A 226,991-nucleotide genomic window follows, 5' to 3' on the forward strand; every position below is an offset into this window, starting at 1 on the left:
AACGGCTTCTGGTTGCTCTTCACTCCAAATGCGGCAATTTTGCTTATTTACGTAGCCATTCAACCAGAAATGAGCCTCATCGCTGAACAAAATTTGTCGATAAAAAAGCGGATTTTCTGCCAACTTTTCTAGGGCCCATTCACTGAAAATTCGACGTTGTGGCTCGTTAGTAAGTCTATTCATGATGAAATGTCAAAGCATACTGAGCATCTTTCTCTTTGACACCATGTCTGAAATCCCACGTGATCTGTCAAATACTAATGCATGAAAATCCTAACCTCAAAAGAATCACCCTTTATGTCTCTTACGCATCTAATGAGAGAAGAATGCCGAATTAACAAAAATTAATAATGCTAAAACATATTATACTTAACAATGCTTCACAAATTTAGTTTTTTGGTCGTCACGATTTCCAAGAAATATTGTAGTTTACTCGCCTACTTACTTTATGTGAAGAAAATAAATTACCAAGGCGACCAATTAGTTGTTAGCAACGGCGACATATCAAATGTTATGGGGTTGTGATGTTAATACCATAATAATACCGGATATAAATGAGTTTATATAATGTGGTATCAAAATTGATAGGTAACGTGAACCAATCTATTAATACCAAACGGTAATTTCCTTTTTCTACCAATGTAGAAAATCAACAAATGTATATTTCTTATTGTCAATGGAATACTTGCACCCACAAAAAAGTGACCACTTCTTTAAGTTAAAACAAGTATATACAGCAGTAAGTTCGGCCGGGTCGAATCTTAAATACCCACCACCATGAATCAAATATTGTAGTTTCCTTTGAAATTTCAGGAGGGTTTGATGACAGATATTCTCCCAAGCAGAGCAGATCAACTAGTACACTTCCCGAAGATAAATTTAAAGATTTTTTTGTTTTTTGGTGTTTTATTCGATCTTTTTCTTTCAATAAATGTCAATAGTTTTATTAAGCTTGAGATCTTAGTATTTTCCTTTATTTTTCATCCATCATTCCTAATATTTCGCAATTTTCACTGAATTGATTCTTCAGAGGGGATTTGATATATGAGACAGTGATAACAAAACAATACTTATTATAATGGAGCATCACTGCTCTCGTCTACTTTATCTATTGCATTAGACAACCAGTGCATTTTTGGCACACCTCTTTATGGTCCTAAAACACATCTAGATTTCAAATTTGAAGCAAATTGGATAAAAGCTACAGATTCTAGAAGCCCACGAAGTAACATCGGGAGATCGGTCTATATGGGGCTATACCAAAACATGGACCGATATTCACCATTTTTGGCACACCTTTTTTATGGTCCTAAAACACCTTTAGGTTTCAAATTTCAGGCAAATGGGATAAAACTACGGATTCTAGAAGCCCAAGAAGTAAAATCAGGAGGTCGATCTATATGGGGACTATACCAAAACATGCACCGATACTCACCATTTTCGGCACACCTTTTTATGGTCCTCAAATTACTCTAGATCTCCAATTTCATGCAAATTTGATAAAAACTACGGATTCTAGACGCACAAGAAGTAAAATCGAGAGATCGGTCTATATACCAAAACATGGACCGTACTCACCATTTTCGGTACACCTCTTCATGGTCCTAAAATACCTCTAGATTTTAAATTTCAGGCAAATTGGCTGAAAACTGCGGTTTCTATAAGCCCAATACCCCAAATCGGGAGGTCGGTTTATATGGGGACTATATCAAAACCTGGACCAATATAGCCCATATTCGAACTTGACCTGCCTGCAGACAAAAGATGAGTTTGTGCAAAATTTCAGCACGATTGCTTCATTATTGAAGACAGTAGCGTGATTACAACAGACATCCAGACATCCAGACAGACAGACGGACATGGTTATATCGTCTTAGAATTTCTCCCTGATCAAGAATATATATACTTTATATAGTCGGAAATCGATATTTCGATGTGTTACAAACAGAATGACAAACTTATAATAACCCCGTCATCATTCTATGGTGGTGGGTATAATGAACTCATTGTGAAGAAAATTGAACTTCGTATAGCGCCAAAGACATTTTTATTTGTTTGAACGATGTGATTTTCGTAGAAATTAGGTAGAATGCATACCATATATTAGTTAACATTTTCCTATATTTATGTACCATTATACTACAGAATGAAAAAATTTAACTGAATTGAATTCATATATGCAATGATTTTATTGAACTTTTTTCATTAATTTGGACAAATCTTACATATTTGTGGTAAACCTTTTACTTAAAAATTAGAACTGCTTACCTTCGTTTTTAAATACAGTTTTATTTATTTATATATCATTTTTTCTTCAATAAAATACATGTTTTATTAATATATTAAATATATTTATGAAGAATTAACAGCATCGACTGGCCTTGATATATTAGTTTATTATTCCACTATTTCCAATTTCTATGTAAAGTTACCAACTGTACAACGTAATGCTTTTCTTCTTCTTATTCCTTTCACTTTTAATAAGATGCTGCGTAACGATTTTGTCCTCCTTATAAAATTTCAATACCTACAAATATAAAAAATCATAAACCAATTTTTTCACAAAAGGTTAGCGTCACTGTATGAATGTTGAAGATTCCAAAATGAAGACGAATGAAGGGGTTGTTATTCTGTTGCTGTTTTCTTTCTTTATACACCATCTCGAACATTGATAGACTTATTGTTTGCAGAGATGGTCTGTATCAAACTTTTTTAGGTTTGCGACTGTCGCAAAGTTGTAAACGTCGTAAACGTCACATACGCGTCGTAAATGTAGAAAAAGTAACAAAAGTCGCAAACTCAAAATACTTTAGTCGCGTCAGCTAGGCAGCGAATTCGATGATAGCCAAGACGATGGTATGTGCGAAGAAGTTGCAATTCTTAGGAATGTTCAAAATTTTCGGTTTTAGTCCCCACATTTTCCCTATTGCCTTTTGCACGAGTACAGGGTAACCGTGGATTTTCTCGTCCTTTCTTAGCTTTAAGTTAGTCTCCTGTCTAATATAACCCCAAGGTATTTTGCACATTCACCAACGGGAATTTCAATACCACCTAAGAAAATAGGCTTGACCATGGGAAAACTTTCACAAATTTCTGTAGAAACTCACAGCGAATGCTGTCAAACTAAATTAAAAAATGTTCAGGATTTCTTCTATTCAAAATTTGGTTTTCTACAGTAGGTTTACGACTTTTGCGACATACGTATTATACCGTCGCAAAGTCACAGTTTGTGACAGGCCAACCCTGACTGTTTGTTATTTATGTTCAATAATTTTGAAAATAACGACAAATTTTCTCACTAATTTAAAATAACAAATATTTTATTTGTTATTTATTATATCATTTTACTATATTATTTTTTAACAATCTCTCCGTATACCATAACAACGCGATTCCAACTAAAAAACAACCCACGCTCAAACATATCGATTACATCCATGAAAGGTATCGATTACAGGTATATAAAAGAAATATAGGAAAATTGCCTATATTCTAACACGAATGTATCCTTAGGCCAAGTGTTATTCGTATGTATGATAAGCTTTCTATAATAAAGGAATTCAGTGTTATCGTTTTATAAGAAATTTTACTAAATTTGAGGAAACTTGGTTTTAGTTCGGTTTTTGTTTATTTTTACGAATGCTTTGTTAAAGGGTGATACGGTCAAAATTTGGTCAAGGGAAAATGACGGTGAAATCGTTTATTTAAAAAATCAAATTTAATTTATTTTTCAAGTTCAATTAGTATAAAATTCAGGAAAAATATTCAGTTAGGCTTTCGCTTTTCCAAATCCGAATTGCCGGGCCTCACAGCCACCTTATCCACCTTCTTCGCCGCAGAAAGCCAATTTGCCTTGAACTGCTGCTCGTCCTTAGCAGTTTTTTTGGTCTTCTTTAGGTTCCGCTTGACAATAGCCCAGTATTTCTCAATTGGGCGGAGCTCTGGCGTGTTGGGAGGGTTCTTGTCCTTGGGAACCACCTGCACGTTGTTGGCGGCGTACCACTCCATGGCATTTTTACCGTAATGGCAAGATGCCAAATCCGGCCAAAACAGTACGGAACAACCGTGTTTCTTCAGGAAAGGCAGCAGACGTTTATTCAAACACTCTTTCACGTAAATTTCTTGGTTGACAGTCCCGGAAGATATGAAAATGCTGCTTTTCAAGCCACAGGTACGGATGACTTGCCAAACCAGATATTTCTTTGCGAACTTTGACAGTTTTATGTGCTTGAAAATATCTGTTACCTTTCCCCTTCCTTTTGCCGTATAAAACTCCTGTCCCGGAAGCTGCTTGTAGTCGGCTTTGACGTAGGTTTCGTCGTCCATTACCACGTAGTCAAACTTCGTCAGCATCGTCGTGTACAGCCTCCGGGATCGCGCTTTGGCCGTCGTATTTTGTTTATCATCGCGATTTGGAGTGACTAACTTCTTGTAAGTCGATAGTCCGGCTCGTTTTTTGGCTCGATGCACGGTTGTAGACGATACACCCAGCTTATTTGCGGCATCTTGGCGAGAGAGGTTAGGGTTTCGCTTGAAACTACCGGCAACTCTCTTTGTCGTCTCAGCGGCTTCCGGTTTTCGATTTCTCCCCGATCCAGACTTCCTGGCTGTCGACAAACGTTCCCCAAACACTTTAATTACATTTGTAACGGTTGATTTGGCAACTTTCAGCGATTTTGCCAGCTTTGCATGCGAGTAGCTCGGATGCGCGAGCAAAATTTTGATACGCTGCTCTTCTTGCTTGGACGGCATTTTGACAACTGAAGAGTGAATTCCAAAATCAAAATAGGAGCAACATTCTACACACACACACACACACACCTTCAAAATGAGGGGTGTTCAGGTTTTTTAAATGCAAAATTGAAAGAAATACGTCAAGTTTATATTGACCAAATTTTGACCGTATCACCCTTTATCAGTGAATAAAATTTTCTTGTTCAGTAGTAAATTCTTATACCCAGCGAAGAAAACAGTATTAGTAAAATTCCATGCCTTATTCTAGTTAATGAACTATTCCTAACTGCTTTCAGTTTAGGATTTTTTTTACTGAAACAAGTAAATTTTATTAGTTCACAGAAAAATTTAACTTAATGGAAATAAAATGGCTAAACTAAATTGATAAACATTTTTTCCTTTAGTTTCGAAGGTACTTTTTTCTGGGTGTGCGTCCGATTTTTTGTGGTCACCGTCAGTTTAGAAAGTGTTCTATAGATCCGATTTTTTGTGGTCACCGTCAGTTTAGAAAGTGTTCTTTACACATACATTCACCCAGAAAAAAGTGCCTTCGAAACTAAAGGAAAAAATGTTCATCAATTTAGTTTAGCCATTTTATTTCCATTAAGTTAAATTTGTGTGTGAAATAATAAAATTTACTTGTTTCAGTAAAAAAATCCTAAATTGAAAGCAGTTAGGAATAGTTCATTAACTAGAATAAGGCATGGAATTTTACTAATACTGTTTTCTTCGCTGGGTATAAGAATTTACTACTGAAGAAGAAAATTTTATTCACTGATAACAAAGCATTCGTAAAAATAAACAAAACCCGAACTAAAACCAACTATCCTCAAATTTAGTAAAATTTCTTATAAAACGATAACACTGACATCCTTTATTATAGAAAGCTTATCATACATACGAATAACACTTGACATAGAAAAATATTTTAGTTCATTCGTACTAAGAAGTATTCAATACTTTCAAAACTTAAGGAAACACACTTCTAAGAATGTAGGAAATTTTCCTATATTTCTTTTACCTACCTGTAATCGATACCTGTCATCGATGCAACCGATATGTTTGCGCGTGAGTTGTTTTTTAGTTGGAATCGCGTTGTTATGGTATACGGAGAGATTGTTATAAAATAATATAGTAAAATAATATAATAAATAACAAATAAAATATTTGTTATTTTAAATTAGTGAGAAAAATTATTGAACATAAATAACAAACAATAAGTCTATCAATATAGAACAACCCCTCCATTCGTCTTCGTTTTGGAATCTTCAATTATCAGGTAACATTCATACAGTGACGCTAACCTTTTGTGAAAAATACATGGTTTATGATTTGTTATATTTGTAGGTATTGAAATTTTAAAAGGAGGACAAACTCGTTACGCAGCATCTTATTAAAAGTGAAAGGAACAAGAAGAAGAAAATCATTACGTTTTACAGTTGGTAACTTTACATGGACATTGGAAATAGTGGAATAATAAACTAATATTTCAAGGCCAGTCGATGCTGTTAATTCTTAATAAATATATTTAACATATTTATAAAGCATGTCTTTTATTGAAGAAAAAATGTCCATATAAAAAAATAAAACTGTATTTAAAAACGAAGGTAAGCAGTTCTAATTTTGAAGTAAAAGGTTTACCACAAATATGTAAGATTTGTCCAAATGAGTGAAAAAAGTTCAATAAAATCATTCCATGTATGAATTCAATCCAGTTAATTTTTTTCATTCTGTAGTATAGTGGTACATAAATATAGGAAAATTTTAACTAATATATGGAATGCATTCTACCTAATTTTTACGAAAATCACAACGTTCAAACAAATAAAAATGTCTTTGGCGCTATACGAAGTTCAATTTTCTTCACCAGGAGTTCATTTTAACTTAAAGAAGGGGTCACTTTTTTCTGGGTGTTGCTAATGTCTTAATCGATTTGTATTTGTGAACAGCGTTGCCACAACGAAATTTGATTCTGGAACAACTTTTTACAAAATCGGACCAAAATACTCTCCAGCGGACCAATTTTCCATTTCTAAGCTTATCGGACCAGAATGCGATCGGACCAAAATGGCAACGCTGTTTATGAATAAATTCTAAAGCGACAACTCTCACATCAATGTATATTTCCTTACTTAAATCTTTTGTTTTCACTCAAGCTCTACGGTGCCCAAAAGGTCTAATATATAATTTTATTATAGAATTACCCTGTTTTTTTTTTGTTTATTTTACAAATGAAACGGATATGTGATGGTTGTTATCGAAAAATTCTAATTGTTTTCATTGTATATTCATACACATACAAACTTATTCAATTGCAAGGAGATGCTAAAGCTTGAAATTTATGCAAATAATATGGAAAAGTGATAATAATTGCAATATAATTACACTTAAACTTCACGAAGTCTCATGGAACAACTAGCGGAATACTAAAAATTTGATTACACCTTTTATAGTCGCAAGACGTTCCAATTACAACGGCATCATGGCGAGAATTGAACTTCTGTCGGATATGATGACGAATGTCTTCAATGGTTATTATGACTAACTGGCTGGCCATTGAAGACACTGACCTAGACTCAGTCTCTCAATGTGGCAAGGAAGGCATGACTATAACTTCAAATGTGGTTCTGAGGAAGACAACAACTACTATTGGTGCTAAAAATGTATTAGGGGAAAACTGAAACGAAAGGAAATGAACATATAGAAAAATTAATTGAAAAATTTCTTGATTATGTGTGGCATGAATAACAATAAAATTGGGTTGAACCGTTGATGGTATAGTAACTGAATAACTGATTATATTATTCTTTGTTGTTTACAAAACACTTTGCTTATAGCTGGTAATAAAGTGACCTCCAATGAAAAATCAACACTTTTCCAACCATCTTCACATCTTCTTGGTAAGGAAATTTCATCTGAATTAATCTGAATATGGGTTAAGTTTTAAGAACAGTTTTTTGTGATTTCTTTTTATTGATGCGTATTTTCAGTTCAGCGGAATAATGTGTAAATTTAAATTAAATCTAACTAAATTATATGCTTTTAAATATAAAGGGTGATTTGTTAAGAGCTTGATAACTTTTTTTAAAAAAAAAACGCATAAAATTTGCAAAATCTCATCGGTTCTTTATTTGAAACGTTAGATTGGTCCATGACATTTACTTTTTGAAGATAATTTCATTTAAATGTTGACCGCGGCTGCGTCTTAGGTGGTCCATTCGGAAAGTCCAATTTTGGGCAACTTTTTCGAGCATTTCGGCTGGAATAGCCCGAATTTCTTCGGAAATGTTGTCTTCCAAAGCTGGAATAGTTGCTGGCTTATTTCTGTAGACTTGACGTAGCCCCACAAAAAATAGTCTAAAGGCGTCAAATCGCATGATCTTGGTGGCCAACTTACCGGTCCATTTCTTGAGATGAATTGTTCTCCGAAGTTTTCCCTCAAAATGGCCATAGAATCGCGAGCTGTGTGGCATGTAGCGCCATCTTGTTGAAACCACATGTCAACCAAGTTCAGTTCTTCCATTTTTGGCAACAAAAAGTTTGTTAGCATCGAACGATAGCGATCGCCATTCACCGTAACGTTGCGTCCAACAGCATCTTTGAAAAAATACGGTCCAATGATTCCACCAGCGTACAAACCACACCAAACAGTGCATTTTTCGGGATGCATGGGCAGTTCTTGAACGGCTTCTGGTTGCTCTTCACTCCAAATGCGGCAATTTTGCTTATTTACGTAGCCATTCAACCAGAAATGAGCCTCATCGCTGAACAAAATTTGTCGATAAAAAAGCGGATTTTCTGCCACTGATTTTGGTAATAAAATTCAATGATTTGCAAGCGTTGCTCGTTAGTAAGTCTATTCATGATGAAATGTCAAAGCATACTGAGCATCTTTCTCTTTGACACCATGTCTGAAATCCCACGTGATCTGTCAAATACTAATGCATGAAAATCCTAACCTCAAAAGAATCACCCTTTATAATGAAATTTATGAATCAGAATTTCGTCTTCAAATTTGATATTTAGAAACTAAAGTATTTCTGCTGGTTGCAAAAAAATGATATAAGAGATTTTAATGTATGAGGTAACATTTTGGTATTTGACATTTCATAGTAAAGTGGAAGGTATTCGAGAGATAACATGGCCCAGAAACTTGTCCAGCAATGAATTCACGAAGAGCCACCTCCTTGAATGTAAGCATTGCCCCGAGCAATACCATCCTATTCCAACCATAAACAATTATGAACTCTTTTTCAATAGCGCAATCTATTTGCCGCAATTGTTGATCCAATCTCATTTTCAAAAATGTAAGGTCCAATGACCTTGAAAATGTAATGGAGTATTTTCTATTTGGACCGGATTTTTTGGATTTTCAAATGGACCGGAAATACCAAATGATTAAAATATTTAAGAGGATAACATGGCGACAAATTGACTAACGTCGGTTTATAAATTGATCGATGAGCGGACTGAAGGACATTCTAAATAACAAAACAATCTATGCCAAATTGTAGAAGAAAATCTACATTACAGATTGCTGTAATCTGAATCCAACTTATAGCCGTGACTTTATGGTTGAATGTAGTTGCAAGTAAGAAAAAACAAAAATTATAGCTATAACCAACCGAATACCTAAATTGATGGTATTCTATAATATCACTTTTTTCGGAGATTTCTGTTTGGCGTAAAATAATTTTCTATAAAAGCAAATAAAAAATGTTGGTGAAATTTGTTGCTTCGTTGCCACAAATTGGTGTTTTTCAGGGCGACGTTGAAAAATCGAAAAACCTATTTTCTATAAAATAGTTTATTTTTTAATTTGTAAACCCTTTTGCTAAACAAGTTCAAAGACAATACCCACCCAGCAAAAAAATTGGGAAGTTCTTCCAAAGGCACAACTTTAAAAGTACTTCCAGAAGATGCACTTCCATTGATGTTCTTTTTTTTAACTACACAGGAAGTTCTTTTAATTCAATTTTTTATAACTTGATTTGTTCATACTTTTAGTGGGTAATTTTAAATTTTTTTTCAAATAGGTTAAAAACAGAGTAAGAATTCATAAAGTGGTACAAATCATTTAAATTTTGCCGAAAAAAATGCTAAGTTCATTCTGAAAAAAATGTGAATTTTTGAAAATATTTGAGGTCAAACGTTTCCAACAAGCGTTAGAATCCATTAAAAATTATAAAAAATTACAAAAATTATTTATTTGACAAAATATAACAGAATTTTTTAATCTACATCAAAAACACTGAATTCGGATTACACCTAAAGAAGTGATGCAAATTCAGTGCAACGGCTGTTGAAATGGAGGACTTTCGTCCTATGACAAGCCCATGTTAAATTCATCGCTTCTGCGTCAATTATGCACCACTTCCGGATCCAAAAAGAACATTTTCATTACTTTTCTGTGATATTTTGTCAAATAAATAATTTTTATAATTTTTTTATAAATTTTAATGTTTTCTAACGCTTGTCGGAAACGTTTGACCTCAAATATTTTCAAAAATTCACAATTTTTTCAGATTGGACTTAGCATTTTTTGACAAAATTTAGATGATTTGTATCATTTTATGAATTCTTACTCTGTTTTTAATCTATTTGAAACAAAAAAAAGTTAAAATTACCCAAAAAGTATGAAAAAACCAAGTTAAAAAATATTGAATTAAAAGAACTTCCTGGGTAGTTAAAATAAAGAACATCATTGGGAGTGCATCTTCTCGAAGTGCTTTTAAAGTTGTGCCTTTGGAAGAACTTCCAAATTTTTTTGCTGGGATACTTAATGCCTGCACGTATTTATCTGCGATCGTTAAGGCGGATTTGAAATCAATACATCTTATGTTAGTTCAAATGTCAAGATATTCTTGACGGCATCTGATGTGAACAGAAAAAAATCTCCCTAAGTAAACAAAGTAGGAAAACATATCAAGACCTTATGTCGACGGTATCATAAAAATCTATAAAGGTTCTTTAGCATTGTACGATTATATTTGTGTTGTCTTTTCAACAAATCTCGCGGATGATTTACCACCAAACCGGAATTGACTTAACATTAAAGAAGCAAAAAACAAAACGAACTCTAGTCGTAGGAACTATTGTAACAAAGAATGAAGAAAGCTGGGTGTGCTTTTGTAGGAATCAAGGAATATCACAAAAAGTCCATGGAATTTCTTTACATCGGTAGCCCTGATGTTTTTACAGACTAGTGAACATTGACGTGAGACATTGACAAGTGTGGTAACTACTGAAGATAGAAACCAGTAAGGAAAGTCTAAAGTCGGGCGGGGTCGTCTATATTATACCCTGCACCACTTTGGAGATTCACATTTTCGATACCATATCAAATCCGTCCGTGTTGGGTGCTATATATAAAAGTTTTTGTTCTCTTATACATTTATTTAAAAGATTTTGTAGAAGTCTAACAAAATCTATAGACATAAAATGTAAGATGGCTAATACCCTGGAGTTGTACACAATTTTAGTAAAAACAAGTAAGGAAAGTCTAAAGTCGGGCGGGGCCGACTATATTATACCCTGCACCACTTTGTAGATCTAAATTTTCGATACCATATCACATCCGTCAAATGTGTTGGGTGCTAAAGGGTGATTCTTTTGAGGTTAGGATTTTCATGCATTAGTATTTGACAGATCACGTGGGATTTCAGACATGGTGTCAAAGAGAAAGATGCTCAGTATGCTTTGACATTTCATCATGAATAGACTTACGATCTGCCACAACGTCGAATTTTCAGTGAATGGGCCCTAGAAAAGTTGGCAGAAAATCCGCTTTTTTATCGACAAATTTTGTTCAGCGATGAGGCTCATTTCTGGTTGAATGGCTACGTAAATAAGCAAAATTGCCGCATTTGGAGTGAAGAGCAACCAGAAGCCGTTCAAGAACTGCCCATGCATCCCGAAAAATGCACTGTTTGGTGTGGTTTGTACGCTGGTGGAATCATTGGACCGTATTTTTTCAAAGATGCTGTTGGACGCAACGTTACGGTGAATGGCGATCGCTATCGTTCGATGCTAACAAACTTTTTGTTGCCAAAAATGGAAGAACTGAACTTGGTTGACATGTGGTTTCAACAAGATGGCGCTACATGCCACACAGCTCGCGATTCTATGGCCATTTTGAGGGAAAACTTCGGAGAACAATTCATCTCAAGAAATGGACCGGTAAGTTGGCCACCAAGATCATGCGATTTGACGCCTTTAGACTATTTTTTGTGGGGCTACGTCAAGTCTAAAGTCTACAGAAATAAGCCAGCAACTATTCCAGCTTTGGAAGACAACATTTCCGAAGAAATTCGGGCTATTCCGGCCGAAATGCTCGAAAAAGTTGCCCAAAATTGGACTTTCCGAATGGACCACCTAAGACGCAGCCGCGGTCAACATTTAAATGAAATTATCTTCAAAAAGTAAATGTCATGGACCAATCTAACGTTTCAAATAAAGAACCGATGAGATTTTGCAAATTTTATGCGTTTTTTTTTTTTTTAAAAAAGTTATCAAGCTCTTAACAAATCACCCTTTTTATATAAAGGTTTATCCCAAATAAATACATTTAAATATCACTCGATGTGGACAGAATTTGATAGACTTTTACAAAATCTATAGACTCAAAATTTAAGTCGGCTAATGCACTAGGGTGGAACACAATTTTAGTAAAAAATATGGGAAACATTTAAATCTGAAGCAATTTTAAGGAAACTTCGCAAAAGTTTATTTATGAATTATCGCTCGATATATATGTATTAGAAGTTTAGGAAAATTAGAGTAATTTTTACAACTTTTCGACTAAGCAGTGGCGATTTAACAAGGAAAATGTTGGTATTTTGACAATTTTGGTCGAAATCAGAAAAACATATATATGGGAGCTATATCTAAATCTGAACCGATTTCAATGAAATTTGGCACACATGACTATATTACTAATTGTACTCCTAGTGCAAAATTTCAACCAAATTGGGTCAAAACTCTGGCTTCTGGAGCCATATAAGTCCATATCGGGCGAAAAATATATATGGAAGCTATATCTAAATCTGAATCGATTTCAACCAAATTTGGCACGCATAGCTACAATGCTAAATCTACTCCCTGTGCAAAATTTCAACCAAATTGGGCCAAAACTTTGGCTTGTAGGACCATATTAGTCCATATCGGGCGAAAGATATTTATGGGAGCTATATCTAAATCTGAGTCGATTTCTTCCAAAATCAATAGGGTTCTATTCTGACCCAAATCAGGAACATGTGCCAAATTTGAAAGCGATTGGACTTAAATTGCGACCTAGACTTTGATCACAAAAATGTGTTCGCAGACAGACGGACGGACAGACGGACATGGTTATATCGACTCAGGGACCCACCCTGAGCATTATTGCCAAAGACACCATGTGTCTATCTCGTCTCCTTCTGGGTGTTACAAACATATGCACTAACTTATAATACCCTGTTCCACAGTGTGGCGCAGGGTATAAAAAATATGGGAAACATTTATAATTTTGAAGTAAATTGGCAAAAGGGTATTTATGATTTATTGGTCGACAGATATGTATTAGAAGTATAGGAAAATTTGAGTCATTTTTACAAGTCTTCGACTTGGCAGTGGCGATTTACAAGGAAAATATGGGTATTTTGGTAATTTTTTCCCAAATCGGAAAAACATATACATGGAAGCTATATCTAACTCTGAGCCGATTTCAACCAAAATTGGCATACATAGTTGCTATGTTAATTCTACTCCCTGTGCAACATTTCACGTAAATCGGATTACAACTTTGACCTTAGTGGTCATATGAGGGAAAATCGGGCGAAAGATATATATGGGAGCTATATCTAAATCTGAACCGATTTCAACAAAATTAGACAAGTCTAGTTAGAATGTTAATTCTACTCCCCGTGCAAAATTTCACGTAAATCAGAGTACAACTTTGGCGTCTGTGGTCATATTAGCGTAAATCGAGTAAAATATATACGAGGGCAGTTCGGAAACTTCTTAGCCTAGCACAATAAGCGCGGTATAAACAGAAAAAAGTTAAGTGTTAAGTTAAGTTAAGGAAACTTCCATCTCTGTTATGAACACATGTTAAATTTTGTTTCGATTTGGCAACTCCTTCATATAGAAACAGGTGTTCAAAAAAAGACGCATCCGTAATTCTCTTACAATGGAAAAATTAGAAATGCGTGCTGTCATTAAATATTTACATAAAAAAGGTTTATCGGGACAAGAAATTCATAATGATATGGTGAATGTGTTAGGTGAAAGTGCTCCTTCATATGCAACAGTAAAAAATTGGGTTGCTGAATTTAAACGTGGTCGTACAAGCATTGAAGATGAACCACGTAGTGGACGTCCAAAAACAGCAACAACAACAGAAATTGTAGCCAAAGTGCATGATATGGTATTAAATGATCGAAAGTGCGTGAAATTGCTAATATCATGGGTGCCGCATTTGTTGACAGTCGATCAAAAACGCATAAGAATGAACATTTCTCAAGCTTGTTTGGATCGTTTTAAGCAAAATAAAATGGATTTTAAGGGCCGTTTCATAACTGTTGATATGACATGGATCCACCACTATACTCCAGAGACAAAAGAACAATCCAAACAATGGACTGAAGCTGGAGGAAGTGCCCCAAAGAAGGCAAAAACAGTTCAATCGGCTGGTAAGGTTATGGCAACGGTTTTCTTGGACTTCAAAGGTATTTTATTGATTGACTATCTGCAAAGGGGTAAAACAATAAATTCAAAGTACTATTGCAACCTTTTGGATCAATTAAATGTACAAATTCGAGAAAAACGTCCTGGCTTACAACACAAAAAAATAATTTTTCATCAAGACAACGCACAAGAGTGTTTTAACAATGGCTAAAATCAACGAATTAAAGTACGAGTTGCTTGACCACCTTATTCTCCTGATTTAGCTGAAGTTTTAGGAGATTATATTGAAAAATAAAAATATTTTTGAAAAACTAACTATTCTCTTTCATTGATAGGCTAAGAAGTTTCCGAACCGCCCTCGTGTATGGGAGCTATATCTAAATCTGAACCGATTTCAACAAAATTTAGCACACTTGACTATACTTTTAATTGTACTCCTTGTGCAAATTTCAAGCTAATCAGGGTAAAACTCTGGCTTCTGGAGCCATATAAGTACATATCGGACGAAAGATATATATGGCAGCAATATCTAAATCTCAACCGATTTCTTCCAAAAACAATAGGGGTTTATTCTGACCCAAATCAGAAACTTGTGTTAAATTTGAAGTCGATTGGACTAAAATTGCGACCTAGTCTTTAATTGAGCAATATTGCCAAAGAAACCATAGACTATCTCGTCTCCTTCTCGGCGTTGCAAACATATGCACTAACTTATAATACCCTGTTCCACAGTGTGGCGCAGGGTATAAAAAAGTTGACTTGATACAACATATAGGAAGAAGATGATCCTCATGTATGGCGCATTGCAATAAAAAGTCAACACTATCCTAATTGACTAAGAAATACATTAGCCACATATCCCAGATTGAATAAAGATTAAGAACAAGACTGTGGTTAGAGGTTAACAAACAAAAGACTTAAGCAACATAACTACATAGATTATATAAAAGAATTAATCTAGAAATTATACACTCAAAACTCATGCGCGATTCCGAAAATGTTGTCTTTATAGTCCTTCAGTTCTGTTGAACTAAACAAGTAAGTAAAGTCTAAAGTCCGGCGGAGCCGACTCTATTATACCCTTCACCACTATGTAGACAAACATTTGTGTTACCATCTCAACTACTTCAAATTTGCTGTGAGCTATATAAAGGAGACAATTTTTTTTTACTTCTACAAAATCTCTAGAATTAAAATTTAAATCGGCTAACGCTATCCAGTTAATTGGATGAAACTTCCATTGAAAATGGGTCTAAAATGTGTAACAGTCTACCATATTTCCCCAACTCTGGTGTACGTATATACGGGAGCTATATATAATCTGAACCGATTTTGACTAAATTTGACATATTATGCGAAATTTCATGTAAATGGGAGTATAACTTTGGCCCCCCTGGTCATATGAGTGCAAATCGGACGGAAGGTATATATGGGAGCCATATCTAAATCTGAACCGATTTCAACCAAATTTGGCACAATTACCGATACTACTAAACGTACTCCTTGTGCGAAATTTGAAGCAAATCACGGCAAAACCCTGGATTTTGAGGCCATATAAGTTCAAATCGGACGAAAGATATATATGGGAGCTATATCTAAATCTGAATCGATTTTGACCATATTTGGCACATACAATAGTATCGTTAAAAGTACCGCTTGTGCAAAATTTGAAGTAAGTCAGGGCAAAACTCGGGCTTTTGAGACCAAAATCGGGCGAAAGATATATATGAGAGCTATATCTAAATCTGAACCGATTTTAACAAAATTTGACACACTTAACGATACTATTAAATGTACCCCTTGTGCGAAATTTGAAGCAAATCACGGCAAAACCCTGGATTTTGAGGCCATATAAGTTCAAATCGGACGAAAGATATATATGGGAGCTATATCTAAATTTGAACCGATTTCAATCAAATTTACCAAGCATTGGTAGAATGTCAATTCTACCCTCTGTGCAAAATTTCACGAAGATCGGTAGTAAACTTTGGCTTCTGTGGTCATATGAGTCTAAATCGGACGAAAGATATATATGGGAGCTATATCTAAATCTGATTTGGCTGATATTTTGCAGGATTTTCGAGATTCATAAAATATTTGGATGTACGGTATTTCAAGAAAATCGGTTGATAAACACGCTAACTATGACCAAATCGGGGATAAATATATATGGCAGCTATATCTAAATCTGAACCGATTTTTTCCAAAACCAATAGCGATTGTCTCTGTCCCAAGAAAAAACCCTATGCCAAATTTGAGGACCATCGGACTTAAATTGCGAGCTGTACTTTGTGCACAAAATTACATATACAGACAGACGGACAGACAGACAGACAGACGGACATCGCTAAATTGACTCTGAATTTAATTCTAAGCCGATCGGTATACTAAAAGATGGGTCTATGACCACTATTTCGTGGCGTTATATACAAATGCACAAACTTATTATACCCTGTACCACAGTAATGGTGAAGGGTATAAATATGGGAAACATTTAAATCTGAAGCAATTTTAACCCTTTCGACCCTAAAGTTGCCTGTGGGCAACTTTTTGTGTTTTGAGACTCACTGTCAGCGTTGTTTTTGTTTTTGTTCATAAAACTGTAACGGTATCGAAAGCTACAAGTATTTTCTACAAGTTGAATGAAAAATCAGCTAATTTGGTTGTCAATTAGTAAAAAATTTTTCATTGATACGCACGTACCTCAAGAAAAAAATATTTGCGAATTTAAAAAGAGGTTTTTATACATGTGACTTTTTTCAAAAATTACAACTAAAATGTTGAAAGTTTTTATTAAATCTATTGTAGTACATGTCAAATAAAATATTTCTGGAAGTCAAATCTTAGAATTGCAAAAAAACAACTGATGGGAAATTTTTAAAATTGAAAAGTTGCCTGTGGGCAACTTTGGGCAATTGTGGTAATAAAATTACATATTTTTGAACATAAGACCTGGAGAAAAAAGGTTTGAAAAACAATGATTTTGAAAAAATTTTGAACTTCAATTGGGATGTCCCAGTGACGAGAAATGCGGCGATGATGTAGAAAACATATCTGCAGTGCAGTGGGGAATTTGGAAGGAATCGTAAAAAGGGAGGAAGCCACTTCTTGGCAACATACTAGTGGATTAGCACGAATATTGATGCTTTGTAATACTTTGGTTTTTTACACCGCCAGTTAAATTGACATGGGTTAAAAACAAAAAAAACAAAACATTTTCGTGAGTCACGCGTGATTCACGCGAAGCCGTGAATGAAATTTAAACGAAATCTCGTTAATGAAATTTAAACGAAACCTTGTGAATGTGCGTGAACAGGATTAAAGAAAAATGTGTGACGCGTGAGCGTAAAAATCAAATTGTGTTCGTGATTGTGAGTGAGTAAACTTTCTTCGAAATCACGCTTCCGATAAAAATTTACTTTCACGATCCAGCCCACGCTCACGATCCAACTCACGCTCAAGATAAAATTCACGTTAACAATAAAATTCATATTCACGATAAAATTCGCACTCACGGTAAAACAGACACAAAAAGTCACAATCACGAACAAATTCACGTTCACGATTAAATTCAAGCTCACCGATTTTAATCACATTTACATATTTGATCACGCTTAAGATTTCAATAGCGTGAGTCACGAGAAATTTCGTTAATTACCAGAATTTTATTTGTCGTGTTCCGAAAATATTCGTGACTTACGACAATCTCACGACAAATCTGAATTACGAAAATTGTCGTGAATCGTGCGAAAGCGTGAGACATAAACATCGTTCATGTGTGAGCGTGTGCGAGTATGACTTTTCATTTCGTGACCGTGAATTCCTACCCACATGGCATGCTTGAGTACAAATATTTCTTCGTGAATGTGTTTGAGCGTGATTGAAATTCCGCTCACGCGCGCATCTAAGTATATATTTACTGTAAAATAACAAAAAACTTAACAAAAATCCAATAAAACGTAATACGTCTATCATTACAAAACAAAATAGTTTGTAGTCACAATTGCCCAAAGTTGCCCACAGGCAACATTCTCTACCGCCTAAACGAATGGGCGTGGCGACCCGAAATTTTGGCTAGACGCTTCTTAAATGACTTCAACATGATTAAAAGTAAAATAAAAATTTTAGCGATACCTATAAAAATTCGGGGTCGAAAGGGTTAAGGAAACTTCGCAAAAGTTTATTTATGATTTATCGCTCAATATATATGTATTAGAAGTTTAGGAAAATTAGAGTCATTTTTACAACTTTTCGACTAAGCAGTGGCGATTTTACAAGGAAAATGTTGGTCGAAATCAGAAAAACATATATATGGGGGCTAAATCTAAATCTGAACCGATGTCAACCAAATTTGGCACGCATAGCTACAATGCTAATTCTACTCCCTGTGCAAAATTTCAATTAAATCGGAGTTAAAAATTGGCCTCTGTGGTCATATGAGTGTAAATCGGGCGAAAGCTATATATGGGAGGTATATCTAAATCTGAACCGATTTCAACCAAATTTGGCACGCATAGCTACAATGCTAATTCTACTCCCTGTGCAAAATTTCAACTAAATCGTGTGTGCAAAGTACAGCTTGCAGTTTTAGTCCGATTGTCCTAAAATTTGGTATAGGGTCCTGTTTCGGCTCAAAGACGATCCCTATTGATTTTGGAAAAAAAGGTTCAGATTTAGATATAGCTGCGATATATATTTTTCACCGATCTGGTCATAATTGGCGTGTATATAAACCGATCTTCCTCAAATTCCGTACATCCGAATATTTTATGAGCCTCGAAAAACTTGCAAAATATCAGCCAAATATCAGCCAAATCTCCCAAGCTATATATGGGAGATATATCTAAATCTGAACCGATTTCAACCAAATTTGGCACGTATAGCTACAATGCTAATTCTACTCCCTGTGCAAAATGTCAACTAAATCGGAGTTAAAAATTGGCCTCTGTGGTCATATGAGTGTAAATCGGGCGAAAGCTATATATGGGAGATATATCTAAATCTGAACCGATTTCAACTAAATTTGGCACGCATAGCTACAATGCTAATTCTACTCCCTGTGCAAAATTTCAACTAAATCGGAGTTAAAAATTGGCCTCTGTGGTCATATGAGTGTAAATCGGGCGAAAGCTATATATGGGAGCTATATCTAAATCTGAACCGATTTCAACCAAATTTGGCACGTATAGCTACAATGCTAATTCTACTCCCTGTGCAAAATGTCAACTAAATCGGAGTTAAAAATTGGCCTCTGTGGTCATATGAGTGTAAATCGGGCGAAAGCTATATATGGGAGATATATCTAAATCTGAACCGATTTCAACTAAATTTGGCACGCATAGCTACAATGCTAATTCTACTCCCTGTGCAAAATTTCAACTAAATCGGAGTTAAAAATTGGCCTCTGTGGTCATATGAGTGTAAATCGGGCGAAAGCTATATATGGGAGCTATATCTAAATCTGAACCGATTTCAACCAAATTTGGCACGCATAGCTACAATGCTAATTATACTCCCTGTGCAAAATTTCAACTAAATCGAAAAAATTGGCCTCTGTGGTCATTTGAGTGTAAATCGGGCGAAAGCTATATATGGGAGCTATATCTAAATCTGAACCGATTTCAACCAAATTTGACACGCATAGCTACAATGCTAATTCTACTCCCTGTGCAAAATTTCAACTAAATCGGAGCAAAAAATTGGCCTCTGTGGGCAAATGAGTGTAAATCGGACGAAAGCTATATATGGGAGCTATATCTAAATCTGAACCGATTTGGCTGATATTTTGCAAGTTTTTCGAGGCTCATAAAATATTCGGATGTACGGAATTTGAGGAAGATCGGTTTATATACACGCCAATTATGACCAGATCGGTGAAAAATATATATCGCAGCTATATCTAAATCTGAACCTTTTTTTCCAAAATCAATAGGGATCGTCTTTGAGCCGAAACAGGACCCTATACCAAATTTTAGGACAATCGGACTAAAACTGCGAGCTGTACTTTGCACACAAAAATACATCAACAGACAGACAGACGGACATCGCTAAATCGACTCAGAATTTAATTCTAAGACGATCGGTATACTAAACGATGGGTCTCAGACTTTTCCTTCTTGGCGTTACATACAAATGCACCCTGTACCACAGTAGTGGTGAAGGGTATAAAAAGCATAATAATACAATTTTAATTTTAATTGAAACCAATACATACGCGTTGCCCGATCAAACTAATTTGTTTAAATTTGATATATCGGGATCAGGAGCACGTCCCAAGTCTTACGATCAGTATATGTCCATTTAACTAAGCGCAGTTTTACCAATGTCTTAAAATTTAGCTGAAAGAGGTCCTGTTGCTTGGTTGCTTCCGATTTAGATATAACTTCCATATATCCACTCCAAACATATGTACACAAATTGTATCTTGCTTATAAAATTGGGCGCCCATGACCAGAATTTACTTGAAAAATATTAATGTTATACTCCGAATTACCTACCAAAGAAAGTAACATATAAAGTCCTTCTGATACGATTTATCACACGATTTTTCCGAAACTCTCGTCTGACACAAAAAATGTTACTCTATGCAATTTTTTAATGGAATTCATAATATATATTTCTATTATGCAAAATGATTAGTAAATTATTTTATGTACATTCAGGTAACGAACATTTTTACTGGGTGTTTAGTTTTTAAGCACAGTTAGGGCTCGAACGCAAGATCATTTCTATTCAAGATGCCAGTGGTAACCAATAGAACCAAGGTGTCTGCTACACTCGCTTAATATGTAAAATGCATTCGATCATATATCCACAAACTACATGGAATTAGTTAGAGAGTCACACTTAACGATTCTGTTGGTTTGGGCCAAAAGGAAAACCACGAATCTTCCTGCCATAAAACCACACCACCATATAGCCAAACACTTATACATACACGTACACAAGTACGTACATCTGGCCCCTTTGCAAAATTTAAGAACAAAACAAAAGGAATCAATGGAGCACAGATATTTTCCCTATCGAAGGAGGAAACCCACAGCAATCCACATTAGAGTTCTATGTTAACCACATTAAGAACACAGTCTCTCACCACAAAATGCTCAATGTTATGGCTAAAATGGATGGATGGTAGCTATCTGAGCAAATAAAAACCAAAAAACGGTGCAACGCTTCGTTGCACCTTGTTAACATGGTAAGCCATCTTAAGCATAGCTCACAAAAAAACTCCAACTCCAGCTATTTGAAATACTACAGATATTAGCCGAGAACCGAATAGACTCAAATCCATGGAATTTTAAACAAAGAAGGCAACAACTTTGACTTTAAATGATCGCAGTTTTCAATGTTCACTTAAGTTGTGAATTTTTCTATTTGCCATCCATTTTTTGCTGGTGTTTGAAATTTTCCACACTCACTGGGCCTAGTAGTGGTGGGTGGTCAGGTGAAACAATACAGCACTCAACTTAAGTCCACAGCGACTTTTGTATCTCCCTTTACCCATGCAAAACCTCACAATGTTTCATGAGATGATGATACAGCATTGCCGCCAACAAGTGGCACGGCACCCAAGAAGAGCTTCATTTTCACGAAACGAATTTTCCCCTCAAATCGTTTGGGAAAATCTTATTTAAATACATGTAGCTTTTGTTAGAAAGCAGTCAGTCTATTCGTTGTTCTTAATCATTACGGTTCATCTTCTCCTCCTTACATTTCTAACATTGGAAAAGCCAATAAAAAAGGAAATACAATGAAAATTGTGATATATGAATTGAACAACAATGATATAAAAATCTAAGAATTAAAAAAAAAAAGAAATAAACAAAATACCTACAAACAAATTATATATCAAAATATAACGAAAATCGTTTTCGAAAATGTCCAAGAAGTTTTATTTTATATTAACGGGTGTTGTCATATTAAGTGATCTGTGTAATGTGGTTTTTTGTGACATTGAATATAATACCATAAATGAGGATGGCTCATTTCGATTTCGGTAATAATTTATTTTACAATTAAATTAATGTGTAGAATGTTTTAAAGATTAACAACACACGTATATAGAAAGCTTTATGAGTTTCATTGGTAAATTGGAAAGTAATAAAAGGCTTTAGTCCTTAAAATCTCAAATGGTTCAAATCGATTGGGAGCTATATGGAAATTGAGAATTGTAAACAATCTTACCCTAAAGATTATTTGATGTTTGATTCCAAGCCAAAGAAGCGATGAATAACGCCAATGAAACATTTAAAACGCAATTAACTTTTAACTATAGGATTTGCGTATTTGATACTGCATAGACTATATAACATTTTCTCTGCGAAACCCTGAAGTCGGTTTATTGAACAAAAAAAAAACATGAAACAAAAATTAAAAATTTTATTTATTCAAATTCTTTTTTTTTAATGAATTTTGTTCTTAATTTTGCATATTCGTTCATATTAGTTTGATATTTTTATATCCTCCACCATAGGATGGGGGTATATTAACTTTGTCATTCCGTTTGTAACACATTGAAATATTGCTCTAAGACCCCATAAAGTATATATTCTGGGTCGTGGTGAAATTCTGAGTCGATCTGAGCATGTCCGTCCGTCTGTTGAAATCACGCTAACCTCCAAACGAAATAAGCTATTGATTTGAAACTTGGCACAAATAGTTGTTATTGATGTAGGTCGGATGGTATTGCAAATGGGCCATATCGGTCCACTTTTACGTATAGCCCCCATATAAACGGACCCCCATATTTGGCGTGGGGATCCTCTCAGAGAAGCAAATTTCATCCGATCCGGCTGAAATTTGGTACATGGTGTTAGTATATGGTCTCTAAAAATTGGTCCACATCGGTCAATAAATATATATAGCCCCCATATAAACCGATCCCCAGATTTGGTTTGCAGAGCCTCTAAGAGAAGCAAATTTCATCCGATCCGACTGAAATTTGGTACATGGTGTCAGCATATGATCTCTAACAACCATGCAAAAAGTGGTCTACATAGGTCCATAATTATATATAGCCCCCATATAAACCGATCCCCAGATTTGGCTTGCGGAGCCTCTAAGAGAAGCAAATTTTATCCAATCGGGTTGAAATTTGGTACATGGTGTAAGTATATGGTCTCTAACAACTGTGCAAAAATTGGTCCACATTGGTCAATAATTATATATAGCTCCCATATAAACCGATCCCCCGATTTGGCTTGCGGAGTCTCTAAGAGAAGCAAGTTTCATTGGGCTGAAATTTGGTACATGGTGTTAGTATATGGTCTCTAATGACCATACAAAAATTGGTCCACATGGGGGCTATATAATTATATATAGCCCCCATATAAACCGATCACCAGATGTGACCTCCGGAGCCTCATGGAAGACCAAAATTCGTCTGATTCAGTTGAAATTTGGTACATGGTGTTAATATATGGCCTCAAACATCAATGCAAAAATTGGTTGAAATCGGTCCATAATTATATATAGTCCCCATATAAAGCGATCACCAGATATGACCTCCGGAGCCCCATGGAAGACCAAAATTCATCTGATTGAGTTGAAATTTGGTACGTGGTGTTAATATATGGCCTCAAACATCAATGCAAAAATTGGTCTACAACGGTCCATAATTATATATAGCCCCATATAAACCGATCCCCAGATTTGGCCTCCGGAGCCCCTTGGAAGAGCAAAATTCAACCGATACTGTTGAAATTTCGTACGTGATGTTAGTATATGGTATCCAACAACCATGCAGTAATTGGTTCATATCAGTCCATAATTATATATAGCCTCCATATAAACCGATACCCAGATTTGACCTCCGGTGCCTTTTGGAGAAGGAAAAATTCATCCGATCTGGTTTAAATTTGGTACGTGGTGGTAGTATATGATATTTAACAACCATGCCAAAAGTGGTCCATATCAGTCCATAATCATATATAGCCCCCATATAAACCGATCCCGAGATTTGGTTTTGGAGCCACTTGGACGAGCAAATTTCATCCGAGTCAGTTGAAATTTGGTACATTGTGCTAGTATATGGCCGTTAACAACAATGCCTAACTAGGTCCATATCGGTTATAGTTATATATAGCCCTCAGATAAATCGATCCGCAATCACACAAAAATTGGTCCATATCAAGTTCATAATTTTATATAGCCCCCATATAAGTGGCCCCCATATTTCAATTGTGGCTCTCTACGTACCGTGCAAAAGTCCATATCGATTCGTAATTATTTATAGACTTACCAACACATACCTTTTTTGTCTAATATATACCACGTATGGACTAACTCACAATTTAGAAAACGATATTAAGAAGTTTTAAGGTAACACAACCCATGTAATTCGATGGTGGATGACAGTCTTTCGTAGAAGTTACTACGCAATCCATGGTGGAGGGTACATAAGACTCCGCCTGGCCGAACTTACGGCCGTATATACTTGTTTTCACTGATAATAGCGAAATTCTATTCTCGGTGTACCGACTCCAGTTGATGCAAAACTAGAAGTATTCAGTGATATTGTAAGTACATATCGGTGCTATAGATTAGTGGTGTGTACTTGAGTAATAGTTTACTCACGCACACTCACGACGGAAAAATCTTACTCACGCCCGATATTGTTACGCACACTCACGAAAAGAAAATTTGTACTCACGCACGAAAATGTCGTGACTCTCGAAAAATACCGTGACTCACGTACAATTGTTTGAGTAATTTACCTTAGCGACGTGTCTGAAAACATCAATTCAGTGTTTTGGATGTGAATTAAAAAATTTTGTGATATTTTGACAAAATATAATTAATTTGTACCATTTTATCTCACTCTGTTATTAGCCTATTTGAAACAATAAAAGTTAAAATTACCCATTAAAAATATGAAAAAAGTGAGATATAAAAATTTTATTTAAAAGAATTTCCTGTGCACCCGTAGTTAAAATAAAGAACATCTTTGGGAGGAAATTTTTGGAAGTGCTTTTAAAGTTGTGCCTAGGATTTGAATCTGTGCCGTTTGACTTTTCCACTTCCATGGAAGTTATTTTTAGAAGGTTTTGCAAATTACGAGATCTTTTAGTTTTTTTGTTGATTTTTAATGGAAAAACATATTTCTACAAAAATATATGCTGAAAATAATAAAATAAAAACTATTTATAACATAAAATATATTTTTTTTTAGAATAAGGTTTGATAAAAAATTGCAGCTGATGAGATTTGAACCAGAGTTCTTTAGTTTTCCATTAATAATAATAAATAACATCTCAGGAAGTAGTTAGAATGTCATGTCGTGGTGCTATATTAGGTTAATATCACAAATATTTGAATAGACGTTTTGATGCATCCTTTTCAATGGTGTTTGTGGCTGAGTGTGCTAAAGCGTTCTATTGTGGTGCCAATAGACCCATGTTCAAACCCCAGTGGAAGCGAAGAAGTTTTTATACCCTCCACCATAGGATGGGGGTATATTAACTTTGTCATTCCGTTTGTAACACATCGAAATATTGCTCTAAGACCCCATAAAGTATATATATTCTGGGTCGTGGTGAAATTCTGAGTCGATATAAGCATGTCCGTCCGTCCGTCCGTCTGTCCGTCTGTCCGTCTGTCCGGCTGTCCGTCCGTCTGTGGAAATCACGCTAACTTCCGAACGAAGCAAGCTATCGACTTGAAACTTGGCACAAGTAGTTGTTATTGATGTAGGTCGGATGGTATTGAAAATGGGCCATATCGGACCACGTTTACGTATAGCCCCCATATAAACCGATCCCCAAATTTGGCTTGGGGAGCCTCCCGGAGCAGCAAATTTAATCCGATCCGGTTGAAATTTGGTACGTGGTCTAAGTATACGGTCTCTAACAACCATGCAAAAATTGGTCCATATCGGTCCATAATTATATATAGCGCCCATATAAACCGATCCCCAGATTTGACCTCCGGAGCCTCTTGGAGGGGCAAAATTCATCCGATCCGATTGAAATTTGGTACCTAATGTTAGTATAGGGTCTCTAACAACCATGCAAAAATTGGTACATATCGGTCCATAATTATATATAGCATCCATATAAACCGATCCCCAGATTTGACCTCCGGAGACTTTTGGAGGGGCAAAATTCATCCAATCCGGTTGAAATTTGGTACCTGATGTTAGTATACGGCCTCTAACAACCATGCAAAAATTGGTCCATATCGGTCCATAATTATATATAGCTCCCATATAAACCGATCCCCAGATTTGACCACCGGAGCCTCTTGGAGGAGCAAAATTCATCCGATCCGGTTGAAATTTAGTACGTGGTCTTAGTATACGGTTTTTAACAACCATGCAAAAATTGGTCCATATCGGTCCATAATTATATATAGCCCCCATATAAACCGATCCCCAGATTTGACCTCCGGAGCCTCTTGGAGGGGCAAAATTCATCCGATCTGGTTGAAATTTAGTACCTGATGTTAGTTTACGGCCTCTAACAACCATGCAAAAATTGGTCCATATCGGTCCATAATTATATATAGTTCCCATATAAACCGTCCCCAGATTTGACGTCCGGAACCTCTTGGAGGAGCAAAAGTCATCCGATACGGTTGAAATTTGGTACGTGTTGTCAATATATGGCCTCTAACAGCCATGTAAAAATTGGTCCATATCGGTCTTTAGTTATATATATCCGATGACTTATTACACAAAAATTGGTCCATATCGCCAAAAATAATCTACCAAAACTTTATTTCCATAGAAAATTTTGTCAAATTTTATTACTGTAGAAAGTTTTGTCAAAATTTCATTTCTATAGAAAGTTTTGTCAAAAGTTTATTTCTATACAAATGTTTGTCAAAATTTTATTTCCATAGAAAATTTTGTCAAAATTTTATTTCTATAGAAAATTTTGTAATCTACCAAAACTTTATTTCCATAGAAAATTTTGTCAAATTTTATTACTATAGAAAGTTTTGTTAAAATTTCATTTCTATAGAAAGTTTTGTCAAAAGTTTATTCTATAGAAATGTTTGTCAAAATTTTATTTCTATAGAAAATTTTGTAAAAAATTTATTTCTGTAGAAAATTTTGTCAACATTTTATTTCTATACTAAGTTTTGTCAAAATTTCATTTCTATACAAAATTTTGTCAACATTTTATTTCTATAGAAATTTTTGTCAAAATTGTATTGCTATAGAAAACTTTGTCAACATTTTACTTCCATAGAAAATTTTGTCAACATTTTATTTCTATAGAAAATTTTGTCAAGTTTTTATTTCTATAGAAAATTTTGTCAAATCTTTATTTCTATAGAAAATTTTGTCAAAATTTTATTTCTATAGAAAATTTTGTCAAGGTTTCATTTCTATAGAAAATTTTGTCAAACTAGATTATATACGTATTTAATCGGCCTTTTTTTTGTTTAATATATACCCCGTATGGGCTAACTTACAATTTAGAAGACAGTGTTAAAAAGTTTTACGATACCTTGCCATCGGCAAGTGTTATCGCAACCCAAGTAATTCGATTGTGGATGACAGCCTTTAGTAGAAGTTCCTACGCAATCCATGGTGGAGGGTACATAAGATTCGGCCTGGCCGAACTTACGGCCGTATATACTTGTTCAATTTGTAAAAATTAGAGAATAAGAAAATACAAGTGTAACAAAAAATATTGATAAAAATAAAAAGTGAAATTGGAGAAAAATTTTTTGTTTTTTAGTTTTTTAAATTTCAAAAATAAAATTCTTCCAAATGAACTTCCAAAGCACAGCTTCTAAACCAATGAGAAGTATCCAAAAATGGAGTACTTCCGCTCCAAGCTCATATAAAATTAATTGGAGATGATCCAAGTTTGCACTACTACCGGATCACAAATTGGGGATTCCAATGTACTGGGTTAGTTTAAATAAGTTTTTTACTTCAAACCTACAATAATTTCTACTTGAAGTCGAGTCTGAATTTGGAAATTTAAGTTGCCGTTAACACGTTTTTAAAGAAATTTGATAGCACATGTAGGAAATAGCTGAAAAATCGAATAAATTAAAATTTATTTCCTTCTTCAATTCTGCGCGTCTTTGACTCGGAATCAATACCAACATCATTAGTGTAAAAACAAAATTTTTGGAACCGGGCATGCATATTTTCAGTGTTTATAGTTGAATTATGTACATAATGCTCGACCGAGTTCTGCACTTGCCCTTTTTGGTTTACAATTATTTTCTAATACATTTCATAAATTTTATACTTATTTTATTTTGATTTACTTTTTATCGCAGGCATTCAAACGATGACGTTGGAAGCTATTATCACAGTGCCAGTGGTACTCCAGACAACTTGGTTCAAGGTCGTTATGGTTCGCGTAATCCAGCAACTGGACAGGTGGAAGAAACTGTATACACAGCGGGACCCCGTGGGTGAGTGCTAAAATGTTCATATGTTGGAATAACACCTATGACTATGGACTGTTCAGAGTACGCATTAAGATTTCTTAGGAAATTGTAACGATTTTTGGGCCTTATGCATGGAGCGAGAAAACAAAAGCACAAATAACAAGAATTATCAAAAAACACACAAAAGGCAACAAGTCATGTTGCTAGATTGAAAATCACTGATTGCAAGTCAAAAAAGAAAAAAGAAAAAAAAACACACACACACACAAAAGATAAAATATGCAAGCGATGTGCCTTGCAATTTTTTCTAAAGAGGCACTTTGGGCTATATGAGTTAAAGACATGACGTTCAAACATTATTTGACTTCAGTATCCATTTGTAGGCGTTTACTGAAGCGTAAATGCAACAATTCTAACACTTTATCATGATGCTACTGTTTTTAATTGCCATTTGTTTTACATTTGTTTTTTCAAATTTTTAATGTATGTTTCGATACTACATTTAAAATTTCTTATCTTAATTCTGCTCCTTCGCTGAAAAATAGCCGTGTTTAAGATGATGTTATTTTTCTTATTTTTATTGGAAAAATCGATTTTGTTTAATTTTCTAATTTTTTAGAAATTTTACGAACCCAAATGCAATTTTCCTTATGTCTCCAATATTTATTGACTATGTTTAATGTAAACTAAAGAGGAACAAAATTTCTATACGGTTAAAATTGTAAGAATTTGGAACTATTTGCTTCATAAAACAGTTTACTAATTTTCGGAATGTAATACAAAAATTTAGCTTGGCCTTGTTTAAACAATATTAAGCTATTGATATATTAATCGACTTAGTATTACTTTTTATACCCTCCACCATAAGTATTGTACATTAACTTTGTCATTCGGTTTTTTAACACATCGAAATGTTGCTCTAAGACGCCATAAAGTATATTTATTGTGGGTCGTGGTAAAATTCTGAGGCGATCTAGGCATATCCGTTCGTCCTTCCTGTTGAAATCACGCTAACTTCCGAACGAAACAAGCTATGGACTTGAAACTTGGCACAAGTAGTTGTTTTTGATGTGGGTTGGATGGTATTGCAAATGGGCCATATCGGTCCACTTTTACGTATAGCCCCCATATAAACGGACCTCCAGAATTGCCTTGCGGAGCCTCTAAGATAAGCATATTTCATCCGATCTGGCTGAAATTTGGTACGTGGTGTAAGTTTACTAATTTTCGGAATGTAATACAAAAATTTAGCTTGGCCTTGTTTAAACAATATTAAGCTATTGATATATTAATCGACTTAGTATTACTTTTTATACCCTCCACCATAAGTATTGTACATTAACTTTGTCATTCGGTTTTTTAACACATCGAAATGTTGCTCTAAGACGCCATAAAGTATATTTATTGTGGGTCGTGGTAAAATTCTGAGGCGATCTAGGCATATCCGTTCGTCCTTCCTGTTGAAATCACGCTAACTTCCGAACGAAACAAGCTATGGACTTGAAACTTGGCACAAGTAGTTGTTTTTGATGTGGGTTGGATGGTATTGCAAATGGGCCATATCGGTCCACTTTTACGTATAGCCCCCATATAAACGGACCTCCAGAATTGCCTTGCGGAGCCTCTAAGATAAGCATATTTCATCCGATCTGGCTGAAATTTGGTACGTGGTGTAAGTATACACCCATAGAAAAAATCATGAACGGCGTGGTCATTTCAAAACGATCCGTTCATGAAAGTGAATCAACACACATGTGTTGTCAAACTGAGAACTGGCGGGGTCAATCCGACAACGTAAAAATGACACCATGCGTTGTCAGAACAACAACCAGCGTTCATGATCTGAAATCGTAATGGTTACGAATTTATAAACAAAATAAAAACGATTTCCGCTACCGTGACTCGAACCTGTGTTGTCTGCACCATACCATTTAACAGTCGCCTTAGCACATTGCACCACCGGCGGAGTTGTCATTACAACGTCTAGCGATTATTTTAAGTCTTTTCATGGTCAAAGAAAAAAGAATGCCGTTAATGTCGTGAACGCCCGTGGACGAAATCGTGAACATTCCGTTTTGATTTTTTGTGAACGTTTCCGTTTCATTTTGTCACCCTCCGTTCACGATTGTAGAACGCAATTTTTTCTATTAGTGTATAGTCTTTAACAATCATGTAAAAATTGGTCCATATCGGTCCATAATTATATATAGCCCCTATATAACCCGATCCCCAGATTTGACCTCCGGAGTCTCTTAGAGGAGCAAAATTCATCCCATCCGGCTGAAATTTGATACATGGTGTTAGAATATGGTCTCTAACACCATGCAAAAATTGGTAAATATCGATCCATAATTATATATAGCCCCCATATAAAACGATCCCCAGATTTGGCTTGCGGAGCCTCTAAGAAAAGCAAATTTCATCCGATCCGGCTGAAATTTGATACATGGTGTTAGAATATGGTCTCTAACAACCATGCAAAAATTGGTCCACATCGGTCCTTAATTATATATAGCCCCCAAATAAACCGATCCCCAGATTTAACCTCCGGAGCCTATTGGAGGAGCAAAACTCATCCGATCCGGTTAAAATTTGGAATGTGATTTTAGTATATGGTCTCTAACAACCGAGCAAAAATTGGTCCACATCGATCCATAATTATATATAGCCCCCATATAACCCGATCCCCAGATTTGACCTCCGGAGTCTCTTAGAGGAGCAAAATTCATCCCATCCGGCTGAAATTTGATACATGGTGTTAGAATATGGTCTCTAACACCATGCAAAAATTGGTAAATATCGATCCATAATTATATATAGCCCTCATATAAAACGATCCCCAGATTTGGCTTGCGGAGCCTCTAAGAAAAGGAAATTTCATCTAATCCGGCTGAAATTTGATACATGGTGGTAGAATATGGTCTCTAACAACCATGCAAAAATTGGTCCACATCGGTCCTTAATTATATATAGCCCCAAATAAACCGATCCCCAGATTTAACCTCCGGAGCCTATTGCAGGAGCAAAACGCATCCGATCCGGTTAAAATTTGGAATGTGATTTTAGTATATGGTCTCTAACAACCAAGCAAAAATTGGTCCACATCGATCCATAATTATATATAGTCCGGAGCCTCTTGGAGTAGTAAATTTCATCCGAGCCGGTTGAAATTTGGTACGTGGTCTAAGTATTCAGTCTTTAAAAAACATGCAATAATTCGTCCATATCGGTCCAATTATATATAGCCTCCGGTTGAATTTTTTACATTGTACTAGTATATGGTCGCTAACAACCATGCCAAAATTGGTCCATATCGGTCTATAGTTATATATAGCCCCCAGATAAACCTATCCCCAATCAAACAAAAATTGGTCCATATTGGTTCGTAATTGTATATAGCCCCCTTATAAAGCGACCCCAATATTTCAATTCGGCTCTCTAATTACCGCTCAAAACTTCATATTCGTTGGTAATTATTTATACACTTCCCTATATACCATACACCGGGTCAAGAACTGAATTACATACGTATTTAATTTGTTTTTTTTTGGTCTAATATATACCACGTATGGACTAACTTACAATGTAGAGGACGATGTTAAGAAGTTTTAAGATGGCAAGGTCATCGGCAAGTATTACCACAACCCAAGTAATTCAATTGTGGATGACAGTCTTTAGTAGAACTTTCTACGCAATCCAAGTACATAAGATTCGGCCTGGCCGAACTTAAGGCCATATATACACGGACGAAAAAGACTGTTTTTCATATGTTTGGGTTAAAAACTATATATTTGTAACTCAAATTTTTTAACACAATATTTTTAAGTGCAAGCATATAATGTTCATAAACTAGCATAACATGTTTGGGACATATATATTAATATGTTAGAACATATTATGTTTGGGACATAAACTGTTTGTAAATATAATATGCATAGATGCAAACGTATATTAATTTGGAAATATCCTATAAACATATATGTGTTTAGAAAGAGAGACCTAGAGAGTATGCTGCAAGTAAAATAATGGAAGTAACCAATTGGCGCCTTACAAATATATCCACACAAAGAAAATTTCATTAAATTTTTTTCTACCAGTGTATGCCCTAAGGTGAAACATAATATGTTTGAACAATACAAACAATATTTTGTTTGGAGCAATCCTGAAAATATATATGCTTGAAGCAAAATGTGTTTGGGGTATATATTATAGAAGCGATTTTTTTAGGGTGTACTTGTTTGAGTTGATCTACCGGTCTGTCTGCCCATATATTTATAGTTATTTAGGTACACTGAATAAAATTAAACTGTTTTATAGGAAAAATGAACTGCTTCGTGTGAAAATTGAACTAAATTGTATTCCACTTTCACAATGAAAATTTAACTTTCTTGTATGCTATTTAACTACCATTTACAAAATTCCTTCTCATAAGGGAAACATATTAACTAAAAGCAAAGAAAAAATCATTGGCACTCTATCAACTAGTTCAAAAAAATTGTTTTTTGAATAAAGCTGTAGAAAATCCCATCCAGTATCTACACTGAAAAAAATGTTGATATAATATGAAAGATTATGTAAAATACAATTAGGCCAACAATTCACACTAGTTAACGACTAGTTAACTTTCGTGTCTTAATTAAATTTAAGACAGGAATGTTTGAAATTTGCTTTCCTCCGTTAAAGGCATGTGTCTTTGAAATAAGGCAATTTTTATTTTAAGTAAAAAAATTTGAAATGTACTGCGATTGAATATTTTGAGTAAAGATAAAAAACGTTAATTGTAGGCTAAAACGTATTTTTGTGATTCTGCATCTTTGATTTAATTTAGTTTTAAATTTAGAAAACATTTTTACCTTGAAGTATCAGATACAACTATAATTTTATAGAGCCTAAATTTGAAGCTAGATAGCTCCCTGGAAAATGTGTTGATTTGTAAGAAGCCTCATCTTTGAGATTTGATTCGGTTTAATTAAACATTGCGAACGAAAAATTCGTATTCTCAAATTTATGGAAACTCAAGATAATGTAGGACCTTCGACCAAAAAGTTTAGGAGTTGCCACTGATTAATATGTCGTGCCGAATTTAAAGCGGATCAAAGGATGTGTCTCCAGAGACTATAAAAGCCAATCTGGGCAGCGTTAGATTCAATCAGGATTATGGACATCAAGAATATATAAATCTAATGGGGCTTCTCTCCACTGTTTCGATGCGTTATAAACAAATTCTGTACACTTCTATTGGAGGGTATCAAATACTATTCTCTGAGAGATCGTATTTTTTAATGTTGCCTTTCAATAGCATGACGTTAGCTGGTTATTTAACTAATTATTAAACACTCTTAACTGTTTGTTCCAATATCAACTGTATTAACTTGTTCAAAAGCGGTTGATTATCGGGACTGGTGTATAAATAAGACAACTTTTATCTGTGGTATTCATCCGCATGCCTAATTAGCATTGGACGTAATTTGAACAGGAGTGAGAAAGATATATACTTGGAGATGTGGAATTTCCGGAAGTGTTTTTATGAAACTAGTAATCTGTAGTATAAAAAGGTTTCTATGAATATTCTCCGAGAAAGGGTTTGTGATTCAGCGACGAAATATACCGAGCAAGTCAATAGACTGCTTCAATCAAGAAGATAATTGATACAATTAATATGTTATTAAGACGATTTAAATTGCAAAGTTAAGTCCATCTACTTGGGTATCATTGAAATTCACTTTCTTGTTTGTACTAATGATTAATGTTGAACAACTGGCTAGACTTTTGGAAGCCAAACAGGATTCACAAAAATGTTATATAAGCAACATTTTTCCAATTAAAATTTTAATTGAATTTTGAATTTTGGAGAATATTCAGTGAAGAATTTACCTGACTCAACTAAGTTTTTAATTAAAACAAAAATCAATCACAAAAAACTAACATTTTAAAATAATGTTGTAATTGGATCCACTTTGAAGATTAATCATTTCTTTGATTGAAGAAATTTCAATTAAAAAACAAGTATATACGGCCGTAAGTTCGGCCAGGCCGAATCTTATGTACCCTCCACCATGGATTGCGTAGGAACTTCTACTAAAGGCTGTCATCCACAATCGAATTACTTGGGTTGCGATAACACTTGCCGCTGGCAAGGTATCGTAAAACTTTTTAACACTGTCTTCTAAATTGTAAGTTAGCCCATACGGGGTATATATTAAACAAAAAAAGGCCGATTAAATACGTATATAATCTAGTTTGACAAAATTTTCTATAGAAATAAAATTTTGACAAAATTTTCTATAGAAATGAAACCTTGACAAAATTTTCTATAGAAATAAAATTTTGACAAAATTTTCTATAGAAATAAAAATTTGACAAAATTTTCTATAGCAATAAAAACTTGACAAAATTTTCTATAGAAATAAAATGTTGACAAAATTTTCTATGGAAGTAAAATGTTGACAAAATTTTCTATAGCAATACAATTTTGACAAAAATTTCTATAGAAATAAACTTTTGACAAAACTTTCTATAGAAATGAAATTTTGACAAAACTTTCTATAGTAATAAAATTTGACAAAATTTTCTATGGAAATAAAGTTTTGGTAGATTATTTTTGGCGATATGGACCAATTTTTGTGTAATAAATCATCGGCTATATATAACTAAAGACCGATATGGACCAATTTTTACATGGCTATTAGAGGCCATATATTGACAAAATGTACCAAATTTCAACCGTATCGGATGACTTTTGCTCCTCCAAGAGGTTCCGGACGTCAAATCTGGGGACGGTTTATATGGGAACTATATATAATTATGGACCGATATGGACCAGTTTTTGCATGGTTGTTAAAGACCATATACTAACACCATGTACCAAATTTCAACTGGATCGGATGAATTTTGCTCTTCCAAGAGGCTCCGGAGGTCAAATCTGGGGATCGGTTTATATGGGGGCTATATATAATTATGGACCGATATGGACCAATTTTTGCATGGTTATTAGAGGCCGTAAACTATCATCAGGTACCAAATTTCAACCGGATCGGATGAATTTTGCCCCTCCAAGAGGCTCCGGAGGTCAAATCTGGGGATCGGTTTATATGGGGGCTATATATAATTATGGACCGATATGGACCAATTTGTGCATGGTTGTTAAAAACCGTATATTAAGACCACGTACTAAATTTCAACCGGATCGGATGAATTTTGCTCCTCCAAGAGGCTCCGGTGGTCAAATCTGGGGATCGGTTTATATGGGAGCTATATATAAATATGGACCGATATGGACCGATATGGACCAATTTTTGCATGGTTGTTAGAGGCCGTATACTAACATCAGGTACCAAATTTCAACCGGATCGGATGAATTTTGCCCCTCCACAAGTCTCCGGAGGTCAAATCTGGGGATCGGTTTATATGGGGGCTATATATAATTGTGGACCGCTATGGACCAATTTTTGCATGATTGTTAGAGACCATATACTAACATCAGGTACCAAATTTCAATCGGATCGGATGAATTTTGCCCCTCCAAGAGGCTCCGGAGGTCAAATCTGGGGATCGGTTTATATGTGGGCTTTATATAATTATGGACCGATATGGACCAATTTTTGCGTGGTTGTTAGAGACCGTATACTAGATCGACTCAGAATTTCACCACGACCCAGAATATATATACTTTATGGGGTCTTAGAGCAATATTTCGATGTGTTACAAACGGAATGACAAAGTTAATATACCCCCATCCTATGGTGGAGGGTAAAAAAAAAAGAAATAAAAAATAAAATTTTATTTTTTTAGAAATAAAATGTTAACAAAATTTTCTATATATTCAATATAAAACAATTCGAAAGAAATTGAAAAAAAAAATCCCCAGATTTGACCACCGGAGCCTCTTGGAGGATCCGGTCCGGTTGAAATTTAGTACGTGGTCTTAATATACGGTTTTTAACAACCATGCACAAATTGGTCCATATCGGTCCATAATTATATATAGCCCCCATATAAACCGATCCCCAGATTTGACCTCCGGAGCCTCTTGGAGGGGCAAAATTCATCCGATCCGGTTGAAATTTGGTACCTGATGATAGTTTACGGCCTCTAATAACCATGCAAAAATTGGTCCATATCGGTCCATAATTATATATAGCCCCCATATAAACCGATCCCCAGATTTGACCTCCGGAGCCTCTTGGAAGAGCAAAATTCATCCGATCCAGTTGAAATTTGGTACATGGTGTTAGTATATGGTCTTTAACAACCATGCAAAAACTGGTCCATATCGGTCCATAATTATATATAGTTCCCATATAAACCGTCCCCAGATTTGACGTCCGGAACCTCTTGGAGGAGCAAAAGTCATCCGATACGGTTGAAATTTGGTACATTTTGTCAATATATGGCCTCTAATAGCCATGTAAAAATTGGTCCATATCGGTCTTTAGTTATATATAGCCGATGACTTATTACACAAAAATTGGTCCATATCGCCAAAAATAATCTACCAAAACTTTATTTCCATAGAAAATTTTGTCAAATTTTATTACTATAGAAAGTTTTGTCAAAATTTCATTTCTATAGAAAGTTTTGTCAAAAGTTTATTTCTATAGAAATGTTTGTCAAAATTTTATTTCTATAGAAAATTTTGTAAAAAATTTATTTCTGTAGAAAATTTTGTCAACATTTTATTTCTATACAAAATTTTGTCAAAATTTTATTTCTATACAAAATTTTGTCAACATTTTATTCCTATAGAAATTTTTGTCAAAATTGTATTGCTATAGAAAATTTTGTCAACATTTTACTTCCATAGAAAATTTTGTCAACATTTTATTTCTATAGAAAATTTTGTCAAGTTTTTATTGCTATAGAAAATTTTGTCAAATTTTTATTTCTATAGAAAATTTTGTCAAAATTTTATTTCTATAGAAAATTTTGTCAAGGTTTCATTTCTATAGAAAATTTTGTCAAAATTTTATTTCTATAGAAAATTTTGTCAAACTAGATTATATACGTATTTAATCGGCCTTTTTTTGTTTAATATATACCCCGTATGGGCTAACTTACAATTTAGAAGACAGTGTTAAAAAGTTTTACGATACCTTGCCAGCGGCAAGTGTTATCGCAACCCAAGTAATTCGATTGTGGATGACAGCCTTTAGTAGAAGTTCCTACGCAATCCATGGTGGAGGGTACATAAGATTCGGCCTGGCCGAACTTACGGCCGTATATACTTGTTTAAATTTTATTTCTATAGAAAATTTTGACAAAATTTTATTTCTATAGAAAATTTGGTCAAAATGTTATTTCTATAGAAAATTTCGTCAAAATTTTATTTCTATAGAAAATTTCGTTAAAATTTTATTTCTATAGAAAATTTCGTCAAAATTTTATTTCTATAGAAAATTTCGTCAAAATTTTATTTCTATAGGAAATTTTGACAAAAATTTTATTTCTATAGAAAATTTTGTCAAAATTTTATTTCTATAGAAAATGTTGTCAAAATTTTATTTCTGTAGAAAATGTTGTCAAAATTGTATTTCTATAGAAAATTGTACCTCCTTATTTGAGAGTCAATCAATAAGAGTTTTATGATCAAATTTTGGAAAATCGTTGCCCGATTATATACGTAAATACTAAAGATCTTTATTGTTATATTTAAATAAAAATTATAAAAATGTTTGTTTTTTTTTTTATTTTTTTACAAAACTGAATTTATTATGCTTTTGTTGTTGAAATGCATAGTTATGTATGTTATGTTAATTTTCTGTTCTTTATATGAAATAAATACTTTTGTTTTTAACCAAAAATTTAGTTTGGTTTTAATATTATTTACATTGCAGATTTTTTGACGATTTTTAAAATAGAAATAACGATTATGACGATTTCTTCGGAAAAAAGTGACGATTTTTCTTGAAATTTTATTGGCAGCCCTGGTTTGTATTACTCATGTAAAAATTGTATGTGATTGTTGTAGTCTGTTGAATCATCTATGAACTGATCAATCAATGGGCGATTTCGGAAAAGGTTAGCGAATGGCGTCCTCATGTATTTCAGGAAAATTTAGCAAATCAGGTGTATGTGCCCTTCATGTCATATTGCATATACTCCATGTCCCGGCTTGCATACAAAGGATTATGGGTTCAATGCCAGATTGGGTCAAAGTAGCAAAACATCGTTTGTAGAGAGAACTTCAGCACCTATGGTATCAAAATGGACTGAATTGTCTAAGTGAGCCTGAAATAATGGCCTGCCATTGTGCTTAGATTTTTTTCCTATCGTTAAAACAAAAACTGCTCAGGACACGAAGAATGTGTAATTGCTCGACGCAGAAGGTTGTCATCCTTATTCTCAACCCTGTGAAACCCCTACCACTATAAAATGGTTAAAATTAATGGGCAAGTCTATTTTGGTGTCTATGTACGCACTTAATGGGCCAAGGTGCTAAAGTCTTTCGAAATTTTGCGAAAATTTTGGAAAAATATGTAAACTTACCTTTTTGTTTCTGAACCTACCAAAAGTTGTATTTAGTGCATTCTTTGTAAGAATAAGAGCATCAGAAATCTGTAACTATTTTTATACCCTAAACCACATAGTGGTCAGGGTATAATAAGTTTGATCGGCCAAAAAATGTGCCTACCAGAAATATTGATTTTAGACCCCATAAAATATTTACCGATCGACTCAGAATCACCTCCTGAGTCGATCTAGCGCTTGGTGTCCGTCCGTCCGTCTGTCCATGTATTTGTTGTTCACAGGATTCCGGTCGCAATTATTAACCGATTTTGATGAAATTTGGTACAGGGAGTTTTTTGGGCACAAGGACGAACGCTATTGAATTTGGAAGAAATCGGATCAAATTTAGATATAGCTCCCATATATATGTATCGCCCCATTTCGACAAATGGGGTCACGTTGCGCGTTTTTTTCACACGGATCGTCACCAAATTTGGCAAAAGGTAATCTTTTCCATCGCCCTTCAAGTCTGCAAAATTTCATCCAAATCGGTTCAGATTTAGATATAGCTCTCATATATATGTATCGCCCGATTTTCCCAAATTTGGCCACAAAACCTTTATTTATCAACTGATCTTACTCAAAGTTGGCTAAATATAATCTTCTATAGCACTAACTATATGTGCAAAAAATCATCGAAATCGGTTCAGATTTAGCTATAGCTCCCGCCCGATTTTTGTAAATTTGGCCATAAAACCCTTATTTATTAACCGATCTTACCCAAATTTGGCTAAATGTAGTCTTCTATAGCACTAACTATATGTGCAAAAAATCATCGAAATCGGTTCAGATTTAGATATAGCTCCCATATATATGTATAGCCCGATTTTCCCAAATTTGGCCATAGAACCCTTATTTATTAACCGATCTTACTAAAAATGGGCTAGATCTAGTCCTCTATAGTACTAACTATATATGCAAAATTTCATCGAAATCGGTTCAGATGTAGATATAGCGCCCATATATGTATCACCCGATTTTGAAAAATTCGCCCCTAATAACCTTATGTTTGACCATACAGGCTTCATTTCTTAACTGATCTTACTCAAATCTTGCACAAGATAACATTTTGTGGTATTAATCAAACCTGCAAAATATTATGCAAATTGGTTCAGATTTAGATATAGCTTCCATATATATGCATCGCTCGATTTTCCCAAATTTGGCCATAGTACTCTTATTTATTAAACAATGTTACACAAATTTCAAATTTTGATGTACTAGCCGATCGTACTTATACGTACTTGTAGCTCTTACATAAGAATATTACTCGATTTTTACAAATTTGTATTTATTATCCACACTAATTTAACGATTTTCTCTTTTTTAATAATGGGCTCAATATTAGTGGCATACTAACTCCGTAGGTGCAATATCAACACAGCCAGTGTTGCTAGAAGTAGGGGAAATTCCCTATATGTAGGGGTTTTCTAATATTTAGCGTCTTGTAGGGACGTAGGGCCACAATGTAGGACATTTTCACTCAACACAATTTGTAATAATTTTTACATTTTGGTGGCTCTAGAGGAGGAAATTAGAAGCCGGCAAGGCTTGATCTTTAACAATGTGTGGTAAACTTTACTCCTGTAGAGAATTTTGTCAACATTTTATTTCTATAGAACATTTTGTCAAAATTGTATTTCTACAGAAATTTTTTTCAAAATATTATTTCTATAAAAAATGTTCTCAAAATTTTATTTCTGTTGAATTTTTTCTCAAAATTTTATTTCTATAGAACTTATTGTCAAAATTTTATTTCTATAGAAAAATTTCTCACAAAAATTTGTTTATAGAAACTTTTTCCAAAATTTTATTTTTGTAGAGATTTAACAAAAAAGATTACTATTTTGGGTAGAATTCTACCAACTGTGGCAACCGTGGTGGTAATACAAATTTATATTCTAAGTTATGAGCTATAGTCAGATTGACACAAAGCACCCATAGATATGTACCCCTTAATTTTCTTAAATATGCAACTGCGGTTTATCTCCCAGACCTATATGTTACCCCACAAATGCTTATGATTACTAATTCTGTAATGGTGGTTTAGGGTATGATATAGTCGGCCCCGCCCGACTTTCTATTTTACTTACTTGTTTTTTAATGAAGATAGATAGTCTATATAAAATTATTTATATAGACTCATAATCTAACCCAGCAAAAACTCCTATTACCAGGTATGAGTACAAGTATGCCTGCGCCAAATTGGTAAGAACTTCCTCGTACATGTATCAGTAGTAATACTTTTACACGGGCATGACATTGGAGGAAAGTACTTCCTCGCAAGCATACCAGCTCTCCAAAAATAATATCTTTACCATAAAGATACCCAAAAAGTGAGAACTCACCCCTGTTGTTTTGTAATCCAACACACTATACCACGCTCCACGACATGGATCTATTCAACGATGTTATTTTGTAATATAAATTATGTACTATACAATTTTAGAAAACAAAGGTATATTTTATTGGCAATTTTTTTTTCTGAAATGTAATTTGGCATTGCTTATCGCTACTATTAACGGTGCCCTCTGTAGAGCTGAACCCGGACCTCAAGATATGATTTTGATTACCGGTATTAATAGCAAGAATCACTTTTTGCAGACACAGGTAAGTTATTACTTCTAAATCCCAGGTAATACTGCAAGTAGTAACTTTTTGATTACCGGTATTACTGAAAGAATCACTTGTGCTTACCCAGTTTTTGCTGGGAAGGTATTTTATATATATTTCCTAACCACAATTTAGAATTTGGGTCGATCAAACGTATGTATTTCTTATTGTAGGTAGTCCGTATGTATTTATTTCTGGAGCTTGAGAATGGTATCTAATCCCCATTTGTTCTACAGAGACCAATTTATCGGCTTAAATTTTTACACCTATTGTTGGTTTTCTGGAAAATCCATTTTGAGAACGGACTCGTAGAACGTTGTTTTCAAAGCCGCAAAAACGTTATTCATTAAAGCCGCAAACGAAACCGAATTTTTCGTCACTCTGAAGATAACCCCATATTTCAAAAAAGTTAGGACTTATCACCTCCATTTACTCTTAACTATATCCCACTGTGCAATGTGGTACATTTCAGTGGAATTTTGGGAAAAAACCTACAAATATTTAAGTATTATTTTGGGTTATCCCCTGGAGAAATATTTAAAAATATTCTGATGCTTAAATGGATGGGATTGCGTTTCAGTCTGTCATTGCTTTATAATAACCGCAAAAGTGAAATGATTTAGATAGTATGAATCATAATAATATTATAGACGGCCTTTTATTGACAACAGTTGCATATTAAACAGCATACGTTCACGTTTATAAATTAAATTAAATGATCAATTAAGAATGATTACACAAGTAAAAAGCTAACAAAGGATTTGATGCTTTTTGACCCAGCCTTCAATGACGAAAATGTATATTATTCCTTTGATGCTATATTATTATACTCCAGCAAAATTGTGGTTCAGAAGGCACAACTTCAAAAGTACTACCAAAAATATTCTCCCAAAGATGTTAAAGCTTAATTTTGACAACCCAAGAAGTTTTTTTTTAAATAAATTTTTCAAATTTTGTAAGGAATAAGTTTAACTTTTTTGTTTCAAATACATTACCCGGAAGAAAAAGACTGTTTTTCATATGATTGGGTGTAAAAGTTATATGTTTGAACCATAAAGTATATATATATTCTGGGTCGTGGTGAAATTCTGAGTCGATCTGAGCATGTCCGTTCGTCCGTCTGTTGAAAGCACGCTAACTTCCGAACAAAACAAGCTATCGACTTGAAACTTGGCCCAAGTAGTTGTTATCGATGTAGGTCGGATGGATGTAGGTCGGATATTGCAAATGGGCCATATCGGTCCACTTTTACGTATAGCCCCCATATAAACGGACCCCCAAATTTGGCTTGCCATTCCTCTAAGAGAAGCAAATTTCATCCGATCCGGCTGAAATTTGGTACATGGTGTTGGTATATGGTCTCTAACAACCATGCAAAAATTGGTCCACATCGGTCTATAATTATATATAGCCCCCATATAAACCGATCCCCCGATTTGGCTTGCCGAGCCTCTAAGAGAAGCAAATTCCATCCGATCCGGCTGAAATTTGGTACATGGTGTTAGTATATGGTCTCTAACAACCATGCAAAAATTGGTCCTCATAGGTCCATAATTATATATAGCCCCCATATAAATCGATCCCCAGATTTGGCTTGCGGAGCCTCTAAGAGAAGCAAATTTCATCCGATCCGGCTGAAATTTGATACATGATGTTAGTATATGGTCTCTAACAACCATGCAAAAATTGGTCCTCATAGGTCCATAATTATATATAGCCCCCATATAAACCGATCCCCAGATTTGACCTCCGGAGCCTCGTGGAAGAGCAAACTTCAACCGATTCGGTTGAAATTTGGTATGTGGTGTTAATATATGGCTTCAAATACCCATGCGAAAATTGGTCGAAATCGGTCCATAATTATATATAGCCCCCATATAAACCGATCGCCAGATTTGACCTCCGGAGCCTCGTGGAAGAGCAAAATTCATCCGATTTGGTTGAAATTTGGTACGTGATGTTAGTACATGATATTTAACAACCATGCCAAAAGTGGTCCATATCAGTCCATAATCATATATAGCCCCCATATAAACCGATCCCGATATTTGGTTTTGGAGCCACTTGGAGGAGCAAATTTCATCCGAGTCAGTTGAAATTTGGTAAATTGTGCTAGTATATGGCCGTTAACAACCATGCCTAACTAGGTCCATATCGGTCTATAGTTATATATATTATAGCCCTCATATAAATCGATCCCCAATCACACAAAAATTGGTCTATATCAAGTTCATAATTGTATATAGCCCACATATAAGCGACCCCCATATTTCAATTCTGGCTCTCTACGTACCGTGCAAAAGTCCATATCGATTCGTAATTATTTGTAGACTTACCTATAAATACCTTTTTTTGTCTAATATATACCACGATTTAGAAAACGATTTAAGATACCACAACCCAAGTAATTCGATTGTGGATGACAGTCTTTCGTAGAAGTTTCTACACGCTCACAAAAAATCGCTTCTGTAACATATACTCCCAAACATATTTTGCTTCAAGCATATACATTTTTGGCTATTGCCCAAACATTTATATGTTTGATCTCTTCCAATATATAATATGTTTGAAAGCATATTGGTCTAAACAATATATGTTTGGGTAGTCAATTTCCAAACATTTTGTATTTTTGCATCCAAATTCAATAATGTTGTCTTCCAAAAAACAATATGTTATTTTGTGAACATATAATATGTTTGGAAGCATTTTGCACCCAAAAATATTATATGCTTAAAAAAATTCTCCCAAACAATATTGTGCTCAATATTTTATTTATTTATTTATATATTTACAATCATAATGAATTATGAAAATAAACAGGTAATATAGGTGCTAACAACATAGGTTTTCGACCTGAATGCTCAAAATTTTGTTTCTGCCTAATTGTATATTCCCCCACATCTTTCTCACTTCCTCGACATTTTTTAGTTCTTAGCACCTTTTTCTGTAATACAAACATTGTAGAAGAAATTATTCAATTTTTTTTATTTTAATTTTACCTTTTGCCGGACGGGGATTCGAACAGCGGACCACACAGTTTGTACACGCTCACAAAAAATCGCTTCTGTAACATATACTCCCAAACATATTTTGCTTCAAGCATATACATTTTTGGGTATTGCCCAAACATTTATTTGTTTGATCTCTTCCAATATATAATATGTTTGAAAGCATATTGGTCTAAACAATATATGTTTGGGTAGTCTAAGTTCCAAACATTTTGTATTTTTGCATCCAAATTCAATAATGTTGTCTTCCAAAAAACAATATGTTATTATGTGAACATATAATATGTTTGGTAGCATTTTGCACCCAAAAATATTATATGCTTAAAAAATTTCTCCCAAACAATATTGTGCTCAAAATTTTATTTATTTATTTATTTATATATAAATATATTTACAATCATAATGAATTATGAAAATAAACATGTAATATAGGTGCTAACAACATAGGTTTTCGATCTGAATGCTCAAAATGTTGTTTCTGCCTAATTGTATATTCCTCCACATCTTTCTCACTTCCACGAGATTTTTTAGTTCTTAGCACCTTTTTCTGTAATGCAAACATTGTAGAAGAAATTGTTATATTTTATAATTTTTTTTAATTTTACTTTTTGCCGGACGGGGATTCGAACAGCGGACCACACAGTTTGTAAGGATCAAAGAAATAGCTGATCAACTGCCCAAAGAAAAATAAAATGTTAATTTTGTAATAACAAGCCACAACCACCAACTTAATTCAATATCGCTCCCTGTTAAATAGCGCTCCAAGCTACTAAACACATATATGTTTAGAGGTTATTTCTAAATTAATATATGTTTGCATCCAAGCATATTATATTTACAAACATTTTATGTCCCAAACATAATATGTTCTAACATATTAACATATATGTCCCAAACATGTTATGCTAGTTTATGAACATTATATGCTTGCACTCAAAAATATTGTGTTTAAAAATTTGTGTTCCAAACATATAATGTTTATAGCCAAACATATGAAAAACAGTCTTTTTCAACCGTGTACGCAATCCATGGTGGAGGGTACATATGATTCGGCCTGGCCGAACTTACGGCCGTATATACTTGTTTTTGCTTTTAAACAACATTTGTAGCGTTAAAAGAAAAATTTGTTCTTATGAAAAGAAAATTCTACTTTCACTGTATTCATATATTACACATTCACATATGTCTCTATTTTAAAATACACATACTCTGAGTTACGATATAATTATTTACATTATATGCCCCTTTTCATCAAATGTCGACTTCTCGATTTTTCGTTAAAAGTGGATTAGTCGGGCGCTATGAACTACGGCCCCAGGAAAATAGGCCCCAAATTGGAAATGAAGTATGACCCCAAATTTGGGGCCCTTTTTCGTTATGAATACAAACCCCATGAACATGGGCCCCAAAAAAGAAGAAAATATGGAGTGTGTTATTTTTACTAGGCTAAAAATGAATAATAAAGTATTGTATGTGAATGATCAAAAAATGCTAACGTTTATAAAGGGTGATACGGTCAAAATTTGGTCAAGGGAAAACGCGTGTAAATCGGTGAAATCGTTTATTTAAAAAAAATCAAATTAAATTTCTTTTTCAAGTTCAATTAGTATAAAATTCAGGAAAAATATTCAGTTAGGCTTTTGCTTTTCCAAATCCGAATTGCCGGGCCTCACGCTTGACACCTGCCATCAGATTTTGTACAGCCACCTTGTCCACCTTCTTCGCCGCAGAAAGCCAGTTTGCCTTGAACTGCTGCTCGTCCTTAGCAGTTTTTTGGTCTTCTTTAGGTTCCGCTTGACAATAGCCCAGTATTTCTCAATTGGGCGGAGCTCTGGCGTGTTGTTGGCGGCGTACCACTCCATGGCCTTTTTACCGTAATGGCAAGATGCCAAATCCGGCCAAAACAGTACGGAACAACCGTGTTTCTTCAGGAAAGGCAGCAGACGTTTATTCAAACACTCTTTCACGTAAATTTCTTGGTTGACAGTTCCGGAAGCTATGAAAATGCTGCTTTTCAAGTCACAGGTACAGATGGCTTGCCAAACCATATATTTCTTTGCGAACTTTGACAGTTTTATGTGCTTGAAAATATCTGCTACCTTTCCCCTTCCTTTTGCCGTATAAAACTCCTGTCCCGGAAGCTGCTTGTAGTCGTCTTTGACGTAGGTTTCGTCGTCCATTACCACGCAGTCAAACTTCGTCAGCATCGTCGTGTACAGCCTCCGGGATCGCGCTTTGACCGTCGTATTTTGTTTATCATCGCGATTTGGAGTCACTACCTTCTTGTAAGTCGATAGTCCGGCTCGTTTTTTGGCTCGATGCACGGTTGTAGACGATACACCCAGCTTATTTGCGGCATCTCGGAGAGAGAGGTTAGGGTTTCGCTTGAAACTACCGGCAACTCTCTTTGTCGTCTCAGCGATCCAGACTTCCTGGCTGTCGACAAACGTTCCCCCAACAACACTTTAATTACATTTGTAACGGTTGATTTGGCAACTTTTAGCGATTTTGCTAGCTTGGCGTGCGAGTAGCTCGAATTTTCGCGATGCGCGAGCAAAATTTTGATACGCTGCTCTTCTTGCTTGGACGGCATTTTGACAACTGAAGAGTGAATTCCAAAATCAAAATAGGAGCAACATTCTACACACACACCTCCAAAATGAGGGGTGTTCAGGTTTTTTAAATGCAAAATTGAAAGAAATACGTCAAGTTTATATTGACCAAATTTTGACCGTATCGCCCTTTATACGTTATCAGTCTCTTTTATCCCAATGAAAAAAGAAGAATAAAATAAGTAATGTAATCGGTAACTAACTATGAATATGCAATGAAAAGTGCAGTGATAAACCAATTTCCCAGTGTACGCCTGAGTAATTGAGAAAAGCAGACACCACTTCCTAGACAGAATTTTCATTTTTTTTTTTTGTAGAACTATGTGGTCGACATTTAAAAGAGAGATCTTTTAAATGTGAGAGATCTTTAAAATTTTTCAATTAAAATTAGAATCCTTGCGAGGCCTTATTTTCTCAACTTGTATACTGGACTTTTATTAGTGGGAAGAAATGAAAGCAAAATATATTTTTTCAAAAAACCGCGCAATTTTTTGGAAACATATCTTTTGCTTTCATTTCTTCCCACTAACAAAATTCAAGTATACAAGTGAAATATTGTGCTAGAGCGGATTAATGGTGAGGAAGAAAAATACGTTGTAGCCAAGAAGCAATTATTATGGATGATACATATCTCCTGGATAATGCGAAAATTACTGTAAGTGACACCATACCCGAAACAACTCTTTCCGAAAATGCGAACTTGGCAAAGACAGATGCGGAAACAGAACCGACTGCGAAGAAAAGTGTTGATGAAGATAATGTCCAACGAAAGTAACAAAAGCATGGAATAATTTTTATCGATTATCTTGAAAAGGGAAAAACCATCACCAGTGACTATTATATGGCGTTATTGGAGCTTTTGAAGGTCGAAATCGCGGCAAAACAGCCCCATATGATGAAGAGGAAAAATGTTGTTCCACCAAGACAACGCACCGTGCCACAAGTCATTGAGAACGGTGGCAAAAATTCATGAATTGGGCTTCGAATTGCTTCCACACCTACCGAATTGTGCAGATCTGGCCCCCAGCGACATTTTATTGTTCTCAGGCTTCAAAAGGATGCTCGAAGGGAAAAAATTTGGCTGCAATGAAGAGGTGATCGCCGAAACTGAGGCCTATTTTGAGGCAAAACCGAATGAGTACTACCAAAATGGTATCAAAAAATTGGAAGGTCGTTATAATCGTTGTATCGCTCTTGAAGGGAACTATGTTGAATAATAAAAACGAATTTTGACAAAAAATGTGTTTTTCTTTGTTAGACCAGGGACTTATCAGCCAACCTGTTAAATAAGTTTTGAAGCTTTAAAATTCAAACAAGTTTTAAAATGAAGTAACTATGCGATATGCATTTGTTAAGCTCACGGTTTGAAAATTGGCCCCATATCAATTGAAAACAGTTCCCAAAGAAATTTTAGAGCCCTTTTTTCATTGGGAAATTTTAGGGTTCATTTTCATTATGCAGCAGAACCCCAAAAAATAAATGAAACACGACCCCAAAAATGAACAAAATTTCGTGTTGTTGTATGGCATATAATTATTGGGGTTCATTTTCATTAGACAAAGTGGGGCTCATTTTCATGGGGCCCATATTCATAGTGCAGATTTGTCGAAAATGGCCAATATCAAAATTCGATTTGAATCGATTTTCAAAAATATGGAAAGTCACGTAATCGGATATGAATTTGAGAGCAATAGAAGTCTATGAGTCCCTTCAGAGTTTTAAACAGGAAGGAGCTTAATCCCTTCACTGCAATAAGACAATTCCAATTTCAAGAGCAAAATGTTATTTCTTCACGGGGAAAATGTAACATGTTTGTTTGTTTGTATGAAATGTTGTGACAGATTTTGAAAATTGCCCAAATAAATTCTGCCAATAACTGTTTGCAATATTTGTAGATTCCAAAGCAATCAAAAATATACGACTTCCGTCTTATAACACACCAATTTCTTTGGGATCTATATTTTTCTTAGGGTTCTATCTAAACTAAAAATTTATAAATCTCACTTGTCATCAGCACCAAATATAGTTGAATGCAATTTCAAATATGTTTGACAAATGATTGTGATTTTCTACGTTTGCACTTGTGAGTAATTACAAATTAATCGCTGTGAAAAAAGCGCGTAATATTTTTCACTTTTTTAAAGAACAGAATACAATTATGAAACAATGGATGAATCGAAACAATGGAAAGTAGAGTCTCGTTATTGAAAAAAAAAAAATCAAAATTAAAAAATTGCATGCATAAAATGCCATGATGTAAAAAAACGCCAACACTTAGTAACTAACAATAGATTGTAAAGGTTAGATATCTGTATGAATGAAGACAATTAAAACGGATACACACAACATTGAATATTAAAAAGAGACGATTCAAATGTGGCGCTTATGTAGTGCTCTAGCCAATAGTCATCCATCTAGCCAGATATACAGACGGATGGACGGACGTATAATGATATAAAGCTAATGCCAGTGACCAGAAACCCTTATCAGAAATCATAACACTTTTTTAAACGTACTAAGTTCTTTTCCAAAGTCTGATCTTAGCTTAAATTGTGTAATACCAGCTATCCAATCATCATTTATCATTCTTATGTTGGCTTTACAAAAACCCAGAGATCTGTAATGGTCGAATGGGAAGACCATAGAAAAAACGATTAATAAACGTTTTTTCAAATTCATATTTACAAGAATATTTGAAACACTTTTGAAACAAAAATCAAATCACACAAGCCAAAAAATCCAGATACCTTCGAAGGGGCATAAAACCAAACACCGGAGATTGCGCCAAAAAAAATCATTAGCCAAAACAAAGCATTTAGCAGTCAATTAGTGTTTTGAATATTTTTTTGTGTATCACATAACTTTTTTCGTAGAGTAGCAGAATCCACAAATTGTTTGTTTCGCTTCAATTGTAGACTTTATTTGAGGAAGAGATGAGAAAAAATTAAAATCAGTGCAACCTTAAAACAATCAGAAATGAACGATACTGATAAACGGCCAAGTTCGTTGAAAATGTTTACATCAGAGTAGTGATGGTCAGGTGATGGAAATGTGCGTGACGGAAGAAAAACATCTTAATTCACATGTGCGTCATAATGGAATTTAATTTTTTTAGATATTGTAAACAGAATCAAAAAAGTACGAAAAAGCTAAAGATGGAGGGAGCCAACTACTGATCTCATGGGAGCCACTGTGGTATAGACAAAGGGTCATGGTTTCAATCCCATTTTCGAAGAAACTGTATTTTTTTTATCGGTGGATTGTGAGAAACTAATGCTCCTGACATTTCTGAGCATTTCAAAGATTCTCTTCTTACGGTCTCGTCTTTAAAAAGGCAGTCTCTAATCATCAGGCAGTACTCATTGATAAGAGAAGTGCTCAGAAGTATGTGAGCGTCTCGCCAATTGATGCAAGAGTATGATAAAAGAAATTTCGTATCGTGTAGTATATTTTCGTAAATAACATCTGTTGAAATTTCTGCCAAAGTGGACTTGTATTTTTTTGATTCTAGAAAAATATACAGATAGCAATATTTGTCGGTGTTTCGATGAATATTTTTGGTGTTAAAAACAGTGGGCTGCACCCGATCAATCTTGCGAAAACTATTCCATCGGCCGAAAAGTGATAGCAAACTTCTAGAATTTAAAAGATGTGATCCAGATGGACAACCTGAGTTGGGGAATAAAAAGTGGGGTTTCACCATGACAACGCACCGATTGCTAATAAGAACCGCATTGACGCGGTAAAATTGTTCAACGAACTTCTGCGCCATGTGTATTGAGGTAAAATGAGACTATAGATCAGAGAGTCCACTTTTTGGATTGACTTATATTGACTTATGGAAACTTTAAGTAGCGGGATAATCGATTTGTAACGAAAGAATTTAAATTGAAAGTGTAACCTGATTTAGATATTTTTTATGCGGGCGAAAAGTCGAAAGTCTGGTAATCAAAAGTTGATTTTTCAATAACCGCAAACGGCGAAAAGTCGACATTTCCCACTTTGCAAAGTGTCGATATTGAATTTTCTAAATTTTCAAAAAGTTATAATTACAATCAAAAAATAAATTGTAGTGAATACTTATCGATCACGTCTCATATTTATGTCTCTACACTCAACAAAAAGTGAACTCTCTATTTCACTAAAGCCAATTTAACTTTATTTTAGTTCATGGAATTATTATGTTTGGAGAAAGTTTCCTTTACTCTAATAATTTTTTGTGTACGCTAGTTAAATTAACTAAAACCGAGGAAAAAATATACTCAAATGAAGCATAAAAATTAACTAAATTAGTGTCTTCCACAAATTTCGTTAAATTTGTAAATTTTACCAAAAATGCGTCCATCATGAACTTCGTATGTCACTAAAGACATTCTTGCAATTTTGAACTCAAAGTTTTTCTTTCAAACTACAAAATTTTCTTTAACAACTTTATTATTTTTATGACATCGGCGTGACGCCAACGTTTGTAATACTGTTTAGTTAAAATTTTCTACAAATATTGAAAATTTTCTAAAATTAACCAAAGTTTTCTTCCTGGAGGGTTCACTGTTTTTTCAGTGCATCGTTGTATTAATACACATATCTATATATCCAACAATATATTAAACAATTCTTGAATCTTCTGTATCTTGCTATTCGTTGGACCAACCAATATGTCAATCAATCTATTTATTTATCTTTCTCTCTATTTTTATACCCACCACCATAGAATGGTGATGGGGGTATTTCTAAGAGAAATTCTAAGACTATATAACGATGTCCGTCTGTCTGTTGTAATCACGCTACAGCCTTCACTAAACAAGCTATCTTGCTTAATTTTTTCACAAACTCGTTTTTTGTCTCCAAGCAGGTCAAGTTCGAAGATGGGCTATATCGGTCCATGTTTTGGTATAGCCCCCATATAAACCGAACCCCCGATATGAGGTCTTGGGCTTTCAGAAACCTTATTTTCTATCCGATTTACCTGAAATTGGAAATCTAAAGGTGTGTTAGGACCACAAACAGGTGTCCCGAATATCGTGTGTGTCGATGTATGGTTTGCTGTAGCCCCCATATAGTCCGATCTCCCGATTTTACTTCTTGAGCCTCCAGAAACCGTAATTTTTATTCAATTTGAAGGTTTTTAGGACCATAAATAGGTCCCCATTTAACTCCTTGGGCTTATATAAACCGTAGTTTTTATCCGATTTGCCTGAAATTGTAACGGATTTAGTTTTTATCGCTCAATTTGGTAATGCCTCCATATACACGCAAAGAAAAACAAGTATATACGGCCGTAAGTTCGGCCAGGCCGAATCTTATGTACCCTCCACCATGGATTGCGTAGGAACTTCTACTAAAGGCTGTCATCCACAATCGAATTACTTGGGTTGCGATAACACTTGCCGCTGGCAAGGTATCGTAAAACTTTTTAACACTGTCTTCTAAATTGTAAGTTAGCCCATACGGGGTATATATTAAACAAAAAAAGGCCGATTAAATACGTATATAATCTAGTTTGACAAAATTTTCTATAGAAATAAAATTTTGACAAAATTTTCTATAGAAATGAAACCTTGACAAAATTTTCTATAGAAATAAAATTTTGACAAAATTTTCTATAGAAATAAAAATTTGACAAAATTTTCTATAGCAATAAAAACTTGACAAAATTTTCTATAGAAATAAAATGTTGACAAAATTTTCTATGGAAGTAAAATGTTGACAAAATTTTCTATAGCAATACAATTTAGACAAAAATTTCTATAGAAATAAAATGTTGACAAAATTTTGTATAGAAATAAAATTTTGACAAAATTTTGTATAGAAATAAAATGTTGACAAAATTTTCTACAGAAATAAATTTTTTACAAAATTTTCTATAGAAATAAAATTTTGACAAACATTTCTATAGAAATAAACTTTTGACAAAACTTTCTATAGAAATGAAATTTTGACAAAACTTTCTATAGTAATAAAATTTGACAAAATTTTCTATGGAAATAAATTTTTGATTTATTTTTGGCGATATGGACCAATTTTTGTGTAATAAGTCATCGGCTATATATAACTAAAGACCGATATGGACCAATTTTTACATGGCTATTAGAGGCCATATATTGACAAAATGTACCAAATTTCAACCGTATCGGATGACTTTTGCTCCTCCAAGAGGTTCCGGACGTCAAATCTGGGGACGGTTTATATGGGAACTATATATAATTATGGACCGATATGGACCAGTTTTTGCATGGTTGTTAAAGACCATATACTAACACCATGTACCAAATTTCAACTGGATCGGATGAATTTTGCTCTTCCAAGAGGCTCCGGAGGTCAAATCTGGGGATCGGTTTATATGGGGGCTATATATAATTATGGACCGATATGGACCAATTTTTGCATGGTTATTAGAGGCCGTAAACTATCATCAGGTACCAAATTTCAACCGGATCGGATGAATTTTGCCCCTCCAAGAGGCTCCGGAGGTCAAATCTGGGGATCGGTTTATATGGGGGCTATATATAATTATGGACCGATATGGACCAATTTGTGCATGGTTGTTAAAAACCGTATATTAAGACCACGTACTAAATTTCAACCGGATCGGATGAATTTTGCTCCTCCAAGAGGCTCCGGTGATCAAATCTGGGGATCGGTTTATATGGGAGCTATATATAATTATGGACCGATATGGACCAATTTTTGCATGGTTATTAGAGGCCGTATACTAACATCAGGTACCAAATTTCAACCGGATCGGATGAATTTTGCCCCTCCACAAGTCTCCGGAGGTCAAATCTGGGGATCGGTTTATATGGGGGCTATATATAATTATGGACCGATATGGACCAATTTTTGCATGATTGTTAGAGACCATATACTAACATCAGGTACCAAATTTCAATCGGATCGGATGAATTTTGCCCCTCCAAGAGGCTCCGGAGGTCAAATCTGGGGATCGGTTTATATGGGGGCTTTATATAATTATGGACCGATATGGACCAATTTTTGCGTGGTTGTTAGAGACCGTATACTAAGACCACGTACCAAATTTCAACCGGATCGGATGAATTTTGCTGCTCCGGGAGGCTCCCCAAGCCAAATTTGGGGATCGGTTTATATGGGGGCTATACGTAAACGTGGTCCGATATGGCCCATTTTCAATACCATCCGACCTACATCAATAACAACTACTTGTGCCAAGTTTCAAGTCGATAGCTAGTTTCGTTCGGAAGTTAGCGTGATTTCCACAGACGGACGGACAGCCGGACAGACGGACAGACGGACAGACGGACGGACGGACAGACGGACAGACGGACGGACGGACGGACATGCTTAGATCGACTCAGAATTTCACCACGACCCAGAATATATATACTTTATGGGGTCTTAGAGCAATATTTCGATGTGTTACAAACGGAATGACAAAGTTAATATACCCCCATCCTATGGTGGAGGGTATAAAAACGTTTGGAAAACGTGTACCGAAAACGTTTTTCTTTTGTTAGAGTTTTTTGAATTGCTTCGAAAATTTAAAACTTTTATCACCAAAAAAATTCGTTTGTTACAAAATTTTTATTTTTTCAATAAAAAAAGTTATTTTTGAAATAACAACACAGTCCATTTCGTTTATATCAAACACTGTTCTTTTCTGACTTTAGGTCTTTAATAAGACACATTTTACAGTTCAAAATTTAATATAGTACAATGTAATGTTGAACATTTTTTCGGAATCTTCCGAATATATCTGGAATATATGTAAAAAAAAACAAAAGCAAAAAAAAAACTTTGGCCGAAGCAGGGATCGAACCCACGACCCTTGGCATGAGAGTCGGACGTAGCTACCACTGCTCCACGGTGCCAAACTAAATGTTTGTTTCTGTTAAATAAACTTTGTTTATTCGGTTCGTGGGCGCCGCAAGCTATGCTATATAAATATAACTTATATGGATATTTATCTATTGATGACCATAACAGGTACATAGCTCAGTGGTTAGTGTGTTGGCTTACAATGTGCATGGTCCGCGGTTCGATTCTCCGTCCAGGCGAAAGGTAAAAAAAAATTTTAAAAATTTATAAAATCGTATAATTTCTTCTATATTGTTGGTATTACAGGAAAAGGTGTTAAGAACTAAAAACCCTCGTGGATGTGAGAAAGATGTGAGGGACAATGCAATTAGCAAGAAAATAATGTTTTTTTTTTTGTTGAGCTAGTCTTTATGAAATTGTTTTTACATCCTGGAAAAGAATAAACGTTTATCACAAAAAGTATATACTTTTCTTTCAAATACACTTCCTTACAGCGAAAAGCAAATGAGAAACGAACTTTGTTTGTCTAAAATTTCGTTTGGGAGGAAAGAATTATTTTTTTGAGTGTAGACCGATTTAACTTCTTAAGGGTACCAAGGCGCACTGATCATGAAAATAGCTTGAAACTGAAAGTAAAATTTCCAAATCTATAGATTTTAGATTTCAAATCATACATTATCAAGTAACCCGCTATATATTATCATGTAACACGCTACGACGAAGAGTTTTCAAACGTAACTGTTATATTTGATTCATGGTGGTGGGTATTTAAGGTTCGGTCTGGCCGAAATTACTGCTGTATATACTTGTTAATCTATTTAAATATTATCTATATATTTACCTAGCTATCTAACATATGTACTTATCTGTCAACTATCTACTTATAAGTTTGTCAGATCTTTTCCAGCGGTGATGCTTTTGTGTCACTTAATGCCATACATTTTAAATTTTTAGTACCACCTTTTTGTCATCTTGTGGCCCGTTTTGATTCCTCTTATTGTGAAATATTTTTTGTAAATTAAGTTAACGGATATGATCGGTGTCTTGTCGTATAGCCAAGTTTAGACTCTCAATACTATATTTGTAAATACTTTCCCTTCTCATATCATAATGTTTTCTAGTGGACTCGTGTACCACTTGAAAATATGCTGAGAAAATGTTCTATAATAGATAGATATGCTATATTATGCTATACTATATATTACAAGCAGGGGGCTTCGATTAAATACAGGCTTGAAAAGCAGCATTTTCATAGCTTCCGGGACTGTCAACCAAGAAATTTACTTGAAAGAGTGTTTGAATAAACGTCTGCTGCCTTTCCTGAAGAAACACGGTTGTTCCGTACTGTTTTGGCCGGATTCAATCACGAAATTAATTGATCCAATTATTTTTTTAAATTGAAATGTCTTCAATCACAGAAACGATATTATTAATAAAAAATTAATTAAAAGTCAATTAAAAAATTAATTGATCCAATTAAAAAGTTAATTGATACTATTAATTTGTGTGATTGATTTTTGTTTCAATTAAAACATTTGTTGAATCAATTAACTTTTTATTTGAATATTTTTTAAAACTTAATTGGAAAAATCTTCGTGAAATTTTTTTTTGTGTGTATCTATATATTTATCTTTACTGAAGAGATCGATAAACACCTTACAAAATTTGCTATATTGTTCACATATTTTTAATTTTATTAATTCCTATAAACTAATTTTGGTATAAGACATAAGGAAGCGATAGCTTACATTAATAGTGGTAGCCATCAGCATCCAAATAACCATTTCCTTGCTCAACTTCACTTGAGTGTATATCATTGCTCACAAGTTCCTTAGCTGGTGGAATATATTTATTACTGAAGTCATATCCTTCGTAATGATAGTCCTCAGGATTACTAATATTTATGGTGGTTTTGGGTGGTAAATATTTCTCGGTGGTATTGCGTTCAGGAGGAAGATATTGTTGGGTTTGAAGTTTAGCAAACACTTCCTGATGATATTCATTTTTTCTACTTGGTGTGGATGGAGTAGGTGATGCAGGTAAGGGTTCGCCAGGAGAATAGTATTGTGGAGGAAGATATGATCTACCGATTTGGGGTTTTATTCTTGGACTTCGACTGTTAATCAAAAACATAGGGGTAGGTTTGATGTTTGTCAGACGTTCGGAAGTTGAGTTGCTAAGTTTCATAGATGATTGCGGCGGTGGAATGTAGGATGCAAGTGGTGGCGGTATGTGTATGGTGGTATGCTTATTATCTGGCTTATCAAGCGTAGCTAATAGATGAGAGTTGGGAAAATAAGGTAAATCCACTATAACATCTGACGAAGTATTATCATCTTTATCCTCTGCCTTGGCAGCTACTACAACCAAGGTCAAAGATAGCAAAATGTATTTCTGGAATTAAAGAATAAGGTTTTAAATGTCGTTTATTATTTTCTTTAGAGAACTCACCATTTTAATTATATCCTATTATTTGTTTTTAGCCAGAACAGAGTCTTTAAGATTGTAGCAATTAAAAATATGTAAATTTGTTTTTAAAATAAATTTAAATGGCATATATACTATAGATGCGCCACATCAACACCATTCACAATAACAATCACCTTCGCATTCCGTCTTTCAGGTTTGAGGAATCAACTAAGACTGAAGTGGAATTCGTTAGACACATTAAAGTTCAGTTGAAGTTAAATGAATTTGTTTGTATTTATCTGTGTCTGCATATACCCTAAAAGATGCTGAATTCTTAACACTTGGGAGTGGTAAATTTAAATGGGGCTTTGTTTGCCATTGTATGGTTATTTTTATAAAAATATAAACTTCATTAGAAAGTTTCTTAAACAACAACAACTCACAGGCTGCAAACTAGATTTGACAGGATTAAAGCACGTGGCCTTTTGAAAATTTTAATACTGGTTTCAAAATCCTATCCGAAAGGTCTAAATATTTAAAGCGAAATGAGGGATCTTGACCAGCTCAACAATAACTCGTAAAAATGTTTAAATCACTTTTTTTATTTATTAATGGCATTAGTTTCTAGAAAAAAAAAATATTTTTTAAAATAATTTGTGAACGACAGAGGATTGGCGCTCTAATTTTAATAGTGGTAACCATCGTTATTCAAATGACCACTGTGGTCATCAGAGTGTGGGGGAATGTAGGTATTAGTTGGCTTGGGTGCTGGGGCATGATGGTGTACAACAGCTGGAGCTTCATGATGTACAGCAGATGGGAAGTTATGGTGGACAGGAGCTGGGGCATGATGAACGGGAGCTGGTGCGGGATGATGGACAGGAGCTGGGACATGATGGTGGACGGGAGCTGGTGGGATATAAGTGTTTTCGGGTTTTTTGGGAGCTGGTGCAGGATGATAGACAGGAGCAGGTTGAGGATGATAAGCTGGAACTGAAACTGGATGGTGAACTGGAGCTGGGGCAGGATGATGGACAGGAGCTGGGGCAGGATGATGGACAGGGGCTGGGGCAGGATGGTGGACAGGAGCTGGGGCAGGATGGTGAACTGGAGCTGGGGCTGGATGATGGACTGGAGCTGGGGCTGGATGATGGACTGGAGCTGGGGCAGGATGATGTACAGCGGCAGGGGCAGCATGATGGACAGCTCCATGATTTGAATGATGTATAGGAGCTGGATGATGCACTGGAGCTGGAGGAATATAAGAATTCTCGGGTTTCTTTGGTGGTGAGGGAGGGATATATGTATTAGTTGGATGTTCATGTGTTATATGCAATTGGTTATGAGGTGGTGAATAATCGTAGCCATCTTCGGCGGCTCCAGCGAAAGCTACCAAAAGTGACAAACTCAAAATTAGAAATTTCTGGAAGAAATAAAAAAATATAAAAAATATTTTTTTTAACTCTCTTCCTATTGAGAATTGATAAATCACTTTCTTTGCCCCACTTACCATTTTTTCTATGAATGCAATTTGGACCGTGCGCTTATGCGAACACAATAAACTCTAGACCAGTTCTGATCTTCCCATTATGCTGTTTTGCGTATTTATATGAAAGTGTATAAAAAACAATTCCAGATATATTATCTTTTGAGATATTAAAATTTTAGTTGATTCTACTATTATTTCCAATTAATGTTGCATAAAATGTCTACTCTTAACTAAATATGTATATGTGTTTTCTTGTTCTGCCATATAAACCCCCAAGAGATGCTATTAAAACAAATGAAACAAAAATTAACGAAATATGCTGTACGCATGACAATCGAGAAGCAATATATTACTCAGCTATGTTTGTTTTTTTTGCGTCTTCTTTACATAATCAAAATCATAATTTTAATAATAAACGGGTCTTCGGGCAAGCATTTAAATGCAGATAGGACAATCAATACTAAATGTGGTTTATCTAGTTAGCTGACTTAAATTTTTTAATTATGTATAATAATTAATAGGAGGTATCTTAAATTAGAATTTAGTTAAGTTTATATTTTCCAAAAATATTAAAGTGAAAAGTGTATATCATTCTTAAAATTAATTTATTTATATAGAGCGAAACGATTTATTCTATCTTCACTCTTCTCTACCCAAACTCAAATCCTATTTACATTTCCATTAAAATATCATATATAAATCCATATATAAAAATCATTAGCTCTCTATATTGAGCATATTACAAAACAAGTAAGTAAAGTAGAAAGTCGGGCGGGGCCGACTATATCATACCCTAAACCACCCTTTCTGAATTAGTAAACATAAGCATTTGTGGGGTATCATTGATATAGGTATGGGAGATAAACCGCAGTTGCATATTTAAGAAAATTAAGGGGTAGATGTTTATGGGTGCTTTGTATCAATCTGACTATAGCTCATACACGCTCACAAAAAATCGCTTCTGTAACATATACTCCCAAACATATTTTGCTTCAAGCATATACATTTTTGGGTATTGCCCAAACATTTATATGTTTGATCTCTTCCAATATATAATATGTTTGAAAGCATATTAGTCTAAACAATATATGTTTGGGTAGTCTAAGTTTCAAACATTTTGTATTTTTGCATCCAAATTCAATAATGTTGTCTTCCAAAAAACAATATGTTATTATGTGAACATATAATATGTTTGGAAGCATTTTGCACCCAAAAATATTATATGCTTAAAAAAATTCTCCCAAACAATATTGTGCTCAAAATTTTATTTATTTATTTATATATTTACAATCATAACGAATTATGAAAATAAACAGGTAATATAGGTGCTAACAACATAGGTTTTCGACCTGAATGCTCAAAATTTTGTTTCTGCCCAATTGTATATTCCCCCACATCTTTCTCACTTCCACGAGATTTTTTAGTTCTTAGCACCTTTTTCTGTAATACAAACATTGTAGAAGAAATTATTCAATTGTATTTGTAAATATAATATGCTTGTTTGCATCCAAGCATATTATATTTACAAACATTTTATGTCCCAAACATAATATGTTCTAACATATTAACATATATGTCCCAAACATGTTATGCTAGTTTATGAACATTATATGCTTGCACTCAAAAATATTGTGTTTAAAAATTTGTGTTCCAAACATATAATGTTTATAGCCAAACATATGAAAAACAGCATTTTTCATCCGTGTAGTCAGTGTTGCCAGGGAAAATGTTCGGTTTACCCTACAAGGACAAAAAAATTCCCTACTTTCCCATACATTCCCAAACAATTTTCCCTACAATATTTTTCGTTAAATTTAAACAAATTTTACAAAGCAAAAATGGTTCTAAGTACTTTATTATCTTAAAACATGAATATGCAACGTGTATAACTTAGTATATTAATTTGTATTACCATCACGGGTGCCACAGTTGGTAGAATTCTACCCAAAATAGTATTATTTTTTTTTGTTAAATCTCTATAAAAATAAAATTTTGGAAAAAGTTTCTATAAACAAATTTTTGTGAGAAATTTTTCTATAGAAATAAAATTTTGACAATAAATTCTATAGAAATACCTTTTTGAGAAAAAATTCCATAGAAATAAAATTTTGAGGAAATTTTTTATAGAAATAATATTTTGAAAAAAATTTCTATAGAAATACAATTTTGACAAAGTTTTCTATAGAAATAAAATGTTGACAAAATTTTCTACAGTAATAAAGTCTTGACAAAAATTTCTATCGAAATATTTGTTTGGTAAATTTGTGGTAAGCTTCCAATTTTATTGGATTTTTTTTGACACGAGTGGTAACTGTTGGCTTCTAATTTCCTCCTCTAGAGCCACCAAAATGTAATAAATCCAAATTTGTAAAAATCGAGCAATATTCTTATGTAAGAGCTACAAGTACGTATAAATACTATCAGCTAGTACATCAAAATTTGAAATTTGAGTAACATTGGTTAATAAATAAAAGTATTATGGCCAAATTTGGGAAAATCGAGCGATGCATATATATGGAAGCTATATCTAATCCAATTTGCATAATATTTTGCGGGTTTGATTAATTCCACAAAAGTTTACCTTGTGCAAAATTTGAGTAAAATCAGCTAAGAAATGAGGCCTGTATGGTCAAACATATAGTTATTAGGGGCGAATTTTTCAAAATCGGGCGATACATATATGGGAGCTATATCTACATTTGAACCAATTTCGATGAAATGTTGCAAAGAGGACTGGATCTAGCCAACTTTGAGTAAGATCGGTTAATAAATAAGGGTTCTATGGCCAAATTTTGGAAAATCGGGCTATACATATATGTGGGAGCTATATCTAAATCTGAACCGATTTCGATGATTTTTTGCACATATAGTTAGTGCTACAGAAGATTACATTTAGTCAACTTTGAGTAAGATCGGTTGATAAATAAGGGTTTTATGGCCAAATTTAGAAAAATCGGGCGGTACATATATATGGGAGCTATAGCTAAATCTGAACCGATCTCGATGATTTTTTGCACATATATTTAGTGCTGTAGAGGATTACATTTGGCCAACTTTGAGTAAGATCGGTTGAAAAATAAGAGTTTTGTGGCCAAATTTGGGAAAATCGGGCGATACATATATATTTGGGAGCTATAGCTAAATCTGAACCGATTTGGATGAAATTTTGCACACATGAAGGGCGATGAAAAAGATTACTTTGTGCCAAATTTGGTGACGATCCGTTTGAAAAAAAGCGCAACGTGACCCCATTTGTCGAAATCGGGCGATACATATATATGGGAGCTATATCTAAATTTGATCCGATTTCTTCCAAATTCCAATTCAATTCGTCCTTGTGCACAGAACCAAATTGTACCAAATTTCATCAAAATCGGTTAATAAATGCGACCGGAATCCTGTGAACAACAAATACATGGACAGACGGACACCAAGCGCTAGATCGACTCAGGAGGTGATTCTGAGTCGATCGGTATATATTTTATGGGGACTAAAATTAATATTTCTGGTAGGCACATTTTTTGGCAGATCAAACTTATTATATACCGAAAAAAAGTAAACTGTTTTATAGGAAGAATAAACTAACTCGTACGAAAATTGAACTAAATTTTACTCCACATTTTGAGATTTCCACAAAGCGTTGTTAAAACCAGGAAAATTTAATGCCCCGTTGGACTTTTTAACTGCAGTTCTCGAAATTACACCCTTTCATAGAAGAAGAAATTAACTAAAATTAAAGAAGAAAATCATTGGCGCCAAACCATGACCATTTTAATCGTACAGTAGTTCATTCTTACTATTTTTGGGAATCGTACGAAAATTTTCATTTACTTTAGTTCATATTGAACTTATGTGTACGGTCATTGAACTTTATACTCACGTTTAGTTCTTAAAATGTTTGAGACATACTTAAAAAAACTGAAATTTTCATTGGGCTGTGGAAAATTTCGCAAAAAAATAATAAAATTTAACTACAAACAAATAATATGTTTGCAATAAAAATAAGTTTAATTTAGCGTTAGTTTAACTACGGAATTTTTTTTCTGTGTACCCTGACCACTATGTGGTTTAGGGTATAAATATTATAAAAATATTATAGTAAAGGAAACTTTCTCCAAATATAATAATTCCATGAACTAAAGTAAAATTTAGTGAAATGGAGGGTTCACTTTTTTGAGTGTATGTGTGAAAATGTCAACGCAGTACTTCATGCTACTGAGTTCACATCGAAAGTGACTGATTCTGTGATCATGGTGTATTCCTCGTATTAATTCAAAAACACCAATATTAAAATCGTCAAATCTTAAGGATTTATAGATTTATTTATATATTGGTCAAATTACTTTTCAATCATTCATAATTTTATTTCTTAGTTTGCATATAAAGCGAGATATGACAATAATAATACAATACCGTAAATCGTCGTACAATACGATATGAAAATAATAACGTAGATGTTTGTATAATATTTAATTTATGAGTAACCAAGCAAATGCAAATATCAAAGAAACTAATCGATTTGTTTATTGTGAATCTTTAAAATATTGAAAAACTTCCCCTTAGCATTCCAGTTTTTTATATGATATTCTGTTTTCGATAATTAGTACAATAGTTTTAATTTTTTCACATAAAATTCATAAATGTTAATGTTTTGCTACTACTTTAGATGTGATCAACATCTGGAGTATGTTTGTTGCTTAAGTCTTTTGTTTATTTTCGTTATCAACTTCTCGCTGTTAGAGAATATATGGCATGTGAACGAATTAATAATATATAAGGAATTTCGACTTTTATAAACAAAGGGTGAATAAGCTAAAGTACTTTAAACCCTGTGCAAAATTTTTAAGGACATTTAGCGTGCAGCAGAGGCGAGCACTTGTGGATACATACTAACAATCTTCAGTTTAAAACGGCATTTAAAGGCATAAAACAAAACTTCATGTATTTAAAGGTATAAAATAAAACTACAGGTTTTTGTTTTTGTTCAGCACGTTTTATGAAAATAAAAAGAAGTTCAGAGATATTTAAGATAAATTAAAAATTATGATAAAAACCGAAGAATCCTCTTTTGCACATTTATGATTTTTTTTTAATTTCAATCAAAATCCTTTCGCCCCCACCACCGATTTCGATTAGGACTTTGTGCTGGATATTGCATAGTTTAAAATTTTTTTATTTGATATCCAATTATTCACTACGCTCAGAGAAAAGCAAAGAAAATTTCTATAGCCGATTTAAGAGTATTTCAGTTTATGAAAATTAATTGATTTTTGTGTAATTTAGCCAAATATGGGAAAATTTTCATCAATATAATTAGTTTTTGCTTATTTCAATGATATGAACTAACAAGTAAGGAAAGTCTAAAATCGGGCAGGGCCGACTTTATTATACCCTTCACCACTTTATAGAACGAAATTATTTCAAATTCTTCAAATTCGTTGGGAGCTATAAAAAGGTTTATATAAATGTTTATATTCCGATATACATATATTTAAATCTGAACCGATTTGGACAAAATTGTTTATACTTCCAAAAAAAAAAAAAAACTCTAGGCATAAAATTCAAATTTGGTTAACGTCCTGGGACGAAGTAAAATGTTAGAAGTAATATTTGGAAATATGGATTTGAGACATTAGTTGGGTAAATCGGGCGACATTTACACAAGTCGAAGCCTTCGAAACCGTTCTGTGCAAATTCTGTAATTACAGTGTGTAGGACATGACCAGCGATGGTCCGAGTCGCAATTTTTTTTTGGTTTTCTACTGTCAAAACTATTTTTTTATATCCTAAGGCATGAAAATGCAATTATGAAAAACGTTTGATAATAATAATTTGAAATTTTTATTCAAAAGGTATTTGAAAAACGGGTATTTGAAAAACACCTGAATACAAAGCGTTTTCAAATTGTTAAACTGAGAAAATTGCCATGGCAAAAGTCGGGTTTAGCTCCAATGTATGAGCATACTAAATTCTAACCACTCCCATTTAAATTTATATGTATACATTTTATTTATAATTTATAACTCCGAGTTTCATATGGTTATGAGAAATCAAACTCGCAGAAATTTGCCACAATGTTAGTCCAAGTGTCAAAAACTATATTTTTTATGGAGGTTTACGACGTTTTTGACGTGTGGTAAAATACGTCGTAAATTTATGTCATTTTTACAGTTTACGGCAGACCATCTCTGGACATGACTAGAATATCACAGAATTAAGTAAAATTATGGGTATATAGAGGTTTTATGTAAATTTGAACCGACTTGTATCGATTCTCTGTGTAAAACACCAAGTCAATTGGAGTGAATTCCCGTCGAAAATGGGTGCAAAATAAGAAATTTTCTACCATATTTCCCGAAATATGACGTACATATATATGAGAGCTATATTTAATTCTGAACCGATTTTGACCAAATTTGGCATGCATAGCAAAACTTTGGTCTCTGTAGTCATAAGACAATAAATCGGGCGAAAGATATAAATCTGAACCGATTTCAACCAAATTTTGCATACTTGGCCATGCTATTGGGCGAAGCATTTATATCTATGCTTCGCCCGATGTTAGCGTTGAAAATTTTGAAAAGGTCGTAAAAAAGTCGCATATTCCAAAAATGTCACACAAAAAAGTCGCATAATAATAAAAAAGTCGCTTACATTTGTAAGGTCTTTTTAAAAATGGATTTTTTTCTCTTTGCTACAATTATCAGAAATGTACGCGAAGGCCATCCAGTACCAATTTACCATCAGCCAATTTAAAGCTTTTAAATCAATTAAAATAATAAAAATATTTATTTTTTATATATGCTTCGCCCGATGTTAGCGTTGACAATTTTGAAAAGGTCGCAAAAAGTCGCATATTCAAACAAAGGTCGCACAAAAAATTGTATAGTAATAAAAAAGTCGCTTACATTTGTGAGGTATTTTTAAAAATTGATTTTTCTCTTTGCTACAATTAGCAGAAATGTACGCGAACGCCATCCAGTACCAATTTACCATCAGTCAATTTAAATTTAAATTAAAATAATAAAAATATTTATTTTTTATACTATACTTCTAATCTAAATCTGAAATGATTTGGATTATAGTTTGCAAGTTTTACGGGACTCACAAAAAATTTGGATGTACGAAATGTGAAGAAGTTAATTTCATATACACGCCAATTATGACCAAATCGGAGAAAAATACTTATGCCAGCTATATCTTAATCTGTACCGATTTTTTCCAAAAATCAATAGAGATCGTCTCTCAGCCGAAGTAAGCCAGTGTGCCAAATTTTAGGACGATCGGACATAAGTTGTGAGCTGTACTTTGCACACAAAGGTGAAGGGTATAAATATGGTAATTTTAATTAGCAATTCTTGTATCTTTTGATGAGTTGGGTGAGTCATATGTCAATAAATCGAGTTAATATTTGAAGATAATATGGCAATATCTGAGTTTAATAGCAGACAAGCAAACAACCATGACTGCGTTGTGATGCAGATTTTAATAATTATATTTTGGCCACATTGCTGTGTTAGGGTGGGTACTATGTTATGTTCGGCTTTCGAGTTGAAAACCACATTATTTTCCCGATTACTTTTTCTTAAATAATCAAAATTATGAACGATAACAAACATATTCCTATAAAATCTTGTCAAAATATAGAGGATCACGAAACTGTGCTAATTGATGCACAGTTTAGTGATCCTCTATATTTAATTTATGTTCTAATAAAGTAACCGCGAAAATTTCAATGCGAAAAGCGAACATAGTACTTACCTTTATACGTTATAAAAACCCAAATTTGTATTTGAAATAGTAGAGTTGTTCAATGAAATACAATTATCATCAATTAATGATCAAAATTCAATTAAATAAACCTAACATGTTCTTCAAGATCTGGTTGGTAGTGTAGCAACAAGTCTAATGCCACTAATATGATAAAAAAATATATTAGTAATAAATTAGCAACGAAAGAATTTATTTTAAATATCGACTCAACGGATTGGTGCAAATCCAGTTGTTCAGGTGGTCTAATATTGCCAAAAACCCATTTAAATTGAGATAAAAAGAATACGCGTGTTAAATATTTTGAACCCTAAAGTTGGGTTTGTTTTTAAGTATCAATTAAACATTAGACCAATATCTTGATCTCAGACACGACGGCGTACAGTTCTATAATGATAACCATTAGTATTTGCTCCGCTATCGATAGCATTGCTGATATCCGTGTGAAGAAAACCTTTTTCCAATGATCCGCTAAAATAATTCGAGATTCCAGAGGTTTCAACAGATGATACAGTTCCTGGTTGTTGGTAGATAGGATGTGGTTGGAAGATAGTTCCTTCTTGGTAAGAAGAAGATGGGTGATACTTTGAAATTTGTTGATTTCTAGAAGATGGTTGGTATGTATAAGTTTGCTGGAAATCAGGATGTGTTTGGTAACCAGAACTTTCCAACTGATACCCTGGAGAAGGTTGATTGGGGTAATTTGTTTCATAAGCAGAACCGTGATAAATGGATGATGTTGGATAAGAAACAGATTCTGTTTGATATACGGGAGATCTTGATTGGTATACTGTGTTAGGTTGAGTCGCATGAGCTGATGCTATATCGTAAATTGGTTGATATTCTTGTTGATTGTATGAATTTACACCGTTGATATTTCCATAGCCCAGACTTGAAACACCAGATCCTTAGGTATTTACAACACTCAAAACACTATTCAAAGACGAAGCATCACCGAAACTTTGAGAATAATATGTACTTGGTCCATTATAATTATAACCCAACTCCGAAACGTCTGCCACAACACTGACTATGAAAGTCAAGGATAAAATGAAAGTTTTCTAAAAAAAATTAAAAAATAGACTGTTCCCATTGTAAATTAAATGTATATGAATATTGTTATAAAACTTACCATTATAAAAATATATATGCAGATCTTAACGAATTCTTGAAACCAATGCTGTCAAATTAATGCTTCATTCTCTTTTTTATACATAAATCAATGTGGTTTTAATTAACACCAAAATTAACAACAAAATTATGTTATCATTGAAATGTGTTACTTAACTGAAACAAGCTTTATTATTAGTAATGGAAATATCTTCATTTTTATTTTAGGTGAGTGTTGGATTTTGAACAGTTTGTGAAATTATATTGGGTTAGAAGGGTAAGTGACACAATTTAAAAAAATGTCATTATTATCTTAAAAATTGTAAACACTCAAAAAAAGTGAAAAGAAAAGTGGATTATGCATTTAAATTTAAGAACACGCAAGTTACACATTAATGAAATAAAATAAAAAATTTCATTAAAAGAAAATTTATTATCTTTTCTTTACGATTTTTTTTTTTAAATTTTGGATACGAATTTTCGAAATTTGTTTCTCTGGGTTTAAAACTTATGTCTCCGAAGTAATTCAAATTTTTCTTAAAGTAAAGAAATTTTTTTTTTTAAGATATAATCTTTAAATTAAATGATTTATGGAATAGTTGGATTATAGATAAAGAAGCTTCAAATATAGCCTAGTATTTTGCGACTTTTGGCGTAATTTTTTAGCATTTATCAAAAAAAAAAATGAAATTTTAATTAATGAGATCTGTATCGGAAAGCTAACTTAGGTTAGGTGGCAGCCCGATATATCAGGCTCGCTTAGACTATTCAGTCCATTGTGATACCACATTGTTGAACTTCTCTCTTATCACTGAGTGCTGCCCGATTCCATGTTAAGCTCAATGACAAGGGACCTCCATTTTATAGCCAAGTCCGAACGGCGTTCCACATTGCAGTGAAGCTTTTGAAACCCTCAGAAATGTCACCAGTATTACTGAGGTGGGATAATCCACCGCTGAAAAACTGTTTGGTGTTCGGTCGAAGCCGGATTCTAACCCATGACCTTGTGTATGCAAGGCAGGCATGCTAACCATTGCACCACGGTGGCTCGGAAAGCTAGATAACTCCGTAAACACTGTTTTATAGAAGATATGTCTTTGGCTCGGAATGAATACCAAAATACTCAAGGGAAAGTCAAAATCTTTGGATCCAATTAATTTTTTGACTGTATAGATAGCTAATGCTTGATAACTACTCACAAGACGGTTTGACTCGCTTAGTTATAGATTTGATGGTTTCTATGTATTACAAACAGAACAACAAACGTAATATCCGCTTCCGTTTTCCCATCATATAGAGGAATATATAAAAAGATGATTTGTTGGTTTAAAAATCGATTTTAATCATTTAACAAATAACTGAAATAACAAGAGATAATGCTTAGAAACGTTGACGGAAGACACGATGACGTTGAGTTTTATAACGATAACCATCATCACCGTATTCAACAGATCCAACAGGGGAAGAAGCAGCTGGAGGAATATATGTATTAACTGGGGCAGTAGCTTCTGGGGCAATGTAGGTACTGGCTGGAGCAGAGGCAGCAGGTGGAATATAGGTATTGACGGGAGCTGGAGCAGATTCAGCTGGGGCAATGTAATTGTTTGATGGAGCTGGAACTGGGGCATAGGTTTGAGCTGGAGCAGAAGCTGCTGGAGGGATATAGGTATTTGCTGGGGCAGATGCTGCTGGAACTGAGCTACTATAGCCATTGGCACTGCTGTAGTCACCATGATCGTGGGAGGCAGCTGGAGCATGATAGTCATAACCGCTCAACTCAGAGACATCAGCCATAACGGCACCAATCAAAGCCAAAGACAAAATAATGAATTTCTAGAAAATATTAAATATTAAAAATTATCAGGCAATTATTTATATTATTCTATAAGTTATATCATTTGTTTTTTTTTTTAATTTACCATTTTAGTGGTTAGTTTCTTTTTTGCTGTTTATTTCAGAACAACTAAACAATGTATGATAATATTTCGTAATAATCGTAGGGGTATTTATATTTCAAATTTTCTGAAAACTAAAAAAAGTCATCATGAAAATAAGCCAAAAAAACAGTAGATAATTAATTTCCGCGATTCTTCCTCCTAAAGAAACTGACATTTCAATGTTACTCTCGTAGTTACTATTGTTGCTTTATGTCTGACTAGTTTCTTCATTCACAAACTCCATTCACTTTATTTAAATAAAATCGATTATGTTTCAAAATATTCTTCAGGCGGCTTAAGTACTTCCATAGTATACTAAAATAATTAATTGTGTTTTTACAAACTCTCTTTTTTATTTCTATTTTGAAATGAAATTTCAATTAATAGAGAAAAATTGAGGCATATTTCCTACATGCGTTTTTTGTCGAAAAGTTCTATTGAAATCTTTGTGTGTATTAATCAGCGAAGATTTTGAAAATCAAGGGGAATCATACACCCAAACAATAATTAATCCACTATGAAAGGAACTTTAGGTTTATTTTAGTAAATTTTGAACAAAAATGGCGTGAGATTTTTAAATTGATTTTTAAAATATTTAGCATTATACGAAGTTCAAAACAGAAATAATTCAAGTAAATTTACTCATATTATGTAAATATTTTCTCTCATTTTTAGTTCATCTCATTAAATAATTAAAATAATGAATATTTTCTAATATTTGGAAATATTTAACCAAAAAATTAATTTTCGTGAACTAAAATAAAGTTAAATCGGCAAAAAATGATCGTTGAATTTTTTCTGAGGGTATGGTTACAAAATGGTATTTGATTGTTTGGAAAACTCCTCCTAGTTCTATGGCTCACTTGATATTTTTGTTGGCCTTGCCTTATGCCGTCCTTGTAATATATATCTAATCTTTTCAGGGATAAGATGGTAAGATGCTCATCTGCAACACTGCACTCAAAAAAAGTAAACTCTCTATTTCACTAAAGCCAATTTAACTTTATTTACTTCGTATGGCACTAAAGGCATTCTTGCAATTTTGAACGACAATTTTTTCCTTCAAACTACAAAATTGTCTTTAACAAGTGAAAAATATTAATTATGCCTAATAAATTTTACTGTTAAACATTTCTTAAAATAATTTAATGTTTCTAAAATCTATAAACATTTTTCTTCTTGGTGGGTTCATCGTTTTTATACCCTCCACCATAGGATGGGGGTATATTAACTTTGTCATTCCGTTTGTAACACATCGAAATATTGCTCTAAGACCCCATAAAGTATATATATATTCTGGGTCGTGGTGAAGTCGATTTGAGCATCTCCGTCCGTCTGTTGAAATCACGCTAACTTCCGAACGAAACAAGCTATCGACTTGAAACTTGTTATTGATGTAGGTCGGATGGTATTGCAAATGGGCCATATCGGTCCACTTTTACGTATAGCCTCCATATAAACCGACCCTCAGATTTGGCTTGCAGAGCTTCTTGGAGGAGCAAAATTCATCCGATATATGTTAGTATATGGTCTATAACAACCATGCAAATTGGTCCAAATCGGTCCATAATTATATATAGCCCCCATATAAACCGATCCCCAGATTTGACCTCCGGACATCACATTTTGACCATCAACAAGTCCCTCCATTCGTTGTATGGGATCGAAGCGCTGTGCTTCGTGGACTCATTCCAAAGGACACGTCCTGGGACAACTTAGTATGATTACCCCATAGGCAGGGTTGGTCTGTCGCAAACTGTGACTTTAGCGACATACGTTTACGACGGTATAATACGTATGTCGCAAAAGTCGTAAACCTTGTGTAGAGTTAGGTTCCCCTATAATAGGTATGTAAAAATGATTTTGTATTGAATGTATTCAAAACTACTCGTATACTAGATTTACATCTCCCATTCGCCACTTTTTTCGTGGTTCATAATGTCCAAGCTTTAGTTGCATCATCGAATGAGTACAATTTTGAAAATTTTTAATTAGTATGGAAATAGGCTCTAATAAATCAAATAGTGATTTTATAAAATGCTCTCTAATCAGCAATTCACTTAGTAGATTTCCTTCCTTCCAGGTTCTGCAAAAATTTGTGAAGGGTTTACTATGAGCTAGCATCGACCGTCACGTTTACTGCACCATCGAGTAGTTCGTAACAATTTTGGCTTTTTAAACTCGTTAATAATTTTATGAACATTCCTGAGAATTGGAACTTCTTCTAGCTGAAGGGACTGAAGTATTTTGAGTTTCCGATGTTTGCTACATTTACGACGTGTATGTGACGTTTGCGACGTTTACAACTTTGCGACAGTCGCAAACCTTAAAAAAATTGATACAGACCTCTGCCCATAGACGTAAATTGTGATAGGTCCGTTAGTAAATTGCTATAAAAAAGTCTATGTGTGTGTTTTTAATCTTTTTTTATTAATTTAACAAAACATGTACTCGTAGAACAACAATTATCACAGTTTAGAAACGTTGACGGAAGACACGACGACGTTGGGTTTTATAACGATAACCATCATCACCGTATTCAACAGATCCAACAGGGGAAGAAGCAGCTGGAGGAATATAGGTATTAACTGGGGCAGTAGCTTCTGGGGCAATATAGGTACTGGCTGGAGCAGAGGCAGCAGGAGGAATATAGGTATTAACTGGAGCTGGTGCAGATTCAGCTGGAGCAATGTAATTGTTGGATGGAGCTGGAACTGGGGCATAAGTTTGGGCTGGAGCAGAAGCTGCTGGAGGGATATAGGTATTTGCTGGGGCAGATGCTGCTGGAACTGAGCTACTGTAGCCATTGGCACTGCTGAAATCACCATGATCGTGGGAGGCAGCTGGAGCATGATAGTCATAACCGCTCAACTCGGAGACATCAGCCATAACGGCACCAACCAAAGCCAAAGACAAAATAATGAATTTCTATATATGAAAAAGAGGAATTAAAGAAATAAATAAATAAAATTTTTAAAAAATTTTATTTGTTTAGTGAACTACCATTTTGGAAGTTAAAATTTTCTTCGTTTGTTATCCGACTGCAAACTAAACAAAATTTGATGATCTATGGTGGAAATGTCTTGTGTATTTATATCTAATGTGTTTTAACCAAAAACATTTAAGAATAGTTCTGAACTAGAATCGAAATGTTCCTCAGTTTATTTTCATCTACATATTGACATTTCAATGTTATGTTAAATTGATTTTTCAGCAGCAACTTGCTTCTTCATTCACAAATCCCATTCACTTTTTCGTGGTATGTAAATAAGACATAATGACTTTTCTAGTGGATTTAGCTTTTAGAGAGAATAGCTAATGACATGTGGTCACTTCAAATATAATTAAATTAAAATATATACATAACAAATTAAAAAAATAATATACTATATATTAAAGGTATATTTATTAGCTAATGGATTTTAATGGTATTTTTAGAGAAAATTGTAGTTATGTTAAAGCAATTAAAAAGACCTCACACTGAAAAAAAAGCATGTCCAGTTTCAAACATTTTGTCTTTAGACTATTGATGTTTGTTTTGGGTCCGAGTCAAAGTAGCATCAATTTGCAATTCTCTTTTAAATTAAAATTTTACGTACTGGTAATGGGAAACAATTATTTAATTTATTTAGTTTTTATACACTGCGCCAATAAGCATAGGAAGGTCTCTGGGGAGGGGACTTAGATCCCCCCAGAAAAATTTTAGCCCCCCAGAATTTTAAAACCTATTTACGATTTTACATTTTTATAAAAATTAAACAAGTATATACAACCGCACAAAGTTCCGCCAAAGACTTTCATTCACAATCGAATTACTTGGGTTGTGGTAGCAGTTGCCGATGGCAATGTTTGAAGTCTGATATTTATGAAATAAAGCTGTGGTTGAACTTATGATTTAGTTGAATAACTAAATCTCCTTTAATATTTTAATTTAAAAATTTAATTAAAAAGTAGTAATTGATATTAAAACTATTGTTTCATAAATGAATATCTTAATAATGCTGCAAAAAAGTGTCGCCAAAAAAGAAGTGAAAATGTTCTTTTTTGATCCGGAAGTGGTGCAAAATTGGCGGAGAAGCTATGAATGTAATATGAACTTGCCATAGAACGAATGTCCACCGTATCAACAGCCGTTGCAATGAATTTGCATCACTTCTTAAGGTGTGATCCGAATTCACTGTTTTGAATGTTAATTAAAAAATTTTGTGATATTTTCTCAAATAAATATTTTTTTATGAGTTTTAATGCATTCTAACGCTTGTTTGAAGTAAAAAAACATTCTGTGTAGTTAAAATAATTAATTTGTGAGGACATTATTGGAAGTGCTTTTAAAGTTGTGCCTTTAGAAAAGTGTGGAACTACTTTTAGTTGCTTTATTATAAATTAATTGTCGTGTTATTTTGATGTCCATTTTTTGTGCATTTTTATGAAATAAATAAATGTTTTATTTATTTCATAAAAATTTATTTCATATTTTAAAAATTATTTATTTCATATTTTAAAAATAATTGAACCTAACAGGTTGCCTGATAAGTCTCCGGTATACCAAAGAAAAACACTTTTTTTTGTCAAAATTCGTTTTTATTATTCAACATAGTTCCCTTCAAGAGCGATACAACGATTATAACGACCTTCCAATTTTTTGATACCATTTTGGTAGTACTCCTTCGGTTTTGCCTCAAAATAGGCCTCAGTTTCGACGATCACCTCTTCATTGCAGCCAATTTTTTTCCCTGCGAGCATCCTTTTGAGGTCTGAGAACAAGAAAAAGTCGCTGGGGGCCAGATGGGTGGGGAAGCAATTCGAAGCCCAATTCACGAATTTTTGCCATCGTTCTCAATGACTTGTGGCACGGTGTGTTGTCTTGGTGGAACAACACTTTTTTCTTCTTCCGTTTTGCCGCGATTTCGACCTTCAAACGCTCCAATAACGCCATATAATAGTCACTGTTGATGGTTTTTTCCTTCTCAAGATAATCGATAAAAATTATTCCATGCGCATCCCAAAAAACAGAGGCCATTACTTTGCCAGCGGACTTTTGAGTCTTTCCACGCTTCGGAGACGGTTCACCGGTCGCTGTCCAATCAGCCCACTGTCGATTGGACTCAGGAGTGTAGTGATCGAGCCATGTTTCATCCATTGTCACATATCGACGGAAAAACTCGGGTATATTACGAGTTAACAGCTGCAAACACCGCTCAGAATCATCAACACGTTGTTGTTTTTGGTCAAATGTGAGCTCGCGCGGCACCCATTTTGCACAGAGCTTCCGCATATCCAAATATTGATGAATGAGATGACCAACACGTTCCTTTGATATATTTAAGGCCTCTGCTATCTCGATCAACTTCATTTTACGGTCATTCAAAATCATTTTGTGGATTTTTTGATGTTTTCGTCGGTAACCACCTCTTTCGGGCGTCCACTGCGTTCACCGTCCTCCGTGCTCATTTCACCACGCTTGGATTTTGCATACCAATCAATTATTGTTGATTTCCCTGGGGCAGAGTCCGGAAACTCATTATCAAGCCAAGTTTTTGCTTCCACCGTATTTTTCCCCTTCAGAAAACAGTATTTTATCAAAACACGAAATTCCTTTCTTTCCATTTTTTCCACAATAACAAAAGTTGCTTCACAAACGACGCTCTATCTCACAAACTAATTGACTTACAGACGTCAAATTTTGACACGAATCATTTGAAGGTTGGTACTATATAAAAATAATATGCATTTAATACTAGCGACGCCATCTATGTGTCAGACCGGGGACTTATCAGCCAACCTGTTATAAGTTCAGTCTATAAATTTTTAGCTAGGAAAATTGTCTATCTACGCTAGTGCCTGTGCCACATTGTGGAACAGGGTATTATAAGTTAGTGCATATGCAATACCCACACGGACGATAAAGAGCGTTTTTCATATGTTTGGGTGTAAAAATTATATGTTTGGAACTAAAATTTTTAGCACATTATTTTTAAGTGCAAGCATATAATGTTCATAAACAAGTATAACATGTTAATATGTTAGAACATATAATAGTTAGGACATTACATTTCTTAAATATACTATCTCTGGATGCAAACATCTATTAAATTAAAAATTTCGTATAAATATATATATTTTTAGAAACGTCTGAGAGAGCGAGAGAGAATAAACAAGTATATACAGCAGTAAGTTCGGCCGGGCCGAATCTTAAATACCCACCAATATGAACCAAATATTAGGGTTTCCTTTGAAATTTCAGGAGGGCTTGAGGACTTGAGGACACTTCCCGAAGATAAATTTAAAGATGAGGACTATATCAGATTATAAGAACCATTTTTGTTTGAGGTTTAGAGGAATCATTAACATTTCTTCTAAGTGTGCAAGAAAATTATAAAATAACGTCTTGATTTGAAATCTTAAATCTGTAGATTTTCACCCGAGAAGTAAAATCTGGAAATTTTACACTGAGTTTCAAGCAATTTTCATGATCAGTGCGCCTTCGATACCCTCAAGAAATGAAATATGGTCTATATGGAGGCATTACCAAATGGACCGATAAAAACTTAATCCGACACACGTTTTTGTGAGCCTAAAATACCAGAATATTTACAATTTCAGGAAAATCGGATAAAAACTACGGTTTCTAGAAACCCAAGGAGTTAAATCGGGAGATCGTTCTTATGGGGGCTCTACTAAGATATGGACCGATACTCACCGTTTTCGGCACACCTCTTAATGGTCCTAAAATACCTCTAGATTTCCAATTTCAGACAAATTGGATAAAAACTACGATTTCTATAAGCCCAAGACCCCAAATCGGGAGGTCGTTTTATATGGGGACCATACCAAAACATGGACCGATACTCACAATTTTTGGCACACGTATTTGTGGTCCTACAATACCTCTAGATTTCCAATTTCAGGTAAATTGAATAAAAACTGCGGTTTCTATAAGCCCAAGAAGTAAAATCGGGAGATCGGTTTATATGGGGGCTATACCAAAACATGGACCGATACTCACCATTTTGGCACACCTCTTTATGGTCATAAAATACATCTAGATTTCAAATTTCAGGCAAATTGGATAAAAACTACGATTTCTATAAGCCCAAGACCCCAAATCGGGAGGTCGGTCTATATGGGGACTATATCAAAACCTGGACCGATATAGCCCATCTTCGAACTTGACCTGCCTCAGACAAAAGACGAGTTTGTGCAAAATTTCTGCACGATTGCTTCATTATTGAAGACTGTAGCGTGATTACAACAGACAGACAGACAGCCAGACAGACAGACGGTCAGACGGACATCGTTATATCGTCTTAGAATTTCTACCTGATCAAGAATATATATATACTTTATATGGTCGGAAATCGATATTTCGATGTGTTACAAACGGAATGACAAACTTATAATACCCCCGTCACCATTCTATGGTGGTGGGTATAAAAAGGGTGGAAAATATTGGTGAAAATTCTGCATTCGGAGTCTTAAAAAATATACCTTGGGCGAAACATAAAATATGTTTGCCCAGTACAAAGAATTTTTTGTTTGTACAAATTCTGAAAATATATGTTTAGATTTAAATATTTCCCCATTTTTTAACATTGTGTTCCACACCAGCCAACTTAAACTTAAAGTCTATAGATTTTGTAGAAGCCCAACAAATTTTGTCCAGACCGGGTCAGTTTTAAATATATGTATATTGTAACATCAACCTTTATGTATAGCACCCAACAAATTTGAAGGATTTGAGATGGTATGGAAAATGTTGAACTAAAAAGTTGAACAGGATATAATATAGTCGGACACTCCCGACTTTAGACTTTCCTTACTTGTTTCTTCTTATCAATTCAATTGCAATATCAGTTCAATATAATTGTCTTTTATGTCAAATTCGAATATCGAAAATTTTGCTCAGACGTAAAAATGGCATTCCAATGTTAAAAAAAGCTTACGACCTACGACAATATTTTTCAGTGTATGGAGTATAACAGTTTTTTCGTGTGCAAACGTGATCTTAGCACACTCAAAAAAAATTAAATTTTGCCCAATGTGAGCAAATATTGATTGATGTATACAAAAGATAAAAGATAAAATAGTTCATATTCCAGCAAAAACTTCTATTACCAGGTATGAGTACAAGTATGCCTGCGCCAACTGCGTAACAACTTCCTCGGGAGCCACCGTGGTGCAATGGTTAGCATGCCCGCCTTGCATACACAAGGTCGTGGGTTCGATTCCTGCTTCGACCGAACACCAAAAAGTTTTTCAGCGGTGGATTATCCCACCTCAGTAATGCTGGTGACATTTCTGAGGTTTTCAAAAACTTCTCTAAGTGGTTTCACTGCTATGTGGAACGCCGTTCGGACTCGGCTATAAAAAGGAGGTCCCTTGTCATTGAGCTTAACATGGAATCGGGCAGCACTCAGTGATAAGAGAGAAGTTCACCACTGTGGTATCACAATGGACTGAATAGTCTAAGTGAGTCTGATACATCGGGCTGCCACATAACCTAACCTAACCTCGTACATGTATCAGTAGTAATACTTTTATACGGGCATGCCATTGGAGGAAAGTACTTCCGTGCAAGCATACCAGCAGTTGAAAAATAAATACTTCTTCGCAAGCATACCAGCTCTCCAAAAATAATATTTTTACCATAAAGATACCCAAAAAGTGCGAACTCACCCCTGTTGTTTTGTAATCCAACACACTATACCACGCTCCATGACATGGATCCATTCAATGATGTTATTTTGTAACATAAATTATGTACTATACAACTTTAGAAAACAAAGGTATATTTTATTGGCAATTTTTTCTGAAATGTAATTTGGCATTACTTATCTCTACTATTAACGATGGCCACTGTAGAGCCGAACCCGGACCTCAAGATATGATTTTGATTACCGGCATTAATAGAAAGAATCACTTTTTGCACACACAGGTAAGTTATTATTTTTAAATCCCAGGTAATACTGCAAGTAGTAACTTTTTGATTACCGGTATTACTGAAAGAATCACTAGTGCTTACCCAGTTTTTGCTGGGATTTTCCTAAATAGGGAACAGTTTGCTTAAATTGAGTTCAAAAGTCACTGAAATGAGTAAATTTTACTAAAATTTTACCTGTCTTGAACTTCGTTCAGCGCTAAATCGCTTAACAATTTTTCTTCAACCTATGAAATTTTCTGAAACGACAAAAAGATTTATTATTTATTATTTATTTTGAATAAATTTTCTTCAATTTAACAAAAAGTTATAACTTTTTTATAACATGTTGCAACTAGAAAACTATTTTAGTTAAAATTTTCTAAAATAAACCTAATTTTCTTTCTGGTGGAGTCACTTTTTTTGGGTGTACTAGGCTTAAACGAAGAACACTGTTGACTTACATACCCAGCAAAAAAATTGGAAGTTCTTTCAAAGGCACAACTTTAAACGCACTTCCAAAAGATGTACTCCCAACGATGTTCTTTATTTCAACTACACAGGGAGTTCTTTTATATCAATTATTTATAACTCGTTTTTTTTTATTTTTAGTGGGTAAATTTAATTTTTTTTGTTTCAAAAAGGTTAAAAACAGTAAGCCTATATAAAATGGTACAAATTATTGAAATTTTGTCGAAAAAAATTCAAAATCCATTCAAGAAATATTGCGAATTTTTCAAAATATTTTAATTCAAACGTTTCGGACAAGCGTTAGAATGCATAAAAAAAATTATAAAAATTATTTATTTGTCAAAATATGACAACATTTTGTAATTCACATCCAAAACACTGAATTTGAATCACAGAGTAAGAAGTGATGCAAATTCAGTGCAACGACTGTTGAAATGGTGGACATCCGTCCTATGACAAGCCCATGTTAAATTGATCGCTTCTGCGCTAATTTTGCACTACTTCCGGATCCAAAAAGAACATTTTCATTACTTTTTTGGCGACGCTTTTTTACTGGGTTTCTATAAGAAATAGCGCTGAATGCAGAACAGAATATTAGTGCCTACAGTACAGGTTGGCTGATATATATTGATACCAACTTTGCTATAATATCTAAACCGCTGGCAGCTGGCAGATTTATTACAGTAACAGTTCATTTTATTGTTTATAAGCTTACAAAAGAAAGAGCCAAGGTTGTTGCTTCGCTTGCACGAAAGTGGACAGTTCTTGAATTTGGTTTTTTTAAGATGGAAAGTTATTCCAAATTGAGCAGTATGTGAACAAACAAAATGATGGGTTATACTTGCCAAAAAGGTCAGCTTAAAATTTAAATTTCTATTGGCCACCAAAACTCAAGCACTACCGATTGCAATGGTGTGGTCCGCGTAATCGCCGATAGTGGCTGACCGCTTGGATCCATCGCCCGAGGGTTCAACATATATACATATATTTCAATAGGATCCAACCAACACAGCACGCGTCAGCCAATAATGGCTTAAAAAGCAGGTTCCTTAGATATTTTCTACCACATAATCTTCGGATCTCAATCCGTTGGCATATGGCCTTGTCGATTTGTCAGATTCTAAAATATGATGTTATTTCCGATATTTTTAGCTTTTGAATAATAAAATAAATGTTTTCCTCTTTTACATTACATATCAGCCATATGGCCATTTTAATTGTATAGCTTCCAATTTTATAATTGTTTTTGCTGCACTGAAAAAAAAGCATGCCCGGTTGCAAAGATTTTGTCTTTACTTTAACAATTTTGGTATTGATTCCGAGCCAAAGAAGCGAAGAATTCAAGTGAGGATACTTTTAAGATACAATTCTCTTTTAAATTTGGGTTTTGTGTATTTGCTTCTAGGAAGCAAATTTTAATTTTTCGCTTTTTCAGCTTTTTTTCTTCATATGCTATCAAAGTCCTTTAAAAACGAGTTAACGACAACTTTATTTTCAAAATTAAGACTCAACTTCCAGTAGTAATTACGCTATGTTTCAAGTAAAAAGCGTCTTTAAAATAAAGTGTTGAAAAACATGTCTTATATTTGAACGATTTTTTGCTTTGTAGTCAAGATGCAAAAAGACAACAAATTTAAAGACAATTTCGTTAAATTTAAAGAATTTTTCTGAATTATTAAAGTCAAGTTGACCTTAGCCCTAACATTTTTTCTTTCATGTTATGATACCCATTTTTAAGTGAAATCACTTAATTATAAGGATAATACGACTTCATTGAAAAGTTTATCGACTTTTGGACAAGGAAAATTTTATATTAGAGAAATGCGTCTTCTATGCTAAGCAAAATTTACATTCGTATTTTAAAGACATGACATCTTTGACCCCACGACAATTTTTTTTCAGTGTGGGAAGTAAGGAATCAATTTTGTGGAAATCAAAATATTTATGTTATATATATAAAGAAATAATTTCTTCTTGTGTAGATTTTGTACTTTGACATACATATTTATAATAAAACTAAAAAGTGCGGAAAAGAATTGCTGAAAAAAACTGTTTTTATCTTAATTGACTGAACTAAACTTTGACTTTAAGTTCGCATTCAACTTCAGGTGAGGTGATAAGGTGCAGAGCGATTATTTGTTAACTGATCGAAATGTATGAATGAATGTAGACAGATTCATTCATCAATTCAAAAAAAGCTGATTCGTAGCAGAATATATGTATTTAGAAAATTTGTTACAATTGATTGAAGTTGCTTGCCTACTAATTGGAAATTTCTATAGCAAAAAAATCGCTTAAGACATGAACAACCAATAAATCACTAAACCATTCAACACCAGACTATTAGGCCACAAATTTAAATGAACAATAAATTGAAGTTAACCAGAATTAGAATAGAAGATTGGAGTAATTAGTTTAGATCAATATAAATAGTTAAGTTGAATTTCCAAATCCATATCACTAACTCAATAACTGTTTTACTGATAGCATTCAAAAAATTAAAAAAAAAAAAACTCAAAATGGTGAGGATATTTAAAATTGTCATCTTGAAATCGGTTTAATCATTGCTTAATTTTTAGAAATACTTTATTTTGTCCTTGGCTTTGGTTGCCGGTGTTTTGGCTGATGTTTCTGAGTTGGGCGGATACGATTACCATGCTCCAGCTGCTTCTCAAGTTCATGGTGATTTCGCTGGAGCAGGAGGTTATACCAGCTCAGTTCCTTCGTTTGCTCCAGCTGCTCCTCAGGTGCATGGCGATTTCGGTAGTGAAGGAGGCTATACTAGTTCATTCCCTTCATTTGCTCCTGCCGCTTCCGCTCCAGTGAATACCTACATTCCACCAGCTCCTGCTGCTTCTACTCCATCTAACTCTTACATCCCTCCTGCAGCTTCTTCTCCCATCAGTAGTTTTGCAGTCCCTGCTGCCCCATCCAATACTTATTTGGCTCCTGCTGCTTCTGCCCCATCCAACACATACATTCCTCCCGCTGCATCTGTACCCGTTCCAACTGTTGAATTTGGAAATGATGGCTATCGCTATAAGACCATTCGTCGCCGTGTCTACCGTCACCGTTTCTAAACGAGGTTTACTGTTTGTATAGAATAAATGTTATTGCAATCTTTCATTTTGTTTTAAAGTAAATATATCAAAAAAAAAAAAAATAAGAAACAAGTATTTTTTATAATAGTTGAAGTCCTTACCTCATGCACCCAGAGGAGGAATATGATCACCCCCAACATGTTTCAAAAATGGACGGTGAACATGGAACATGTTTGTCACAACCATATTATTTTCTCGAAAATTATGTATCTGTTATTGGTAACCATGCATATTTTTGTCCAGAAAACAATATTTTTGCTGCAAAAATGCTCCGTGAAATAACTTTTTCAGTTTTATCTCCTTTGAAAACCATTCATTGAGATTTAATATTTGGGTGACTTATCTAGTACAGAAAATTGTGTTCGAATGTGTCCACTGAAAGCATTATGGTAAAAAATGGAAAATTTCTCACAAATATAATATACGACTCATAAATTTGATGATTCGTTAACATATCAGTCATTTCCATAATCATAACAGGATTTGGAATCAAACTTTGAGCAAACTATTATAAAATATTGTAAAAATGTAAATAAAAAGTGTTACAGTATGACAAAGTGGAACAAAAAATGTATTTATCAGTTCTTGAATGACTTTGTCGATAAAGAAGGAAAACCTCAAGCATGAATTCTATCGCGAACTTGCTGCCCAGAATTTGATTTTTATTTTTGGAAAATCATGAACAGTGTACATAATTTACACTCATAAAAAGTTTACTTAGATCCAAAGATTTTGACCTTCTCTTAAGGATTTTCGTATTGATTCGGAGCCACAAAATCGGTTTCAAAAAATGGTTTTCTTTAATATACTATAAAATTGGTTTGACCAAGCAACCTACATTAAATATAAGTTCTATAAAATTAAAACAAGGATACAGATCTTATTTTATTATAATTATCCATATTCTTAATAAAAACGAACAGAAAATGATCAAAAATCCAAATTGTAATGCACACGTCAAAGTATTTTTTATACCCTCCACCATAGGATGGGGGTATATTAACTTTGTCATTCCGTTTGTAACACATCGAAATATTGCTCTAAGACGCCATAAAGTATATATATTCTGGGTCGCGGTGAAATTCTGAGTCGATCTGAGCATGTCCGTCCGTCTGTCTGTTGAAATCAAGCTAACTTCCGAAACAAGCTATCGACTTGAAACTTGGCACAAGTAGTTGTTATTGATGTAGGTCGGATGGTATTGCAAATGGGCCATATCGGTCCACTTTTACGTATAGCCCCCATGTAAATGGACCCCCTAAATTTAGCTTGCCGATCCTCTAAGAGAAACAAATTTCATCCGATCCGGCTGAAATTTGGTACATGGTGTTAGTATATGGTCTCTACCATTCGTGCAAAAATTGGTCCACATCGGTCCATAATTATATATAGCCCCCATATAAACCGATCCGCAGATTTGGCTTGCCGAGCCTCTAAGAGAAGCAAATTTCATCCGATCCGGCTGAAATTTGGTACATGGTGTTGGTATATGGTCTCTAACAACCATGCAAAAATTGGTCCACATCGGTACATAATTATATATAGCCCCCATATAAACCGATCCCCCGATTTGACTTGCCGAGCCTCTAAGAGAAGCAAATTTCATCCGATCCGGCTGAAATTTGGTGCACGGTGTTGGTATATGGTCTTTAACAACCATGCAAAAATTGGTCCACATCGGTCCATAATTATATATAGCCCCCATATAAACCGATCACCAGATGTGACCTCCGGACCCTCTTGGAAGACCAAAATTCATCTGATTCAGTTAAAATTTGGTACGTGGTTTTAATATATGGCCTCAAACACCGATGCAAAAATTGATCGAAACCGGTCCATAATTATAATAATTTGACCTCCGGTGCCTTTTGGAGAAGCAAAATTCATCCGATCTGGTTGAAATTTGGTAAGTGGTGGTAGTGTATGATATTTAACAACCATGCCAAAAGTGCTCCATATCAGTCCATAATCATATATAGCCCCCATATAAACCGATCCCGAGATTTGGTTTTGGAGCCTCTTGGAGGAGCAAATTTCATTCGAGTCAGTTGAACTTTGGTACATTGTGCTAGTATATGGCCGTTAACAACCATGCCTAACTAGGTCCATATCGGTCTATACTTATATATAGCCCTCAGATAAATCGATCCCCAATCACAAAAAAATTGGTCCATATCAAGTTCATAATTGTATATAGCCCCCATATAAGCGACCCCCATATATCAATTCTGGCTCCCTACGTACCGTGCAAAAGTCCATATCGATTCGTAATTATTTGTAGTCTTACCTACACATACCTTTTTTGTCTAATATATACCACGATTTAGAAAACGATTTAAGATACCACAACCCAAGTAATTCGATTGTGGATGACAGTCTTTCGTATAAGTTTCTACGCAATCCATGGTGGAGGGCACATAAGATTCGGCCTTGCCGAGCTTACGGCCGTATATACTTGTTTTTTATTAAAAAATAAAACTTTAAAACAAGAATGGAATATACTCTAAATTTATCTTCGCTTATATTTGAAACTTTTTTATCTTTAGTCTCAAGATTAACCATTTCAGTTAATTTGAATAGGGTTTCTTTAAATCTCTGTTTGTTTACAAAGGCACATGAAGAGAGGACATATAGTTCATATATGAGTTCCAAACTTTAATTAAAAAACATTTTCAAACAAAAATATTAAATTCTCTTTTTATTATTTTTGTTAATATTGTGTATATTTAGTTTTCTAAAAAATAATCCTTACGTTAAGGTCACCATTTTTGGATCCAAGCAAATGATTTTGCAGATCCGCATAGATCCAGCGGTTATGAGCTAGTGTCTTTAGGACAATATTTTATTTATATATGATTGCATTGTTTGGTAGAAGGTACTCTTGTGTCGGACGTAAACTTGTTCTGATTTATATGGAACATGTTGCAAAATTAATGGTGCTAGTGTCTTATGCACTTCAAGGTGATTTAGTAGTATATCTTAATTGGTATATTTATCTTCAATATTATGGAAATTGTATCAGAAAATATTTTCGGTTTTCGTCTACTAATTAACGAAGTGCACTCAATATAAATCGATTGAGACATGAACACCCATAAATCAGCAATTCATCAACAATAAGACTGTCTACACGCTCACAAAAAATCGCTTCTTTAACATATACTCCCAAACATATTTTGCTTCAAGCATATACATTTTTGGGTATTGCCCAAACATTTATATGTTTGATCTCTTCCAATATATAATATGTTTGAAAGCATATTAGTCTAAACAATATATGTTTGGGTAGTCTAAGTTCCAAACATTTTGTATTTTTGCATCCAAATTCAATAATGTTGTCTTCCAAAAAACAATATGTTATTATGTGAACATATATATATAATATGTTTGGAAGCATTTTGCACCCAAAAATATTATATGCTTAAAAAAAAATTCTCCCAAACAATATTGTGCTCAAAATTTTATTTATTTATTTATATATTTACAATCATAACGAATTATGAAAATGAAATAATTCGTTATAATAATTCGTTATGACATATTACCTGAAAAATAGGTAATATAGTTGCTAACAACATAGGTTTTCGACCTGAATGCTCAAAATGTTGTTTCTGCCCAATTGTATATTCCCCCACATCTTTCTCACTTCCACGAGATTTTTTAGTTCTTAGCACCTTTTTCTGTAATACAAACATTGTGGAAGAAATTATTCAATTGTATGATTTTTTTATTTTAATTTTACCTTTTGCCGGACGGGGATTCGAACAGCGGACCACACAGTTTGTAAGGATCAAAGAAGTAGCTGATCAATTGCCCAAGGAAAAATAAAATGTTAATTTTGTAATAACAAGCAACAACCACCAACTTAATTCAATATCGCTCCCTGTTAAATAGCGCTCCAAGCTACTAAACACATATATGTTTATAGGCTATTTCTAAATGAATATATGTTTGCATCCTAGCATATTATGTCCCAAACATAATATGTTCTAAAATATTAACATATAAGTCCCAAACATGTTATGCTAGTTTATGAACATTATATGTTTGCACTCAAAAATATTGTGTTTAAAAATGTGTGTTCCAAACATATAATGTTTATAGCCAAACATATGAAAAACAGCCTTTTTCATCCGTGTACAAAGCTTCAAAGAAACCAAATTGAAATTCAATCTAAAATCGATTTAAAAACAAGAAAAAAAGTGATCTATTATTTGAAAAAAACTGTATTGCGCTTAGACCAATATAAATAAGCCAAACTATGTTACCAAATCTATATCACAAATGCATCAATAGTTTTGCAGAAAGCTTTTAAGAAAACAAATAACAATTTTTAAAATGGTAAGCCAATAGGCATTAAAGTATAAGGCGATTAATTGTTGAATTATATATTTTTTAGAAATTCTTTATTTGGTCCTTGGGTTTGGTTGCCGTCGCTTTGGCTGATGTTTCTGAGTTGGGCGGATATGATTATCATGCCCCAGCTGCCTCTCAAGTTCATGGAGATTTCGGTGGAGCAGGAGGTTATACTAGCACAGTTCCATCATATGCTTCTGCTGCTCCTCAGATGCATGGCGATTTCGGTGTTGAAGGTGGCTATACCAGTTCATTCCCTTCATTTGCTCCTGCCGCCTCTGCTCCTGCTCCAGTGAATACCTATATTCCACCAGCACATGCTGCTTCCACCCCATCTAACACATACATTCCTCCAGCAGCTTCTTCTTTTGTCAGCAGTTTCGCTGCTCCAGCATCGTTTTCTGGCCCTTATAATACCTATTTGGCTCCCGCTGCTTCTGCTCCTTCCAACACCTACATCCCACCTGCTGCATCTGCTCCTTCTAATACTTATTTGGCTCCTGCTGCTTCTGCTCCCTCCAATACCTATATCCCACCTGCCGCATCTGCTCCAGCCAGCTCTTATGTTGCTCCACAAGCAACTTCTCCATCTAATACATATATTCCTCCAGCTGCTTCTGCCCCAGTTTCCATTGTTGAATTTGGTAATGATGGTTATCGTTATAAGACTATTCGTCGTCGTGTCTTCCGTCACCGTTTCTAAGCGAAGATTATTCGTGGTTTTATTAATCTTAGGTTTTGTTTAAACAATAAATAATGAAAATAATAAATATTTTGAAGTTTTAATATGAATCCATAAGAAACAAAGAGAAATATCGCTTATGGCGTTTTCGATTCGCAAAAAATATGTTGCCTTGGTGTTACCCTACTTTTTTCCTCACTGCATTTTCGACCAAATGATAGCGTCGTTCCAAAGTTATTGTTAATTCCTAATATTGTGAGACATACAGGATCCAAAATCTATCACAGTGTCCTTCATATTTTGCTATAAATTTCGAGAATGTTGCACCTTTTTTCCCAATCGAAATCGCTATTAGTTACACTTAATTAATAAAGCCTTCTTGTTGAACTATGTATATCGATAATGAAGTAATAAATTTTCACCACTTCCAACGACTTAACTGAACGTACAGAACAAAATGTTTGGACGTGTTTACCACAAACTTTTAATGCGTATTTAGAGCAAAAAGTCGTATATTATGTTTTCGCAAAAATGTTTTTCTGGTCGAGAAAAAAGGTATTGTGCCAATAATCATTTCAATGGTACACAAATTCAACGAACATGTTATTTTATTTAAATGATAGAATTTAAGAAAAGTATGTACCTGGTTATTGTGACCATTCCATTTGTGACTTTTTTGCAATTTAACAAGATTTTTCTTCGTTTATACACTGAAAAAAAATATTGTCGTGAGGTCAAAGATTTTACGTCTTTAAAACACGAATGCAAATTTTGCTTAGTATAGAAGACGCATTTCTCTAATATAAAGTTTTTTTCCTTGTCCAAAAGTCGATAAACTTTTCAATGAAGTCGTATTGTCCTTATAATTAAGTGATTTCACTTAATAATGGGTATCATAACATGAAAGAAAAAATGTTTGGGCTAAGGTCAACTTGACTTTAATAATTCAGAAAAATTCTTTAAATTTAATGAAATTGTCTTTAAATTTGTTGTCTTTTTGCGTCTTGACTACAAAGCAAAAAATCGTTCAAATATAGGACATGTTTTTCAACACTTTATTTAAAAGATGTTTTTTACTTGAAATATATCATAATTTCTACTGGAAGTCGAGTCTTAATTTAGAAAATAAAGTTGTTGTTAACTCGTTTTTAAAGGACTTTGATAGCATATGAAGAAAAAAAGCTGAAAAAACGAAAAATTAAAATTTGCTTCCTAGAAGCAAGTACAGAAAACCCTAACTTAAAAGAGAATTTTGTCTTAAAAGTATCCTTACTTGTATTCTCCGCTTCTTTGGCTCGGAATCAATACCAAAATTGTTAAAGTAAAGACAAAATCTTTGGAACCGGGCATGCTTTTTTTCAGTGTATAGACAATTTTTCTTATAAAGATAATAAAAAATGTCTTATAAAAATCATAACATTCTAGAATATACAAATGTTATTATAAATGGTAAAATTGTGACCATTTTTCTTTTGAGTGGGAGAAAAAGATGTTTGACGAAGATTTCATGAAGATTGTGACAAACAAGTTGCTTCTCTGCGCGAGGTTTTTACACCAAAAAAAAAGTTTACTTGGATTCAAAGATATTGAACTTTCCTTAAGGATTTTGGAACTTACACTGAGCCTTCCTCAAAATAAAAACAAGTAAGTAAAGTAGAAAGTCGGACGGGGCCGACTATATCATACCCTAAACCACCATTACAGAATTAGTAATCATAAGCATTTGTGGGGTAACATATAGGTCTGGGAGATAAACCGCAGTTGCATATTTAAGAAAATTAAGGGGTACATGTCTATGGATGCTTTGTGTCAATCTGACTATAGCTAATAGTCAATGTTGCCAGGGAAAATGTTCGGTTTACCCTACAAGGGCTACTTTCCCATACATTCCCATACATTCCCAAACAATTTTCCCTACTATATTTTTCGTTAAATTTAAACAATTTTACAAAACAAAAATGGTTCTAAGTACTTTATTACATTAAAACATGAATATGCAACGTATATAACTTAGAATATAAATTTGTATTACCACCACGGTTGCCACAGTTGGTAGAATTCTACCCAAATTAGTAATCTTTTTTGTTAAATCTCTATAAAAATAAAATTTTGGAAAAAGTTTCTATAAACAAATTTTTGTGAGAAATTTTTCTATAGAAATAAAATTTTGACAATAAATTCTATAGAATTAAAATTTTGAGAAAAAATTCCACAGAAATAAAATTTTGAGAAAAATTTTTATAGAAATAATATTTTGAAAAAAAATTTCTATAGAAATACAATTTTGACAAAATGTTCTATAAAAATAAAATGTTGACAAAATTTTCTACACACTGTTAGAAAAATATGTTTTTCATATGTTCCGATATAAACAAAATGGCACAATTTTGAAACACAATATATTTAAGTGCAAACATGTAATGTTCCCAGACTAGCACTAAATTTTTGGGACATCTATGTTAATATGTTAGAATATATTATGTTTGGAGCATAAATGTTTCATAAAAATCATATGTGTGAATGCAAACATATATAAATTTACAAATTTCGACTAAACATACATATGTTGTGATATTTTTTTCAGAGAGCAACAGAGATAGAGTATAGAGAAAGAAATAGAGATGGAAACCGGGAGAATTGACGAAAGATATCAACATAACACAGCAAAAGAATCAAAAGAGAACAATTTCTGTGAAACCGCTTGTATATTGTTTCAGAAAACTGTTTTATGATCAGGCCAAAAATTTGATATGCTTAAGTCTAAACATTATTTAATTTGAATAAAGAGAATGGACATTCGGAACCAAGAGAATAGACAATTGAAAAAAGCCTGTGTTTTCGCCTTGAGAGCAGCATTTTATGTATGTGTGGACATGTGTTTTGTTTATCATTTTGGCACTATGGGCACAATTTTTCGTTAAAAGAAAAAAGGGGTCTTCATAAAAATAACAAAAGGGCACTATACTCTTTCTAAAGTTGGGACAGTAAAATAAAATAAGGAGGAAATAGTGAAAAATTACAAAGTAAAATGTATAACAACAAAGTTTAGTTCCTCCTTATTAATAAGTAGTCCACGAGGAGTTGACGGACACCTTCAAATATAAAAGCGGGCATTAAGTTAGAGTTTTGCAGCTAAAACAATTTAAAAAGTTTATTTTCTTTAAAATGAATTATTAAAGAAAAATAAAAGGCATTTTAGAGCGATGTTGTTAAATGCTAGTAAAAAAGTGTTCACGCCTAAATAAATTTATGTTTATATTATAAAATTTTTTATGTATGTTTATACTCGACTCCACGTTCTTCTTTTGTTAGAGTTTTTGAATTCCTTCCAACAGTTTTTGTTACAAAATTATTATTTTTGCAATAAAAAAATAATATTTTATCCAAAAATCAGTCAATTTCGTTTATACCATGCACTGTTACTGACTATAAATCTTTAATAACCCACATTTCGAAGTTTCATTATAAAAATTTAATATAGTATAAATATAAATGTGTAAATTAAAAAAAAAAAAAACAAAAAAGTGTTCGGTCGGAGTAGGGATTGAACCCACGACCCTTTGCATGCAAGGCAGACATGCTAACCACTGCTCCACGTAGCAAACAAATGTATGTTTCTGTTAAATAATGTTATGTTTGCATGGGCTCGTGGGCGCTGCAAACTATGCTATATAAATGTAACTTATAACGATAATTATCTACTGGTGACTATAACAGCTACTTAGCCCAGTGGATAGTGTGTTGGCTTACAAACTGTATGGTCCTCGGTTCGATTCTCCGTGCAGGCGAAAGGTAAAATTTATAAAAGTGAATAATTTCTTCAACATTATTTGTATTACAGAAAAAGGTGCCAAGAACTAAAATATTTCGTGGAAGTGAAAATTACGAGTATGTTAGGGAATGAGCACAATCGTCTTTGGGAAAAATTCTTCCAAGCATATAATATTTTTGGGCTCAAAATGCTTCCAAACATATAATATGTTCACATAAAACAAACATATTAATGTTTCGGCAGTATCCAATAATATATGTGCTTCCTGAAAAATATGTTTGGAACATATGTTAAAGAAGCGATTTTTTTTGAGGGTGCAGGAATAAAGTTTACCACACATTGTTAAAGATCAAGCCCTGCCGGCTTCTAATTTCCTCCTCTAGAGCCACCAAAATGTAAAAATTATTACAAATTGTGTTGAGTGAAAATGTCCTACATTGTGGCCCTACGTCCCTACAAGACGCTAAATATTAGAAAAACCCTACATATAGGGAATTTCCCCTACTTCTAGCAACACTGGCTGTGTTGATATTGCGCCTACGGAGTTAGTACGTCACTAATATTGAGCCCATTATTAAAAAAGAGAACATCGTTAAATTAGTGTGGGTAATAAATACAAATTTGTAAAAATCGAGCAATATTCTTATGTAAGAGCTACAAGTACGTATAAGTGCGATCGGCTAGTACATCAAAATTTGAAATATGAGTAACATTGGTTAATAAATAAAAGTACTATGGCCAAATTTGGGAAAATCGAGCGATGTATATATATGGAAGCTATATCTAAATCTGAACCAATTTGCATAATATTTTGCGGGTTTGATTAATACCACAAAAGGTTACCTTGTGCAAGATTTGAGTAAGATCAGTTACGAAATGAGGCCTGTATGGTCAAACATAAGGTTATAAGTGCGAATTTTTCAAAATCGAGCGATATATATATGGGAGCTATATCTAAATTTGAACCGATTTCTTCCAAATTCAATAGCGTTCGTCCTTGTGCCCAAAAAACTCCCTGTACCAAATTTCATCAAAATCGGTTAATAATTGCGACCGGAATCCTGTGAACAACAAATACATGGACAGACGGACGGACGGACGGACACCAAGCGCTAGATCGACTCAGGAGGTGATTCTGAGTCGATCGGTATATATTTTATGGGGTCTAAAATCAATATTTCTGGTAGGCACATTTTTTGGCCGATCAAACTTATTATACCCTGACCACTATGTGGTTTAGGGTATAACAAGTATATATGGCCGTAAGTTCGGTCAGGCCGAATCTTATGTACCCTCCACCATGGATTGCGTAGAAACTTCTACGAAAGACTGTCATCCACAATCGAATTACTTGGGTTGTGGTATCTTAACTTGTTTTCTAAATTGTGAGTTAGTCCATACGTGGTATATATTAGACAAAAAAGGTATGTGTAGGTAAGACTACAAATAATTAGGAAACGATATGGACTTTTGCACGGTACGTAGGGAGGCGGAATTGATATATGGGGGTCGCTTATATGGGGGCTATATACAATTATGAACTTGATATGGACCAATTTTTGTGTGATTGGGGATCGATTTATCTGAGGGCTATATATAACTATAGACCGATATGGACCTAGTTAGGCATGGTTGTTAACGGCCATATACTAGCACAATGTACCAAATTTCTACTGACTCGGATGAAATTTGCTCCTCCAAGAGGCTCCAAAACCAAATCTCGGGATCGGTTTATATGGGGGCTATATATGATTATGGACTAGGTTAGGTTAGGTGGCAGCCCGATATGTCAGGCTCACTTAGACTATTCAGTCCATTGTGATACCACATTGGTGAACTTCTCTCTTATGATGATTATGGACTAATGTGGACCACTTTTGGCATGGTTGTTAAATATCATATACTTCCACCACGTACCAAATTTTAGCCAGATCGGATGAATTTTGCTTCTCCAAAAGGCACCGGGGGTCAAATCTGGGGATCGGTTTATATGGGAGCTATATATAATTATGGACTGATATTATCCAATTCCTGCATGGTTGTTGAATACAATATACTAACATCACGTACCAAATTTCAACCGAATCGAATGAATTTTGCTCTTCCAAGGGGCTCCGGAGGTCAAATCTGGGGATCGATTTATATGGGGGCTATATATAATTATGGCCCGATTTCGACCAATATTTGCATGGGTGTTTGAGGCCATATACTAACACCACGTACCAAATATCAACTGAATCAGATGAATTTTGGTCTTCCAAGAGGCTCCGGTGGTCAAATCAGGTGATCGGTTTATATGGGGGCTATATATAATTATGCACCGATGTGGACCAATTTTTGCGTAGTTGTTAGAGACCATATACTAACACCATGTACCAAATTTCAAGCGGATCGGATGAAATTTTCTTCTCATAGAGGCTCCGCAAGCCAAATCTGGGGATCGGTTTATATGGGGGCTATATATAATTATAGACTGATGTGGACCAATTTTTACATAGTTATTAGATACCATATATTAACACCATGTACCACATTTCAGCCGGATCGGATGAAATTTACTTCTCTTAGAGGCTCCAAAAGCCAAATCGGGGGATCGGTTTCTATGGGGGCTATATATAATTATGGACCGATGCGGACCAATTTTTGCATGGTTGTTGGAGACCATATACTAACACCATGTACCAAATTTCAGCCGGATCGGATGAAATTTTCTTCTCTTTGAGGCTTCAAAAGCCAAATCGGGGGATCGGTTTATATGGGGGCTATATATGATTATGGACCGATGCGGACCAATTTTTGCATGGTTATTAGAGACCATATACCAACACCATGTACCAAATTTCAGCCAGATGGAATGAAATATGCTTCTGTTAGAGGCTCCACAAGCCAAATCTGAGGGTCCCTTTATATGGGAGCTATACGTAAAAGTGGACCGATATGGCCCATTTTCAATACCATCCGACATACATTAATAACAACTACTTGTGCCAAGTTTCAAGTCGATAGCTTGTTTCGTTCGGAGTTAGCGTGATTTCAATAGACGGACGGACGGACGGACATGCTTAGATCGACTCAGAATTTCACCACGACCCAGAATATATATACTTTATGGGGTCTTAGAGAAATATTTCGATGTGCTACAAACGGAATCACAAAGGTCATATACCCCCATCCTCGGTTCGATTCTCCGTCCAGGCGAAAGGAAAAATTTAACAAATTTATAAAATAGAATAATTTCTTCAACATTGTTTGGAACATATGTTAGAGAAGCTATTTTTTGAGGGTGAATTTACATATATTTAAATCTGAACCGATTTGGACAACAATTTTACACTTTTACAAATTCTCTACAATTAAAATTTAAATTTGCTAACGCTTTGGGACGAAACACAATGTCAGTAATAAATATGGGTAATTAAAGCTAAACTCATTTTTATGCACAGCCTCAAAAAAAATCGCTTCTGGAACATATACTCCCAAACACATTCTGCTTCAAGCATATATATTTTCAGGATCCAAACAGTGGTCCAAACAAAATATTGTTTGTATTGTTTGAACATATTATGTTTCAGCTTAGGCATAGACTAGTAGAAAAAAACTTATAATACCACCGTCACCATCAGGGTTGGCCTGTCACAAACTGTGACTTTTGCGACATACATTTGCGACATACATTTGCGACGGTATAATACGTATGTCGCAAAAGTCGTAAACCTACTGTAGAAAACCTAATTTTGAATAGAAGAAATCCTGAACATTTTTTAATTTAGCTTGACAGCATTCGCTGTGAGTTTCTGCAGACATTTGTGAAAGTTTTTCCACTGTCAAGCCTATTTTCTTAGGTGGTATGTGTGCAAAATACCTTGGGGTTATATTGGACAGGGGACTGAACTTAACCCATATTCTCATAGCGTCGTCATATGACGACAGAAACATTGGCATGCTCAATGCACCAGTGTACCGTTATCGCTGCACAGAAAAAAAATAAAAAAAAGACAGAAAAAAATTTCACGAAAAATTTTCCAATTAAAATTTTAATTGAGTTTTAAAAAATATTCAATTAAAAATTTAATTAAATCAACAAATTTTTTAATTGAAACAAAAATCAATCACGAAAATTAATAGTATCAATTAATTTTTTAATTGGATCAATTAATTTTTTAATTGATACTATCATTTCTGTGATTGAAGACATTTCAATTAAAAATTAATTGGATCAATTAATTTCGTGATTGAATCAGAAAAAAAATTTTTGTGTGAACTTATTATCATATGACGACACCCATTTTCCGGAAACCTGAACCCGATATGACAATTTTTTTTTTCATATATATACTAAATGTAGCCTATACATGCTGTGAATCAAACATTATTATAATCGGATGATTATTTTATAACTCGGGAGAATACGGGTTAAAGCTAAGAAAGGACGAGAAAATCCACGGTTACCATGGACTCGTGCAAAAGCCAATAGGGAAAATGTGGGGACTAAAACCTTCTCTTCGCACATACCATCGTCTTGGATATCATCGAATTTGCTGCCTAGCTGACGCGACTAAAGTATTTTGAGTTTGCGACTTTTGTTACTTTTTCTACATTTACGACAAGTATGTGACGTTTACAACTTTGCGACAGTCGCAAACCTAAAAAAGTTTGATACAGACCATCTCTGGTCACCATTCTATGGTAGTGAGTATAAAAACTTGTAGTGAAATTTTCTTTATGTTTATATATTTGTAAGGCGCCAATTTTTTACTTGCAGCATACTCTCTCGGGTAATATACATATGTTTGCATCCACACATATTATATAAACGAATATTAACATATATGTCGCAAAAATGTTATGCTAGTTTATGTGCAAAAGTGCATATACATACATATCTATTAGAGGTATATGTAAATTTGAGGCACACTGAAACAAATATTTACATGATATTACAGATTACGCAACCTAAATTTGAGGATTCGCAATTTACAAAATATTAAGGACAAATTTCTTTAAAATAATGCAATTTTAATTAAAATGAAATTTATAATCTTTGCTTCAAAATTTTGTTCATTAAATTTAGAACACAAATTTTGTAAATGTGCTCCCCTATGTTAATGTCGCATGTCCTTAAATTAAGGAAAATTTTTCTTAAAATAAAGAAACACATTTTTGATTTAAAGAAATCGTCCTTAAATTAACTGACATACTGAATCTTTAGATTTAAGATAAAAGCGCTTCAAATATAGGCAAATACTTATTTTGAGGATTTAGCATCTTTGGTTTAAAGTATTCTAGAATAAAGAAAACCTTTTTTTACTTTGAAGTATCCGTCATAATTTGGATTTTTAAACTTTCATTTGTTTGTACGTGAATAGCTTTATTAATATACCGAAAAGAAAATGAAAATTCGATAAATGAGATTTGTATCCTAATTTTAATTTTATTATCCTAGATTTAAAACCAGATAGGTCATTAAAAATGTCTTTCTTTTAAAGAAGCCGCATCTTTGTCTCGAAATCAATACCAAAATTCTTATTGGAAGGTCAAAACCTTTGGATTCGAGTTTTTTTTTTGAGTGCAGGTATTTGCAGAATAGGAGGCTTAACTTTGTCTTAACCGATTCTGTGGAAAGTATGCAATTGCTGTGTATGATATAACTACACTATGGGTTAGGTGGCAGCCCGATGTATCAGGCTCACTCAGACTATTCAGTCCATTGTGATACCACATTGGTGAACTTCTCTTTTATCACTGAGTGCTGCCCGATTCCATGTTAAGCTCAATTTTTCAGCGGTGGTGTTCGGTCGAAGCAGGAATCGAACCCACGACCATGTGTATGCAAGGCGGGCATGCTAACCATTGCACCACGGTGGCTCCCAAACTATATGTAAATCTCAACCGATTTTTTCCAAAATCCATAAGGATCGTCTATGAACAAAAGTAAGGCCCTATGCCAATTTGAGGATGATCGGACATAAAGTGCGAACTGTACTTTGTACACAAAAATACATGAACAAACAGATTGCTTCTTCTTGGTGTTACATACAAATGCACAAACTATTATACCCTGTACCACTGAAGTGGGCCTTAAAAAGAATTTACTTTGTGTGAAATATGCTGGATCTCGCGCTCTAGAAGGTGAAGATCAAGCCTTACATTCCTGGGTGACTGCTTCGATAGCAACCCAAGAGGTACTGCTTTGACAACACGTAATTGAGTCGACGCACTGGGATGATCTTGGTCTCCGCATAAAGGTGATCCAGGAGACATCCTGTTGCAGTTCTAAGGGCAGCGTTCTGACAGGTCTGTAACAGGTTGGCTGATAAGTCCCCGGTCTAACAAAGAAAAACACATTTTTTTTTGTCAAAATTCGTTTTTATTATTCAACATAGTTCCCTTCAAGAGCGATACAACGATTATAACGACCTTCCAATTTTTTGATACCATTTGGGTAGTACTCCTTCGGTTTTGCCTCAAAATAGGCCTCAGATTCGGCGATCGCGTCTTCATTGCAGCCAAATTTTTTCCCTGCGAGTATCCTTTTGAGGTCTGAGAACAAGAAAAATTCGCTGGGGGGCAGATCTGGAGAATACGGTGGGTGGGGAAGCAATTCGAAGCTCAATTCATGAATTTTTGTCATCGTTCTCAATGACTTGTGGCACGGTGCGTTGTCTTGGTGGAACAACACTTTTTTTCTTCATATGGTGCCGTTTTGCCGCGATTTCGACCTTCAACCGCTCCAATAACGCCATATAATAGTCACCCAGCAAAAAAATTTGGAAGTTCTTCTTAAGGCACAACTTTAAAAGCACTTCCAAAAATGTTCTCCCAAAGATGTTCTTTATTTCAACCGCACAGGAAGTTAATTTGAGTCAATTTTTTATAACTCGATTTTTTTATATTTTTAATGGGAAATTTAAAATTTTATTGTTTCAAATGGGTTAAAAACAGATAAAAAATTAATAAAATAGTGCAAACTATTTTAATTTTGCCGAAAAAAAATGCTAAATCCTTTCTAGAAAAATGGCGAATTTTTGAAAATATTTGATGTCAAACGTTTCAGACAAGCGTTATAATACATTAAAAATCATAAAAAAAAAAACAAGTAAGTAAAGTAGAAAGTCGGGCGGGGCCGACGATATCATACCCTAAACCACCATTACAGAATTAGTAATCATAAGCATTTTTGGGTAACATATAGGTCTGGGAGATAAACCGCAGTTGCATATTCAAGAAAATTAAGGGGTGCATGTCTATGGGTGCTTTGTGTCAATCTGACTATAGCTCATAGTCAATGTTGCCACGGAAAATGTTCGGTTTACCCTACAAGGACAAAAAAAGTTCCCTACTTTCCCATACATTCCCAAACAATTTTCCCTACTATATTATTCGTTAAATTTAAAAAATTTTACAAAACAAAAATGGTTCTAAGTACTTTATTATCTTAAAACATAAATATGCAACGTATATAACTTAGAATATAAATTTGTATTATCACCACGGTTGCCACAGTTGGTAGAATTCTACCCAAATTAGTAATCTTTTTTGTTAAATCTCTATAAAAATAAAATTTTGGAAAAAGTTTCTATAAACAAATTTTTGTGAGAAATTTTTCTATAGAAATAAAATTTTGAGAAAAAATTCCACAGAGATAAAATTTTGAGAAAATTTTTTATAGAAATAATATTTTGAAAAAAAAAAGTCTATAGAAATACAATTTGACTATGTTCTATAGAAATAAAATGTTCACAAAATTCTCTACTGGAATAAAGTTTACCACACATTGTTAAAGATCAAGCCTTGCCGGCTTCTAATTTCCTCCTCTAGAGCCACCAAAATGTAAAAATTATTACAAATTGTGTTGAGTGAAAATGTCCTACATTGTGGCCCTTCGTCCCTACAAGTCGCTAAATATTAGAACAAGTATATACGGCCGTAAGTTCGGCCAGGCCGAAGCTTATGTACCCTCCATCATGGATTGCGTAGAAACTTCTTCTAAACACTGCATTCCACAATCGAATTACTTAAGTTGCGGTCACGCTTGCCGATGGCAAGGTATCTTAAAACCTCCTAACACCATCTTCTAAATTGTATGTAAGTCCATACGTGGTATATATTAAATCAAAAAAGATCGATCCAATACGTATATAATTCAGTTTGACGAAGTAGACATAAAATGTTGACAAAATTTTCTACAGAAATAAAATTTTAACAAAATTTTCTATAGAAATAGAATTTTCTATAGAAATAAAAATTTTGACAAAATTTTCTATAGAAAGAAAATTTTGACAAAAATTTCTACAGAAATAAAATGTTAACAAAATTTTCTATAGAAATAAACTTTTGACAAAATTTTCTATAGAAATAAAATCTTGGTAGATTATTTTTGGCTCGAGTGGCAACCTAGATTATGAACCGAATAAAATTTGAACAAAATTTTCTATAGAAATAAAATTTTGACAAAATTTTCTATAGAAATACAATTTTGGCAATGATGAAAATTTTATTATGAACGGAATAAAATTTTAACAAAATTTTTTCTAGAAATAAAATTTTGACCAAATTTTCTATAGAAATAAAATTTTGACCAAATTTTCTATAGAAATAAAATTTTGACAAAATTTTCTATAGAAATAAAATTTTGACAAAATTTTCTATAGAAATAAAATTTTGGTAGATTATTTTTGGCTCTAGTGGCAACCATGATTATGAACCGATATGGACCAATTTTTGTGTGATTGGACCAATTTTGGTATGGTCCTTAGCGACCATATACTAACACCACGTTCCTAATTTGAACCGGATCGGATGAATTTTGCTCCTCCAAGAGGATCCGGAGGTCAAATCTGGAGAACGTTTTATATGGGGCCTATATATAATTATGCACCGTTATGGACCAATTCTGGCACGGTTGTTAAAGATCATATACTAACACCATGTTCCAAATTACAACCGGATTGGATGAAATTTGCTTCTCTTGGAGACTTCGCAAGCCAAATCTGGGGATCGGTTTATATGGGGGCCATATATAATTATGAACCGATGTGGACCAATTTTTGCACGGTTGTTAGAGACCATATACCAATATCATGTACCAAATTTCAGGCGGATCGGATGAAATTTGCTTCTCTTTGAGGCTCCGCAACCCAAATCTGGGGATCGGTTTATATGGGCGCTATATATAATTATGGACCGATGTGGACCAATTTTTGCACGGTTGTTAGAGACCATATACCAACACCATGTACCAAATTTTAGCCGGATCGGATGCAATTTGCTTCTCTTTGAGGCTTCGCAAGCCAAATCTGGAGATCGGTTTATATGGGGTCTATATATAATTATGGACCGATGTGGACCAATTTTTGCATGATTGTTAGAGTCGATATACCAACACCATGTACCAAATTTCAGCCGGATCGGATGAAATATGCTTCTCTTAGAGGCTCCACAAGCCAAATCTGGGGATCGGTTCATATGGGGGCTATATATAATTAAGGACCGATGTGGACCAATTTTTGCACGGTTGTTAGAGACCATATACCAATATCATGTACCAAATTTCAGCCGGATCGGATGAAATTTTCTTCCCTTTGAGGCTCCGCAAGCCAAATCTGGGGATCGGTTTATATGGGGGCTATATATAATTATGGACCGATGTGGATCACTTTTTGCATGGTTGTTAGAGACCATATACCAACACCGTGTACCAAATTTCAGCCGGATCGGATGAAATTTGCTTCTCTTTTAGGCTCCGCAAGCCAAATCTGGGGATCGGTTTATATGGGGGCTATATATAATTATGCACCGATCTGGACCAATTTTTGCATGGTTTTTAGAGACCATATACCAACACCATGTATCAAATTTCAGCCGGATCGGATGAAATATGCTTCTCTTAGAGGCTCCACAAGCCAAATCTGAGGGTCCCTTTATATGGGGGCTATACGTAAAAGTGGACCGATATGGCCCATTTTCAATACCATCCGACCTACGTCGATAACAACTACTTGTGCCAAGTTTCAAGTCGATAGCTTGTTTCGTTCGGAAGTTAGCGTGATTTCAACAGACGGACGGACGGACGGACGGACGGACGGACATGCTTAGATCGACTCAGAATTTCACCACGACCCAGAATATATATACTTTATGGGGTCTTAGAGCAATATTTCGATGTGTTACAAACGGAATGACAAAGTTAATATACCCCCATCCTATGATGGAGGGTATAAAAACCCTACATATAGGGAATTCCCCCTACTCCAGTGTTGCTAACTGGCTGTGTTGATATCGCGCCTACGGAGTTAGTATGCCACTAATATTGAGCCCATTATTAAAAAAGAGAAAATCGTTAAATTAGTGTGGGTAATAAATACAAATTTGTAAAAATCGAGCAATATTCTTATGTAAGAGCTACAAGTACGTATTAGTACGATCGGCTAGTACATCAAAATTTGAAATTTGAGTAACATTGGTTAATAAATGAGAGTACTATGGCCAAATTTGGGAAAATGGAGCGATGCATATATATGGAAGTTATATCTAAATCTGGACCAATTTGCATAATATTTTGCGGGTTTGATTAATACCACAAAAGGTTACCTTGTGCAAAATTTGACTAAGATCGGTTAAGAAATGAGGCCTGTATGGTCAAACATAAGGTTATTAGGGGCGAATTTTTCAAAATCGGGTGATACATATATGGGAGCTATATCTACATCTGAACCGATTTCGATGAAATTTTGCACATATAGTTAGTACTATAGAGGACTGGATCTAGCCAACTTTTAGTAAGATCGGTTAATAAATAAGGGTTCTATGGCCAAATTTGGGAAAATCGGGCTATACATATATATAGGAGCTATATCTAAATCTGAACCGATTTCGATGATTTTTAGCCAAATTTGGGTAAGATCGGTTGATAAATAAGGGTTTTATGGCCAAATTTAGAAAAATCTGAACCGATTTCGATGATTTTTTGCACATATAGTTAGTGCTATAGAAGATTATATTTAGCCAAATTTGAGTACGATCGGTTGATAAATAAAAGTTTTGTGGACAAATTTGGAAAAATCGGGCGATACATATATATGAGAGCTATATCTAAATTTGAACCGATTTGGATGAAATTTTGCAGACTTGAAGGGCGATGGAAAAGATTACCTTTCGCCAAATTTGGTGACGATCCGTTTGAAAAAAAGCGCAACGTGACCACATTTGTCGAAATCGGGCGATACATATATATGGGAGCTATATCTAAATTTGGTCCGATTTCTTCCAAATTCAATAGCGTTCGTCCTTGTGCCCAAAAAACTCCCTGTACCAAATTTCATCAAAATTGGTTAATAATTGCGACCGGAATCCTGTGAACAACAAATACATGGACAGACGGACGGACGGACGGACACCAAGCGCTAGATCGACTCAGGAGGTGATTCTGAGTCGATCGGTATATATTGTATGGGGTCTAAAATCAATATTTCTGGTAGGCACATTTTTTGGCCGATCAAACTTATTATACCCTGACCACTATGTGGTTTAGGGTATAATAAAAATGGTTTATTCGTCAAAATATCACAAAATTTCTTTATTCACATCCAAATCATTGGATTCGCATCACACCTTAAGAAGTGATGCAAATTCAGTGCAACGGTTGTTGAAATGGTGGAAATTCGTCCTATGACAAGCTCATGTTAAAATCATCGCTTCTGCGCCAAATTTGCACCACTTCCGGATCCAAAAAGAATATTTTCACTACTTTTTTGGCGACGCTTTCTTTGCTGAGCACTGTTGATGGGTTTTCCCTACTCAAGATAATCGATAAAAATTATTCCATGCGCATCCCAAAAAACAGAGGCCATTACTTTGCCAGCGGACTTTTGAGTCTTTCCACGCTTCGAAAACGGTTCACCGGTCGCTGTTCACTCAGCCGACTGTCGATTGGACTCAGGAGTGTAGTGATGGAGCCATGTTTCATCCATTGTCACATATCGACGGAAAAATTCGGGTGTATTACGAGTTAACAGCTGCAAACACCGCTCAGAATCATCAACACGTTGTTGTTTTTGGTCAAATGTGAGCTCGCGCGGCACCCATTTTGCACAGAGCTTCCGCATATCCAAATATTGATGAATGATATGACCAACACGTTCCTTTGATATCTTTAAGGCCTCTGCTATCTCGATCAACTTCATTTTACGGTCATTCAAAATCATTTTGTGGATTTTTTTGATGTTTTCGTCGGTAACCACCTCTTTCGGGCTCATTTCACCACGCTTGAATTTTGCATACCCATCAATTATTGTTGATTTCCCTGGGGCAGAGTCCGGAAACTCATTATCCAGCCAAGTTTTTGCTTCCGCCGTATTTTTTCCCTTCAGAAAACAGTATTTTATCAAAACACGAAACACAATAACAAAAGTTGCTTCTATAGGTGAGTATTAAGTTCGAGTTTAGCCGCTAAAATCGCGAAAGTGAAAACTAAATAAGTAAGAAAAATGCATGAAATTATACATATATGTTGCAAATTTTATTATAACATGATGGGGAAAAGCCCAAAGCAAATTTTCACAAAGTTTGTATTCTTTAAAATGGATTATTAAAGAAAAGTAATCGTGAAAAAATTACGTTTTTAGCGGCTAAACTCGAACTTAATACCCACCTTATCTCACAAACTAATTGACTTACAGACGTCAAATTTTGACACGAATCATTTGAAGGTTGGTACTATATAAAAATAATATGCATTTAATACTAGCGACGCCATCTATGTCAGAACGGGGGCTTATCAGCCAACCTGTTATGTTATTCCACTATGTGTCGCTCATTTGAGGTGATCACACTGGCGATGTATAGTTTACCACTGACCGGCCAATTGCCTTATGTAGTTATGTAGTCAACAAGGTTTCTTTGTCCGCAGCCCAAGTGCTGCTGGGAAGCGACTTGAGGACCTTGTTTCTACCGCGGAGCTTATCACAAATTGCAGTGGCATGGGCGGACGACTTAAAGAGGCTGTCGAATGTGACCCCGAGAATCTTGGGGTAATTTGTGGTGGGAATTATTTCGCCGTCGTCGCTGACATTCAACTGCCTGCGTACTTCCGCCGTCCATGTAGTGAATAGTGTGGCTGAGGATTTGGTGGGAGATATCCTCAAATTTCTTGCAGTGAAATAACGCATACGTCATCAACAATGGGCCCGGATACAATCTCGACGCCGTCAGGAGGGGGTGGAAACGAGGACATGTAGGGATTAAACAGTGCCGGAGATATCACCCCACCCTTGGGAACTCCATGTTTAACTCTACGGGGGTTTGACTTCTTGTCCCTGAATTCCACGTACGACTGGCGTCCGCACAGATAATTCAGAACCCAACGCTTGGTTCCTGCCGGTAGGGACGTATTCTCGATGTCCTCGAATAGTGTGGCATGGTTGACCGTATCGAATGCCTTCGATAGGTCAAGCGCCGCGAGGACCGTCCTGTTACACGGCTTGGTTTCATTGAGTCCCATATTAATGTGTGCTGAAATGGCAAGCAAGGCTATCGTCGTGCTATGTACCTTACGGAATCCATGTTGATGGTGGGCAGATGGACAATTTTCCACAAGGCTGGGGAGGAGTAGTGCCTCAAGTGTCTTGGCTACTGGCGAGAGAAGGGATATCGGTCAGTACGATTCACCTTTACTCGAATCTTTGCCTGGCTTCAGTAGTGGAATCACCCTATCCATCTTCCAGACATCGAGTATAATGAGTGATTCTAAGGACAAATTGAGGAGGTCAGGTACTCAACTCCTAATATTACCAAATGATTCGGCATTAGCATTGAAATTCCGTCGGGACCCAGCGCCTTGGATGGTTTTGCGCTGTTGATGACATTAGTAACTTCGGCTGTGGTGTGTCATCGGCTCGGAGAGCACGTATGCGACGAAACTGTGTTGAAAATCTGGCGCATCTCTTCGGATCAGTCACCGTCACGTCGCCAAAGGTGACTGCAATCCCATCATCCCTTATGGTGGGGTTCGTGAGATCTCACCGTTGACTACAATTTACCAGTTCCTGTGCCTAAGTTACATTGGTGCTTCAGGTGCTCTAACCAAGTGTTCCGCTTGTGCTCGTCGACTATCATACTAATCTCTAGATTAAGTTCCCTGATTCGAGGATCAGCACGATGGCGTTCATCACGCTCGTCTGCGAGTCCCGCCGCTTCGGCTGGGAAGTCCTTCTTTTGGCGTAGTCTTAGTTTTTTTTTTATACCTCAGTGAACAGTTTTGGTGCATCCAATATTTATAACTCGAGATACAGTTGATTTGTTGACATTGTACCCATCCGAAATTAATTTTTGTGATACCCCAAATTTAAAATAATCCATATCTTGCTTTGTAATATGTTGATTATACTTATTGCCGGAATTTTTTATCGAATTTTTACAAAAAAGAGCATAACGGCCTATGACGATCAGTTTAGGACAAAACTAGGCAATGAACTAAACGATGTTCCTACACTGAAAAAAAAGCATGCCCGGTTCCAAAGATTTTGTCTTTACTTTAAAAAATTTGAAATCTTTGACCCCTCGACAATATTTTTTTCAGTGTACAATTAGGGTTGCCAGATGATGGCTGTCGAAATCCCTGACTTTGCGCCGTACATTCTGGGATTTGTCGGGACAAAAAACAGTCACATATGAGTTTCAATTTCATATAAAATTTATTTATTAAGTAAAACAAAAACATTTTTACATATAAAGTAAATATCATACATTGGGAACACAAAAAATCCACTTAAAATATAAAGTTATTATAGTCTATATCATTTTTGCCAACTAATTTAATTACTCCGTCTGTTTTTATAAATGAATGTAATACCCTTGCTGGGTATTAGCAAGGCAAAAAAGTGATGAAAATGTTCTTTTTGGATCCGGAAGTGGTGCATAATTGGCCGGTGCATTAAATTCGCATCACTTCTTAAGGTGTCATGCGAATTCAGTGTTTTGGGTGTGAAATAAGAAATTTTGTGATATTTTGACAAATAAATAATTTTTAAATTTTTTTATGATTTTTAATGCGGTCTAACGCTTGTCTGCAACGTTTGACTTCAAATATTTTCAAAAATTCGAAATTTTTCGAGAATGGATTTAGCATGTTTTTCGGCCAAATTTAAATAATTTGTACCACTTTATAAATTCTTAATCTTTTTGTTACCTATTTGAAATAAAAAAATGTTCGGTTTACCCTACAAGGGCTACTTTCCCATACATTCCCAAACAATTTTCCCTACTATATTTTTCGTTAAATTTAAACAATTTTACAAAACAAAAATGGTTCTAAGTACTTTATTACATTAAAACATGAATATGCAACGTATATAACTTAGAATATAAATTTGTATTACCACCACGGTTGCCACAGTTGGTAGAATTCTACCCAAATTAGTAATCTTTTTTGTTAAATCTCTATAAAAATAAAATTTTGGAAAAAGTTTCTATAAACAAATTTTTGTGAGAAATTTTTCTATAGAAATAAAATTTTGACAATAAATTCTATAGAATTAAAATTTTGAGAAAAAATTCCACAGAAATAAAATTTTGAGAAAAATTTTTATAGAAATAATATTTTGAAAAAAAAATTTCTATAGAAATACAATTTTGACAAAATGTTCTATAAAAATAAAATGTTGACAAAATTTTCTACAGGAATAAAGTTTACCACACATTGTTAAAGATCAAGCCCTGCCGGCTTCTAATTTCCTCCTCTAGAGCCACCAAAATGTAAAAATTATTACAAATTGTGTTGAGTGAAAATGTCCTACATTGTGGCCCTACGTCCCTACAAGACGCTAAATATTAGAAAAACCCTACATATAGGGAATTTCACCTACTTCTAGCAACACTGGCTGTGTTGATATTGCGCCTACGGAGTTAGTATGTCACTAATATTGAGCCCATTATTAAAAAAGAGAACATCGTTAAATTAGTGTGGGTAATAAATACAAATTTGTAAAAATCGAGCAATATTCTTATGTAAGAGCTACAAGTACGTATAAGTGCGATCGGCTAGTACATCAAAATTTGAAATATGAGTAACATTGGTTAATAAATAAAAGTACTATGGTCAAATTTGGGAAAATCGAGCGATGTATATATATGGAAGCTATATCTAAATCTGAACCAATTTGCATAATATTTTGCGGGTTTGATTAATACCACAAAAGGTTACCTTGTGCAAGATTTGAGTAAGATCAGTTACGAAATGAGGCCTGTATGGTCAAACATAAGGTTATAAGTGCGAATTTTTCAAAATCGAGCGATATATATATGGGAGCTATATCTAAATTTGAACCGATTTCTTCCAAATTCAATAGCGTTCGTCCTTGTGCCCAAAAAACTCCCTGTACCAAATTTCATCAAAATCGGTTAATAATTGCGACCGGAATCCTGTGAACAACAAATACATGGACAGACGGACGGACGGACGGACGGACACCAAGCGCTAGATCGACTCAGGAGGTGATTCTGAGTCGATCGGTATATATTTTATGGGGTCTAAAATCAATATTTCTGGTAGGCACATTTTTTGGCCGATCAAACTTATTATACCCTGACCACTATGTGGTTTAGGGTATAACAAGTATATATGGCCGTAAGTTCGGTCAGGCCGAATCTTATGTACCCTCCACCATGGATTGCGTAGAAACTTCTACGAAAGACTGTTATCCACAATCGAATTACTTGGGTTGTGGTATCTTAACTCGTTTTCTAAATTGTGAGTTAGTCCATACGTGGTATATATTAGACAAAAAAGGTATGTGTAGGTAAGACTACAAATAATTAGGAAACGATATGGACTTTTGCACGGTACGTAGGGAGGCGGAATTGATATATGGGGGTCGCTTATATGGGGGCTATATACAATTATGAACTTGATATGGACCAATTTTTGTGTGATTGGGGATCGATTTATCTGAGGGCTATATATAACTATAGACCGATATGGACCTAGTTAGGCATGGTTGTTAACGGCCATATACTAGCACAATGTACCAAATTTCTACTGACTCGGATGAAATTTGCTCCTCCAAGAGGCTCCAAAACCAAATCTCGGGATCGGTTTATATGGGGGCTATATATGATTATGGACTAGGTTAGGTTAGGTGGCAGCCCGATATTTCAGGCTCACTTAGACTATTCAGTCCATTGTGATACCACATTGGTGAACTTCTCTCTTATGATGATTATGGACTAATGTGGACCACTTTTGGCATGGTTGTTAAATATCATATACTTCCACCACGTACCAAATTTCAGCCAGATCGGATGAATTTTGCTTCTCCAAAAGGCACCGGGGGTCAAATCTGGGGATCGGTTTATATGGGAGCTATATATAATTATGGACTGATATTATCCAATTCCTGCATGGTTGTTGGATACAATATACTAACATCACGTACCAAATTTCAACCGAGTCGGATGAATTTTGCTCTTCCAAGGGGCTCCGGAGGTCAAATCTGGGGATCGATTTATATGGGGGCTATATATAATTATGGACCGATTTCGACCAATATTTGCATGGGTGTTTGAGGCCATATACTAACACCACGTACCAAATATCAACTGAATCAGATGAATTTTGGTCTTCCAAGAGGCTCCGGTGGTCAAATCAGGTGATCGGTTTATATGGGGGCTATATATAATTATGGACCGATTTCGACCAATTTTTGCATAGTTGTTAGAGACCATATACTAACACCATGTACCAAATTTCAAGCGGATCGGATGAAATTTTCTTCTCATAGAGGCTCCGCAAGCCAAATCTGGGGATCGGTTTATATGGGGGCTATATATAATTATAGACTGATGTGGACCAATTTTTACAAAGTTATTAGAGACCATATATTAACACCATGTACCACATTTCAGCCGGATCGGATGCAAATTGCTTCTCTTAGAGGCTCCAAAAGCCAAATCGGGGGATCGGTTTCTATGGGGGCTATATATAATTATAAACTGATGTGGACCAATTTTTGCATGGTTATTAGAGACCATATACCAACACCATGTACCAAATTTCAGCCAGATGGAATGAAATATGCTTCTGTTAGAGGCTCCACAAGCCAAATCTGAGGGTCCCTTTATATGGGGGCTATACGTAAAAGTGGACCGATATGGCCCATTTGCAATACCATCCGACATACATTAATAACAACTACTTGTGCCAAGTTTCAAGTCGATAGCTTGCTTCGTTCGGAAGTTAGCGTGATTTCAATAGACGGACGGACATGCTTAGATCGACTCAGAATTTCACCACGACCCAGAATATATATACTTTATGGGGTCTTAGAGAAATATTTCGATGTGCTACAAACGGAATCACAAAGTTAATATACCCCCATCCTTGGTTCGATTCTCCGTCCAGGCGAAAGGAAAAATTTAACAAATTTATAAAATAGAATAATTTCTTCAACATTGTTTGGAACATATGTTAGAGAAGCTATTTTTTGAGGGTGAATTTACATATATTTAAATCTGAACCGATTTGGACAACAATTTTACACTTTTACAAATTCTCTACAATTAAAATTTAAATTTGCTAACGCTTTGGGACGAAACACAATGTCAGTAAGAAATATGGGTAATTAAAGCTAAACTCATTTTTATGCACAGCCTCAAAACAAAATCGCTTCTAGAACATATACTCCCAAACACATTCTGCTTCAAGCATATATATTTTCAGGATCCAAACAGTGGTCCAAACAAAATATTGTTTGTATTGTTTGAACATATTATGTTTCACCTTAGGCATAGACTAGTAGAAAAAAACTTATAATACCACCGTCACCATCAGGGTTGGCCTGTTAGAAACTGTGACTTTTGCGACATACATTTGCGACGGTATAATACGTATGTCGCAAAAGTCGTAAACCTACTGTAGAAAACCTAATTTTGAATAGAAGAAATCCTGAACATTTTTTAATTTAGCTTGACAGCATTCGCTGTGAGTTTCTGCAGACATTTGTGAAAGTTTTTCCACTGTCAAGCCTATTTTCTTAGGTGGTATCGAAATTCCAGTTGGTGAGTGTGCAAAATACCTTGGGGTTATATTAGACAGGGGACTGAACTTAACCCATATTCTCATAGCGTCGTCATATGACGACAGAAACATTGGCATGCTCAATGCACCAGTGTACCGTTATCGCTGCACAGAAAAAAATAAAAAAAAGACAGAAAAAAATTTCACGAAAAATTTTCCAATTAAAATTTTAATTGAGTTTTAAAAAATATTCAATTAAAAATTTAATTAAATCAACAAATTTTTTAATTGAAACAAAAATCAATCACGAAAATTAATAGTATCAATTAATTTTTTATTTGGATCAATTAATTTTTTAATTGACCTTCAATTAATTTTTTAATTGATACTATCATTTCTGTGATTGAAGACATTTCAATTAAAAATTAATTGGATCAATTAATTTCGTGATTGAATCAGAAAAAAAATTTTTGTGTGAACTTATTATCATATGACGACACCCATTTTCCGGAAACCTGAACCCGATATGACAATTTTTTTTTTCATATATATACTAAATGTAGCCTATACATGCTGTGAATCAAACATTATTATAATCGGATGATTATTTTATAACTCGGGAGAGTACGGGTTAAAGCTAAGAAAGGACGAGAAAATCCACGGTTACCCTGGATTCGTGCAAAAGCCAATAGGGAAAATGTGGGGACTAAAACCTTCTCTTCGCACATACCATCGTCTTGGATATCATCGAATTTGCTGCCTAGCTGACGCGACTAAAGTATTTTGAGTTTGCGACTTTTGTTACTTTTTCTACATTTACGACAAGTATGTGACGTTTACAACTTTGCGACAGTCGCAAACCTAAAAAAGTTTGATACAGACCATCTCTGGTCACCATTCTATGGTAGTGAGTATAAAAACTTGTAGTGAAATTTTCTTTATGTTTATATATTTGTAAGGCGCCAATTTTTTACTTGCAGCATACTCTCTCGGGTAATATACATATGTTTGCATCCACACATATTATATAAACGAATATTAACATATATGTCGCAAAAATGTTATGCTAGTTTATGTGCAAAAGTGCATATACATACATATCTATTAGAGGTATATGTAAATTTGAGGCACACTGAAACAAAGATTTACATGATTACGCAACCTAAATTTGAGGATTCGCAATTTACAAAATATTAAGGACAAATTTCTTTAAAATAATGAAATTTTAATTAAAATGAAATTTATAATCTTTGCTTCAAAATTTTTTTCATTAAATTTAGAACACAAATTTTGTAAATTTGCTCCCCTATGTTAATGTCGCATGTCCTTAAATTAAGGAAAACTTTTCCTAAAATAAAGAAACACATTTTTGATTTAAAGAAATCGTCCTTAAATTAACTGACATACTGAATCTTTAGATTTAAGATGAAAGCGCTTCAAATATAGGCAAATACTTATTTTGAGGATTTAGCATCTTCGGTTTAAAGTATTCTAGAATAATGAAAACCTTTTTTTACTTTGAAGTATCCGTCATAATTTGGATTTTTAAACTGTCATTTGTTTGTACGTGAATAATTTTAATTTTATTATCCTAGATTTAAAACCAGATAGGTCATTAAAAATGTCTTTGTTTTAACGAAGCCGCATCTTTGACTCGAAATCAATACCAAAATCCTTATTGGAAGTTCAGAACCTTTGGATTCGAGTTTTTTTTGAGTGCAGGTATTTGCAGAAGTAGGAGGCTTAACTTTGTCTTAACCGATTCTGTGGAAAGTATGCAATTGCTGTGTATGATATAACTGCACTATGGGTAAAACATAATTGAAATTGTGTGTAACATGTGGGTATTCTGGCCATGTCGGATGAACTTATATATGGGAGATATATCTTAATCTTAACCGATTTGAACCAAATTTGGAAAACATTGCCAAAATATTTATAATACTCTCAGTCCAAAATTTTAAGAAAATCGGAATGAAACATTGGCTTCCGGTGGTCATACGAATCTAAATCGGGCGTAAGATATATGTTATATGGGAGCTATATCTAAATTTGAACCAATTTCAACCATATTTGGCATACTTGATGACAACTAATGGTTACACTGTTTGTGCGAAATTTTAAGCAAATCAAGGTGAAACTCTTGCCTCTATTCCATAAATGCTTATCGGGCGAAAGATATATATGGGAGCTTTATTTAAGCCTGAACCGATGTAAATAAAATTTTGCAAGTTTTACGGATGTACGAAATTTCATGAAGATCGGTTCATAAATACGTCAATTATGACAAAATCGGTGATAAATATATAGAAACTATATGTAGGTTAGGTTAGGTTAGGTTAGGTAGCAGCCCGATGTTAGGTTAGGTAGGTGGTGTATCAGGCTCACTTAGACTATACAGTCCATTGTGATACCACATTGGTAAACTTCTCTCTTATCACTGAGTGCTGCCCGATTCCATGTTAAGCTCAACGGCAAGGGACCTCCTTTTTATAGCCGAGTCCGAACGGCGTTCCACATTGCAGTGAAACCACTTAGAGAAGCTTTGAAGCCCTCAGAAATGTCACCAGCATTACTGAGGTGGATAATCCACCGCTGAAAAAAAGTTTTTCAGCGGTGGTGTTCGGTCGAAGCAGGAATCGAACCTTGTGTATGCAAGGCGGGCATGCTAACCATTGCACCACGGTGGCTCCCAAACTATATGTAAATCTCAACCGATTTTTTCCAAAATCCATAAAGATCGTCTATGAAGAGCGATAAAACGATTATAACGACCTTCCAATTTTTTGATACCATTTTGGTAGTACTCCTTCGGTTTTGCCTCAAAATAGGCCTCAGTTTCGGTGATCGCGTCTTCATTGCAGCCAAATTTTTCCCTGCGAGGATCCTTTTGAGGTCTGAGAACAAGAAAAATTCGCTGGGGGCAGATCTGGAGAATACGGTGGGTGGGGAAGCAATTCGAAGCCCAATTCATGAATTTTTGCCATCGTTCTCAATGACTTGTGGCACGGTGCGTTGTCTTGGTGGAACAACACTTTTTTTTCTTCATATGGTGCCGTTTTGCAGCGATTTCGACCTTCAACCGCTCCAATAACGCCATATAATAGTCACCCAGCAAAAAAATTTGGAAGTTCTTCTTAAGGCACAACTTTAAAAGCACTTCCAAAAATGTTCTCCCAAAGATGTTCTTTATTTCAACCGCACAGGAAGTTAATTTGAGTCAATTTTTTATAACTCGATTTTTTCATATTTTTAATGGGAAATTTAAAATTTTATTGTTTCAAATGGGTTAAAAGCAGATAAAACAAGTATATACGGCCGTAAGTTCGGCCAGGCCGAAGCTTATGTACCCTCCATCATGGATTGCGTAGAAACTTCTTCTAAACACTGTCATCCACAATCGAATTACTTAAGTTGCGGTAACGCTTGCCGATGGCAAGGTATCTTAAAAGCTCCTAACACCATCTTCTAAATTGTATGTAAGTCCATACGTGGTATATATTAAATCATAAAAGATCGATCCAATACGTATATAATTCAGTTTGACAAAGTAGACATAAAATTTTGACAAAATTTCTACAGAAATAAAATTTTATTTTTTTTATTTTTTCAAATAAACTTTTCACAAAATTTTCTATAGAAATAAAGTCTTGGTAGATTATTTTTGGCTCGAGTGGCAACCATGATTATGAACCGAATAAAATTTGAACAAAATGTTCTATAGAAATAAAATTTTGACAATGATGAAAATTTTATTATGAACCGAATAAAATTTTAACAAAATTTTCTCTAGAAAAAAAATTTTGACAAAATTGTCTATAGAAATAAAATTTTTACAAAATTTTCTATAGAAATAAAATTTTGGTAGATTATTTTTGGCTCTAGTGGCAACCATGATTATGAACCGATATGGACCAATTTTTGTGTGATTGGACCAATTTTGGTATGGCGACCATATACTAACACCATGTGCCTAATTTGAACCGGATCGGATGAATTTTGCTCCTCCAAGAGGCTCCGGAAGTCAAATCTGGAGAATGTTTTATATGGGGGCTATATATAATTATGGACCGATATGGACCAATTCTGGCACGGTTGTTAAAGATCATATACTAACACCATGTTGCAAATTACAACCGGATTGGATGAAATTTGCTTCTCTTGGAGACTTCGCAAGCCAAATCTGGGGATCGGTTTATATGGGGGCTATATATAATTATGAACTGACGTGGACCGACGTGGACCAATTTTGGCATGATTGTTAGAGACCATATACCAACACCATGTACAAAATTTCAGCCGGATCGGATGAAATATGCTTCTCTTGGAGGCTCCACAAGCCAAATCTGGGGATCGGTTTATATGGGGGCTATATATAATTATGGACCGACGTGGACCAATTTTGGCATGATTGTTAGAGACCATATACCAACACCATGTACCAAATTTCAGCCGGATCGGATGAAATTTGCTTCTCTTTTAGGCTCCGCAAGCCAAATCTGGTGATCGGTTTATATGGGGGCTATATATAATTATGGACCGATGTGGACCAATTTTTGCATGGTTGTTAGAGACCATATACCAACACCATATACCAAATTTCAGCTGGATCGGATGAAATCTGCTTCTGTTAGAGGCTTCACAAGCCAAATCTGAGGGTCCCTTTATATGGGGGCTATACGTAAAAGTGGACCGATATGGCCCATTTTCAATACCATCCGACCTACATCGATAACAACTACTTGTGCCAAGTTTCAAGTCGATAGCTTGTTTCGTTCGGAAGTTAGCGTGATTTCAACAGACGGACGGACGGACGGACATGCTTAGATCGACTCAGAATTTCACCACGACCCAGAATATATATACTTTATGGGGTCTTAGAGCAATATTTCGATGTGTTACAAACGGAATGACAAAGTTAATATACCCCCATCCTATGATGGAGGGTATAAAAATTAATAAAATATTGCAAACTATTTTAATTTGGCCGAAAAAAATGCTAAATCCTTTCTAGAAAAATGGCGAATTTTTGAAAATATTTGATGTCCAACGTTCCAGAAAAGCGTTATAATACATTAAAAATCATTAAAAAAATAAAAATGTTTTATTCGTCAAAATATCACAAAATTTCTTTATTCACATCCAAATCATTGGATTCGCATCACACCTTAAGAAGTGATGCAAATTCAGTGCAACGGTTGTTGAAATGGTGGAAATCCGTCCTATGACAAGCTCATGTTAAAATCATCGCTTCTGCGCCAATTTTGCACCACTTCCGGATTGGCGACGCTGTTTTTGCTGGGCACTGTTGATGGGTTTTCCCTACTCAAGATAATCGATAAAAATTATTCCATGCGCATCCCAAAAAACAGAGGCCATTACTTTGCAGCGGACTTTTGAGTCTTTCCACGCTTCGAAAACGGTTCACCGGTCGCTGTTCACTCAGCCGACTGTCGATTGGACTCAGGAGTGTAGTGATGGAGCCATGTTTCATCCATTGTCACATATCGACGGAAGAATTCGGGTGTATTACGAGTTAACAGCTGCAAACACCGCTCAGAATCATCAACACGTTGTTGTTTTTGGTCAATGTGAGCTCGCGCGGCACCCATTTTGCACAGAGCTTCCGCATATCCAAATATTGATGAATGATATGACCAACACGTTCCTTTGATATCTTTAAGGCCTCTGCTATCTCGATCAACTTCATTTTACGGTCATTCAAAATCATTTTCTGAATTTTTTTGATATTTTCGTCGGTAACCACCTCTTTCGGGCTCATTTCACCACGCTTGAATTTTGCATACCAATCAATTATTGTTGATTTCCCTGGGGCAGAGTCCGGAAACTCATTATCCAGCCAAGTTTTTGCTTCCACCGTATTTTTTCCCATCAGAAAACAATATTTTATTAAAACACGAAGTTCCTTTTTTTCCGTTTTTTCACATTAACAAAAGTTGCTTCACAAAAGACATTCTATCTCACAAACTAATTGACTTACAGCCGTCAAAATTTGACACGAATCATTTGAAGGTGCCGGATATATCTCCCATATATATCTTACACGGCTTGAGCTCATTGAGTCCCATTTTAATGTGTGCTGAAATGGCAAGCAAGGCTGTCGTCGTGCTATGTACCTTACGGAATCCATGTTGATGGTGGGCAGCTGGACAATTTTCCACAAGGCTGGAGAGGAGTAGTGCCTCAAATGTCTTGGCTACTGGCGAGAGAAGGGATATCGGTCTGTACGATTCCCTTTTACTCGAATCTTTGCCTGGCTTCAGTAGTGGAATCACCCTATCCATCTTCCAGACATCGAGTATAATGAGTGCTTCTAAGGACAAATTGAGGAGGCCAGGTACTCAACTCCTAGTATTCCCAGAAGATTCAGCATTAGCATTGAAATTCCGTCGGGGCCCAGCGCCTTGGATGGTTTTGCGCTGTTGATGACATTAGTAACTTCGGCTGTGGTAAATTGTGGTGTGTCATCGGCTCGGAGACCACGTATGCGACGAGTGGCTCTCCTTTTCGCTCTATTGCTCTCGGGATGCTCGACAAACTGTCGGTTGAAAATCTGGCGCATCTCTTCGGATCAGTCACCGTCACGTCGTCAAAGGTGACTGCAATCCCATCATCCCTTGTGGTGGGGTTCGAGAGGGCTCTCACTGTTGACTACAATTTACCAGTTCCTGTGCCTAAGTTACATTGGTGCTTCAGGTGCTCTAACCAAGTGTTCCGTTTGTGCTCGTCGACTATCATACTAATCTCTAGATTCAGTTCCCTGATTCGAGGATCAGTAGGGTCAGCACGATGGCGTTCATCACGCTCGTCTGCGAGTCCCGCCGCTTCGGCTGGGAAGTCCTTCTTTTGGCGTAGTCTTGGGTTTTTTTTATATCTCAGTGAACAGTTTTGGCGCATCCAATATTTATAACTCGAGATACAGTTGATTTGTTGACATTGTACTCATCCGAAATTAATTTTTGTGATACCCCAAATTTAAAAGAATCCATATCTTGCTTTGTAATATGTTGATTATACTTATTGCCGGAATTTTTTATCGAATTTTTACAAAAAAGAGCATAACGGCTTATGACGATCAGTTTAGGACAAAACTAGGCAATGAACTAAACGATGTTCCTACACTGAAAAAAAAGAAAAAATTAAAAATTTTGGTATTGATTCTGAGCCAAAGAAGCGGAGAATACAAGTAAGGATACTTTTAAGACACAATTCTCTTTTAAATTTGGGTTTTGTGTATTTGCTTCTAGGAAGCAAAATTTAATTTTTCAGCTTTTTTCTTCATATGCTTTCAAAGTCCTTTAAAAACGAGTTAACGACAACTTTATTTTCAAAATTAAGACCCGACTTCCAGTAGTAATTATGCTATGTTTCAAGTAAAAAGCGTCTTTAAAATGAAGTGTTGAAAAACATGTCCTATATTTGAATGATTTTTTGCTTTGTAGTCAAGATGCAAAAAGACAACAAATTTAAAGACAATTTCATTAAATTTAAAGAATTTTTCTGAATTATTAAAGTCAAGTTGACCTTAGCCCTAACATTTTTTCTTTCATGTTATGATACCCATTTTTAAGTGAAATCACTTAATTATAAGGACAATACGACTTCATTGAAAAGTTTATCGATTTTTGGACAAGGAAAAAAACTTTATATTAGAGAAATGCGTCTCTATGCTAAGCCAAATTTGCATTCGTAGTTTAAAGACATGAAATCTTTGACCCCACGACAATATTTTTTTCAGTGTACAATTAGGGTTGCCAGATGGTGGTTGTCGAAACCCCTGACTTTGCGCCGTACATTCTGGGATTTGTCGGGACAAAAAACAGTCACATATGAGTTTCAATTTCATATAAAATTTATTTATTAAGTAAAACAAAAACATTTTTACATATAAAGTAAATATCATACATTGGGAACACAAAAAATCCACTTAAAATATAAAGTTATTATAGTCTATATCATTTTTGCCAACTAATTTAATTACTCCGTCTGTTTTTATAAATGAATGTAATTTCCTTGCTGACTATTAGCAAGGCAAAAAAGTGGTGAAAATGTTCTTTTTGGATCCGGAAGTGGTGCATAATTGGCCGGTGCACTAAATTCCCATCACTTCTTAAGGTGTCATGCGAATTCAGTGTTTTAGGTGTGAAATAAGAAATTTTGTGATATTTTGACAAATAAATAATTTTTAAATTTTTTTATGACGTTTGACTTCAAATATTTTCAAAAATTCGCAATTTTTCGAGAATTTAGAATGTTTTTCGGCCAAATATAGCCAACAACCATTGTGTGTGTGCAAAAAAACATATAAAAATTCATATAAAATATAAGACCTTACTTAACGAAATCTGACAACAAATAGCGGACTGATAATTTTTTTTGGTAAAACCTAAACTAACAAAAGTAACCAAATCAACGCCCAAAAAAGAAATGAGTAGAAACAAAGGTATAACTGTACATTTTATGCAATGTGGAAAAACAGCTGACTTCTTCTTTCGATCTTTTACCAAAAAAATTATAAGTCCGCTATTTGTTGTCAGATTTTGTTAAGTAAGGGCTTAATTTCTTTGTAAACAAAAAACCAAAAAAAAAATGATCAGTCCGCTATTTGTTGTCAGATTTCGTTAAGTAAGGTCTTATATTTTATATGAATTTTTATATGTTTTTTTTTTGCCACATTTTTACTTAAAAACGCCGTTTTTTACCTTTTTAAGCCGCTAACATCCAAACTACTTACCCGATTTGAAAATTTTCTGAGAATGAGTTGTAGACGGCTCAATTTTCTTTAATTTGAGTAGTATTAGGATCAAAAAAGTCAAAGAAAACGAAAGATATGCTCAAAATTGTAGGTGTACCTCCAAAAATTAAAAAAATTATATCTCGAAAACCAATCGACAGAAAATTTTTTAAAAATCATTTTCGTGTTTAGTAGGTCATAGTCAATAAGAAAAAATATGCTAGAAACAATTCACAGAGAAAAGTTTGTTATTTGTTGCCTAGTGATATAAATAATTTGTACCACTTTATAAATTCTTAATCTTTTTGTAACCTATTTGAAATAAAAAAAAATTTAATTTCCCATTAATAATATGAAAAGAGCGAGTATAAAAAATTGACTCAAATGAACTTCTTATACAGCTAAAATAAAGAACACCTCTGGGAGGACATATAGAAGAACTTCCAAATTTTTTGCTGGGTATATAATAATAATATAATAAATTATTTAAAATACTAAAAACTTTTTTGCAATAAGCAATACTTATAGGAAGATACAAACTGTTACCAATTTGAATAAATTTGGACAATTTTCCATATCACGAAAAAGTTGTCCATATTTTATCACTTTATTTTTCTAAATTTCTGACAGTCGGAAATTCCTAAATTATTTTTCCCAAGATGGCAGCGAACATTTTTATATCAAACATTGTTTTTTTTTTTGCAAATGTTGCTGATTCCGGAAATTCGAAATATTTCTCCAAATATGCAATTGCCGTTTTTTAGAAAGTCTATACCTTATAAACGATTCTTTCTTTTAACGGAAAATTTTGCATTATAGACATAATTTTCCTGATTTCTCAAGGTACCAAAGGATATATTTCTACCTTGACATTTGTGCCATTTTCTATAGCCAATATGAGTTCCTTAATATTCTTCAATTTTTTTTAATGAAATAATATTTAAAAGTATTTCGATTATAAGTAATTCAAATTTCGGAATTTTTGTCAAATTTTGTGAAAGATTCGGAACACTTCCTGGAGACAAAATTCCGGGACAATCCAGGTGAATCCCGGCCTCTTTTGGGTTCTTATAACTATTTCAGGTAAAAAATACAAAAATAATGTCATTAAAGAAGAAAATATTACAGGGTCACAGGTAGTTGCAAATGTTTTGAACAGGTCGAATCATACGATTCTTTACCTTTCGAGAAATATCAATATTTTATAATAGCACATTTATTTACCCAATAAGAATTTGGAAATGCCACTTCATAAAGACAATTTTTTTAAGTGGGACGTAAACATAAAAATTTTATTATGGGAGATTTACCTAGATTATGTTCATGGTAGGGTTAGTTGCTTGATTGATTCGCTTCAAAAACCTATGTTTTATCAACACCATTTGTTCACAACAAAGGTTGCTTAATGAACACCTAATTTAAACATCCGACATGTATCATATTCAATATCTTTTAATATGTACACGCGTCTTTTGAAGGCCATCATGTAAATTTTATTTTAAGAGAGAGAGAGAGATGGTTGGCATTAACATTCCCATACTATAGTTATCATAGGTTTTCTCTTATTCAATTCAAATTTTCAAATTTTCATTTTTTACAGATTAGTAGTTCATTAAAGAACTTAGCGTTCATTAAAAGAACGCTAAGTTAAAACTCTTCTTATCGGTAATCGAAAAAGTTGAAACAAGAACTTTTCTATAATTAGAAAAGGAGTCAAGAGCCGAAGTCGCAGTATACAAAATGTCAAAGATCACATCACACGAGCGAAATATGGTAGCATCGGTTATAGAATATGTGTTAAATTATACCCGACCTCATAGTGAAGTATAAAATTTAATATATATTTTTTCAGAGTCCAGTACTCATCTAAAAATAAATTACATTTTATGCATATTTTGCCTACAAAATTTAAAGCTAACTGCTATAAGCGAATTGAGGTTATATTAAAATATTTTTGAAAGTACCAATACGCATAAATCTACTGATTTTTACATTGAACTATCAACCATTATTAAGTTAGTGTTAAGTTAATATAAAATATCGAACTGGAAACAAAAACAAAATCATTGCAGAGTATCAAAGATGTTTTCCATATCGAATAGATTCATATAAAAAGACAATCTAAGGCGTAGGGTCGATATCACAACTCGATTAACAGTTCTGTGGAGTGTTTCAAGAGGCGAGAAAACGATAGCAATCATTATGGTAAGCAAAAACATTTATCAACGCTTCCGATTTACATATATGTGGTTAATTTTTGTTCCATTTGTTGTCTTGTAGAAATTCCTTATTTTATCTTTGGCTTTGATTGGCTGCGTTGTGGCTGACGTGTCTGAATTGTCAGGCTATGATTATCATGCCCCCGCTGCCGCTCATGATCATGGTGATTTCGGTGGAGCAAGTGGTTATAGTAGCTCCCACAGTCATGCTGCTTCAGCTCCAGCTCCCACATACAATGCACCAGCACCCAGCTATGTAGCCCCAGCTGCTGCAGCTCCTTCCAATAGTTATATTCCACCAGCTGCCTCTGCGCCTGCTCCAAGCTACTATACTTCATCTTCCGTTGCTGAAAGCTATGCTGCCCCAGCTGCCACTCAAGCTTATAGCGCTCCCGCTGCGGCTCCATCAAACACCTATATTCCTCCTGCAGCTTCAGCCCCAGCTCAAACTTATTCCGCATCCGCTCCAGCCCCAAGTTACAGTGCTCCAGTTGTTTCACATAGCTATAGCGCTCCCGCTGCTCCATCAAACAGCTACATTCCTCCTGCAGCTTCAGCCCCAGTACAAACTTATTCAGCTCCCGCAAGTTATAGTGCTCCATCTGTTTCCCAAACTTATGCTGCTCCATCTAACAGTTACATTCCTCCTGCTGCATCTGCTCCTGTTCAAACATATTCAGCACCCGCTCCAGCCCCAAGTTACAGTGCCCCAGCTGCCACTCAAACCTACAGTGCTCCAGCTGCTGCTCCATCTAACAGCTACATTCCTCCTGCTGCTTCGGCACCAGCTCAAAGTTATGCTGCCCCTGAAACTTACTCTGTTTCAGCTGCCGCAGCTCCTTCCATCAATTATCTCCCTCCCACAGCCGCAGCTTCTGCTCCTGTTGCTGATTTCGGTGATGATGGTTACCGCTATAAGACTCTTCGTCGTCGTGTCTATCGTCAACGTTTCTAAATGGAATGGAAAGACCATAGATTCCGTAGACTGCTATGAAATTGTTGTTAAATTAGTACTTAAGAATTTTACGAAATAAACCAAATATAACTCGATTGAAATTCGCATTTCATTGTAGAGACTTGTAATAAATGCAAACATTGACCATTTCTTTACATACACTGAAAACAAGCATGCCCGGTTCCAAAGATTTTGTCTTTACTTTAAAAATTTTGGTATTGATTCTGAGCCAAAGAAGCGGAGTATACAAGTAAGGATACTTTTAAGACACAATTCTCTTTTAAATTTGGGTTTGGTGTACTTGCTTCTAGGAAGCAAATTTTAATTTTTCGCTTTTACAGATTTTTTTCTTCCAAATTAAGACTCGACTTACAGTAGAAATTATGCTATGTTTCAAGTAAAAAACGTCTTTAAAAAAATTGTTGAAAAACATGTCCTATATTTGAACGATTTTTTGCTTTGTAGTCAAGATGCAAAAGGACAACAAATTTAAATACAATTTCATTAAATTTAAAGATTTTTTTTAAATTATTAAAGTCAAGTTGACCTTAGCCCAAAATTTTTTTCCTTCATGTTATGATACCCATTTTTAAGCCAAATCACTTAATTATAAGGACAATACAACTTTGAAATTGAAAAGTTTATCGACTTTTAGGCAAGGAAAAAAAAACTTTATATTATAGAAATGCGTCTTCTATGTTAATATAAATTTGCATTCGTATTTTAAAGACATGAAATCTTTGACCTCAAGACAATATTTTTTTCAGTGTAACGCAATCTTTCTTTAAAGCGTCTTTTGAACTCTGTAATTCCTTCATTTATTGGGTAGATATGTGGTGTGGTTATGCGAAAATAATATTAACCATAATAACCAACATATTTTTTACTAACATTATGTTTCGTTCCAAAGCATTAGCCGATTTTATGTCAAGAGATTTCCAAAATGTGTAAAAAATATTTCCTACTAATTATTATTACTTTTGGAACATCCGATTAGTTGTGCTGAACTTGGCTTTAGATCTCATCACAATTTTGGTGCTCTTTGGTGTAATCTCAATCGTCTTTTAACCATAGACCATAAATTCTCAATGGAGAGAGCTTTGTGGTGCCCATTTCAACATTTCAAAACTTTGCTTCGACAACCGGTTTAAGGACATGAAATCTTTGGACTCACGACAATATTTTCTTTCAGTGTATGAAGCAAAAAGGATGTTTGATATTTTGAGCGGGAATAGCGGCCCGTGTACCCTGGACTTAAAATATTAGTCTAACGTAAAACGTGGTCTTGACACTTGGGCAAGTCTGCTTTTCAGTTTTACTACTGAATTTCTCCTGATATCAGAGTCAAACCAGCCCATGGCATACGTACATTGACAAACAAATGTATTTTGCAAACAAATTCGTTAAAATTAAGGAATAGTTCCCATTCGAGAGTAGTACTTAGTCTACTAGAACAACAAACAAGTACACTGAAAAACATATTGTCGTGAGGCCAAAGATTTCATGTCTTTAAAATACGAATGCAAATTTTGCTTAGCTTAAAAAACGCATTTCTCTGATATAAAGGGTTTTTCTTTGTTTTTTCCAAAAGTCGGTAAACTTTTCAATGAAGTCCAAAAATCGATAAACTTTTCAATAAAGTCGTTTTGTCCTTATAGTTAAGTGATTCGGTCTAAAATTGGATATTCTAAAATGAAAAAACAAAAAAAAATCGTTTAACTAAACCAGCAAAAAATAGGGAAGTTCTTCTAAAGGCACAACTTTAAAAGCACTACCAAATATGTCCACCCAAAGATGGCCTTCATTTTAACTTCACAGGAAGTTCTATTAATTAATTTTTTTTTTAAATTTTTTTAATGGGTAATTTTTACTTTTTTTCCTTTATAAAAGGTTAAAGACTGAGTAAGAATTTATAAAATGGTACAAATAGTTGAAATTTGTCAAAAAAAAACTTCTAAATCCATTCTAGAAAAATTGTGAGTTTTTGAAAATATTTGATGTCAAACGTTTCAGACAAGAGTTAGAATGCATTTAAAACCATAAGAAGTTATAATTTTTTTTATTTGGCAACATATCACAATATTTTTTATCTAAAACACTGAATTCGGATCAGACCTTGAGATGTGATGCAAATTCAGTGCAACGACTGTTGAAATGATGGACATCCGTGCTATGACAAGCCCATGTTAAATTCATCGCTTCTGCGCCAATTTTGCACCACTTCCGGATCCAAAATGTCCATTTTCACTACTTTTTTTGGCGACGCTTTTTTTTGCTGGGAAGGTCAACTTGGGTTTAATATTTCTTAAAAAATATTCAAAATGAAATCATCTTTAAGTTTTTTTGCATCTCGGTTACAAAGCAAAAAAGCGTTTAAAAATAGGAAATGTTTTCAAACACTTTATTTTTTAGACGTTTTTACTTGAAACATAGCATAATTTTTACATGTAGTCGAGTCTGAATTTGGAAATTTGAACTGTCGTTAACACGCTCTTAATGGACTTTGATAGCACATGAAGAAAAACGATGAAAAGAATAACGTATTAAGGTGGAATTACATACCATGCGTTCAATGCGTACAATGCGTCCGATGATTGAAGAGTTGAAATTTCTCTTTGAAATCAAAAGCTCGAATAGTCTGCCGCAAACAGAAAAAAATCAACCCTTCCATCAACGCACGGATTGACGCATGGTGTGTAATTCAACCTTCAGAATTTGTTTGCTAAAATCAAGTACGCAAAACTCAAATTTAAAAGAAAGTTGTTTCTTAAATATATCCTGACTTCAATTTTCCGCTTCTTTGGTTCGGAATCAATACCAAAATCATTAGTGTAAAGACAAAATCTTTGGAACCGGGCATCCTTTTCTTTCAGTGTAGATATGTGGATGGATTTGTTGGCACCTTACTCTTCCTCTAACGGTCACAGACTTTACACATTTTTACATTTTACATTTTTAAACTAATTAAAAAAACATCTCACGGGACGAAATCATAAGAATAGTTCTGGTAGCCTATCGAAAGTATATCACAAACTGCTCAATTTGGAATGGCTTCTTATCGGAGAAAACCAAATTCGATAAGTGGCCACTTTTGTGCAAGCGAAGCAACTCCCTGGCTTTTCACAGTCTAACAATTTATTTTGTGCATACACTGAAGAAATAGTGACCTAACATAAAAGATTATGCAAGATATATTTTAGGGTAATTTAATTTACACAATATTAAAGACAAATTTCTTTAAAGCAAAGAAATTTTAATTAAGAATTCTTTTTTTTGTAATTCAGAACACAAATGTTTGAAATGTTTGATTACAGATAAACAATTTTAAACAAGTATATACGGCCGTAAGTTCGGCCAGGCCGAAGCTTATGTACCCTCCATCATGGATTGCGTAGAAACTTCTTCTAAACACTGCCACCCACAATCGAATTACTTAAGTTGCGGTAACGCTTGCCGATGGCAAGGTATCTTAAAACCTCCTAACACCATCTTCTAAATTGTATGTAAGTCCATACGTGGTATATATTAAATCAAAAAAGATCGATCCAATACGTATATAATTCAGTTTGACAAAGTAGACATAAAATTCTGACAAAATTTTCTACAGAAATAAAATTTTAACAAAATTTTCTATAGAAATAAAATTTTCACAAAATTTTCTATAGAAATAAAAATTTTCACAAAATTTTCTATAGAAAGAAAATTTTGACAAAAATGTCTACAGAAATAAAATTTTTACAAAATTTTCTATAGAAATAAACTTTTGACAAAATTTTCTTTAGAAATAAAATCTTGGTAGATAATTTTTGGCTCGAGTGGCAACCAATTATTATGAACCGAATAAAATTTGAACAAAATTTTCTATAGAAAGAAAATTTTGACAAAAATGTCTACAGAAATAAAATTTTCACAAAATTTTCTATAGAAATAAAAATTTTCTATAGAAAGAAAATTTTGACAAAAATGTCTACAGAAATAAAATTTTTACAAAATTTTCTATAGAAATAAAATTTTGACAAAATTTTCTATAGAAATAAAATTTTGGCAGATTATTTTTGGCTCTAGTGACAACCATGATTATGAACCGATATGGACCAATTTTTGTGTGATTGGACCAATTTTGGTATGGTTGTTAGCGACCATATACTAACACCACGTTCCTAATTTGAACCGGATCGGATGAATTTTGCTTCTCCAAGAGGCTCCGGAGGTCAAATCTGGAGAACGTTTTATATGGGAGCATATATAATTATGGACCGATATGGACCAATGTTTGCACGGTTGCTAGAGACCATATACCAATACCATGTACCAAATTTAAGCCGGATCGGATGAAATTTGCTTCTCTTAGAGGCTCCGCAACCCAAATCTGGGGATCGGTTTATATGGGGGCTATATATAATTATGGACCGATGTGGACCAATTTTTGCATGATTGTTAGAGACCATATACCAACACCATGTACCAAATTTCAGCCGGATCGGATGAAATATGCTTCTCTTAGAGGCTCCACAAGCCAAATCTGGGGATCGGTTTATATGGGGGCTATATATAATTATGGACCGATGTGAACCAATTTTTGCACGGTTATTAGAGACCATATACCAACATCATGTACCAAATTTCAGCCGGATCGGATGAAATTTGCATCTCTTAGAGGTTCCGCAAGCCAAATCTGGGGATCGGTTTATATGGGGGCTATATATAATTATGGACCGATGTGGACCAATTTTTGCATGATTGTTGGAGACCATATACCAACACCATGTACCAAATTTCAGCCGGATCGGATGAAATATGCTTCTCTTAGGGGCTCCACAATCCAAATCTGGGGATCGGTTTATATGGGGGCTATATATAATTAAGGACCGATATGGACCAATTTTTGCATGGTTGTTAGAGACCATATACCAGCACCATGTACCAAATTTCAGCCGGATCGGATGGAAAATGCTTCTGTTTGAGGCTCCACAAGCCAAATCTGAGGGTCCCTTTATATGGGGGCTATACGTAAAAGTGGACCGATATGGCCCATTTTCAATACCATCCGACCTACATCGATAACAACTACTTGTGCCAAGTTTCAAGTCGATAGCTTGTTTATGAACCATGATTATGAACCGATATGTACCAATTTTGGTATGGTTGTTAGCGACCATATACTAACACCACGTTCCTAATTTGAACCGGATCGGATGAATTTTGCTTCTCCAAGAGGCTCCGGAGGTCAAACCTGGAGAACGTTTTATATGGGAGCATATATAATTATGGACCGATATGGACCAATTTTTGCACGGTTGCTAGAGACCATATACCAATACCATGTACCAAATTTAAGCCGGATCGGATGAAATTTGCTTCTCTTAGAGGCTCCGCAACACAAATCTGGGGATCGGTTTATATGGGGGCTATATATAATTATGGACCGATGTGGACCAATTTTTGCATGATTGTTAGAGACCATATACCAACACCATGTACCAAATTTCAGCCGGATCGGATGAAATATGCTTCTCTTAGAGGCTCCACAAGCCAAATCTGGGGATCGGTTTATATGGGGGCTATATATAATTATGGACCGATGTGAACCAATTTTTGCACGGTTATTAGAGACCATATACCAACATCATGTACCAAATTTCAGCCGGATCGGATGAAATTTGCATCTCTTAGAGGTTCCGCAACCCAAATCTGGGGATCGGTTTATATGGGGGCTATATATAATTATGGACCGATGTGGACCAATTTTTGCATGATTGTTAGAGACCATAGACCAACACCATGTACCAAATTTCAGCCGGATCGGATGAAATATGCTTCTCTTAGAGGCTCCACAAGCCAAATCTGGGGATCGGTTTATATGGGGGCTGTATATAATTATGGACCGATGTGAACCAAATTTTGCACGGTTATTAGAGACCATATACCAACATCATGTACCAAATTTCAGCCGGATCGGATGAAATTTGCTTCTCTTAGAGGTTTCGCAAGCCAAATCTGGGGATCGGTTTATATGGGGGCTATATATAATTATGGACCGATGTGGACCAATTTTTGCATGATTGGTGGAGACCATATACCAACACCATGTACCAAATTTCAGCCGGATCGGATGAAATATGCTTCTCTTAGAGGCTCCACAAGCTAAATCTGGGGATCGGTTTATATGGGGGCTATATATAATTAAGGACCGATATGGACCAATTTTTGCATGGTTGTTAGAGACCATATACCAGCACCATGTACCAAATTTCAGCCGGATCGGATGAAAACTGCTTCTGTTAGAGGCTCCACAAGCCAAATCTGAGGGTCCCTTTATATGGGGGCTATACGTAAAAGTGGACCGATATGCAAAATCCTCAAAATAAGTAAAAGCCTATTTTTATGCCCTCCACCATAGGATGGGGGGTATGTTAACTTTGTCATTCCGTTTGTAACACATCGAAATATTGCTCTAAGACCCCATAAAGTATATATACTCTGGGTCGTGGTGAAATTCTGAGTCGATCTGAGCATGTCCGTCCGTCCGTCCGTCTGTTGAAATCACGCTAACTTCCGAACGAAACAAGCTATCGACTTGAAACTTGGCACAAGTAGTTGTTATTGATGTAGGTCGGATGGTATTGCAAATGGGCCATATCGGTCCACTTTTACGTATAGCCCCCATATAAATGGACCCCCAAATTTGGCTTGCGAATCCTCTAAGAGAAGCAAATTTCATCAGATCCGGCTGAAATTTGGTACATGGTGTTAGTATATGGTCTCTAACAACCATGCAAAAATTGGTCCACATCGGTGCATAATTGTGTATAGCCCCCATATAAACCGATCCCCTGATTTGGCTTGCGGTGCCTCTAGGAAAAGCAAATTTCATCCGATCCGGATGAAATTTGGTACATGATGTAAGTATATGGTCTCTAATGACCATGCAAAAATTGGTCAACATCGGTCCATAATTATATATAGCCGCTATATAAACCGATCACCAGATGTGACCTCCGGAGCCTCTTGGAAGGCCAAAATTCAACTGATTTAGTTCAAATTTGGTACGTGGTGTTAATATATGGCCTCAAACACCCATGCAAAAATTGGTCGAAATCGGTCCATAATTATATATGGGCCCCATATAAACCGTTCCCCAAATTTGACCTCTGGAGCCCCTTGGAAGAGCAAAATTCATCCGATTCGGTTGAAATTTGGTACGTGATGTTAGTATATTGTATCCAACAACCATGCAGGAATTGGTTCATATCAGTCCATAATTATATATAGCTCCCATATAAACCGATCCCCAGATTTGACCTCCGGTGCCTTATGGAGAAGCAAAATTCATCCGATCTGGTTGAAATTTGGTACGTGGTGGTAGTATATGATATTTAACAACCATGCAAAAAGTGGTCCATATCAGTACATAATCACATATAGCCCCCATATAAACCGATCCCGAGATTTGGTTTTGGAGCCTCTTGGAGGAGCAAATTTCATCCGAGTCAGTTGAAATTTGGTACATTGTGCTAGTATATGGCCGTTAACAACCATGCCTAACCAGGTCCATATCGGTCTATAGTTATATATAGCCGTCAGATAAATCGATTCCCAATCACACAAAAATAGGTCCATATCAAGTTCATAATTGTATATAGCCCCCACATAAGCGACCCCCATATTTCAAACCACCATATCGTGCAAAAAGTCCATATCGATTCGTAATTATTTGTAGACTTACCTATACATAACTTTTTTGTCTAATATATACCACGTATGGACTAACTCACAATTTAGAAAACGATGTTAAGAATTTCTAAGATACCACAACCTAAATAATTCGATTGTGGATGACATTCTTTCGTAGAAGTTTCTACGCAATCCATGGTGGAGGGTACATAAGATTCGGCCTGGCCGAACTTACGGCCTTATATACTTGTTAATAATATATATTTACTTAATTTGGCGATATGTGTAATTCCTCCGTTGGAATGTTTTTGTGCAAATTAATTTAAATCGAATTATATTTGGTTTATTTTGCAAAATTCTTAAGTACTAATTTAACAACAAATTCATAACAGTCTAGGAATTTATGGTCTTCTTATTCCCGTTAGAAACGTTGACGATGGACACGATGACGAAGAGACTTATAGCGGTAACCATCATCACGGAAATCAGCAACAGGAGCAGTAGCTGCGGCTGTGGGAGGGAGATAACTGTTGGAAGGAGCTTTGGCAGCGGAAGTGGAATAGGTTTCGACGGAAGCAGAGACAGCATAACTTTGTGTAGCAACTGGGGCAGCATAACTTTGAGCTGGTACCGAAGAAGCAGGAGGAATGTAGCTGTTAGATGGAGCTGCAGCTGGGGCGCTGTAGGTATGAGAGGCAGCTGGAGCAGAATAGCTTTGGCTAACAGCTGGAGCTCTGTAAGATGGTGCAGGAGCAGGAGCTGAGTAAGTTTGAACATGAGCTGAAGCAGCGGGAGGGATGTAACTGTTAGATGGAGCAGCAGCTGGGGCAGCATAACTTTGAGTAGCGGCTGGAGCACTGTAACTTGGTGCAGGAACGTGAGCTGAATAAGTTTGTACCGGGGCAGAAGCTGCAGGAGGAATATAGGTGTTGGATGGAGTGGCAGCGGGAGCGTGGGTGGCGGCTGGGGCAGCATAGCTTTGAGCAACAGGGGCGTTGTAGCTTGGGGCATAAGCTGAGGCAGCTGGTGGAATAAAACCATTGGAAGAAGCTGCAGCAGCTGGGGTTACATAGCTGGGTGATGGTGCATTGTATGTGGGTGCTGGAGCCGAAGCTGCATGACTATATGAACTGCTATATCCACTTGCTATGCCGAAATCACCGTGATCATGAGCTGCAGGAGGAATATAGGTGTTGGATGGAGCAGCAGCGGGAGCGCTATAAGCTTGAGTGGCAGCTGGGGCAGCATAGCTTTCAGCAACGAAAGATGAAATATGGTAGCTTGGAGCAGGAGCTGAGGCAGCTGGTGGAATATAACTATTGGTAGGAGCTGCAGCAGCTGGGGCTACATAGCTGGGTGCTGGTGCATTGTATGTGGGAGCTGGAGCTGAAGCAGCATGACTGTGGGAGCTACTATAACCACTTGCTCCACCGAAATCACCATGATCATGAGCGGCAGCGGGGGCATGATAATCATAGCCTGACAATTCAGACACATCAGCCACAACGCAGCCAATCAAAGCCAAAGATAGAATGAGGAATTTCTACAAGGCAGTGAATGATACAAAAATTTACATGTTTATGTAAATCGGAAGCGTTGGTAAATGTTTTTGCTTACCATGATGATTGCTATTGTTTTCTCGCCTCTTGAAACACTCCACAAAACTGTTAATCGAGTTGTGATATCGACCTCTTATCTTGCACTGTTTTTTATATAAATCTTCTGTAGGTAAATCAAAACTGGAGTTTGGGTTTAGACGCAAAATTGTTTGTTATTGTGCTTGGTATCCATTGTTGACAGTTTAATGTAAAAATTGAAAGATGATTAGAGGAATAAAACCAAACAACCGAAATTTAAAAGATTTATTAGAATTTCATGTTGTTTTTTATAGAAATCAACAGTATACGTTTTGGATGAAATTGTAATAAAGCGTGGTGGAAATTTGTTTCTACCAAGTCACATTGTACTCAGTGAATAATCTTTAGTTTAATACTTTACATTATATACTCGTACTCAATCTCATCTGCCAGCCTATTTGTTATACCCTAGTTTGAAGATAGAAGTTTTGTTCTGATTGTCATCTAAGATTTGTTGGTACAGGCGCCATCTATATTGAATTTGGAAAATATAGAATTTAACATAGTTTCCATGTACACGGGCGAAAAAGACTGTTTTCATATATTTCGGTGTAAAAAATATATTTTTGGAACTCAAATTTTTAGCACATTATTTTTAAGTGCAATCATATAAATAATGTTCATAAACTAGCATAACATGTTAGCGACATATATGTTAATATGCTAAGTTATTATGTTTGGGCCATAACATTTTTTTAATATAATATGTGTGGATGCAAACATATATTAATTTAGAAATTATGCGGACGAAAAAGACTGTTTTTCATATATTTCGGTGTAAAAATTATATCTTTGGAACTCAATTTTTAGCACATTACTTTTACGTGCAAGCATATAACATTCATAAAGTAGCATAACATGTTTGCGTCATATATTTTACTATGTTATGTTATTATATTTAGGGCATAACATTTTTTTGAAATATAATATGTGTGGATGCTTACACATATTAATTTAGAAATTGCCTGGTTTGATGACAGGTATTTTCACAAGCAGATCAGTTCAACCAGTACGCTTCCCACAGATAAATGTAAAGATTTTACCTATGAAGACTAGATTCTGAATTCATAAAAACCATTTTTTGTTTGAGTTTTAGAGGAATCATAAACATCTCTTGTAAGGTGCAAGAAAATGATGAAATAACGCCTTGATTAGAAATACATAATCTGTGGATTTTCATCCCAATTATTTATATGATTACGAGAAGTAAAATCTGGAAATTTTGCATTCAGTTTCAAGCAATTTTCATGATCAGTGCGCCTTCTATACCCTCAATAAGTGAAATCGGTCTATATGGAGGCCTTACCAAATGGACCGATAAAACTAAATCATATACACTTTGTTATGGATCTAAAATGCCAGTATATATTGTAGTTCTAGAATCTAGACCCCAAATCGGAAGGCCGGTTTATAAGGGGGCTATATCAAAAATTGTACCGATACTCAGTATATTCGGCATACCCCTTTATGGTCCTAGAATACCTCTAGATTTCCAATTTCAGGCAAATTGGATAAAAACTACGGATTCTAGAAGCCCAAGAAGTAAATCTGGAGATCGGTCTATATGGGGGATATATCGGAACATGGTCCGATAATCACCATTTTCGGCACATCTCTTTATTTTCCTAGATTACCTCTAGATTTCCAATATCAGGCAAATTGGGAAAAAACTACGGATTCTAGAAGCCCAAGAAGTAAAATCGGGAGATCGGTTTATATGGGGGCTATGTCAAAACATGGTCCCATAATCACCATTTTCCGCACATCTCTTTATTTTTCTGAATACCTCTAGATTTGCAATTTCAGGCAAATTGGGTAAAAACTACGGATTCTAGAAGCCCAAAAAGTAAAATCGGGAGATCGGTCAATATGGGGGCTATATCAAAACATGGTCCGGTACTCACCATTTTCGACACACATCTTTATGGTTCTAGAATACCTCTAGATTTCAAATTTCAGGCAAATTTGATAAAAACTACGGATTCTAGAAGCCCAAGAAGTAAAATCGGGAGATCGGTCTATATGGGGGCTATATCAAAACATTTTCGGCACACGTCTTTAGAGTCCTACAAATTTCAGTTAAATTGGATTAAAACTACGGATTCTGGAAGCCCAAGAAGTAAAATCGGGAGATCGGTCTATATGGGTGCTATATCAAAACATCGATCGATACACCCCATTTTCGGCACACCTCTTAATGGTCCCAGAATAGCTCTAGATTTCCAATTTCAAGCAAATCGGATAGAAAATACACTTTCTAGACGCCCGCGAAGCATAATCGGGAAATCGGTCCATATGGGGGCTATACCAAAACAAGGACCGATAAGCACCATTTTCGGTACACTTTTTGATGGTGCTAAAATACCTCTAGATTTCCAATTTCAGGCAAATTGGATAAAAGCCCAAGACCCAAATCGGGAGGTCGGTTTATATGGGAACTATACCAAAACTTGGACCGATATAGCTCATCTTCGAACTTGACCTACCTGCAAACAAAAGACGAATCTGTGCCAAATTTCAGGACGATAGCGCCATTATTGAAGACTGCATCGTGATTACAACAGACAGACAGACGGACATGTTTATATCGTCTTAGAATTTCTCCCTGATCAAGAATATATATACTTTATATAGTCGGAAATCGATATTTCTATGAGTTGCAAACTGAATGACAAACTTTTTATACCCACGACACCATTCTATGGTGCATATAGGGTGAATGCAGCAAATGTGGTATACTTATTTGCTTTTCGATAGCCAAATTTTTTGTTTTTCTCCGACGAGGCTAAGATTTTACCACATTCATTTTACTAGTGTTAGCCATCCACGCAAAAATAAGGAACCCATAATTTCGGATATATTTGCGAATTTATTAAAAACGCATTAAGCACGAATTCATAAAATGTGCAGGTAATGTGGTATACCATAATATAGATTTTTTTTGTAAAAAAAATAAATGCAATATATGTATCGCAATTGCATACAATTTATGCTTATTTAGTACTCGTTAGTTATTTACATTAATAAATTGAAAATAAATTGAAAAAATTGAAAATATACCTTCACCCAAAACGAAATGATTAACAATCAAAAAAACATTCGAGCACGGGTAAATGTGAATTCTCTTAACTGACACAAAGAAAGAGTTGCAAACATCAAACTGATCTTTGATTGCTTCATTCACTGACAGCCACAATCTATTCAGCTTGGTTGAGTTTTTCGTATGTTGTTAGATTGTTTATGTTTAATAATTTTCAAAAATGAAAAATGTTTTCCCTAATTTAAAATAACAAATATTTTATATATTTTATTTGTTATTTATTATATTTTACTTTATTATCTTTTAACAATCTCTCCGTATACCATAACAACACGATTTCAACTAAACAAACAGCTCACGCGCAAACATATCGATTACATCGATGGCAGGTATCGATTACAGGTACATAAAAGAAAAATATGAACATTTCCTATATTCTAACAAGTATGTTCCCTTAAGTTTTGAAAGGGTTGAATACTTCTTATTTCGAATGAACTAAAATATTTTTCTATGCCAAGTGTTATTCGTATGTATGATAAGCTTTCTATAATAAAGCGAGTCAGAATTATCATTTTATAAGACATCTTACTAAATTTGAGGAAACTTGGTTTTAGTTCGGTTTTTGTTTATTTTTACGAATGCTTTGTTATCAGTGAATAAAATTTTCTTGTTCAGTAGTAAATTCTTATAGCCAGCGAAAAAAACAGTATTAGTAAAATTCCATGTCTTATTCTAGTTAACGAACTATTCCCAACTGCTTTGAGTTTAGGTTTTTATACCCTCCATCATAGGATGGGGGTATATTAACTTTGTCATTCCGTTTGTAACACATCGAAATATTGCTCTAAGACCCCATAAAGTATATATATTCTGGGTCGTGGTGAAATTCTGAGTCGATCTAAGCATGTCCGTCCGTCCGTCCGTCCGTCCGTCCGTCCGTCTGTTGAAATCACGCTAACTTCCGAACGAAACAAGCTATCGACTTGAAACTTGGCACAAGTAGTTGTTATCGATGTAGGTCGGATGGTATTGAAAATGGGCCATATCGGTCAACTTTTACGTATAGCCCCCATATAAAGGGACCCTCAGATTTGGCTTGTGGAGCTTCTAACAGAAGCATATTTCATCCGATCCGGCTGAAATTTGGTATATGGTGTTGGTATATGGTCTCTAACAACCATGCAAAAATTGGTTCACATCGGTCCATAATTATATATAGCCCCCATATAAACCGATCCCCAGATTTGGCTTGCGGAGCCTCAAAGAGAAGAAAATTTCATCCGATCCGGCTGAAATTTGGTACATGATGTTGATATATGTTCTCTAACAACCATGCAAAAATTGGTCCATATCGGTCCATAATTATATATAGCCCCCATATAAACCGATCCCCAGATTTGGCTTGTGGAGCCTCTAAGAGAAGCATATTTCATTCCATCCGGCTGAAATTTGGTACATGATGTTGATATATGGTCTCTAACAACCATGCAAAAATTGGTCCACATCGGTCCATAATTATATATAGACCCCATATAAACCGATCCCCAGATTTGGCTTGTGGAGCCTCCAAGAGAAGCAAATTTCATCCGATCCGCCTGAAATTTGGTACATGATATTGGTATATGGTATCTAACAACCATGCAAAAATTGGTCCACATCGGTTCATAATTATGTATAGCCCCCATATAAACCGATCCCCAGATTTGGCTTGCGTAGTCTCCAAGAGAAGCAAATTTCATCCAATCCGGTTGTAATTTGGAACATGGTGTTAGTATATGATCTTTAACAACCGTGCCAGAATTGGTCCATATCGGTCCATAATTATATATAGCCCCCATATAAAACGTTCTCCAGATTTGACCTCCGGAGCCTCTTGGAGGAGCAAAATTCATCCGATCCGGTTCAAATTAGGAACGTGGTGTTAGTATATGGTCTCTAACAACCATACCAAAATTGGTCCAATCACACAAAAATTGGTCCATATCGGTTCATAACCATGGTTGCCACTAGAGCCAAAAATAATCTACCAAAATTTTATTTTTATAGAAAATTTTGTCAAAATTTTATTTCTAGATAAAATTTTGTTAAAATTTTATTCGGTTCATAATAAAATTTTCATCATTGTCAGAATTTTATTTCTATAAAAAATTTTGTCAAAATTTTATTTCTATAGAAAATTTTGTTCAAATTTTATTCGGTTCATAATCATGGTTGCGACTCGAGCCAAAAATAATCTACCAAGATTTTATTTCTATAGAAAATTTTGTTAAAATTTTATTTCCGTAGAAATTTTTGTCAAAATTTTCTTTCTATAGCAAATTTTGTCAAAATTTTTATTTCTATAGAAGATTTTGTGAAAATTTTATTTCTATAGAAAATTTTGTTAAAATTTTATTTCTGTAGAAAATTTTGTCAAAATTTTATGTCTACTTTGTCAAACTGAATTATATATGTATTGGATCGATCTTTTTTGATTTAATATATACCACGTATGGACTTACACCCAGAAAAAAGTGCCTTCGAAACTAAAGGAAAAATTTTTCATCAATATAGTTTATCCATTTTATTTCCATTAAGGTAAATTTTTGTGAGAAATAATAAAATTTACTCGTTTCAGTAAAAAAATTCTATACTGTAAGCAGTTAGGAATAGTTCATTAACTAGAATAAGGCATGGACTTTTACTCATACTATTTTCTTCGCTGGGTATAAGAATTTACTACTGAACAAGAAAATTTTATTCACCGATAACAAAGCATTCGTAAAAATAAACAAAACCCGAACTAAAACCAAGTTTCCTCAAAATTAGTAAAATTTCTTATAAAATGATAATTGCGACTTCCTTTATAATAGAAAGTTTTTCATACATACGAACAACACTTGGCATAGAAGAATATTTTAGTTCATTCGTACTAAGAAGTATGCAATCCAATCAAAACTTAAGGAAACACACTTGTTAGAATATAGGAAATTTTCCTATATTTCTATTGTCTACCTGTAATCGATACCTGTCATCACAATCGATGTGTTTGCGCGTGGGTGTAATCGATATGTTTGCGCGTGGGTTGTTTTTTTAGTTGGAATCGCGTTGTTGTGGTATACGGAAAGATTGTTAAAAAATAATATTGTAAAATAATATAATAAATAACAAATAAAATATATAAAATATTTATTCTTTTAAATTAGTGAGAAAATTTTTCGTTTTTTGAAAATAAATCTATCAATGTTCGTGATGGTATATAAAGAAAGAAAACACCAGCAGAATAACAACCCTTTCATTTGTCTTCATTTTGGAATCTTCAATTAACAGGTAATATTCAGTGACGCTAACCTTTTGTAACAAAAATGGTTTATGATTTTTTATATTTGTAGGTATTGAAATTGTAAAAGGAGGACAAAATCGTTAGGCAGCAACTTATTAAAAGTGAAAAGTACAAGAAGAAAAAGTGCGTTTTACAGTTGATAATATCACATGGAAATTGGAAACAGCGGAATAATAAACTAATATTTCAAGGAGATTCGATGCTGTTGATTCTTAATAAATATATTCAATATATTAAGAAATCATGTCTTTTATTGAAGATAAAATTGCTCATATAAATAAATAAAATTGTATTTAAAAATGAAGGTAAGCAGTTCTAATTATGAAGTAAAAGTTTTACCACAAATGTGTAAGATTTGTCCAAATGAATGAAAAAATTTCAATAAAATCATTCCATATATGAATTCAAATCAGTTAAATTTTTTCATTCTGTAGTATAGTGGTACATAAATATAGGAAAATGTTAACTAATATATGGAATGCATTATACCTAATTTCTACGAAAATCACATCGTTCAAACAAATAAAAATGTCTTTGGCGCTATACGAAGTTCAACTTTCTTCACAATGAGTTCATTTTACCTTAAAGAAGGGGTCACTTTTTTCTGGGTGTACATACAATTTAGAAGATGGTGTTAGGAGGTTTTAAGATACCTTGCCATCGGCAAGCGTTACCGCAACTTAAGTAATTCGATTCTGGATGGCAGTGTTTAGAAGAAGTTTCTACGCAATCCATGATGGAGGGTACATAAGCTTCGGCCTGGCCGAACTTGCGGCCGTATATACTTGTTTTTTACTGAAACAAGTAAATTTTATTATTTCACACAAAAATTTACCTTAATGGAAATAAAATGGTTAAACTAAATTGATGAACATTTTTTCCTTTAGTTTCGAAGGCACTTTTTTCGGGGTGAAAGTTTTTTCTACCAGAGGATACCTAAGGTGAAACATAACAAGTTTGAACAATGCAAACAGTATTTTATTTGGACCTATCCTGAAAATAGATATGCTTTAAGCATTCTTTGTTTGGGAGGATATGTTGCAGAAGCGATTTTTTCAGGGTATATATGTATAGCCAGATCTTTTACTGTGCAAACATGTTTTATGTTTCACCGAAAGCATATCTTTTTTAACGCTCCAAACATACAATTTAACGAGCAAATTGAATAATGTTTCGATTTGAGCAATTCAAATCTTTGATATTGATGAATGCAAGCTCATTTATCAACATAAAATATATAACTCTCCAGCAAAGAACCATTCTCTTTTAATTTTCTAACTGTATTACGATGATGTCTTTCGTTATCTTTCTCCGTCGCCATCTTTACACTAAAAAAAAGTGAACTCTCTTTTCACTAAAGCCAATTTAACTTTATTTTAGTTTATGGAATTATTATGTTTGGATAAAGTTTCCTTTACTCTAATAATTTTTTGCGTACGTTAGTTAAATGAACTAAAACAAGTATATAAAGCAGTAAGTTCGGCCAGGCTGAATCTTAAATGCCCACCATCATGAATCAAATATTATAGTTTCCTGTGAAAATTTCATGGGGATTTGGTGACAAGCAGATCAGTTCAACCAGTACACTTCCCGAAGATAAATTCAAAGATTTTACCTATGAAGACTAGATCAGATTCTGCATTTATAAGAACCATATTTGTTTGAGTTTTAGAGGAATCATAAACATCGTGTGCAAAAAAATGAAATGAAAATGAAATAACGCCTTGATTCAAAATCTAACATCTGTAGATTTTTCTCTTTATGTTCCTAAAATACTTCTAGATTTAAAATTGCATGCAAAGTTGATAAAAACTATGGTTTCTAAAAGCCCAAGAAGTAAAATCGGGAGATCGATCTATTTGGGAGATAAACCAAAACATGGACCAATACACGCCATTTTCAGCTCTCATATTTAAGGTCCTAAAATACCTGTAGATTTATCATTTCAGGCAAATTGGATAAAAACTACGGATTCTAGAAGCCTAAAAAATAAAATCATTTCTTGCACGACTAGTTGTATTCCTAAAAATCTCAAGATTTTCGATTTCAGGCAAAGTGGACAACAATTACGGTTTCTAGAAGCCCAAAAAGTAATATCGGGAGATCGGTCTATCTGATGGCTATATCAAAACATGGACCTATACTCACCATTTTCGGCATACCTTTCCATGGTCCTAAAATACCTCTAGATTTCCAATTTGAGGCAAGTTGGATAAAAACTATGGTTTCTATAAGCCCAAGAATAAAATCTGGAGATCGGTCTATATGGGGGCTATATAAAAACATGGTCCCATACTCATCATTTTCGGCACATCTCTTTATTGTTCTAAAATACACCTAGATTTCCAATTTCAGGCAAATTGGATAAAAACTACGGATTCTATAAGCCCAAGACCCCAAATTGGGAGATCGGTCTATATGGGGGATATGCCAAAACCTGGACCTATACTCACCATTTTTTAGCACATCTCTTTATGGTCCTAAAATACTTCTAGATTTCAAATTTCAACCAAATTGGATAATAACTACGGATTCTATAAGTCCAAGAATGAAATCTGGAGATCGATCTATATGGGGGCTTTATAAAAACATGGTCTGATACTCATCATTTTCAGCACACCTCTTTAGGGTTTTAAAATACGTCTAGATTTATAATTTCAGGCAAATTAAAAAATAAAAACTACAGATTTTAGACGCCCAAGAAGTAAAAACTGGAGATCGGTCTATATGGAGCCTATACCAAAACATGGACCGATACTCACCCTTTTCGGCACATCTCTTTATTGTTCTAAAATACATCTAGATTTCCAATTTCAGGCAAAATGGATAATAACTGCGGATTCTAGAAGCCCTAGACCCCTAATCGGGAGATCGGTCTATATGGGGGATATACCAAAACCTGGACCGATACTCACCATTTTTAGCACATCTCTTTATGGTACTAAAATACTTCTAGATTTCAAATTTCAACCAAATTGGATAATAACTACGGATTCTAAAAGCCCAAGAAGTAAAATCGGGAAATCGGTATATATGGGGGCTATACCGAAACATCAACCGATAATCACCATTTTTGGCACACCCCTTTATAGTGCTAAAATACCTCTAGATTTCCAATCTCAGGCGAATTGGATAGAAACCATCGATTCTGGAAGCCCAAGAAGTAAAATCGGGAAATCGGTCTATATGGGGGCTATACCAAAATATGGACCGATACTCACCATTTCCGGCACACCTCTTTATGGTCCTAAAATATCTCTAGATTTCCAATTTCAGACAAATTGGATAAAAACTACGGTTTCTATAAGCCCAAGACCACAAATCGGGAGGTCGGTTTATATGGGGACTATATCAAAACTTGGACCGATATAGTCCATCTTCGAACTTGTCCTGCCTGCAGACAAAAGACGAGTTTGTGCGAAATTTCAGCACGATTGCTTTATTATTGAAGACTATAGCGTGATTACAACAGACAGCCAGACAGACAGACGGGCATGGCTATATCGTCTTAGAATTTCTCCCTGATCAAGAATATATTTATATACTTTATATAGTCGGCAATCGATGGAGGTGGTATAAAAACAGAAAAAAATTATACACAAATTAAGCATAAAGATTTACTAACAGGTTGGCTGATAAGTCCCCGGACTAACAAAGAAAAACACATTTTTTGTTAAAATTCGTTTTTATTATTCAACATAGTTCCCTTCAAGAGCGATACAACGATTATAACGACCTTCCAATTTTTTGATACCATTTTGGTAGTACTCCTTCGGTTTTGCCTGAAAATAGGCCTCAGTTTCGGCGATCACCTCTTCATTGCAGCCAAATTTTTTTCCTGAGAACAAGAAAAAGTCGCTGGGGCCAGATCTGGTGAATACGGTGGGTGGGGAAGCAATTCGAAGCCCAATTCATGAATTTTTGCCATCGTTCTCAATGACTTGTGGCACGGTGCGTTGTCTTGGTGGAACAACACTTTTTCTTCTTCATATGGGTCAGTTTTGCCCCGATTTCGACGCTCCAATAACGCCATATAATAGTCACTGTTGATGGGTTTTCCCTTCTCAAGATAATCGATAAAAATTATTCCATGCGCATCCCAAAAAACAGAGGCCATTACTTTGCCAGCGGACTTTTGAGTCCTTCCACGCTTCGGAGACGGTTCACCGGTCGCTGTCCAATCAGCCGACTGTCGATTGGACTCAGGAGTGTAGTGATGGAGCCATGTTTCATCCATTGTCACATATCGACGGAAAAACTCGGGTGTATTACGAGTTAACAGCTGCAAACACCGCTCAGAATCATCAACACGTTGTTGTTTTTGGTCAAATGTGAGCTCGCGCGGCACCCATTTTGCACAGAGCTTCCGCATATCCAAATATTGATGAATGATATGACCAACACGTTCCTTTGATATCTTTAAGGCCTCTGCTATCTCGATCAACTTCATTTTACGGTCATTCAAAAACATTTTGTGGATTTTTTTGATGTTTTCGTCGGTAAACACCTCTTTCGGGCGTCCACTGCGTTCACCGTCCTCCGTGCTCATTTCACCACGCTTGAATTTTGCATACCAATCAATTATTGTTGATTTTCCTGGGGCAGAGTCCGGAAACTCATTATCAAGCCAAGTTTTTGCTTCCACCGTATTTTTTCCCTTCAGAAAACAGTATTTTATCAAAACACGAAATTCCTTTTTATCCATTTTTTTCACATTAACAAAAGTTGCTTCACAAAAGACATTCTATCTCACAAACTAATTGACTTACAGACGTCAAATTTTGACACGAATCATTTGAAGGTTGGTACTATATAAAAATAATATGCATTTAGTACTAGCGACGCCATCTATGTGTCAGACAGGGGACTTATCAGCCAACCTGTTAAATTCGTGTTTCTCACAACATAGTTAATTATTTCTTTAAATTTGTAAATTTTATTACAAATGCGTCCATCATGAACTTCGGATGCCACTAAAGACATCCTTGCAATTTTGAACGCCAATTTTTTCCTTCAAACTACCAAAATTTCTTTAATAAGTGAAAAAAATTAATTATTCTAATAATTTTTCTTGAATTTGTCGAAAAATATTTACTTATTTTTGTGATATCGGCGTGATGCCTGCATTTGTAAAACTGTTTAGTTAAAACTTTTCTAAAAAAATTCAAAATTTTCTAAAATTAACCAAAAGTTTTCTTCATGGTGGGTTCACTGTTTTTTTAGTGAATCTTTTTCACTATTCTCTCTATTCTAATATATGTTAGCATTCAGATATAATATTATACTTAAGAAAATGTGATGTCCCAAACATAATATGATCTAACATATTAACATATATGTCCCAAACATGTTATACCAGTTTATGAACATTATATGCTTGCACTTAAAAAAATGTGCTAATAATTTGATTACCAAACACATAATTTTTACACCGGAACATATGAAAGGCAGTCTTTTTTGTCCGTGTATATAGGCCACCTGGTTTGAAAATACCTGGTTTGAAAATACAATTTACTATATGGGAGACGCTCGCTCAACGTGTGAAGAATCCTTTGCTACGTAGCATGGCATTGTATATATGCAATATTACTTCTTTGTCTATATTAGAGGTGTGCGCGTGACTGAAATTTCTCACACACTCACGCACATTCACGAAGCAAAATATTTATTCACGCACGATCTACTTTTAAAGGCTCACGTTCATGCACGATTCACGACAATTCACGTGATTCACGACAATTCACGTGATTCACGACAATTCACGAGACTCACGATATTTTCCAAACGGAAAGGTAACAAAATTCAAAAATAGAATACAGCTCGAGAGCTAAATTAATTTCAGTGTGAATTAAATCTTGATTATTTTCATGAGCGTGATTTTGCAGAAATTTTATTCACGCACATTCACGACCCGATTTTATTTCTCACGCACGACATATTTATTTTAGTCCCCTTCACGCGCATTCACGAGAGTTGCTTTAGATTTTGTTCACGACTCACCTGATTCACGCGTGTCACGATTCACCGTGTCACGCGCACACCTCTAGTCTATTTCCCATTCCCTTCGAAAAGCATTTTGTAAGATTTGAAAAAGAAATCAAATTGGCATAAATTCTCATAAATGTACGTCCAAAAATGCTCTTCTAAAGATGGACTTAATTAATCGGAAATGAACAATTTTATTGACTTTTTAGCTACAATCTCTTTGCTAGGTTCTCTACAGTAATACCAAGAGCTTCATCGTAAGAGTGAGATATGATTTGGTTAAGTTTGTTCCTAAATGGTCGGAAACTGTTGTATTTTTCGATGTGTCGATAGCTGATAAAACCTTCTGAATATCGATTTGACTAGTTTAAAATCTACAATTTTAAATATTTTTTAACTTGACTGACAGTACCCTCCTAAGCCCCATCGACATAATATCTTGTTTTTATGTTTTTATAAAATAACATTCATTTATTTATTTTTTTTAATAACAAGAAACTGATGTTATTACCGCAAAAGCAGTCTTTAAACTACGATTCTGAAATCGTTTAGAAACGTTTACGGTAGACACGACGACGGTTGGTCTTGTAGTGATAACCATCATCAGCGAAAACAGCAGATGGAGCAGAAGCGGCGGGAGCTGGTGCGGAGTAGCTTGGGGCAGGGGCGCTATAGCTTGGAGCGGGAGCAGAGTAGCTTGGGGCTGGGGCAGAGTAGCTTGGGGCTGGGGCAGAGTAGCTTGGGGCAGGGGCACTGTAGCTTGGAGCTGGAGCAGAGGCAGCTGGGGGAATATAACTGGTGACTGGTGCGGAAGCAGCTGGGGCAGGGGCGCTATAGCTTGGAGCGGGGGCACTGTAGCTTGGGGCAGGGGCGCTGTAGCTTGGAGCGGGGGCAGAATAGCTTGGGGCAGGGGCGCTGTAGCTTGGAGCGGGGGCAGAGTAGCTTGGGGCAGGAGCTGAAGCAGCAGGGGGAATGTAGCTGGTGACTGGAGCAGAAGCAGCTGGGGCAGGAGCACTGTAGCTTGGGGCAGGAGCACTATAGCTTGGGGCAGGAGCACTATAGCTGGGAGCGGGAGCACTGTAGCTTGGGGCAGGGGCGCTGTAGCTGGGAGCTGGGGCACTATAGCTTGGAGCAGGAGCGGAGGCAGCTGGTGGAATATAGCTGCTTGCAGGTGCTGAAGCGGCATGATGATGGTGGTGTTCATGATGTGCGTGGTGTTCATGATGAGCTGGAGCATGATAATCGTAACCAGTCAATTCTGAAACATCAGCCATAACGGCGGCTACCAAAGCCAAAGACAAAATAAGGAATTTCTGTAGGAAAATAAAAAAAAGACAGTTATTACCATTTAAACGCAACAACCACGCAGAGCATTCCAATAGAATATTGGATTACTTACCATTTTGCTAAAAGTTCTATACACGTTGCTATCCTCGGAACCGCTGAACAACTTGTGATACTGATTTCTGCAAGCAGTAAGACTTTTTATATTAACACACCTTTAGAAACAATTCAGCATCAAAAACCCGATGGGCCTTGCTCTAAAGTGGTTTCGTTGCGTTTATCGATGGTTCTTGGACTTAATTGGTTGATTTTAGCATAGCCTCCGATATCAATGATAGTTCAATGCAATTAGATAACGATTTATGGGCTTCTTATTTTCGTCGCATAATTAGCATGCATTTGCCTTTTTTCGATTGCATAAATTTTAGGGGTGGTTTTCAAAATGCTGATATAATAAAATAACAGCTAAAAATAAATTAGCATTTAAATGTTTTGTTTGTTTTTATTTTCAATATAAAATACAGTTTTGCATTTGCCGTCCAGTGATCTACAACGTTCACACAAAATCATGGACCAAATGTATGCAAAGATGAAATCTAATGATTGAGCATTAAGAAAGGAGCAATGATCGCCCAACCAATGAAAAACTAACAAAAGTTGAGACAATTCAATACCAACTCTACATAATTACTGGTATTTGGGAGGTGTTATAGAAATTAAATCTTTATGTAAAATATTCATAAGTTAACATACGATCGTTTACAATACGAGTATCTTCATAGCTTTTAGAAAGGAGAAAAAATTAACAGTTTTCAAGAGTGAACATTTATTTTTTGACATCACCTTTTAACTGTATACACTTGGTCCAACCGTTATTTCAGGTGAAATTAGTGAATTCTGCTTATTGTAATCACAATACTGAAGACCTATCACTGAATGTTGTCCGATTCCATGTTTAGCTCAATGAAAATCTTTCGCCCAGGGAGTGAATATGGAGCCATTTCCATTGGCGGGTAAGGTATTGCTCACGCACTATATTTTTCGTGGAACTCACGCACACTCGCGAAACGAAACTCCATACTCACTCACGAAAACCTTTTAAAGACTCACATTTACGAGGGGGACATTTATATTCACTCATGGTTGGTTCAGTTAGGTTAGGTGGCAGCCCGATATTTCAGGCACACTTTGACTATTTAGTCCACAGTGGTAAACTCCTCTTCTCTTCACTCATACTCATGATCACAAAATGGCACGAACGCACAGGGGCTATACCAAAACATGGGCCGATACTCACCATTTTTAGCAAACATCTTTATGGTCCTGAAATACCTCCATATTTCAAATTTCAGGCAAATGGGATAAAAACTACGGATTCTAGAAGCCCAAGGAGTAAAATCGGGAGATCGGTCTATATGGGGGCTATACCAAAACATGGACCGATACTGGCACACCTCTTTATGGTTCTAAAATACCTCTAGTTTTCAAATTTTAGGCAGATTGGATAAAAACTACGGTTTCTATAAGCCCAAGACCCCAAATCGGGCGGTCGGTTTATATGAGGACTATATCAAAACCTAGACCGATATTGCCCATCTTCGAACTTGACCTGCCTGCTGACAAAAGACGAGTTTGTGCAAAATTTCAGCACGATTGCTTCTTTATTGAAGACTGTAGCGTGATTACAACAGACAGACAGCCAGACAGACAGGCGGACATGATTATATCGTCTTGGAATTTCTCCTTGATCAAGAATAAAATAGTTCATATTTTCCTAAAATGGGTGAAGTTTGTTGAAACTGAGTTCATAAGCTTATCTCAGGAGTAAATTTTATTTCAATTGTGTCTGTCTAGAACTTCATGTAGCGCTAAAGACATTTTAATAATTTTTTAATTCCAATTTCCAAAATATGAAATTTTGTTAAACAAAATATATTTTTTTAATAAATATTCTTCAATTTGACAAAAAATATTAACTTATTTGTATTATGTTGCAACTACGAACTTTTTAATATAAACCTACATTTTGTTTCATGGTTGGTTTACTTTTTCCTGGGTCTTTGATTGGAATCTTCGAAAAATTTTATTTTTTTTATAATATTCCTCATATGTTCTTAGAATGTCATATAACCGGATCCGTCGAACTATATAGCTCTTTTGTACTTGTTTTATACACTTCATTTCCTATGATGTTAGAATATAACTCGATTGACATAAAAATTAGATTTTCGTTTAGATCCATAACTTAATATCTTGAATATGTAGTAATACCCCAGATGTACTTCTAACAAGTATATACAGTAGTAAGTTCGGCTGGGCCGAATCTTAAATACCCACCACCATGAATCACATATAATAGTTTCCTTTGAAAGTTTCGGGGGGTTTGATGACAGATATCTTCACAAGCAGATCAGTTAAACCAGTACGCTTCCCACAGATAAATGTAAAGATTTTACCTATGAAGACTAGATCAGATCCTGAATTTATAAGAACCATTTTTTGTTTGAGTTTTAGAGGAATCATAAACATCTCTTGTAAGTGTGCAAGAAAATGATGAAATAACGCCTTGATTTGAAATCTATAATCGGTGGATTTTCATCCCAATTATTTAAATGACTACGAGAAGCAAAATCTGGAAATTTTGCATTCAGTTTCAAGCAATTTTCATGATCAGTACGCCTTCTATACCCTCAATAAGTGAAATCGGTCGATATGGAGGCCTTACCAAATGGACCGATAAAACTAAATCATATACACTTTGTTATGGGTCTAAAATGTCAGTATATTTTCAATTTGTGGCAAATCTGATAAAAATTACAATTGTTAGAAACCCTAGGAGATAAATCGGGAGTTCGGTGTAATGGGGCTATACCAAAACATAGAAGGATGCACACAGTATTAAGCACATTTAATTGTAGTTCTAGAATCTAGACCCCAAATCGGAGGGCCGGCTTATATATCAAAAACTGTACTGATACTCAATATATTTGGCATATTCCTTTATGGTCCTAGAATACCTCTAGATTTCCAATTTTAAGCAAATTGGATAAAAACTACGGATTCTAGAAGCCCAGGAAGTAAATCTGGAGATCGGTCTATATGGGGGCTATATCGAAACATGGTCCAATAATCACCATTTTCGGCACACCCCTTTATGGTCTTAGAATACCTCTAGATTTAAAATTTCAGGCAAATTGGGTAAAAACTACGGATTCTAAAGGGTGATTCTTTTGAGGTTAGGATTTTCATGCATTAGTATTTGACAGATCACGTGGGATTTCAGACATGGTGTCAAAGAGAAAGATGCTCAGTATGCTTTGACATTTCATCATGAATAGACTTACTAACGAGCCACAACGTCGAATTTTCAGTGAATGGGCCCTAGAAAAGTTGGCAGAAAATCCGCTTTTTTATCGACAAATTTTGTTCAGCGATGAGGCTCATTTCTGGTTGAATGGATACGTAAATAAGCAAAATTGCCGCATTTGGAGTGAAGAGCAACCAGAAGCCGTTCAAGAACTGCCCATGCATCCCGAAAAATGCACTGTTTGGTGTGGTTTGTACGCTGGTGGAATCATTGGACCGTATTTTTTCAACGATGCTGTTGGACGCAACGTTACGGTGAATGGCGATCGCTATCGTTCGATGCTAACAAACTTTTTGTTGCCAAAAATGGAAGAACTGAACTTGGTTGACATGTGGTTTCAACAAGATGGCGCTACATGCCACACAGCTCGCGATTCTATGGCCATTTTGAGGGAAAACTTCGGAGAACAATTCATCTCAAGAAATGGACCGGTAAGTTGGCCACCAAGATCATGCGATTTGACGCCTTTAGACTATTTTTTGTGGGGCTACGTCAAGTCTAAAGTCTACAGAAATAAGCCAGCAACTATTCCAGCTTTGGAAGACAACATTTCCGAAGAAATTCGGGCTATTCCGGCCGAAATGCTCGAAAAAGTTGCCCAAAATTGGACTTTCCGAATGGACCACCTAAGACGCAGCCGCGGTCAACATTTAAATGAAATTATCTTCAAAAAGTAAATGTCATGGACCAATCTAACGTTTCAAATAAAGAACCGATGAGATTTTGCAAATTTTATGCGTTTTTTTAAAAAAAAAAGTTATCAAGCTCTTAACAAATCACCCTTTAGAAGCCCAAAGAGTAAAATCGGGAGATCGGTCAATATGGGGGCTATATCAAAACATGGACCGGTACTCACCATTTTCGACACACGTCTTTATGGTCCTACAGTACCTCTAGATTTCAAATTTTAGTTAAATTGGATTAAAACTACGTATTCTAGAAGCCCAAGAAATAAAATCGGGAGATCGCTATATCAAAACATGGACCGATAAACGCCATTTTCGGCACACCTCTTAATGGTCCCAGAATAGCTCTAGATTTCCAATTTCAGGCAAATCGGATAGAAAATACACTTTCTAGACGCCCACGAAGCATAATCGGGAAATCGGTCCATATGGGGGCTATACCAAAACATGGACCGATAAGCACCATTTTCGGTACACTTTTTGATGGTCCTAAAATACCTCTAGATTTCCAATTTCAGACAAATTGGATAAAAACTAAAGTTTTTATAAGTCCAAGACTCCATATCGGGAGGTCGGTTTATATGGGGACTATACCATGGGGGCTGTCTGCAAACAAAAGACGAATCTGTGCCAAATTTCAGGACGATAGCGCCATTATTGAAGGCTGTAGCGTGATTACAACAGACAGACAGACAGACGGACAGGCGAACATGCTAATATCGTCTTAGAATTTCTCCCTGATCAAGAATATATATATACTTTATATAGTCGGAAATCGATATTGCTATGCGTTACAAACGGAATGACAAACTATTATACCCCCGTCACCATTCTATGGTGGTGGGTATAAAAATGAGCAGATGAATTCTCAGTTTAATGTAGTTCTCTAAACTGAGTTTTTTTTTTCAATTTGTGATTCACGACTTATACTTGTATCATAATATACTAAATAGTCTAAAAATACCTGAAAATAGTTTGTTTCAAAATATGCGTTTTAAAATTTCATGCCGACGAAATAATATAGATATTTATATGTCAACAATTAAGCTTCTGTTAGTTCTCCTCATTCGCTTTAATGTGTCATTTTTATGCAACGCCCAAAACATAAACATCATATTTATGATATGAATAATATTTTCCCATTGTTATACCCTACACCACTATGTGGTGTGTATATAATATCATTAATCTACCTGAGCAAATGCTACAAAATATTTTGGACATACGTCATATATGACGTGTATTAATAAAATCAGATTTATAATCTTAATGGATTCAGACTTGGCTTACCATCTGCTCTTATTTTTATACCCACCACCATAGAATGGTGACGGGGGTATAATAAGTTTATCATTTCGTTTGTAACACATCATTTCGTTTGTAACACATCATTTCATTTATCATTTCGATTTCCGACTACACAGAAAAAAATTTCACGAACATTTTTCCAATTAAAATATTAATTGATTTTTAAAAAATATTCAATTAAAAATTTAATTGATTCAACAAATTTTTTAATTGAAACAAAAATCAATCACACAAATTAATAGTATCAATTAAATTTTTAATTGGATCAATTAATTTTTTAATTGACTGTCAATTAATTTTTTAATTGATACTATCATTTTCGTGATTGAAGAAATTTCAATTAAAAAATTAATTGGATCAATTAATTTCGTGATTGAATCAGAATTTTTTTTTGTGTGTATATAAAGTGTATATTCTTGATCACGGAGAAATTCTAAGACGATATAAGCATGTCCGTCTGACCGTCTGTCTGTCGGTTGTAATCACGCCTTCAATAATGGCGCTATCGTCCTGAAATTTGTCACAGATTCGTCTTTTGTTTGCAGGCAGGTCAAGCTCGAAGATGGGCTATATCGGTCCAAGTTTTGATATAGTCCCCATATAAACCGACATCCCGATTTGGGGCTTATAAAAACTGTAGTTTTTATCCAATTTGCCTGAAATTGAAAATATAGAGGTATTTTAGGACCATCAAAAAGTGTACCGAGAATGGTGCCTATCGGTCCATGTTTTGGTATAGCCCCCATATGGACCGATTTCCCGATTTTGTTTCTTGGTCGTCTAGAAAGTGTATTTTCTATCCGATTTGCCTAAAATTGGAAATCTAGAGGTATTCTAGGACCATAAAGAGGTGTGCCGAAAATGGGGTATATAGCTTTCATATAGACCGATCTGCCGATTTTACTTCTTGGGCTTCTAGAATCCGAAGTTTTAATCAAATTTAAATACACTGAAATCTAGAGGTACTGTAGGACCATAAAGACGTGTGTCGAAAATGGTGAGATGGTGATTATCGGACCATGTTTCGATATAGTCCCCATATAGACCGATCTCCAGATTTACTTCTTGGGCTTCTAGAATCCGTAGTTTTTATCCAATTTGCCTGAAATTGGAAATCTAGAGGTATTCTAGGACCATGAAGATGTGTGCCGAATATATTGAGTATTCGGTATAGTCCTCTTCCGATTTGGGGTCTAGATTCTAGAACTACAATTAAATGCTTAATACTGTGTGTATCCTTCCATGTTTTGGTATAACCGCCATTACACCGAACTCCCGATTTATCTCCTAGGGTTTCTAAAAATTGTAATTTTTATCCGATTTGCCACAAATTGAAAATATACTGGCATTTTAGACCCATAACAAAGTGTATATGATTTCGTTTTATAGGTTAGTTTTATAGATCTAGTCTTCATAGGTAAAATCTTTACATTTATCTGTGGGTATCGTACTGGTCGAACTGATCTGCTTTTGAAGATATCTGTCATCAAACCCCCCTGAAATGTTCAAAGGAAACTAGTATATTTGATTCATGGTGGTGGGTATTTAAGATTCGGCCCTGTCGAACTTACTTACTTGTTGTTAATTACTTGGTTGAGGAAACAATTCGTATCAACAGTTTCATTAAACTAATTACTTAATTTACATTACAGTCTATTTACCGTCGCCGTTGTGCCACTGACAAATTTGCCGCTCTTTTTAAGCATTGACAATTTAGTGGCAATAATTGTCATACTTTTTAAATTTTTGTTTCTCCTTGTGCCGCTGTTTAATTAATTCTGTTTTAGTGTAATATTTTTTTTTTAATACATAAATTTGATCCCGAATCCCATTAAAACTGTGCATGTGAATTAGGTATTATTATATAATCGAACTTATGGAAACAATACTAAATTTTGTGAATAGGAACACACTATAATTTGAACAACTGTGCTGCAAAGAAAATTTTCTATGGGAGGAAAACAGGGTTCTGATCTGTATTATTTATTGAATTGATTCATTTGTAAATTCGCCACGTCAAAAAAAATTAATTCCAGTTTTCTTTACAAAACAGTGCCACTTTTTTTAAACTAGCATTCCACATGTTATAGCGAATGGCATTTTTTTGTAAAATTCTCGAACACGGATTTTCTGCTTCACACGGACGAAAAAGACTGTTTTCATATGTTTGGGTGTAAAAATTATATGTTTGGAACTCCATTTTTTTAACACAATATTTTTAAGTACAAGCATATAATGTTCATAAGCTAGTATAACATGTTTGGGACATATATATTAATATGTTAGAACATATTATGTTTCGGACATAAAATGTTTGTAAATATATTATGCTTAGATGCAAACATATGTTAATTTGGAAATAGCCTACAAACATATATGTGTTTAGAAAGAGAGACCTAGAGAGTATGCTGCAAGTAAAATAATGGAAGTAACCAATTGGCACCTTAAAAATATATCCATACAAAGAAAATTTCATTAAAATTTTTTACTACCAGTGTATGCCTTAAGGTGAAGCATAATATATTTGATTAATACAAACAATATTTTGTTTGGACTAATCCTGAAAATATATATGCTTGAAGCAAAATGTGTTTGGGAGTATATGTTACAGAAGCGATTTTTTTTGAGGGTATAGTTACCATAATTTTTTCGATAATTTTTTCAGCGACCATTTCTTTGAATGGGCAGAATTTGCGGGTTGATCTGCATTTCGAAGCCATCATGTCCACGGACCCTTGACGCCGTGAATTGTTCAAACGGTGCAAATCGACTGAAGTTGGGATGTAAAAAATATTTAAAAAAGGAACGAAGTTAGCACTATTCGTTTTCCAAACATACTATTTTTATACCAAACACCATAGCATGGGGTGTAAACTAAATTTGCGACTCTGCTTGTAATGCATTTGATATTGGTCTGATGATACTTAGAAATCATATCGATGTCTACATTCCAAAGTACGCTAAGTCTAAAAAGTGATTTTTACAAGAAACAAGTTCAACGTTTTGTTTTTTGAAATTTCTCAAAACCCGTATAAGATAAAAATTCATTTATTTTCGGTGTACGAACTCAAAATAGTGATAATAGAACTTGGGTAAAAATTACTTGGACCACTTTAGACCGAACAAAGCTTTTTGCCCTTTTTGGATTGAACATTCTTTAAAACTTTAGTCACAGGCTAAATACAATATTAACCATAACTTTTGATAGAAATGTCCAATAAATTCGAACTTTTGACAGGATGCAATTCACATCAATCCGAATAAACAACAGCGAATTGCATCACCGTGGTGCAATGGTTAGCATGACCGCCTTGTATACACAAGGTCGTGGGTTCGATTCCTCGACTCGGACTCGGTTATAAAAAGGAGGTCCCTTGTCATTGAGCTTAACATAACATGGAATCGGGCAGCACTCAGTGATAAGAGAGAAGTTCACCACTGTGGTATCACAATGGACTCAATAGTCTAAGTGATCCTGATGCATCGGGCTACCACCTAACCTAACCTAATAATTTTTCTTGAATTTGTCATTGAAAATTATGTACCTATTTTTGTGATATCGGTGTTTGTAATATACACTAGTTAAAATTTTCTAAAATTCACTTACACATTTTTAAAACATTTGATTTTTGTGTTGGGTCTATTATTGGTCACAGATGGAAGATTTTGCTGGAGTCGGAGCCGGAGCCGGAGCCGGAGTCGTATAAATTTTGCTCGACTCCGACTCCGGCGAAACCAAATTTGAAAAACACTTCATATCTTTGTAACAAAAGAAATATTTTGACAAATTAGATTCGATTGGGATTTTTAATCGAACAACGAAAAAGAAAGTACTGGATTTCAGGCCATTCAAAGTGTATGTATATGGGTGAAATTTCACGGTGATATAAAAAGTAGGTTTTACTAGAATATGATCAATCACCCAGAAAAAAGTGACCCCTTCTTTAAGTTAAAATGAACTCATTGTGAAGAAAGTTGAACTTCGTATAGCGCCAAAGACATTTTTACTTGTTTGAACGATGTGATTTTCGTAGAAATTAGGAATAATGCATTCCATAAATTAGTTAACATTTTCCTATATTTATATACCACTATACTACAGTATGAAAAAATTTAACTAATTTGAATTCATATATGGAATGATTTTATTGAAATTTTTTCATTCATTTCGACAAATCTTACACATTTGTGGTAAAACTTTTACTTCATAATTAGAACTGCTTACCTTCGTTTTTAAATACAATTTTATTTATTTCTATAAGCAATTTTATCTTCAATAAAAGACATGTTTTATTAATATATTGAATATATTTATTAAGAATCAACAGCATCGAATCTCTTTGAAATATTATAGTTTATTATTCCACTATTTCCAATTTCCGTGTGGTATTATCAACTGTAAAACGCACTTTTTCTTCTTCTTGTACTTTTCACTTTTAATAAGTTGCTGCCTAACGATTTTGTCCTCCTTTTACAATTTCAATACCTACAAATATAAAAAATCATAAAACATTTTTGTTGCAAAAGGTTAGCGTCACTGAATATTACCTGATAATTGAAGATTCCAAAATGAAGACAAATGAAAGGGTTGTTATTCTGCTGATGTTTTCTTTCTTTATACACTATCACGAACATTGATAGATTTATTTAAAAAACTAACATTTTTCTCACTAATTTAAAATAACAAATATTTTATATATTTTATTTGTTATTTATTATATTATTTTACCATATTATTTTTTAACAATCTCTCCGTATACCAAAACAACGCGATTCCAACTAAAAAAACAACCGACGCGCAAATATATCGATTACACCCACGCGCAAACACATCGATTACGATGACGGGTATCGATTACAGGTAGACAATAGAAATTTAGGAAAATTTCCTATATTCTAACAAGTGTGTTTCCTTAAGTTTTGAAAGGATTGCATACTTCTTAGTACGAATGAACTAAAATATTTTTCTATGCCAAGTGTTGTTCGTATGTATGAAAAACTTTCTATTATAAAGGAAGTCGCAATTATCATTTTATAAGAAATTTTACTAATTTTGAGGAAACTTGGTTTTAGTTCGGTTTTTGTTTATTTTTACGAATGCTTTGTTATCGGTGAATAAAATTTTCTTTTTCAGTAGTAAATTCTTATACCCAGCGAAGAAAATAGTATGAGTAAAATTCCATGCCTTATTCTAGTTAATGAACTATTCCTAACTGCTTACAGTTTAGGATTTTTTTACTGAAACGAGTAAATTTTATTATTTTTCACAAAAATTTACCTTAATGGAAATAAAATGGATAAACTATATTGATGAAAATTTTTCCCTTTAGTTTCGAAGGCACTTTTTTCTGGGTGATTGTATAGCCCATTTTTAACATATTAAACTTTCGATTTTTAACCCTATATACTCTTGATAAAGATACAATTTTAACCCTTTCACTACCGATGTCCACTTAGAAGGACATTCGAAAAAAGACAACAAATTCTATTTTCCCACTTAGCTTCGAATTATTTCTCGATGTTATTTTAAAGTATAGGCTTTAATCTAAACAACCTATAAATATTTTCCATATTGGTGAGCACTAAAATACATTTTTATAAAGTTCTGTAACAATAAACGAAAAATACGAAAATTTGAGACAATTTTTCTACTATATGTTTCTAGTAAATGGACATTCATACAAAAACTATAGCTGATACTACTTCGGGTTCTTTTTTGTATTTTTTCTCACACTTTGAAAGATATTATAGGCCAAATAGCGCTTATTTTCGTAAGGCCATTTGGTCACAATTCAAGAATCAAGTTTTCAGAACAAGCTCATATAGCTCTTGAAGTAATTGAAGTAGGTTCTCAAAATTAAAATTTTTGTTCTACATGTTGTTAGTGCAAGTAGAAACAGAAGAAAAATTAAAGTTTTAAATATTAGGTTTATTTCGATAGTGAAAGGGTTAAGGTAATATAGCAGTAGAACCTAACGTTCTGAATTTTTGGCAGGCATGTTGAGTTCGATGATGGGCCATACCGAACAATTTTGTGATATAGCACCTACATATAAACCCATCTCCGATTTGTTTTAAGAAAATTTTCCCAGTCTAAAATTTTCATAGGATTTGTCAGAAATTTTGAGTTATCGTCGGCACAGATTTTGTATATGGAGATAACATAATTACTTGAGAAATCTCCATATACACCCGATGTCTTTGGAAGCTGTAATTTTAAATTAAACCTCTGCCAACGTACCATCTGAGGCGGTCTTTTGGAAGAATGTTTGTTTCATCAATGTCACTCGAAATTCTTTACATTAAATTAATGGCCTCTAATGCCCATAACTGATAGACCATTTATAAATCGATGTTTCACCATTTTAGTTCTATAGAAACAATATTCGTAACCGTCCAGCTATTCCTGTCATCTGATGTATGGTAGTGGTTATTTAAAATTCCGCCCGTCCTAATTTATGGCAGTTTATGTTTGTTTTATATACCCGACACATTACATTTTTTAACATCTAAACTAGAGGTGTGCGCGTGACTGAAATGTTACTTCCACTCACGCACATTCAAAGCAAAAATGTTTATTCACACACGCTCACACACGATACTTGTTCCCAGCGGCGGAAATCGCTCTTCATTAGGCCTTTTAAAAGGCAATTATTTGCAGACACAAGGCATTGACTTCCCATTACATATTCATTGATTTTTTACACAGAGTGTCATAGCCGACCAAGGGCTCCGACTTCAACTTACAGCATAAGGGCTAATATAAGATCATTATTTTAAGGCCTTTTAGGAATTGCCTCAAATTAGTTCATTATAATGTGTGATAAAATAAGGCCTTTTATAATGTATACATCAAAAGGCTTTATGAAGCATATATAAATAGAGGCCTCTTACTAGGAGTTGAAAAATAATGCCAATTTAATGCCATTTTATGAAGGCTGTTTAAAAGGCCTTGCTTACATACCTTATACAGGACCTACTCCAAATTTCATATATTAATAAGAAACCCAAGATTTGTGCAGAATTATTTTTATTTTATTTTGTACTATATAAAATTGTACAATAAAAAATAAATCACCTTCTTCATAGGAACTGATTTCGTATTGGACGTCTGATTTCCACATATTGAACAGAACATTGGCTTTCATGGTAGAAGTTGCCGCTAAATAAATAAGTAAAATTATTATTATAATGTAATTCAATATAGTCAAAAAAATATATACTTACCGCATATTTGACACTTCAGCTACATAAAAATAAAACAAACACCGCGACTTGCTCCGACGAAATCACAAATCCGAATGAAGAAACACGTGTTGCTTTAAATTGTGCAAAATTATTTTTATTCTTAACTTTCGGTTACTTATAAACTTACGGCATAAGGGCTTATCAAAGGTCTCTTAGATTAAAGAAGTGCGCATATGAGAACATGACTTGTTCTTTTTTTAAGACGTTAAATAAAAATAAATTGGCTTACGGCATAAGGGCTTTTCAAAGGTATCGTAAATTATAAGAGCTTGCTATGAGAATATGAGCTGCTTTTTAAAAATCGTTTTATTTTGCCTCGTTGCAAGAACACATTGTAATTCATAGTACCAAACAAGGTACTAATAGGCCTTCTTTAAAATGTGTCTTTAAACAGATGAGCCATTTCAAAAGGCCTCAACAAGTATGCTATGAGAAAAGGGATAGCGATCTTAGCAAATAAAGACCCTTTTTAAGGCCTGGTTTTTGAAATGAATGATGAATGTGTATCAACTTTTATTGTAAAGAAGGAAGAGGTCTTACAAAAGGGATTATTTTATAAGACCTAATCGTATGAGTATTGCCTCTGAAATAAGGGCTCCGTGAATGCTTTAAATCGAAAGTGCTCTCGATTTACGCCGCTGGGTTGTAGCCAATTCCACTCACGCACATTTACGAAATGAAAACCAGTACTCACGCACGAACTACTTTTAAAGACTCACGTTCACGCACGATTCACGACAATTCTCGTGATTCACGTCAAATTCACGAGCCTCACGACATTTTCTTCAAACTTCAAAAATAGAATATAGTTCGAGAGCTAAATTAATTTCAGTTAACATACGAGTATGAATTAAATCTTGATATTTTTCGTGAGCGTGACATTGCAGAAATTTTATTCACGCACATTCACGAATCGATTTTATTTCACGCATTCGCGAACCGATTTATATCACGCACAACATATTCACGAGACTTGGTTTGGACTCACGTGATTCAGGTGTGAATCACGCGTGTCACGCGCACACCTCTAATCTAAACTTTCTATCTGATTAGCCCGACATTTTGATTTTGGTGTATTTTTCTTTTTTATATAGATTTATTTTTTATAAAATGCCTTATAGACAAATACCAGGATTTTACTTCTTAAACATCTGGAAGCCTAATTATTAGTTTTTCAAATTTTGTGTTTTTATAAATTCATATTCTGGAGATTGTTGTTATCTACCCATATTTTGATGTGGTCTCTATATAGTCTTGGGTCGTATTTTAATTTATTGGCCTTAAATTAAAATGTAGAGTTCTTTAAATTCGTAAAATGCTGAGGTTTGTCGTCGAGTCGTATCAAAAATTAAAATTAGAGTTCTGGAGAATACTTATATCGGTCTATTTTTGGGACACTACACCTTAAAATTACAAATGGAATACTGTTAAAATGAGATTTAGGTACACCACCTGGAGTCGACTCCGGAGTCGAGGCTAATAAGAAATGCTGGAGTCGGAGCCGGAGTCGAGCAAAATTGACTCGACTCCACAGCCCTGGTAAGATATTTATAAATTGGTAAAAACTTCTTCATACAAATAATGATATTTCTTAAACAAAATAACGAACATTTTATATTGCAACAACTGCAAGTACAAAAAAAATGAAATTAAAGGTAGCTATTTTCTTTGCAAAATCAAACAAAACTTGGAGAGCAGGGTCCGGCCTTAAAAATGGTTAGTCTTTTGCATATTTTTCTTCTGTTTGGGAACATCTGCTTAAGTACGCATAGGATATTTTAATTCTATTAAGATATTGTGCCTGAGATCAAGAGACACTTAGGTAAGCATGTTCAAACCTATTCTATTGTATCATCGTTTCAAAATTATTTTTGAAAACTAATATTGCCACTTTGCTTTGGCATAATGATGAAGTGCAGGAATATTTCTGAACTTGTTTGAATGCTGAAATTTAAGATTTGCATAACATATTGTTTGTTTTTTGTTTGATTAGAGTGGAGTTTTGCTAGAAAAGCCAGAAAGCTTATGGCATTTATGGGTGAGAAATAAAGAAAGTTTTTGATTTTAACAATCACAATCGAAAATCGTTGTCAGTGAATATCACACCATTGTTACCTACGCTACTATAAATATCCAACAGTAGAAATGTAGGTTTATTTTAGAAATTTTTAACTAAAATATTTTACTAATTGGAACATGACACAAATAAGTTTGTAATTTTTGTCAAATTAAAAAATATTTATAATAATGTTTTCCTTTTGTTTAAGAAAATGATGAAGGAAATAATTGGGGCTAAAAATTGTTATATGAAATTCAAGATTTACTCATTTCGGAACGCAATTTAAGTAAACTTTACCCGTTTTAGGAAATATGAACTATTTTCAAATGTACTAAAATTGTGTACTTTATTTGTATGGAACATTTTTCCCATTTTTAGTTCACGTCATTAAATTAAGCAAAAAAATTAAAAAAAAAACGTAAATGTTCTTACATTTGGCAAAATTGAACTAAAATCAACTAAATTGCATGAACTAAAATAAAGTTAAATGGGACATAAAAATTTTTTCTGAAGGTACAAAGAACAATAGCTGATCTCGTATAGATTTTAAGATGAATCAATTGCCCAATACTTTTAGCTACATAAGTCAAAAATCCCAAGTTAAATAAAACAATATAACGGGAACTAAAATGTTGCCTATACACGCAGAGAAGAAACATGATTGTCACAATCATATTCGAAGAGCAAAATAATATGATAGGAGCTATTTTTGCGGCGACCATGTAACATTTTAACCTGCAACCATGTTGGTTCACTGAACATGGATCTAAGAAAAATATAATTGTCCTCATCAAAAATGTTATTATATTGATAAAAAGAATTTTGTTTGAATGAAAAGACAATGGTCACGATTTAAAATGTTATGGTATTCATTAAAAATGTTTTTCTTCTAGTTAAAAGAACATTGTCACAACCTAAAATGTTTTGATATTTATGAAAAAACTTTTTTCATTGTCGAAAAAAGGACGCCACTTGAGAAAAGAAAACACAAAATTAACTTTATTTATTTGTTTTTATTTATTTATAAACTAATTCATTGTTTATTTGTAATTATAATGTCGTTCAAGCAAACATCGTATATTTTTGCACACTCTATTTTATTTCAATTTCAACAATAAGTAATTATTCCATATTTACATCGTGCCGATCAAATGTACAAACGCACATAAAACCACGTGCCACTTCTGAATAAATAAATTAACACAAAACACAGTAAATCCGTATTCTCCGCCCATTCCAAGAAACAATCAACACACGACTGACGCGCAAAATGAAAATGTTCTCGAAAATAATGTACATGGTCTTTATGGCCATGTAAAGGTTCTAGACATGTCTATACTTAACCTATAAAAATACTTTTTTCCCCCTGTAAAAAAGTCAACAAATTGAATGGTCATGTACATGATTTTCCCAACTATTTAATGGTCTCAAATTCTATAATTTAAATGATAGAACATGTTTGAGAACCATTCAAATGCTTATTGCCACCATACATTTTTCTCCGCTCGAAAACTGTTTTACAAAGACAAAATACATGGTTGTCGCGGCAATTACATGCTCTAGATAAGCATTAAATGATTGAAACCATGTCCAAACATGGTTTTTCTGTGCGTGTAGGCAACAATAATACGCCTTCTCAATTGATTTCTTAACGGTCCATCCGTTAATTCAAATCATAAGATAATTTAACTTGGTTTTAGTAGTAAGACCATTTAATTCGATTTCCGTGCGGAATCCATTTAGTCATAATTTTTTCTACGATGATGTTATTGAAATCATGAACTGAGCCCTTGATTTTGAAAGTGGTATAAGTCAAAAGTTTACAAAATATACTCTATCAGCTATTTCTAATCAAATCTTAATAAAATAACATAATCTGAAGAGATTACCAAGATACGGGTATTGTTTTTTGACAGTGGTATAAGTCAGCCTGTTCACAAAGTTTGGCATCTTAAAGCTCATTCGGTACATTACCACTCAAAAGCATACAGTAATTCAGGATAAAATCGTAACATTAACATAGTTCAGTCATCTGATAATAATGTTGAAACAACTGTTCATACATTTATGGTATCCGGCCATTATTTTTTGCCAAATGATCGCGCGAAACTAACACAAAACATATAAGTAAAGTCTAAAGTCGGGCGGGGCCGACTATATTATACCCTTCACCATTAGCGTAGCTAGACAATTTTCCTAGGGGGGGGCTATAGCCCCCCTAGCTAAAAATTTATAGACTGAACTTATAGGTTCAATTAATGTTTTATTTCATAAAATTGAATAAAAAATTAGACATCAAAATAACTCGTCAATTAATTTATAATAAAGCAACTAAAAGTAGTTCCACACTTTTACCAGCAAAAAAAATTGTGAGTTGTTCTAAAGGCACAACTTTAAAAGAACTTCCAAAAATGCCTTCAATTATTTTAACTACATAGGAAGTTTTTTTACTTGATTTTTTTCATATTTTTATGTGTAATTTTTTGTTTTCTTTTTTTCAAATAGTTTAAGAAAAGAGTAAGCATAAATAAATTGGTACAAATTATTCAAATTTTGCCACAAAACTGCTAAATCAATTATAGAAAAATCGATAATTTTGGAAATTGTTCGAGGAAAAACGTTTCAAACAAGCGTCAGAATGCATTAAAAATCATAAAAACAATATAAAAATTATTTATTTAAAATATCACAAAATGTTTTAATTCACATTCAAAACACTGAATTCGGATCTCACCTTAAGAAGTGATGCAAATTCATTGCAACGGCTGTTGAAACGGTGGACATTTGTCCTATGACAAGCTCATATTACATTCATTGCTTCTCCGCCAATTTTGCACCACTTCTATGCCCAAAAAGAACATTTTCACTACTTTTTTGGCGACGCTTTTTCGCAGCATTATTAAGATATTAATTTATGAAAGAATAGTTTTAATATCAATTACTATTTTTTTTAAAATTAAATTGACTAAACTACATCAATCATAAGTTCAACCACAGCTTTATTTCATAAATATCTGACTTCAAACATTGCCATCGGCAACTGCTACCACAAACCAAGTAATTCGATTGTTCATGAAAGTTTAGCGGAACTTTGTGCGATTGTATATACTTGTTTAATTTTTATAAAAATTAAAAAAAAAAAACTATTGACATTTATTGAAAAATGGAAAATCATAAATAGAGTTTCAAATTCTGGGGGGGGCTAAAATTTTTCTGGGGGGGTCTAAGCCCCCTCCCCAGAGGCCTTCCTACGCTTATGCCCTTCACCACTATATACACCAAAATTGATACCATCTCAACTCCTTCAAATTTGTTGGGATTTATTATGAAAGTTTATATTCCCCTATACAAATATTTATATCTTAGCCGACTTGGAGACAATTTTTTGTACTTCTACAAAATCTCTAGAATTAAAATTTAAATCGGCTAACGCCCTGGGATGAAACACGATGTTAGTAAAAAATATGAAAAATATAAAGCTAGAGCAATTTTAATGCAATTGAACAAAAGAGAATTTATGATTTTGCTACTTGGAAGTCGGCCGATATTGCCATAAGTCAGAGTCTTATTTAAAACTCAACCGTTCTGTGGAATGTCTGGCATTAGTGTGTAGGATATGACTACGATATCGGGAAATGGGAAAATGTGGGTATTTTGGCCATATTTGTATAAACCAGAAGAACAAATATATGGAAGCTTTATCTCAAGCTGAACCAAATTAGATCAAACTTGACACACTTAAATAGCATATCAAATATATTCACAGTGGAAACTATTGAGTCAATTTAAGGAAACCCCCATTAAAAATGGATCTAAAATATGACACATTCTATCATATTTCCCCAACCCTGGCGTACATATATATGGGGGCTATACCTAAATTTGAACCCATTTTGACTAAATTTTACATACATAGTTATAATAATAATTCTACTATTTCCAGCAAAATTGCACGTAAATGGGAGTGTAAATCGGGTGAAAGATATATATGGGAGATATATAAAAATCATAATCGATTTGGCTTTTATATTGCATATTTTACGAGAGCCCCAAAATATTTGGCTGTGCGAAATTCTAAGAAAACACGTTGATAAATACGTCAATTATGACCAGATCGGTGATAAATATAAATGACAGCTATATCTAAGTCTGAACCATTTTCTTTTTTCAAAATCAATAGCCAAAAGTAAAACTCTGTGCCAAATTTGAGAACGATCGGACTTAAACTGCGAGTTGTACTTCGCACACAAAATTACATATACAGACAGTTGGATAGACGGACATCGCTAAATCGACTCAGAATTTAATTCTAAGACGATCGGTATACTAAACGGATCTCAGACTTTTGCTGCTTGGCGTTACGTACAAATGCACAAACTTATTATACCCTGTACCACAGTAGTGGTATGTAAAAAAGAAAACCGCAGTTTTGGTAGTACAAATGGCTCAGAAAGATTTCATTTCGACACAAGAACTTAAAGAATCAACGAATAACAGAAAGAAAAACACCAAAGGAGAAGATGTGCCTTGGCCAAAAATACAATGGGTCAGATTTCAAAAAAGTGCTGCATATAAGATGTTTTATAAAACTTCCTTGGATTCCAATTCTGAATTCGAAGAATTAGACCTCTAACGTAAAAGAGGAAGGCCTAGAATATACGAAAATATTGATTTGCTTCCATAATACACAACCATAAGACCAATAACAGAAAAAACGTAAATATTTGATGGATTCACTACCCTACACGCAAAAAAATAATTCTTTCCTCCCAAACGAAATTTTAGACAAACAAAGTTCGTTTCTTATTTGCTTTTGGCTTTAAGGAAGTTTATTTGGAAGAAAAGTATATACTTTTTGTGATAAACGTTTATTCCTTTCCAGGATGTAAAAACAATTTCATAAAAACTAACTCAAAAAAAAAAAAAACAATCTTTTCTGGCGAATTGCATTTTCCCTCATATCTTTCTCACTTCCACGAGGTTTTTTAGTTCTTAGCACCTTTTCTGTAATACAAACAATGTAGAAGAAATTATACGATTTTATAAATTGTTTAAATTTTACCTTTCGCCTGGACGGAGAATCGAACCGCGGGCCATGCAATTTTTAAGCCAACACACTATCCACTGAGCTATGTAGCTGTTATTATGATCAATTGACAATTATATATATATATATATATATATATATATATATATATATATATATATATATATATATATATATATATATATATATATATATATATATATATATATATATATATATATATATATATATATATATATATATATGGGAGCTATATCTAAATCTTATCTATTCTGACCCAAAACACATACTTGTGCCAAATTTGAAGTCGATTGGACTAAAACTGCGACCTAGACTTTGATTACAAAAATGTGTTCAATGACAGACGGACATAGCTATATCGACTCAGGAGCCCACCCTGAGCATTTTTGCCAAAGACACCCTGTGTCTATCTCGTCTCCTTCTGGGTGTTGAGGTCAACGTTTTTCGATCCCCGAAGAAGCGAATTATAGTTCAAAATGCAAGTTTCGGAGATACCTCAATCAGAGTGGCAAAAGTGCTTCGCAAAGCGCATGCAAAAGTAAAGGGTGATTCTTTTGAGGTTAGGATTTTCATGCATTAGTATTTGACAGATCACGTGGGATTTCAGACATGGTGTCAAAGAGAAAGATGCTCAGTATGCTTTGACATTTCATCATGAATAGACTTACTAACGAGCAACGCTTGCAAATCATTGAATTTTATTACCAAAATCTGTGGCAGAAAATCCGCTTTTTTATCGACAAATTTTGTTCAGCGATGAGGCTCATTTCTGGTTGAATGGCTACGTAAATAAGCAAAATTGCCGCATTTGGAGTGAAGAGCAACCAGAAGCCGTTCAAGAACTGCCCATGCATCCCGAAAAATGCACTGTTTGGTGTGGTTTGTACGCTGGTGGAATCATTGGACCGTATTTTTTCAAAGATGCTGTTGGACGCAACGTTACGGTGAATGGCGATCGCTATCGTTCGATGCTAACAAACTTTTTGTTGCCAAAAATGGAAGAACTGAACTTGGTTGACATGTGGTTTCAACAAGATGGCGCTACATGCCACACAGCTCGCGATTCTATGGCCATTTTGAGGGAAAACTTCGGAGAACAATTCATCTCAAGAAATGGACCGGTAAGTTGGCCACCAAGATCATGCGATTTGACGCCTTTAGACTATTTTTTGTGGGGCTACGTCAAGTCTAAAGTCTACAGAAATAAGCCAGCAACTATTCCAGCTTTGGAAGACAACATTTCCGAAGAAATTCGGGCTATTCCGGCCGAAATGCTCGAAAAAATTGCCCAAAATTGGACTTTCCGAATGGACCACCTAAGACGCAGCCGCGGTCAACATTTAAATGAAATTATCTTCAAAAAGTAAATGTCATGGACCAATCTAACGTTTCAAATAAAGAACCGATGAGATTTTGCAAATTTTATGCGTTTTTTTTTTAAAAAAAGTTATCAAGCTCTTAACAAATCACCCTTTATATAGATCTTAATGGGGAATATTTTGAAAAACAATAAAGCGATTTTCGATTATTATTATTTGTTCATATTCTCTAATTCCGAAATATAAAAGGCAACCCTCGTACTAATCCAATTCTGGTCTCAACGGAGACAAGAAAATGCATAGAAAATTTTGTATTTGAACATAACAGCTAAGTAAATTAATACTTGCTCGCGTACAGGGGGGTACCATCACAGCACTTATGTAGATCATTTTTGATCACAAAAAAGTATGTATTGCATTGCTATTGAAAGCTATAAAAAATTATTATACCTTTATTTTAAGAAAATACGTAACAAAATTCTTTTAAAAATAATAACCCCAAATGTCATTCAAAATCGAAATAAACCATAAATCTTCAAAGCCAAATACAATTTCCGCTTAATGCATATTTCCGATGTATAAATAAACAACTCAACGCCACAAACCGATTTAGTTATTCATATAGCTCTAGCTCAAATTAGCAGCAGAATAAAAACAACAGAGAAGAACATATATAGCAAAACGATAGCGAAAATGATTTAAAGCAAAGGTAACACTAATTTTGAAATTATAAACATAAAGTTAAATTAACATTTTAACCCATATAGATGTAGATACATACATTTGCTCACATGACATAGTTCTCTTCGCTTAGTAGACCATCTATTACAACACATAACGATTTATTATAATGATGAATGAAAATATTATTTCATTGTCTAGTCTATCACGGCAGCACACTCAAGAAAACAAATGCTGAAATATATTGACCTTCATTAAAAGATAGAATTAATATTGACCTAATATCAAAGATTATGTAAACTACTAATGTGGGCCAAAAAGTGAACTTAAATGTTCATCTTAAACATGGCAGAATTTGCATTACGAAAGACTTGCAAGATTTTAAATTGACAAAAATAGTACATTTGAGAAAAAAACAGAACTTTTTATGTTAGCAATAGAAAAAGAAAGAAAAAATTCAATTCAATTATTGTTCAAATGAAAAAAAAAAGTATGGTGTTTTATTAACTTTCTAATAAGCATATTATTCTTATATGAGATGTGCTTATATCCGTTACCTACTGTATAAGTTAGTCCATATGTTTGCAACACCCAAAAAAGACGAGATAGAATCATAGTGTCTTTTGCACTATTGCTCAGGGTCGGCCACTGAGTCGATCTAGTCATGTCCGTCTGTTCGCCTGTCTGTGAACACATTTGTGTAATCAAAGTCTAGGTCGCAGTTTTGGTCCAATCAACTTCAAATTTGGCACAGGTATCTACTATTGGGCCAGAATAGAACCCAATGGATTTTAGAAGAAATGGCCCCAGAAGGCAGAGTTTTACTCCGATTTATGTGAAATGTTGCACAGGGACAAAAGTGGCAAATTTAGACAAAAATGGCCAAAATACCCAAAATTGGAAAAATGACTCCACAGATAAATCATAAATGCGGATAACGTCCTGGTGTTCCATCCCGGACATAAATTTAAAGCCTATAGATTTTGTAGAATATTTACATATTTTGTCCAGATCTGGTCAGATCTAAATATACGTATAGGGGAACGTAAATCTTCATATGTATCACCCAACAAATGTGAACGATTTGAGTTGGTATGGTATTCAATTTTAAGCCTTAAGCTCTGGGCTTAGCCCGAATGGTGCTGTAATTATTTCTTTCGAACTTTGGAATGTCAATGGTATGTTTATCAGCGATCAACACGAGAAGATTTCGTGACGGTCTAATGTGTGTGACCATATGGTCACGCTAGTACAGTCCGGGTTAAGCTATATTTAATACATCTGTCATGTAGGTACCTAAGAGGAACTTCTGAGCGCTTAATAACCCAAGCTGAACCAATGTGTCCTATTTTTAATACAAGGCGACATAAATATTACCGAAATCTGATTTTTAAAGAATCGGTACAATTGTGTATAGTGTATGCTTAGATCCTCCAGCAGAAATATCGGTGTAATAGTCTATTGGGTGTCATATAAGTACTATTAAGGTAACTTCGCTTTGACTCTTCTAGATCTGCAAGAAGTATAAATTGTCCTTGCTTAGCCAAACCGAGAGGGCTAATATATATACTTTTAAGCCTTACTGGATTTTATCTTGAGTTTTTTTTTTGTATTTACGTATATACAACTGTTTTATTAATCTATTTGCTAAAAATTATTCTAAATCTAAAATTATCTTTGGATGTATAGCAAGAAGAAGCATTTGCAAATGAAGAAAATTCATTTTTGATAATACATTTACACACGTTGACGGTAGACAATGCGACGGACTACCTTGTAAATATACCCATCATCACCATAAGTAGTAGAGTCACCGTTGGAATCAATTGAAGCAGCACTATCGAAACTAGATACCTCACCAGAGGAAACTCCACCAATAGCTGCAGAGGAGATGTCACTGTGAATAGATTCTGATTGAGGAATAAATGTATTCACAGATGCAGGGAGAGGTGATGGAGCAGGAAGGTCGATTTGGGATGGATCAGAAATTCCACTAAAACTGCCAGTGGAGATACCACCGAAACCATCATCACGGGAATTTGAATGGAAATAATCAATTTGGGGAATGAATGTATTTACAGCAGCAGGGGCTGCAGATTCTGATGGAATGTAGCTGTTTGAGAGAGCTGGTATTCCAACAAATCCGCCACTGGATATAGCATCAAAAGCACCTGCAGATGAATGACTAAAATCTCCAGCAGAAAATCCGCCAAATACGACATCATTATAGATTCCTTCGGTTTGGGGAATGAATGTATTTACTGCTGCAGGAGCTGGATCTTCAACGGCAAGATAACTATTGGATGGTGCAAGAAATCCACCATTGCTCACACTAGATCCATGAAATCCATTGCTTACATCACCATCGAAACTTTCTCCGTTCACAAATGGAGCAAGATATTCATAACCTGTCAATTCCGATACATCCGACATAACTCCGGCCACAATCGCCAAACACACTATAAGGAGCTTCTGAGTGGTTAAGAAAAATTTGCAAGAAAGTTAAATTGAGATTTTTTGCAATAAAATCAAGTCATCTTTAACTTACCATTTTAGCAATGTCTGATCGATAAACTATAAAGAACTGTTGAAGACCATATGATAGCCTTTCATGGTGACAATTTGCATTTATATGTCTCGAATTTCAGATAGTGCATTGAGAATTTGAATTGAGCTCAAAATTTAAATTCATTCCAATAACACTTAGTTTGTTGAAATAATTCAGTTATATTTACCCAAATGTTTTTGATGGATAACATCTTTTGCATCATTAATTTTCTGTTAAGTAGTTTTGAGGGCCATCACTTGATGCCGGTGCTTCTTAATGCAATAGTGAAGTTTGTGTTTTTTCTTTGTGTTTCTTAAATATAAAAGTTCTTTGACCACTGTGTTCATTTTGATTAGTTCAGTGGCAATATTTCGCCACTGCATTTAATTAATTTGTTGTGAATAATAAATACTGAAGATCATTAAAAATTCCGGCTGGACCAAGTACTGTTGCCAAAATATAATTAGACTTGTAAATTTAAATTTCGCGTAGAAATCCTTCCGTCATTTTTTAATTTGGGCCACCAACCAACCGAGGCTATTCTTGAAAAGAGGAGGGAATTATTTTTCTTAAAGTAAAGAAATACATTTTAATTTAATGCAATAATCTTTAAATCGTTTTATTTATTTAATCTTTGGATTAAAGATAAAAAGCTTTAAATATAGGCCAAGACTTGTTATGAAAATTTTACATATTTGCTTTAAAGTTTTTTCTATTATTAAAACAAAAAACCGTTTTACTTACACACACAAAATTTTTTCAGCTTCAATTACGAAATTAATCGATACAGTTAATTTTTTAATTGAAATATCTTCAATCATGAAAATGATAGCACCAATCTCAGTTTGATTTGGACATACAAAAAATATTTGATAAAAAATTAAACAAATTCCAATTAATTATACCCTTCACCACTACTGTGGTACAGGGTATAATAAGTTTGTGCATTTGTATGTAACGCCAAGAAATAGTGGTCATAGACCCATCTTTTAGTATACCGATCGGCTTAGAATTAAATTCTGAGTCGATTTAGCGATGTCCGTCCGTCTGTCTGTATATGTAATTTTGTGCACAAAGTACAGCTCGCAATTTAAGTACGATCATCCTCAAATTTGGCATAAGGTCGTTTCTTGGGACAGAGACAATCGCTATTGGTTTTGGAAAAAATCGGTTCAGATTTAGATATAGCTGCCATATATATTTATCCCCGATTTGGCCATAGTTAGCGTGTTTATCAACCGATTTTCTTGAAATACCGTATATCCAAATATTTTATAAATCTCGAAAATCTTTCAAAATATCAGCCAAATCGGTTCAGATTTAGATATAGCTCCCATATATATCTTTCGTCCGATTTAGACTCATATGACCACAGAGGGCAAAGTTTACTACCGATCTTCGTGAAATTTTGCACAGAGGGTAGAATTGACATTCTACCAATGCTTGGTAAATTTGATTGAAATCGGTTCAAATTTAGATATAGCTCCCATATATATCTTTCGTCCGATTTAACTTATATGGCCACAAAAACGAGAGTTTTGCCGTGATTTGCTTCAAATTTTGCACAAGGAGTACGTTTATTAGTATCGTTAAGTGTGTCAAATTTTGTTAAAATCGGTTCAGATTTAGATATAGCTCACATATATATCTTTCGCCCGATTTGGACTTATATGGAGTTTTGCCCTGACTTACTTCAAAATTTGCACAAGCGGTACTTTTAACGATATTATTGTATGTGCCAAATATGGTCAAAATCGATTCAGATTTGGATATAGCTCCCATATATATCTTTCGTCCGAAATTTCGCACAAGTAGTACGTTTAGTAGTATCGGTAATTGTGCCAAATTTGGTTGCAATCGGTTCAGATTTAGATATGGCTCCCATATATATCTTCCGTCCGATTTGCACTCATATGACCAGGGGGGGCAAGGTTATACTCCCATTTGCGTGAAATTTCGAATAGATAGCAGAATTATTATTCTAACTATACATATCAAATTTAGTCAAAATCTGTTCAAATTATATATAGCTCCCATATATACGTGCACCAGAGTTGGGGAAATATGGTAGACTGTTACACATTTTAGACCCATTTTCAATGGAAGTTTCCTCCAATTAACTGGAAAGCGTTAGCCGATTTAAATTTTAATTCTAGAGATTTTGTAGAAGTAAAAAACTTGTCTCCTTTATATAGCTTCCAGCAAATGTGAAGTAGTTGAGATGGTAACACAAATGTTGGCCTACATAGGGATGAAGGGTATAATATAGTCGGCCCCGCCCAACTTTAGACTTTACTTTCTTGTTTTTTAATTGAATAAATTAAAAATTTAATTGATGTCGATTACAAAACTTTTTAATAAAAAACGTAACTATTTTCAATTACCTTTTTTAACTGACTTAGTTTGATTAAAAAATTGATTGTTTGATATAAATTTTTAGTTAACAATTAAAAGATTTTTCATCACATTTTTTAATTGACTTAGTTTTCCGAATCTACACACAAAGAAAAAAAAACGTTTGGAAAACGTGTACCGAAAACGTTTTTCTTTTGTTAGAGTTTTTTGAATTGCTTCGAAAAATTTAAACTTTTATCACCACAAAAATTCGTTTGTTACAAAATTTTTATTTTTTCAATAGAAAAAGTTATTTTTGTAACAACAACACAGTCCATTTCGTTTATATCAAACACTGTTCTTTTCTGACTTTAGGTCTTTAATAAGACACATTTTACAGTTCAAATTGCAATATAGTACAATGTAATGTTGAACATTTTTTCGGAATCTTCCGAACATATCTGGAATATATGTAAAAAAAAAACAAAAAAAACTTTGGTCGAAGCAGGGATCGAACCCACGACCCTTGGCATGCAAGTCGGACGTAGCAACTACTGCTCCACGGTGCCAAACTAAATGTTTGTTTCTGTCAAAAAACTTTGTTTATTCGGTTCGTGGGCGCCGCAAGCTATGCTATATAAATATAACTTATATGGATATTTATCTATTGATGACCATAACAGATACATAGCTCAGTGGTTAGTGTGTTGGCTTACAAAGTGCATGGGCCGCGGTTCGTTTCTCCGTCCAGGCGAAAGGTAAAAAAAATTTTAAAAATTTATAAAATCGTATAATTTCTTCTACATTGTTGGTATTACAGCAAAAGGTGTTAAGAACTAAAAAACCTCGTGGATGTGAGGGAAAATGCAATTAGCAAGAAAACAATGTTTTTTTTTGAGTTAGACTTTATGGAATTGTTTTTACATCCTGGAAAAGAATAAACGTTTATCACAAAAAGTATATACTTTTCTTCCAAATACACTTCCTTACAGCGAAAAGCAAATGAGAAACGAACTTTGTTTGTCTAAAATTTCGTTTGGGAGGAAAGAATTATTTTTTTGCGTGTATTTAAAAAGTTACTTGTATCAATTAGTTTTGTAATTAAAAATATAAAAATATTGTAAATGTGCAAATAATGACAATAAATAAATAAATATAAATAAAAATTAATTGCAGGAAATAACTTGGAACAAGTCGGAAATTTAATTATTTTTTTGCACAAGATTTAACATTTATTTTTGTTAAAAAAAAAATAAAAAAATTGAAAATATTAAAAATTACGAAAATATGTTCTATCATATTAAGATATGTTTCAAACATTTTTGAACATTATATACTTGCACTTGAAAATAATGTGCTAACAATTTGAGTAACTTTTAGACCGAAACATATAGGAAACAGTATTTTTCGTACGTAAAGCTTCCCAAAAAATGTATTTAATTTGGCATCAATACCAGAATCCTTAAGAGGAGGCCAACATATTTGCCTCCAAGTAAACTTTTTTTAGTGTAGACAACTTTTTTGGTTGGGGAAGGCTACACTCCCCCGAGCTAAAAATTAATAAAATGAAGTTATAGGTTCACAATTCAACATAACAAAACAATTCGTTTTTAATAAACCAACAAAACGAAAAAATTAATTTGTTTTCTCGGAAATGAAATTTTAGAGCAAAGAAAGAAAACTTCGTTTGTACAAAAGTTTTTCTGAATTATTTACAAAAAAAGGTTATAACCACTATGCAAACATTCTTCTTGGGGATACGTCCTCCCCATAGAGGCCATTGAATTCTTATGATGGGGGACATATTCAAACAGAGTCCTATGTATTAATATAGCTTACACGCAAAAAAAAACGTTTGGAAAACGTGTACCGAAAAAGTTTTTCTTTTGTTAGAGTTTTTTGAATTTCTTCGAAAATTTTAAACATTTATCGCCAAAAAATTCGATTGTAACAAAATTTTTATTTTTTCAATAAAAAAAATATTTTTGAACCAACGACACAGTCCATTTCCATATCAAGCACTGTTCTTTTCTGACTTTAAGTCTTTAATAAGACACATTTTACAGTTTCATTGTAAAAAATTAATATAATAGTATGTAATGTTGAATCTTCCGAACATATCTGGAATATATGTAAAATAACTGTTTGCTGTTTGGTCGAAGCAGGGATCGAACCCAGGACCCTTGGTATGCAAGGCGGAAGTACCAACCACTGCTCCAACTAAATGTATGTTCCTGTTAAATAAAATTTGTTTAATCGGCTCTTGGGCGCCGCAAACTGTGCTATATATATATAACTTATAACGATAATTATCTATTGATGACAATAACAACTACGTAAAATTTCGTTTGGGAGGAAAAATTGTTTTTTGCGTGTAGTTCTTTGGTGAGGTCCCCAGATATGTCATCTCCAGCAAATCTGATAAAAATGGTGGTACCCTACCCTACCATTTCGTCCAAATAAGACGAAAATCGCTGCTTCCATGCCTGCCAGAAGTTAGGTTAGACTTGGTAATTTTAGGCTTATTTATTCTATGCTGACTATGTTGATACCACAAGTGGTGAGCTTTTCTATATTTAACGCAATGACAATTGGCATCCTTTATGTAGCCGAGTCCGAACGGGGTTACATACTACGGTTTAGAAATTTCGCCACCATTGATGAAAAACTTTTTGGTGTTTCGTTGATATTGGAATTGAACCCATGACTCTGTGTATACAAATGTGGCATGCTAACCATTCCACCATGGTGGCTTCCAAAGGGACCGAAACTCGCTGCCCTCAAGAAGATAAATATGAACATCGGTCTATTTGGATTCTACATTAGAATTGCAATTTTGGACCAAATAAAAAGAAAATCGATGCTTCCATGCCTTCAAGAAGTCATATCGGCAGATCAGTATATAAAGAGGTTCCATATCAAAACATGGACCCATATAAACCAAATTTAGCACAGTTATTTATGGACTTCAAATAATTCAAAATTTCATATTTCAAGCACCTTCCATTCCCTCAAGAAGTCAAATTAGGAGATCGGTCTATATAGAGGATATACAAAAACATGCAACGCTATTCACCTAATTAATCAAAAAAATCTTCAAAAGCAAATACAATGTTAGATACTATATTTTGTCATAAATTCTACATGCTCTTGCAAAAAATTCTGTGGCAAAGTTATAATACCCGCCAGCCTTTATTTCATTATGTTTAGTTGTAGAACAACACCCTTCAATACAGATTTGCTAAGATGTCTTTCTTTCTTATCAGAAAATCTTAGTATCCCCAGTAATTTCAATGAGTCAAGCAAGTTAAAATTCGTAAAAACTTATATTTAAAATTCTTTGGGTACTAACAATACAATGAAAAATGCAATACACACTCTCAAAAAAAAAAAAAACAAAATTAGTTACATTGTTTAGTAACGGTGACGGACGATGACGCGGCGTACGGTCTTGTAATGGTAACCGTCATCACCGTAACTAGTTGTACCAGCAGATTCAGCAAATCCACCAGACACAGCTGAACTGGAAAAGCCGCCGGAAGAGGAACCACCAAAGCTAGCACCAGACGATGAACCTCCGAAACTAGCTCCAGATGAAGAACCACCGTAGCTAGCACCAGATGAAGCACCACCGAAACTAGCACCTGAAGAAGAAGGGAGGTATGTACTGGAAGGAGCAGATACAGCACCAGCGGAACCACCAATAAATCCACCAGTCGAAGAGCTAGAGAAGCCGCCAGCAGAAGAACCGCTGAAGGCACCAGAAGAAGATCCACTGAAACCGCTTGAAGACGAGCCACCAAAGCTATGGCTATGACCAGAAGATGGAGGAAGATATGAGCTTGATGGGGTAGATACAGCTTGAGGAGCGAATGAGGTAACTGGGGCGGGAGCTGGGGCTGGAGCACTGAAACCACCAGCAGAAGAACTTGAGAAACCACCAGCGGAGGAACCACTGAAAGCACCAGATGAGCTACCACTGAATCCACCAGACGAAGCACCACCATAACTATGACCAGAAGCTGGAGGAAGATAGGTGCTTGAGGGAGCTGGAGCGGCTTGGGGTGCGAATGAGCTCACTGGAGCAGGAGCTGGGGCGAAAACAGGTGCTGGGGCTGGAGCGAACACAGGAGTTGGGGCTGGTGCAAAAGCGGGAGCTGGGGCAGGGGCTGGAGCACTGAAACCACCAGCAGAAGAGCTTGAGAAACCACCAGCAGAGGAACCACTGAAAGCACCAGATGAGCTACCACTGAATCCACCAGATGAAGCACCACTATAGCTATGACCGGATGCGGGAGGAAGATAAGAGCTGGATGGGGCAGCTTGGGGAGCGAAAGAGCTTATTGGAGCTGGTGCTGGAGCGAATACTGGGGCAGGGGCTGGAGCGAATGATGGAGCTGCAGCTGGGGCTGGGGCGAATGCTGGAGCCTGTGAGGGGACAAAAGTATCAACAGGAGCAGCAGAAGGAGCAAAGTCGTGCACTGGAGCTGGAGCAGCTGCGGGAAGATAACTGTTCGATGGAGTTTGTGCAACAAAGCCACCACCACTTGATCCGCCATAAGCACCACTAGCACCGGCAAAATGTCCATCATGACCATGATGACCGCCATGATGGTGATCAACATGAGCTGGCTCATGATAATTGTAGCCAGTCAATTCGGAGACATCAGCAACAACTCCGGCCACCAAAGCCAATGACAAAATAAGGAATTTCTAAAATATAAGAAGAAATAGTCTCATAAGCTGTCAAATCTTTTGAATAAAAATCTTACCATTTTGTTGGGTGTGGTTATTCTCTTGATTGCTTTGATGGGCGATGGAGAACTGCTGCACTAGGTGTGATGGCTTTAGTTTGCTATGGTCGATCTTTATATACCTAAAACGGCGATATTATATCATCTGCACTTATGTTTTGAGTTTAATTTTCAATTCAAATTGAATTCAGTAACGCCCATGTTAGTGGCTCGATTGACTTGGTTATGGAACTTCTTCGTTGAATATTTTGCATTTGACCTGTTGCATGGGTCTTCGTTAAATTTCGTCTGCAAATGCCAATCCATATTTATGCGCTGTTATTATTCTCTTTCTCCATGATCTTCGTCCTCGTTGCTATGATCAAAGCGAGCAATATAAACATAATTTGTATATCTCACCATTTGATTCGATGGATGAAATGCAACCAACCACCAAGTGGTTTTTTGCAGTAGCTATGACATTGGATTAATTGGCCATTAATATTAAAATATAGCGAGTTCGCATTACGTTGCCAAAATGCTGAGAAGCTATTTTTAATTTTATCCAATGTGTGGCCTAAATTATAACTTACACGTGATCTACGACAAAGGTTAAGGTCACAACATCAAGAGGTTGGTATGTTTAAAGATCTATTTCTTTTCTGAATCATTTCAAAATCCAAATTAATATTAATTGATTTTAGGCTTAAGGAAGGTATCCACCAACTGGCTGGGAAAATAGAATTAAATTTGCAAATCAGTCAATAGACGAGTTATACGAAATCAAAACTGGTTACCATTATGTTATACTTTGTGGTGAACTCGCATAAAGCAAAAGTGTGACTGTGGTGAATAAATACAATCGATTTGTATATACAGCCGAAAGTTCTGCCAGACCGAATCTTATGTACCCTCCAAATAACGAAATTAAATATGGGGGATTGGTTTATATATGAAAGCTTTACAGTGTGACTGGTTTGTATTGCAACCAACTTCAGGTTGCTATCATTTATAAACCAAACCAAACAAATCGCCTGTGTAACATATACTCCCAAACATATTGATGTATATATTTTTTCAGAAAAAATTGTTTGCACTGTTCAAACATATTATGTTTCACCCTAAGTGTGTATTTTTTTATGCCTCAAATAGATAATTCCTTTTTTTTAAGTTCTATAATATTTTGACATAAACATTTCAAACTTTGGGGTGCCTCGTTCATTTGCCAAACACATACCAAAATGAATGCAATCATATTTATACACAACAAAATATGTCTCTCAAGTATAGCTCTGGGTGCTCACATTTGTTTCTCTCACTGCCTTTGATGATGTCTTTCGTTATCTATCATCGTTGCTACCAGTATTTTTTTTTCTCTCTCTCTATCTTACATTTCTAAACATATATATGTTTGTACGACATTTCTAAAATAATATATGGTTGCATCCAGATACATTATATTTAAGAAAATGAGATTTCCCAGACATAATATGTATTCACATATATGTCATGTCACATGTATTCACATATATGTCACAAACATCTTATATAGTTTATGAACATTAAAAATAATATGTTTTCCATAATTTTTACACCGAAACCTATGAAACAAAAACTTTTTTTCCGTCCGTGTGGCAGCTGACACATTTATTCCATTGACAATTCATTTTATTATTTAAGACTTCAAAATCATTATACCCCCCTCCATATAATGGTGATGGGGGTATAATAAGTTTGTCATTCCGTTTATAAGATATCGAAATATCAATTTCCGACAATATAAAGTATATATTTTCTTGATCATGGAGAAATTCTAAGACGATATATAAAAATGTCAGTCAGTCCGTCTGTCTGTATGTTGTAATCATGCTACAGCTTTCAATAATGGCGCTGTCGTCCTGCAATTTGGCACAGATTTGTTTTTTGTTTTCAGGCAGGTCAAGTTCGAAGATGGGCTATAGCGGTCCAGGTTTTGATATAGCCCCCATATAGACCGATCTCCCGATTTTATTTCTTGGGCTTCGAGGAACCTTATTTTCTATCCGATTTGCCTGAAATTAGAAATCGAGAGGTATTTTAGGACTATCGGTCCATGGTTTGGTACAGCCCCCTTATATACCAATCTCCAGATTTTACTTCCTGGTCCTATAGAAACCGTAGTTTTTTTCCGATTTGCCTGAAATTGGAAATCTAGAGATATTTTATGACCACAAATAGGTGTGGCGAAAATGATGAGTATCGGTCCACATTTTGGTATAGCCCCCATAGACCGATCTCCCGATTTTACTTCTGGGTTTCTAGAAACCGTGTATCGGTCTATGGTTTGCTATAACCCCCATATATACCGATATCACGATTTTAGTTCTTGAAACCGTAGGTTTTACCCAATTGCCTGAAATTTTAAATCTAGAAGGTTTTCAAAACCATAAACAAGTTAACTGCACTTTACTGGCACCTCGCTAAATCGCTCGAATTTCAAGTATGAGAAAATTATATACTATGTTGTGGGCGTTTATTTGTGTTATTTACTAATTTTAATGCAACCATATATGTCAATGCTACGAAGGCCGGCCACCCATGTCACCACTTTGGACTCTGTCCATAGGAGAAAGTCTCAAACACCGGCCGCAGGCCGACCACCCATGTCACTACTTTCGCGTTAGCCCACTTTGGATCCTGTCCATAGGAGAAAGTCTCAAACCCCATACCACTTTACCCTCGCATTAGCCCACTTTGGACTCTATCCATAGGAGAAAGGCTCAAACCGCGGAAGAAGGCCGTCCACCCATGTCACTACTTTTGCGTTAGCCCACTTTGGACTCTGTCCAACATTGACATATACGGTTGCTGCAAAATAAGTTAACCCTTCTGCGCGTGATGAGGTCCCGCTGGACCTTTTTGATTTTTATTCATACATAACTTTATCTTTTATATGAATTTCAGCTTGATGGTTTATGACTTCTTGTACTGAAGTGTTTTAAGTTGAAAACTTTAAATTTTTATGTGATTGAATCATTAAATCGGTTTTTATAGGTATTTGAAAAAGTTTAGTGCGAATCTGCGTGATGAGGTCCAACGGGACCTATTACTAATTACATTAGTGGTTTTAGCACAGTTTAAAAAGCAGTGTAAAGATATTGCGATTTTCGTATTTGGAACAATTAATAACACTAACATCCTTTCAGAAAATACCGTTATTTGGAAGAATTTGTCATTTTTGAAGTTTCCATTGCTTTCGTTGCTTGGTAGTACATAATTTTATGTCTTCCGTTGATATATCCAATATAGTGAGAGTAAAAGTGCAAAAAAAGTTATTTGAACTTCATGGAAATCGTGGTCGAAATAAGTTTTTATATTTCTATACATTTTCCAGACCTATCGGCTCCTGGAATTTGGCAAGATGAGCTTCAATTTGGACCAAGTTTGAAACAACCACTGTGCACATAATACTGCGAGCAAAACGAACGCCACTAAAAAAATCGTATTGTTTTTCCTTCAAAAATCCAGTTTGTTAAGAACATTCAACTACAAAAACAATATATTGTTGCTTGGTACGTATAAGGATACTTATAGGTACCACGCCTGCGTCAAACATCAGGGCCACTAGTATACTAATCAAAAATTTTAACATTATCTGTATCCTATTAAAAATTAAATAAAACTCTATATTTACAACCAAATGTTTATATATGCAATTTGTGCATTATAGAAGAGTCCACCTACAGTAAATGATCGAAAAATATCGTAGGGATAACCTCTCTACCATCCTTTTTTTTATTGTAGGTCCCACGGGACCTCATCACGCTGGTATCGCTTCCAGTGTTACACAAATAATTGCCAACAACAAGTACATAAGATTCTCAACGGGCCAACAATCTATATTTATACACCTAGCGCTTGGTGTCCGTCCGTCTGTCCGTCTGTCCATGTATTTGTTGTTCACAGGATTCCGGTCGCAATTATTAACCGATTTTGATGAAATTTGGTACAGGGAGTTTTTTCGGAACAAGGACGAACGCTACTGAATTTGGAAGAAATCGGATCAAATGTAGACATAGCTCCCATATATATGTATCGCCCGATTTTCCCAAATTTGGCCATAAAAACCTTATTTATTAAGCGATCTTACTAAAACTCTTACTCTAATCTTTTATGGTACTGACAATATGTTCCAAAAATAATCGAAATCGGTTCAGATTTAGATATAGCTCCCATATATATGTATCGCCCGATTTTACAAAATGTGGCCGTAAAACCCTTATTTATCAACCGATAGTGCTCAAAGTTGGCTAAATATAATCTTCTATACCTCTAATTGTATGTGCGCAATTTCATCGAAATCGGTTCAGATTTAGATATAGCTCCCATATATGTATCGCCCGATTTTACAAAATTTGGCCGTAAAACCTTATTTATCAACCGATCGTACTCAAAGTTGGCTAAATGTAATCTTCTATAGCTCTAACTGTATGTTGGAAATTTCATCGAAATCGGTTCAGATTTAGATATAGCTCCCATATATATGTATCGCCCGATTTTGCCAAATTTGGCCGTAAAACCCTTATTTATCAACCGTTCGTAACCAAGGTTGGCTAAATGTAATCTTCTATAGCACTAACTGTATGTGCAAAATTTCATCGAAATCGGTTCAAATTTAGATATAGCTCCCATATATATTTATCGCCCGATTTTGAAAAATTTGCCCCTAATAACCTTATTTTTGACCATAGGGGCCTCATTTATTAACTGATCGTACTCAAATTTTACACAAAGTGACCTTCTGTGGTATCAATCATACCTGCAAAATATTATACAAATTGGTTCAGATTTAGATATAGGTCCCATATATATGCATCGCTCGATTTTGTCATATTTGGCCATAATACACTTTTTTTTATTAACCTATGTTATTCAAATTTCAAATTTTGATGTACTAGCTGATCGTATTTAGACTTACATGTAGCTCTTACATAAATCTATTGCCCTATTTGCAGAAATTTGGATTTATTACCCACAACTAATTGACCGATTTCCTCTTTTTTAATAATGGATGATACCCCACAAATGCTTATGTTCACTAATTCAGTAGGGGTGGTTTAGGGTATGATATAGTCGGCCCCGTCAGACTTTCTACTTTACTCACTTGTTATACCCACCACCATAGAATGGTGACGGGGGTATAATAAGTTTGTCATTCCGTTTGTAACACTTCGAAATATCGATTTCCGACTATATAAAGTATATATATTCTTGATCAGGGAGAAATTCTAAGACGATATAACGATGTCCGTCTGTCCGTCTGTCTGTCTGTCTGTCTGTCTGTTGTAATCACGCTACAGTCTTCAATAATGAAGCAATCGTGCTGAAATTTTGCACAAACTCGTCTTTTGTCTGCAGGCAGGTCAAGTTCGAAGATGGGCTATATCGGTCCAGGTTTTGATATAGTCCCCATATAAACCGACCTCCCACTTTGGGGTCTTGGGCTTATAGAAATCGTAGTTTTTATCCGATTTGCCTGAAATTTGAAATCTAGAGGTATTTTATGACCATAAAGAGGTGTGCCGAAAATGGTGAGTATCGGTCCATATTTTGGTATAGCCCCCATATAGACCGATTTCCCGATTTTACTTCTTGAGCTTCTAGAATCCGAAGTTTTTATCCTATTTGCCTGAAATTGGAAATCTAGAGGTATTTTCGGGTCATAAAGAGGTGTGCCGAAAATGGTGAGTATCGGTCCATATTTTAGTATAGCCCCCATAAGAACGATCTCCCGATTTAACTCCTTGGGTTTTTAGAAACCGTAGTTTTTATCTGATTTGCCTTAAATTGTAAATATTTTGGTATTTTAGGCTCACAAAAACGTGTATCGGATTAAGTTTTTATCGGTCCATTTGGTAATGCCTCCATATAGACCGACTTCACTTCTTGAGGATGTAGAAGGCGCACTGATCATGAAAAATGCTTGAAACTCAATGTTTTACTTCTACAGATTTCACTTCTACAGATTTAAGATTTCAAATCAAGACGTTATTTTATAATTTTCTTGCACACTCACAAGAGATGTTAATGATTCGTCTAAAACTCAAACAAAAATGGTTCTTATAAATCCAGAATCTGATATAGTCCTCATAGGTGAAATCTTTAAATTTATCTTCAGGAAGTGTCCTCAAGTCCTCAAGCCCTCCTGAAATTTCAAAGGAAACCCTGATATTTGGTTCATGGCGGTGGGTATTTAAGATTCGGCCCAGCCGAACTTAGTGCTGTATATACTTGTTTTTTGTATATATTTGGAATAAAACCTGGATAACTTAGCTAAAACTTTATCTATAGTTACGAGTTAAACGTCAAATGAAAGAACACAAGATGTTCTTTAATATGGAAGTGGAAAAAGTATAGGTCATAATCGAAGGACTTTTATGTTACATACAATTTATCATAAAATTAGGGTCAAAATTTTAAATTTGTTGTTATATCTCATAAACTTTAGTAGATACGTACGTAAAGTTTTTTGTGGTTAATAGCACTTGAGATCAGCTTTACAACGACAAGTTGATTCAAATTGAGATATAACAAAATTTTGAATGAGTTATACGAGGTTATTTCTCAAGACCCGGGTACTTCCGGGCCAAAATTTTTACTTTGTTTTAATCAGAACACCAAACTACATAACATACTTGAAATTCAAGCGATTTGGTGAGGTGCGAGTAAAGTGCAGTTGCTCCATATACACACTATAGGTAGACATACAATAATTCGTTATTCCCATTCATTGCACAATCTCGTGAAACCGACTATAGCTTTAGTAAAGATTGTATCAAGGTGCAGATGTCGATGAACCATTAAAATTTGGATTTTGCAAATAAAGTCTCAACTATTAGCCAATCAATTTCTCATTCATTATAAACGGATGACGTTCGATTTATTTTCGTTGATTTGCATACACATAAATATGTCATCAATAAACGAATCTTGAAAAGCCCAATAGTTTTTTATGCTCACACTTCTTGATATGCTTCTCACGAATTGAATTAGGCAAAAGTTCAGTAAGTTCAGATGTTACTATAAAATGTATGGTCATCATTTTGCTTGTTCATTACCTTTCTAGTATCGCATGCAAATGGAACTCCTGTTTTAATTAATTCTTTTGAAATTATGGCAGAGAATTTGATAAATTTGAAACAATAAACTCATAATTAAAAGCTTTTGTTATTACGAATTAATTATGCCCAAGAGCAAAATTAAAAAAATCCCCCAATACACTATGCTGGCACAAATCAATATATTTGCTAGCTTTTTTAATCTTCATACTCTGACTTACCTCTAGACTGCAATTCAGAATATCTCTTTAAAATTAACTAAATTTATTTCAAATATAAGCTAGGTCCATATGGTATTGCAGAGAATATTTTAAAATATTGTGCCTTAAATCCTTCTTACCAAAATTGTTAATATGTCATTAGGTTAGATTTTATACCGAATCTATGAAAACTTACATCTATTATTCCTATATTCAAATCTAGAAGCAATTTCTTAGTAGAAGATGTCATCTCTTATCAATATAGTTTTCGAAATGCCCGATCTGCTCTTACAAATATTTTGGAGTAAACTATCGTACTCTTATTAATGAAGGTGCTGTTTATAGCCCAAACAAACGAGTTGACATTGACCCATTATTTAATGTTCTCAGGCCAATATCTTTACCATTCCAGGAAATAATTATTACAGGTGACTTCAATTCAAACCTTTTAGAAGAGAGAAATTTGATTAATGAGTTGAATACATTGGGTCTGTACTCGGTCAATGAAACAGTAGCTACTCCCTATGTCAATACCTCGAACACTCTACTTGATTTATGTCTTTTGACCCATCCAAATAATTGTATCTGTTATGGCGAGTTATCCTCGTATCTTTTTTTAAAGCACGACATTATTTTTTTGGCTTATAATTACTCTGTGGAGCAATTGAATGACATAATAACATATAGAGATTTTAGAAGTTTAAATCACTCTGAATTCCTAAGAAGTGTTTTTGGAATATCGTGGAATGATATTTTCTATATGCAAAGTATAGACGATAAGGAACATCAATTGACAAAATTATATGAGAAAAATGTGCCACTCAAAACTAAGGTCTTGTGCCCAAGTCAACAACTCTGGTTTAATCAGACAATACAGACTGCCATTGGTAAAAGGGAAGAAGCTTACAGGAGATGGAAACGTTTTAAAACATTGAGATTACATGAGGAATTTAAGAAGCTTAGACGTGGTGTCGTCAAATTAGTGAAGGATGCGAAGTGCCGCTACTTTAGCGAAAAATTTAGCTTCGCTATAACCAGACAACAAAAATGGCGCCAAATGCGAAATATGGATATTGGGAAGGTAAGAACGGACAAATATAGTGAAGACCCTGATGAAATGAATAGGAGATTTCTGGATATTGATATTCCTTGCGTACGTTCAGACTTTCAGGGTAGTAAGGATTTCACATCCTTTGATAATAGTTTTACCTTCTATTGTGTATCCGAGAATGACACCCCTACGGGAAATTGGTGCAAATTGCCACTGACGCACAGTGGGGTTTTTGATGTCAAAAGTGGGAATTAATTCGAAGTAGCTTTCCCTGTTTATAGTTTTAACTTTTTTCGGCCAAATTCACTAAAAGACATAAAACCAATCAAATTTTAAATATTTTTTAGTCCACATTTTATTTGTTTTCCATTAGTTAATTTGCAACAAAAAAAAAGAGCATGAATATCTGCTTTTTGATCTGATTCTTAACAATTATTATCATCATCGTCAGAAAATTACTACACGCAAAAAAATAATTCTTTCCTCCCAAACGAAATTTTAGACAAACAAAGTTCGTTTCTCATTTGCTTTTCGCTGTAAGGAAGTGTATTTGGAAGAAAAGTATATACTTTTTGTGATAAACGTTTATTCTTTTCCAGGATGTAAAAACAATTTCATAAAGACTAACTCAAAAAAAAAATTTTCTGGCTAATTGCATTTTCCCTCACATCTTTCTCACTTCCACGAAGATTTTTAGTTCTTAGCACCTTTTTCTGTAATACAAACAATGTAGAAGAAATTATACGATTTTATAAATTTTTAAAATTTTTTTACCTTTCGCCTGGACGGAGAATCGAACCGCGGACCATGCACTTTGTAAGCCAACACACTAACCACTGAGCTATGTACCTGTTATGGTCATCAAGAGATAAATATCCATATAAGTTATATTTATATAGCATAGCTTGCGGCGCCCACGAACCGAATAAACAAAGTTTATTTAACAGAAACAAACATTTAGTTTGGCACCGTGGAGCAGTGGTTGCTACGTCTGACTCTCATGCCAAGGGTCGTGGGTTCGATCCCTGCTTCGACCAAAGTTTTTTTTTTTTTTTTTTTTACATACATTCTACATATGTTCCGAAGATTCCGAAAAAAATGTTCAACATTACATTGTACTATATTAAATTTTGAACTGTAAAATGGGTTTTATTAAAGACCAAAAGTCAGAAAAGAAGAGTGTTTGATATAAACGAAATGGACTCTGTTGTTGTTTCAAAAATAAGTTTTTTTATTGAAAAAATAAAAACTTTGTAACAAACGAATTTTTTTGGTGATAAAAGTTTAAAATTTTCGAAGCAATTCAAAAAACTCTAACAAAAGAAAAACGTTTTCGGTACACGTTTTCCAAACGTTTTTTTTCTTTGCGTGTATATGTATCATTATCATCGACACTGGCATTTTGATCACCATCAAGATTTGACTCAAATATCAACATTTGAATTGCTTTCATAGGCAAATTGTGGGGTTTCTTCTCTTTTAATTTCTCATTTCTGATATAACTGGATCCGAAGTATGTTAATTAACAGTCTTTTAAATAACTCTTCATTTGACTTTTTCATAGAACATTTTCGCAAAAAATGCTCTCTAAAATTTTTAAAATCTTTGTTTCTAGCTTCTTGCGCTTCTTCCGACAACTGTCCAATTGGAAGTAAAGCGTGGTTAATTATTTCTGCTCCAAGTAATAAATATTTGTGAACAGTTGGGGACATATAGTACCAGGGGTTGAAAAATGTATTTCCATTTAATTTCGAAATGTGCAAAAAAGTGCAGACAACTTTTTCATCTATGCTTTCAAAAGAGTTTATTGTTTTAGAAAAAATAAACTTTTTTACTTAATTTGGCTTTATTCACAACTATTTGTCGACATATTTCTCGAAATCCTCTAATTTAAAGACTTACGAGCGAAACTAAATTTCATATAATAACACAAGTCAAATATAAAAATAAAAAACACAAAAATAATCTTATTAACCTGAGGATGAAGGTTCCATTATTATTTTTTTAATTATCGCTTTAGAAAACACTCAAAACTAATTTTTAAGACTCCAATAATTTACATTTATATCGTACGCAAGGAAAACGTAAAATAACTCCAACTTCAAACACATATAGTGACACAACGGTACTTGTCAAAGACACAATTTTTGCGCTAGTGATGTGGAATTTTGTGTACTTTTACCGACTATAAAAATTTTTTCGGTTCTCCTAAATTTCATTTTTCAATTAATTCCCATTTTTGGTATCAAAAACCCCAATGTGTGACGGACCCATCACAGAACTGGTACCGATGCTCCAGTTAGTTGCAATTTTTAAATAGGTGTAATTTATTGACTTCCGTACTCGCTTGATATTAAAATCTTTTTGGATCTACACATTTGGTGAAATAATAACCTATTGTTCGACATATTTCAAATGTTCGAATGCGATTCGGATGTCCAAACTGAAACAGTTTTCTAAGAGTTTGACCGAGTGTGGGTCCTAAGGACCTGTGGAGTGCTCCTGCTAAATTGTCCCAGGACGTGTCCTTTGGAATGAGTCCAAGACGTGTCCTAAAGTGTAAATTTACCCCATCAATGACAAACCCATGTTAAAGTGACCGGTCCCTTCCACACATTTTGACCAGAACTGGGACTGGTCCATACACACCAGGGACTAGTACTGTACCGGTCCTGTGGTTGTTCCATTTCCCGTAGGGACACTACAATCATTACTTAGCATAAAGTCAGAAGCTAGAGGTTTGGATAACATAGATCCTCGGTTCTTGAAAATCATTCTACCCTACATTTTACCATATATTACGCACGTTGTAATCATGGTTTAATGACTTCTGCATATACTAAGAGATGGGAAATTGCGGAGATAATTCCTATTCTCAAAAGTAAGGGTGAATACAGACCTATAGCCCTTCTGTCTTTTTTGTCGAAGACATTACACAATATTAAGTTCAAGCAGATGAATGATTTTATCATGCGGAATAATCTGTTGACTGATAGACAATCGGGATTTCGAACTTGTCGCACTTGCACGACGGTACTTGTTGATGTGGTTGAGGGCATAAGAAAGACTATCGACCAGAATAAATTGTGTTTTTTGTTGCTTTTGGATCACTCCAAAGCTAAATATTGACAATGTGTGTCACAACGTACTATTGACGAAGCTGATGCGATATTTCAGGTTTGATTTAGCAGCCTGCTCACTTTTATCTTCCTATTTAACAGGAAGATCTCAAGTGGTGTTGGCTAATGAGAAGTACTCGCAACCCATGAGCCTAAGTAGAGGAGTACCGCAGGGTTCTGTACTAGGTCCCTTACTCTTCTCGCTCTATATTAATGATATAGTCGAAGTTTGTTGGTTGTGATGTTCATATTTACGCTGACGACGTTCAATTATGTTTTTCTTGTGACACTACGAGTATTAGGGACTGTGTGAACCACATAAATAGAAGTCTTATGAGTCTAATGCTTAACTCAAAAAAGACGAAGTGTTTGGTAATATCTCGCAATACAATCGATCTCAATTCAATGCCTCCGGTCACTGTTAATTCTTAAGTTTCTTTCCATAATCTTGCTACATGCAGTAATCAAATCATTCAACTGAACCTAATCATATATTTCAAATATTACATTTTTCTCGTTCATCTCGATCAAAAATCAGCATTCCCCCAATGATCCGATATATGGTATCTGATATATCTTGTTTACACAACTCGACTGTGGAATAATCTACCTACGCACTTAAGAAATATCAGTAATCACCAACAATTTAAGAACAGACTGAAAAAGCACTCTACTTTGATGCAATAAATTTTTTATCTTTATTTCAAAATTATTTAAAACTCAAGTCTTGTATACATGTTTATATAATTTTACAACATATTCTTAATATTAAGTTTTTTTTTGTGACGCATTTTATGTAATAACATTATATACACTACATAATATAAGGTCAAACTTGTTGTACGGATATGGAAAATCAATCAATCAATGACAAGGTCATTAAGTGAAGACAAAGGGATATTCGATAATATCCTATATATATCTCTTTTCAGGTTCCTTGTGTGGGAAAATATTCATCTTACCTACAATATTTTTTTCATAGTTGTTTCCAAACCTACGAGTTCTCAGATCATAAAAGTAATCTGTAAGAATAAACGAATATGCGTCAAGCATAGTGCTATTTATGCAAATATATAGAATAACATGGAACATTTCCTTATCGTTGAGCCTAGTCATTTAGGCACCAACAACTTGTTTTGGATTACATTTTTATTGGTTCCAAAAATTTACATAAAAATACATCCATCAACAAAAAAAAAATCCATCGCTACATTATAATCATCACTACTGTTGATAAGGCGTCTCAGTTAGATTTTAAAACGCACGCGCCAGCAATAATACAAATATAATAATAACCTGTCTATCGACGTTTTTATGATGACCCCATCATATCATGTTCTGTTCTAGAGATAGATCTAAAGAAGAAATGATTTCGTGGATTGTGAACACAAGATGAACATCGTGGGGCATTAACTTAGACATCGCAGCATCCATAATGTGGAGAAAATACTGAGGCTACATTAGTTCTATGATAATTTAGTCAGCTGTAGATATGACAAAGAAGAAGTGGAGAAGACAACAACTTCCTAGGTTTTGTCTTAGACCTGTTAACCACTAAAGAGAATCGTAATAAATTTCAGTATAAATATCAAAATGACCACCAGAGACTTGTGTTATTTCGGTTTTATCTCCCGGTGTTAACAATCCATAAAAGATGGTAAGTGTATACAAAATTCTACCGACACTGTCCTTTGACCTTGAAGGAATATGAATGAAGAAGAGGGGTAACTAATGTTTGGTGTTATTTTTACAGAAATTCCTTATTTTGGCTTTGGCCTTGGTGGCTGGCGTTAGCGCTCAATATGACTACTCTGCTCCTGTAGAGCAACCACAAAATACTTACATTCCACCTGCAGCTGCACCAGCCCCAGTTCATTATTCTGCTCCAGCACCAGTTCAACATCATTCTGCTCCTCAAGCTGTGCATCACGCTGCTCCCGTTGAACATCATCACCATGCCCCAGCTCCAGTCCAACACCATGCTCCAGCCCCAGTTCATCACCATGCCCCAGCTCCAGTTCATCATCATGCCCCAGCACCTGTTCAAGCTCCAGTGAATACATACATTCCACCTGCTCCAGTCCATCATGAAGCCCCTGCCCCAGTTCACCACGCTCCAGCTCCAGTTCAATATCATGCTCCCGCAGCTGCTCCAGTTCACCATTCACCTGCTCCAGTTCATCATGCCCCTGCTCCAGTTCATCATGCCCCAGCTCCAGTTCACCACGCCCCTGCTCCAGTCCATCATGCCCCTGCTCCAGTTCACCATGCCCCTGCTCCCGTCCACCATGCTCCTGCTCCAGTTCAAGCTCCTGTTAACACATACATCCCACCAGCTCCAGTTCACCATGAAGCCCCTGCCCCAGTTCACCACGCTCCAGCTCCAGTTCAATATCATGCTCCTGCAGCTGCTCCAGTGCACCACGCCCCTGCTCCAGTTCACCACGCCCCTGCTCCAGTTCACCACGCTCCTGCTCCAGTTCACCACGCCCCAGCTCCCGTTTACCATGCCCCTGCTCCAGTCCACCATGCCCCAGCACCAGTTCAACACCATGCACCTGCTCCTGCCTACCACCCAGCTCCAGCTGCTGCCCCCGCTAGCACTTATCTTCCACCAGCAACTGGCTCTTTGGGTGATGATGGCTACCGTTACAAGGCTATCCGCCGTCGTGCCTATCGTCAACGTTTCTAAATGAAATGATTTAAATAAACGATTTTATTAGTATAGTTTTTAAAATATTAAAAAAAAAAAATAAAAATGTGCTTAAAGTTTTTATAAAAAGAAATTCGTAGTCTCTTTATTAATTGTCATATTTGGAAAATATTGTAAAAGAAAATATCACGTATAAGAAATGGTTAAAGTACCGTGGCTGCGTGATAACTCAGAACAATCGTTTGAACGTTGCAATGTCATATATGCCAGAATCGGATGGTACCTAAATATATGATCTGTGTCTGCATCGATATTGATGATCGATACTTGATGTTTTTGGATCCTCCCTCGGAAAGTATATCAAAAACAAATCTTACTTTTGCGCCAATAACAACCAATTCCGACTCCAGCATTTTTCATCAGCCTCGACTCGGGGTAATGTAGCTAAATCCCATTTTGATAACACTCTATTTGTAATTGTGTGTTGAAGGCTACACCTATATTCGATAAATTAAATCATGTCTACACTCGAAAAAAAAATTACTTGGATCCAAAGATTTTGACCTTCCCTTAAGGATTTTTGTATTGATTCCGAGCTAAAGATGCGCCTTCTTTAAAATAAAGAAAGTTTTTAGCGACCCATCTGGCTTTAAATCTAGGACCAATAAAATTAAAATTAGGATACAGATCTCATTTATCAAATTTTCATTCTCTTTTCGCGGTTTATTAATAAAGGTTCTCACGTGCAAACAAATGCCAGTTTAAAAATCCAAATTATAACGGATACTGCAAAGTAAAAAATGTTTTCTCAATTCCAAAAAAACTTTAAACCAACGACGTTAAATCGTCAAAATAAGTCTTAGCCTATATTTGAAGCGTTTTTATCTTAAATCTAAAGTTTCAATATTTCAGTTAACTTAAGGACAATTCCTTTAAATCAAAAATGTGTTTCTTGACTTTAAGGAAAATTAGCCCTAGTTCAAAGACATGCGACTTTAACGGAAGGACGCAAAATTTACAAAATTTGTAAATTTAATGGAAAAAAAATTTGAAGCAAAGATTATAAACTTTATTTCAATTAAAATTTCATTATTTTAAAGAAATTTGTCCTTAATATTTTGGAACATTCGCATCCTAAAATTTAGTATTTTTTTCAGTGTATATAGAGGCCGGGCATAATAGGGACATATACGCAGAGAAAGAATGTGATCACCCCAAACATGTTTCAAGAGCAAAATGTTATTTTGAACGGTCAACATGGCAATCATGTACATGATTTCCGAAATCAGATACATAATTTTTGAGAACATAACATGATTTTGACAAACATGTTGCATGTTCACCATCCAAAAATAAAATTTTGATCTTAAAACATGTTTAAGGTGATCACATTCCTTCTCTGGGTGCAATATTCAGCATATGTATTAATAAAATACAACATTTGTAAACAAATAATTATGCTCCCAGGATTAAAAAAAAAAAAAACAAAATCCTGGTATCAGTATATATGGGTTTTATATAAAAAAGTTCACCACTGTGGTATCACAATGGACTGAATAGTCTAAGTGAGCCTGATACATCGGGCTTCTACCTAACCTAATATATATAAAAAACCTGTAAGGAAAGTCTAAAGTCGGGCGGGGCCGACTATATTATACCCTGCACCACTTTGAAGATCTAAATTTTCGATACCATATCACACCCGTCAAATGTGTTGGGTGCTATATATAAAGGTTTGTCCCAAATAAATACATTTAAATATCACTCGATGTAGACAGAATTTGATAGACTTTTACAAAATCTATAGACTCAAAATTTAAGTTGGCTAATGCACTAGGGTGGAACACAATTTTAGTAAAAAATATGGGAAACATTTAAATCTGAAGCAATCTTAAGGAAACTTCGCAAAAGTTTATTTATGATTTATCGCTCGATATATATGTATTAGAAGTTTAGGAAAATTAGAGTCATTTTTACAACTTTTCGACTAAGCAGTGGCGATTTAACAAGGAAAATGTTGGTATTTTGACCATTTTGGTCGAAATCAGAAAAACATATATATGGGAGCTATATCTAAATCTGAACCGATTTCAATGAAATTTGGCACACATGACTATATTACTAATTGTACTCCTAGTGCAAAATTTCAACCAAATTGGGCCAAAACTCTGGCTTCTGGAGCCATATAAGTCCATATCGGGCGAAAAATATATATGGAAGCTATATCTAAATCTGAACCGATTTCAATCAAATTTGGCACACATGACTTGTGCAAAATTTCAAGCTAATCGGGATAAAACTCTGGCTTCTGGGTCCATATAAGTGCATATCGGGCGAAAGATATATATGGGACCTATATCTAAATCTGAATCGATTTCAACCAAATTTGGCACGCATAGCTACAATGCTAAGTCTACTCCCTATGCAAAATTTCAACCAAATTGGGCCAAAACTTTGGCTTGTAGGACCATATTAGTCCATATCGGGCGAAAGATATATATGGGAGCTATATCTAAATCTGAACCGATTTCAAACACTTGACTATACTACTAATTGTACTCCTAGTGCAAAATTTCAACCAAATTCCGTCAAAAATCTGGCTTCTTGGGCCATATAAGTCCATATCGGGCAAAATATATATATGGGAGCTATATCTAAATCTGAGTCGATTTCTTCCAAAATCAATAGGGTTCTATTCTGACCCAAATCAGGAACATGTGCCAAATTTGAAGGCGATTGGACTTAAATTGCGACATAGACTTTGATCACAAAAATGTGTTCACAGACAGACGGACGGACGGACGGACGGACATGGTTATATCGACTCAGGGACCCACCCTGAGCATTATTGCCAAAGACACCATGTGTCTATCTCGTCTCCTTCTGGGTGTTACAAACATATGCACTAACTTATAATACCCTGTTCCACAGTGTGGCGCAGGGTATAATTAACCGATATCAACATGAAATCACTAATTTGATTTTGCAGCCCCAAAATAAACTTACGATTAAAATTTTAGTCAAATCGAATGTATTTGGGGGCTTGTATGCCCTCAATAAATTGGGATCCCAAATTCTAGCAAATCCTACGAAATGTTAGACCTTTGGCAAAACCAGACTTACCCAACCCAATCGCTTAGGAAGTCAAATCTGAAATATGTAAAGTCTACATACAGTCGGATATATCTATATCGCCTTAAAATAAAATTGAAAAAAGGAATAAAATTGAAATCGATATTTGGAAGCATTAAAAATATATTTTTATAGTGGTGCACCCTCAAAAAAAATCGCTTCTTTAACATATGTTCCAAACATATTTTGCAGGAAGCACATATATTATTGCATACTGCCGAAACATTAATATGTTTGTTTTATGTGGACATATTATATGTTTGGAAGCATTTTGAGCCAAAAATATTATATGCTTGGAAGAATTTTTCCCAAACACGATTGTGCTCATTCCCTAACATACTCGTAATTTTCACTTCCACGAAATTTTTTAGTTATTGGCACCTTTCTCTGTAATACAAATAATGTTGAAGAAATTATTCACTTTTATAAATTTTTTAAATTTTACCTTTCGCCTGCACGGAGAATCGAACCGAGGACCATACAGTTTGTAAGCCAACACACTATCCACTGGGCTACGTAGCTGTTATAGTCACCAGTAGATAATTATCGTTTTAAGTTACATTTATATAGCATAGTTTGCAGCGCCCACGAGCCCATGCAAACATAACATTATTTAACAGAAACATACATTTGTTTGCCACGTGGAGCAGTGGTTAGCATGTCTGCCTTGCATGCAAAGGGTCGTGGGTTCAATCCCTGCTCCGACCGAACATTTTTTTTGTTTTTTTTTTTTTTTTAATTTACACATTTATATTTATACTATATTAATTTTTTTAAATGAAACATCGAAATGTGCGTTATTAAAGATTTATAGTCAGTAACAGTGCTTGATATAAACGAAATTGACTGATTTTTGGATAAAATATTATTTTTTTATTGCAAAAATAACAATTTTGTAACAAAAAACTGTTTTTGTACAAAACTTTAAAATTTGGAAGGAATTCAAAAACTAACAAAAGAAGAACGTGGAGTCGAGTATAAACATACATACATAATTTTATAATATAAACATAAATTTATTTAGGAGTGAACAGTTTTTTACTAGCATTTAACACCATCGCTCTAAAATTCCTTTTATTTTTCTTTAATAATTCATTTTAAAGAAAATAAACTTTTTAAATTGTTTTAGCTGTAAAAGTCGAACTTAATGCCCGCTTTTATATTTGATGGTGTCCGTCAACTCCTCGTGGACTACTTTTTAATAAAGAGAAACTAAACTTTGTTTTTTTACATTTTACTGTGTAATTTTTCACTATTTCCTCCTTATTTCATTTTACCGTCCCAACTCTAAAAAGAGTATAGTGCCCTTTCGTTATTTTTATGAAGACCCCTGATTTCTTTTAACGAACCAAGAAAAAAATAATGCCAAAATGATAAACAAAACACATGTCCACACATACATAAAATGCTGCTCTCAAGGCGAAAACATAATCTGTTTGTTTTTCAAATGTCTATTCTCTTGGTTCAGAATGTATATTCTCTTTATTCAAATTAAATAATATTTAGACTTAAACATATCAAATTTTTGGCCTTATCATAAAACAGTTTTCCGAAACAACATACAAGCGGTTTCACAGAAATTGTTCTCTTTTGACTCTTTTGCTGTGTTATATTGATATCTTTCGTCAACTCTCCCGGTTTCCATCTCTATACTCTCTCTGTCGCTTTGAATAAAATATCACAACATATGTATGTTTAGTTGAAATTTGTAAATTTATATATGTTTGTATTCACACATATGATTTTTATGAAACATTCATGCCCCAAACATAATATATTCTAACATATTAACATAGATGTCCCAAACATTTAGTGTTAGTTTAGGAAAATTACATGTTCGCACTTAAATATATTGTGGTTTAAAATCGTGCCCGAAACACATTTTGTTTATATCGGAACATATGAAAAACATATTTTTCTAACAGTGTGGGCACTAGAATGAATCGATACAACCATAGTGAAGACTTCTAGAAAACATAGAATAATCTCCATCATTGGAAGTTGCAGCGCAATTACAGTCAAACCGGTCATTGATTGATTGAAGAACCCAATCAAACTTAATTTACGCAAATATTTGTTTAATTACAACTCCACAGCCCTGATTGTATCAGTGTGATTGATGATATCATTTATGTGATTGAAACAATTTTAATTAAAAAATCAATCAAATTATTCCTTTTTTATGTCTATAGAAATAGGCTTAGTTTAGTTAACAATCATAAGATGATTGAAAATGCTTTTCAGTGCGGAACCCTTACCACAACCAAAGATAGCATTTAAAACTGGGCGCTAATCTGCTATTATTATAAAGTTATATTTAATGTTTAATTTAATGATAAGATTAATGTTTCGGTTTCATTTATCTTATTATTAATTTCATTCGATATTTCTCGGCTACTTATTTCTAAACTTTTAGTTTATCCATAACCCATTGTGCATCTAAGTCATTAATATAAGGGACCATTAAAAGCTCTATAAAACGAATATTGAATATTTATGAAGTTGTTGTGACATCTCGAAAAACTAAAATACATTTTTTGATTAATTCAAAAATTCTAATTTGACACAAAAAATATATTAATCTGATTTTTGAACTTGGATCATTTAAAATGCGAAATGTTAAAAACCAGATTTAATGGACCCGGTGCATAAAATGATCACCCTACCAATTACGTTAAGCTAGAGATTCGTTTTTTGGTTTGGAAATGTCTTTACCGTTATTTGAATGAAGGTATTTAATAGTTTGAAATTCTTCTAATCCAATTGAGCATTGATTGCAATGCCAAAAATTTGAATATAGTAACATAACAATAACATTTCAATATAGACAAACTACTAACTGTGAGTTTGATTTATTATATCAATACAGTTAAATAAATTTAAGATTGATATATTGTATTGTGCTGTTTTATAGTTAGCACCTGTAAATAATTTATTAATGAAGTTTAGAGCCAACAATAGTTTGGTACAAACAATACATTGAAAACACAAACTAAGACACAAAAAACTACTACACTGGAAAAAATAATGATCTAATATGAAGGATTATGCGAGCTAATGCTTTATGCATTAAAGCTATAATACGTAATGTACACACTATTTAGGACAAATTCCTTATGTCTTTGACGTAAGACTATTTTCCACAATGTAAAGAAAACGATTTTTGGGGATTTTGTAGTTTTTGTTTAACGTTTTTATGACAGATATTCTCGTAAGCAGTCCAGTTCAACCAGTACGCTTTCCGAAAATAAAGTTAAAGATTCTACCTATGAAGAATGTGGACTTACAACAATCATTTTTGTTTGAGTTTTAGAGGAATCACAAACATCTCGTGCAGGTGTGCAAGAAAATTATGAACTAACGCCTTGATTTGAAATCCAAAATCTGTAGGTTTTTATACCCATTATTCAAATTCAAAAGAAGAAATAAAATATGGAAATGTTGCTTTCATTTTCATGCAATTATGATCATCAGTGCGCCTTCTATACCCTCAAGAAGTGACATCGGTCTATATGGAGCAAACCTCTGCAACGAATACACAAGCAATTACTTCAAGCACACTCCACACAATTTGAGTAGTAACTTCATTGTCCATTTCTCAAACGAGTAAAATATAAACCGTGCAAATTGTGAAACAGAACAAATAGAACTCACTAAAGCAAGCACCAAACAATGTTCTGAAGTATTCGAATGTAATCGGAATTCCAATTCCATTCGTTTTATAATTTCCATTGCTGTGTACACTGAAAAAAATATTGTCGTGAGACAAAAGATTTCATGTCCTTAAGAAGACGAATTTCTCTGATAAAAAGTTTTTTCTTTGCCCGAAAGACGATGAACTTTTCTATAGTCGTTTTTTCTCTGTAATTAAGTGATTCAAATTAAAAATGGGTATCTTAAAATGAAAGAAAATTTTGTTTGATTAAGATCAACTTGTCTTTAATAGTTATGAAAAATTCTCCAAAAAAGAAATTGTCTTTAAATTTGTTGTCTTTTTGCATCTTGACAACAAAAACGCGTTTAAAAATAGGAGACGTTTTTCAACAATTTATTTTAAAGACGATTTTTACTTGAGACATAACAAAATTTCTACTTGAAGTCGAAACTGAATTTGAAAATTTAAGTTGTCGTTAACGCGCTTTTAAAGGACTTTAATTGCACATGAAGAAAAAAACAGAAAAAACGAAAAAATTATAATTTTCTGCCTAGAATCAAGTACACAAAACTTAAATTTAAAAGATAATTCTGTCTTAAAAGTATCCTGACTTCAAATCGCTGCTTCTTTGGCTCGGAATCAATACCAAAATCATTAATGTAAAGACTAAATCTTTGGAACCAGACATGCTTTTTTCAGTGTAACATAGATGAAGTTATTTCGTTCTCTCAATGCTACACACACACTTCATTCCTATTTTGTTTGTTCTGGGCACATAAAGGGTGATTTGTTAAGAGCTTGATAACTTTTTTTTAAAAAAAAACGCATAAAATTTGCAAAATCTCATCGGTTCTTTATTTGAAACGTTAGATTGGTCCATGACATTTACTTTTTGAAGATAATTTCATTTAAATGTTGACCGCGGCTGCGTCTTAGGTGGTCCATTCGGAAAGTCCAATTTTGGGCAACTTTTTCGAGCATTTCGGCCGGAATAGCCCGAATTTCTTCGGAAATGTTGTCTTCCAAAGCTGGAATAGTTGCTGGCTTATTTCTGTAGACTTTAGACTTGACGTAGCCCCACAAAAAATAGTCTAAAGGCGTCAAATCGCATGATCTTGGTGGCCAACTTACCGATCCATTTCTTGAGATGAATTGTTCTCCGAAGTTTTCCCTCAAAATGGCCATAGAATCGCGAGCTGTGTGGCATGTAGCGCCATCTTGTTGAAACCACATGTCAACCAAGTTCAGTTCTTCCATTTTTGGCAACAAAAAGTTTGTTAGCATCGAACGATAGCGATCGCCATTCACCGTAACGTTGCGTCCAACAGCATCTTTGAAAAAATACGGTCCAATGATTCCACCAGCGTACAAACCACACCAAACAGTGCATTTTTCGGGATGCATGGGCAGTTCTTGAACGGCTTCTGGTTGCTCTTCACTCCAAATGCGGCAATTTTGCTTATTTACGTAGCCATTCAACCAGAAATGAGCCTCATCGCTGAACAAAATTTGTCGATAAAAAAGCGGATTTTCTGCCAACTTTTCTAGGGCCCATTCACTGAAAATTCGACGTTGTGGCAGATCGTAAGTCTATTCATGATGAAATGTCAAAGCATACTGAGCATCTTTCTCTTTGACACCATGTCTGAAATCCCACGTGATCTGTCAAATACTAATGCATGAAAATCCTAACCTCAAAAGAATCACCCTTTATAATCAAAAGCACAGACACGCTCATAGCCTGCATTCACTTACTTCTGCCCAAAGACAATATACTTTAGAAGATGGGAAATTGGCTTGCGTCATACCAAATGTTGCATTGATGGGGCTAGGTCCATATATGTTTGTAATTTTTATACCCTTCACCACTACTGTGGTACAGGGTATAATAAGTTTGTGCATTTGTATGTAACGCCAAGAAATAATTGTCATAGACCCATCTTTTAGTATATCGATCGGCTTAGAATTAAATTCTGAGTCGATTTAGCGATGTCCGTCTGTCTGTCTGTCTGTCCGTCCGTCTGTCTGTATATGTAATTTTGTGCACAAAGTACAGGTCGCAGTTTAAGTCCGATCGTCCTCAAATTTGACATAACGTATTTCTTCGGGTAGAAGACAATCGCTATTGATTTTGGAAAAAATCGGTTCAGATTTAGATATAGCTGCCATATATAGTTATCACCGATTTGATCATAATTCACGTATTTATGAACCGACGTTCTTCAAATTTTGTACATCTGAATGTTTTGTCAGTCGCCAAATATCCAAATATCAGCTAAATCGGTTCAGATTTATATATAGCTCCCATATATATCTTTCGTCCGATTTGGACTTATATGGCCCCAAAAGCGAGAGTTTTGCCCTGATTTGCTTCAAATTTTGCACAACGAGTACGTTTAATAGTATCGTTAATTGTGCCAAATTTAGTTTAAATCGGTTCAGATTTAGATATAGCTCCCCTATATATCTTTCGTCCGATTTTGACTTATATGGCTTCAAAAGCCATAGTTTTGGCCTGATTTGATTAAAATTTTGTACAAGGAGTACGTTTAATAGTATCGATAATTGTGCCAAATTTAGTTGAAATCGGTTCTGATTTAGATATAGATCCCATATATATCTTTGGACCGATTTGGACTTATATGGCCCCAAAAGCCAGAGTTTTGCCCTGATTTGCTTCAAATTTTGCACAACAAGTACGTTTAATAGTATCGTTAAGTGTGCTTAATTTGGTTAAAATCGGTTCCGATTTAGATGTAGCTCCCATATATATCTTTCGTCCGATTTGGATTTATATGACCTCAAAAGCCAGAGTTATGCCCTGAGATGCTTGAAATTTTGCACAAGGAATACGTTTTATAGTATCGTTAATTGAACAAAATTTAGTTGAAGTCGGTTCAGATTTAGATATAGCCCCCATATATATCATTCGCCCGATTTGGACTAATATGCCCATAGAGGCAAAAGTGCTACTCTGATTTACGTGAAATTTTGCAGAGGGAGTAGAATTGAACTTGAAACTTTGCACAGGCAGTAGAATTAAGGTTCTGCATATGCGTGTTTATTTTGGTTGAAATCGGTTCAGATTTTGATATAGCTCCCATATATATCTTTCGCCCGATTTTCGGTCATATGACCAAAGAGGTCAAAGTTGTTATCCGATTTACGTGAAATTTTGCACAGGGAGTAGATTCAACATAGTAACTATGCATGTGAAATTTGATTGCAATCGGTTCAGATTTCGATATAGTTTCCATATATATGTTTTTCCTATTTAGGCAAAACTGGCCGAAATACCTACACCCTCATAAAAAATCGCTTCTGTAACATATACTCCCAAACATATTTTGCTTCAAGCATATACATTTTTGGGTATTGCCCAAACATTTATATGTTTGATCTCTTCCAATATATAATATGTTTGAAAGCATATTGGTCTAAACAATATATGTCTAAGTTCCAAACATTTTGTATTTTTGCATCCAAATTCAATAATGTTGTCTTCCAAAAAACAATATGTTATTTTGTGAACATATAATATGTTTGGAAGCATTTTGCACCAAAAAATATTATATGCTTAAAAAATTTCTCCCAAACAATATTGTGCTCAAAATTTTATTTATTTATTTATATATTTACAATCATAATGAATTATGAAAATAAACAGGTAATATAGGTGCTAACAACATAGGTTTTCGACCTGAATGCTCAAAATTTTGTTTCTGCCTAATTGTATATTCCCCCACATCTTTCTCACTTCCACGACATTTTTTAGTTATTAGCACCTTTTTCTGTAATACAAACATTGTAGAAGAAATTATTCAATTTTTTTATTTTAATTTTACCTTTTGCCGGACGGGGATTCGAACAGCGGACCACACAGTTTGTAAGGATCAAAGAAGTAACTGATCAATTGCCCAAGGAAAAATAAAATGTTAATTTTGTAATAACAAGCAACAACCACCAACTTAATTCAATATCGCTCCCTGTTAAATAGCGCTCCAACCTACTAAACACATATATGTTTATAGGCTATTTCTAAATTAATATATGTTTGCATCCAAGCATATTATATTTACAAACATTTTATGTCCCAAACATAATATGTTCTAACATATTAACATATATGCCCCAAACATGTTATGCTAGTTTATGAACATTATATGCTTGCACTCAAAAATATTGTGTTTAAAAATTTGTGTTCCAAACATATAATGTTTATAGCCAAACATATGAAAAACAGTCTTTTTCATCCGTGTACATTTTCCTTATCAAATCGCCACTGCTAAGTCGAAAACTTATCAAAATGACTAAAATTTTCCTATTACTCTATTACACATCTATCGACCGATAAATCATAAATACACTTTGCGAAGTTGCCTCAAAATTGGTTCATATTTAAATGTTTCCTATATTTTTATACCCACCACCATAGAATGGTGACGGGGGTATAATAAGTTTGTCATTCCGTTTGTAACACTTCGAAATATCGATTTCCGACTATATAAAGTATATATATTCTTGATCAGGGAGAAAGAGAAGACGATATAACGATGTCCGTCTGTCCGTCTGTCTGTCTGTCTGTCTGTCTGTCTGTCTGTCTGTTGTAATCACGCTACAGTCTTCAATAATGAAGCAATCGTGCTGAAATTTTGCACAAACTCGTCTTTTGTCTGCAGGCAGGTCAAGTTCGAAGATGGGCTATATCGGTCCAGGTTTTGATATAGTCCCCATATAAACCGACCTCCCGATTTGGGGTCTTGGTCTTATAGAAATCGTAGTTTTTATCCGATTTGCCTGAAATTTGAAATCTAGAGGTATTTTATGACCATAAAGAGGTGTGCCGAAAATGGTGAGTATCGGTCCATATTTTGGTATAGCCCCCATATAGACCGATTTCCCGATTTTACTTCTTGAGCTTCTAGAATCCGAAGTTTTTATCCTATTTGCCTGAAATTGGAAATCTAGAGGTAGTTTCGGGTCATAAAGAGGTGTGCCGAAAATGGTGAGTATCGGTCCATATTTTAGTATAGCCCCCATAAGAACGATCTCCCGATTTAACTCCTTGGGTTTTTAGAAACCGTAGTTTTTATCTGATTTGCCTTAAATTGTAAATATTTTGGTATTTTAGGCTCACAAAAACGTGTATCGGATTAAGTTTTTAGCGGTCCATTTGGTAATGCCTCCATATAGACCGACTTCACTTCTTGAGGGTGTAGAAGGCGCACTGATCATGAAAAATGCTTGAAACTCAATGTTTTACTTCTACAGATTTCACTTCTACAGATTTAAGATTTCAAATCAAGACGTTATTTTATAATTTTCTTGCACACTTACAAGAGATGTTAATGATTCCTCTAAAACTCAAACAAAAATGGTTCTTATAAATCCAGAATCTGATATAGTCCTCATAGGTGAAATCTTTAAATTTATCTTCAGGAAGTGTCCTCAAGTCCTCAAGCCCTCCTGAAATTTGAAAGGAAACCCTGATATTTGGTTCATGGTGGTGGGTATTTAAGATTCGGCCCAGCCGAACTTAGTGCTGTATATACTTGTTTTTACTAACATTGTGTTCCACCTCAGCGCATTAGCCGACTTAAATGTAAAATCTATAAGTATTGCAGAACTCTGTACAGATCTGCTCAGGTATACAGAATATATGTGTATGGATTCATATAGCATCCAACACATGGACGGATTTGATATGGTATCGAAAATGTGGACTTACAAAGTGGTGAAGGGTATAATATAGTCGGCCCCGCCCGACTTTAGACTTTCCTTACTTGTTTTTTACTTAACTTAATTTTTTAAATGGAACAATTTTAAATTTTGTGCAATAAATTAAAAATTATATTTTCCTGTTTGTTCCAAAATATTTCCAACTCCTAATTTATTTTTATTTGTATTTTAATGTGTCAAACCAAACGCGTAAACGACAAGTAGGGACCTAGCGCCGTCAATGGTTTGATGTTCTCAGCAGCCAATTCATCTAAATTATATTGTCTTTGCTTCTGCCAATCAACTGATCGATGATTGTGTTTGTTTTTCTGTTGCTGGTTACTTCGTGTCGCATACGAAGTTTCGTCTTTGCTAAAGCAAAATATTCTATCTTCACTAAAAATGTTATGTTTTACTCGTATCGTGATGATTACAACAAAACCAAAATAGTGAAAAGAACTACACAACGATTCCTTTTGAATGTGATGGCTCTACAGTGTTTCTGTTCTATTCATTAATCGAAGTATTCGTGGAGTGTATTGCCTTCACTAGAACATCGACTACTTCGAATAGGCTTCTGCAGACCTTGGATATGGAGGCCTTACCAAATGGACCGATAAGAACTAAATCTGTTGAAATTTCAGGTAAATTTGATAATAACTACGGTTTATAAACTTACTGTTTACGGTGCCAAAAACATGCACCGATACACACCAAGTTCAGCACACCTACAAGGGTAATATATCAAAATCTCTACCGATATACAATATATTCGGAATACCTGTTTATGGCCCTAAAAAACATCTAATTTCAGGCAAATCGGATAAAAACTATGGTTTCTAGAAGCCCAAGAAGTAAAATCGGGAGATCGATCTATATGGGGGATATACCAAAACATGGATCGATAGAACCTATTTTCGAGAAACCTATTTGTGGTCATAAAATACATCTAGAATTTCAATTTCAGGCAAATCGGATAGAAAATACAGTTTCTACAAGCTCAAGACGTAAAATCGGTCTATATGGGGACTATACCAAAACATGAACAGATAGACACCATTTTGGCACACCTATTTGTGATCCTAAAATACCTCGAGATTTCCAATTTCAGGGAAATCGGATAGAAAATCCGGGTTCTAGAAGCCAAGGACCCCAAATCGGGGGGTCGGTTTATATGGGGGCTACATCAAAACCTGGACCGATATAGCCCATCTTCGAACTTGGCCTGTCTGCAAACAAAAAACGAATCTGTGCAGGACGATATCTCCATTATTGAAAGCTGTAGCGTGATTACAACAGACAGACAGACGGACATGGTTATATCGTCTTACAATTTAGTCGGAAATCGATATTTCGATGTGTTACAAACGGAATGACAAACTTATTATACCCCCATCAGCATTGTATGGCGGTGGGTATACAAATATGTATCATAATTGTCCTTAGTTGTAAAAATAAGCTCTTTCGATGTGTTTTTTTAACTTTGTCTTAAAGTATTATTACATATGTAGCTTGAATAACTTTGAGAAAAAAACAATTAGTTCGTGTAGATGGGAATAATATAGAAAATTTAATTCAAGTATGTATTAGAGGTCTGCACAATTCCATTTGTAAATGAAGAGTACACGTGTACTTGCTACATGAGTACATCTATTTGATAGAATGGCAAAACAATTGGTACACATTTTGATGAACACCAAAAGCCACGAGTAACTTCTTGTTGCTACTCTGATGTCTTCACTACCAACAAACACATATTCCTCTTTCTCTCTTATTGAAGTGTACTCAGAGTGATCATGTCGAGTATGTTGCGAGAACAAAACTTCATAGAGTACTCCATGTACCACGTGCAGTTTCAGAAATACAAAAAACAGTTACTCTCCATAATATATGTTTTGGTTTGTTATAAAGAACGGCAAACGTTCAGGTAAGTGTGTGACATACATAAATATATGAAATATGTGACATACATACATATCTATGATTAATAATAATGGAAAGTTTTGCTTCGCACATAACTGAGAAATACTTGTGTACCACATGAAGTGAAGAGAATCCATGTTGTACTTTTTCTCAAGTACTTACATTTTTATTGTTCCTTTTTTTCGGAACACATATTTTTTCGGATAAGTACTTGGTGGTATTTGACAAGCAAGTGTTCTCTTCACTTCACTACTTGCGCTCTGAGAGAAAGACAGTGTATGTACTATATCCGACAGCGAATTGCATACATGTAGTGAAAAGTTATTCGATGCAGACCTCTAGTATGTATAACCATAGTTTGAAGAAATACATACATACATGATGTCGACTTTTCAAAATTTATAAAATGTCAAATGATCGTCCTTACTAAATTACAACAAAGACATGTGTTGATTGAGATTACAAATCCTTAGCAGATATTAAAGCTATGTACGAAACAAGAAGCTCAAGAATTGAATATTCAAAGTTACAAAAAATCTTTTCTTTCAAAATGAGGCAATATATCGTGCATCTAATTGACATTTTGTTTTTGTTTTTTTGTTTTAGATTTCGTGTAAATGGTCCTCAAATCCATCGAAAAATGGGCCTGGCTCAATATCCTCCTGGACCAATTGGCAGTCCTGATGATCCACTCGCAGACCCATATGACGATCCGACCTATAGATTCAGTTTTCGCACTTCGGATCAATCACGATCAGAAGATAATGATGCTACGGGAAGAGTAAGAGGTATTGGGGTATCTAAAATATTTAAGTTCTAAGATATGGTTTTAACAAAATTAATTTCGTAGGACTTTACTCGTTTGTGGATGATGAAGGTGAGCGTCACAGTGTTCGTTATGCAGCTGGAGCTGGTACGGGGTTTGAAGTTACCAACTCTGTTCCCGATAACCCAGCCAGTGTGGGCTACGCCAATCCCCTCTATAAAGCCCCACCAGGAACTCGTGGTAAAATGTCAGTGCAGCGAGGACCTGAAGGTACATACAAACTAATAGCTACAGGTCCTGATCATAGGCGAGCAGAAACTCGAACCCCCGATGGAGTTGTACGTGGAACTTATTCATTTCTCGATGACAAAGGTGTACAACGCACCGTGGAATATATTGCGGGAGCAGGCATTGGCTATAGGGTGGTTAAAAATCGTATAGGACCCAGTTCCCATATAAATCCTTCGGTAGCTGATTACCGTTTAGGTGATACAAATTTCAAATTGGCCAATGATTTTGGTACTGGGGCTACTGGAGGAGGTGTAACTGATTCGGGAGGTGGCAGAATTTCTGGAGGTGATTCATCAAGTGATGGTGTTGGTGGTGGTGGTCGTCTTGGAGTTACTGGTGGTGGTAGTAAGAGGGTACGTCCTGGCACAGGAAGTTCTGTTGAATATGTTAAGAACTCTGCTTCGGATAATGAGAAAGGGAATAATGAAATAATCCCCGATGAAGGTGATGATGCATTCGAGAGTGACTCCGACCAAAATTATAGGGACGGCAATCAAAATAGAAAACCGAACCCTAATCGTACGGGTTCATATGGATCACGGAATTCCGGTAATGGTAAAAAGAATATTCCCGATAGAGAGCAGATGTCTGAAAGAGACCCCCCGAAGGCATCCCGAAGACCTGGTAATCGAAATCCTATAAACTCCAATAATGGTGGTCGGAGGGATAATAATCGCAATCCACCAAAATCTACCAACAGAGGTCCTAACCGTGGAAGTGGAGCTAGCAATGACAATGACGGTAATAGTGGCTACGATTATCCTCCACCTTCCAAAGGATCCACTTCAAAAAATAACTATAATCCCGATGACGATGACATTGGCACAGCGCTACCACCCCTGATTACGGCCAATCGTAAGATCCTGGAAATTGATCGCGATCGTGATTGGGTGAACCAACATCGTGATTCCACTTTAATCAAAAATGTAGGCAAATGGTATATAGGTCTTCCTCCAGGCCAGAGTGTAAGAGCTCATGTTCAAAATATCGATATTTTACCATTGGGTGGTCGTCGTGTTCAATCACCATCAGAAGCCCTGCGACAAGATGAACTGGCTGATATGGTTGCATCATTTGAGCATGAAAATTCGTACCATAGATAGTTTTTAGTGGGATTAACCTTGTCCCAAAGCTCATACGTATTTAGAGATATATGGCTTTAGGTTAAGACAAGACTCAGTGTCTTAGAATATTCCGTAGCATGGTAAGTTACTAAATGCCTTCTTTGTTTATGCCTTGGTATCATCATCAAATTCGAGTAATAAAGATATCTTTCATTTTAACCATGGCATTTTTTATGAAATTCTATAATGGTGGTTATTGTCACTGATCAGAGCGGTGAGTACAAAAGTTTGACCATGAATTTGAGTTTTTGTAACTACACTTTAATGCTAATAATGTTCATTCTTTTATTATAACAAATGTGTTAAAAGATATTAAGTGTTGGTGAGAATTGGAATTGTCAGAGTACACCAGTTGATTTTGGATCTATAACAACTTTTTTTGTTTATGTTCTAGAAGGCATCTTTTCGAAGTATTTAAGAAAGTTTAAAAGACCTACACTAAAAAAAAAATATATCCGGTTCCAGAGATTTACACTAATGATAGTTGTATTGATTTCGAGACAAAGAAGCGGAGAATTTCAGGATTATTTTAAGACACAATTCTCTCTTAAATTAGATTTTTACGTACTTGGTTCTAGGAAAAAAATTGAATTTATTCGTTTTTTGCCTCTTTCCTTCATGTGCTACCAAAGTCCTTTAAAAACGTGTTAACGATTTAAGTTACATTTTCAAATTCAGACTCGACATCAAGTAAAAACGTCTTTAAAATAAAGTTTTGATAAACATCTCCTATTTTGAACGCTGTTTTGCTTTGTAGTCAATGTACAAAAAGTCAACAAATTTAAAGGCGTATTCATTAATTGTGAAGAATTTTTCATTATTACTAAGGTCAAGTTGACCTAAAAGAAAACACGACATAAAATTGACGAACTTTTAACTTTTCAATGCGTTAAAAGTAAACAAATCAACAAACGAAAAAACCATCTAAACTATGGACGAGGGATTATTGAGGAAATTAGAAACCATAAAGTCCTACACTTTAAAAAGTGGGTGGAATATAAAAGCATAATACAGCGAAAGAATTTTCTTCGTATAAAGAACGAAAAATGTCGTTAAAAGTACGAAATTTTCATTGTTTTACTACCAAAGAAACTTTTCATTAAAAGTACGAAATATTGCGTGAGAGCCTGAAAGGAAAAGGAGACCATGATCTTGTTTCTTCTAAAGGATAAAGCTGGACACTGGCACAGGAAGTGGTACGAGTCCTCCGTAACTTCTGGGTCCAGGCACGATCTACAGATATCATCGTCTTTAAGTCCTATTCATACCATGTGTTTCCCAAGTGTGTTATGTCCTGGCCGCAATTCTTCTCTGTTCATCGACATCAACATTTCGCAGTTCCTACGTTTCTTTTCGTCCCTTATCAACTTGGTTTGCTCGCAACCATCCGAAAGACCCAGCGTCTTCGCCATAGTTCATCATATTCGACCTCTATCCTGTAATGATAAGAAGATAGTGGAGAAAAAACGTCCGCTAGGACATTACTCGTTCCACGAGTGCCCTCCTTAGCCAGCACATCCGCTTCCTCATTTCCTATTATCCCATAGTGCCCAGGTACCCAGCACAGAGTTATAATATGCTGTTCAGTGAGAACCTTATGTCAGCACTGTACAATGCTTTTAACAGGTTGGCAGATAAGTCCCCGGTCTAACAAAGAAAAACACTTTTTTTTTTGTCAAAATTCGTTTTTATTATTCAACATAATTCCCTTCAAGAGCGATACAACGATTATAACGACCTTCCAATTTTTTTATACCATTTTTGTAGTACTCCTTCGGTTTTGCCTCAGTTTTGGCGATCACCTCTTCATTGCAGCCAAATTTTTTCCCTGCGAGCATCCTTTTGAGGTTTGAGAACAAGAAAAAGTCGCTGGGGGCCAGATCTGGAGAATACGGTGGGTGGGGAAGCAATTCGAAGCCCAATTCATGAATTTTTGCCATCGTTCTCAATGACTTGTGGCACAGTGCGTTGTCTTGGTGGAACAACACTTTTTTCTTCTTTATATGGGGCCGTTTTGCCGCGATTTCGACCTTCAAACGCTCCAATAACGCCATATAATAGTCACTGTTGATGGTTTTTCCTTTCTCAAGATAATCGATAAAAATTATTCCATGCGCATCCCAAAAAACAGAGGCCATTACTTTGCCAGCGGACTTTTGAGTCTTTCCACGCTTCGGAGACGGTTCACCGGTCGCTGTCCACTCAGCCGACTGTCGATTGGACTCAGGAGTGTAGCGATGGAGCCATGTTTCATCCACTATCACATATAGACGGAAAAACTCGGGTGTATTACGAGTTAACAGCTGCAAACACAGCTCAGAATCATCAACACGTTGTTGTTTTTGGTCAAATGTAAGCTCGGGCGGCACCCATTTTGCACAGAGCTTCCGCATATCCAAATGATAAATGATATGACCAACACGTTCCTTTGATATCTTTAAGGCCTCTGCTATCTCGATCAACTTCATTTTACGGTCATTCAAAATCATTTTGTGGATTTTTTTGATGTTTTCTTCGGTAACCACCTCTTTCGGGCGTCCACTGCGTACACCGTCCTCCGTGCTCATTTCACCACGCTTGAATTTTGCATACCAATCAATTATTGTTGATTTCCCTGAGGTAGAGTCCGGAAACTCATTATCAAGCCAAGTTTTTGCTTCCGGCGTTTTTTCCGTTCAAAAAAACAGCATTTTATCAAAACACGAAATTCCTTTTTTCCATTTTTTTCATAATAACAAAAGTTGCTTCACAAAAGACGATCTATCTCACAAACTAATTGACTTACAGACGTCAAATTTTGACACGAATCATTTGAAGGTTGGTACTATATAAAAATAATATGTATTTAATACTGGCGACGCCATCTATGTGTCAGACCGGGGACTTATCAGCCAATCTGTTATAGCTGCCTGACTGTCGATGAAGAAGCTGATACGCTTCTGAATAACGGCCTCATCAGCAGCGACTCAGCAGCCTTTCCCAGCAAAAATAGTCCAAATTATTTAAATTTTGCCGAAAAAATTGTTAAATCCTTTCTAGGTTATGTTAGGTTAGGTTATGTGGCAGCCCGATGTATCAGGCTCACTTAGACTATTCAGTCCATTGTGATACCACAGTGGTGAACTTCTCTCTTATCACTGAGTGCTGCCCGATTCCATGTTAAACTCAATGACAAGGGACCTCCTTTTTATAGCCGAGTCCGAACGAACCAGCATTACTGAGGTGGGATAATCCACCGCTGAAAAACTTTTTGGTGTTCGGTCGTAGCAGGAATCGAACCCACGACCTTGTGTATGCAAGGCGGGCATGCTAACCATTGCACCACGGTGGCTCCCTTTCTAGAAAAATAAGCGTTATAATGCATTAAAAATCATAAAAAAAAAAATTTTAAAATTATACATTTGTCAAAATATCAAAAAAAAAAATTTAATTCACATCCAAAACACTGGATTCGCATCACACTTTAAGAAGTGATGCAAATTCAGTGCAACGGCTGTTGAAATGGTGGACATCCGTCCTATGACAAGCCCATGTTAAATTCATCGCTTCTGCGTCAATTTTGCACCACTTCCGGATCCAAAAAGAACATGTTCACTACTTTTTCGGCGACGCTTTTATTGCTGTCACAGAAATCTCAGTCTGAAAAATACTGCAATCACTATCCAGCGTGTAAGACTCCCTTATCCCCAGTTCACTTCAATAGATTCCGCTGCCCGTTCCTACTCCATCTTTGATCCGTCCGTATACATGTTCAGGGTTCCGAAGTGTATCCTCCTGTCTTCCCACTCCTCTATACTTGGTATAATGTATGTCGGTTTGTGATGATAAACATGCTCCGTGGCCATATGGTCCGTCTCTCTATACTGCCCGCCCAGAATTTCAGTATGCCTGCAGGCTGTCCTCTCCAGCGTGCTCAAGCTCTTAAGTCTCAGAAGTGTCAGTTCTGCCGTCCTTACGTGTAAATCGAGTGGAATAACTCCCATCAGTACCTCCAAAGCGGCAGTGGCTGTGGTCCTCATAGCGCCTGTCATATAGATAAGTGCAGTCCTATTTATCATATTTATTCTCGACATATGACCTTGGTGTCTCACGATTGTCCACCAAACATGACAACCATATGTGGCCACAGGTCTTACAACAGCGGTATAAAGCCAGCCAAAAAGAGAAGGCCTCATTCCCCAACTCTGCCCGACCAATTCCTGACACGAGTATAATGCCGCAGTATTCTCCATCCCGTTCAGTTTGGAATCCAATAGAACTCCCAGGTAACTTGCTGATTTCGAGAGGGTCAACTTCGGGCTCTGGAATTCAGGAGTCTTGCAACCGATAACCTTTCCCCCTGGTGAAGAGTCCCAACTCCTTCTTTCCAGGGTTCAGCCCTAATCCGCATCCTGCTTTACATCTTAAGTTTTTGAATATTTTTTAGTTTGGTTGCTTCACTTTTATTCATAGCATGCTGTCATCCAAATGAGAAGTAGAGTAGTAGACATGCATTAAAAAATTGAATAAAGGAATGCACATTATCAAAGACAATTTTATGTCGCGAACGAAAATTTTACAACTTCAATGAAACTTCTTCGTTATTTGAAAGAAAATGTTTCGTACTTTTTATGAAGAAATTTTAACGCAGAATGCTTCGTGAATTCGTAAAAACTTCTTCACAAAAGTCTTGAAATTTGAAGAAATTTTCGTTTAAAGTACGAACTTTTTACTTTTTTCGTAGATGTTTCGTATATTCGTAAAATTTACGAAAATGAATGAAAATTTCGTTGTTTTAATGAAGAATTCACTAAGAATAGTTAATGAAGAATTCTTTCGGTGTAGAAAGCGCAGAGACGAGAAATTAAATCAGCAAATCTATTGGTGTTCCGACGCATAAAATCGTATTCGTCAATGCATTCGAATATAACGTACGCACGTACGCAAAAAAAAAAAAAACCAAACAAAAAAATATTTTTTTAATGGGGTATGAAAGTGCGTAAACGAGATCATAGTATTGAGCTTATGGTACACTCTAAAAAGTGAACCCTATATTTCACTTAATCCGATTTAATTCTATTTTAGTTCATGGAATTATTATGTGTTAAGGAAGGTTCCATTTTACGTACGTTAGTTAAATGAACTAAAACAGAGGAAAAAAAATTATAGTAAAATGAAGCATAAAGATTAACAAAATTCGGCTTTCTCGCAAAATATTTCATAATTTCTTACAATTTTTACATTTTACCAATAATGCGCCCATCTTGAACTTCGTATGACACTAAAAACATTTTTGCAATTTTTAACTCTATATTTACCTTCAAACCACAATATTTTCTTTTATAAGTGAAAAATAATAATAATTCCTAATAAATTTTCTTGAATTTGCCGATTTGTGAAACCGGCATGACATCTGCGTTTCTAATACAGTTTAGTTAAAATTTTCTAAAATTAATATATTTTTTTCTAAAATTAACTAAAATTTTCGTTTCTAATGAATTAAATGTTTTTCCAGTGTACGACCTTCATTCTCGCAAATGAATCTTGGCGAAATTTCGACAAAACTGTTTACCATTATGTTTAATTGTGCTGTCATTGAACTTTATGATATTTTTGAGACATACTTGAAATCAAGAAAATTACATTGGACTGGAGAAAATTACTTTATACATTTTTGAGGTAAAGAGTTTGCTATAAACGTTAAATGTTGATTTCAGCATTAGTTTAACAACTGATTTTTTTTTCTGTGGAAGTACTTAGTGAATAACTTACACCGAAGGAAATTTCGCTAAATGCTAAATTTAACTTATTTTTTATTGCACAAAATATATTTTTGTAGTTAAGTTTTACTGTTTTTTTCGAAATTTTCCACAGTCCACTGAAAATTTCCTTTTCTAAGTATGTATCAACCATTTTAAGAACTATACGTATAAAGTTCAATTACCGTACACATAAGTTCAATATGAACTAAAAAAAAGATAATTTTCATACCATACACAAAAATAGTAAGAATGAACTGCCATATGGTTAAAATGGTTAAGATTTGGCGCCAATGATTTTTTCTTTACTTTTAATTCATTTTTCTTTTATGAGAGGGTGTAAAAAGTGAACTCACTATTTCACTAAAGCCAATTTAACTATATTTTAGTTCATGAAATTAGTATATTTGGAGAAAGTTTCATTTACTCTAATAAATTTTTGCGTACGTTAATTAAATGAACTAAAAGACGGGAAAAAATTATACACAAATAAAGTAAAAAGTTTTACTAAATTCGTACTTCTCAAAAAATAGTTCATTATTTCTTTAAATTTGTAACTTTTATTACAACAGCGTCCATCATGAACTTCGTATGTCACTAAAGACATTCTTGCAATTTTGAACTCCAATTTTTTCCTTCAAACTACAAAATTTTCTTTAAAAAGTGAAAAAAATTATTTATGTCTAATAAATTTTCTTGAATTTGTCGAAAAATATTTACTTATTTCTGTGATATCGGCGTGATGCCAGCGCTTGTAATACTGTTTAGTTAAAAATTTCTAAAACTATTCAAAATTTTCTAAAATTAATCAAAAGTTTTCTTCATGGTGGGTTCACTGTTTTTCAGTGTTGTAGTTAAAAATTACATCATGCAATTGAAATTTCCTGGTTTTAAAAACGCTTTGTGGAAATCTCAAAATGTAGAGTATAATTTAGTTAAATTTTCGCACGACGCACATTGGGGTTTTTGATACCAAAAATGGGAATTAATTGAAAAATGAAATTTAGGAGAACCGAAAAAATTTTTATAGGCGGTAAAAGTACACAAAATTCCTCATCACTAGCGCAAAAATTGTGTCTTTGACAAGTACCGTTGTGTCACTATATATGTTTGAAGTTGAAGTTATTGTACGTTTTCCTTGCGTGCGATATAAATGAAAATTATTGGTGTTTTAAAAATTAGTTTTGAGTGTTTTCTAAAGCGATAATTAAAAAAATAATAATGGAACCTTCATCCTCAGGTTAATAAGATTATTTTTGTGTTTTTTGTTTTTATGTGTGACTTGTGTTATTATTTGCAATTTAGTTTCGCTCGAAAGTCTATAAGTTAGAGGATTTCGAGAAGTATGTCGACAAATAGTTGTGAATAAAGCTAAATTAAGTAAAAAAGTTTTTTTTTTTAAACAATAAACTCTTTTGAAAGCATAGATGAAAAATTTGTCTGCACTTTTTTGCACATTTTGAAATTAAATTGAAATACATTTTTCAACCCCTGGTACTATATGTCCCCAACTGTGCACAAATATTTATTACATGGAGCAGAAAAAATTAACCACGCTTTACTTACAATTGGACAGTTGTCGGAAGAAGCGCAAGAAGCTCGAAACAAAGATTTTAAAAATTTTAGAGAGCATTTTTCGCGAAAATGTTCTAGGGAAAAGTCAAGTGAAGACATATTTAAAAGACGGTTAATTACTTCGGATCCAGTTATATCAGAAATGAGAACATTAAAAGAGAAGAAACCCCACAATTTGCCTATGGAAGCAATTCAAATGTTAATATTTGAGTCAAATCTTGATGGTGATCAAAATGCCAGTGTTGATGATAATGATACATATAGTAATTTTACTGATGATGATGATAATAATTGTTCAGAATCAGATCAAAAAGCAGATATTCATTCTCTTTTTTTTTTTGTTGTTGCAAATTAACTAATGGAAAACAAAAAAATGTGGACTAAAAAATATTTAAAATTTGATTGGTTTTATGTCTTTTAGTGAATTTGACCGAAAAAAGTGAAAACTATAAACAAGGAAAGTTACCTCGAATTAATTCCCACTTTTGACATCAAAAACCCCACTGTGCGACGTAGTTCATTCTTGCTATAAAACTGTTTATTTTTTCCTGTGGGAAAGTATGATTCCTATTGGTATGGAAATAACAGTCGTTCATTGCCTTCACTGAAAAAACAGTGAACCCACCAGGAAGAAAAATTTCGGTTAATTTTAGAAAATTTTGAATATTTTTAGAAAATTTTAACTAAACAGTATCACGCCGATGGCATAAAAATAAGTAAATCTTTTTCGACAAATTCAAGAAACTTTATTAGACATAATTAAGTTTTTTCACTTGTTAAAGAAAATTTTGTAGTTTGAAGGAAAAAATTGGAGTTCAAAATTGCAAGAATGTCTTTAGTGACATACGAAGTTCATGATGAACGCATTTGTAGTAAAATTTACAAATTTAAAGAAATATTGAACTATTTTGTGGAAGACACGAATTTAGTTAATCTTTATCCTTCATTTGTGTATATTTTTTTCCTCGGTTTTAGTTAATTTAACTAACGTACACAAAAACTTATTAGAGTAGAGGAAACTTTCTCCAACCATACTAATTCCATGAACTAAACGAAAGTTAAATTGGCTTTAGTGAAATAGAGAGTTCACTTTTTTTTGAGTGTTGGAATATTCTTTCTCAGGCCCAATTTGATAGATTCCCATGAAGAATCTCAATATGTATGAAATTTTTACAACATTCCTCTGTGGAATATGACCACAAAATATACCATCTAATTTCCATTGATATAATAAAAAGATGAATGAATATGGAATCTGATATCAATGTATTCTCAACTAATGAACTGCATTTGTCATTCAGTTGAAATTTTTTCCAACTTTAATAGTTTTCTGTTCATCTTACAAAATGTTTTTAGTGTCATACAGTGATGCCAGGAAGTTTTTTGAAAATTCCCTACGCGGCTCCTAAAAATTCCCTTTTTTTCCCTACGCCCAAAATTTTTTTTCCCTACATACTAAATTCAAACAAATTTGGCAAGAAAATGACAAATATTTTACATTGCATTCAATTTCTTTAAAATTAATAGTCAGGGATTATATCCTTCAATAAAGGGACCAAATGTTCAATAATATGAATATGGACATTTTTATTCGGATTCCGAACATTGCAACATCATTGCACATTTTTAACACTACCAACATTTTTCTTGTGGACTTTAATGGCCGCGTGTTTCTTCAGGTCTGATTTCTACAATTTACGAACTTTCCACAAGCAATGCATTGGTATTTAAAATCGTCTTTTTCGACCGCCTCTAGCCAACGCTTTAATTCAACAGTGAGCCAATTTGGTCAAAATTATAAATATTGTTGGAATGGTTTTATTTTCTTCACTAGACGACATTTTTCTAAAACATTAAAAACTGTTGTGAATGTAACAAGTGTAAAACAGTTTTTGAAGATATTTCGGAATAAAAATCCTACATTTACTATTTTTATGTTAGCCTGACACCAATGCAGGCCGGCTTAATGTCCAAGTCATTTAAACTAAATATTATTACAATACTTATTCGAGCTTATTGGACAAGTTCTTTTCAGTAATAGTACTAATTCCCTTAATCTTCTTGTTCAATAGGCTCGAATAAGTATTGTAATAATATTTAATCCTACATTTATGTACACGAATCCGCGTATGCACTGCAAGTGATCTTTGTATTAGAAAATATTGAGAGGCACCAAGTTGAGGAAGCCATCACCTGTTTATGAACCTTAATGGAAGCGTTCATTCCTGCAAATGAAATCTATTTACGCATTTGTAATTAAATACCAATGCAACACATCTTTTAACGTTACCGCTGAACTTTTCTATCTGGAATATTAAGGAAAAGTACTCTTCTTGTTGCAAAATGTAGTAAACTCTTTAAATTGGAAAAATTCCCTACATTTGCAGAAAAAATGAAAAATCTGTCCTTCTTTCCCTACAGATGTAATTTTAGGAAAAAACCCTACAAAAAAGGATTTTTCCCTACGCTTAGCATCACTGCTCTATATTTACCTTCAAACCACGATATTTTCTTTTATAAGTGAAAAATAATAATAATTCCTAATAAATTTTCTTGAATTTGCCGATTTGTGAAACCGGCATGACATCTGCGCTTCTAATACAGTTTAGTTAAATTTTTCTAAAATTAATATATTTTTTTTCTAAAATTAACTAAAATTTTCGTTTCTAATGAATTAAATGTTTTGTGTACGACCTTAATTCTCGCAAATGAATCTTGGCGAAATTTCGACAAGACTGTTTACCATTATGTTTAATTGTGCTGTCATTGAACTTTATGATATTTTTGAGACATACTTGAAATCAAGAAAATTACATTGGACTGGAGAAAATTACTTTATACATTTTTGAGGTAAAGAGTTTGCCATAAACGTTAAATGTTGATTTCAGCATTAGTTTAACAACTGATTTTTTTTCTGTGGAAGTACTTAGTGAATAACTTACACCGAAGGAAATTTCGTAGTTAAACTAATGCTAAATTTAACTTATTTTTTATTGCACAAAATATATTTTTGTAGTTAAGTTTTATTGTTTTTTTTTTCGAAATTTTCCACAGTCCAATGAAAATTTCCTTTTCTAAGTATGTATCAACCATTTTAAGAACTATACGTATAAAGTTCAATTACCGTACACATAAGTTCAATATGAACTAAAGAAAAAGATAATTTTCATACCATACACAAAAATAGTAAGAATGAACTGCCATATGGTTAAAATGGTTAAGATTTGGCGCCAATGATTTTTTCTTTACTTTTAATTCATTTTTCTTTTATGAGAGGGTGTAAAAAGTGAACTCACTATTTCACTAAAGCCAATTTAACTATATTTTAGTTCATGAAATTAGTATATTTGGAGAAAGTTTCATTTACTCTAATAAATTTTTGCGTACGTTAATTAAATTAACTAAAAGATGGGAAAAAATTATACACAAATAAAGTAAAAAGTTTTACTAAATTCGTACTTCTCACAAAATAGTTCATTATTTCTTTAAATTTGTAACTTTTATTACAACAGCGTCCATCATGAACTTCGTATGTCACTAAAGACATTCTTGCAATTTTGAACTCCAATTTTTTCCTTCAAACTACAAAATTTTCTTTAAAAAGTGAAAAAAATTATTAATGTCTAATAAATTTTCTTGAATTTGTCGAAAAATATTTACTTATTTCTGTGATATCGGCGTGATGCCAGCGCTTGTAATACTGTTTAGTTAAAAATTTCTAAAACTATTCAAAATTTTCTAAAATTAATCAAAAGTTTTCTTCATGGTGGGTTCACTGTTTTTTCAGTGTTGTAGTTAAAAATTACATCATGAAATTAAAATTTCCTGGTTTTAAAAACGCTTTGTGGAAATCTCAAAATGTAGAGTATAATTTAGTTAAATTTTCGCACGACGCTCATTGGGGTTTTTGATACCAAAAATGGGAATTAATTGAAAAATGAAATTTAGGAGAACCGAAAAAATTTTTATAGGCGGTAAAAGTACACAAAATTCCTCATCACTAGCGCAAAAATTGTGTCTTTGACAAGTACCGTTGTGTCACTATATATGTTTGAAGTTGAAGTTATTGTACGTTTTCCTTGCGTGCGATATAAATGAAAATTATTGGTGTTTTAAAAATTAGTTTTGAGTGTTTTTCTAAAGCGATAATTAAAAAAATAATAATGGAACCTTCATCCTCAGGTTAATAAGATTATTTTTGTGTTTTTTGTTTTTATGTGTGACTTGTGTTATTATTTGCAATTTAGTTTCGCTCGAAAGTCTATAAGTTAGAGGATTTCGAGAAGTATGTCGACAAATAGTTGTGAATAAAGCTAAATTAAGTAAAAAAGTTTTTTTTTTTTAAACAATAAACTCTTTTGAAAGCATAGATGAAAAATTTGTCTGCACTTTTTTGCACATTTTGAAATTAAATTGAAATACATTTTTCAACCCCTGGTACTATATGTCCCCAACTGTGCACAAATATTTATTACATGGAGCAGAAAAAATTAACCACGCTTTACTTACAATTGGACAGTTGTCGGAAGAAGCGCAAGAAGCTCGAAACAAAGATTTTAAAAATTTTAGAGAGCATTTTTCGCGAAAATGTTCTAGGGAAAAGTCAAGTGAAGACATATTTAAAAGACTGTTAATTACTTCGGATCCAGTTATATCAGAAATGAGAACATTAAAAGAGAAGAAACCCCACAATTTGCCTATGGAAGCAATTCAAATGTTAATATTTGAGTCAAATCTTGATGGTGATCAAAATGCCAGTGTTGATGATAATGATACATATAGTAATTTTACTGATGATGATGATAATAATTGTTCAGAATCAGATCAAAAAGCAGATATTCATTCTCTTTTTTTTTTGTTGTTGCAAATTAACTAATGGAAAACAAAAAAATGTGGACTAAAAAATATTTAAAATTTGATTGGTTTTATGTCTTTTAGTGAATTTGACCGAAAAAAGTTAAAACTATAAACAAGGAAAGTTACCTCGAATTAATTCCCACTTTTGACATCAAAAACCCCACTGTGCGACGTAGTTCATTCTTGCTATAAAACAGTTTATTTTTTCCTGTGGGAAAGTATGATTCCTATTGGTATGGAAATAACAGTCGTTCATTGCCTTCACTGAAAAAACAGTGAACCCACCAGGAAGAAAAATTTCGGTTAATTTTAGAAAATTTTGAATATTTTTAGAAAATTTTAACTAAACAGTATAACAAACGCTGGCATCACGCCGATGGCATAAAAATAAGTAAATCTTTTTCGACAAATTCAAGAAAATTTATTAGACATAATTAAGTTTTTTCACTTGTTAAAGAAAATTTTGTAGTTTGAAGGAAAAAATTGGAGTTCAAAATTGCAAGAATGTCTTTAGTGACATACGAAGTTCATGATGAACGCATTTGTAGTAAAATTTACAAATTTAAAGAAATATTGAACTATTTTGTGGAAGACACGAATTTAGTTAATCTTTATCCTTCATTTGTGTATATTTTTTTCCTCGGTTTTAGTTAATTTAACTAACGTACACAAAAACTTATTAGAGTAGAGGAAACTTTCTCCAACCATACTAATTCCATGAACTAAACGAAAGTTAAATTGGCTTTAGTGAAATAGAGAGTTCACTTTTTTTTGAGTGTTGGAATATTCTTTCTCAGGCCCAATTTGATAGATTCCCATGAAGAATCTCAATATGTATGAAATTTTTACAACATTCCTCTGTGGAATATGACCACAAAATATACCATCTAATTTCCATTGATATAATAAAAAGATGAATGAATATGGAATCTGATATCAATGTATTCTCAACTAATGAACTGCATTTGTCATTCAGTTGAAATTTTTTCCAACTTTAATAGTTTTCTGTTCATCTTACAAAATAGTTGAATGCACCTACAACCTTATTTATGAAATATTACAAATCCGTCCGACTACCCCAATTTCCTTCCCACAACTGCATGTATCAAATAACCATTTGGCACCTGATTTGAATTGTCTTACAAGGTATGATTCGAAGATATTAGTTCATAATCAATATAACGATAGACAGTTTAAAACAAATGTGGCAGAAACAATTAAACCAATGTTGCGGTTTTCAATAAAATAAAATTGATAGGCAATGATCTGTTGATTCCATATAAAACCGTTGATGTTGGTGACACCTCGAATAGTCATCGGTAACAAGTGCTTCACTTCTGCAGGTAGAAGACATCGGTAGCAAAAATCAAAATACAACATGAAAAAGTCTATTTTATGGTACCACCTACTTTTGGCCATTTCAATTCCATTCAGTTGGAGTCAGGCATTGGAAAAACATCATCCTAGATCTTATTATTACCTTAAGGATAATGGTGGCTATGAATATGCTTTTAACACTGACACTGGTATGCAGAGTTCTCAGAGAGCTGATCAAGCAAATGAAGTCACTGGCCATTACATGTACTATGAGAAGGGAGTACCATTTATGGTTAAATATCGAGCAGGTGTAAATGGCTTCCAACCGGAAATTATACCAGCCGAAAAATTAATGGGACTAGCAGATTTTTCCCAAGGAAAACTATCAACTTTCGGAAGTCAAGATAATGTTCTGAATTCCCGAGGCATCCGCACAAATAGTGTGGTGGACACACCGGTGCATAGGAATTATCGTTTAACACAAACGCAACAAATTGCTTCTCCAAAGGTAGCTTCATACAGCATAGGTACGGATAAAACCCTTAAATTTGTCCAAGATGCCTTACAGACAATGCAAACCCAACCTATGCACTTGTCCTTTTCCGATTTAGGCCAAATACAACATCCGGCTGGACCATTTGCAACAACAACCCCACGAGCACCTACAGCTCCAGTACATCTACAGGCACCAGTCTCACGCAACGATGTTCAGGATATCAACAATTTGGCAGCATCTTTGGTCCCACAAAACCTTGAAGCCGAGCCAAAGCAACCATACAGCTTCACTTACAATGCGGATCAATCTTCCCGTTCCGAATCTGCAGATCAGTCAGGTACTGTTGTAGGGAGTTACTCATATTACGATGAGGCCGGTTACCATGATGTTTCGTATAAAGCTAGTGATGATACTGGTTTCGTGATATTGGGTCGTAACTCTCAAAGCCAAATGCCATCTCCAACACCAACACGTCGTCAGTATTATCGACCCAATAGTTTGGATTCATTTAATTATCGCATTCTTTCGGATGGACGTTTTGATCCCAACTCTTTAGATGAACGTAATTTGGGTAAAAGATCTCTACCTTCAACCACGAATAGTGCAACAAATGAGCGTAGTAGTACGGGTAAACGTTCCTTACGCAAATTTAGACGTTACTCAAAATGGTAGATGAGCAAATGCATAAACGGAGTGGGGAAGTACAATATGGCCCAACATCAAGCCTTAATAGTTTACAAATGTGTTTTTATTTTAGGAACTAATCTAATATTTATAATTTCTATTTTGATTTTAGTCTTTATATTATTATTATATTATTATTCAATAAAGCAAAAATCACCTAAAAGTGTGATTCACAACTGAGCAGTTTCTAAATGGGCTTTGAAATTAGATCCTAAAAGTAGGCTGCTTATATGACATTAATAATCATTTGCAGAACATGTTTTATACAGTATTAATTATACTGTTTATTGCACATCCATAAATGCTGCTCCATATTATTTTAATAATACAACATGTTGTATACAGTACCTCGTAATGAAATTTACTATGTATCCTAAAAGTATGCATAGTATTATTTACGTTTACAGTAATTCGTAATGATATTTAATATGGTGCCAAAAGGCATACATCGTAATATTACCGTAGCATGTTGTATACAGTACGGTCGAATATTATTTAATGTGGAGCCTAAAAGTATAACAAATATTCTAATGGGAAAGTTTACCTCTTATTGTTAGCAAATGTGTTGCCAATAGTTTTCGAAATTTCGAAGAATCACGAAAAGTTTCCAATGTTTACTTTTTGGGGTGTTCTGGTCAATCGAATACAAAAACCTTCGCCGAATTGAACTCACTTGTATTTAGCCTGATATAAACCTTATTATGGACCGATATAAACCAAATGAGGGTAAATTGGAAAAAAAATTGCGGTGTACAGAAGTAAATAAAGAGATCGGTCTATGCTGCTTTACCAAAACATGGGCCGATAAAAACCATATGCAACTCAGGCCGTTTTAGTTCTAAAATACCTCTAGATTTCCAATTTCAGCCAAATTGGATAAAAATTGTGGTTTCTAGAAAAAGAATCGGGAGATCGAACCTAATTACGAACTTATTTATGAACGTAAATTATTTGTGAATTTTGAGTGGGTAAACATTTATGTGCGAAAGCTGTGGTGTTTTTCTTTCCCAAGTTTGCGGGTCCACGTACAAAGTGTCTTATATGCGTACATAGTTGATCACCCCGAGTGTATGAAATTTGGCTTTAGCGGCCAAATCGACATTTATGAACCGGTTTCCATAATGTTTCTTTGCTGTATATAACTTATAAACCCCTACACCCATATTTGAAGCAAATTAAAGTCAATGTCTGGCTTCTGGAGCCATAAAAGATACTGACAAAATGCGATGTTACTGCACTTTTGCTTAAATTTGCACAATGTGTACCCTTGGTAGTATCGTCGGGGTACATTTACAGAAATGCTCAATTTCACCAGAGTTAGTGAGGTTTACGGCAAATTTTTGGCGCAATTTGTTAAGCAATATACCAAATATAATCTATCGTTTGAAAGGGCATTTATACAAAGAATAAAAGAAAAAGGAAAATGTGTACCGAAAAGGTTTTTTTTGTTAGAGTCTTTTGACTATTCAGTCCATTTTGATAGAGATGAACTTCTCTCTTATCACTGAGTGCGGCCCGATTCCATGTTTAGATTAATGACAAGGGCCGACGGCGTTTCACATTGCAGTGAAAACACTCAGAAAAGCTTTGAAACACTCAGAAATTTCACCAGTAATACTAAGAGGGGATAATCCACCGCTGAAAAACTTTTTGGTGTTCGGTCGAAGCGGGGATTGACCACGACCCTTTGCATGCAAGGCGGGAATGCTAACCATTGCCCCACGGTGGCCAACTAAAGGTATGTTTCTGTTAAATAAAGTTTCTTTACTTTGGCTCGTGGACGCCGAAAACTATGCTCTATAAATATAACTGCTAGTGCATGAAGGCTATAGCGATAATTGTCTGTTGATGACAATAACAGCTACGTAGCCCAGTGGATAGTGTGTTGGCTTACAAACTATATGGTCGGCGGTGAGGGACATATGAAAAACAGTCTTTTTCGTCCGTGTAGACAATGTTTGTGGTATAGGTATATGGTATATTTAGGTATATGGTATATCTATATGATATATAGGTATATGGTATAGGTGATAAACCGCAGTTGCATATTTCAGAAAATTAAGGGGTACATGTTTATGGGTGCTATGTCTCAATCTGACTATATCTCATAGTCAGTGTTGCCAGGGAAAATGTTCGGTTTACCATACAAAAAAAGTTCCCTACTTTCCCATACATTCTCAAACAATTTTCCCTACAATATTTTTCGTTAAATTTAAACAAATTTTACAAAATAAAAATGGTTCTAAGTACTTTATTATCTTAAAACACGAAAATGCAACATATATAACCTAGAAAATAAATTTGCATTACCACCACGGTTGCCACAGTTGGTAGAATTCTACCAAAAATAGTAATTTTATTTGTTAAATCTCTATGGAAATAAAATTTTGAAAAAAGTTTCTATAAACAATTTTTTTGAGAATTTTTTCTATAGAAATAAAGCTTGATAATAAATTCTATAGAAATAAAATTTTGAGAAAAAATTCCATAGGAATTTTGAGGAAATTTTTTATAGAAATAATAATGTGAAAAAATTTCTTTAGAAATACAATTTTGACAAAATTTTCTATAGAAATAAAATGTTGACAAAATTTTCAACTGGAATAAAGTTTTGACAAACATTTCTATAGAAATATTTATTTGGTAGATTTGTGGTAATTTGTGGTAATCTTCAAATTTTGTTAGATTTTTTTTTGGTACGAGTGGTAACTGTTGTTACCACACATTGTTAAAGATCAAGCCTTGTCGGCTTCTAATTTCCTCCTCTACACGCAGAGAAGGAATATGATCACCTCAAACATGTTTCAAGAGCAAATTGTTATTTTTGGATGGTGACCATGTAGCATGTTTGTCGCAAAAATGTTGTTTTCTCGCTAAACATAATATACTTGCCGAAATCATATACATAATTTCCGAGAAAAAACATGGGTGCGATAAACATGTTAAATGGTCACCATCTAAAAATTACATTTTGCTTTTGAAATATGTTTGAGGTGATCATATTCCTTCTCTGGGTGTAGAGCCACCAAAATGTAAAAATTATTACAAAATGTCCCTACATTGTGACACTACGTCCCTACAAGACGCTAAATATTAGAAAAAACCTACATAACCTAACCTTACATATAGGGAATAGCCCCTACTTCTAGCAACACTGGCTGTAGTTGCACCTACGGGGTAGTATGCACCAAATACTCGTATTGAGCCCATTATTAAACAAGAGAAAATCGCTCAATTAGTGTGGGTAATAAATCCAAATTTGTAAAAATCGAGCAATATTCTTATGTAAATGCTACAAGTACGTACAAATACGATCGGCTAGTACATCAAAATTTTAAATTTGAGTAACATTGGTTAATAAATAAGAGTATTATGGCCAAATTTGAGAAAATCGAGCGATGCTATATATGGAAGCTATATGTAAATCTGAACCAATTTGCATAATTTTTAGCGGGTATAATTAATACAACAAAAGGTTACCTTGAGTAAGATCAGTTAGGAAATGAGGCCTCTATGGTCAAACATAAGTTTATTAGGGGCAAATTTTTCAAAATCGGGCGATACATATATGGGAGCTATATCTACATCCGAACCGATTTCGATGAAATTTTGACATACCGTTAGTACTATAGAGTACTGGATCTAGCCAACTTTGAGTAAGATCGCATAATAAATAAGGGTTCTATGGCCAAATTTAGACAAATCGGCGGTATGGGAGCTATAGCTAAATCTGAACCGATTTCGATGATTTTTTGCATATAGTAAGTGATGTAGAAGATTACATTTAGCCAACTTTGGGTAAGATCGGTTGATAAATAAGGGGTTTATGACCTAATTTGGCAAAATCGGGAGATATATATATTATATATATATATATATATATATATATATATATATATATATATATATATATATATATATATATATATATATATATATATATATATATATATATATATATATATATATATATATATATATATATATATATATATATATATATATATATATATATATATATATATATATATATATATATATATATATATATCTCCCGATTTTGCCAAATTAGGTCATAAACCCCTTATTTATCAACCGATCTTACCCAAAGTTGGCTAAATGTAATCTTCTACATCACTTACTATATGCAAAAAATCATCGAAATCGGTTCAGATTTAGCTATAGCTCCCATACCGCCGTTTGTCTAAATTTGGCCATAGAACCCTTATTTATTATGCGATCTTACTCAAAGTTGGCTAGATCCAGTACTCTATAGTACTAACGGTATGTCCAAAATTTCATCGAAATCGGTTCGGATGTAGATATAGCTCCCATATATGTATCGCCCGATTTTGAAAAATTTGCCCCTAATAAACTTATGTTTGACCATAGAGGCCTCATTTCCTAACTGATCTTACTCAAGGTAACCTTTTGTTGTATTAATTATACCCGCTAAAAATTATGCAAATTGGTTCAGATTTACATATAGCTTCCATATATAGCATCGCTCGATTTTCTCAAATTTGGCCATAATACTCTTATTTATTAACAATGTTACTCAAATTTAAAATTTTGATGTACTAGCCGATCGTATTTGTACGTACTTGTAGCATTTACATAAGAATATTGCTCGATTTTTACAAATTTGGATTTATTACCCACACTAATTGAGCGATTTTCTCTTGTTTAATAATGGGCTCAATACGAGTATTTGGTGCATACTACCCCGTAGGTGCAACTACAGCCAGTGTTGCTAGAAGTAGGGGCTATTCCCTATATGTAAGGTTAGGTTATGTAGGTTTTTTCTAATATTTAGCGTCTTGTAGGGACGTAGTGTCACAATGTAGGGACATTTTGTAATAATTTTTACATTTTGGTGGCTCTACACCCAGAGAAGGAATATGATCACCTCAAACATATTTCAAAAGCAAAATGTAATTTTTAGATGGTGACCATTTAACATGTTTATCGCACCCATGTTTTTCTCGGAAATTATGTATATGATTTCGGCAAGTATATTATGTTTAGCGAGAAAACAACATTTTGCGACAAACATGCT

At 34.5% G+C, this 226,991-nt stretch overlaps 6 protein-coding genes across 6 annotated transcripts; 4 read left to right on the top strand and 2 right to left on the bottom strand.

The window, feature by feature from the left end:
* The first annotated feature begins 22,074 nt into the window (after positions 1-22,074).
* Positions 22,075-207,424, top strand: Cpr73D (Cuticular protein 73D). Its single transcript, XM_075305224.1, has 4 exons — positions 22,075-22,396; positions 28,645-28,782; positions 205,691-205,872; positions 205,935-207,424. Exons 1-4 carry the CDS (start codon positions 22,278-22,280, stop codon positions 207,242-207,244), a joined length of 1,749 nt encoding a protein of 582 aa, XP_075161339.1. The 5' UTR covers positions 22,075-22,277; the 3' UTR covers positions 207,245-207,424.
* LOC142233360 (uncharacterized) lies at positions 57,041-57,913 on the bottom strand. Its single transcript, XM_075304257.1, has 2 exons — positions 57,743-57,913; positions 57,041-57,685 (listed from the first exon to the last, which is right to left on the bottom strand). Exons 1-2 carry the CDS (start codon positions 57,743-57,745, stop codon positions 57,041-57,043), a joined length of 648 nt encoding a protein of 215 aa, XP_075160372.1. The 5' UTR covers positions 57,746-57,913.
* LOC142233361 (uncharacterized) lies at positions 72,482-72,895 on the bottom strand. The gene has a single exon (XM_075304258.1). It carries the CDS (start codon positions 72,893-72,895, stop codon positions 72,482-72,484), a length of 414 nt encoding a protein of 137 aa, XP_075160373.1.
* Positions 73,076-122,243, top strand: LOC142233362 (uncharacterized). Its single transcript, XM_075304259.1, has 5 exons — positions 73,076-73,093; positions 81,974-82,471; positions 86,895-87,495; positions 121,186-121,274; positions 121,350-122,243. Exons 1-5 carry the CDS (start codon positions 73,076-73,078, stop codon positions 122,241-122,243), a joined length of 2,100 nt encoding a protein of 699 aa, XP_075160374.1.
* On the top strand, positions 189,524-190,789 carry LOC142234143 (uncharacterized). The gene is made up of 2 exons (XM_075305225.1): positions 189,524-189,660; positions 189,757-190,789. The coding sequence occupies exons 1-2, from the start codon at positions 189,658-189,660 to the stop codon at positions 190,693-190,695; spliced, it is 942 nt and encodes a 313-aa protein (XP_075161340.1). The 5' UTR covers positions 189,524-189,657; the 3' UTR covers positions 190,696-190,789.
* A 13,321-nt stretch (positions 207,425-220,745) lies between the features above and the next one.
* LOC142234436 (uncharacterized) lies at positions 220,746-222,108 on the top strand. The gene is made up of 2 exons (XM_075305569.1): positions 220,746-221,279; positions 221,364-222,108. Exons 1-2 carry the CDS (start codon positions 220,814-220,816, stop codon positions 221,918-221,920), a joined length of 1,023 nt encoding a protein of 340 aa, XP_075161684.1. The 5' UTR covers positions 220,746-220,813; the 3' UTR covers positions 221,921-222,108.
* The last annotated feature ends 4,883 nt before the right edge of the window (positions 222,109-226,991 follow it).

The sequence above is a fragment of the Haematobia irritans genome, chromosome 4 (assembly GCF_050003625.1).
Source record: "Haematobia irritans isolate KBUSLIRL chromosome 4, ASM5000362v1, whole genome shotgun sequence".
NCBI lineage: Eukaryota > Metazoa > Arthropoda > Insecta > Diptera > Muscidae > Haematobia > Haematobia irritans.

Coding starts and splice junctions, on each gene's coding strand:
- Cpr73D (XM_075305224.1), top strand. CDS start 22,278: ATGTCCAAGAAGTTTTATTTTATATTAACGGGTGTTGTCATATTAAGT. Junction 28,783..205,690: donor TACACAGCGGGACCCCGTGG/GTGAGTGCTAAA, acceptor TTTTTGTTTTAG/ATTTCGTGTAAATGGTCCTC. Junction 205,873..205,934: donor TGCTACGGGAAGAGTAAGAG/GTATTGGGGTAT, acceptor TTAATTTCGTAG/GACTTTACTCGTTTGTGGAT.
- LOC142233361 (XM_075304258.1), bottom strand. CDS start 72,895: ATGGCTGATGTCTCCGAGTTGAGCGGTTATGACTATCATGCTCCAGCT.
- LOC142233362 (XM_075304259.1), top strand. Junction 82,472..86,894: donor GTGTCTACCGTCACCGTTTC/TAAACGAGGTTT, acceptor TATATTTTTTAG/AAATTCTTTATTTGGTCCTT. Junction 87,496..121,185: donor AGTTTCCATTGTTGAATTTG/GTAATGATGGTT, acceptor TCATATAAAAAG/ACAATCTAAGGCGTAGGGTC.
- LOC142234436 (XM_075305569.1), top strand. CDS start 220,814: ATGAAAAAGTCTATTTTATGGTACCACCTACTTTTGGCCATTTCAATT. Junction 221,280..221,363: donor GGTAGCTTCATACAGCATAG/GTACGGATAAAA, acceptor TTTCCGATTTAG/GCCAAATACAACATCCGGCT.